The 283,472-nt window shown below is 56.0% G+C and overlaps 4 protein-coding genes and 1 long non-coding RNA gene across 6 annotated transcripts; 2 read left to right on the top strand and 3 right to left on the bottom strand.

Annotated features, from left to right (window-relative positions):
• The first annotated feature begins 22,909 nt into the window (after positions 1–22,909).
• On the top strand, positions 22,910–40,026 carry LOC118497738. Its single transcript, XR_004900273.1, has 3 exons — positions 22,910–22,921; positions 32,499–32,509; positions 39,939–40,026. It is a non-coding gene; the product is annotated as an uncharacterized LOC118497738 (long non-coding RNA).
• MEX3B (mex-3 RNA binding family member B) lies at positions 38,768–43,892 on the bottom strand. Its single transcript, XM_028502214.2, has 2 exons — positions 42,412–43,892; positions 38,768–41,606 (listed from the first exon to the last, which is right to left on the bottom strand). Exons 1-2 carry the CDS (start codon positions 42,683–42,685, stop codon positions 40,159–40,161), a joined length of 1,722 nt encoding a protein of 573 aa, XP_028358015.1. The 5' UTR covers positions 42,686–43,892; the 3' UTR covers positions 38,768–40,158.
• A 26,107-nt stretch (positions 43,893–69,999) lies between these two features.
• EFL1 (elongation factor like GTPase 1) lies at positions 70,000–123,158 on the bottom strand. The gene is made up of 20 exons (XM_036013177.1): positions 123,047–123,158; positions 122,286–122,396; positions 121,482–121,549; positions 120,210–120,294; positions 119,417–119,550; positions 117,989–118,126; positions 116,254–116,468; positions 114,515–114,638; positions 112,846–112,922; positions 112,048–112,184; positions 111,035–111,157; positions 109,228–109,327; positions 108,759–108,913; positions 108,334–108,503; positions 106,222–106,360; positions 83,526–83,657; positions 81,611–81,758; positions 77,241–78,214; positions 73,544–73,728; positions 70,000–70,262 (listed from the first exon to the last, which is right to left on the bottom strand). Exons 2-20 carry the CDS (start codon positions 122,374–122,376, stop codon positions 70,074–70,076), a joined length of 3,384 nt encoding a protein of 1,127 aa, XP_035869070.1. The 5' UTR covers positions 122,377–122,396; positions 123,047–123,158; the 3' UTR covers positions 70,000–70,073.
• Positions 123,159–123,203: 45 nt separating this feature from the next.
• On the top strand, positions 123,204–133,697 carry SAXO2 (stabilizer of axonemal microtubules 2). The gene is made up of 4 exons (XM_028502449.2): positions 123,204–123,367; positions 126,202–126,381; positions 130,033–130,235; positions 132,480–133,697. Exons 1-4 carry the CDS (start codon positions 123,330–123,332, stop codon positions 133,451–133,453), a joined length of 1,395 nt encoding a protein of 464 aa, XP_028358250.1. The 5' UTR covers positions 123,204–123,329; the 3' UTR covers positions 133,454–133,697.
• Positions 133,698–138,421: 4,724 nt separating this feature from the next.
• Positions 138,422–276,206, bottom strand: ADAMTSL3 (ADAMTS like 3). Of its 2 annotated transcripts, none has more exons than XM_036013173.1 (28): positions 276,076–276,206; positions 257,095–257,214; positions 230,726–230,853; positions 224,094–224,139; positions 219,592–219,828; positions 212,644–212,770; positions 205,333–205,407; positions 199,363–199,520; positions 197,063–197,174; positions 196,417–196,555; positions 195,024–195,074; positions 194,163–194,367; positions 190,049–190,196; positions 188,448–188,532; positions 182,541–182,830; positions 176,448–176,577; positions 171,054–171,246; positions 170,781–170,960; positions 167,569–167,722; positions 164,247–165,321; positions 159,770–159,897; positions 157,634–157,762; positions 149,849–150,031; positions 146,753–146,936; positions 143,755–143,950; positions 142,596–142,702; positions 139,797–140,011; positions 138,422–139,122 (listed from the first exon to the last, which is right to left on the bottom strand). In XM_036013173.1, the coding sequence occupies exons 1-28, from the start codon at positions 276,145–276,147 to the stop codon at positions 139,016–139,018; spliced, it is 4,974 nt and encodes a 1,657-aa protein (XP_035869066.1). In that variant the 5' UTR covers positions 276,148–276,206; the 3' UTR covers positions 138,422–139,015. The 2 variants fall into 2 exon arrangements, with proteins under 2 accessions (XP_035869066.1, XP_035869067.1); XM_036013174.1 differs by having other exon boundaries at positions 139,014–139,122; positions 139,780–140,011.
• Between the last annotated feature and the right edge of the window lie 7,266 nt (positions 276,207–283,472).

Here is a 283,472-nt window from a genome sequence, read left to right as displayed (position 1 = left end):
CCGGCCTCACAGGTGCACTGACAGTAGCAAATGTAACAAAACGTGTTGAACCCTTCCGAGCCTTAAATTCGTGTAATTTTGTAGCAACAGCGAGCTCTGTCCCTGCAAAGGCTCCCTGACTGCATCTCAGATAAAAATAAACAAAGCTGCTTTTAGAAGCTTTGTACACTTTTTCCCCTTCTGACAGCCTTCAAGCGGCAACATATGATTTGGTCCCTGAGACGTACAAAGTGTTTTAATTAAAGGTTGTCTAAAAATACAGAGCGTCTCCACAAGCACATCTGCCATTAACTCCTCTGACATTCCAGAGGCATGAGGGCCCAGAACAGTCTTCGCGACTTAAAAAGAGGCCACGCGTGCCCGTGCACTGGCGGCTGTTTGCGCTGACAAAACCGAGCGGTGTTTACAGTTGGTGACCACAATAATTACAGGCACGGGGGCCCCTGCAATTTGTCCTTACAACCTGAGGGACAGGCTTGGTGACTGTGGCATCTGGCAGAATGACTTTATTTAAACACTCCGCGAGGAGAAGCCACGGTGAGGTCTCCACTGGACCACCATTCCCGTGACCTTGAGCCAGTCCACGAGCCCCCACGGGCCTGTGTTTTGAATCTGTGACGACAGCCACTGTGTGACACGCAGAGAAGCACGCGAAGTGCTGTCCGTCGCCCAGAGCACAGGATCCTTCCTTCACCCCGAAGGGACAGGCCCTGGTGTCATGCCCACTTTGCAGGCCTCCTCCTCCGTGATGGCCAAGGGAGCTGCCCTCCGAGAGACCGTGGAAGGCAGGGGTGCACAGCACGCACTGGACAGACAGCTGAGTGACCTCGGGCTGAGCACTTGACCTCTCTGTGTCCCACTGTTTTCCCATCAATAAACTGCGGGTAATAATGCCTAGCTTATATCTTGTTGTAGCGTGTAAGCTAGTGCCTAGCTTATAATCTCGTTAGCATGAAGGAAATAAATTAATATTTGGAAAGCACTTATCTTGGGACAGTGCATGGCATGGAAGCCTGGTCAGAAAATAATCTGGTGTGACCTTGGACCAGAAGAGGCACACTGGGGAATGCGATCCCTGCAGAGTCAGCGGGAGGAGAAGGGCCGCTGTCCAGGTGTGTCCTCGGAGCCCCGCCACCAGAGGCAGAAAGGGGCAAAGGGCCTGGGGCTGGCCCACGGGCCGGGCCACCTACACTCAGAGACTCTGGCAAACACAGAGACAAGAGCCACGTGAACTGGAGCTCAGAAGTCACAGTGCTCCCTGCAGAATCCGAGCTGCTGGTACCAGTTAGGCCCAGTCACGAGACTCCTCCCCTCTCGCCCTGTAATCCCCACGGCAACCCTGTAAACAATCCATCAAGACTCAGGAGCCTCAAGCCACTTTTTTGCTCCGGCCCACTCTGGCCTGCAGCAGACACCAGCAGGACTCGAACAAAGCCTTTGTTCTTTCCCTCCTTCTCCGCCCTGGCCATCCTCCCCCACAAAGCAAAGGCCACCACACCTGGTCCCAAGGCTGCCGTGGGGGACGCAGGGGTTCTGGTGTTTGAAACACTGGTTTCCACACTCAGGAGCCCACTTCACACACCTCTGCAGCGATGACCACAGACAAATCTCCGTCCCCCACAACTGAGGGCGAGGCGCGCTGACTACCGGGAGGGAAGCGTTCGGAAGGAAGAGGAGACGGGGGCTCGTGGCAGCGGGCGGGTCACGGGCAGAAGCGTCTCTGCACCGAACCGGGCCCTTGCTGTGGGAAGACGAAGGAGGGGGCACGGAGAGAGCCAGGGCGCCCAGGAGGACTCGGGCTGAGCGCCGGCGCGTGGGAACAGCTGCGGCCCATGTGGGGGCCCTCGGAGAGGCAGCGCGGAAGGGGGCTTGAGGCAGCGCTGCTATGCGTTAAGAATGCTCTCCCCACCCCGCCTCCTGTCTTCCCCTTGGAGCCTTTTCAAGAAACTAAGCAAAAACTGGCAGTGTTTTCAATTCTGTGATCCGGAGGGCCTTTTCCTTCTGGACCGACAAGCACAAAGCAGGGCCGCGTGGGGCCCCGGTCGGAGTCAGGTTACGCACACAAAGCACACGGGCTTCCACGGAGCCTGGGCCCCGAGGCTCCCCCGCCAGTGGTCGGAGCACAGCGTCCGGAACACACCGAGGCAGAGGTGTTCGTGCTGCACCCCCACACGCAGCGCGAGCCTTCTCCTCTTTGGGGCCCCCACAACCAACGTTAGGGAGGGCCCGGAAGGTGGACTGTGCCAAGGAAAAACAGAAGACATGCACCAGTCTCCTAGGGCCCCCAGGCTGGGCTCGAAGGAGTGGGGCTCCAGCAAACCCCCGTGGGTCCAGAGCCAGTTGTCTCTTTCTGGTCACTATCGTTATAAATCTCCTGTACTCTTAGGCCAGCAAAGGATGGCTGCTCGTCCGAATTCTCCAGCTGTAAGACAGAGTCACTTACAAGACACACGGGCACACCACTTGTTTCAGAGTAACCGGGAGAAGCTGACCAGGGACCCTGCATGCCTCTGTCGCTCGGGGAGGGGGAAGGAGGCCTCTCTTCTTCACAGCATTCCACGCTCCCTTCGCTCTCAGCCCCCGAGGCTGCTCGTGAGTCCATCGCCCCGACACCGAGCCAACAGACCCCACGGACACGACTGAGCCCTCCTCCGACAAGGCAGCAGCCGGAGCGCTGGGGACACTCCCTGCCTGAGACAGTCAGCCTTCACCCTGACTTCCGTGGCATCCCACCCTTGTCCAGAGCCGCCCCAGTCCTCTGGCTGTGCCTTCCCTGCCTCTTTGCAGGCCTCCCGCTACATACTCGTGTTATTTTCCCCGAGGACTCGATTCCAGGCTCTGATTGTGTTCCCTGCATCCCTGCCCTGAGCAGTCTCCCCAACACACGAGACGTCGGCAGCGCCCCAGACGTCACCGCACTCCTCGGGCTCCGAAGAGCCCTAACCGCACACTCTAAGTGCCCCCTGCCCGCCCCACAGAAGATCCGCGCTCAGTGTGCCCCAAACGGAACACGCGATCGCCCTTCAGACCTGGCCGTCTTTCAGCACCCGCCCTCTCAGTTGACATCAGAAAACAACAAAAGAATGGGAGGACACATGCTCTCTCTACCTCACCACAGCGCCAGCACTGAGCTACACCTATTACAGGTGCCCTCCATGAACCTCTGCCTTTGCACAAGGAGCCTCAGACTGGTCATCTATCAGCTCTGTTCTACAAGCACAGAAACTAAGGATGGGGAGGTCCGATTACTCCTCTCTGTTAGTGAGGGGTGGGCCCACCGTGTGCACAGGTGTCAGCCACAGACTGGGGAGCATCGCCGACATCCCCGCCCAGACACCTCCTAGCAGCTCACCGAGTCTCGCCCCTTTCCCTTCCAACAGATGCTGACTCCCTCCACCTCCAGCACCACCTCCCCCTCCCCCCAGTTCCTCATCAGACGCCTGCAACGTCCCACCCGTCTTCCCACACCCCCTCCTGTTCAAGTCCAACCTGCCCCACGCTGCAGAACAAAGAGTAAGCGCCCAAAGCTGGCCTGCAGCACCGTGCAGGGTCCCCCCTGCCTCCCAAAGGAAGGGCGTGTCCCCTTCGTCACAGCCGGAGTCTCGCTTGGGCACGTCTGTCTGTTTCACTGCTCCACGTCCCTGTCCCCTGCCGGCTGGGGAGTTGCCTTCACAGACCAGCCACATCTGCTCTGTTCACCATTGCAGCCCCTTTAAGAAGCACAAAGCCTGTCAGATGGCTGGCACTCGCTGCTGTCTGTCAGACGGGTGTGTGGGTGGATTCCCGGCTGGGAGGATGGAAGGATGGAAGGATGGATGGATGAATGGACAGAACAATGGAATGGTGGGTAGGTGGACGGGTAAAGGATGGATGGTGGATAGATGGATGGTGGATAGATGGACGGTGAATGAGTGATGGATGGATGGTGGATAGATGATGGTTGAGTGATGGATGGTTGGATGGATAATGGATTCATGGATGGATAACGGATACATGGGAGAATGGATCGATGGATGGGGTGGATAGCTGGAAGGATGGATGAATGGATGGATGGCAGGATGGATGGAAGGATAGATGGAAGGATAGACGGAAGGATGTGGTGGACAGTTGAATGGATAGATGAATGGATGGTGGGTAGATGGATGAATGGATGGATGGAAGCATGGATGGATGGAAGGATAGATGGAAGGATGCGGTGGACAGTTGGATGGATGGATGAATGGATGGTGGGTGGACGGATGAATGGATGTATAGATGGATGATTATATGAAGAGTGACAATCAGAAGTCCTACCTACTGGCCCCTAGTTTTTTTCCTGCACATTTATTCAAAAGATTCTTTCTTTTTTGTGCACTCAGCCATGCCTGCAGTGTGTCGTGTGGGTGTCAGGCACCAGAAGTGCTACCTGTGCACCTACCGGAGGAAGCTGCCAGAGTCCCGAACCCAGTGAAGACGGCTGTGGCAGGAGAGAGTGCAGGGAGCGCACCTGAGGTCTGAAACGTGCTTCCAGGCACAGCAGTGTCATGTACTGGCCACGTGAGCCTGGAGATTCTCTCCGGTTTCTTACTTTCTCCAGATTCTGTTAAAGAAAAAAAAAAAGCTTAAGACAGGAGGCTGTTTCTACCTCTAAGAATCTTTTTGTGCTTATCAGTAAGTTTCACTCTATTTTGAGTATAGTATCTGGATTCTTCACACAGAGGATTTCACGTGGGACACAAAAGGGGGGCGGTTAAATTTAGAAAATTCGTATCAGAAATAAGTTTGCCATTTAGCTTTAATTCAGTGTTGTTTCTAGACCAGGTACTAGTGTGTTGCTGCATTTTAAAAACAGCAGTAAAACGTCCTGCTCCTTTTGTTCATACGGTCTCTAGACGTTAAAAGCGCAGAAAAGGAGCCAGGTGACCTCATTATTCGAGTTTCTAGCCTCTCTTTCTCGTAGAAGTGGCTCAGTGAAGTCATTCTGCACACTGCCCGTCACGGCCGCCGTGTATCGCCTACGTGTCCATGACCAAAACACACTTTCTTTTTTAACAAACGTTAACACACTGTAAGCACCACAAACTGAGCTTCACCCTCACTGTACAGTCAGTGAATTCTGTCTGCGCGCTCTCCAGAAGTCACCTCTGGAAGGGCAGACAAGCCAGCCGCAGATCTGTGCTGAGTTTCATTAAGATAAGCAGAGCGGGTGAGCCGAAGTGAGACTCTCACCACCAGGAAACTCGGGTTCATTTCCCGTCTCAGTGCAAACACACGCATCCACTTCGCTGTTAATAAAAGCAATGGCCGGGCAATAAAAAAGCTGGGCTGACACGAATAAAGAGGAAGTCATGAGCACCGAGTGACAGAACGCCCCAGGTGAGAGACACAGACCTGGGAGGAAAGCAGAGCATGGAAGCTGGGGAGGCAGGGCCAAGATGTTCTGGGTCCAGGGTGCACCCCAAGAAGACAAAAGGGGAGAGGCTCGAGGATGAGAGACCCCCCCCATACAGAACTTCCTCTCTGCCCGGTGCTGCTGCCAGTCACTCCCGCAACTTTCAGAAAACGGACAGCATGTAAAGACTGGACACCCCATGTGCATGCGTGATGTGGAGACTCTGGTGACAGCTCCTACTCTGCCAGTGAGCAGGCCCAGAAAGGGGTATGAGACTCTTCAAATGGACGTAAAACTTCTGCTGGAGAACCGGTTTGGCTCTGGGAACTGACCTTCATGGCCTAAACAGAAAACTATTCGGGAAGTAGGAAAGGACAGGTGCGGTCCCACCCTCATGCCTGTGATAGTTGGCCTCCGAGAAGGCAGGTGTATCAGTGAATAGCATCAGGCTCCGTCCTCCAGCAAGTATTCATTACGTAAGGGGATTACGTCTGCCCGGCGCCGTCTGGTCACTTCTGGTGACCCTTGCACTCCAGTCTGGAGCACGCCTGCTGAAGAGGTCCCCGTGGTCAGTGTTCATGTTTCGTGGAAACCAGCACCCAGCCACGGCGACAGTTAAGCACAGTACCATTAGTCTATATTTTTAATGAATGTACCGGTTAAGACTCAGACCTGGAACAGGTTAGTGTGAGCCCACGTGAGTGTCCCCCAGCGAGGGAAGGACCTGGACTGCTCCCCCCACTACTGAGCTTCCCACGTGTGAGCTGCATAAACTCAGCCTCAACCAGGACTGCTGGGTGTATTTCAGATTTTGTATTTTAAATGCAGAAGAGAAGACACGCACGGGGAATAGCGCATTCAGTGTTCTTTTGTCAGGGGGGCGGGCGACTGTGGCTGAAGGGAAGCCAAGCTATGGATTTAAAAAAAAAAAAATGCAACCCTGGAAGCAGCTACGACTTTGGGTGGTGGGCACGCAATGCAATAGACAGACGATGTACCACAGAACTGAAACCCAGATAATTTTACTAATCAGCGTCACCCCAATAGATTCAATGAAAAAACAAAACCAAACAAAACCCGCAATCCTCTTTTAAGTAAGTTAATTCCAAAAGTACACTCTTCAAAACTTATTTAAAAGCGCGTATATCCAAGCTGGGATGAGGAGATTTTATCCTGGGGGATGGGGGGCGGGAATGGGGGGAACAGACGCAGGTGGTAACCACAGCCAGCTCAGGGCCCCGGCGAGCGTGCAGACAGACGGTGGGGGGAGGGTTAACACGCCTCCGCCGGGCGATGGAGGTCAAGCGCGGTACCCACTCTGGACTGCCTGCCTCGTTCTAGACCTCAGGATGGCAGTCCTCCCAGTCCCCCCCGCCGGACTAGTCCACCGTGCTGTAACACTGTCTTCACAGTTTCACGGGAGCACGAGCTGAATTTGTTTTTTTACTTTTGGCCTCCATCCTCCTACATGACCACGGGCCTGCTGTGCGCATGAGCACGCGCACGGCGCCGCGGAGGCGGCCCGGCGCGGAACCCGGCCCTGACATGGGCGCGCCCGCCTTCCCGCTGGTCCCTGCGGCGGCCCCCCGGGCTCCGGAGACCCTCTCAGCGGTCTCCAGCTCACTGTCCCCTGACTGTCCTGTCCTCAGGACTCCCCTGTGTCGCTGCACGACCTTGTGCGTCCGCCTGTGCCTTCTTCCTGGCCGGACACACTCGCGGCACACGAGGGGCACGCGCGCCACGCAGCACGTCAGTCAGTGACGGGACCCACGCGGCACGGCGGTCCCCCGGGACTGCGACCCAGCTGCGGAAGCCCTGTCGCTTACGGGCGCGTGGCCGTCCGCTAAGGTCCCAGTGACACGTTCCGCCTCCGGGCCGCCCGGGCCTGTCCCAGAAGCCCCCGGGGCCGCCTGGGCTGGGGGCTGCCCCTCCCCCGCCCCCGCTGGCTCCGTGTCCCAAACCCACGTGATAACCGGGCCGCTGTGGTGCCGGCAAGGACTGCAAGGCGCCCTCCCGCTACAACCACTCAGAAACTCGGAAGTGAAAAGGGAGTTTTTGTGTTTTTTTACTTACAAGCCCCGGCGTGTACAGGGCACGTCTGGGGCAGACATTGAGGTCGCAGAGAGAGAGCCCGCGAGAACAAACGTGAGCACGCGCTGACGCAGGTGCCCGCGCATGCGCCCCACGCACGGCCACCTCCGCGCCCGGCCCCGGCACACACGCGGGCTGGGGCTGGGGGCTCTGCCTTCGTTGTCGCAGAGGTTGCAGCCTCGGTGTCCGTGGCTGGGTCTTCCGTAGTGAACTTAAAACCCAAGAGTGGGAATTTAAAGTAGGGAAGAGAAAAAGCGAACAGCCCCAGTGCTCGGTTAGCCCCTTAACCAAGATCTGAGACAAAGCAGGCAGCCTGGCTCTGCGGCGCCGGCAGTTGCTTATGGGAGAAAGAAATAGCTTTCGTCGAAGCAAGCAGAGATGCCTGTTAAAGCTTAAGTCAGGCACTTTCATTTCAAAAACAAAAGTCTGAGGGCTCAGAGGGCAAATATACAGGTATCTGTGGCTGTGACCCAAGAATTGTATTGGTCAGAAGTCAAGACTAGAGGAAACGTTCAGACACGGTTTAGATCTCAGGAATATACATGCCACCTTTGTTAGGGCAAAGGTCTTCAGGGTCTGGAAAGTTCCCGACGTTATTTCTTGCTCAATGTTAAAAAGTAGCACAGTATTTTGCAGACGGGATGTAAACAGGATGAGCTGACAAAAACTCAACCGGATGAAAGTAACCAACTGCAAAGGAGAAATCGATGTGTAACTGACCAAATGGTGTGTACAAGCCAATGGCCAAGCCTGCCTTTGGGAAAACAGAGCTTTGGATGTGGATCACCTGTTTCCTTCACTTGCTGGAAGTAAATAAAAGTACATTCTGGCAGCCATCTCTTCCTTTCTCTCTCTCTTCCTCTCTCTCTCCCCTGCCCTGCCCCAAACATCAATTTGTTGTTCCACTTACTTACACAGTTATTGGTTCATTTCTGTAGGTGCCCTGACCAGGGGTGGAAACCACAACCTTGGCTTATGGAGAGGATGCTTGGACCAACTGGTCTACTCAGCCAGAGCACATATCTTGTTTTTCAATAAAGCACCCCAAGAAGTGAACCCTGAGTTTGGGTAACACCTTGAATACAACTGCAAAGTTATTTTCCAAATGAGCAATGCAACATTCAAAGCCAAGAAATAGGAAAGCCATGTTATAAATGAAATGGCAGTGAACTTTAAACTATCTAAGCTGAGCCAAGAGTATTTGCCACACATTGGATCATAAAATCAAAGGCCAATAACAAAAATTACCCTTGCAGAGGAAATAGTATATAAAAAATGATCATTATCAATCAAGATCTGAAACTTCAGATAATAATTACAAAATGGGAAAAGGAGCTGTGGCTAGTGTAGCTACGTTGATTGAGTGCGTGCCTGCAAACTAGAGGGTCGCTGGTTCGATTCCAGTCTAGGGCACATGCTTAGGTTGCAGGCCAGGTCCCCATTGGTGGGGCATGTGAGAACCAACCACACATTGATGATTCTGTCCCTCTCTTTTTCCTTCCCTTCTCCTCTCTCTAAAAATAAATAAAATCTTTAAAAAAAAAGAAATGGGAAAAGGATGATGTAAAGTTTTTAAGTTTTTGTTTCTGAAATAAAATAGTATTCTTTCTTAAGTCTGATATCTTGAAAATACAGGTTAAAAGGTTTTTTTTAAAGCAATCGGGAATAAAATTACAGCTCCATAGATATATATACTTTTTCAAATGATAAAAACAATGAAGCTATTTAATAAGGAGAAAAAAGAAAAGCTTAAAAACAAAGAACATAAAAAGTAAGGCCAGATATTATCAGTTATCATGACCACTGAAATTAGGCCAAACTCATTTTTAAAATGGGAATGGCCCTCAAATGGGGATTTAAATGTCCTGTTTATGAAAAAGCATTCCTAAAGTACAGTGGGGAAGAGTAAAAGCCACAGAACAGGCAAAAGTATACCAAGCAAAAACGAATAAAGCCAAGATATCACTTCACACAAAGTAAAGTCCAAGAAAATAAAAAAGCATTACAGTGTAAAAAGACGGCTCTTTTGCTCTGATAGAGAACACACTTTGCAATGGCGAAGTAACCGTAATGGATCTTTCTGTGTCCAACACTTTCTTGCATCCACTTCCCTATGCAAATGTATAAAGTGAAAGAATACACAGCTACGAACAGCTACAAATGACGAAAAAGCAAGTCTCAGGTATGATCTGTCAGGAAGATGAAAATCTAATAAGGACACGGAAATATGAATAAAGAAGGTCCTCGAACAACGTCACCTCGTTTGACACCATTTCGTTGTAACGTCGATGAGGACAGCGCCGATTCCACCGAGGGCCGCTGGCTGTGTGGAGTGGGCACAGTCTCCCGTGTCTGGGTGGGTTTTCTCCAGGGATCCCGGGCTCCTCCCACACTCCAAAGGTGTGCGTATAAGTGAACAGTGTGTCTAAACCGTCCCCGCTGGATGGTGTGAGAGGCCCTGTGGTGGACGACAATCCTGTCCAGAGGGGGTCCCGCCTGTGGCCCTGAGCCTGAGGGAGGGGCTCCCACCACCCTGGACCCTGAGCTGCAATCAGCAAACTGGAAAATACATGTCTTCCTTTTCTTCATCTTCTCTACGTACATGTATGCACATCACACTTATTTCAATGTTTAATATTAGAAATGTCGTGGGCCTTTGTTTAGGAGTCTGGTGATGGTTTTGAAATACACTGTGGGAACTGAAGTCTTGTTCTATCAGCCTCCGGTACCATTGGTCTCGTTAAATATCATTTTGCTTAAAGTCACAATTTCCGAGCACCCACAGACAATGTTAAGTGAGGACTTACTGTATAACTTTTTAACTAAGGAATGTAAGAAAAAAATAATTTGATGTTTACACCATATCTTATCTAAAATTCACGAAACAAAATTGATCATAGAACTGCCCAGAAAAATAAGTTCAATGGATCTCAAACAGCAGAAGTTATATAGGCCAGATTTACATATACGGCTTCCTGGAAATTAAACATTAATTTTGAAAAAAGGAGAAAATTTGATTTAGTGCCATATTTTAAGAATGAATATAAGATAAAAATGGTTTCTCTATTAATCTAATGTAATTCATAATATTAATAGTTCCCTAACAGAAATTAATCTCTCACCTTTTAAATACTACATAGGGAAATGGCACTGGATAAAAATAAAAGTTACTCTGTGCCCTCGACGGGACGTGTGGCGTGGGCCCCGACTGCCTGGCCGAGTGCGGTGCTGGTCAGGTTTCCCACTGAGTCTCACTTTTCCCGTTTCCACTTTCTTCGTAAGGGAGTCACCCAACGCAGCCACACGCAAGGAGCGAGGGGTTAGCCGTGCGGCCGAGTTTCCACATAATTTACTTGGAATCCCTCTGCCCGGGGCACGGGCCTCTTCTCCTCCCTTTACGTATGTATCCAGTCATTAGATCGGTACAGACTCACAGGTATTTAATTTTATACGCTGGGTTATCATCTAAATGCTGCCTTATTTCGTTGCTCAGGTTGTTCCCGCTTTGGCCACTGGGTGCTCCGCAGCTGGTCCCTGCGGCCCTCGGACATGCCCTACCATCTCCTTCTCGGGATGCTTCCTTATCTGGGGCACGACGAGACGCCCCAGGCCCACCCTCTACCCCAGATGCACAGTCAGTCACTGTTCCAAGGCGCCCCGGTGCCTTTAGTTGGAGAACGGTATTAGAAGCCAAGGTCAAGGCACTAGGCGTGAAATCATTTCTTTAAAAATCTGGGTGGCCTCGGGAGAACAGAGTTATGTCATTTTTATCCTGTTTCTTCATAGTTTTGTTTTCCACATGTTCTTTAAACGTTGGGGTTTATGATCATAACACACAAAACAGTGGTTTGCCATTTTAAATGGCCATGTGAGGCGGACAGGTAATGGGCAGTGCTGGCTATTTGCGCTGCCTGAGGACCAGTGTCCCCGTCACCGAGCAACGCCACCTCCCGGAGGTGAGTTCCTGTGGGCGGCGGGGGGGCGGGGACTTGAGGAGGAGACGGTCCGCTCCCCCTCAATCACACAGCCAATGAGGGGCGATAACTCAGCCTGACGCGCCGTGCGAACCAGAAAGGGCACTGACTGGGCGGGAGGTTGGGTAGTCACACCCCTCCTGGTCTGCTGTGTCCCTGCCCTTCTCCAGGACCCGCTACCTCCTCGCTAGCTCCTCAGGAAAGAGGGGCGGCAGGGATGACGGGGGAGAGGAGGAGATGAATGCAGAGTATCGCAGGACGTGCGGTCTGCTGAAGCTACAGAGTTAAACACACTCCGCTTTCTGATGACAGCGAGGCGGGCAATTAATGCACACGGGACTGCCGAGTTCTGGGTTTGTTTTTCTCTTGTGCGAACCCGGGTTTGTTTTGGTGGAGAAGCAAGTAATAATTTTGGGTCGTCTTCCCCAGCGACAGAGCTAGCTCACGTGACCCAAACTTTTGCCAAAAGCAGCACTTTTATTCTGTAAAGTTGCCAAGGCAACACCAGCTGCTTATGACATCATGTGACTGAGGGGACACAGACCGATTTTAGCAGCCTAAAATTATCACTCAATCTGCTCGCCAAAATTCTGAAGCAGCCAAGACGGCCCCAAGCCCGAGGAAAAGCTTCCTGAGTACAGCGCTGTGAAGGCGGGGATGCTCGTGAATTCCGGATTGTTCTCCGGACTCCAGGGCTGCAGCCTCAGGGCACAGACTGGAGACCTACTTGGGGTCAGCACCCGGGGGGGTGGCACACGGGCCACACCCGCCGATCAGCTTCAGTTCAAGTTCTTCCAGGGCCATGAAGGGGGAAACGATGCTGAGTTTTTTGTTAGTGGACTTGAAAAAAAAAATCCAAATCCGTTCTTAAGTCAAACTGTATCACCAATTGTTCTAATTCAAGATGTAGTGAGGATGAAGAAAAGGCATGATACTTTCCTATTATAATATATGCTATATAGTCATCGGGGATACATAGTCATGCAATTGCTTCACTACCTATATAACGACAGCCCACGGGCTATAGGAAGACTCTGTGCTGTGGGGCTCCCAGAGAGGCTCATCACACTGACGTCACTCCAGACGGGTCCGTGCTTGGGCACGGAGAAGCAGCAAGTGTTCCCAGCCTCACGCCACCCCACCCTAGAGAACAAATACATCAGAATGAAAAGGAAAACGGGGTTAGCTGTAACGAGGCAAATACAGGGTCATACCTTGCTGCCCAGGCCTTACCCTTTCTGTTCCCGTAAAGCTCACTTTTAAATGAGGATCGCTGCGTGGAAACCATTGTGTTTCTTCTGACAACGCGAGGAAGGCCAGGGTTCAGGGGAACTCCGCCGAGCTCGCGTATTTCCGGTGCCCGGGAACTCTCCTCTGCACGTCTCGTTTCGCAGAGACGGACACTGGAACCCTCGCTCTGGGTGGGGTTGGTTCGATGGGGATCGAGATGAACCAGACGTCATGCTTTCCTCCACAGAGATGAGATAAAAGGCACAGATAATGAAACACAGGTAAAAATAACCAAAACGAAAAGCACAAGGGGCCTGGGAAGACAGGAGGGGGAGGCTAAGGTCCCCCTGGCTGGAGGGATGGGGCGGTGGGGGCTCCGTGGGAAAAGTGGCATTTCGAACAGAGCCACGGAGGCCCAGAACGGACCTGAACAAGCTGCGTGGACAGACAGTAAGAGCGGACCAAGGCGGAGACGCAACACGGGCCACGCCGGGGGGAGGGGCAGGGAGAGTCTGAGCAGAATATACTCAGGACATTGTCTGAGGGAGGACGAGGGTAACGGACTGGGGCCGGGTCCTAGAGGAAACCAGACTGACTTCTGAGCTGCTCGGACTCGGTTCTGAGTCAAAAGGTGGTGACTCACAACTTCGGGGAGAGACGCAAGATGCCCTCGGAGAAGACGATCCTGGGGGACAGCCACTGCCCGAGGGCTCAGAGGAGTGGGGGCCGCAGAGACCACCCAGGAGAGAGGCGGTGGAGCTGGCACCTGGACAAGCGGAAGAGCAAGCAGAGGGGCCTGAGGGGCACATGAGGGGGCACCAAGACGTGGTGGCCAGCGGCAGGAGCGTGGCTGGCAGGGAGTACTAAAGGGCACCACTGACGTGTATCACATGAAGGAAAACGGCGTCCTGCTCCCCGCACCAGCTCAAGGGTTCCGGCTTTGCCTGCTGACCTCCTGGCCCTTTCCCTCCTTCCATGACATATGGGGTTGCACATGCACCCATGTGTGTGAGGACGTGTGAGATTCACGTGTCTGTGTATGGCCGGAATTGGAAGGGAAGGAAAAGAAGAGGGGAAGTAAGACCGGATGGGGCTAGAGGAGCAGTTTTTTGGCAATCTAGATGAGGGAGCCCGGAGGAAGGCACCCGAGGGGACCGAGGGCCGAAAGTGAACACACCAGCGACGGCTGCAACCTCGAGCGCTGTGACGGTGACGGAGTGGAGGATCAGCTTCATTTTCATTTGTTTCTCTCCAGGGGACGTTTGGTCCCGGAGGCTACGCTCCAGAACGTAAACACACGGGTCACAGTTCCAAAAGGGAGCTGCATCTCCACATCCATTCTGGTGCCCGTATGTCACCACGGAGGACAACAAGGAAGCGGGGGAGGCCCTCGGGCCCCAAGGCGGGGCTGCCCATCTGGGCGGGAACCCCTGCGACACGGAGGTGTATCTGAGTTTACAGGAAAGCCCGTCCACTGACACGCCCTGTGGAGTCCTTGGGAGAAACAGGAAAACCCCAGGACGTGTGTGTGAGGCTCATCCCTGGTGCCGGCCAGGACCGTAACTCACGCATTTTTCACCTCTGCGGACCGAGGGTCCTCAGCCTTTAGCGTGCAGCCGGACTGTCCGAAGGGCCCGTTGAAGCCGCCCGGGGTCTCCCCTGCAGAGTTTCCGGCTCACGGGGTCTGAGTGGGGCCGGAGATTCTGCGTTCCCGACCAGGGCCCCGTCCCCGCTTTCAGAACCCCCCACTGCCACCGTTTCCGCTTTCTGCTGGGCCTGGGGGCCCGGGTTGGGGTTTCCATTTGGGGGCTATGACAGATAACCATTCCGTGCATCTCCGTGTGCGTGTCATTTGTTAACTATGTAACGCGGTGTGGTTGGGCCCCTAGGAATCACTGGGTTCACCCGTGGCAGACACTGCAAATGAGTTTTCCGGAGTAATTAGCCAGGGGGCTCTCCGAGGAAAGATACCTGAGAGTTCCCGTGACGCGCACCGCCATCGCCAGCACCACGGCTCCCAGAGCTGCCCCGCGTCCGCCGACCTGGGGTCTGCGTGCGTGGGTTCCACTGCGGTTTTAACTTTCATTCGCCTGATGACTAATGAGGTGGAGGCCTCTGAATATGTTTATTGGACATGAGGATTTCTTTTTACATGGAGTGCCTCCTCAAGTTTTCTTTGCCCAATTTTCTAATTGATCTGAATGAGTCCTTTATACGTTCCAGAGACTGGGCCTTTGTTGTGTGTGCTGCAAACATTCTCCCCCTTTGTGCAGCTCGCCTTTTCCTGTCTCTGGTGCCTTTTCTTCGTGAACGGCACTTCTTGATTTCTAACAGAGTCTGTTGCAGTGTTTCTCAAACTATCTGTGGCGAAGGAACCCCCCCGCCCCTTCCCCCATACCAACTGGGGACTAGCAACTTTTGAAACTACAATAAAAGAACCACCTATAAACACTGAAATTTGCAAAAAGGCACTCAATAAATGTTAAGCATTTTTTTTAATCAAGTAACTATATTCAAGAGACTGCCTCCCCCGTCCCTGAGCCACACCCGATTTTCTGAGGGTGTTGTGCCCAAGAGGGAGGTCATGCTCCAGAATCAGGGTGGGGTCTGACATTTAGACGTCTTGATTGACCCTTCAGCGAGAGCACTTTCAACCACCAGGGTTTTTACTGCGGAGGAAAGATTGCGGTGGACATCCTTACCTTGTGCCCTTGACTCCTGCATCTTCATCCGCCCCCACATCTTCATCCGCCCTGTCCTTCACCTTCGCTCTGTCTCGCTCCCCGCTCCTGCGCCTCCGATGTCCTTGAAGTGCACAGGGATGGGGTGAGTCATCTGCAAATATGACATGGAATAATAATAATAAAAAAGTTATGATTTTAAAGTCATGTCAAAATGTCCCTGGGATTTTTTTTTTTAAATGCCTGAGTCAAAATGTCACAGAGACTAGGCGAGCGGCATGCTCACAGCATGGCTGGGTTCTCGGCAAGGCATTTGAAAACTCTCCCGCAGGATACAATTACAGACAGAATGTGCAGTACGATCAGGGAGATTACACGGCTAGGTCAGAGGCCAGGGGATGTCTGAGCAGCTTTGTTACAGGGAAAAACTTCAACGTGATGGCACTGAAGTGATGAGACTCTTCTCTGGTAAGGGGACTCACAGGCGATTCTGCAGCTCACACCCCCACATGTCTCTGTGCCCCCCGCCCCCCCCCCCCCCCCCACTGCACCCTAACTGTGAACCCCGTCCGGGCAGGGACTGTGTGGGTTCTGGTAGAAAACCTTTACCAGGTGAGGCAAGTTCCCTTCTCTCGCTGCTTTGTTAAAAGCTCACCATGAATGGGTGTTTCACGTGCTTACCGGTTTTTCCTGCGTTGATTGACATGATCCAACGGTTTTCTGCTTTCATCAGCGAATGTAGCAGAAGCGCGAATAGATTTCCCAGTGTTAAACTCGTCTTGGATTCCTGGGAACCGACCCGATGGGTCGTGAGGGCTGGTCCCTTCCACGCGCTGCTGGACTCGGCTCGCTGATTCTGTGCTGGGTAGTGCACAGTGGCCTGTGGTCTTCCCTTTCTCTCCGTCTGGTTCTGGTGTCTATGTTACATACTTGCTTCATGAAATGAGTGGGAGAACATTCCTTCTTTTTTTTCCTATTTCATGGGATATCTGGTGTGTGAGAACCTGCCCATAAAGATTAGACTTAAGCTTTTCTTTTTAGGAGAGTGTTTAACTACGGACTCCTTTCCTTAATGGCTACAGGACAATTTATGTTTTTCCACTTTTCTTGAGTCAGTTTTGATAAGTTATAGTTTACTAGGAATTTGTTCCTTTTGCCAGAGTTTTTAAAAACGGAGCAAAAGTTATTCGTGGTGGTGATCTCATTCCATTTTGACCTCTGTGGTTATACTGCCTTTTTATTTCAAATGTTGCTTATCTCAGCTTGTTATATTGCCAAAGGTTTATCAATATTATTCTTTTCAAACAACAACTTTATTTTCTGCTGTGTCTCTTCATCTTCTAGTTAAATAATTTTTTTTACCTTTATTATTGGGGAGGAGTAATGTTTTTTTTCTAGTTTATTTAGAATTATTTAGGTGATACATTTCCGGTCTTCCTTCTGTTCTGGTATAAGTATTTAAGTAAGGCTTGAAATTTCCCTCTACGAAATTTAGCTGTAACCCAAGTTCCAGCATTTCCTTCTGTTACTGTTCAGCTTCAAATACGGAAGCTGAGCGAGTTTGACTGTGATGTCCTCGCTGACAGCTGAATCACTTAGAAGTGCTTTTAATTTCCATGTGGATGAATTTTTTTTAGTTCTCTTTTGACCCGGATTTTAGAACTTAATTCTTGTTACTGTCAGAAAAGGTAACCCCGTGGCACCTAAATACTCGCGCCGAAACCCAGGCCGCCTCACCTGTCTCTCCCACCAGCTGGTCAGTGGTCACGTGCTCCCGACTCTACCCCCCCGAGCTGCCTTCTCCTCCGCTGTCCATCCCAACCACCTGCCGCCGTCCTTGTTCTCATGCTCGAGGTCGTTGCTGTGACAATCTCCCTTCTGGCCTCCGCCTCGCCACGGGTCCTCCTGAAGTCCACCCTCCCCAGACTTGGGAGTCGTGGGTTTAAAATCTAAATCTGACGGACAGCACTTTCCCACTTAATACCATCCACAGCCCACGCTTCTCCCCACACCCTTCGTGCCTCCTGACCCAGCCTCCGGCTCTCGGCCCGGGACCATCCGTCCTTGCTGTTCAGGCTGAGCTCAGCCCATCCGCTACGGGACATGTTGGAGGAGTGACAGTGATCTTGCAAACAGGTCCTGGCCTCTCTCCCTTCTCTGCGACTGTCCCGCCCCCGGGGGTCAGCTCCTGTCTTTTCCCCAGGCGCCTGCGCCGGGGCCCCACCCTGCCGGTGCCATCTGTGTGCGGAAATGTCTTAAATGTCACTGAATGGAGACTGTTACCAGGGAGACCCCAGGCCACTCTTCGTGACTTGTAGGATCAAGTGAAAGCGCCCAGGTGTGGGCTCCCTCAGTGGGGGGAGAGGTGGCTGCCTCCGTGTGGCCCTGCCCAGCCCACTTCTTCCTTACACTCAATTCTGTGGGCACCTAGTTTCCCGGCTTGCCTCACATGCAATGCTTCCAGGTTCCCATTCATTCTCCTATTGGAGCTCTGTTCTGAGAGAGTCTGGACTCCAACTCCTCCTTGAAGAAGATTCAGTGGCTCACAGTGTCCCCCCCACACACCCCGAAGTGCTCCGGGGGGGGGGGGGGGCTCCTGGGCCCCGCAGTCTACGCCTGGGGCCTCTCCTCTCTTGCTTCCTGAGAGACGAGCTCGCAGATTCCAGCCACCACCTGCTCCTCGAAAGGCCTCACAAGCCTGACGAAGGACGACCACGAATAAACAAAAGCAAGCTTCAGAATATTAAGGATCTGATTGTCAACATTTGTTTTTCAATTTCCACAGCAGAGCGGGAAGATGAAAGTGAGGAACTCTCCTAGAAGTATCCATCAAATCTAGAATATCAAAGAATTAAAACATACATTCCAGGAATACATATATTAGAACAGGGAGCATCCTCCTCAAAAATGAAAGACCGTTTCCCCCGGCTGAAGAGAAACATTGCCCTTCAAGTGCACAGTCCCCACAAAGGGCTGGGGCGGGGCGACTGAGCCGTGACCCACACTCAGACGCATCAAGGTCACGGCGGAGTCTGAGAACGCCGGGAACACAGCAGACAGCCCTGAAATGCCCAGACGCTACAGGCAGAGCAGCAGGTCCCTTGAAAGGAAGTAAGAATTAAGCACAAGACTCTGATCAGGGACCCCGGGTGGGCGAGGACCACCGAGCGCCCTGTTCTTTGGACGCGGCGCTGACGTCACGAGCTCAGATCGGTGGCTGGTTGGCAGAAAGGAGATTCAGGAAACAGGAACTCCGACAGAGCAGAGCCAGCAGGGAGGCCCCAATATGACACTTCGGCAACGGGCCTAGAAAAAGCGTCGTGAGGATTGCAGCGGGCTGGCTGGGGAACATCCTCATCACACAGCAAACGGCCTCACACTCAGGACACAGGTATCTGCTGCATGCCATTGGGGCACGGCAGATATGGTGACGAGAGAGAGAGACTGTCCCCGCGTCCATGGGGCCTGTGGGCTAGCCCTGGCCGAGGGTCCCAGCGTCTGCCCCAGGGATACAGTCTGGCTGCTTTCTGGCTCCACCGCAGGGCTGCCTGGTAGAGCCATGTGCGAACCAGCTGCTGGCGATCCGGCGGGAACTGGGATTCCACGGGTAGCGTTCCCCCTTCGGTCCCATGGCTCATCCTCCCGCTTCCCAAACGGGACTGTGTTTCCTGACAATCTTCGCCACACCCCTGGCTTCTCTGGAGGGGAAGCTACAGGCAAGATCTGTGTCGTCGCTCAGCCCGGTCCACGCCATCTGGGGCTGGGCAGAAATCCCCCCCAAGGTCCCTGTGGCCTGTGGCTGGCCACTCTCCCCCATTCTGAGTCAAAATGAGATGGAGGTGGGGTAGCATGAAGAATGACTCCCTATATACACAACAGAGCTGCCATTTTACCCGGGATTAGAATGAGCTGAGATAAAAGAGAGAAGGAGAGAAAATTAGAAGTTATTTGCTACTTAATAACAGAATAAGGAGCCGAGAATGGCTTGCTTTACTTCTTTGCAGTCCTCCCTGAATTACAAAACACACAGGATGAAACTCAGTGTTTTTCTCTCTGCAGACAAACGTGTGACATTAAGAGGCTCTGGTAATTCAGCTTAATTGGGACCAGATTTCTCAAACAGACTGTGAGCCGTGGAGGACAAACACGGTCTCGCTCACCTCCCTCTTCAAGCCGATGCTCGCGAGTGCTGTCGATGCCGCTGCTGCTAATTATCCTGTGTAACAGGACTCAGAAATAACTGCCTCAGAGAATAATCAAAACGGGATTTCACTTTTATCGATCATCGTAAGACTTTTCTCTAAGCTACATGTAGCTCTTTGTAAGGGATTGCGTTACGTAGCAGGATTCACACTTAAACACTGGCAATAATATTTCTGTTAAGGATCTTTCCAGAATTAGCCGCACCCCCACCCCTCCCCCACCTAAAAAAAAGCTGTTTCTCCTCCTCCATCAATGGCACAGCCAGCCCTCTATAGATTATGAGAACTAAAGCGGCATTTCCTGAAACACCTTCGCCTTCCCCGATTTCAGGCCAGCCTCCTCTAGGAGGATGAGGGCTGCTGGGTGGGAAAAGCCAGAAGAGGGTCCACGAGTGAGAAACAGCAGGCTGGACGTGGAGAGGGGGACGGAGCAACAGCAGGGCGGCGCAGACCGGAAGGGGGCGAACCTGCAGGGACCTACGGGGTGGCAGGGACGATGAGCACAACATAACAAAAACAAGGTAGTTTGCGGCGAGGTGGCAGCTTGGAAAAGGGAAATAACAGTGAGGGGAGAAAAGCAGCGGAAAACTGAGTGTGTGAGGATCAGAGCTGGCGTGGGGGTGCGACGCAGGGGATTCCTCCCAGGCCTGGGTTAGGAAAGGACAAAGATGGAGGAGGTGAGAAGGGGAGGGAAACGCGGGCTCAGCTTCCTGGTTCCAGACTTCCCTTAGCTTGGGGACAGAGTCACGGCCGTGCTCATTCACGCGACAGGCACCGCGCGTGTCCAGCACAGGGCAGGAGAGAAAAAGACCGGTGACGCTGAAACGAGCCTTTGTTGCACAGCTACCGTGGGGCCATGACCTCCAGGAGGCCCACTGCACACATTATGTCATCGGGTCCTCGTGGCTACCCAGCAGCAGAGGCCATATTTATGCCCCTGTCCGGGACGGGAAAAATAAGTCTGAAGGAAATTAAATCCATTTCCTTCGCGGCTGCACACAGAGTGACATTTGTACGTGTCTATAAAGGTCCTTAATAACAAGACATAAAGAATTATACAGCCCAGTCTGGACTGGGTGGTTCCGTTGGTTGGACCATCGTCCTGTACACCAAAAGGTTGTGGGTTCGATCCCCTGTAGAGGCGCGTATGGGAGGTGGCTGATTGATATTTCTCTCTCCCTAAAATCAATGAACATCACCTTGGGTAAGGACTAAAAAAAAAAAAGAATTACACAGTCTGAAAGCAGCTTGACAAGTCTGATGTCACTTGTTCTAAACACTTACCTAATAACAGAGGCAGGCCGTTTATTAACGCCCTGATGGGACAAATGAATAGACTGGGGTGCAAATTAACTTAGCGTCACGCGGCCTGGAGAAAGTGCCAGAACTGCCGCGGCAGCCAAAGCTCTCCAGTCCCCGACCGATGATTTTCCAAACGCCGAGGACGCAGGAACGCGATGGGAACTACTCGTGACGCCAGTGCGAGCGCGGGTGCTTCTGCCAGCAGCACCGGGCCACCGTGCAGCGTCGGTGAATACGCACGTTCGCCACCCGACAGCCGAGAAGCATCCAGGAAGACGCACAGGCATCGTCCAATAGCCGTGAAGCATCCAGGAAGATGCACAAATATCGTCCAATAGCCGTGAAGCGTCGATGAAGACGCACGTTCGCCATCCAATAGCCGTGAAGCGTCGACGGAGACGCACACTCGTCGCCCAATGGCGTGTTGGCGGAGGTGACACGGGCTGCTGATGCAGACAGACCCTCAGCAGACACACCCACGGAGGGTTCTTCTCCCGCTAAGTTCCAAAAAGGAGCCTAGATCGTCACGTGACGCTCCTCTAACTGGTGACTCCGGGGCCCAGCTTCCTTCTAGCCCGTGGCTCAGCCGTCCCCCGACAGGTGGCTTCTGCGGCTGCCGTGGAAGGGGAAGAGCCTGAGCCGGGGGGCTGTCACTTTCCCCTCTGTCCTCCTGGCTTAAAATCCGGACACGCCTATGGCAGGACTGGACACGCCTATGGCAGGACGAGGTGGGACGTTAGAGCAACTGTGGTCCAGGAAAAGAGGGAACGCGCTCGCCGAACAGCCACAGTGTCGGCCGCAAGGCAGTCCGCCCGTCTGGGCGCCCCAAATCTGTTTGTCCTTTCTCAGTCCATACACAACACACGCAGGCTCGCAGGTCCCCCGTGGAGGCAAACCCAGGCCCACGGCCACCACATGCAGCCCACTGTCAAGGACGCCTGGGGGACGAGCAGGGGCAGATGCGGCTCTTCACGCAGCAGCAGCTGGCAAACTGCGAAGGACAGGTTATCTGCACGCCCCCCCGCCCCCCCTCACACACGCACTGGTGCGGCCGGGACAGAGGACCACAACAAGGTCTCCTTAAGACTCTGGAAGAATGGGAGACCCACAGCAGGGCCAGTCCAAAGCACAGGGGGCACTCCCTGGCCCCTTCCCCCTGCTCCTTGCTAGAATCAGATTCTGACCTCTGGGGAGGGCCCCAGGGCCCTGGCTCGGCCCTGGGTGGGGGTCCTGCTCACGCACCACCCTCCCTGGTCACAGCAGGAGTGAGCACCGGCACGCATGTCTCCTGGGGCCTGGACTGCATCAACAGACCCCCTCCCACTCGTGAAAGGTTTGCGGGGGCTGGGGCTGTTTTCAGGTTCTGTCAAAATCTTTTTCAGTATAAATTTCCTTGGCGAAATGCAATTTTCTCCAAAACTTAGCAGGTTTCGGATATATATATTTTTTTCTTCCCCAGGTAGTCCCATGCCCAGGAATCATACCCCAAATGCTTTCCTGGACATCGTTTCCAAGTCTGGTTTCTCTCTGTGTTTGCTCACCTCCATGCTGTCTCACCATCACCACCCCCTGGAAACCACCTGAGAAAGCAGGGACGGAGGCCGGTCAGTGCACCAATGCGTTTACTGGTCCATCTTATTCTTTGTGTAGAGCCCCACAGCGCCAGCTTCTCTGTGTATTTTCTTTCATCTCTGCTTGCAGATTGGCCAATTATTTCCTCTGTGAATCTGCATCTTCTAACACAAAAATAAAGTGAAAGCCAACACCTTTTCCCCAGAGCCAGTTTCATGAGGCAGATAGCCTGCTTTTGAAACGATCCAAGGCAATGGTTTCACCCCGAGTCTGGCCCCTGCCGGCGTGGGTCTGCCCGCCCGTTGCCTGACCGCAGGGTTGTGAGGGAGCCGGCAGCACCCCACTTCTGGACACCAGGTACCAACTTGAGCTGGCCGACACCGGCTGCCATGTGGCAGGAAAACCGTAGCACCTCCGTGACATGACAGAGGAGAAGCTCGTTTCAGACTCGGGGGAACCCAAAATGGGGGTTCCTGATCAGCACGCTGCTCTCTCTCAGTAACAATCCAGGAGCCCAGAATCCTCCCACCGTGTAGCTCGCCCTTCCCCAAAACTGGGGCAGAAGACCAAGAAGAATGTGTGGAAGAGCTGAATTTTGAGCAAATCCCTTCTGCTCTCATTCCATTGGCCAGATCCTAAACATCCATTGCAAAGGAGGCTGGGAAAAGTAATCCAGCTATAGTCCCAGAAAGAAGAGAACGTGTTTCTGCACATCAGCTAGCTGTGCCACATACCTCCAGCTCCCATATTGAATGTAGCATCTGTCCCGGTTTCTACGTATGCAAATGGCCAAAATAATTCTGGGCTGCATAGAGCAGCTGGGCCCCAAACATTTACTGAGCACATACTACATGTACCTGAGTGGGCTGGACAGGAGACGAACCCTGCTGGGAACAGTGGGTGTCAGTGGACGATCCTCTGTGAGGATTCGAGTTACTGTTGCGTGGCCTTCTTCCCGACAGGGGGAAGAGGCGCGCACCCCGTGCCATGGGCCTCATTTCAGGGGGAAAGATGGGAGCAAGTGTGGGTGCAGGCCAGCCTCCAGGGGGCTTTGGGCGGGTGGGAAGAGATTCTCTGGCGGGAAGCTCCAGCCCAGAAACGCCAGGCTCCCTGTCCTGGCAGGTATCAGGCCTCTCCTGCCAATCCTCAGGAATCCCAGGCATCTCCCGGTCTTTCCTCCTCCCCTCGGGCAGCCACCGCTGTCACGACAAGAAGGTCAGACTCGCAGCAGGCAGATAACTGCGCTGCCGTCTCCCTACACCCGCCCCGCCCTCATTACAAACCAGTGCCTTCCAAGAAGTCTTCCCTGAGCCACTGAACATTCGACCCCCACGCGACCTGGGTCCCTCCCTGACACGGAAAGCTCCGGAGCTCCCTGGCAACTGTAACCCGGGCATTCTTTGCCCGCCCCCTAGGCTGGAGCCAACTGAAGGACTGCATGTCCTGGTCCCTTCCTCTAAGTTCCAGACGGGTCCCCTTGCCCCAGGGCCCGGCCAACACCACATCTCAGACCTGACTGGTTCATCTCAAATGGAAAAGACCGCCTCAAACACGATCGGTTTCGTGTCCAAAGCCAGTCGAACCCACGACACGTTCTAAGCCATCCGTAGTCCTTCCCCTCCTGGGGGGGCGGGGGTCGGTGTTTTTTGGGTTTCCCTGTGAAGCAGTCCAGGGAAGACCATGTCAGAGCAGAGAGGGGGGCTAAGAATGCCCCACGAGGACATGCCTTTGCTGCTGCTCAGCATGCTGCACCTTAACTTTGCTGCTGACGGGCTCGGCCCCCCCGACCCCACCTGCCTCTGGGCCTGGTCTTCACCTCTAAGCTCCTCCCCGCTCTGGGGCCGCCTCTGCCCCAGTGAGAAGAGAATGATCAGAACTGGTACGGGAGCAAAGGACCATCACCGCCAGTACCCCCGCCCAGCCCCTCGTGTCCCGTGGGAGGAAGCTGCCGCCTCCGGAAACCTGCAGCGAGGCCACTGACGGGGCTCGGAGCAGGGCTCCCGTGGGCAAAGAGGCATCTACCTCTGAGTTAATTAACCAATGCGTCAGATCCCTCTACAAACACACGCGGATGCCTTCTCTCTGCCAGTCCCGGTGCTGGGCAGTGGGGACAGGGTGACTCACACCGTGTCTCCTCCGAGACCTCACCCAGGGGACTCTCCTCTGAGGAGTCTCTCGGTCCATCCCGCCTCACCCCTCTGCTGAGAACGCTGGGAGGGCCCCTCCCCGACGCACTGGGCGCCGGTCGGAGACCAGAATCTTCGTGGGCTTTTTTCCCTGGAGGTGTGGGTGAGGGACTGGGATGAAAACAATCCCCTCCGAGCCAAAGAGCCTCGGACTCGGAACTAAAGTTTCTTTGCGATTCACAAGCCTGCCTCGGCTTTTCGTGTGGGTGGACGGCAGGAGACCGACTCTGCTCCCCCCCAGGGGTTGCTGGGAAGAACGGGGCGTGCGGCGGCACTCTGGAGAAGGGGTGGAAGCCCACGTCTCCCTCGAGGTCAGGTTTCCACGCGGCCAGGCGGCGTTTCTGGGTTTCCACACCGCAGAAGGGCAGTCCCCTGCACACACATGCTTCTGCGGGTCCTGCCACCTCTCCCAGCCGCCCGCCACCCACAGAAATCTCCATCCCACTGAGCGGCAAGGCTCACATTGAGGTGGCAGCCTTTCCGGCTAATGCCCTGCCCGGTTCCGCCCTCTGCCCTTGTGGGGCGTGGGTGTCCCTGTACAGTTGGCTATTCTGAGCCTCCTCCCGGAGCACCTGCTTCTGGGCCAGTCCTGCTGGGGTCGGCCGTGGGGGACGGGTGGCAGAGGCGAGGGCCTCTGGGTGGGGGCGTGGAAGACTAGGACAGAGCACCCCGCGCCACTGACTTCTCTCCCCTGTCAGACGGCCTCACGCTCAGTCCCGTCTCAGGAGCGGGGGCTGCCTTTGCTCCCCTCCGAGCCTCCCGCTCTTTGCATCCATCCCGTCCAGCTGTTTCTCCCGCCGGGGCAGCTGCCGCCTCTGCTCGCCCAGCTGTTCCTGCAGGACTGGGCATGTTTCCCCCGCTGCCTTCTCTGCTGGCAGCAGGCCAGGCCACAGAAGCTCCCGGAGTGACCAGCTACTTCAGGGTCACCGCTCAGGGCCTCTCCTTCTGTCTCAGGGACACGCTGTGCTACTTCAGGTTCTGGCTCATCTGTGGCGCCGTCCACCGGGGCAGATCTGGGCTCTGGGGCCAGTCTTGCCCGTTGGCCCATAGTCGCTGCTCTCTCCTGAAAGCTCCAGGGCCTGGTACGGGGAGCAGGGGTCCTCACTGGTAAAAACAAGGTCTCTGCTTCCCACTCCACCACCTCCTCCCATTCGGGTTTCCACGGCATCTCTGAGCCCCCCCTCCCCCCGGCCCAGTGTGTTGGCCTTTTTGGGGAGACCCCTCCTCAGCTACCCCCTGGACTTCCCCAGCCGTGGTGGGACTGTCTGTTTGGAGAACCCAGCCAAGAACATCGTCCCTTTTCTATGAGTGGAGACCCCCTGAGGTCTCCGGAGGCCCTTCCTTGTTCACGACCTGACGCCCGCACGGAGGACGTCTGGCAAGTCTGCCAACCCGGCTGTCGCAAGAGCGGGGAGGAAGGCGACTGGCACCCGGTGGGTACAGGCCAGGGAGGCTGCTCGACGCCCCACGATGCACAGGACGGCCCCCTGCACAGAGATGACCCGTCCCCAGTGTCCACGGTGGTGAGGCTGACCGCGCTCACCCGAAGGACTTTGGTCGCAAGGGAGCCACGAGCTTCCCTGCTGCCGGGCCGGCTGTGAAGCCCCGTCCACCTGCCCTCCCTGGACTTGCAGTCTGGGTCCCAGTGCTGGGGGGTGGACGTCCAATCAGCGGGCAGTTCCATGTAAACCGACGACTCCCAACGACAAACCTGTACAGACCTTAAAGAACACACACCGTGTTCGTGCATCTAGTGGCACACGGTGTGTGTTCGGTGTTGGCGGAGCGTTTCCTCAGTTTGACGTTCTGTTCCAACACTCGCTCGCTGAGGTTGCAGGAAGCTGCTCGCCGGGACTCGGGAGAACGTGTCTTTACCGAACCGACACAGTGCAGTTTTATCTCAGCGGAACAGTGTGTGAGTTCCCCCCGTAACCCCATCTTCCAGTGGAGGAGACACCGGCCTCCCGGAAAGCAAGGCCCTTCGCGTCAGCCGACGCACACGCGGGGCGGGAAGGAGCCCTACCTCCCCGTGAAGGCCCTCGCGGTGTCTCCTGACACGGAGGCGTCCTCCGTCCCCCCGACGGCGGGACAGCGGGTTCTCCGCGGACTTCCAAGGGACGAAATTGCCTTTCTCTGAACGTCTGCCTCTCGAGTCACAGTTCTGGGATTCGGATTAACCCCTGGAGTGAAGGTCAAATAAGTGCCATCGGAAGTTGGGCCCAGGGCAGTGGAAGGGCAGGGAGGAGGAAGAAGAGCATGTGAGAAGGTGTGTGTGTGTGTGTGTGTGTGCGTGTGTGAGACTGTGGAGGTCTGAGGCAGGAGCCTGGTGTGTTGGGGGCCCGAGGCTGTGGCAGGAAGCGGAGGGGTCGCATCAGGAAGGAGAAAGGAAGAGGAAAGAGAGTGGCCACCAGAGAGAAAGGGGGGGAAGGACAACGGAGAGGAGCATTGGGATGAGGCCCGGGCAGTAAGGCGGCCGAGGGGGCAACAGAGAGAGGGAAGCAGGGAGCAGCGGGCAAAGGTGTATAAAGGCTGGAACGTGGCAGGGTGCCACGCGCCAGATAGTCCACATTCTTGAATTTCTCCCTTGAAACTTTCTTATTTTCCTCTTTTATTATGACTTGAATCCTCACCCAAGGATACGTTTTATTTTAGAGGTGAAGGTGGGGGGAAGACAGAGAAACATCAATGTGAGAGAGAAGCATGGATCAGTTGTCTCCCATACCTGCCCCGACCGGGGACCAAACCCACAACCTAAGCATGTGCCCTGACCGGGGATTGAACCCGAAATCTTCCGGTGTACAGTGTGATGCTCCGACCAACTGAGCCCCCGGGCCCGTGCACTGTGTGATGATGATCTTTGCCCACCGGAAAGCATCCACCACGGAGCAGACGATGGACACCAGCCAGACTAACGAACTCGGCCCATTGCCCTTAGCCAGCCTCTGTCCCCGGCCACCCCAGAACAGGCACTGCGGGCACAGGAATGGAGTGACAGAGGCTGCCACCTCTGTGTGTCCCACCTACACCAGCAAGGTCCACGCCGGGCCTGGGGAACGGCCCCTCCAGCCTCCTGAGGGACGCCGTCCGGCCCCTCTCCAGGCCCCAGGCCCCGGGCCCCATTCCTTGCCCCTGACTGGCCCTCGCCCGGCTCAGCACAGGTCCTCTTCGCTCCGGGCTGGCGACCGCAGCCTTGACCCTGACGTGGGCGAATTCCTAGCCCTTCCAGCCTTAACTCCTGAAGTTCTCGCGCTATTTGTCCCACAGTCACTCCCCCGGCCCTACTCTGTCACCCTGTCTCTACTGCCAGACCTCGGCGTGTGTGCATGACGACACCGAGCCCAGCTACAGATGCTGTATTTCCAAGCCGCAGGAATAATTCTGGACCATGAGAGGCGGCCCGTGAACGGAAACGCAAGAGCTCGCCAAGGAAGTGCCTCTTTACGATCCCTTCTGCCCTTTCCCTGGGCCTTTCGCCATGTCCTCCTTCACGAAGGGGCTGCAGGCAAGAAGTCTGGGGTGCCGCAGCCATTCTGTGACCATGAGACACCACGCTCATCATGGATGACAGAGCAGAAAGGTAGGAAGAGCTGTGGTCCCTGGTTGTGTTTGAGTCACTAGCCCAGCCCCCACCTGCCTACCCCGGGAATGCCTGTATGTATGTAAATCCGGTCAAACTCTGCTCAAACCACTGTAGGACATGTTACAGGTTGAATTGTGTTCCTAAAAAAAAAAAAAGTTGCATTCCTCACCCCTGGCATCTCAGAGCATATCCTCACTTGCAGGCAGGGTCTTTACAGAGGTCGTCAAATTAAAATGACACCATCAGGGTGGACCCTAATCCAATGTCACTGGGGTCCTCATAAAAAAAGAAAACTTGGACAGACAGGCAGACATGCATGGAGGAAAGACGGCTTCTCACCTCCAGCACTGAGGACCAGTAAATGCCTGCGGTGTGAGTAAATGCCCTGGCAGCCCCAGCCTGCGGACCCAGGAGGGCTTCTGGTGTTTGGAACGGGGCATGTTTGGTGTGAGAAGCCGGACGGGCAGTCTCCCGGCTCCACCGCCTCCCCCCACCCCCATGCGCCCCCTACACGCAACCTCCTCCAGCGTCTGATAAAATCCGACGTTCGGACAGATCTCGATGACTTCAGATGACAGCTGAGTGGGCGGCAGGGAGAGCCAGCAAACTGTTTGCACATAATGAGTCCTTCATGAATGACAAGGCATTCTCACACTTTGACTCCGAGTTTTCCGCAAAAGGTAGGAGGTTAGATCCTCCCTCTCCAGCCGGCCTGGCCCTTTCTCAACAGCAGCCACTTGCACACAGACCCCCAGGGCCACAGAGCCCTCTCAGGACTCGAGTCGGCAAGAGCACCACGCAATAACACACTTTCCGGTCCTCATTTTCCTGCTGTAAACCTTGCGCTCGCCTCTGTTTCCTGAAGCGTCTATGCTGGATCGGTGGATTCTGGAGATGGGTGTGGACGCGGGATTATTTCAATCTTCCAACCCCGAAGGCAGGACGAGTCGGGTTGCCCTGGAAGGAGGGCCTTCATCCTGGTTTCCCAACACCCTCGATGGCCTGGCTCCACCAAGACCCTGCAAGCCTGGGCCACTCGGCAGCCCCGGGCCTACCAGGCAGAGCGAGAGATACTCTGGGCAGTGAGTTGGGAAATCGCACCACTTCCACCAGCCCCAGACTTGTGACCAGTCGGTGAGGGAGCTTGGAGAGGGCTTTTCTCAGAAGTGGGAAATACAAATTGGACGTTTTCGCTCATTCTTGGCCTCTTCTTTGGGGCAGAATGGCTGGAATCGGACTGGCACTTACTGTAAATGTATATGAATGAATACTGAGCTACCAAAACTAAATTTTAATGACAAGAACACATTGATGGGCGTGCTCACCCAGAGAGGAGGTTTAAGTTGCTGCTGCTACTACTAATAAATACACCTTAAAAGCCTCCTGGCAACAACTGGGGGCCTTTGCTATTTCATTAACACGAGCTGCATCCAGCGTAAGACATGCAGTTCAGCCGATCTCAATAGTCACTAATAAAATAATAATGCCTTTTTTTTTTTACTCCTATGTGTCATTTAATACAGTTAGCATTTGTTTTTCTTTTATTGATCCTACTGAGAGGGGAAGGGAGAGAGAAAGAGAGGGAGAAGGAAATATCCATGCGAGAGAGAAACGTCCATCGCAGCCCCCGGCACGCACCCCTGGCGGGGGCGGGGCAGGAGGCGGGGCTTGGGGGCTGGACCCCCAGCCTTTTGGTTTGCAGGACCGTGCCCAACCGGCTGAGCCGCCGGGCCAGAGCAAGGGTGAGCATTCTTTTCCCTTCTCAGATACGACGTTCAGGGAACGTTAAGGGTCAAATGTGTGCGTCCGGACCCGCTCGCAAGTTGCCGTGTGAGTGGTTCTCGGAGCAGAGCAGGCGCCTCGGACAGAGGTCTGCGTGGGTGTCTCCACCCCCACGCGGCACACCCAGGGTCTTCTCCGTGAGCCTTCACCCTGTGCGCAGCGTCTCCCGTCTCGGGGCTCACGGCTGTCGGCGGCGTCCGGTTCTCTGCCCTTCCCCTTGGGCGCTGACCATTCGTGCCTCTTGCAGGCCCATTTGTCTCATCTTTCTGCCTGGTCCCAATGGCTCCTCCTCCTTCTCCTCCCGGCTCTCCGCCCCTCTGGCCGCTCCACGTGAGGTCCCTCCCGAGGCCTTGCTGTCGCCTCTCCTCCGGCTTCCGCGGCTCGGCTGCACTTCATGAAAACCTGAAGCGCGTTTTTAGAAGCGACACTTCTTCAGAATCCGTGACCTTTGTGTACACAAATGCTCAGAAATCTGAGATTTTTTTTTTAAAAGCACTTCACTGTGGAAAGGTCAGAGTAGGTGACAAAAGTTTAATCCTCTGTGTTGTAGAATTTCCACATTTAATCTTAACACAGGTTACGTAAACGAACCCTCAGAAATGTCCTCCTTCCTGTAAACAGAGATTACGTCTCTGTTAGTATCGATACGAGTATAAAGCAACCACAGAGGTTTTCAGATCATCTCTCTGATTGTCTGTTCGTCGGTTAGAATGGTCATGTTGGAAAGCACACTCTGGAGAAGGCTGGGAGATGCCGGTAAGCTGCATGCACACTCACACAGAGACCCCCTCACGCAGAGACCCCCTCACGCACGCCCCGCCCTGGAAGCAGCAAGCACACGGAGGACTCCTCGTGACGTCCACCCCTTCCTGTGCCTGTCTTGTCTTTGCTTCTAAATGCGTAGTTGGACTAAAGGTTAGAAGTGGACTTTTTTTTTGGAAGATTTTATTTATTTATTTATTTTTAGAGAGAGGGGAAGGGAGGGAGAAAGAGAGAGAGAAAAGCATCAATGTGTGGTGGCCTCTCACACACCCTCTAGTGGGGACCTGGTCCGTAACCCACGCATGTGCCCTGACTGGGAATTGAACCGGAGACCCTTTGGTTCGTAGGTTGGTGCTCAGTCCACGGAAGTGGACTTTTTATGTATGTATGTATGTATGTATTCATTTTTAAAGATTTTACTTTATTTCTATAGACGGGGGGAAGGAAGGAAAAAGAGAGGGAGAGAAACATCAGTGTGTGGTTACATCTTGCTCACCCCCTACTGGGGACCTGGCCCGAAACCCAGGCACATGCCCTGACTGGGAATTGAACCGGCGACCTTTTGGTTCATAGACCTGCACTCAGTCCACTAAGCTACACCAGCCAGGGCTAGAAGTGGGCTTTTTAATACACACCTGAAGGAGTAGTCCCCAGTCCTCCTACCGACGGGCAGCTCTTTTCTTCCTTGACTCATCCCAACTGACGGGGCCACCCCCGGGGTCTAACCTGGATGTCTCGGCACGGCCCGAAGATGACTAATCACCCAGGCCCAAGCTGCCATCCCCCGGACCGGACTTTTTCCTGGCCTCCTCTCCCGGGAGGGGAGGAAGTCCACAGTAAACAAGATATGGAGAAAGAGGGGGAGAGGAAATGGGGAGCCCCTCTCCACGGGGAGCGAGAGTCAGTGTGGGGAGACGGAAGAGTCTGGGGGGTGGAGAGTGGCGATGGTCACAGTGTGAATGGTCTTCACGCCACCGAACTGGACGGTCACAAATGGTCAGAGGGGTCGATTTTGTTATCTATTCCCAGTTGTTCCTTAAGCTCACCTTTTTTTTTCAAGGTGAACTTGAAAGGGGGGAGCGTGCCAGTAGGGTGCTGCTCTGTTCAAAGACCCGCTCCCAGCCCCCTCGAACGGAATGCTCCCCTCTGCCTTTCAGACCAGTCCGCGGTAACTCCCCCACCCGATGAGTTCAGACACCGGACTCCGGGAGACCTTTCCCCTCTTTATCAGCACCCGTCCCGGGCAGAGGGACCGGTCCGGGCAAAGGCGCAAGCATGCAAAACGCAAGAAGAATTCAGGAACCAGTATGCAAGGCACTTGCATTAAACATTCCACGACACGCCCCGCACTCCTGACCTCCAACATCCTCACTCCTCTATTTTTAACACTGGAGGCCGAGCCGCGGAGACCTGAAGCCCCCAAGCCCCACTGTCTGTCCTCACCCCCCAGGGACCCCCTCTGCTGCCTCGCGCTGGCAAGTCTGTTGGGTGGAACCACCTCAAACCATGAGAATCAGGGGTCAGAATGGCCCAAGGGGGGCACCTGCCTATGTTTCGGCTGACAGAGGTTTGTCGGGGCCCGCACCGCTCTCCTCTCAGCGCGCATGCGCGCCCCCAGCTCAGTCCCGGTCGGTGGGGGTCGTGGCCCCGCCCCCCCCCCAGCCTCCCTGCTCGGGTCCTGGCACTGTCCCGGCCCACGCGGCTCACGCCACCCGAAGCCCACACACAAACAGCGTCCCCAATGCCTGCGAGACACACCCCAGAGCTCTCCATCGAGTCCTCTCGGGTCTGCGCGACCGGCAACTGACCTGCTTTTGCAAACTTGCCTTCCACTCTTCTCTGGGAGGGGTCTTAGAGCTTGCCGGGTCCGGTGGGGGACAGGGCGGGGGATTCCCAAACCCAGCCTCGCCTCAGAGTCCCAGGAGCTTTCCTTCGTCAATCAACAGATCGATCGATCAATCTAGCAGTCATTCATATACATAAGCCACTGTGTGGAGCACTGAACATTTTTTTAATTAACAGACTTTCTTTTCCACAGCCGTGTGAGGGTGACACTGAGGCTGAGCAGAAACCACAGGGTCCCCGCGTCCCCGCCCTGCCCCCCGCCCCCACGGCAGTGCGGGACATCTGTGAGAACAAGCCAACCCCACATGCCATGGTCGACGGAAGAAACATGCTTCTGGGTGGGGGATACATAAGAGTATCTTAAAAGATCCAAACACGATCAAAGAGTAGACAGCAAAAAAGTCAGTCTCTCTGTAGCCCCTCCCTCTGACCCCCTCTCCCTCCCCAGAACTTGGGGGGGAGGGGTGCGGAGTGCACGGTTGTTCATATGCAAAACAGTGCAACCAATAATGCACGAATAAACTGTGTTTCGTGTGCTCGCCACTGTACACCCACAGTGTCGGCACAAATAATAAAATAATGAGCAGTCTCAGTTCTGTGTGCTCGCGACGGCAGGCCTGCCTTTGCCCGGCCCTGCACCATCAGCCTCGCGCACGCGTCTGCACGTACAGCTTTAATACAAGTGTGCGCCGCACACACGATAGTGCACCTTGGTTTTCTCCCTCTTAGTCACACACCCTGAACGTTGTTGAACACCCGCAGAAGCTACGCTGCTTTATTGCTTCACACGCCTCCTGCAGCGTTGCCTGAGGTTTGCCTTTGTATCTTCACCGAACCATCGCCTGTGGGTGGATGGAAGGATCTCTTTCTTTTAATTGCAAATTTCCAGGCCTCTCCCCAAAGGCGCTGGGTAAGGCAACCCTGCGGTGGCCCCAGGAAGTCCCCTTTATACCCCTCTTCCAGGTCACTCCCAGATATGCCTCTCAGGAGTCCATCCTTCTACTGTCCCAACTCGGAACACGGGGCATGAGACAGCGGGGGCGACCTTCCCGAAGCCCCAGGCAGAGACCCCCGAGGTGGACAGAACAGCAGCCCCCTGCGGTGGACGTGTGGGCGGAGTCACTGCCCAGGAGGGGCGCCAGGAAAGGGTGGCTGTGCTAAGCCGTCGCCCCCGCTTTCTCAGTGGTGCTGCGTATCAAGAGATTTGAAAACCCCAGATTTCTCGCCGGATCGTCCAAGGATGTGGAGCCGCCTGTCCAGCCATCGAAGGGACATTAAGGTGATGTCGTCGTCAACACAACCTCTAACGGGGGTGTCCGACCTGCGGCCTGCGGGTCCCCCGTGGCCCAGGGTGGCTGTGAACGTGGCCCAGCACGAACTCGTAAAGGTACTTAAAACATGATGAGATTTTGTGTGTGTGTGTGTGTGTGTGTGTGTGTGTGATTACACGTCACGATGTATTTATTGCGGGGCCCAGAGACGCCCCTGGCAAACCTTTCTAGGCAGGGAAACCTCTTCTCTTACAAAGAGCCTGTCTCGGGCATTTTGCCTTTTCGGACACCCAGGGGGTAGCGTTCACTAGGACGTCTGGAATCCCACCGTGTGGAAGTCACCTAACGTCATAAGCCAGTCCCCTACCGAGGGGCATGTGGGTGATTTCAAGTAAAACAGCCTTTGGTCACCGATTTTCCTGGGGGGGGATAGCACACCTCTGTGGGTTTTGGGTGGGGCGCCGGGGACACGGAGACAGAAGGAGGAGACCCTGGCCCTGGAGGCACGAGCGGCCTCACGGGGGAAGAGACAAGGAAACCATCTCGGAGCCGTGTGTGGTATCGCGCGAGCCCGAAAAAGAGGCTACGCGTGCCCGGTAATTCCAGAAGGGAGTGAAGCCTCTCCCCTTTCGCAGGTGAGCAAACCGAGGCCCAGCGCCGCCGTGGGGGTCCCCTGCCCCGTCTGTGGAGACGTCAGAGCTCAGGAGCTGGCCCTGAGGCTCCTGAGGGGGCCAGTGCCCGTGACCCCACTCTCAGGCCGCGCCCGGGGCTGCGGGGCCTCGCACCGGCCAGGGAACCAGAGCCACGGGGAGGGCTCAGGAAACAGACGGAGCGCCCGGCGTCCCGGAGACCAGACACCTGACGGCGTTTCACCCTTCCGGCAGGGTCTTGGCCTCTTTTAGTGGCTAAATTCGTGCATCTGACATTTTTACGGAGCTCTTTGTTCCCGGAGAGAATTCCGTACTCACTCTGTCCTCATCAAACGCGCCTTTCTCGGGTCCCTACCCGCAGAGGCCGTAGGGCGGAATTCGCTTATGGTACATTTTTGAAGTTGGTCGCCAAACAGCCGCGAGATAACGAGGCTTTGGAATCCGGCAGCGGAAGCGGCCCCGAGCCTCTGATGGCCAGGCGCGGCCTGGGCTCCTCTGCCCGGGGGGCACCCACCTCTGGGGCCCGGCGGCGTCGCCCAGCTCTGGGGCCCGCTCCGTTTCTGAAGTCGGTTCCCCTTATCACCGAGGACGGCACGGTGCGGCGCGGCGGACTGGGTTGTCACGGATGAGTGCTCACTTCTTCTGAAAATACCTCTCTAAACGCCACCTGTCTGAAGGAAGACAGCTAGGACCTCTGGATTTAGATGGACCCCAGGCAGAATCCGGGGCCCCATGCTTAAACGGACTGCGTGGGCTCCAGCCTGCCCCTGAACCTCTCTCCTCCTGTGTCCTTGTCTTTGAAACGGGTCTATGGTCCAGGGGTGTCCAACCCGCGGCCTGTGGCCAGCACACGGCCCAGGCTGGCTATGAATGGGGCCAAACAGGAAATCGTAAATTCACTGAAAACATGATAAGATTTTTTGTGTGTGATTACATGTCACAATGTATTTGATGGGAGGCCCAAGAGCACTCTTCTTCTTCCAGCGTGGCCCAGAGACGCCCGAAGGCTGGGCACGCCTGGTACTCAGCCCTGGCCGGGCTGGTGTAACGCAGAGTCTGTGGCGTGGTGCTGGGTTCAGCGCGAGGGGCTCCGTAAACCAGAGCGACCGTCACCGATGGTCACCGAGCCCGTGGTAGGAATGCCTAACGCCCCTGCTCTGCCGTTCCTGGACAACAGGCTGGCCCTGGTGGTGGGGTGAGCCTGTAGCATTTGAAGCATCACTGGTGGGGGAAGGAGGCAAGGTCGGGTTTAGACTGGGCCAGGGGAGGGGGGAAGGAGAAAGGTGAGCAGGATACAGCGCTTGCAGAGCCCCAGGTCCCCAGCCAGGGCGGGGGTGTCCTCATGAAGGCGAGGAAAAGCACACATCCCGTCTCTTCCCCGGTCACCTCGCCCCCATAAAGCCGTAAGGACAGTGCTCCAGGGTAACACTGGCCAGGGAGCTCAACACCCCCTTCGGAGGGGGCACATTTATTCCCATTTCCTGGACAGACGTGGCCGAAGAGAGAAAAGCTCCAGACCACGTGTGCCTGAAATTCACTGAAGACAGCAAAGCTTCTCCCAGGAGCCAATTTTGGAAGGACAAAGGGGACCTGGGAAACAGGGACAGGGGACGAGCTGCCGACCAGCGGAGACACACGTCCAGAATTTCTCCACCAACTGGTCTCGTGGCTACAGGCAGGCCGAGCCTGTGCTGGGGCCAGAGACCCCGAGTCTGAGTTTGGGGGTGACTGCATGGTGAGCCCTCAGATTTCACTATAAACGTGCACAGTCACACGGCAGTGGTGGTGGCCTTGGGGCTGTGGAGAGGACCGCAGGGGAGAACGGGAAGCCAGCTGGGTGCTCTGAACAGTCCAATACGCGTAACTACTGTTAACTGGGCGCAACCCACCATTCTTTGGCAAATGAAGAGAAGTTCCATAATTTCGACCTCCTGTGCTCAGACACGAGCCTCGGCCTCCCCCACCCCCGCCCACCCCAATATCCCTGAGGGTAGCAGAGCTCTCCTAGGTAGGGGGTAACTCCAGGTCACCGGGGAGGGCCCATCATTATGCATTTGAAGTGCCGGAACAATACCGCCCATCTCAAGGCAGTGAGTGCACAGCAGGGAAGGTGGGCCTGCTTTGTCTGCATCCGGGTCATTCCACCCTGGGCCTTGGAGGGTTTTCAGAAGCATCCCTGGCCACCACCGCTTAGACGCCAGGAGCGAGACCCCCAAGCTGCCACACCCAAAAGTGCCTCCAGAAATTGCTGCCTGGGGGGGAGGGGGGAGGATCAGCAAAAGCACCACCAGCCGAGAACCACTCGTGTCCATGAAGGAAAACAGGGGAGAGGAGCTGGGGAGGGTGGGGTCTATTTGCTGGTATTTTGTAGCTGCAGAAAGGTGGGGTTTTTTTTAAGATTTTCTTTATGTATTTTTAGAAGGGGAGGGAGGGAGGGAGAGAGATATCAGTGTGAGAGAGATTTCAGAGGGTTCACAGCAGAAAGGGGAGCTGCCAGCCATCACAGAGCATGAGCGTGGCTCCCCTCACCTCGCTGGCAGGAGGACTGTCACCTGCACAGCTGTCTTGGAGACGGGACAGAAGGCTTGCCCCCATCAACAGCTAACGCCCCCTAATATCCCAAGTGTGCGCCCGCATGCTCTGCCGGCGACCCGGGCCTGCCCAGCAGGGGAAACCAATGGTCTTCTCTCTCCCAAAGAAGGTGGTTTTATTAGCAACATATCCCCAGCCTGCATGTCAACCAGAGGCTGCCGTCTCGCAACAAAGCACACGGACAGGCCGTCTCGGCGTCTGTCCGCAGCCTCCAAAACCAGATCCTGCTTCATTTCCAGAAGCCCAGGTAGAAGCCCGAGAGGAACGCAACCCGTCAGGCCTGGGGATGTTTCCTTGCCTCGTCTGTCGCCATGACGCCGACGCGGGGAGGCGAAGCTACATCGCCGAGGAAATGTAAACGAGAACCTTGGTTCGGTCGTCGGCATTTCCGACCAGTGAAAATGCAAAGGCGGAGACCGACTGTAACATCACGGCGCGCCGGACCGCGGCTCAGCTCCGGTCCTTGAGGGAGAAGAACAAGGGGAAGCACGGTCTGGGAACTTTCCAGAGTTGAAGATGATGCCAGAAACTTCGAGGCCACGCCCTTCCCTCCTCCTGCCCCGCCTCCCCCACCCCGAGACCAGCCTTCACACAACACCACGGTCAACTACACCAACCACGGGCTGCCGTGTAGGCGGCGGCGACATCCCCAAATAAAAACACGAAAGGGGAAGCCAGAACACCGACGCGTACCACAGGCCCAGCTCTGGACTCCCCTGTGGTCACCCCCCAGCCCAGATTCCAGCAGACATCTGTCACCTTCTGGGCTGTCGCTGCTCTCCAAGGACAGCTCGGCCAGGAAGTGTGCTGGAAGTGGCGTGGCCTGGCCATTCCCGAGTCCTCTCCTCCGGGAGGCCAAGAGTTCAAACCCCGGGAAAGCAGGAGGCCCCACCGCTTGATAAGGCCCCGCAGCCAGCCGCAGCCGCAGCTGGGAGGGAGCAGGTGTAGCCTGCCAACAGCCAACAAAAGCGGCTCTCAAGCAGCAAACAGTTAACACCAGCAGCCTGTCAACACCAATTAGCAAGCCCTACCAGCAGAAGCCTATTAAGACAGTGCTCAAATCCAGCTCCCCGCTCCGCGCCAGCAGCAACTGTCATCCCTGAGCCCTTCCCCAAGGAGGTGACCCTTAATGGGAACTCACAGCAAACACAGCCCGTGGGCCCCTGTGCTGTCCACGGCCCGGGCTGGGCAGCATCGCGACTCTCCCCAGGCCTAGGCGCTTTTGCTGTCCTGGACTCCTTCCTCTAGAATAGTAATAATATTAACATTTACTTTTTTAAAATGTAACTTTAGATACTTTTACTTCCTGAATGTTTTAGGCAAATTTTAGTAGGTTTGTAGAGGCCTAGAAATGAAAACATTTCCTTCGGGATTTTTTTCTTTTAAGTTTTAAGGGAAATGCGACGTATCCCCAGGCCCCCAAGAGCCAGCACGGGCCCTCGGCGCGGTGCCGCTGTCTCGGGAAGCCAGCCGTGATTGGGTAGGAACTGGGAACTTGTAAAAACACCGTCCCCCAGGGCCCACGCGCCCAAACACAGCTCTGGCCTCTTTTTAACAAGTCCACTCTATTGATAACATTGCTGACATAATAGGCCTGGAACTGCTTGTCACATACGAGTTATTCCTTTTACAGGCACACCAAGAGGCTTAAAAAAAAAAAAAGTCACCACGCAATATAGATTTTCTTCAATATTTTATTTATATAGAAATACTTAAAAAATGAAGTAGCACCATTACTTAAGTTTTACCTTTATTATGTAGAACTTTAAATGTCAGAAAAATAAAACTCTTGATACAATTTCAAATCTTGTCTCAGCAAATATAATATTAGTATTTGACCATGAGGTTAAAGGCCCTTTATCATAAAATAAAATATACTTTGTTTTTTTTTTAAACTTTGCTCAGTAAAGTACATTTAAGCTCAAGTAACGCCACCTACATATACATAAACGAGTGGTAAACAAACGTATTAAAATAGAAATACTAAAACTAGAGTGGTGCAACAGAACTGCTGTAACTTGCACTGAATTCTATTTATACAAATGTTCGAAAGCATCGACAGTCCCTTTTGACGTGTGTATACATTTCTGGTTTTTCCTTTTTTCTTGTAATAATATAGAATAAAATATGCTTTATATCGCTGAATAGAAAATATGCTGGGTGAAGCAGATCTCGAAGATTTGTCTGAACCTATAAAATCTCCATCCCAACAGAATACTGTTTAAAACATTACACATTTTTATGGTTTGTAATTCTGCCACAATTGTGTGATTATTAAAATAATACAGTGTTCTTTGCCGTAAGGCCATACTAAAATAAAAAAGATTTAACCCAGCTACAAAAAAGTTCACTGAACTTAAATTAAAATACTTGTAAACATCTTTGCAATATGAAATATAATTTTTCAAGTCAAAAAAGAATAAAATACTTCAATCTGTATTAATGAAATTTCTCTTTAAAACTTTTAAACGTTTTTAATATATAAGAGATATGTTACAGTTCCTTTAACTTTAATAAAGCTGCAGTATCCGGGTTTCTCGGGAACTCCGGGCCCTCCCACGGACATTCAGAAAGGACCCACTGTGTTCCAGAAGCATCCTAGGAACCCAGCCACAGAGGGGAACAAACTCAACCAGCCCACACACCCCACCGCACTGTGTTATCTTCCTCATCATCACTGCTGTCCGTCTCTCTCCTACGTTCGGGAAATGGAAAACTTGCGGGGTTTTCTTCTTCTGGAAGCTTCCTATTAAGTACAGTGTAAAAACTATCGTCACTAGAAGGTCGCCGTTCCTATTATTTATAAAGCATGCATTTCGGGTGGTCCGGAGGTCTCCCAGGCTACAGTGCTCTTGACGCGGTTTTCCTGGCGAGTTCCTTTGTTTCAACATTGAATTTTAAAACTGAGCGGATACTACAGCTTCCCAAGCTCCTCTGGGGTCTCGAGAGTGCCAGCAGGGCGAGGGTAAGGTCGGGCACCAAGGAGGCCGGCCGGCCGGCGCCGGGGAGTGAGGGAGCGAGGAAGGGGCCCCCTTCCCGGCGCGGGGCGCGCACGGGCGCGCCGCCCTCAGGAAAAGATGCGGATGGCCTGCGTGACCGCGGTGTGGCAGACCGGGCACTCGGGCTCGCTCTTCTCGCAGATGCGGTTGGCGCACTCCATGCAGAACAGGTTGTGACCGCAGGGCACCAGTGCGGCGATCACCTCGCTCTCGAAGCACACGGAGCAGTCGCGGCTGCCCTTGCGCCGCAACCCAGAGGAGGAGGACGAGGAGCTGGAAGAAGAGCTGGACGATGACGAGGAGCCGGACGTGTCGGACGGCTGCAGGCCGGGCAGCGGCGCCCCTATTCCGTTGGCATAGGCGGCATAGGCCAGGCCCCCTCCGCCGGGGTCGCTGCGCACCCTGCGAGCCAGGTGGTGCTCGCCCGTGCCGGGGGCCATGTGCAAGGGTGGGGACAAGCGTGGGCAGCTGGTGCCCGGGTGCAGCCGGCGGTGCACCAACAGCCCCAGGTTGGCGTTGGAGGGCGCGCTGGCGCCGCCCCCGGGAAAGACCACGGAAGAGGAGGAAGCTGATGAAGACGCGGAGGAAGAGCAGGAAGAGGACACGGGCGCTGCGGGGCCGCCTCCCGGGGACCGCTCGAACTGGGCCCAGAGGAGGGGCGCCCCAGGCGGCGGGGCGGGAGCCGGGTCGAAGGTGGGCTGGAGCTCCGGACAGCCGTCGGGGGAAGGCACCGAAGCCTCCCCGGCGGCGTAGGCGTATCCATTGCCGTTGTTGTTGTTGCCGTTGTGGGCAAAGCTGAGCGCGGGGCTCGGGGGGCTGTAGTCGGCCAAGCGCGGGGTGGCTGCCGCGCTGCCGCCGGTCCCCCCGCCGAAGTAAGAGTCGGTGGAGGCGCTGCCGAGAGAGCTGGAGCTGTCGTTGCGGTAGCTGGAGAAGGGCTTGCGGCCTGGGGTGGGCGTGATGCTGGGGGTGGGCTTGCTCCACAGGCTGCCGGGGCCGGACCCGCCGGACCCATGCAGCAGGTCGAAGCCCACGTCCGTGCCGTTGGCGTGGAAGTCGTTCTCGTCGGTGAGCTCGATGATGCCGCCCGTGCGCAGGGCGATGTGCGCCTCGATCTCCTCCCGGGCGCGGTCCACGTTCTCGGGCATGCCGGTCACCTCGAACACCGGCTCCTTGTCGCGGCTGGGCGTGACGATGTACGTGTGCGTCTGCTGCTGGATGCGCTTGATCGTGGCGCCTTTGGGCCCCACCACGAGTCCCACCACGCGGTAGGGCACCCGTACCTGGATGGTGGTCTGCCCGGGCAGGTTGGGCGGGCCCGGCACCGCACCGTTGAGCGCCGTGTTCTTATTCCGCGAGGCGCGGATCATGGAGAAGTGCTCGGCGGCGGAGATAATCTCCCTCCGAGCCATGGCCACATCCTCCTTCCTGCCCGTCACAACAAAGACAGGCTCCTCCCCGCGAACCGGGGTCTTGATGTAAGTGTTGGTCTTCGCCCGCAGCGCTTTAATTTTACAACCTGGGAGCCAGGATACAGCGGAGGGAGTGGGAGAGAGAGAGACACACCCATTACCCCGGGAGAAGCGAGGAGACTCGGGACAGCCCGTGTCCAGGGCAGCTGAGCGGCAGGGCACTCGAGGGTCGGAAGGGGGGCGGCTCCCACCTTGACCCCGGCCCGGGAGGGAAGCGGGTTCCACCTGCAAAACGCTCGAGGAACAGCCTCCTCGCTGCCCAGCCCTTCCCCGGGGACTGCAGTCGTCCGGAACCAAACCCCAGAATCCCAGAAAAAGTCAGCCGGGGAGACGCCTCTAAAATCCTGCGGGACGCGCCGTCCGCCCTGAAGACGCGGCGAAGGGGTTCTGGGAAGGCAGTCGGAGCTGCAGTCCCCCAGCGCTGGGGGACCGCTGGGAAGGGGGGCAGTCCCGGGACCCATTGTTCCTCCTCTGGGCTCCATTATGCTTTGCAGAAATCCAGAATCCTCCTCCATCCGATGCTCACTCCTCCTCCTCCCCCCTCCCAACGGACCGATCAAAGGCCCCCTCCCCCAAGCATCTCCTGTTTAAACGATATTTCCCGGGGTAGGTCGGGTGGGGGGCGCCAGGGGAGAGGGCAGTGGTTTCTGCAGGAGAAGTGCATCCCGCCGTGGCTGCAGCGTGCGGCTGGGAAGCAGCCTGCCTGCACTTTCTTTGTCTGGGGCGCCAGCCCTTCGCGCGGCTCTTCCTCCCTCCCCGAAGCTCCCGGCTCCCGATCCCTTTCGCGCCCTCCCTGCGGGGCGGAGGCCGGAGCCCCGCTTCGCTCCAGCTCCCCATCCTTGCCGGACCCACCTTGCCGCCCCACGATCTCGGCAACATGCTCCGAACTGGGCACCGGCACGCACTCGGTCATGTTCACGCTCTTCTTGCGCGGTTCGCTGTCGTACAGAGAGGCGCCCTCATCACTGTCCAGCCCCAGGAGGGAGAGCTGGTCCAGAGCGAGCTGCAGGGCTCTTTGGTCGTCCAGGGTTTCTCCCCCGCCGCCGCCGCCTCCGACCCCGCTGCCGCCGCCGCCTCCCCCTCCGCTGCCGTTGCGCTCCAGGTCTGCAAACAGCGAGCTGGGCATCGTTCGGCCGTGCGCGCCGCGCCCCCGCCGGCCCTCGGTTCAGAAGCTTCGGCCACAAAGGCAGCCGGGAAGCGAGCGGTCAGGGGCGGGGAGGCCGGCCGGCTGCAGAGGGTTCCGTGGCTCCTTTCTTGGCACCGGAAGGAGTGGGTCGCTCCGTGCGGTCTGCGCCGGGCAGTGGCTGCGGGAGCCCCCGCCTGGGTCCCCACCCCAGGTCTGCTGGCGGGTGGGGCGGGGGCAGAACTCGAGTGGCAGCCGTGCGCGCCCCCCGAGTGCCCGGCTGGCTGGCCACAATGCCGAGAGAGAAGCGAGCAGGCGAGCGACAGCAGCGTTTCTTTAAGGAGCCCCTCCCCGGCTCCTCCACTCCCTCCCTCCCGCCCTCAATCAGCGCTTTTTCCTTCTCTGCTCCCCGCCTCTTGACTGAGCCTCTGCAGCCAGACGGCTCTGGAGGGGGACGAGGGAGGCGCAACGTCACCGGCGGGAGCTGACACTACAAAGCTACTGACACTATCGCTGGGGGAGGCGATTGGCGCGCGCAGGGCTGGGGGCGGGCGGAGGCCGCGGAGTGAGCGAGCGGAGCGCGAGCGCCCCCAACTCGCCGCAGCCCGCGCGTCCTCCTGCCGGCCGCGCCCCGCCCCCGCTGCCGCTAACGCCTCTCTTTGTTGTCTAATGCGGGACCTGCAGCCTTGGGACACTTGCATGTACCTATCAACCAGGGACAACCACTGTCCCCAGGTCTCCTCTTCCTCCTGACCGAGAAAAGAAAACGCGTGCAACTCAACTCTGATGCCCGGCTCTAAGATAGAGGTCCTTAGAAAGTCCCGTTAGCGTCGTCCAAATAAACCACCCCTAGACCAGAGGTGCAACTGCAAGAAAGGTCTGTTGTGTGCCCAAAAGGGTGGTTCCGAGCCCTCGAACACGGAAAGCACGACTCGAGGTGCCGATGCACACAGGCAAAGTATTTCCGAGTGCGGGCGGCCCACCTGCGCGAGAGCGCATAAGACACAAAGGCATCCACTCGGCCGCATCACCACTCGCGCGCACGCGCCCGCAATTCCGTATTCTTGGGCAGCACTTCCTCCAGCTGGCTCTGAAATTGCGGATCAGAAAGCCAGAATCCGGTTGCAGCTAGGGCTTGGCCGGCCCAGCCTTCAGCAACCTCTGGAAGGCACCATGCCTAGGTCCTGCACCAGCCCCGCGCCCGAACCCCGCGTGCCTAAGGCCAAGGGAACACCGGCCATAGCGCCGGCCGGAGACGCGGGGTGCGCGCTCCGTCTTCCGTCCCTCCCCGCCCTACGGTCGGGCGGGCAGGCATGCGCAATAGGCACAGGGAATGGCGGGGGGGGGGGGGGGGGTCCTTTAAGGCGGGGACGGCAGAGCGCACCACCCTTGCGGGCGGCCCCGCCCGGACAGGAGGAGTGAGCTCGCTGCGCACCGCTTTGTGCACTTCTCGAGTGGGGGCGGCGGCTGAGAGGGTGCGACGGGACAAGCGGACAGGGACAGCTAGCTGCGCCCCCTCCCGGATGTCCCAGGGGCCGCTCCTAGAGACAGTGAAAAGAATGGAGGCTTTGAGGGGCGGGCTGGGCCGGGACCAGCGTGCCGCTGGGTCCCCTCTCTGCTGGGTCCCCATCCGCACCGGCGTAAGCCCTCTCGAGCCCGCGCGGGATCCGCTCCTTTGTTCTGGCGCCACTGAGCTCGCTGCGCCCCCTGCGCCCGGTCTGGGGACGTTCCGCAGAGCGGCCGGGGCGCGGTTCACCGAGATGGCTAACATCCGAGCTGCCAGGCGCCTACCGAAGACAATGAAGCCATGTGGCCGCCACAGCGATGAGCTTACTCGGAAGACCGGTTGTGCCGCAGGGCAATCACAGGGCCCAGAGGCCCCAAGTGCGCCCTGCTGGACCACTGGAGGAGTGAGCAAGCGCCCCCAGGGGAAATCGTACCTCTCGACCGAGAACTACCAGCGACAGTAAAGGAGAGCGTGCGTTGTCATCGGTGGACAGTTACGCCGATGCCTTTACTTGGGGGAACACAAAGGTGGTCTCTTCCGCACTCGCTCACCTGGAGCTGTCTGGGGGGAGAGGTGCTGATTATTCCCTCAGGGAAATGCAGCTCGGGAGCCACTGTAAGTGGCTATTTCCTCAGGATGCTTATGACACCTTCCAGGAGCCTGGGGTGCTTTTTTCTTCAAAAGGAATGCTTGATGCGGGGGCGGGGGGATGGGGTGTGAAGTCCTCCCAGAGAGCCACCACCTAGATCTCCAGCAGAGAGCCTTTGTGTGTTTTGACCTGGTCTGTGGGCTCAAATCCAGCTAATCTGAGAGCGAGGGAGTGCCCTTGAGGACTCCTGCGGAGCAGGAGGGGCCCTGGCTGGGGAAGGCCCCAGGGGAGGCCCAGCTTTCAGCGCCTCTCGCCCTCCGCTCCGCTCCTGCGGGGCCTGCAAACACCAAGGTCGACAGGAAAAGCTCCCCAAAGGCCTCGGCATTTGCATCTTGCCAACCTAACCAGTCACTTCCTGGCCTCTGCTTCTAGGAATCTGATAGTCTCCCACTGAGCCAGCCGGCATTTCCCTTTCCATATAACACGATGCAGGTGGCCCCTTCCTTGGTAAGGAAGCCCCCCCCTCCGCCCCGCCCCATCCCACCCAGGGCTGCCTGTGCTGCCCGTCCTGCCTCCCTCCTCCCCGCAGTGGTGAGATTTCAGGGGGGCTAACGCAGAAACTCGGACCCCAGGAATTCCCGGAGAGCTGCCGGTCCCGAGGTGGCCGGGACACTCACCCGGCCCAGGTCAGCCTCCGCAGACCAGGATGCTTCAGGAAAAGCTATACAAAGGTCAGCAGGGCTTCCCGCGGACAGACGCCCACCAAGGGAAGGCCGGCCGGAGAGTGGGGAGGGGGAGGGCACTGTGGAGGGAGCCGCTGTGGCTCCGACAGACCTGGGTCCCACCCTCGGCCAGTGTCTCCTGTGTGTGTGCGTGAGTGCTTTGCCCCGAGTCACTTCTTGTCATCTGTGCTCAGGTGCAGTCCTGACCGATGCATGAACGCGATGATAAAACTAACAACCTGGACGTTTTAATCCTCGATTCACAGCTTTAACAAGACAAAAGGCACCATCGAACTTGCGAAGCCCAGTTCTGTGTTTAAACGGACAATACACCCAACCCCACAGTTTCTGGTTGGCCTTTCCCAGGCCCCTTGAAGACCCCAGAGCTTAACTGCTTTTCCCGGCCCAGGGCGTGCTCCCCAAGGACGTCCCCGGTATGGCCATGTATTTTTTTCTAATAGCCCGCGAGAGGAGCTTGCACAGTGCGGTCTGGTAATTGAGACCTTCAGTTGCCATAAAGTAAGGAAAGGTAAAAAAGTCACACACAAACAGCTAAGATTAATGAGACCACCTTGCACTAGTTTCCAGAGGCCTCGGGCTGTTTTGCACACATCGTGCTTACTTTTGCAAATTAAGGAGCTGGGAAAAGAAATTCTCCCAGTCAACCCCTTTAACATCACAGAGCACCTCCCACCGCGCCGCAAGCACAGAGGGAAGGGCTTGGCCCTGGCCCCGCCCACTTCCGTGCCAGGGGCGCCTGCCCAGACACTGGGGTCCCGGGAGGGTTTTCCCGGGAGGGTTTTCCCGAAGGGGACGTGCTGGCGGAAGGCACTCGACTCTAAGTTTCTAAGGGCACAGTGCAGTATTGTCACTCGCCTGTCACACAGCAGAGATCCGGAACGCGTTTGCTTCGTGTGACTGAAACTTGACGCTAACTGACCAACAAGTTCCCACTTTCCTCCCCGCCCCTGCGCGCTCCTGGTCCCCAGAACCGCCGTTCTGGCCTCTGCTGCCGCGAGCGGGCCTAGTTCGGATTCCTGACCCAAGGGGGGTGGTGCCGCGTTTGTTCTTCTGCGACTCCACGCGGCTCGGTGTCCTCTGGGCTCATCCGTGTCGTCAAAAGGGTCAGGGTGTCCCTTTTTAGGGCTGAGTAATATTCCACGTTGTCCATACACCACATCTCCTTTATCCATTCCCCCGTCTGCGGACGTCGGGGCTGTTTCCGGATCCTGGCGGCTGTGAGTGGTGCTGCAGGCGGCACGGGAGCGCAGAGCGCTCCTCGTGAACGTGACGGTACGTACAGTGGTTCCGCTTTCCTAGTCTTACTTTCTGAGGGAACCCCACAGTCGTTCTCCACAGCAGCAGCTGCGCCTTCCAGCACTTCCGCCAACAGGGTGCAGACGAGGGCCCCGGCCTCCCCACGCACTCGCCGACACTTCCGCCGAGCGTTCTTCTGCAGCACCCGCCCCCCAGGCGTGCAGTGACACTTCCCCGCGCTCTCGGCGTGCGTGTGCCCGGCGGTGAGCGACGCCGAGCATCTCGTGCCCACGCAGCCCTTGTCCGTCCGCGTGTCTTCTCTGGAGAAGGGTCTATTCCGTGCATTTGCCCACTTTAAAATTCTGGCCTTGGCCGTGACATCAGGGACGGGACCCCAGAAGCACTCTCAGCAAAACCGGACGCAAACCGGTGGGACGGCATGGAGCTGCAGGCGTCCGCCCGGCCAAGGGAGCCGTCAGGAGGATGGAAAAGGCAGCCCACGGGGTGGAAGGAGACACCCGAGAACCAGGTATCTGGTAAGAAATGAATATCCAGGACGTAGGGGGAGTCCTGCAGCTCAGCAGCAAAACCTCCAACACTGTCACCTGACTGGGGGACGGCCAGAGACCTCCATAAAACAAGTCTCCCTCGTAATCATCCTGCCAGGTGGATCTCAGAATTACACACGCACACACACAGTGTCCCTAACACGTGCTCATACACAGTGTCCCTAACATGTGTGCTCACATACCCCCCCAGTGTCCTTAACATGTGCTCACACATACCACACACACAGTCCCTAGCATGTGCTCACGTACCATACACTGTGTCCCTAACATGTGCTCACACACCATACCACACACACACACTGTGTCCCTAACATGTGCTCACATACCACAGTGTCCCTAACATGTGCTCACACACCACACCATGCATATTATATCCCTAACATGTGCTCACATGTCACACCACAGTGTCCCTAACATGTGCTCACACACCACACACACATCTAAATGACTCAGAGTCATGAGTCAAGGGACCGACAGCTGAGTAAACTGTATCCTAACCTCCTACCCAGACAAGTGGTCCTCCGTAACGACCCGGAAGGCCAAGGTTAGAATATGGAACTCTCAGCCTCCTTGGGGCTCTGCCTTGGACCCTGGTCATACAAGGAGAGGTGGCCTTGGCCACAACCCGTGACTCCCACCCTTGCTGCCCCCCCACCCCCCACCCCCAGGCTCCCATACCACAAGGGCGCCTTGAGCACGAGTTTGTAGACACCTGGCTCCATATGCCCCCTGCGCACAGTCACTGCATGGGCACGCCTGGCACCACGAGGCGCGCATGCTGTCGATGGGAGGCCTGGGGGGACTGTCCGGGGGCAGGCTCTGGCAGATGCTGAGGCACTGGGGCCTCCTGGGTAGGGCAGTCCGGCTGTGGCTTTGTCCCCTGGGGAGGCACGCAGCCAGGGGACAGCATGAGGGGGACCCTCAGAACCTTGGGGCCCAGGGCACGGCCTCTCTGGTCTGACACGCAGAACCACTCACAAGGTACAAAACGGCGATCTGAGCTACAGAATAGCAACCGTGGTAAGCACTGTTATCGGCTCCGCTTTATAAACGGGAAAAGACTGTACATAAACCAACGCACTGTCGGACGGGAGGGTCATAAAGCGTTCTCGTGACATTTCTCCCTGGCGACTTCCTCCCATTTCCTTCCTCCCGCTCCGTCCCGCTCCGTCCCCCTCCCCTGGCCCAGTCACACAAACACTGAGAGAGCACCCATGTGCCAGGCCTGGCCCAGGGGTCAAGGCGAGTGCTGCTGGGTGGGGAGTTCGCAAGGTGAGGAGAAGACCGGCGTCGACCACACACACCCCGGCAGCCTGTGATTGCAGACCGGGGCACGTGCGCCAGCTGGGGAGCACGTGTCCATCTGCTGGTTGCCTTGGACTCACGGTTTCCTGCTGAGCTGGGGGGGATGCAAACCCGTTTTCCCTTGAAGCCGGGGGCCTTCCATGGTTCCGCAGACCTCCGAAATGGACGCTGCACACCGCACAGCCAGGCAGAGCTGGGGACGCCCCCCGCAATGCCTCCAGCGCATCGCACCAGGTCAGCTCGGCGACGTGGGTGAAACCGAGTGTGTCAGAGGCACGAGTCCCCACACTGTCACAACAGAGCCACCCGTCCGAGCACGGAAGGCAGGGTTGTTTTTTTAACCAGAGTCCCTGGCACCAGATTCTCAGGGAGACGAGGAAGGCAGGTGGGAAGGGCCCTCCAAGCCCCTGTGAGAGACCCGCTTCCCCTCCAGATGCCCCTGCACCCCGGCCTCCAGGAGGCACAACAGCTTGGGTAACGGGGACCACCCCGCTCTAGGTGACCCCCGGAGGAGGAACGCTCCAGGCGTCGGGGGCGGGCGGCGGCTAGGGTGTCGGCCCCCCAGCTCTCAACCACCGCAGCCCGTGCGGTGCGAGGGGGCTTTCACGCAGTGGTTCACGCCCGCCACGGGGACTGGGGCAGAGAGGGCGTTGCACCGGGCGGGCGAACCCGAGAGCAGGAGGTCCTCCTGCACCACTCACGCTGGCGACCGGGGGTCCCGAACGCCTGCTGGTCTGACGTCTCTGCTCGAACAGTTTTCACGGGTTCCGTAAGGAGTGAATAAATCCCCAGCAGATTTGTTTACCTGGGGAAAGGGAAGATTCTCTCTCCACCATAGACTTACGGGTGGATCAGGCCAATGCTCCCTGGGAGACAGAAGCAACTCACCTGCCCTTCTCCTCCTCCCCCCTTGCCCTGGACTGAACGTTGCCGCTTTTTAACATTTTTATTTACTCCCCGCAGAGGAGAACCTTAGTTTGGAAACTGTGTTTTCGTGGGCGTGCACAGGTTTCCCGACACTTTCCCTCTTCAGGTCTGGAGGGTGCCCGTGGGGCGTGGGCCACCCTGGGGTGGGCAGCCAGCCTGTCCCCAGTGGCGGAGCCGCCCAGCCCCACTGCCGAGTCCCGCCTGCCGCCCCCTCTCCGCCCTGCCCCCCGGGGACACGGTTTCCTCTAAGTCGTCTACAAACTAACGCGGACGGCTGGTTTTTGTGGCCGTTTTGTTTTTGCAGGATTTGGGGACGCGTCCGGCAGAAGCAAAGGGTGGGACCACGGCCGAGGAAGGGGGACTCCCTTGTCTGCCGAGCATTTTGCACCCCATCAAGCCGCAACTCTTGCTACACCTCTGAAGGGCCCTCGAGCAGGGAGTGGGGCAGCCAGCGCGCTCAAGGCCAGGCCCGAGAAGAGCCAGCCTGCTCACAAAGCGCCTGGAGCTCCGGGCCTCCCTCACCCCCGGCACCAGCTCCGGCACCGGCACCGTTGCTGTCACGGCTGCTGCTACCCCTGGTTCTCCCCGTCCTCGTCCCACCGTCACCACGCACCTGTCGTCCTGAGGCACTTGGCGCGCTTGTGGGTTGGGCTGCTGCGCTGGGTGAGCCTGGCCTCCCACGGGGGAGTCTGTGGCGCCGTCTGTGACAGGAGACGGCACAGGGCTCCCCCACAGGGCGGCCGTCTTAACCGGCCCCGCCCTCCTGCTGGCTTAACACACCCAGGTGTGTCCTCACGAAAAACACTGTTGGGTGTTTTTTTTCTGATTGTAAAATGAATAATGCCCACTACAGATGATTTTGGGGGGGAAATTTTTTTTAAAATCTGTCTCCCCACTTTCAATTAGGACACTCTCACGCCGCAACAGCTCTGTTAGCTGGCATGTCAAGCGAATTAAACGGCTGGTTAGCAGAGCATCATGGCACTGCCACCCCGCAGCCTCCCCTCCCCCCACCGCCCGCAGCCTGGCACACTCCCCACCCCACCGTCTTCTTCTTCCCGGGGGCGGGGGGCGAGGGGGAGCAGCCCCACGGTGGGACATGATGGGCTGGTTCCCCCAAAAGACGGCCCTCTCCGCCGAATGTACAAACCCTAGCTTGGATGGGACTGGAGAGCACTACGCTACGTGAAATAAGCCAGGCGGTGAGAGACACACACCATATGATCTCACCTTCAGCAGGAACCTGATCAATCAAGGAATAAAGCAAGCAAAATAGAACCAGAGACACTGAAATTGAGAACAACCTGACAGTGAGCAGAGGGGGAGGGGGAGGGAATGATGGGGGAAGGGGTTTCAGGAACTACTCTAAAGGACACGTGGACAAAACCAAGGGGGGGGTAGAAGCAAGGGAGGGAGGTGGTGTGGCTGGGGTGGGGGGGTAAATGCAGAGAACTGTGATTGAACAACGATAATTTTAAAGACAACAACAAACGCTAGCTTTTCAGTAATACCCGTCCTTGGTGCTGCTCCACTGGAAGCGGCAGCAGAGCCCTGGGGGCTCTCCGCTCACTCAGCCGGCCCTCCCCTCTGGCCCCGGCTTCCCCGACGGGGGGCTGGGCTGGGCTGGGCTCTGTGCTGCAGCTCCCCAGGAGGTAATGGGTGGGCGGCCCGAGGGTGTTTGTGTATCCATTTCCCAGTCCCTGGAGAGGGACCCCGGAGGGAACTAGTTACTCCAAAGCTCGAGTCCCCTCATTAGAGCGCCACTCACCCGGTGTTGCTTTAAATAGCACAGTCCCCGGGGGCTGCTGAAACACAGTTCGGTTTCAGAAAGTGAGAGCCGGCGCTTCCTCTCCCACGTGCGCGCTGAGTGGCGTGAAACTCAGCTCCGTAGCCTGGCCTCGGCGCGGCTCTGACAGCCACCCGTGAAAACGTCGTCACAAAGCAGAAATATCACAGAGCAGAAATGTGATTCATCCACATGACTTGTCCTGTTAACTCTGTGGGTTTTTTTTAAGATTTTATTTATTTATTTTTAGAGAGGGAAGGGAGGGAGAGAAAGGGAGAGAGAGAAACATCAATGTGCGGTTGCTGGGGGTCGTGGCCTGCAACCCAGGCATGTGCCCTGGCTGGGAATCGAACCTGCGACACTTTGGTTTGCAGCCCACGCTCAATCCACTGAGCTACGCCAGCCAGGGCTAAACTCCGTCTTTTAAAAAAAATGTTTTTGCTGTTCTGATTTAACAATATTATTATATACAAATGCTAAAAAAGGGCTGTGTCCCACCTCGCATGGGGAGTTCAAGAGCACGTCAGAGGAGAGTGGAGGCACCCCCAAAGGTCCGGAACCCGGGGTCAGCCCACCACCATCGGTCTTCCGTAAGACTCCTGGGGAACGTGGCTGGACCTGCTGCACCGGAGAGCTGCAGCTGCCACAGACGCGGCCTGGGGGTCCCACCCTCTCCAGAGCCCACCTTTTGGCCAAAGCAGGTAACGAGCGACAGCCTCCCTCTCCTGAGAGCTCTGCCTGGCGTGTCCCCTCCCCCAGGCTGAGCTTCTCGTCCCTTCAGCCTGGGACACCGCCACGCCTCACTGTCGTCACACCCACACATCTCTGCGCCCCTTCTCCCGACGTTCGCGGGAAGTTCAAGATCGAAAGGTGCTTGAGAGACACCCGCGGAATTCTTAACAGGACTTAGAAGGGAAAACACCATTCTTTCTGTGCCTTCGTGGTTTCATGATGCCTGGCGTTATATCTGTGGTTTCCTCGTTGCAGTGTCTCCCAGGAAACTTCTGTGCGTATCTTCCGGCATCTCCTCAGGTATGATGTCACACCCTCTGAAAACGATGACATCACTGTCTCTCTTTCCGACGTCACGCTCCTCTCGTTTTTCACGCCCAACTACATCGTCTCGTCTTGGCACTGCCTGGAACCCTCCTGCAGCTCTACCCAGTTCGGAGGCCGAGCTTCTAAACGAACATCGGATCGGCAGTAACGAACGAGACACGACTGGAAAGGCCCTAGAAACAGAGCTAGCGAACAGGAAGCCAGTGCAGAAATCTGGGCCATCGGGTGGGGAGACAAACAGCGTCGCACCCCTCGAGTCTTGAGGGCTAGTGACCACGAGACCGCGCTGTGCGAATATCCGTCCAGGCTTTGAGCAAGCCTCTCCTCTGTGCCAGGCTCTTGCTGGTAGCACATGAGTTCGCTATTGCTTTTCATGGCTGGTTGCAGAGACCCAAAATAAGAGCGGTGTAAACAACTGTAAACAAGGTAGGGGCCTTTTCCTCTCACATGACAGGAAACCCAGAGGTAGGGAGCCCACGACTGCAGTGGTGAGTTCCTGGTTTCACGAGTAACCTTCCCCCTATCTTTCTGCTTCACCGTTCTTAGCATGCTCAAAATCCCTTCGTGGTCACAAGGTGGCTGCTGCAACTCCCGCCATCACATTTCGTTCCAGGTGGAAATGGCCAAAAAAGTCATGCTTTCCATCGGAATCAACCTCTGGCAAGCAGCTTTAATGGGAGCTTTACCCAATGTTGCTGATACCGCACCACCCGTCTCTACCGGTGAGAAAGATGGGAAAGGGGGGTGTTTCCTGCAGCTCCCCATGACGCGGAGGCTCGGTCAGCGAGGAAGAAAGGAAACGAGGTTTCGGGAAGGCAGCTGGGCTGCATGGCTGCGGCACGGATTACGACACAGCTCTGTATTCAAGGCGCTCCGGCTTCGTGGAGAGTAATTTCCTCCCAAACTGCTCAAAATAATAATTATGTCTTGAGACATAAACTCTCGTCTCAACGAAGAGACTCCGTAATTTAGGGCAGCGCTTTCCCAGAAGATTCTAGACTACAGAGCCTTCTGCTGAGTTTGGTTTAATTCCACGCGAATTACATTTCTGTCCATGACAGCGGCTTGGGCCCTGCTCCCAACCACCAGCGTTGAGATTCCTCATACCTCCACGGGAGGAAATGGCAGAATGTTTTGCTAATGGCGAATGTCCACAGAATGTTTATCAGCAGATTCCCCTGAAAGGCAACATGACAAGTAGCTGCTTCTGCTGCTGGTTTCTGCCCTGGGGAGAGGGCTGGGTTTCAAGGTTCCTTCTCTTTCCACCTTGGCCAGCGGTGGGGACTCCCCGTGCATGAGCCGGGAATGGAAGAAACCAGCTTAAGCTCCCCCCTGAGCCAGAGGCGGGCGGGCTGAGCACCCACTGCCGGCTCACTCCACCTCTGCCCTTCCCTTAGCCCACCTGCCCTCGGCCTGCTCGGGGGCAACCCGCAGGCTCCGGTGCAGGTGGGGGTGTTCTGAGGAGGGGGAGGGCACCCTGAGAGAGTGGAGCGCCACAGAGGGCCTTGGGGAGCACTCAGGGGAAGCGGGGCTGGGGGCACAGAGGGGCAGGAGCAAGGTCTGCTCAGACACTCAAACAACCTCGAGAGAGAGTCACGTGTCGGTGCAGGTGTGTCCAAGCTAGCTGCCACCCATTCGCCATTTACTAAGAGAATGCCCTCTGCTGGGTGTCATACCAGGGGGCTCTGGACTCTCCAGGTCCCTGCCCTGTGCATTGGGGAGGTGGAAGGTACAGGGGGGCACTGTGGGCGCTCAAGGAGTAGACCCCCAGGAGGGCCGGTGGGCACAGAAGGTCTCTTGCAAGAGGCTTGCCCAGGCTGAGCTCCCGAGGATGGCTCAGCAGGCAGAGACGGGGGTAAGGCCGCTGTGGGCTCCCTGGGCTCGGCCTACGCTGCCCGCCCACAGGGAGGGGCCAGGAAAGGGCACCGTGGGTACCAGAGACCCTGTGAGGAGGGAGACACTTCAACGGACTCCAATAAACTCTGAGCAAGGAAGGGCCAACGGTCTGGGTGACGGGGCGCAGGGAAGCCCTGGGGCAGGGCCAGCGGGCCGGCAGCTGTCACTGCCACCTGGGCAGGGAAGCAGGGCCTGGACTCAGCCTTCGGGGCCCAGAGACAGAGGGGCAGACACGCCGGCCACTGGAGAGCTGAACTTGAGAAGCACCGGTGAGTGGTGGGCGTTGGGGGAGGAGGGAATGATGGAGGAAGGCGGCCAGGTCTGGGGACTGGGTGAGGCTCTGTCCCGGCCCCACGTCCTGTTCGGGGGATGAGTCTCACGGAGCGGGGGTTTCGTGGGTCAGCGATGGAGCCCTCCCTCCGACCCGCTCCGTGTAGGTGGACCTGGGCGTCAAGAGAGACGGGGAGCCCCGGCTGGTGTGGCTCAGTGGATTGAGGGCTGGCTTAGGAACCAAAGGGTTGCTGGTTCGATTCCCAGCTGGGGCACATGCCTGAGTTGTGGGCCGGGACCCCAGTAGGGGGTGTATATGAAAGGCAACTGCACACTGATGTTTCTCTCCCTCTTTTTCTCCCTTAGCTTCCCCTCTCTCTAAAAATAAACAAATTAATAAAAAAGAGAGGTGGGGACATGCAGCAGACCCCACCTGTGTGGCTGTGTCCCGTGCCCAGTTCTGAAGGTGAGATGCGGTCGTCCCAAGGTGAACACTCTGGAGGTTCCCCTCGTGAGCACACAGTGCCCGAAGACTTAGAAAAGGGGGTGCATTATTATGGGGGTTTCTCATTACTTACACCAGGGGACCTTTGTATCAAAGGTAGCAAAATGTATCACCCAGGAAACCCTGACCGGTGAATACCAGAACCACCTCCACTTGACTTGTCGTCCATCAGAGGTGGACGGTGACTCACTCGGCTTGACCCAGCCGATCAGTGACCAACACGGAGCCGGGTCCAAGGCTCCCGATTCCCGGGTCAGGCCCGGAGAGGGGTTCAACCGGCGGTCAGTGGCTTTGCAAGTAGGCGGGGGGGGGGGTGGAAGGAGGGCCCAGTCCCAGCTGCACCACTTACTCACCTCTCCAGGTCTCCGCTCCGCCGCCCGTGAGCGGAGGGCGTGCCCACCTGGGCCCGGGGCCTCTGTGAGACGCGAGTGAGACGGCGCAAAGCTGCTGTGCCACACTACACCCTGTGCCCGACTCCTGGAGCCTCCGGCGACTGCTGCTCACAGTTCATCCGAGCGCCCGACAGGAAGCCCCGTCCGTGGGACTGGAAGGTGGATCACCGTGGGGCTGTTTTCCCTACCCCCGAGATCAAAGGGCCGAGTTCACCCTCCCTCCAGAACCCAATGCAAACCGGGGGCTGGCCCACGAGTGGGGTCTGGAGGAGACCCCACTGCCCGCCCCTGGCTGGCATAGCTCAGTGGATTGAGCACGGGCTGCGAACCAAAGCATCGCAGGTTCGATTCCCAGTCAGGGCACATGCCTGGGTTGCAGGCCATGGCCCCCAGCAACTGCACATCAATGCTTCTCTCTCTCTCTTTCCCCTTCCCTTCCCTCTCTAAAAATAAATTAAAAAAATCTTAAAAAAAAGAGAAAAGAAAAACCCAGCCCGCTGGGGTGCCTGCCTCATGCACGTGCAGTACCTGACACTCCTGGCAGACGCAAGCCGGGCTCCTCGTGGACCTGTGGGGCTCAGCACCGAGCCGCACTTCAAGCCCTGCCCTTCCTCCTCCCGCTCTGCCCCGGCCCTCCTCGCTTCGGAACACAGACTCCCCACAGCCCAGCCCAGGAGCGGAGCGGCCCTTGCATGGCGACACCCTGGCCTCGGGCAGAGGCACGGGCAGGGCAGGCGGCGAGGGGCGGGGGAGGCACAGCCGTGGGCTCCGCACTCCGCGGGGCTGGGGCCGGGAGAGCAGAAGACCTGACTCAGCCCGGCATCCTCGTCTGAGTCCTGGGTCACGTGTCTGCGGTCCGGACCATGGGCCCCAGCGACGGTGCCCCGTGAGCAACACAAGCAACAACCCCTCTGTGCCATCTCCCGTGGGGCCCCCGAGGGTGCCTTAAAACCTCGTGCATGTGGTTGCTATGGACCAGACATCTTGCAGTTCTAAAGTTCAAATGTAGCCTTTTCTTAAAAAAAAAAAAAAAAAAAAGGCAGCCACAATTCAAAGTAAACTGTTGCTATAAAAAGGAAAAAAAAATAGTACTTAAATAAAACCATAGCCCAAACCAGAACGTTGAAATATGACACCGTTACATAAATACGCATGCCCTGTCATAAAAATAGAGCGGTTTAGGTTTACGTATTTTTTCCCCTTTCCTTTGTTCAGTGTCGTTGAAATTCCACAAAAACAGTGCCGCGGTGGGCGAGCAGGGCTAACTCAGCGCGGTCACACCTCTCCCCGGGTTACGGCGCAGGACTGCTGGCCCGAAAGTGGACCTCGGAGCTGCCCCGAAAGTGGACCTCGGAGCTGCCCACGGGTGTGGCGAGCAGCTGCGGAAGGTACTCGGCGACCCGTCTCCACCGTCCGGTAGGAGGTGCCCGGTAGGAGGTGCAACTCCGAACCCTGTGCACGGCTGGAGGGTGGAGGGTCACCTGGGAGAGGGGGTGCCCGAGGGCCCACAGGGAGGGCTCCAGGTGGGACGGGGTGAGGGGAGGCCCCGGAGGACTGGGGCCCTCACAGAGGCGTGCCCTGCACCAGCCCCAGGGAGAGGCCCCGAGGGCGGGGGTGGGGCGGCCGCAGGGTGCAGTCCTGCTCCCTCTCCGCGCCCTCCGACCAGTGCCCGGACACCCGAGTCTCCGCAACAAGGAGGACGGCGCCACTCGAAGGCGCGCTGTGTGACTACAGGAGGACACGCTGGTACAGGTGACGAGAGACCCGGCAGTCACTGGGCCACCCAGGGAAGGGCTGGGCATGATCGGCCCTCGGCAGTGATTTGCTTTTCTCTGTGAAGACGAAAGCTGCGAACGGGGCTAAGAAGAGCCGAGAGCAGGAATGCACCGGAGACGGCGTCATGTGGCAAGAGGCACACACCTACGGGGCGGGCCCTGGGCCCTGGCCCCGGGGGGCTCTGCTAGGAGAATGCCATGCAGCGCTGTTCCCTCCGCCTGGGCGTCTGCTCCGCTGACAGTCCTCTCTCAGGGGTAACGAGGGCACGCCCCTCGCTCACCAGCACCCCTGGGAAACACCTGCTTTTCTTCTTCCTGGTTGGTATCTGGGAACAAATCCCCGAGTGGCTGATCTGCTGGTGTGAGCCGGTGGGGTGAGGGGTGGGAGAGCAGGGAAGCGGCCAAGAGCGACTCCGGGTAACGTCTCCCCACCGGCCGCGTCTCGGGGCCCGGGCTGGAACACGTGGTGTGGGTCAGGCTGCCAGGGAGCGGTGGTCGTCCCTGCTGTTAGGAGCCACGGGGAGGTCAGGGTCGGGGAGGGCGGGGGGGACGCTGATGCCGCACAGTGTGAAATGTCAGTGGTGGTGGTGGTGTGACGGGCGGCACGGGGGTCTAGGAAGGGAGGGGCCCTAGAGCGTCCAAGGTGGGTCCGGGGGCTGGTGGCAGGGCAGGAGGAAGCCGGGAGGACCCAGGGCCACTGCAGAGGGAGAGGAGCCCCCCCACTCCCTGGGGAGGGGAAGTGGGCGAGGACAGGGATGGGGGGGAAGTGTGTGGCACCGGAGCCGAGCAGAAACTCAGGTGTGGCCTTACCGGCCCCTCAAATAGCCCACGTCTGGGTCCCAGGTCTGGCTGTGGGAAGCCCTTTCTCCTCTCAGACAGAATCCCCTCCACCCCCGGGACCCCCTCTGCAGCTGCCTGGCCAGGGCCCCCGCTCTGGCAGGAATGCATGCTAGCAGCAGCAGGGCAGACCCACGAACGGCCGCAAACCCCCAGAGCAATCTGGAGAAAGACCGAAGCTGGAGGCATCGCGCTTCCTGCTTTCAGACTACACGACAAAGCTACCGTGATCTGAACAGCACGGCGCTGGCAGACAGACAGACACGTAGGTCAGTGGGACAGGATCAGGGGCCCGGAGAAAAACCCACGCACATACGGACGAGTAACGAGTAACGTTTGACAGGGAGCCAAGCGCACTCAACGGAGACAGGACAGTCTCGTCAACATGTGGTGCTGGGAAAACCGGACAGCCACATGCAAACACAGAAAGTGGACCCTGGGGAAACTGGACAGCCATACGCAAAACACGGAAAGTGGACCCTGGGGAAACTGGACAGCCATACGCAAAACACAGAAAGTGGACCCTAGGTCTGAGTGGGTTCCTAGTACCAGGAGCCCTGCAGCCCAGGACATCTCCTGGGAGGGAGAGGTGGCCCCCGCCTGCCCCCCACCCGTCACCCAGGCAGCAGCAGCAACATCCGCACAGTCGCCACAGGATTCTCTTGAGACAAGCAAAGAGATTTTCCGACCTGTGATTAAATGTTCTTTTCCCAAATGTGGAGGGGAAATTACATGAGGATTTATGAAGCAAATTAAGTTACTTTTTGTCTTTTTTTTAAACAATCCCTTCAAGCACGTGCTCTTGTCTCCACAGTTCCAGGACAAGGCTGCGGTCACCGGAGGTCAGCTCTGCTCTCTGGGAAGGGAAGACAGAGAACCTTTGAGGATAACCAGCCGGTTCGTAGCCCCGGTTTACTTTGGAAAGCTGACCCGGGGTTCAGAGAGTTGAAAGAAGGTTCCGTCGGCCACACAACTGGTAAGAGATGAAGACGGAACCGGATCCCAGGGGTGCCTGGCTGGAAGCCCGTGGTCCTGGAGGCCCTGGAGCCCGTGACGGTACCAGCAGCAACCCAACCGGAGGCCGAGGCCGTCCGCAGGCTCCGCCCAGCGAGGCGGGTGAAGTGCCCGAAGAAGGAGCTCCCGGGGGTGTCTGCTCAGCCTCTGGTTGTCCCACCCGCTCTCCAGGGGCCGCCCCTCCTGTCGAAGGGCCCCTGTGGAAGCCATTGTCTGTCTGCACCCCCGGACGCAGGCCAAGGGTCCCCTGCCACCAGGCTTCCTGCGCGCCCCTCCAGCTCGCGAGACCCCGGCCCTGCAGTGGTTGTGGGAAGGGCTGAGGTCTGCCCAGCCACACGGTGGGGATGTAAAGACAATGATGGGAGACCTTGGCAGGAAACTGCACATTCACCACCACACACGGTAGCGTCACAAAGACAAACACGCAGCGTTTCAGGACTGGGGAAGGCGGTGGCCCAGGCGTGACCCGCGCCGAGGGCAGGAGAGGGCTGGCTGACACACGGGCGCCCTGCGGCTCAGCGGAGGAGCAAACCCCGAGTTTCTAATTACCCGGCCACAAACCTGGGTTTTGATGTGAAAAAGAGGAAATAGCTGAACTCTCTTCTAGTCGCAGACAGACCGAGGAGCCCAGCGAAAGCCTTCTCCGCCCGGCCGCCCTGGCTGCAGCTCCTCGGAGGAACCTCCCGCAGCCCGCGGCGGCCCCACGCCACCCTCTGCCCGTCTTGCAGGGGCGTCGGCAGTAGTGTCCTCCGCAAAACTTCGCCACCCTCTCCGGGGCCTTCCTCACACAAACCCGCCAGGGCCGGAGGGGCTGTGGTCAGGGAGCTCAAGGGACAACCCACCTACTCGGGTCCCAACCAAGCCGCAGCTCACCCCCGCGGGGCCTTCCGACCCAGTCTCCCACGCCGCCTTCGAGTTGGGGCTTCCCAAGGCTCTGGGGCCGGCCAGGACCCCCTCCACCGCCGGGCTGCGAGGGCAGCAGAGTCGACCTGTAGCCCTACGGCATTTCCGCCTGGGAAACGCTTAGCGGTGCCTCGGGTCCCTCGGCCGTCCGTCCCTGCGGGTGCGAGGGGCGGAGAGGACGTCCCCCGTCCCCACCTGGAAGGGGCGGACTTTGCGGTACTGCCTGTCTCGCAGCACAGGGACAGCGACCGCAGCCCACGACACCCACGGAGACCACCCCGCTGTGAGACCGCCCCGCTGCTCCCGGCCTGAGGGTTTAACCAGTCCTTCACCTCGTCTCCAGGCTGTGCGGGGCCGGAGGAGGAGAGGGACGGGGCAGCAAGGAGCAGGGAGAGGAGCAGTAGTGTGGGGAGGGGACGAGGGATCCTCCCGTGATGGCGGAGGCTCGCCTCTCAACACCACTGACACCCAATGTGTTGTTACCTTGGCTTTTTTCTTGGCCCGATGACAAGGTATCGTTAAAGAAATCAGGGTTATCGGGAAATATTAACATACGGGGTTGGGATATTTCCTCCTGCCACAGCCAAGCAGAGGGAGTCCCATCTGCGGCCGCGCTTCCCCTCCCCTCCCGTGGGAGAGCCCAAGTCCCCGCTCCCAGGGTGCCGGGGCTCGTCGGACAGAGCAGGGTCACAGCATGAGGGGACCAAACACTTGCGGGAGGGCAGGCCGGCGGACTTGGCTCGTGCGGAGGAGGGAGGAAAACTGCTTCTAGGGGGAGAGAGAGAGTGGACGAGCAGTGGGGTGGGGGGAGAATGGGGGAGTCGGAGCCCAGGGAGATGGATCCGGAGCCAGCTCCTCCCGGGCACCGAGGCCAGGACACGCGGGGAAGCACCCGCTCGGGGCAGCCTCGGAGTGTGGGGACCGCGCCGAGCAGAGGTGACGGAAGGAGGGCTGTGACGCGAGGTCTTCCTCTGACACTCTTGTGAGGATGCCGAGGAACTCGGTCCCTGCCCCCCCCCACGGCGCTCATTTCTCCTCCAAGGCCCTCATCGAAAACTGCCTGCGGGTGTCCTCAAAGTGACTTCCTGGGTCCCTGAACTAGAAGTGACCACGCATTCAACAAACCCACACAGTTCTCCTCGTGAACATGTAGGAAAAGAGCTAGGGCTGGAGAGGTGAGGGGTCTCCCAGCCTGGCACTGCCGGCTGCCACTCCCGGAGTCTGGGAACGGCGCTCGGAGGGCGGGGCCAGCGAGGCTCCCGGTGGAAGAGGAAGCCAGAAGCAGCCCGGGCGGGGGATGACAGCAGCCACTCCTCACTGAATGTGCTGACGCGGCATCTGGGGGGGGGGGGGGGCTGCAGTCGGCATGCTTTTATCCGTGGCAGCGTGTGCTGCCAACCCCGGGAGGCCCAGGGCACACGGCCTCTTCTGGGGCGCAGCGAAGACGCCCTTGGCAGCCGTGGGCTGAGGACCCCGGGAGGGAGGAGGGTGGTGTGTCCAGGAGACCCTTCCAGACAGGAAGAGGAAATGGAGGTCCTGCTATTTCCTCCTGCCGGACCGTGGAAGGAAGGGATGCAGAGCAGGAGAAACAATGGGTCAGACACGTGTCACGGCTCCCCCTCCGGCCCGACCCCGGGGGCGGGGGTGGGGGTGGGGGTGAACAGGGGTGTGAGGGGGTACCCAAAGCGGTGGTGGGGTGCTTGTGCCCGGCCTCTGGGCCAGGGCTCCGAGAACAAACCTCCCTGCAGCGAGCCCCGCACCTTGACACGACCGCCACACAGCATGAATGTGCAAGGCGGGGTGGGGAGGGGCGGCCTGAGTGCAGTGCCCGGCCTTCCTCGGCCCGGAGGGGATCAGAGGGCCAGAGGATGGAAGCCAGGGGGTGAGCCCCAGGGGTCGGCCTCGCTAGGTGGTACGGTGACGCCACCCGGAAGGCCACAGGGATCAGGTGGAAAGTGTGTCTGACCCTCAGAAGGCACCACGAAGAGCTGTGGGAGGGCCAACTCCACAAGGGAGAACAGCAGCCCCAGCCAAACCAAGAAAACAAACGTCAGGTTCATCCCCGGGCCTGGGAGAGGTAGCCCACGGAGCAGGGTCCCTGCCTCTCTACCTCCCTCGCCCCGGCCGGCCTCTCCCCTGCCCCCTCCACAGCAGCCACGCCGGCGTCCTCGGGCTCTCGGCACGGCCACACTCCTTCCAGCCACAGGGCCTTTGCACGGCCCTGCTCTCCACCCCCAACCACAGCTTCCTGGCTCTATCACCCATTGCTCTTCTGTGGTTCCTCTGAAAACATCTGCCACTTGACCTGGTTGTCATTTTACACTTTAATGCCTGCGTCCCTGAAGAGACTGCAGCTCCACGGACGCAGGGGCCGTGTGCCCGCACCCAACAGACACGGGCAAATCACAGACCCCCCAGCGGCACCTGCTGGAGGACGGGGTCAGCCAACGGCTGAATGAATGGATGCACGCACACATGCAGACTCCCCGGCGGACCCCTGGACGTCCTCTGCACTCGTTTCCCGGGTCCAGGATCCACCCACGTCCGCACACAGGGCAGCGTGCCTGGGTTTCACCTCGAACGCGCCAATCCAGACCACGTGCTTACCCGCGTGGGACGCAGAGAAGCGGGCATCGCGGGAACCCCCGTCCTTGTTCAGAATGGTCCGGCACAGGATGGCATGCGCGCCCAGGAACGGGCGGCTGCGGCGCCCAGACCGACACCCCCAGGCTGGGGTGGCCACAGGAAGGGGCGAGGCTCGAGCCGCACCGCAGAGGAGGGAGGTGACCGGTAAGGAGTTTTCTTCCCCCAAACGCTGCCAAGCCCGCCTGGGAAATCTCACCGCTGCCCCTCGCGGCGCAGCCCCCGGGCGAGGCCAGGGAGGCAGTTCTGGGGGAGGTCAACCCTTGGAAAGTCATCTTCTCTGGCTCACAGCTCTGCTGCGGCCGGCCTGAGGCCAGCCAGAGAGGCCACGAACAGGCAGTGTCCCCGGAATGCTCGGGGGTGGGGGAGCTGGGGCTTCCACACGAGACCTGAACGTGCCAGCAGTATTGTGACACTTGGCAGGAAGTTGGTAGTTCCACGTTGTCCTGGGACAGGAGAGCCATGGTTCGGGCCCCCCCGGTGCCTGCCTACTGACCTGCCCTCCTGGTGACCCCTCGGGTTTCCTGAGGACCGCGGCCTTCCCTGCCTCGCCCCGGGCTCTCCTGCCTCCTCAGCAAGGGAAGGATGCTGGGAGTTCGCCCCAACATGGGGCTCCCCGACCCTCCCCTGCAGCCACGGGGTTGGACAGACCAGTGCACACAGGGCGCCTCCCAGAGCAGCCGGAGAACCGGGCACACACACGTCCTCGCTGGCTCGGAGCCCGCCTCACGGGCCACGCTCACGCCTCTGTCCTCCAGTGCGGCCGGGCCCTGGGGGCCGCCCGGCACGACCCCTGCACCCCCCGCACCCACCAGGCCAGGGTGCCCGTCCCCAACAGGGAGCAGGGGAACCTGAGCGGGTAGGAGAGCCCCCTGCGCCCCCTCTCCCTCCCGCCCCTCCCAGTCTGGAAAACCCCTGGCTGGGGGCCTCTCCTGTGAGCCACAGGACGCTCCGGCGGCACCGGCCACCACCCGCGAGACTCTGGCGGTGCTGCTGGCGTTGGAAGTGTCCTCTGGGGCCAAATCACGCCCCGATGAGAATTCTCGTTCTAGGTCTTAAATGAGGAATCTGTTTAAAGGGCCAGAAAGTTCTAGAACGGTGCCCACCAGCTGAGTGTGTCTCATGGTGTCGGGACGACCTCACGCCAGGCAGTGCCCCGAGCTGCTCCCGTCCTCACGTCCCCGCGTGCGCACCGAGGAAGCCGTGCGGAGCCCGGCTCGGGGTGGGGAGGGGACAGCACTGCCCCCGAGAGGGGACCGACGGGCACTCTCCCGCCTGGCAGCGCTGGCCCGTGAGTCGTTTCCAGTGACCCACACCGCACCCCCACGCCGTCCACTCTCCCTCCCTCTCACACCGCATCCCACAGCCCGGGCCCGGGCCCCTGGCCCCATCCGCCCGGGCCTGAACTCACGCCCGACAGCTTCTCTGGCCACCGCTCAAACGGCCGTGGGCTGTGAGGTCCGACCACACAGCTTCCTGCGCGGTGGAAGCGGCTGGCCCACTCCGGTGCCGGTGTCCGGGCACCGCCGTCTCGTGTCCCGCCCTCGGTTGGAACACGGGGGGAGCAGATCTCAATGGACACCCGTCAGGGGCGGCCACTGGGACACCCCCCGGGACCCTCCTTGATGGGAGGACGTAACCGGTGAGGCGCCCCAGGCCTCTCGATGAGTAATTTAGTTTACAGACGCCAGCGTCCGTCCGTGTGAGGCCGAGCAGATGCCCCAGCCACACCGGGCCCCGGCTTTCTCATGCACCGGGAGGGCAACCCGGGCCGATCCTTACGCAGTGCTCGGAAATGCAGTCTGGGGTGTGGCGGGAGCTCGAAACTGTTTGTACAGTTTTGGAGGTTGGCTTCTAAAAAAGACTCCAATACAGCTTGGATGTCTGTGTCATTAGGTAAAGATCTCACTCGACCGGGCTGGCGTAGCTCAGTGGCTTGAGCGTGGGCTGCAAACCAGTGTCGCAGGTTCGATTCCCAGTCAGGGCACATGCATGGGTTGCAGGCCACGGCCCCCAGCAAGTGCACATTGATGTTTCTCTCTCTCTTCTCTTTCTCCCTCCCTTCCCTCTCTAAAAAATAAATAAAATTAAAAAAAAAAAAAGACCTCACTTGAACCCTTTGATCGCTGTCAGATGCGCCACTGTTTGATCCGGTGACTCTTCACAGACGGCAGACACCGGAGTTCCCCGCGGGGACTGTCACTCATGGCCCGGTTCACGCTGTGTTCGTGCACACTTCCTGAGCGTCCCCGAGCCTGCGGCCGAGTCGCATTTAACGCACGGCCGAAGCGGGCGGGGCCCCTTCTCAGGGCTGCTCCTCCGTGTCTGTGCCACCGACAGGAGACGCCCAGTCCCCCGGCGCTCACTGACACCAGTCACCCAGCCACCCCTGCGGCCCACGCACGGACTGATGGGCATGTGGCCCCTGCTCCCAGCGTGGGGGGGCAGCGAGGGCCCCTCGGAAGGAGCCGTGGGTGTGGCGGGGAGAGACCGAGCTCTGCTCGGGGGTGGGGGACCCGGGAAACGCTGGGTGGGAGACACTGCGCTGCGGGAGGAGGGGGCGGCGGCACACGTGGTGGGCTGAGAGCGTGGCTGGAGTGGTCGTCCGAGAGGGACATCTGACCCCGTCCCAGGAGAGGCCCCGGGGACACTCGTCTGGTCTGTTCCCTGGGGCCCAGGGTGCCGAGGAGCCGGTTTGCTCCAAACCCCGTCGAGCCCCGGGAGCCAGGGGCCGCTGCTCTGAACCCAGGTGCAGGCCGCGGAGCAGTGACAACTGCTGGGGGGCGGGGGGGCCGTGGTGCCCGCAGACCAGGCCAGGAGGAGGTGGGCCCGACCCCCAGCCTTCCGCCGCGGTGTCTGGAAGAGCCGGTCCTGCATCGGCAGGGCCAGGCCCACAGCGTCAGTCCCTCCGGGCCGGGGGACTCCGGGGACGCCAGCGAGGCTCCCTGCGTGTCACTTAGGAAAGACCAACCTTCTCTGGGGAAGGGACTCGGGCCCCAGAAAGGGCGGGCCGGGGGGGGGGGGTCTTAGACGTGAGGGCGCTTCTGCTTCCCCAGAGACCCCTGACCGGCCAGCACGGCCGCCCCGGACCCAAGTCCACTCCCAGTGCCGAATCCGCTCACTGCGCACCATTGGGTGGCGGTGGTGGCAGGAACAGCGTGAAACACTTCCAAGCCTCTGGAGAAGCCGAGGGAGCTCCCCTCCACCTGACACCCCCCAGAGTGAAGCCGTTTTTGTACAAGAAGCGTCTCCAGAAAGGGTGGCCCAGGAAATGGAAAGCGCGTGTTTTCAGTGAGCTCGTGCGAGACGCCCAGCAGAATCTCCCAACCCGAATTTTCCCCAGGAATCTTAAAAAAGAGACAAAAGAAGAGCAAACATTTCTAACTAGACATCTCGTAAGGTCACTTCCTTTTCTTTTTCCAATCAGGCAACTAAGACACATCTGGATCTGACGTCCCAACGACTGACCCTCTGCAGTGTGACCCACCCCTCTCCCCGCACAAGGGTGCCGTCCCCAAGGGCCTTGGAGCTCCAGGATGGTTCCCCCTCTCCCGCTCCCCCCGGGGGCCGGGGGTCAAGGCGCTGGTTCCTCCCTCTGCCAGCTTTCTGACGAGGAGCACGGGCGCTGTGCACATGCTCCTTCCCAAATGAGCTTTCGGCTTCGTTCTTTTCTGACTTTTAGACCCCCATCTTACAATAACTGCACACACTGGAGAACACTTAAGGATCTCTTTATCCACTGTCCAAGGTGGAAGACAGTTAATTACACAAACGACGCATGATTTTACTTAAAATTACATCCAAGATGCACAGCGTGAATTTTCCCGTGTAAATCATGAACCAGTTAATAAAAATCGCTAGAAACGTAAAATGTAACTTTCAATAAATGCCACTGAAAATCTCTACAGTGGGGGTTCTCAAACCTGAGCGTGCACCAGCACCGCCCCCCCATCCCGGGGCGGCTGCAGGTGGGGCCTGGCCCGGAATTTGGTTCCGGTCTGAGGCGCGGCTGAGCACCTGCCCTCCCACCAGCTTCCAGGTGACTCTGCAGCCCTGGGTCCCGCCCTGGGAGGACCACCGCGCTACCTCGGGTCTACCCTCCCGGGACCACGCTCACCGGAGAGGCTGTCCGGCATCCCAGAAGCCCTGGAGTGAGAGCCGGCGGGGAGACCCGTCTTCTCTCCAGGCCGCTCCTACCGACGCCCGCGCACTCTCAGCTCAACCAACGCACTTCCACCAGGGCCTGCTGAGCACCCGCCGTGCGCGGGGCACGCATACACCGTTTCTGCCCTCACGCGGCTTTCCAAGTCAGAGGCGCCCGTGGACCTGTCCACAGACCGTAACCCCACTCCCCAGGACGCCCCGGGTGCCCCCAGACACACACACACCCACGGCCTCAGCAGCAGCAGCTCACTCTCAGGCGACCAGGGAGGGGACGTCCGAACAGCGACAGCCCTGGGCGCACACGGGCCGGGAGGCGGAGCCCGGGGAGACCGGGATGGCCGCGGCAGCCCCAGGTTCCCAGCCGACTGACCAGTGCACCGAAGCAAAGACGCTGCCTCTCCATCCAAGCCCAGCGGCCGACGGTCCCTGGCACCTCCTGGGTCGCACGTCCCTGCCAGCAAGCGAGGCGGGGTCCCTGAACACACTGCCGGTCCCAGCCCGGCGCATACCTGTTCACACCTGCCCACACCTGCTCACAGCGCACAGACTTGGAGATCAGGCGGGTTCCCAGAAGCAGAGCAGGTCGTCTCCAGAAGGCCTTCCCCGTGGAGACTGCGCACGACAGAACCCGGTGCTGTCGGGACGCGGAGCCCGGAGTCGGGCTCCGACAGGTAACCCCTGGAGCGGGAGCCAACCTGACAAGACATCCCGACCTACCTGCCGGGTCCTCTGCCGGCGGACCTGGGACAGGCTGGCTTCTGTCCACGGAGTCCGGTCCAGGGCGGAGCCCCGTCCCCGTCCCCTCTGCCTACAGCTCCTCTTCTTCACAGCAGCAGCAGCAGCAGCAGCAGCAGCCCTGCAAGGGGACCCGCTTGGCTCAGGGGACTCCTCCGGCCCAGGCCTTGAAGGCCGGTGGCTCTGTCGCCTCCAAGTGTGTGCGGAGGGTCAGCTCAGCCACTGTGCCGACGTCCCCCACAGCCTTGGACTCGGCCGTCACCTCCCTGGAAGGCATTCCCTTGTGGCTTATGCTGCATGCTCACCGGCCAGAAGCGGAGGAGCTGCTGCTCACCAAGTTCCTCCCGCTGAGCCTGGTTCTACGGCACCGGCTGGGGGCGCTGCCCATGGGGCAGCTCCCCTGGGAGGCCCGTTCCAAGGCTGCAGCCCCAGCGCTGGCTGCCCCTCCAGGAACGGCGGCGCTCCCCAGGGTGCCCCTGCTGAGCGGACAGGGGACGGACGGGTACAGCGCCCAAGGGGCCCGAGCAGCCGGAGGGCTGGCTGAGAGGAGGCCCGGACTCGGCCAGTGAGGGCGACAGGCCTGTGCAGAAAGGGCCCCAGCGGACTTCCCGGTCCCCAGTTCACGCCTGAGGGTCACGTGACACTCTCTACATGTGCACCTGCACTCCACCTCCCCGTCTGCCCACCTGCCCACCCGCACACACTGTGGTCTGAGTCGGGCCTCGACAGTGACAGGGGGCGGGCTTCTCCCCTCGGGGCTGTGGAAACTGGTCGAGGCCGCGGGCCCTCCCCAGCCCCCGCCCTGGTCCGCCGGTGCTCGGGGCTTGCGAGGAAGGAGCAGCACGCGGTGGGTGCTGCCCCCGGACGTCAGCGCCCACCACCCTGCAGGAGCAAGGGCTGTGGTCGGGTGGCCTCCGCAACCCAGCCTCGCCCGCGGCCCCCGAGGCCCCTGTGTCAGTGACCGCCTACGCTGCTGTGAGGACGGGGCCCACCCACCTGCGCTGGCAGGGGGAGCTTCCCGGCTCACTTCCCCTGGGTCCAGTGCACTAAGGTCGGGGTCAGGGCACGGAGGCACGGCATGAGGACAGTCTCAGTGACCGGGGGCCGTCACAGACGACACGACAGGGCAGACCACTCACATGGCGCACTCCCTACATCCCTGGGCCTGCCTCCTCGTGGTCCCCCGACTGCTCACTACCATCCCCCCAAACGTGGGGAAGGAGGAGAGGCAGTCTGTCACCCTATCCACACGTCGCCTCCCCGACACCAGTACGGGGGGCCCACCCGAGCCGCAGGGAGAGCGCCAGCACCCTCAGGCCCCGCCTCTGGTCCCCACCGAGCCCGGCCTTTGCCGACGAAGAGCAGAGTCTAAGGGCGCTCTCAGCAGCGTGCCTGGCTCCCCGAATGATGGTCCTCACAGATGCTGCGGACCGACGTGCCGGCTCTGTCCACGTGACCCAAGTGTTCGGACACACCGGCACGTGGCAGAACTTCCCTAAGCTAGCCCAGACGTCGGGACCCGTAAGCTCAGACAGACAGTGAGCCACCCCGCCACACTGTCCCCAAAGCCCAGGTCAGCACCTCACCAGTGACACCAGGCCTCCAAGGATTGAAGGGAAGGTGCCTACAGCCAGTATTAAGAATCACCTGGTTCACTGAGAAAACCCACTAAAAACACTCCAAAAACAAGGTCTATTCTGATAATTTCATGCGTTTTGAAAAAATCCTTTTTACGAGCGGCTATAAAATTTATTAGCGCAACACCAAAAATGACAAAATCTATTTCTGACCGAAGTGCATTTGTTCCTTACGTGGGGCTCTCCTGGAAGGGGCCACCGAGGTCTCGGGAAAAGACCGACAACAAAGGCAGCAGCCTGGTCACGTTAGCTGACGCCCCTTCACCGTGTCTGCGAGGGAGGGGCCCCGCCCCTTCAAAGGAGACGGTGCAGAGCCGTAACCACCGCTAACGCCGAGACACGAGTGGCGCAGCTTGCGAGGGAATGGGAACACAGAGGGCTGAGGGCTAGCCGCTGGCCTCCCACTGTTCTCCAGACACGGAAACCACGGGGTGGGCCGGCGACAGAGTGACCGGGTTGAACGGACTGGAGATCACCGGTCTCCGGGGCGTGTGGTCCCTCCGGACGACACCGAGTGCCGGGACGCGGCACCCTGTGTGCCCCACGTGCGGGGGAGGGGCCCGGACGACAGGCAGAGACGCGGCTGCTCGGTGCAGGGGACGCCGCCCGTCACACCCCCACGCGGACGGGCGGCCCGGCCCCGCACACGTCCCACTGTGGCGGCCCGCGCATGGGGGGGGACGTCAGTGTCCACAGTGACCACAGTGTCTCCCTGGTACCAGAGTCGACTGACACCCACTCAGGAACGTGTTCTCCGGCGTCCCCTCCCTCTCGAGAGCCTGCACGGTCGGTATCACCGACAGCGAGGGCACAGAGACGGTGCGGCAGACGCGAGTTTCCCGGGCCGAGCCCTGGGGCTCCTCCTTGGTTTATTAGAGGCCGAGGACCCACCGGGGCAGCTACTTATTTTTGCTGAGCGTTCTCTGCTTCTCCGCGTGCTCCACGATCTTCTCCTCCACGCAGAGGCCCTTGCGCTTGCGCACGGCGTTCATGTACTTCCGCGCCTGGTTCTCCGAGTCCGCCTTCTCGCCGAAGTGCAGGTACTCCTCCTCCGTGGTGGGCACCCAGAAGGGGTCGCTGGGGATGACCTTGCGGAAGAAGGCAACAGAGCGGGCTGGGTTAGGGGGACGCCCCCCCGCTCCCGGCGCCGGGTCTCACCGTGTGTGCTGACTGACGGGGAGGAGTGAGGCGTGGGTGGCCGGCCGCGCGTGGGGGATGACAGTGAACGCGAAGGGAGCGGGAGGAAGGGGCTGACGGAGGCAGACCCGCAGAACCCGCGACACGCGTGACTCCTTCCCTGCAGAGACGTCACATGCCTCCAAGGAAGAAAGGAACCTGTCAATTCTGAGCAACATAAAAGGCCCGCCCACCTTTCAGCCAAATAGGTCCCCCCTCCCCACCGGGCAGGCACGAAGCCCTCTCCTCCGAGAGGGGGAGGGAGAGGGGGAGGAAGGGGAGTGGGACAGTGGGACAGTGACCTGGGCAGCCGCCCACAAAGACGGCCCGTCCTCCAGGAGACCAGGGTTAGGCTGGTCACTGGCACCCCCCCCCCCCCCCCCCCGACCAGCTGGCCGACAGACTCAGCACAGAATACAAAGCAGCAGCTGCATTTTCTTAGTGTGTCTGAGTGGCAGCGGTGAGTAAATTTCTAGCCCTGTTAGAAAAGTGACAAGTTTTATAACGAGAAGTGAACGAGGTGCTGGCTGAGAGACGCCAGACGCAGGCTACCCAGTTTAAGACCAGAGTCCCTGCTTCAAAAATACAGGACCCCGGGGTTGCAGGCAGGATCCAGTGTGTCTGGGCCGCTGGCACATGCTGCTGGCGTCTGCTCAGTTTTCTGCCCCAGGGTTTCAGGAGAAATTCTGCATCAGCTCCAGCTGCCCGGGGGTGGGGGTGGGGGGTCTCTGAGTCTGGCCGGGGTCCACCTCTCCCATGGCGCTCTGCCGGCCCCCCACATGCTCTGTCCTCCCCTCCCCACTCCTGCATCTGTGTGGGCATCCCGAAGCCCCTGGCCTCGACGTGCCAAACACACGCCCGGGACAGGGAGACAAAGCAACCCCATCACGCTCAGTCGGAATTGCCTTAGCGATGTACCCACGAGGTGACCCCGAAGGTCACACAGAAAGGCCCTTGGAGCAGAGTCTGCTAACGGTCTGGAGGAAAAGGTGCTTCCTTCTTTAAACTGGCCCACCCAGAACTCACCCACCGACAGTGGGAACGCCTCTTCGGAACCCCACTGCCTGGCTCTGATGCCAGGTTCTGATCCACCCGAAAGAAGGCACCCAAGTGTTAGCTGCTGCCCGGGAAAAGGGAAGGGAAGAGGAAGGGAAGAGAAAAGAAGAGAAGAGTAAGAAAAGAAAAAGAGAAGAGAAGAGAAGAGAAAGAAAAGAGAGAAGAGAAGAGAAAAGAGAAGAGAGAAGAGAAGAGGAGAGGAGAGGAGAGAAGAGAGAAGAGAGGAGAGAAGAGGAGAGGAGAGGAGAGGAGAAGAGAGGGAAGAGAGAAGAGAGAAGAGAGAAGAGGAGAGGAGAGGAGAGAAGAGAGGAGAGAAGAGAAGAGAGAAGAGGAGAGAAGAGGAGAGGAGAGGAGAGGGGAGGAGAGAAGGCGCAGAGGCACTTTCACCCTGATTTCAGCCGCCAGCAGGCGGGAAACGCCAGGTCGAGCGTAAGCGCCTCAGGCACTGCCGTGACCGCGGCCCCACCCCAGGTGAAGCCCAGCCCCCTCCCGCGGTGCGCTCGCTGTCACAGAGACCTGCGAGTCGGACTGACACGCGTGTGGGGCAGCGCTGGGCGACGGTGTTTTCCTCTCTGTGCCTGTTATTAGCCCCCCCCCCCACGCCACCACCCTCTTCACAGAAGGGTGAAACACAGAAGGAGAAATTACGAGATTGCTGACTTCCGAGGCTTCCTCATGGAAAATGCCTGTAATTCTATTTCCTCTATTTTTCTGAGACAGTCGCTCTCAAAAGCACTTGATTGTAAATTACACGGTACGGGAGAGCACGAATGGAGAAGAGTGCCTTGGAGTGAGAAGCTAGATCTCGACGGCTGTGTCGTTTCTAAACCTAACTGTGTGTGTGGGGGGGGGCAAAACAGCCAAAAAACACCAGACCAGTGACATTTAACTATAATGTGGTTCTGCAGACTTCCAGAGACAGTGCTTCTGGGGACGGGGCCGTGACAGGGGCCAAGGGGACGACAGAGGGTGGCACGAACCGCAGCAGACTTTCCTCGACTACGCTCTTCTCCAGAGCTATTATTAAGAGACTGATTTTTAGTGAGAAGCCGAAACTGAGCCGGAAACGTCAAGAAAGTGACCGAGGTGGAAACAGCCCAGCCCCGAGCCTGCACCTCGAGCTTCGCTCACACGGAGTTTCAGGAAGAAACCCCGGGTCTCTCGTGGGAGGCCAAGCGCAAGGCCACAGTGCCGAGAGCAACTGAAACGCCGGGGTGCCGGCAAGGAGACCCCCGAGCGCTAGGGAGGGGTCCGGTTCCCCACCCACCGCGGAGCTCCGCCTCAGGGGCGGGACGCACTCGGGGAGGTCCCCCGGTTTGTCAGAGTAAGACAGCACCAGCACTGGAACCCAGAACTCTGGGACGCCAGCGCCGGTCCTCCTGGCGCCGACCGTGGGACACCCGGGGCCACGGGAGGAGCGTGACGTTACTGGGACGGCCCGGGAACAGCGTCACGGTGAATGCAGCTCCCCCGAACCTCCCAGGTCCATCCCCGCGGTTGAACGACTGGACTCCGGACCCCAGGCTGTGCCCGGCAACATCGCCGCTTCTGCGCGTGCCCGGCTGCGTCCCTCCAGCGGCCGCTCTCGAGCCTCCTCCTCCGCGGCGGCCAGCGGCCACCGCCCCTCCCGGCCCATGCGGGAAGGCTGGACGGACACCCCGTCCCTTGCTATGACTGCCCCCGGGGTTAAAAACGACGAGTTCGCCGCCCTCTCCCCTCTCCCCAGCACTGTGGACCTGGGAGGTTTCCCTTTTTGATTGTGTATAAGGTTCCCCTCCAACGGCTAGAAGTACCTTCCCTCGGAGAAAAAGTTCCTTACGTTTTTGCTTTCGGAAATGTCTGTGACTTTCTTTTCAAAATCTACACTGTACCTTTGGAGGAAAAAAAGGATGAAATACTGTGTCTTAGACTTTACACTAAACACGGACGACAGGGGCGTGTGTGTATCGTGAGCCACGTGTAACCCGAGGCGCCCTCGGTCTGGGCGGAAGAAGGCCATCTGCTGTCTCCCGTCCCTGGGCCGGGGCGGGGCCGTCGGGAGGCCCCTCGGCACAGGGGTCCCGTCTGCTGCTCCGGGGGCCGCAGCAGGAAGCACGCCCGCAGATGAGAAGGGAGGGACGGGGCCCCGGGGCCTTACCTCCCAGTGGCTGAACACCAGCTGCGGGCTGGCCAGGCCGCTCGTCCGCTTCCGGATCTCATCGGCGAAGCCGAAGCTCTCGGCCACGGGCAGCACGGCCTTGATGATGAACATGTCCGTGCCCTCCTTCATCTCCTCCTGCAGCACGCGGCCCTCGCGCTTCGACAGCACGGCGTACACCCGGCCTGCAACGCAGAGACCCCTGAGCCTGCTGAGCCCCACGCAGAGCCGCGCCTGCCCACGGTCCCCGCAACCATCCACGGGTGCGCAGAGACCCTGCTCCCGACGACCGTGGCTCCCGAGGGCACGGAAATACCCCGAGGGCACACCTAAAGCCTAAAGCACAACGACTGCGGGAAAACTAGAAACAAAAGACAACAGAGGGTGAAATCCTCCCTAAACGCATTATCCAAAGCCGATCCCCCAACACGGCATGAGAAACGGGACTCTCCAAGGACCTGTGACACTCCTTCCCCAGGGGCTGTCGCTGGGGACGAAACCCAACGAGGTCCACGTGACTGGGCTTTGTGAACAGTAAGACACGGTAACATCAGGAGACACTAGTAAAGCCGGCCGGCGCAGTGGCACTTTTACACTAAATATTAAAGCCACACGTATACAAGGCTTGATATTAAAAAAAAAGAAAAAGAACGAACAGTCTGACAATATCTAAGTGGCACAAGCGTCAGAGTTTCATCCCCTGAAAGCTGACGGTCTCTGGGATGGTCAGGAATCGCTGCCGGTGACAGCTCCAGCCGCCGCAGCACCAGACCCCGGGAGCTCTCCTGGCTGACACCGTGTTGTCTCTGAACACCAAGCGCCTCCCGCTCGGGAGGGGGCGTCTCCCCTCTGACCTCTGACCTCTGACCGGCTCTGTTGCCCTCACCTTCAAAAAAATCTATCTTATTTTTAATTTAGCTAATTTCAATTTCCCTGGAAAACCATTATTTATTCAATAAACTGAAGATCATTTTCCTTTCTGGTTGTTTTACATAATGAAACTCTGCCGCCTTCCCTCGTGTCTCGAAGCGGGAATCACACGTCACGCAGTGCGGCATGCACGGCTCAATGATGTTTTTGCTTCAGTGAACTGTGAAATGCCGGTAAAATGCAGAAAGAACCCCAACTGTAGAGCAAGAGTGGATTTTAGAAAGTGAACAGAGATACTTGTTGAGAATGGCTGTAATGCGTTAAGGCATACATACCTGGTCTAACAGTGTAAGGATTTATCCCCGTAAACAGGTGGAAAAACTACAATAATCATAACTGTTACTACAATTTCTAACACGGCCTAACAAAAATAGTTACTCTTTATGCTGTGAAGGTGTTGGCGAAGCCGACGGAAAGCAGGGATGAGAGAACGTACCAGGTTGGGAGGAATAAGGAGGGAGAGGACTCACTGCCAGTCACAGGACAAGGCGCAAACCAGGCTGGGGCGCACCCCAGCCCAGGGACGGCGGCCTTCCTGGGAGAAGATGGTGATGCGCCCAGCTCTTCAGGAAAGCGGATCTCACAGGAGAAGAAGGTCACTTTTTACACTTTCTTGGGATTACTTCCCCAAATAAAATTATTTTGAGATGATTATTTTTCTACAAAATCTCCCATTTTGACCATAAGCAATCCTATGCATTTATCGAAGGATTTCTTGTTTTGATGATCTGTGTAGAATATGCTAAGTTTTAAAGAGACCAAGGAAACTCATTTTGCTAGATAAAAAAAAAAAAAAGACCTAAACTTGTCTTTGTCTTGTGCCAACTGTTGGAGAATTAAAGCAACCGTCGGCGAAGTCCCGGGTCTTCTCGGAAGACCTCCGAAAACCCAGGCGGGAAGCAAGAGGCCTCGGACACACAGGGGCCCCACCCAGGGGCCCTCCCTCCTTTTCCAGCCGAAGGAGGGGATTTGGGAAGAAAAAGGGGGACACACGAAGAGAAGCCCTGACTACTCTGATAGCTCCTGGATCCCAGAGGTTGGGTATCACTACCAGAATTCCTCCAAAGCAATGAGGAAACGAGTGCAGGAGATTCTCCAGGTCAGCAAGAGAGCTTCAGACCGACTCCAAAAAAAAAAAAAGCCGATCCCATCCGAACACAGCTTCTCCAGAAGGGCAGTGAGGGTCGCAGTCAGCTGGTCCCGGAGAAGCGCAGTCAGGGGGCTGCCCAGAGACCGTGGCACAGAGGCTATTTACTGACCAGTCCACGCACACACACGGCCACTTCAAGGGGTCAAGGAGGCCTCACACAGTGGGTTTGTCCCGGGCAGGGCAGGGCGAAGATGTCGTTTGTCCCAGAGAGAGGAGGGCAGGTAGTCCTGAGGGTTAGGACAGGCACCTCCCCCTGGAAAGTGCCGGGACTGAGTGTGACGGCCGGGGGAAGGAGGCCAGGGTGGAGATGAAAGGACAGGGTGACCAGTGGTACCCCAGGGTCCCCATTGAGGGCCGCCTGGTCGCACACAGCGTCCCGGTGACGACTTCTCAATAGAAATGAGGAGACAGACACCGAGGGCTGACTCGGCAGCAGGAACTCAATGGTCTGCTGGCCACTCCCACCGGATGAGAGCGAGCAGCTGATCTCGGTTTCATGTGTCGACTCAAAAACTGTGTTTTCCCAAAGCAAATGGCATGTCCCTCTAAACCGGTAATACGGGAGAGACGGCAACGTGGAGCGGAAACACGAGCTCCGGTCACCCTGGGAGTTCAAGGGGGCGAGGGGCCGCTCGGGGGCGTGCGTGGGCCCCGACTTCGGGGAGCGTCATCTCAGACGCATGAAGAAAAACAGACAACACAGGACAGTTTCCAGGATAACAAACTCTGAAGGCGAGCCCACGCTTCTTTAAGAAAAAGGAATCTACCAGTTTAGATTTCTGCTTCTAAGAACAAACCCGCAAAGAAACCGCACTGGAGAGAACAGCTGCACACCGACCCGGAGGCCCCGGGCGCTGGAGGGCACTGCGAGTGGGCCGCTCTCCCGCCCGGCGCTCGCTCCCCCTGCCGGGTACCCCCTCACCACCAGGACAGCCCTGCGGGCCCCGGAGGGCAAGACAGCCGCCGCGGGTGCCGGGCTGCAGGCCCTGTACTTGTGCTCTCGCGCTTGCGGCCTCCCATGAACCACCCACCCTCCTCTGCACAGGTGAAGGCAGTCTCAGTAAAGCATTACCCTTCAGAAAGTCTAAACAGCGACTCGGCGCCAGGGCTCCATGTCTCCTGCGGTCCTACAGGGGCCTCCCCCACAGGGGAGAAACCAGGAGACTGACAGGGTGGTCAGCACTGAACAGAGCCCCACAGGCGTCCAGAAGCCCCTTTGTGCTGGGACGACGACGAGAACGCGCCTCCCTCTCTGATCGTTTCTAGAAGGACTCTGGTTACCCAGACGGACACGGTTATTTACCTGAGAAACAGAGGCTGCATGGGTTTAGATGGTAACCTACATGGGCGGCTTAAACCTCCTTCACCAGACCTTCCATTACAGGGAAGAGTCTACTTGTTGCAAAAGACCGTTAGTAATCAAGGCCCCCACCGCGTGAGAGTTCAACACTTAAGGCCCGTGGCTCTCACAGATCCCAGCGCCTTAGCAAACCAGAAGACAATGGAGCTTCCGTAACAAACAGTAACAGCACGCGAGACTGAGCTCTGATCCCGGAGCGCCCCTGCCGCTCAGGGCTGTCTCACTGTCTCCACCACCCCCCCCCGCCCCCACCTTACCCAGAACGTCACTGGTCGCCATGATGTCGCACGTGTACATGGCCGCCACCAGGCGCTGCGGCTTCACCTGCAGGGCATAGCGACAGGCCTCCTTCATGGTGGCAATCAGCTGCCCCGACAAGGGCCCGTAGCAGTCGGGCAGGGACGACTCTGCTTTCTGGGGCGTCCTCTTCTCCCCGGGCCCCGAGGGGCCGTCCCGCAGCGCCAGGCTCTCCTCTCCCCCGGAACGGGCCGCGCCTTCCTCCTGCCCCTCTTCCTCCAGACCCTGACCCTGTTTATCACTTGCTCCCTGTTCCTCCAATTTACTGAGGTCCCACTTTTCCAGAATGAAGCAGACGCCCATGAGCGGCTCCTCGCACATGGGGCCGGAGAGCGTGGCCAGCTGGAAGCCGCTCACGATGCTGTTGGCCACGTCGCGGTACCTGCTGGCTTCTCCGGCCGCTTTGCCGGCCGGGCCGGTCCACACAGAGCTCTGAAAATCTTCACTTCTATTTACCAGTATGTTGGGCCCACATTTTCTTGGGCCAAAGGACCAGATTTGGTCAACGGTGTTCCTCCATTTCCTCCCTGTCAGGTGTTGCTCTAGTTTCCCTTTGAACTCCCCGATCTTCTCTCGGGTCTTCTGGTGCATCACCTGAGCGCTCTCGCCCTCGTTCGAGGACGAGGCCAGCTGCTCCATGGAGCGAATCAAGTCGCTGTTCTCTTCCAGCACCCGGGTGACCTCCTCCGGGAGGGGCAGGGCCCGGACACTGAGGGTGGCTAACTTGTTAGGGGTAGTCATGGTGATAAGCCCGTCGGAGTCCACCTGGATCCCCTCGGGGATTTTGCTTTGATCCTCTTTCGTTTGGTGTATGACGGCCACTTTCTGCTGTCTGCCGATTTCTTCATTGACCATGTCCACTTTGGGGGGTTTGGTGATCGTTTCTCTGAACGGGATGATGGGTTCAGACACACTGATTTGAATCTTCGCAAACCTACAGACAAATCCAAGAGAAACGTAACAGAAGGTGACTACTAAAACAGCATAAAAACGCCCACACAGAAATACCACACAATGGAGATGATGCAAAAATCACAGAAACATGCAAATTGTTTTACAATGGAAGACACATCGCTCGCCTTTCAGACTGGAAAGACTAATGGGGACACACCTTCGGGGGGTCCCCCGCATGCAGCGGAACCTCGCTGCTTCGTTCCTTCTCAGACTAGGTAAGAATGTTCTGAATGGAAAATGAATGTTTTAAATAAGATTTGAGACATGAAGTCTTTAAAATGCTATTTACCACCCTAAAGGTCTGGAGAGAAAAGGCTCACTAATTCTCACACTGAACGGACAGTCACAGAAGCCCGGGACACCCTGTCACACCTGACCACACACAGCCAGCGAGCGGCTCTGACAGCGAGACTCACGGCAGGGCAGGCGCCACCGGGCATCCGTCTAGAGAAGCTTCTGCAGGCTCTGCGTCGGTGTGCGCACTGTGGTTGTGGAGCACTTGAAATGTGCTAGTGGTACAACCAGGGAAATGCATTTCTATTTTTATTTAATTCTAATTAAATTTAAACAGCCACACGGAGCTACGTAGCACCTGAAATGTGGCTAAGTGTGACCGAGGAACTGAATTTATTTTCTTAAACAGCCGCGTGTGCCTAGTGGCCACTGCCCTGAACAGCACGGGTGGGCGCCAGGCTCAGAGAGCCCCCTTCACACACTATGGACTCGAGCTTCAGGCTGGTGTTCCTGCACATGAGCCGCGAGCTCACGGAGGGCGGGTTCTCAGCACAGGCGTGGAGTGACGGCTGCGACGATGAAACCACTCGGCCTTTCCTCTGGCGTCCTGTCCGTGTGGGTCCCAGGACACGCCAGCGCTGCCGTCTGGCCTGTGTGTGCTCTCGGTAATGTGGGTAAACATATGTATAAATGGCCTGCACATGTATTTGTGTGTGCACACATATGTACTACGTGAAATTTTGGGATCTTGAAACAGTACTTTTCTGTGGGAAATACTATTCAGTAAAGGAAAAAATACTAAAACTTTCTGAAACGCTTTCACTTGACTCTAGATTTATTTCTGCTTTTTACATTTTTGGGGTGGAGGGCAGGTATATACTTTATCAGATTTCATGTTGAAAACTTAATAAATAATTTCCTAAAAATAATGCCATCAAAATTTATTTTAGAATATAGAACCTGAATAATATGTTAAAGAAAACAAAAATGTTGTGGGGAAAAAAATTTTCCAAGAAAGGTTTTGGTTTCTCTAGTGAGTCTGTTCACTTTCCGGGATGAGCTTATTTCACGTGCCATCCGTAGTGCATTGCACAATACGGAGTTTCATCTAATGGATTAATTTAAATTTACTTTGATGCTCAAACCTTTCTGAAAAAGACGGCATGCACAGACAAAACTTTACATTCAAACTTACCTAGGAATTCAGATATAAAATCCAGGGTGAAATAACAATGAAAAAAATGGATACACGTGTTTTACTTATTCATTTACCAACCACTCACTGTGTGTGAGACACTGTGCTAACTACATTATTTCCCCAGCTACTGCTCTGTCCTTGTTTTGTAAAGGAGAAACCCGGGTGTGAGCAAGGAACCCCTCCAAAGTCCAACACCTAGCGAGGAGAAAAGCCAGGGTTCAAATCCAGGTGTGGCCTCGGAACTCAGGTTCCTACCCGCTAAGCTAGACTGAAAAATGAAACTGAACAGCATATTAAAAAAAAATAAATCAAGGGTTATAAAACTGATTTGTTTTTATACGATCTGTGACAACGGCAGATCACATTAGAAATGTCAAATAACGTATATATAACCATGTTTAAAAACGCCAAATTGGCATTCGATAAAACTTGAATATCTATCTTGATTTAGAAAAGCACTTAGAAATCTTAGGAATAGGAAAATATTTTTAAACTCATCATGAAATCTTAGGAATAGGAAAGTAATTTTAAAATCATCATGACTGAGAAAACACGTGTCCGCGTGTGTGGGATGAGACAGCCGACTACGCAGCCGCTGAGGCTGGAAAAGTGCGCACGTGCGTGACGCCGCCCTCCTTTCCTCCTGTGGCAAGGTCTAGAAGGCTGAGTCGCCAGCCCTTCAAGGTCCTGAGGGTCCCGAGGAGGCTGCTGGAGTGACCACCAGCCGAGTGAACCAAAGCTACGCCTCGGAGGGGGCGGGGTGGCGCGTGCCTGGCAGTCCCGCCTGCGGTGCCCCGGCGCCACCGCACTCGTCACTGCCTCCAAAGACATGCAGTCGGCTCCGACTGCGCCAGCCACTTCCCGTGTCGTCCTGCACTGTCCTCTCCCACACCTGGTCCCACACTTGGCCCAGCTGACTCCCCTGATGACCGCCCGGGGGAGTGGACGAGGGAGACTCCTCCCTGCCTGGGCTCCAGGCCACTCTGTGAGCTCTGACGAGAACACTAACCTTGACCTTGAGCTTATTCCTCCTTCGGACCAGACCCGGTGCTAAGGAAGCTGCTTTTATAGGGGGGCGTGTCACCACTTCCAGATACTGGGATTTTTAGGAAATGCAGTTAAACACTCCAGAATTTGTAAAAGTGTCTTATTAAAGCAGTATATACCTTTTTGAAAAGTTGCTTTATCGTCACTCAATCTAAATTATTTTTTGGTGTTTAGAGATAGATAGTTCCTAAAAAAAAAGTTTACATGGAGTGGTTTCCATAATGAATCCCTTTGTAAAACATTATAATGCAATGTTAAGGGCATATTTCTAGAAACCTAACTTGTCTGACTATAAAGTGCAGTTTTTCTTCCCCGAGACTGAGGAGCACCCGTGATGAAAACCATGCGATAAAACAACAAGCCCAAACACAGACACAGAAGCACGAGGGCACGTCCAGCCTGCAGGACTCTCCCCGTGGGCCTGCCCTCGCGGCCCCTCCTCGCCCACACGGCCCGAACTGCCACAGTGCCTTGCGCCTTGGGAAATGCTACACAAAGGGACCCGGGACTCCTGTTTTACGGCGCTTACAAACTCTCACGACAGAGGAACACCCAGGGTTCCCGGGGGAAGGAAGTCGGCCCCTCTCACAGCCCCGTTCACAAGACAGGGTCTGTCTCGTCGTCCTGCTGTGCTGGGTGCAGGTACTTCAAGTGAAACACACACGCATAAAAACACTTTGACCCAAGCTAAAATGCAGGAGTACTCAAGTATAAAAGTGAATGTACTTGCCCGTTATTAAAAATTAAATCTATGATCTAATACCAGTAACAGTTCACGTTTCAGGGCATTTCATTTCCTCCCCCAAACAAAGCACGGTGTGGGTGCAACGGTTTGGGGGGCTCTAGGCGTCCACCCACTGGCTCCGGGGCCACCCCCCCCCCCCACCAAGAACGCACCTCTCCGTCAGGTCGTCCAGGCACCGCTGCAGGTGCACCTCCCCTGCCGTCACCAGCACGTGCTCGCCCGTCTCCTGGATCAGAACCTGCACACAGGGGTCCGCCTGGTTCAGCAGCTTCATCCCTCTGACGAGCTGAGGCATCTCACCTGCACCAACCAGGTGGAACACGGGTTAAATGCCACATGAGGATGAACGCGAGCTAAAGGCCATGTCCTCGCCACGGAAGGGGAAAGAACGAGAAAATAAACTCCTAAGATAACGGTGTGTTTTCCTTCTAGATGATGCCGAGCCGAGAAGAAAAGCACCTCCCGGCACTTGTATGTGCCCAGGGAGCTGACGCGAGACCCTCGCACGCTCCTCGCCGAGACTGCCGTGGCTCACCGCAGGCTGCCGCAGGCAGAAGCCCCCCACCGCCACTACGCCTGTGAATCCACCTAAAACTCCCTGCAACTGCCCATGCTGTGTGCCGGCCACTGTACAACAACTCTTCCCCAGCAGTACCTACAAAGCCAACAAATGAGCAAAACAAGCATATCACATGGTGATCCATTCAAGAAACGGCACCGGAGCCCCTGTTTGAAACGACTACTTGTGAAACCGCTGACAGAAGTGGGGGGGGGGACTCGTGGGCTGGTGGTGACACACTGCCCAGCGCCCCAGCGCAGTGAGCAGTGAGCGCCAGCGCCTGCTGCACCTGCTCCCCCTGCGCTCCTGCGGCACCGCCGCCTCTGCCCGCAGTCCCGGGAACGGGGGTGTGCAGGGGGCTCCGACCCGCTCTCTGGGTGCGGCTGCTTTGTCACCCCTTCGCACAGACACGGCCCTACTGCTCACTCAAGGCCGGCAGGACGCTGCCCCTGGTTACGGATTGTAGCGGAGGCCGGGGCTTTGGCGGCATCTCTACACAGCTTGTCTCCTGCCTGCACTTAAAGGGACGCAGCAACCTCCAGGTGCTGGTTTTCAGGGCGCTGGAGACCGCCCAGGGGCTCTCAGCAACCAGTGGTTCTGAATACTCGACACGAGGGTTGATCTTCCACACGTGTTCCACCGCTTATTTTTAGAATAAGGCTTTTCTAACGATAACTGACGCCTCACACTCGCTAACAGTGCGTCCTGCGTGAACTCGAACTACCAGGCAGAGGGGTCCCGCTGTCCTTTCCCAGACGAGGAGGCAGGCACAGGGGAGCGGGGGAACGTGCATCACGGCCACGGGCAGCTGGCTGGTGGCCATGCTCTGTGGGGTGTTGGGCGCCCTCCTGGCCCCTCTGCTGCAGACCGGACTTTTCCTCCGCCTCCCCGAGTAGATCTACGGATGCTACCTATCAGTGACTCAGCCTTCACGGAACGTGAAGTGAGGTCTAAAGGGTTCCTGCAAAAAGATCACTGATCACATGAAGAACGAGCACAAGGAAAAGATCAGTAAGGACAATGGCTGCCACCACTGCCAGACGATGACAGATTCTTAAAAGACCCCCCTGCCCAAAAAAAAGGTAAACACTTAAACCTCCCCTTCATGATAAGGGGGACAGTGTATCAACAGGCAAAGAAGAAACTTTTTCAGAAAAGACATGGAATGTGGAGACAAAGCTCACACCACACACAAACTGGGTTGTTAGAACAGGGCTCCAGTCCGGGGCTGGGGAGCTGGGACGGCCTGGCCCCTGCCCCTGGGCGGGGCACAGTCCCCTCAGCGAGCAGGGGCATCCGAAGAGGCCGGGCTCCCTACACAGAGGGGGGAAGCCCCCCACAGGGCCGGGGCCGCGGGGGCTCCCGGCTGGGCGGGCCACGCCCCCTGCCTGTCCGAAGGAGGACTCAAAGAGCACGGCCGAAGCCGACAATGAGGAAGCCGGGCTCGAATGCACACGTTTAGCAAGTGTCAGGGATACCAGGTGCTTTTAAAAACGAGGTCGTCTTACTTGGGTGTTTCGGCTCCACAGCAACCCTCACGATCGGGGTGGCCTCGAAGGTGAGCGGGACGAAGGGCGGGCAGGCGGGCGAGCTGCACAGGGTGGCGGACTTGAGCACGACGTCCTGGAGGCCCCCTATCCCTGCGGGGGGAAGGGGGAGGTCCACAGGTCAGTGAGAGACGGTAACTTCTAAACTTACCGCGGAAAAATGAGAGCGTCAACCCCGCACACACGTGACAGGAAAAACACTACGAAAACGTTGCAAGGAACGAGGCAGAGCTGAGTGGAGATTCGGGACCCCTGGATGCTACCTATCTGCTGCTAAACACACAGAAATTCTGCTGGTTTTTGTTTTTCCAACGTACAAATCTGGTTCCGACAAACTGGGCCAACACACACCAATTCAGACCACAGATATGATCCTGTCCAGATACATGCATCTGAAAACACTAATTATTTCTAACCCTAACTCCTAGTTTTTGAAACACATCAGGTCCTATGCAGCCATCAGCCAGGGCCCCGGAGTGGGGAGGGGCTGACTGATATTCTTCTAGTGGCGTAGGGTCACCTGCTCCACACCGACACCAAATTTTAAGCCTCTTAGTTGCCTTTAGCCCTATGCAAGTAGGTCTGCAAAAGACATTATTTCATTAGAAATTCATCTTCATCCAGTTAAAGGGTGCACCTGTCTTTGAGGAGCTGGGAGCAGAGAGAACGCCCCGGAAGACAGAGGAAGGGGCACCCTGAGCCTCACATCCAGGGTGAGAGCAGACACACTCCCGAGCAAACTAAGAAGCACAGGCAAAGGCCCTTCCTGCGCCCTGGGGTCAGGGGAAGCTGAGGGAGGCTCGAAGGGGAGGATGACTGCCTGCCTGCGTTAGGAACGGGGGACACAGGACAGAAGGACACGGACACTCAATCGGCATCTGCCTCTGCAGCTGGGCTCAGAAGCAACTCAGGACAGGCAGTGACTGCGCCACCTTCGGGTGACGAGTGGACGTGAAGGAAGGGGGGGGGGGATGCCCCCCAGCGGAACCTCCAGCTGGGAGGAGACGCAGGGCAGAGGCTGCCGACACGCGCGTCTGGGAGGCGCTGCAGACCAGGTCCCTCTCAGTCTGAGTGGGCGCACAGTGTGGCTGGCGCCCCTCTAAGGCCCCCCACCGCCTGCACCCAGAACTCACGGCCTCACCACCTGCAGGGCAGCTCCGACGGCAGGAAAACCCTCCGTCGCGCTGGAACCTGCTCCCCGCCCCCGACCTGTACCCACGCCCAGCTCAGCTCCCCGGAGCCCACAGGGAACACGCTGCTTGTGCCTCGACGAACCGCCTTCTGGACGCTGGAGGCCTCCATCAGGCCCCTCTAGCCTTTCTGTGCCTCGCACTCAGCCCCGTTAACCCCTCCACCTGTTCAGCTCACGACAGGGTTTCTAGACCTTTCGTGTGCGGGGAGCCTCTTCACACGGGAGTCTCACCTCTAGTCCCCCAGTTGACTGCCGTGCCCCCTGGGCCGGCACTCGGAGAGGCCTGTGCGCGGCCACGGACCGGGTCTGCCTGAGTTTCCACCCAGTTTATCCGATGTAGCGTCTCCCACGTATGAAGCCAGGGGTTAGGGAAACCCCGCCGTCAATACTCCCTCTCCGACCCCATCCGTCCTGCTTCTGACCCCTGGCGGGCGTGCACCCCCTTCCTGCACACGTGGCAGCTGTTTCAGTGAAAGACAGAGCTGGCCTCTCCTCCCTGTCACCAGGGGCGCGGGCTGCGGGGGGTCAGCATATGCCCAGCACCGTCTCCTTGAACCTGGATCACACTGCTGTTCAGATCACTGGATCTGTTCTTGCTATTTGCATAGATGCTTTGACCTGTGAACATGATTATAATCCCCTAAAAACGATCGAAGAAAAGAAGTCAATACCACAGCACTCCAAGTCAAGAGGAAGAAATTCAGGGGAAAAGTGATGCTCCAAAGACAGTAAAAAGCCACATGTCACCATTTTTACTTACCTTAAAAGACACTGTTCAAACCTAGGCAAGAGACCACTACAATTTTTTTTTTCTGGTGAATCACAAGATAATGATTTAAAATCACTTTGAGAATTTCTCTACAAACTATTAGATAATTACTAGGTGTGCAACCTGAAACTGATACAAAGCAGTTTAAACCAAGCCTTCTGTCTTCCAGACGCTGTGGTCGGGCGCGATTCTGAGGAAAGAGCAGTGTGCTCCGGGCCACTCCATCCCGACGCTGTGAGTGTTTTCACCCTGCTGTGTCTGCTGGCCCGCACGACCACACACTACAGGAGTGCCCATGCACTCGTCTGTTTACTTCCCCTGCAGCTGCTTTCGTAACAGTTATAACAATTAGGGGGGGATGCTTCCTTCCCACAAAACACATTTGCTGAAGCATCTCTCAGCCGGGAAGGGGCCGGAGGAGGAACACGTTCCCCCGGGGAACCGTGTCAGACCTTCTGGGAGAGCAGCGATTTGTGTCCGGCTGGAGATGCCCGACCCACGTCCTCTCTGGTCCCGGTTCCTCTCCCCACGAGCACAGCCAGACACGCGGGCGTGTGGGCCGCAGCTCACACAGCGGGGAACGCCCCCCTCCCGTGGGCACGCGCGGGCCCTGGCCAGGCTGCGTGTCACATACACCCCTCTGCTTCCTGACCCAAACCCGGCGTGTTGCTAACACGGTCAGGCCAGAACGTTCTCCGGGCTCTCTCTCTCTCGAATGTCTCCCTTCAAGGCGCATCTTTTACCACAGGAAACCAAAAATGTCGTGTGGGGCCCGAGAGACGGACGGGTGGCCTCCCGCTGACAACGTTTTTTATTCCCAACCCGGCCTGTATGCAGCACGGGCTGCATCGGCCCAGGACGGGGTCACGCTGGCAGGCAGAGACGGGGAAATCACGCCTGGAGTCTGACACGCTCCCCGGGAGGGCCTGCTCCCCGTCTGGACAGAACAGCACCGCTGCCTCGAGGAAAGTGTGGATCCGTAAAGCACACTTTCACTGCAGATATAAAACCATTATGGAGATTAAAAAAAAAAAAAAACCTTCCTGGGGAAAATGTGTGAATCCTCTAGCTAGAATATGGTCTTCTAACGACCCAAGTTTTATTCCAAGCCAACCTGAACATCACTGCACCCAGGAACCATCAGCCTGCTCACTGTGATACACACACACACACACACACACACACACACGTGTGTATTTCGGTACAGGCTTCCAGGGCGCTGGGGATCTAAAACCTGGGGTGCGGAAGCCCCCTTCTGCGCTGGGTCCGTCGGTCCTCACGTGCTGAGGAGGCCCATGTCCTCTGGCCCTTGTTTCACAACCTCCTTCTGCGTCCTCCACGGGAACACGGGTTCTGCCTGGGACTGCACTGAGAGGGCTCAGGGAACCCGTGCACCCGTGCACGCTGTGACTCCTGTCGCGGAGACAGGCAGGCAGGCGGGCACATGAACACGAAACAGGCCTCTTCCACGCCCGCTGGGCTAGCCACGTGACAGCACACAGGTAGGACAGGTGGCGCTCTCACAGGGTTCCTGTGGGCGGCCCGAGCGCCGGGTCCACAGTGAGCACTCACCAAAAGGAGGGGGCAGTGGCGGTGGCTGTCTGACTACTCCACCAACTTGGAGAAGTTTTTCGGTGCGTGGGCTGAGCCGCGCATTCGCTCTGTGTGCGCTGCTGACCAGGGAACCGTAGAGAAGGCCGCGGTAACTGCTCCGAGGCACGAGTTCGTACTTGCAATCAGATCCCACCACGAATGCCATATCCACTGACTTGAATTTACAGTTCTTACAGTAACGCGTTGTTTTACGTGATGCCCCTTCAAGATGTGCGTTCCAATCCAAGTGATGTAAATTAAGTGTGAAACATAAAGAGTCTAGTGCCTTAAGAAGGACAGAATGCCTCGTATAGTTTGAAGCAATGCTGAAAATTTAGGATTTTATAGAAGAAAAGAGATATGGCTTTACACAATGAGGAAATTATAACCGGATTTCTTCTACCTTTAAACTGGAACTATTTCCAGATAGAAACAGGGCGCAGGGTCGCCTCTGGATGTAACGACCCGGGGCCCCCAGGACACGGAGGGGCTGACGGGACGGCCGAGGAGGGAAGACCGAGGAACACCAGGCTGAGCGGCACCGGCGAGAGGACTCAGCGAGGGCCCATGAGGAGGCCCTTCTGGGAGAGCCACGCGACGCAGACAGCACACGCCCAGGCGGCGAGCTGGTGCGCGGGGGTCCGTGCGGTCGCAGAGCACTGGGAACGAGCGAGGGCCCGGAGACGTGCGGGCCGGACGACGGAAATCAGGAAGGGGCCCCGGTGGCAGAACGGAGGGGCTGTTCAGTACACGGCACTGAAACAATTAGCAAATAAAGTGGGAAAAAATGGTACAATTTCATCTGTACCATACGCCATCTAGAAAAATAAATCCCACGTGGATCAGAGACCTAAACTCGAAACACGGAACCTGGAGGCTCACGGCCTGAGATGACACCGTAAGACCGCAGATCAGCAAATCCGACCGCACCCTAATCACTAGGACAAAAGTGCCACAAACAAAGTCAGAAGTTACACAGTAGAAGATGCCTTCCATGTGTGCAGGACACAAAGACCTAAGCGTATAAGCACAATAACACATAAGAACTAGTAGAAATCAGTGAAAAAGGCAGGCAACCCAGGAGGAACTTAAGCAGAGGACAGAAGCAGTTTCAAGGAAAGACACGAAAAGGAAGCCCTACGCAATCAAAACAACAAAAAGGAATCCTAATGTAATTAAAGAGGAGGTCAACAGTGAGATGATGTTTTACACCAATGACACAGGCGGCAAGTCTGGAGAAACCACGGTACGTGCAGGTGTGCGCCAGGCGTGTGCAGGTGTGCGCCAGGCGTGTGCAGGTCCTGCGCGTGGAGAGGGGGATGGAAGCTGTCACGGCCACGTGCGCTCAGCCACGCGTGCCCAGACGGTGCAGCGCCCTGTGAAGAGCCCCAGCGGCGTGTCTCAGAACAGTACTGAGCCCAGGCACAGCGGTGGGCGGACGGTGGTCACCAAGGCGTGGCACAACTCTCGTGCCGTGGCCCCGGGCGACCTGGGGACTGGCAGGGCACTGCTGGCCGGGGCCCACTGCTGGCGTTCGGCAGGAAGGGCGGGGCCGGTGCCCTGCAGCGTGTGGACGCGGCCCACGCAAACACCTCCCCGAAGACGCTCGGCTCTGAAGCGTCCTTCGGCTGGACAGACTTGTGTACGATGATCTGACCCTACATCCACACCCATCCCAGTAACAAAGTATTCCTGCAGTTCAGTACACACCAAGCGTGCAGGGACGCTGTCCTGGAAATGAGCCGGGCACCGCCTCACCGCCAGCGCCACGCCCACATCTCGCCGCACGGGCAGCTGCCACGTCCACGGCGGCTGCAAGCGCCTGGCCTGAGCAGGCTGTCCAGTCCAGCTGAACTGAACACTCCCATACGGCAACGGACCTGGTTTCACTGCACACACCATGTCCCTTCTGTTCACCCTTTAACCCAGCTAAGGTGCTATACCGATGTTCTTGAAATCAGGTGGGCAGCTGGCTACCTTTCGGTTCCACTGCTAGGTGGATGCTTACTGTATTACACGCTATTCTTATGATTCTAAAACAACCCTTTGAAGCCAGAAGCCCAAAGACGCCTTTCTGCGACCTCTGTGCCTTGAATCCTGCACTGCTGGATTCCTCGACAATGACCCTGGGATCACGCTGCAGATGCACGGCATCTGCCCTCATCAGTTCAGGCCCTAAGAACTGAAACGGTGCTCTCACCTCCGACCCGCTGGCCCTGGACTCCCTGGGCCCAGGTCCGCACAGGGAGTCTCGGGTTCCCATCTGATAGGCGGCCGGAATGTCTCTGCAGGTTAACCAAGGTCCTGAGAGTGGGCAGTCTGACGGCCTCGGCTCCACGGAAAGACCCGGATCTCCAGATCCACCCGCAGGCCCGGCCCGGCCTGGCCAGCACGAGGCTGCCCTGCGTCGCCGACTCCACCCCGTCGTGTCCTTGCCATTCGGGAGGAACACTTCTCTGCTGGTTAACGTTTCCCTCCAAGTCACGTGGGGAGTTACGGAACCTGGGGGGAGCCACAGAACCCTGTGGTCCGAAGTGTCAGGACTCGAGAAGAACTCCTGGGCTTCCCAGGGCTACGTCAGCAGGTGCTCTGCTGACGAGGTGCGTTTACAGAGCTGTGCGGAGCACCGCAGGGGAGATGGGGAGGAAGGACCCCAAGACCCCACACCCCATTTTCCTGGCCTTTTGTCATACTGTGAGTGCTGCTGAAGCAGTTTACAAACCCAGTCACATTCCTGCTGCTAATATATTCCAACCCCTGAGCCCCGTAGCCTGAGATCCTAGAGACCCTGCCAATGCATCTGCATCCTGATGCGGCGGCTACCGGGGCCCGGAGACAGCTCACGTGCTGTCAGAGCCAACGGAAGCAATGTCACTCCTGAGGGGAAAAGGAACAGTATTAGAACGTTAACTAAATTCTAAGCAAACACAGGTCACTTTAATTCAAGCCAGTACTCCTCACAGGTGTGCAGCAGCTTTCCAGGCGGCTCTGTCCTCTCTCGGACCGGCCGTTCCACAGGCCTCGGAAGTGGGACTTGAACAGCCACCGGCTGAATTTCTTGTGTTGACATCATTTTAAGTATCAGTGGGGTTTGATGTTACAGATGTGATGGGTCTTTTTTTAAAAATTTATTTATTTTTAGAGAGGGGAAGGAGGGAGAAAGAGAGAGAGAGAGACATCAATGTGCGCTTGCTGGGGACTGTGGCCTGAAACCCAGGCATGTGCCCTGACTGGGAATCGAACCTGCAACACTTTGGTTCGCAGCCCGTACTCAATCCACTGAGCTACGCCAGCCAGGCAGAAGTGATGGATCTTAATTTTTAATATTATGAAAGCTCAGTTGGTCACTACTGGTGTTGTCAGGCGATCAAACTCTTCACCGAGGACAAAGGAGCTGGTGTTAGGCGGCTGTATTAACGGGGACACCACCTAAAGACGGGGCCCCGGAGTGACTCATCCATCCTCCCTCGCTATCCTCTTGTGAAACGACAGATGAATGAATTTCTACACTGTAGCGATTTCTATTAATAAGAACATCCTAAACGCCCAGTGATAGAAGACCGTGTAACTAACTAAATGAAATACCACACAGCCACAATAAATTACATTTTGAAGACTACTTCAGCACAGATGAAGCAGAATATAAAAGTCTCTGCAAGTGTGATTATGTATAAAAAATATAACTAAAAATTAAAACGGTAATAGTGTTAGCGTTGACCCTACGAATGATTATTTTAAAATAATCAGCAGGAAGGTTAACTCAGAGAGTAGGACAAACTGTAAAATATCAAACCAGGGACTTCTGTGAAGAACATACAGAAAGTGCCTACAAAACAATACAAAAGAGACAGAGAATATTTAAAAAGTGGGAAAAGACAGGGATTTCATAAATAAGTAAAAAAAAATAAACTATGGCGAACTAATAAATGAAAAGGCGCTGAACTTCACCAAGCATCAAGGAAACCAACACAAAACACTCCCCCACACACGTACACACACACACACACACACACACACACACCACTCCATCAAGTAAGAACAAAGGGTGCTGCAGCCAAGACGGAGACACAGAACCCTGAGAGGCTCCTGGAAGCACGAACTGTAACATTCACCAAGCCGGAGCGTGAACCTACTGGATGACACGGCCAGAAACGCGCACAAATACTCAGCAAGAGACGAGCGTGCTCAAAGCAACAACAGCTACAGCAGCCGAACACGGGACAGGATCTGACTGTTCGCCGAGAGGAGAGCGGACACGCGGCGGCGGCACACAACGCGGCACAGAGAGCGGACTCGTCACAGCCGTGTGCAGGGGCCCGGGAGCCCCACGGCCGGCCGGGACGCTGAGGGGCCGAGGGGGAGAGGCCCGACCTGCAGGGTCTGCTCTCCAGGGTCCAGCTCACACACAGCGCTTAGGAACAGGTAAAGTGACTCTACGAAGTGCGAGTCCGCCTGGCGGGGCGCAGGGGGCTGGCGGCACCGCCTCGACGCCTGCCTGGCTGGCTCCCGGCATGCCGGCATATTCCGCCGCTGCTCACAACACGGGAGCGTGTTCGGTTCACGAAACTCCTGTCAAGCTCTGGCGCGAGATTTGCATCCTTTTTTATGTGCCTATTATGCACCAATAAAGATGTGCTTAAAAATGTTATCGGACACAAATTACATGGCGATGTGAAGTGCTTCTGAGTCTTTCAGAGATGCCGTTTCCTGCAGCTAATAAAGATGAACCATTTCGGGGCCTTTAAAAATCGGGCAGCGGAAGGGCACGCGGCTTGTCTCCTTGTCCCTCCCCCTCCAGACCACCCAGTAGGTAACCGACGAAGGTGTCTTCCGTGGCAGCGCCCCCACACGGGCTCTTCTGAATGTGTCCGTCCTCGTCCTTGAGCAAACCACTTCCTCATTCAGACAGGCCCCGCCAGCCTCCTCCTGGCTGCCCGCCCCCGCCCACTCCCACTCCCCAGTGCGGGACCCCGCGGGGGTCTCTCAGTGGAGAGATGCTGCTGCTTCTGTGTGCCGCGCTGTCAGAGGGTCGTGGACACTGAGTGCGACCCAGTGCCTTTCGGAGGTCACAGGTCTTACTCCCCCCGAGGTCTGGGTCAGGCGGGCAACTGGGCCGGGCCGGAGGGCAAACCAGGGAATCCCACCATTCCTCCCTCTGGAAGCCAACGCTTAGAGACTGGCCTTCTCGGCCACGCCTGGTCGCCTGTTCCTCCAGGGCAGCTTCCTCGCAGGAGGCACCTCCATCACCTTCAAGGGCCCGTTCCGCCAACTGTCCGGCTCGGCACCGTGTCTGAGCCCCGAAGGGCGATCCAGTCCAGACTGACGCAGATCTCTTCTGCTGCGTGAGTCACTCCTCTGCACTGAGAGCCCAGCTCGTGGGGTTTGGCCCGGCAGAGGGGGGACACTTCCCCACACACTCAGGAAGTGGGGAAAGCCTTCGGGGGGACGGGGAGCAGGCATCCAGGTCCAACGGCACATCGGGCTGGTGATGCCTCGTCCGGACAGTCACCTCTGCAACAGTCTCCAGGCGGCAAGTCCCCAGAGCCCGTCCACTTCACAGACGGGGGATCTGAGGGGCGCAGCGGGGACGCCCGGTCCCAGGTCACGGCCCCAGCCATTTGGAGGAGGCCCGGTGTCCCTGACCCCCAGGTCTCGGCTTCTTCCCCTGCGCATGCTTCCCCGGCGTGTCCCCGGTGAGACGTACGTTTCCAAGGCAGATAAGTAATCGCGGTATTTATGTGCCCTTCCGGAACCGCTGCACTGTCCCTCACGAGCCTCTCCTCCGCTGCAGGAGGAGGGAAGACGCCACGACAGGGAGAGGGGCGCGGAGAGGAGGGAGGACGAGCTCCTGCAGAGCTGGTCAGACACAGCAGGGGGCACAGCCCGTGGGGAAGACTAACCCCTGCAGACCCCAGGGCCTGTGCCCAGGATGCCCCGCCGAGAGGGGCGGAGCGGCCAGTCACACGAGGAGACCGGGCGAGCGCTGGCCGTTTCAGCCCAGCCTCTGCCCCGTGCTGGCGACATTCAGAATCTCAGCTGCCAGCGATTTTTCTCTTTTTCTTAATTTTCTTTAGGTATTTATGAGCTGAATTTTTGTTGTTAATTTTGCTTTTATCCTCTTTTCATTTCAGAAGACAGGTATTGTGATGAATTAAGCGAGACAGTGGCATGGAGAGAAAAGTTCACCGCCCCCTTCTTGCTCCCGATAACACTCCTCTCGCTGTTTAGTGAGTACTGTTCTCACAAACAAAACGCATTCACGTCACTTCTCAACCCATCGGGGTTTTTCTCTTGGCCTCCTGTGCGAGGCAGAGATGTGGCTTTCACTTTTTTATTTTTGGGAACAGGCGACCTGAAGTCCTAGCTCTACAAACGGGGGGGGGGGGGGAGGCGCACACAGAAAAACGAGCGTGCACGAGTCCTGAGAACCGCGTGTCTTCGGCGGGGGCGCCACGTGTGGGAGGCCCTGCGCTCGAACCCGCACCAGCCTTGCCTCCGAGAGGCCAGCGCCGGGGGACTGACCTAAAGACGGGCCTCCCGTCCTGCACCGAAGCCCTTCCCCCGCGTCAGCGCAGCCTGGGGAGACGCAGGTCTCCTTCAGTGTGTTTAGCAGAACGCAGGAATGACGATGCACGCCACTCCTCGGGCTGATTTCGGCCCCGAGTCCTCAGACGAGAAACCCGACAACCCTCTGCTCCTACGACCGCGCGTTGTCTCGGCTGCGGACTGTTCCGCCGCTCCTGGTCCAACACCCCCTCTGTCAAACCGAGTGACTCGACCTTTTCATCTCCTTCCTTACAATCGATCCACCTGGCTTCCCTTCACTTCCAAATGTGCCAGGGCGCCCCCCAACGACACGGGGGACCTGGAAGGCCCCCAGCAGGTCTCCGAGCTGGGGACAGCTCGGGAGGCCCGAGAGCGCGCTGTAGGTCGTCTGTCTGCACGAACTGGGCAGCCTCCTGTCCATCCCACTTCAGGGTCTGGGCTTATTCTGTCCGTGCGGCCGGTCCCACTGGGAGTGTGTGTGACTGGGCCCTGACTCGGAGGCAAGTGTCACTGGCAGCAGCAGGGCAGCCCCTTCTCAGGGAGAAGACGCACCGAGGTCAGTAACCCCCTCTTCCATCGGGAAAGTGAGCTCGCTGCCTCCCAGGTCAACCTGATCGCAGGGTCTTGTCTTTTCCACGTTAGAGTAACTTTTTATTAAAATATTTTTTACAGACTTTATCTATTTTTAGAGAAGGGAAGGGAGGGAAAAAGAGAGACAGAAACATCACTGTGTGTTTGCCTCTCGTGTGCCCCCTACTGGGGAATCTGGCCGGCAGCCCAGGCATGTGCCTGACAGATGTGCCCTGACCAGGAATCGAACCTCCATCCTTTGGTTCACAGACTGGTGCTCAATCCACTGAGCCGCACCAGCCAGGGCTGGAATGACTTTTAAAAAGCTAACTTAAGCCCCTAAACCACTCCGAAGTTGCTGCAAATGTGTGTTAACAGCCCCGGTGTGCACTTTCCCAGTGCCTCTGCAGAGTCCTGTGCACACCGGGAGCATCGCCCACTGTTCAGAGTCCTGTGCGTCTCGGCTGCAGGTCTCTGCAGAGTGACGCAGCGGTCACACCTCCCCTGGTGCACGTGTGCAATGGCGACTTTCCTAACAACACCAGAGGCAGAATAACTGGATTCAGAGGAATCACTGACCACAGACTGTAAGCTTGAGCCCCTCCCCTCAGCCGGTGCTCCGGCCTGCTCCGCGTCCCTCCTCGCCCCTCCAAGGTCCTGGCGGGCTGCGGCTGCAGGGACAGGAAACCAGCACCACGGGGATAAGAGCGTGACCGGCTCGAGCCACCCTCGAAAGGCGAGCCCCTCATTAGTAACAGGCACCGCTCGGGCACTCTGCTCGCGGGCTCGGACGATAACCTGACATTGTTCTTCTGGGCAGACCTCCAGTTTCCAGGGGATCCTGCGCTTGGCTTTGTTTCCGTGCTGGCTGCAGTGCCTCCCTGAGAAATTCTACCAGCTGCCAACCGACCCTGTTCACAAACAGGGAACACTGGGCCTATTGTGAACCCGGTGACAATATTCGGACTGGCTGAAAACTCAGCACCTCAGAGCTGCAGAGTAAATGTTCCTGGACCATCCTGGAAACTTTCGTTATTACCACATTTCTTCCAGCTCCCTCCACGAGATTTAGGGAGGGTGGGTGCACTTATCACCACACCTGCTCTCCTTGGCCAGTGTCTGACAAGAGGTCTCCTCCAAGCAGTCCCATTACTTTTTGGTTATATGGGTGTTTTTCTTTGGAAATGATGTCTCTCTCCGTGCATCCACTGATTCTTCTGTGTTCACCCCAGAAGAGGGAAGTGGCCTCGTGTGCTCCATGAGGGATGCGGTGACGGGGAGCCACACCAGGGCGCACGCGGGCTTCTTTTCAGCGCTCTCTTCTTTTCAAGATGCAGAAGCTCGACCTCAGAGTCACGGGACGTTCCTGCGCCTCCGTGGCGGCTCCGTCACCCACACAGTGCGGGAAAGGACTGGCAGCAGGACGATGGGGGGACTTCACTTCTGTCTCCAGTAATGTCATTTCATGTCTTTTTTTTTTAAGATAGTATTGATTTATTTTTAGAGAGGGGGAAGGGAGAAAGAAAAGGAGAGAAACATCAACATGTGATTGCCTCTTGCACGCCCCCTACGGGGGACCTGACTTGGCCTGCAACCCAGGCACGTGCCCTGACTGGGAATCGAACCAGTGACCCTTTGGTTTGCAGGCTGGCACTCAGTCCACTGAGCCACGCCAGCCAGGGCTTCATGTCTTAAGTAATACAAGCATCGACACTGACTTACTAGTGGGGTATGTGTGTGTAAACGAGCTTTAATGTCTGTAGAACGTTTCTGAAAAGGTACATTATTAAGTCACAAGCAGAACTCTCAACACATTCTCCAAAACATACACTGCAGAACTATTAGTTCACTTTCTGATTCCCCTTAATCTTTTTCATCCTGATTTGCAGTCCTAATGTGACCAAAAAAAGGGCTTTTTCTGTGATGGAAATTACTTAAAATTCACTTCTATCAACTCAGGTATTTAAGAAAAACTGACGGTTTTCTTCACACTATCTTTTCTGCTTAGCTACATCTACACCTTTTGCTATACATTCATTAACCACACCTCAATAAATTATATATATTTATTATAAAAACAAGGAACAACAAAAACAGGTTGATTTCATTGGAGCTACTCATTTCCAAGAAGATTACTTAAAGCAGTAAAGTCTTCTTTTATAGAAAATAAAGTTTAAAGTTTCACTGTTCATCGAAAACACCTGGAAATGATTTGAGGGTTTTCAAAGTCACTATTCCAATAGGTATTACTTCCAACCTAACCATTACTGGCCTTTGAAATATAGAAGCTAAAAGCAAACTGGACAGATCAAATGCTACAGATAAAAGCATTTCGAAAAGCACACAGTGCTATAAAAACATAAGGCGGTGGCATTAGAAATGGACTTGGACAAGAAACCCCAAGCTCGTTCACTTCAGTGACGCCCTCGCATCTCGGGTGAGGGCAGAAACCAGGGCGACTCTAATCCAGACCCAGCTCCACCTCCAACCGGGGTCCTTTCAGGCCGGTCGACTCGCATCCAACTACCCTCCACCCCTAAGGGGTTAGAGAGGGACCGAGAGGCTCTGGTCAGCGCCACCGCTTTTCACTCGGGGCCATCGCACTCGCTTTCTTAAAGGACATTTGAAAACTGTGTAATCAAATCTGAAAGTGACTTTCCGGGCATCGCGTGTAGTCGCTCTGACAAAGACGGGTTTTGTGTTTGTGGCAAAGTTAAAATCTCTGGCTGTAGCTAAATAGCTGGTGATAAAACAGTCACAAGGACAAGGGAAAGTCCTCAGGAGGATTGATAAAGGGATTAACAACAGTAATACATTTCAAAAGACGTCAGCAGCGATAACTGCCCGCGGGCGGAGCCTGTGCACACCGGCCCTGTGCCTCCCCAGCGGCACGGGCTGAGCTCCAGGGCTGAGCTCCAGGCCCGGCTGCCGCAGGCACCGAACTCGTAACAAAACCAGCGCAAGGGAAGGCTGCTGTGTGCGCGTGTGTTCTACAGAGGACACCTACGGAAGGGCACGAGCTGATCTGGTTGCAAAGATGAGGCTTAAATTTCTGACACTTCTCTATTGTTCATATTTTTACTATAAGCATGTTTTACTTTTGAAATCCAACTGAGTAAAAATCAAAGCAAAAACCTACTGGCTAAATTTGCCAACAAAGAGTGGGTGTTATTTTTAAAGCATAAAACAATTCAAAATATATATACGTGTGTGTGTGTGTGTAATAACTACAATCTTCCAAAACTGGGTTTGGTCGGTGGTGCTGTCGGGGCGGCTGGACGCTCAGCCCGGCTCAGTCCCGGCTCCCCTGACCTATGGGACCTACCTTCTCAGACTAGACAGAAGTTTAACGTCACTCTGTGAAGCCAAACCGTGTCCTAGGACTGGTTCCGGAAACTTATCCACTACAGAAACAGTGTGACGGTTCCCGAAAAAAATAAACACACAAGGAAAACAGGACCCGGTGACTCCAGTTCTGCGTGCACAGCCAAACAAACAGACACAGGGTTTCAAAGGGTGTGTGCACCCCAGGTGCACTGCACCACTCTCACAGCCAGGACACGGACACTGAGTGTCCTGTCCACCAACAACTGAACGCACGATGAAGCTGTCACACACACTCGTGTGTAAGCGCACGCACACACGCACGCACACACACACAAACACACAACGGAGTACTACTATTCAGCCACGACACAGAGGGAAAGCCCGCCCGGTGCAATGGCACGGACAGACCTTGAGGGCATCACGCTCGGTGCAGGACGTCAGGCAAAGACAAATGCTGTCTGTCACCATTTACACGTGGGGTCAGAACAAGCCAAGCCCACAGAAACAGAGAGCAGAAGGGCGGTCACCGGGGGCTGGGGGTGGGACCCTGGGGACGCGCTGTGTCAGGGTGCCAGCGGGCACACTAGCAAGAAGCCCGGGGGCTGCACGCCCGGCACGGCGACTGTAAGCAGCGAGCACTGCGTCACGGACGTCCGGGTCGCTCGGTCTCATTGCTCTCGTCACGCGAAAGGACTGACAGTGACCGGGGGCGTGACGGGGTGCCAGCTACCACCCCAGTCCCATGACGCTCCAAACGCGAATGAATCAAAAATCATTGAGCCCTGCACCTTGAACTCACACAAGGTTCTATGCCAATTACATCTCAATAAAAACAACTTTTTAAAAGTCCCAACGTGTGCAAGAGCAGTGAGACACGAAGCAGCCAGGCCGTGGGGCCTGGGCTCCTCGGAAGTGACACCAGCGATGAGGAGGTGCGGGGGGCCCCGGGAGAAGTTTCTCCGTGGGGGCTGGGGGCAGGGGGCAGGGGCATCTCCCCGTCTCAGCTCTATACGGTGTCCCTTTCCATGCTGGGTGGAGCTGACGCTTCCTCACGGCTCAGCAGCTTCTCGCGTCTCCCTCCGGAGCGGAGCCAAGCCATCTCTGCCCCCGTCCTTCCCACCGGCTTCCCTCCGGAAGGAAGACAGCTCCAGTTCCAAACCCCACTGCCCGAGCTCAGGGAAAACCCGGCCTCTCTGAGACTCGGTTTCCCCTTTTCACAGGGGAAAGGGGCCGGACCGCACTACCTGCAAAACCCAGGGACTCGAGAAGCAGAAGGTAGAAAGGAGCATGTTTTCATTGTAACAGCCACAGAAAGGGCGGGGGGAGAATCCGTAACGGCGGTTTCTGAAATAACCTCCGCCACACAACTGTACAGAAAACACCATCTAGCTAACACGGACTGGCTGGGCTAGTAATTAGTTGTGTAAGTCAAAAACGTCTCGGTTTTCCCATCAGCCAAATTAGGGTCGCAAATTTCAACTCCAGCTGGTTGTGAGGCTTAAGTGAGAACACACACAGAAATGACTCCCCGCACACCTGGCACGCAGCACACCTATGTGAGTGCGGATTCAGTCGAGCTGAGGCGTCTCTCAAGTGAATCCGTAAGCGTGGCATCCTTGGGATCCGTTAACAAAAGATATGCAAATATGATGACAGTATGTAAACCGCTTGGAAAATGAAATTTCATAATTGTCATTTTGGAGAAAATTGAAGGCTTGTGGCTTGAAGAAAAACAACTGTTAGACAATAAATCTGCTGCTCCTGCAGAGGCCTGGAGGGAGCCGTTCCCCTCTCACCCCACTGCCACCCCCGGGGGCGGGGCGTTGCCTCCGATTCGCGAAGCCTGCCTGGTTTCCCCCGGCCACTCCAGAGTCAAAGAAGAAGGGGTTTACACAGTGGAGGAATAACAACCCCTCTTACTCCAGTTCTGCACTTAAACCAGCAGACCCAAGTCCTCTGAAACACGGTCGTCGGCGCGACTGCGCGTTGAGCGGCCGGGCATGAACAGGCGGTCATCTGGGAGACATAAAACAAACCCTGTGACGACGTGCTTCCAACCGCACGGGACAGCGGGACGTTGCTGGTACTTTATGTTCTGCTTCGCTGCCCACGGAGAAGCATACATCTCCATAATAAAGCTTCTTCCAAGCAGAAACCACCTAAGGAGTTACAACCCCTTTTCCAAGATGAAGAGGAAACCAAAGGGAAAAAATACACAACCGAAACAATGCCCCAGTATTCGGAGGAGAGCCGGGAGGGGCGGGAGAGAGAAAGAGCCAAGACAAACTGAAGTGACGGCTCTGAAGCCGCTCCTCAGGTCCGAGCAGCAAGCTACGCTCCATCTCAGCGTCCCCGTCTCCATGAATCAGACACCTCCAAACGCCCGGTAATGAGGGCCGCCTGCCTGCCGCGGGCAGGACTCCGGGCTGGGCACGGGGTCAGCCGGGTCTCCAGAGGAGTCCCGCCTGTGTCGACCAAGTTGCGCTCACGGCGCAAACAGCCCACTCAGCACCCACGTGCCCTTCAGCCCACAGCTCAGCATCTCAGCAAACGTGGAGGTGAGGGTTCGGGTACACACGTGGGCTCCCGCAGGCGCTCGCAGGGACGCCATCTCTGTTCTGTTCTCAGACGGGCCGGGACCTGCGGGGAAGGCCGCCCCCTTGTGGTCGTCGGGGTGCAGCCACGGTCCTGGCTCAGGCTGGCCGGCTTCAGAGGTCAGACTCAGCCGCTCAACCTCTGCCCAGAAACCAAGGCCGGTGTCCGTGAGGGTCACGGCTTGTGCTTCCAGAGAACGGGGCTCAAGGACGCGGCAGCTGTCTGGGCGTCCGGGGGCACGGCCACACAGCTGGTCCCTCAGCTTTCTCAGAGCTGCTGTCTGCAAGGGGAGCTGTCTGGAGGGGCGGAGTGGCATTCTTTCTGTCCGGTGGCTTTCTGAATGCCACTCCACAGACAGAGGGGCAGAGAGGACACTGAGGACAGCGGGCAATCACAGGCAGCAAGAAAAGCTCAGTCTCGGGCAGTGGGGAGGGTCCTGGAAAACCAGCCACGAGAGAAGGAGGGCCGCACAGACCGCCTGGCCCAACCTCATGCCTGACGGCACAGGCTCAGGTCTGGAGACCCCCGCGGAAGGGGCCCGCCCACCAGAGATCGCAGCGGGAACACCCGGCGAGGCTCCTCACACGAGAGGCAGCTGTACTCGCTGGTCTGGGACCAGAACCAGAAGGGCCCAGGAGAAGCCTGGACGGTTTACACGGAAGCAGCCAGCCCGGGAACCTAACCACGTCGGCAGGTAGCACAGAAGCACACACACACACCCCCAGTGTGCAGAGACGCGTGAGCGAACGACCAGGCTGTAAGAGCAGGCAAACCCGGGGCTGTCTTCTCAGAGCAGACACCACCTGACACCACGCGTGAAAACCAGCGCATTGCTGTGTTTCTTTCAGGAGACTTTGGATCCCGAGGGAGGCAGGCTCGTCAAAAACACCGATACCTACCCCGGCCTCTCCCCCATCCCTCCACCCCCAAATCCCAAGTGAAACGTCCAAAGAAAAAGGTACACACAGGGTAAGAGAAGGCCTTCTCCAAACGCCGAAAACTCTGGATGAACTTACGCCACTGAGAAAGCAGCTGGTCTCCCCAGAAGCCCGAAGAAGAGACCCCGGACCTCACAAACACCCCGGAGCAAGGGGTCAAGGGCACAAGGTTCTGCGACAGAAGCAGCCTTGGCCGCTGCGACGGCTCAGGCCCGCACGGCCAGCAGAGCACCTTCCGTGAGAGTGAGAACGCGTCTTCCTGCAAGAGACTGGTACTGGTCCGACTTTAATGATCTGGATGACCCGGCAATGACAAGGTTTACGGAACACAAAACGCTCGAAGAACAACACAAGAAAGAGCACCACTGCCAGAGCACGGGCCAGGGCACAGGAGAGGCCAAGACAGACGACCAGTGGGGCTCAGGCTCCCGGGCACCACGCCCTGGAGAACGCGGCCTCTGGAGCAGTGGGCACCTGAGCCCTGCCTCCCCTGGGAAGCTCTCCTCACTGGGAAGAGCACGAAGGGGCTCCCAGTGACTCCTGGGCACAACGCTGGCCGGAGGAGGCCCAGGGCAAAGCTCTCCCCTGGAGCAGACCAGAACTAGGAAGCAGCCACCGAGACTCAGAATGCCCCTGCCTCTCCAGCATCGCACGGCCTCGCCTTCTGCCGCCCCCGGCACCTGCGCGCCCGCTGAGCGCCCGGGGCACGCGGAGGGGAGGCGGCGGCGGTTAGTTCCAGGCGCAGTGTGAGCAACACACAGAACCGACCTCCAGCGGTGACGTCACCTTGGCTCTGGGGTCCTGGACAGTGTTACTGCACTAAAACGTCACTGTCCGGATGGCCTCTCGTGAGAAATGTGCAGACTGAAAGGATTCTGCTCTCACCGATGAAACTCCAGAATGTTTATAATGAAAACCAAATGTGTTCACTTCTTTTAAAGAAACGTTTCCCACACTTTCTAACATCCTTCAAAATGCCTGAGGGTGTCTTAAACTCTGCACAAACACACGAGGAACACTAGGTAGCTCTGGCTATCCGTATGTTCTGCCCGAGAGCCAGAAGCAACGAAATGCAAAGACTTAAAGGGTAAAATCTGTCTACCTTGCCCTAGCTGGTGTGGCTCAGTGGACTGAGTGCTGGCCTGAGAACCAAAGGGTGGGGGATTCGGTTCCCAGTCACAGCACATGCCTGGGCTGCGTGCCAGGTCCCCAGTAGGGGGCGTTCGAGAGGGAACCAATCAATGTTTCTTTAGCACATCGATGTTTCTCTGCCTTTCTCCCTCCCTTCCCCCCTCTAAAAAATAAATAAATGAAGTGTTTTTTAAAAATGTGTTTCTCATTTGCAAGAAGATGATCACTCTTGAATATGAAACTAGTAGGATCTGACACAAAATAAGCCCTAATATTTGTTAACTCTGATGTCATTATTATAATCAATATTAATACTAGCCTCCATGCAAATGAACTGGATGATTAATCTGAAATGTATGATCATCTGTGAGAACACAAAGTACCAAAATCAACATAAACAACAATAAAAAGAACCTCAGAGGGATAACAACTGATTATAACTTTATCAAATCACAACCCTGACAACCAACCAGGAAATGCTGGTTTCATGGCTGTTGACACCCCATTTCTTACGGACTAGAAAACTCCTGTGCCATTTAAACTGTCCCGCAGATTAAACAAAAGCAAAAACCACACCCTCACTTGTTGTTTCATGCAATTCAAGCAATACTGACCCCTGACCTCCACAAATATAAAATAAATAGATTTGAGAAAAACGACAAATCAGGCAAACTTACACTTTACGTAAAGAGTTCTCCGCAAACTGAGCTCGCTGCTCTGGCAACACACTGGCATACCCTCAGCACAGAGCGAGTCCCGGGAAGGACGACGCCGGTTTGCTGCCAGAAGAGGCACCAACACGATCCGCAGAGGAAGTGGGTCACAAGAAAGACACACGTGTCACCTGAAAGACGTGGAGGGGGGACCACATGATGGACCTCAACACCTACACGCAGGTTCACAGTCGATCCGGAAACCGGAAAGAGGGGGGCTCTCTGCTGTACCGCACACGCTGTCCAGACCGGGCCTCGGGGGGCACACGCTGGGGGACTTGGGGGCTCCCGCAGCGTGAGGGAGGGGACGCCGTCATCCCACCTCGGCTCCGCGCTGCCCTGGAGTGACAGCGACAGCACGTGCGCCTGGACGAAAGGTGCAGACACTGAGAAGAGATGACTATCTATCTCTAAGAGAAAAGTGTACTGGTGGCAACACAGGCAAAGTCTCCATTTTTGGTGTTATACGGGGCCAGGCAGAAGTAGTTTTATAGTTGTGAGTGTGAAAAACACAATTTATTCTTGTATTATCATTTATTACGTTGTTTTCCATATGAACAACCATAAACTTACTTTTGCCACACCCCGTATTTTTTTAAAACTTCATTTATCTTTAGAGAGAGGGGAAGGGAGGGAGAGAAACATTGATCAGTTGCCTCTTGTCTGCATCCTGACTGGTGGTGGAACCTGCAGCCCAGGCCTGTGCCCTGACTGGGGATCGAACCAGCGACCTTTGGGTTTGCGTAACAATGCCCAGCCCACTGAGCCACACTGGTGAGGGCCCACGTCCTGCATTTTTATCACCCTTTTAAACAAAGTATTACATACACACACGAATATAAAAGGACTGGTGCTGATCCCTACGGGAAGGGATGACTCTCATTTAGCGTCTGTACTTTCCAAGCGGACCCATGTCATCATCACCTCCACGGCACTGACCACCTGTGGCTAGTGGCTTCCAGTGGTCAGCGCAGCCTGAACGGATGGGAGGGGTGGGAGACGTGGGAACTTCCCGTTTTGGAATGACCATGACACCAGCAAAATGCGACCGACTTTACTCCCCGTCTGAGAAAAACCTGCCTCAGATCCCAGTAAACCAGATCCGGCACTGCAGGAAGTCATTACGCAATGCAACGATCAAGTGCCGTTTTCCTCCCCCCTCTGGGGGTAAAAGGGCATCTTAATAATCAGGAAATAACCAAACACAATTCGGGACACGACTTCTGGCAAGGAGCAGCTCTGTAACTGCCTTCAGACGCCGAGGACACGTCCGCACAGTTCGGTGTCTACCCCAGAACTAAGTAAGACTTTCTCTTGGCATGCTGAGAGGGCGCTGCGAACCAACAGGGGTCAGCACCCCGAAACTAAAACACTCAGGACAGCTCCACTGCGGTCGGGGCGCAGCCAGACAGAAGAGCAGCTGCAACTATTAGTGCTGACCCCCGTCTTACACACAAGAGAAAAGGGAAAAGAAATGAGACACACGACTATTACACGTCGGGAGAAAAAGTCATGATCACCTGGGTAAAGGAAAAATCATTACATTCAGTTGAAACTAAGTTAATGTTAAGAAGTGGCTAGGAAGGCTGCTAATTATTTACTGGTTGAAATAAACTTTTTCCAAGTGGCAAGGCTGGTAATAAGGTATATTGAAAAAAAAAAAAACTCACTAGTTAGTGAATTTAAAGTATCATAAAAGTACGACAGGGCTTAAGAGCCATAAACTGTTGAGATTTTCCTTTAAACACACTGAATCACCCCGCCGGTGAGACCCCGCTGGAGTAAGGAAACACACACACACTCACAGCACTCCGACCTCCGACCCGCCCAGCGACCGCCCCGGCGGGGGGAGACCAGCCCAGAAAAAGGCGAGGCGGTATTTATTACTCTCCTCACGCTGTAAAAAGAGAAGTATCCCGTTTCCTTTTAAAACACGCCCCCGAAGTTTTAAAGATCTAACCATATGGCAGAGACCCGAGAGCGTCCAGGGGAAGGCCGGGGATCTGGAATCCTGACTCCGTCTCCGCTCACTCTCGGGCGGGCAGGCGGCGTCTGCAGCAGGCCGGCCCTCGCTCTCGGAGACGCTCTCGGTGGGGGGCTGAACAGAGAGCTTTTGTGTTTAAACACGTGGGGTCTCTCCGGCCCCATGGACACCGACGTTTCAAACATCAGGTCAGAATTAAACGATTCTGAGCTTTACATTAACTATTTCCAGACACAAAATACATGCCCCACTTACGGGTCAGTATAAACCCCCACCCCGGTTACGGCTGAAACCCGCATTTTCAAGCGCCAATGAAAGGACTTCCCTGCAGGCCCTGACACCACCCTGACTTGCTCGAGAACGCCACACAACCTTTTCGCTTCCTCCCCCGACAAAGAGCCTCATCTGCGTCTGACAACTGACTCTGTCCTGTCCCATGGAAAGCACACGGGCATCAGTCATGTCACCCTGCCACTATCTTCCTATTACACGGGAACTACAACTTTTTCTGTAAGTGAACAGAAGTAAAAAAAAAAAAAAAGAAAGAAAGAAATTTACTGGCCCGCCCTGATCACTGTAAACATCACTAAGTTTTAATTTGTAACCTGCGTCTTATCACGGGCCTGTGGAAATACAAAGGAAAACAAGAGATTCTCCATGGTTAGCGGTGTGGCTGTCCTGAAGCGTCCACAAGCTCTCTGACTGTCCCCCGTCAGAAGGTGGGGTTCGTTCCCACCTGCTACATACACTCCAGTTTCTAGATCAGTGACCAAGTGAAATGTGCCTAAAAAGGTCATTCTGGCCGGAAGGCTGGTAACTAGTTCCAGATGTTTTGATGGAGGCATTCAAACAGGTCCCCAACCCAACCAAGTGACCAAATTAGAAATTCACCATTCCTTCTAACGAACACGAGGAAGGGAAATACCCTAGTTACTGAAATGAGGCTGTTCTCCAAGAAACGCAAGCCTGACTAGGTTCCAGGGGTCTGGAGCCAGGAGAGGCAGGCATCTGGGCCAACTCTGGCGTTAGCAGGAACTCTCCCCACCACCAAGCAGAAACACCACGGTCTAGGGCACAGGCAGACAACCCGCACGGCGCTCACTTTCTTCTAGAAGAGCCAGCATAGCTCACAGCAAGTTGCTGACCACGCAAACGCGCCGAGTGACAGCCTACGCACCCCAGAAAAGTAGAACCGAAGGAGAGGAGAGGCCCGCCCTCCCCTTCGCAGATGGCAGCAGGCCTGTGACATGCCCCCCCTCCCCCCCCAGCAGACCTGCATGACCCCCGGCACCGCCCTACCTAGCACGTTCCCTGGCGGCACCTCCTCCAGGTCCTGCAGCTCTCGCCCCATCAGCAGGTACAGGTGCTCCAGCGTGCAGCGCGCCATGTGCGGGACCGGCGGGAGGTCGTCCGGCGGGGCCGAGAAGCCTCGTGGCACCTGGGGACGGGAAAACAACTGCATTTAAATGAAAGAGTCAGTTAATGTCCACGGAGTGACGTTCCTTTGTAAGTCAGGGGGGTGCAGGCGCATTTCATCTAGATCCGAACCACGCAGATCCGAAACGGTGTTCCACGGAAATCAGTCTCACCTTGTGAATAAAATTTAAAATGGTGAAACCTCTCATTTATTTGAAAACAGTCAAGAATCCCACATAATCATAAACCTTATGGACCAGCTGTAACATAAACTCTGTTGTAGCCTCTGTTGGCAGCCCCACGGAAGCTGATGAACGAAAACCCCCACACACAACCCCTCGTTAGCGTTTGTGTGAACACCGGCACGGACCGTCCTGGTGACGACGGTGCTGCTACCGCAACAGCCACCGTCACTCTTACCCCTTAGAATTGCTCTAATTTTATGACGATGCCCCCCACGCACTCGGGTAGCCGCTGACGCCAGTGCTCAGAAACACAGGAAAAGGTGCTGCTTCTTAAGGTATAAATATGCTACACGGAAAATAGACTTAGGCGCGCCCTCTACGTCAGATTTATCCTGTGGAGATACCGTCTCGAATCACTCGAGTGTTGTCCAGGATTATTCAGTGTCTCGAACACTATTCATGACGCTGCCTCCAGTTATTCGGCGGTCCCCCACCCCACAGAGCTGCCAGCACTCAGGAGGCATTTCAATCACCAACGTCTCTGTGGCCCCCACAGGACCCAGGCTCCGTGCACGTGCTGTGATGGGGACACGAGCGTCACAGACGTACAAGCGAGTGACAAGCACAGCAGCACAGCACACAGACTCATTACAGCTCAGGGGGGTGGGGGGGGCGGACAGGGAGCTACTCTGGCAGGTGAAACTCGGGAATGTCATGAACACGACGGCTTCCCGGGCACATGCCACGTGTGAGTGCGTGTGCTCTGACCCGTGCTCTTCCCTGCAGGGGAGCCCTGAGGGCAGGCAGCCTGGAAGGAAGCAGTAGACGGAGGCGTCAAGCAGGAAACAGCAGAGTGATGTGCGGACGCTGTGGACAGTCACTTAAACCACAAATTAGTTAGTGAGACAGTTGAGCAAGGCTGCTGGACACAACGCCCACATACAAAAATTAACTGTGTGTCTACAAATCAGTGGAAAATAGGCATTTTTTAAAACGTTAACTCTGAGAAGAGCAACGAAACACCAGACAGTCAGGAGCGAGTCTAACAGGCAGGATCCAGGATCCTCACGGAGGAAACGATGAGACGCCAGTGGAAGCACTCACAAGGGCCTCCTCCGTGGACAGGCACGCCCCACACGTGCGAGCGAGGACTGCAGGCGCTGGTCGGGGCGGCTCCGACCCGAGTCCCCGCGGGGCTGCCCCGGGGCCGGACCGCAGGGGCTATCTCACTGCTGCCTGCGGGTGCTGACGGCGCCCTGGTGTGCCGCTGCCACGACACCGCCGTGCGCACGGCGTGTGTATGTCCGGGGATGTCCCGCCGCAGCCCCAGCCTGCGGCTGCCTTCCTGCCCTTGGGCTCTGGATCTATGCACGCCGTGTGCATATATCCTGGTCAGTCCCTGGGACCCGCCTGCCGGGCACCTGCTGCTTGTCGCCCGCTGGCTGCCCACGCCTTGGACCGGGGCCACCGAGACTCTGGATCTCCCTCCTTCCCGAAGATCTCCACTGTCCTGCCTCTAGCGTGACATCCGTTCTTCCTACTCTTTCTTCTTGGCCCGGAGAGAAAAGCCTTATAATTATCAAGGCCTGAAAACGTGGTTCACACACCAGTGTAGTTCCCTAAAGGCTACCGAGTGAGACAGGTTCGCCAAGTGTCACGGAGGCGACGCAAGAGGAGACACAGGAATGCATCCGGACGTGCCTTTCTTGAGACACACTAAACCCACCAATGAGGCAGCCACCCATCGCACTACCTGGAAAGACGTCGAAACCCTGAAACGACAGGATCACGGCGGACTTCCCACTCTTACCCGCTGCAGAAACTCGGCCGGACTGTACTTGGGCCCCAAGACGAAGATGCTCTGTCCTCTCCGCGCCACGCCACTGAACACCCGGGCGAACGCCACGAACGTCTCCTGGCCGCTCTCGTCCTGCGGCCCGGGGTCGGGGGTCACGCTCTCCGCCTGCTGCTGCTCCTCGCCTGCCGGGAGCGGAAGGGTGGTGAGGAGGCTCTCCCAGACGGGAGAGCGCGCCTCCCGTCTGGGGGCCGCCTGGACGCGGGAGGGACACGACTGCAACAACAACTCGCGTCTGGCCCAGTTCCGGGAAACAAGCACCGGGCACGAGGGAGCGCCCACGAAAGCCCCAGCCGCAGCGAGGAGCTCCGGAGCCGGGGGAGGGGCGCCCCAAGTGAAGCACCACAGACTCTGCGGGAGGCTGCGCGGCACCGCGGTACCTTTCGGCTCCTCTCCCTCCGGGCTCCCGTCCGGGGCGCTCCCGTCCGGGGGGGACCCCACGGGCGCCTGGCCCTGGGCCGCCGCCGCGAGCCTCTCCGCGTGCCTCTGCCTTGCGCGCTCTCGCCTCTCCGCGATCTCTTCGTGAGTCAGGGGCCTGCGGGACACCACAGGTATGTTAGTGCCCGGCGGCCTCTCCGCTGGCTTGGGCGGGGGGGAAACGGCCGGGACTGCTGTGGCTGGGTGAGACGGCCACGGGCCCCAGGCCCCCCCTCTCCGGCGGGTCCGCCCCCCAGTTCTCTCCCCCCGCTGGGCAACGGTGGGAAGGCCCACCAGGCGTCCCCAGCGATCCTGAGCCGATGGACTGGCAGGCCCCGGCCCCTGCGGGGCGCACACGGCAGCAGGGACCCCGCCAGACACCCGCCTCCCACCGACACGCGCCGCCCCCAAAGCCCGGCGCCCCGGCCTCACCGCGGCCTGTTCTGGGGCAGAGCCTTCGCGTCGACCGCAAACATCTTGGAAATGAAGACGATGACCGGGGCCGTGTCCTCACTCCCGCACCGCATGAACGCTGCACACACAGGGAGCAAAGGTGTCACTGTGTGAGCCCTCACTGAGACCTGAAGTGTCCTGGAGAACGACTCAGATGTTCTGACTGTGGCATCATCTGAACGACTCCACCCAGAAGCCCACGGAACCACTAGAAAAGCACAGCAACGACTCGACGGGCAGGAATGCGGACAGGGAAGCGAAGTTAAGAAGGTGGGAGGGGGGCCGAAACTCGGAAATTGGTAAGCTGCCCCGGCGAGCCCTCAGCCTCGCCTCCCCGCCTCCGGTGCGGAGGGAGGGCTCGGAGGGAGGGCTCGCCGTCACCAGGGGTCGGCAGCGAGCAAGGAAGCTCGTGGATGAAACACAGAAAAATAAAGGCTTTTCCAAGCCCCACGATAACAGGGTAGAAAATAGACAAAATACGTTATCGTGACAGTGATGAAAAAGCTTAGAAATAAATTAATACCCGTTATTATGAAGATATCAATTTTCCCTAAATCTATAAATCCCATACAACTCCTAGCAGGTACTGACACTTTCCTCAGCCTACAATGGAGGTAGAGAATTGGTTCCCAGTGTTTTCCACAAAACCGCCCCACACCCAAATGTTCCACACGTAAGCTGAAGAGCCCACCGGCAGAACTCCGACAAGGACAGAACAAGGACAGAACGCTGGAGGCCCGAGGCCCGAGCCCCTCGCGCGGCAGCCTCGCCTGGGGGAGCTGGGGGGGGTTCTGGGGAACATCGTCCGCCCGCCTGGCGTTTTCGCAGAGGCAGCGCCGCCGGCTGGCCGACGGAGCACTCGCTCTGGGGAAGCGAGCGCAGAGCTGGGACCCAGCAGCCAGGGGGCGCTCACGCTCGGCCCCCAGAGGCAGAGGGGACACGGGGGAAGCGGGTGGACGCCGGGTGTGTTCCGAGGGAAAGACAAACGGGACCTGCGGGGGGGCTGAGCGCAGGGCGAGGAACAAAGCGACCCGACGGGGCCCACGGGAGGGCGAGCAGGAGTGGGGACGAGACAGGAAGCCCCGGCCGGGATGTGTGAGCGTGCAACGCTTCTCCGCCCGGGGGCGAGCGGGGGTGCGCAGTGGACGCCGAGCGTGGAGTCGGGGGACAGACACACAGACGCGGGAACTCCTCCGGGTGTGCCGCCGCCACGTGGAGCCGGGGGAGTGGACGCAGGCGCAAAGCAGACGAGGTCCAGAGACTGCCCTTGCCTGGGGCACCCCACAGCTCCCAAGTCACGGAGGAGGAGGAGGAGGAGGACAGGAAACGGAGAAGAACAAGGAGCCAGGGAGACGGGGGAGAGCAGGAGCACACGGGAGCCCGGAAGTCAAGGGGGGACAGTGTCTGAAGGAGACGGGCGTGACCCGCTGTGCCGGGTGCCGGTGAGGCCCAGTCGGATGACTTCACAAGGCAGGGGTGGGGGGGGGCAGCTCCCCTCTGCTCTCCGGGACCAGCAGTGGGGGGTTCGGGGATGGAGGCTGCACACGCACAGACTGGGGGGGAGGAGTGGAGACGGTGCATGCAGGTGAAGTTCAGGGACCTCCCTGAGCCTGGAATGGGGGTGCCCCTCGCACGGGGAGCCCACCTTCGGGGCCACTGGGGAGAGCACAGCCCCTGGAAGCACTTTTCCACGTCCCCAGCGTGCTGCGGCTGCTCACTAGTCTCGGGCGGCCCCGACCCAGGACCGTCGAGACGAGGGCGCCTGTTGCGTCCACCTCGGCCTCACCTGCTTTCAGCGCCTGGGTCTCCGGGGGGAGGGACTCGAACGTCTGGGACCCCGCGCACATCAGCTTCTCCACCCGCTCGGGCGCCATGTCCAGGGGGCTGGGGAGCTTCCGGCACACCATGGCTGCAGTCGCGGTCAAGGGCTCAAACACGCTCCACCGGGGCACAGGCGCACGGTGCACACGTCTCCTGGGCCACGAGGCCACGTGACCGCCCACACCGTCTCTCAGGACACGGGGCCACTCCAGGGGCTCACGGACCCTCCAAGCCCACACAGGGTTCTCACCGTGACAGACATGCTCATGCATCTGTGACCCACGGAACCAGGGAGGACAACAGAGCTTGCTTGGTGGCTGAGCTGCCTGCGACCCTGACATTCTGGAGGTTTTCACACAGGGTCCCAGTCTACGCAGACTTTTATAAAGCCACCAGCGGCCACCAGCCGTGACACGAGCAAGTCTGCTGTCGGGGCCAGTGCCACTGGGGGGGAAGGGGTCCAGCGGAGCTCTGGGCCGAGAGACGCGCTGGTCCCCTCCCAGGACACCGCACCCCCGCCCGCCACACGGCTGTGCGTGGGACACGCAGATCCACGAGAAGAGGAGAGTGTAAGCTCCTCTAGAAATTACTTCAGCTGACATAGCTGTTTCCAAGTCAGTCTGCTGGAATCACTGACACGACGGGAAACAGCAACACATGAAAAGATACACGGCACTAAATAAAACAGCAGTCTAGTGCAAACACCCGACTGACCCACCTGTGTGTAAAACAAGGAGTGTGTGTGTTTACACATCACTAAAACACAAAAATACCTGTTTAGAAGTGCATTCGTTTAGACTGGCGTTGCCATAAACACTAATTCATACTGAGTATTATACTTTCAAAGAACAGTAACAAACCAGACACCTCACTGTGGACTGGAGAGCACTGTTTCCAGAGGATTTCCTGTCGCCAGTGACCTCTCCCCCTGCCCCCCCACCCCGTGACCTCTCGAACCGCCACCCGCACGAAGGATACCGAGGACGGCGCGGGAGACGGGCAGCCACTGGCTGCAGATGGCGCTGATCTGCACCTTGGGGTCTGCGTGCCGAGCTTCCCGGGCTCCAATCTTGAGTCCCAGGGAGGTCACTATTTTGTCGATCTTTTCTTTGTCCCTGCAGTGGCGCACAACACGGGGGGGGGGGGGGGGGGGATACAGAGGAGCAGTGAGGCAAGGAGCTCCACGTGGCTGGACACGTTCACCACTAACGCATCACCTTTGTTCGCGACGGAGGACGGGCAGGGAGGGGCTGCGGCCTCTGCTCCTGCCCTCTGGAGGGGCCCCGTCCCAGTCTCCCCGAGTGAGCCGGGTCACCCGGCGAGGAGGCCGTTCTCCCAGGACACGCCCAGCAAGGTGTCCCGCCCACTGTGGGACCCCTGAGACCTGAACCCACTGCAGCAAGCGTCCTGCTGCACGTGTGTCCAGCGAGCGCCTGCCCCGCTGCCCAGCCCTGCCCCAGACTGCTCGCCCGCTCCCGTCGCCACCTGACCCCACACTGGGCTGCTGGAAGCAGGGCCCCGTGTCTCTGTCCCTCCAACCGGCTCTGTCTGCAGCTCAGCACGCTGCAGAGCACCCCCCCCCCCCGTCGCCCCACCTGCCGTCCTGCCTGGGCGACACACGCTCCCTCCCGTCGTCCCCAGGCCCCGGGACCGGTGCGTCTGAACGGGCTCCCGCACCCTCCCCGTCTCCCTGGGCTGTCCCCGGTGGGGCCCCTCGCGCTGGCAACCGCGGCGGGTGACACTGCCCCAGACAGACAGACAGACAGACAGTCTCACCGCTTCAGCACGGCGTCGTACAGGCTCCATATGTTCTCCAGGATCAGCTGCACGAACAGCGGCTTCTTCCCTTTCGCCTGCGAAGAAGACCAGGCACCTCAGGTTTTCCCGTATTTAACGGGCACCTGAAACACCCACTACCGACACGTTTCATCGTCAGGGACTCCCGTTCCCCTGGAAGGTCCTTGTGCAGCAGGGAAGCAGCCGCAACAGCTCGTCGTCCCCGTCCCCTGGGACCGCGGCTCACACGCGACTCGACCCTGCAGGGACAGGCCGCTGCTGTCCTCAGACACCGGGCCCCAGCCGAGGGCGAGCCCCTGACCCTGCTGCACCCACAGGCCTTTCCTCGGACCTCGTGCGCGAGGGTGTGCTTGCACGTGAGAAGTTATCACCTCCAAGGGAGAGGGAACTAAAAACAAACCCCACCCACCACCGCTCTCGGAGGCGATGCAACGTGACAGCAAGAGCCCCTCGCCACGGACCGCCTCGCTCGCACGCCCGTCAGAGGGGCTGCGAACTGCGACCTCCCCCTGGAGGAGCTGGTGGCCCGGTGCTAGGACGCGAGGTGGCCACTTCCGAACGCCCGGTTTGCAGAAGACGTCACGAAGACGAACACGGATGGAGGATGCCCTCCGCAGCCTCACCCCCGACATCAGAGCGTCTGGACCTGGGGACGGAGACTACGTCCAGCCTCGGGGGCGAGCCCGTGAACGCGGGCGCACGCCCAGCACACGGCGACGCAGGGTGCCGTGCGCCCGGGGCAGCGCTGTGCTCAGGGCTTCCCCTGGGGGGCACCACACCGCCGTCACAGCCCCCCTTCCACAGACAGTAAACCAAGATGCAGGGGATGGAGCCGCCGGTGCGGGAGCCGAGCCCGGACACAACGCCGGGCTCTCAACCCTCGCACTGTCCCACTCGACAGCCCGCTCCTGTTTGCCTCCACTGTTTGCTAAAGCTCTCGACGGCCAGGGAAGACGCTCACAGTGGTTTCTCCCAGGCACGTCAAGCAGAAAAGCAGCCACGTTGTATATGAACAGCGCAATCTCAACGTGGAGACGGATCACTACCCAGAGAGAGGAAAGCACGCTAAAACCAGAGCACGGGCAGCGCTGGCTCCTGACTCTCCCTTCCCTGTGCTTTCAGGAGCACCGAGCGGAGAGAATCCACACGCTCCTCATGAGCATACATTTGTAAGACCCTGAATTTCACGTTCGGAAAAAGCTTCCAGAAAAGGATCCTCTGAGGCCACAGGCCCAGCAGCTGCCCGCACCACCTGTCTGGGAAGGCGGGGCCCCAGGGTGCACCCCTCTCCCGTCAGCACTCACGGGCGGGCCCGGGACCCCGGGGGCCTCGGCTGACTCGGGACTGCGGCCTGGCCCCGCAGAGGTGTGTGGAGGAGAGGTCTCCTCACACTGAAGGGGACACGCAACCACAGGATGCAACCGACGTGTCTTCAAGGGACCAGGGCCTGAGGTTCGCCCCCCACGTGTAAAGGACTCTACTTGAAGAACACTCGGATGTAAGGTTCGCGGACCTTAACCACATACAGACGGTGAGAAAATCCTTCACCGCCTGGCTCGCATAAACCACAGCCAAAGCACACCTTTACCAGAGGTGCCACCTAAGGCCGGACTGTCACCAACATGTCAAGGGACATACGTGACATTACCTGATCGCCCTTCATAATCTTCTTAGCCTTCATGTTTATGTAATAATCTCCCCACAGTGTTTTCAGAAGGACTTCCTTTTTTATGCCAATTTTTTGGCTGTAGATGTTGGCAAAGTGCTCGATTCTGGAAGAAAAGCAAGGGCCCACGTTACTAGTGACGACAGGCGTGAGTGCCGCCGCCCCTGGAGGGCTTCTGTGCTCGCCGCCCGCCACTCAAGGTGCCGCGGACGCGCGACCCAACGCACCCGCCCGTCTCCCACGAGGCGGGGACCAGGGAGTGCCCTCGCCCTCCGTGCAGAAAGCGCCCAGAGGCACAGAGACGTCACACGGGCTGCACATGAAGCCGGGACCCGAGCACAGCAGCCCGGCCCCAGAGCCCGTGCTCCCGCCCATGTCATGCAACGTCTCCCTTCCTTAACGCTGTGCACGGACACGGGCAGGACGGTGGCCAAGGAAACGCGGGCTCCAGCCGCGCACTGCGGTGGTGCCCAGAGAACTCCAGCCCTTCGCTGCCACGGGTGCCTCCTGCTCACGGAGAAAACCACCGCCACAGCCGGGGCCTCCACGGGCTTCTCGGCACGTGGGTCGAGGGGGAAGTGCACGCACCCCGACTCGGCCCTCCGCAGCCCCGGGAGACCAGGTCGCACCGGCTTGCCCCCGGCCGCGTGACGGCAGCCAGTGGCCCACGCAGGGGCCGTGTGCGGGGCCCGCGCGGTCTGGGTCAAGGGCCCAGAGAAACGTCTCTCTTCCGCAGGGAGCGGCGTTTGGCTCAGGTCTGCGCCCAACTCGGCAAGGACCGGCGTCGGAGAAGGCGCCCGCTGCCTCACCCACTGCGGAAGGGACCCGGAGCCGACACCCTCTGGCGCCGAGCACGCCCGTCAGCCGGGGGGCTGCCGGGACCCCGCGGTCGGCTGCGCCCGGCCCGACGGGCTGACGCTCCGACGACACCGGTCGGACCCAGGACCGTGAAGAGCGCCAGGCAGCAGCCCGGACGCACGGCTCCCACGACAGGGAGCAGCTGAAGGTCCACCTCCCTGTCTCGCTGAAGGCCGAGAGACAGAGACGCAGCCCATCGAGGACCCAAGTTCAAGTTCAGCAGTGACAGGCCAGCTAGCGTTTCTGGGGCCAGCTCCGGACCACACGTGCTGGAGTGTCCCCTCCTGTCCGCGCGATTCGCTCCGGCGAACTGCGGTTCCCACGCGACCAACAGCTATTTATTTAGCAGACTTCAATTTTCCCAAGTTTTACTTTTTATCATATTATTCCTGTTGTGTTTATTATACACGTAAGTGACAGTTGTTACTTGTATATGATAATTTACATGACTATCAGTTGCTACTTATTACCACTATGTTACTAATTTGCAATCTCTCCTGTCTCTCTGAAGGAGGGCCCCCCTCCCCACGACCTCTCACCTCGCCCACAGACCGGCGGCTCTCCCACAGAAAGGGGGGGCCGGAGGGAGCCGTCCTGGTCCCCCCGCTCCGACCACCCCTCCCTGGGGAGGACAGGAGGTCCGCGGGGGCCGCTCACCGGGCACAGCTGCTGTGCCGCGGGCAGAAGGCAGGCCCGTCCCGCTGCCCGCCTGCCCCAGGGGCCCGTGGAAGGACAGTGCGGACTCTCCCCGACAGCTGCGGCGGCGCGTGCACCGCTGTGCCTCACAGCACGGAGCTCGGCCTCACCGCCAGCCGGGCAGGGGGCGCCCCCCACCCCACGCCGAGGGATGCGGAGGGACCCACCCGAAGCCCCAGCCGTCGATGGCGCTGGCGAAGACCACGTTGCCCTGCTCGGGGGCGAAGTAGAGGTGCGAGTCGTCCGTGTGCTCCAGGCCCGCGCTCCAGTCGTACACCAGCTCGGCCGCGTCGGCCCGGGGGCTGCCCTGGCGCTCGCCGCCTCTCTCTGCTCTCTCCTCCAGGACTTTGGAGGTGAAGAGCGTCCCCGTGAGCGCGTTGACCTGGGGGAGAGGGGGAGACAGCAGGAGGTCACTTGGACGCTCGGTGCGCCCGCTGCAGGAGACCCTGTGAGAGCGCTCGCTGAGCCTGGACCCGCCCGTCGGTCGGCCTGGCCGCAGACTAGGGAGACTCCGACAACAGGAAACGCCCCGCAGGCCACCAGCCCGCTCTCTCTGAACCCAGCAGAACGGAAAGGTGAGGCTCTGAAAGGTCATTTTCGGGATCGCTGTTTTAATGCAAACACTAATGTGCGGTACTTTTAAATTGTGTTTCGGGACCGAGGCTGGGCATCACCGGAACCTGTGGTTTTCCACCCCCCATCCCGGTCTGCAGCTTGGTTGCCCCCCCCCCCCCCACCGCCTCTCACGCCAGCTCCCTGAACTCCCACCGCTCTCTCCCAGCCCCTTCCCAACTCCAGCTCCCAGCCCCTGCCCCTGGTTTTCCACCTCGGAGAGAAAACGGAGCCTGCTGCGCAGACACCCTGCCGGTCCCACGGGCCCTGCCCCACTGCAGCAGGCGGGAGGTGGGGGGGTCTCTCCTGTACCGTCCCAGTCCATCTGTCCATCCCCATGGGGCCCCAGGCCCGCCGACCCGCTCCTGGCCCCGCTGCCCCTCCCTTCAGCACAGTCTCACGTCAGCCTCAGCACTGGCGCTCCGTCGTCACGAAGGAGAAGGTCAGCCCCTCTGCACGGCGTGCGGGGGTCACACAGTCAAAGCCCGCCGTCCCCCCACTCCCACTGCCGTCACCGCACAGCACGGCCTCACTCCTCAGCGCGAGCACACAGCCCGCAGCCTCCAAACAGGACACGGCGCGATGCTCTCCCATGCCCGCGCGTCTCACCCCTTCGGTCTCAAGCGTCTCTGCCTCGCAGGCACTACCCTCCTTTAATCTCAAGGCTTCTGGTGTGAGACTTCTCCAAACCCCCCTTCCCTGCGGACGGGAGCTGGGTGGGGCGGCCCTGCCCTGTGCCTGCCCCTCACGCCAGGGCTCATCTCCTCTCCAGGTGTCTCCTGTCACCGAGTCTCCCCCTCCATGCCGTCACGGGGTCACCCTTCGGAAGCAGGGGCTCTGGCCTGTCCGCCACGACACGCACACTCTCCAGCCCCCAGTGGACACCCGAGAATTCCTGTATTCAACATGTAACTAAGTAAGCATCTGCTGCATAAACGAATGAACACTTAGGTCAAGTTTCACGTCAAGGTAGGCCATAAAAATCCAAAGAGCTTCCTAATGTCGCTTCCCTTTGGAACCAAACCACCCGCCTTTAAACAGGACGGGACCAAAACCCATCACCCAAGCTCTATGCTCAAGGAGGACACTTCCGAAGGAGGGGGCTCCCGAGAGGACGCGTGTCCGGTGGCCTCTGCTGTGGTGCAGCAATCCCAGCGTGCATGAGCCTTAAGGGGACAAGTTCTGGACAAGTGGGCTCCCGTCACGATGCCCCACACGCAGCCTAGCACCCTCCTTACAGCTCTTCTTAGAACCCTGGTTTCCGAAACGCTAAAGTAAAGAATGACATACCTGTTCCAAAATGTTCTTGAGGTGGGAGTAGGCCTCCTGCGGGGTGAACTTCAGCTCCGCGATCAGGCGGTCTATCTTGTTAATCACGAGCACCGGGCGGATGTTCTCGAGCCACGCCTGTCGCAGAACCGCCTGGGTCTGGTTACAGCAGGAAGGGAAGCGCAAAACTCACGACTGGAAGTAATCATGGCGCATTGAAACACCCTGACCCGTGACCACCCCCCCCCACCCCTTCGCCGCAACGCAGGCGGTGCCAGTCAGACAAAGGCACTACCCACCGACAAAGAGCTACAGGCTACCAGGTGTCCTTGCCTTCGTGGGACTCATTCATTTAAGAAGGGTAAATCAAACTGTGCAAAGACAGTGATGAGCTTGGTGGGACTTCACACACACACACACGCACACACACAGGGTTTGCTGAATGAATATAGAACAGACACTAACGCTGCTGACACACAGGTGCCAAGACAGAGCACTCCCCCAGAATCGCTCAGGACACCCTCACCGACCACCCCCCGCCTCCGCGCGCCGGTCGCCACTCTGCTGCCCCACGGCCAGGTGTGCGCACCTCGCTGACCGTGCCCGGACACCCGAGACCCCAGGTAGAGACTAAGGCTGCGCTTCTCAAGGCGAGGACCCCTGCCCTTGGGGGAGACCCGAGGGGAAGCTACAGCGTAATCACGGCACATCTCCTTAGAGTTATCACCTTTCCTCCATCTGAGTTATTTAAACCTTTTATTGTTTTTTCTATAAAATACTATAAATAAACTTTAAAAAACAAGGGTGTATTAAGAAACAGAATACAAGATGACAACGTTCTTAAGATAAAACATAAGGTTTGAAGAAAAAATCATCAAAAGAACTGAGCTGAGAGAGCCGCTCTGCACTCCACGCCCACGAGAGCCGAAGGTCCGCCCTGGCCTTAGGGGCCACCTCCCCCAGCCCTGATGGACAAGACGAGAGCCCTGGGTTAAGGCAACAGGGGGGGGGGGGGGGGGGGGGGGTGTGCGCAGGAGGGCGGAGGCCTGTGGCCTCAGCAGAGGGTCTCTCTCATCTGGGGAGAACGAGCTCAGGACTCGCTATCAGCACCCTCTCCCGTTCAGAAACCGTTCCCACGGGAGCACAACCACCCCGCCGTCCCAGAATTCAGCACTCCCACTTCTGCTGGGCCCCTCTACAGGAGGATTCCAAGACACCTCACGTTCCTCAAGTTGAAGCAAGCCTTCCTCTCTAAAATCCCTTCAGACCTCGGGTGACGTAACTCCACTGCAGACCGGCACGGCGTCCAGTGTGAAGCATGAAGCCAGCTTCCCGGTGGTCGGTGGAATGGCCAGGCGCACGGAGTCATCAGCGGTCAGCTCCCCCCCCCCCCCCCCGCCTCCCCGAACCAGCGAGGCAGCTTCACGGCGCGGCCCACAGACCCCCTACCTGTGGACAGACTCCCTCCACGGCGTCCACCACGATGATGCACCCGTCGCAAATGCGGACGGCCGTCGACACCTCGGAGGAGAAGTCCACGTGCCCCGGGGAGTCTATCAGGTTGATCAGGTACTCCTCGTTCCCTGCGTGGGGTGTGAGGGGCACCCGTCAGCTGCGCGGGCGTGCGGTAAACACCCCTCCTCAGGCGCCGAGGACTCGGAGCATTTCTGAGAAACGGCTGCAAGCCGGAGACGGCCGAGGCTCAATCGGCTGCTGCCATCCCGGCCTGGGACTCCCCTGACGGAACTGCTGACCCCAAACAGCACCTGCACAGCGTGTCCTAAGACTCGATTCTCTACCTGCCCCCACCTACGAAGAGCCTCCTGGGAGCCAGGCACCGCGCTGAGAAAGCCCTTTCTACGTGCCAATCACACCTCGCTGGATCCCCACAACACCCCTGCTGGAGAAACGTGTGTTCCTGTCTTCCTCCTCCCCCACACCAGGAGGGTGAGGCTGGAAGAAGCCAGTGCCCGGGGGGGCAGGCTGCTCCAACCGGCCGTAACAGGAGGGGCCTGGGTAGAAGGGGGTGGGGACCCAGAGGTCCCCCTAAAAGCCACCCAGAGGTCCCCAATTACGTCCAAGTCTGCACAGACTGACTCTCTCCGACAACAAACCACTTGGAGAGGCCAGAACGCAATTCTCGGAATATAAAGCAAAGACGCCGAGGCATGCAATTCACACAGCAAACGGAAGGAGGAGGAAGATCCACAACGATTTTTCTTTGAAAGACGGCTGGACCTACCTTCCGCATAATGCAGGGAGATGGCGCTGGATTTCATGGTGATGCCGCGGACCTGCTCATCCTCCCTGCTGTCCATGTACCGCAACTGCGGGGACGCAACACACGCCCCTTACTTCCCCGTGAGCGCAAGTGGGTTTCGGGGGGGAGGGGCTGGAGAATGCAGGTTGTCCGGGGAAGAGGGAGACAAACTCAAACACATCACCGACCGCCTTCCGAATGTGTTCAAACACCTCCCACCCTCCCCAAAAGTCGCTCCTTCAGATTCCAGCTGTGAAGGACGGGCACTCCGAGAACAACTCACAGGAGCAGTTTTGGGGGGATTTTCTTCCTTTCGTCAAGAGCACAGCCCTCTTTCCCTCCTCACGGGCCCTCTAACGAAGGCTGAACAGAGACTCAAACCGTTCTCTAGAGGCAAGGGAAGCCTTTGCTCCTTTCCCCAAATGAGATTTTAAACACATTTGTTTTTTTTAAAAGAACAATAGGGTAGGAGATATTTCTAACACTGCCCTTTAGCTTTCATAAAGCGTCAGAGCCCTCAGGTAAGGACTTCTTGGGGCATCAGGGCAGAGGGCGGCTACACCTGACCGGAGAACCCTCCTGCTGCAGCCCCTCGGCCCCAAGCACCGCACTGACCGCCCTCCGGCCTCTGCAGAGCGGGCGGCTCCCTGCCCCACCCCCCTTCTCTGTCGAACTTGTGCAGCTTCCTAACCTTTATATTTACTCACTTCTTCCACTCAAAACCGTGAGAGTAACTCACTGTCACGGGACTGCATGAAGGGGAGGCACGTCTCCAGTTCTGTGCTGCAAGTGAGTGATCCCGGGGCCGCTCAGAGCACAGCCGGAAACGAAGATGCCTTCGCCTTCACTCCCTGAAACTCGATTTTCATCGCGACACCCAAGAGCCTCCCTCCCTCCGGCACCTGGCTTCGCCGCCGAGGTCCCTGCTAACCTGGCCCGTCCTCTCCGCCCCTGCGCGTCCTCGCCCCGCAGGGCACACGCAAACCTTCCGCTCCAAGCCAGCACGGCTCCCAAGTCAGCCTTCTCCCAATCCATCCACCGTGTCTTCCCCGCCCGCTCCTCCAGCCACCCAACCCCCCCGCCTGTGCGGACTCTCCTTCTCCGTGAAAACTCCCCCGGGGGGGCCAGGACGGCCCCTGACTCGCTGCACGCAGAGGGGCCTCTAAGAACACGACGGGGGGCTGGCTCACCACGTGGCAGAGCGCCGACACTCCCTTACAAACAAACAAGCCTTCACCCCACGTCGAGACCTACCTTGCCCGCCAGGCGGCTGGAGATGATTCCGTTGCTGGATATGAGACAGTCCGCCAGGGTGGTTTTCCCTGTTAAAGTAACAGCATTAATGACACGTGTGCAGATACGACACCTGACCGTAAGCGCTGGTTCCCGTGCACGTGTGCTGAGCCCAGCGAGACACAGGGGCACCGGGAAGGGCGACTCCAGTGTGGGACTGCACACCAGCTGGAAGGACCCACGTCCCGCCACTGAGGACCCGTCTGCAGCCCCTGCAGATCGCATCCGTCCGCCCGGAAAGTGGCCGGGCAACCTGTTTCCCAGCACAGACCTGTGTGCACTGAGGCATAACTTACACGCAGTAAAACTCGCAGATCCTTAACTCTTTTTAAGCGACGAGACAAAGCACCACGCACACCAAGATGCCTCTGCCCAACAGCTTTTCCGCCGTCACTAAAACCTGTGCTCCTCGGCTTTAACCGAGTTTCTACCATCACTATTCTGTCCATCACCCAGGATCGTTAACGGCGACAATGGCTAGGGAGGTAAGCCCTCCACCGCTCAAAATGACAAAACGTGGCCCAGCAATTTTTTTTTTTTTGGTCCCCTCTGCACGGTGCTGTGGGTCCAGGCTGCAGACTCCCCACGCTACAAAGGCATCTCAAGCATCCTTCCCCCTTGAACACTGGGAGTCCTCCCAGCGCGTTCAGAGAGAGGAGTCAGACTCGCTTCCCAGCCCGGCGTCCCTCCCACTGACACACTCGGGAGACGCACGCCACCCCTTAATTTTACGGACAACAAGGCGTTTCAAAAGGGTTTCCTCACCGTGGTCAACGTGAGCCAAAACGCAGATGTTTCTGATGTTGGCCGTGTTCTTCTGGAGCTGAACCATCTTATCCAAGCTGTTGAGCACCATGGTCACTGATTCTCCCGAGGCTGGAAATTAAAAAGCGGTTGCACGCGGCACCTGGGCTGAAGGGCGGGGCATTCAAGTCATTTTTTTTTTTTTTTTTTTAAACGCCGGGAGCCGACTGGACTGCTCGGGAACGGACGGCCGATCCCGGAAGGGAGCCGCCCCCGGGGCCCACGCCCAAGCGGAGCAGAAACGCGGACACCGGATCGCGACGGCGCTCGGGGAGCCGGGTCCCCGCCCCGCAGGGGCGCGGCGACGAGGCACGCGGCTCCGGGAGCTGGGTGCGCCGAGGTGACCCCGGGGGCCGTGCTCCCGAGAGAGGGCTCGCCGACGTCCCTCCCGCCCGTCTCCCGCCCCCTCGCGCGCTTCCCGACGTGCAGTCCCCGGCTCAGCACCGCCCGCGGAGTCCGAGGAAAGTTTGGGGCCACGTGCTTGCGAGCCGCGCGCGGCGCTGAGGTCTTCCACTCCCCCCCGCGCTCCCCACGGCACACCTCAACGCCGCGCACCCCGCCCCTCAGCCCCTGGGTCCCGGGTCCCCCCGACAGCGGCTCGTCCCCGCCCCGCCCGCCCGCCCGTCCGCCGCCGCCGCCGCCGCCGCGGCTGCCCAGGTCCCCACCCCGCCGCGAGCTGGCCCGCCGCCAGGACGCCGAAGCCCCGCGCTGCCCGCACTCACGCGCCCGGCCGCCCGTCGCCCCTCTCAGACACCCGGCCCGGCGGCACGCGCGTGTCGCAGGTGTTCACAGCTCCGCGCTGGGAGTGGACGCCGGCGCGCGGGGAGGGGCGGGGCTGGGGACGCACGACCTCTGACCCGTGCGTGCCGACGCCGCCGGAAGCTGGCGCCGCGTCCGTCTCCCGGGAGGCCGCGTTGCCTTGACGACGGCGGACGCCTTCGGCACGAACTAGGGGAGCTGCTGAGGTCTGGAGAGCCGCAGAGAGGAGCCTGCAGGCGGGAGAGTATGAGGACCCGGTGCCTGTGTCAGATCTGCACTTGCGGGTGAGGCGCGGCCGCGGGGGGACTGGGGCCGGCGGCCGGAGCCTCGGGCGGTCCCCGGGAGGGCAGGGGGCGCGGGCCCAGCTCGCTCGGCACCGCCGACTGCTGTTATACGCGTTTCTGCAGCGTAGGCTCCCAGTCCAGGGTGCACACTGACCTGCCGTCCGGCGGGGCAGGTAGATGTGAAGGTGTGGTCGGATTTAAGGCCGGTAAAGTAGTGCGATCGGATCCGACTGGGAGACTGAATGCCCCACAGTTTTTTGTTTGTTTGTTTGTTTGTTTTTTAAGGAAGGAAAGGTCGAGAAAAAGGATACAACAGAATGTACAGTCCCTGAGTTTTAAACTCGTATTACGCTTCTTTCCATCTCCAGCTTTCCGTCCCAGTCTTACCCCATCCCGTTCCCACCCAGGCAGCGCTCCTTTGGGATCTGAGTGGCGGGAAAGGTAATAGTTGCCACCCTGACACCCAGGATTGGTCTGTGAGTCCTTAGCAACCTCCCAACCCTGTTGACAGTGTTCCTCTTCAGCTTCCTTGTTGACCCAGGGATTAGATCAATCTTGGTGAAATAAATACCATGAACGTGTCACTCCCTTCCTAATCCCCTCCAAAGGAGAGTCACTGTGTGTTGATGGAAAGCAGTCCTCCCTGTAGTTTTACAATGAACGTTGTTTATAATTAATAAGTAGATGCACATTACAAGATAACCTAACACTTGGGGCATGAATCCAAAAGATGTGATGTGCAAAAATTGCTCCCATGTTTTTCTTATCTTTATATCCACCCAACACCCTTTCCTGTGCAGCCGTCAGGACCTTCTGTTTGCAAGGCTGTGGAGGTTTGCCCTTCTTCCAGCAGGGCACGGAGCAGGGAGCTGAGTCACTGCCCGTGTCAGTGTCCCCTCCGGACTGTGAACACTGGCCAGGTTCCCAGTGATTCTTCCCATGCAGAAGATCCTTCCGCTCCTCCCATGATCCTTCAGGAGTGGTGCCACCCTCGCTTTCGGGTTTATGTTTGAGGCACAAGGATCTTTGGCAACGCTGGGAGCCATGACTGTAGGTCCCTTTAGCCAGCTCTTTGGGGATCTGGCTGTCTCCTGGGTCCCTGATACCCAGTCCTGTGAAGATGGCCCACTTTCCTACGAACCCCTCCCTCTCCTCCTTTCACCTTCCTCCTGTCGTTTGGGGGGAAGTCTCTTCCTCTTCCTTTTTTTTTTTTCAGTCCAAGACCATCTCTTTCCCCTTGGGAAACTAGGGAACACTATCTTTCAGCTCTAGAGAGACACCTGTTTTCATCTCTTCCATGGATCGTGTTTTTAAAAGACGGAAAAATGTGCTGAGTTCAGGCAGCTTCTATTCACGGCACCCTTCTGGAAGAATGCTTTCTTAAGGAATTTAAATTGAGTGTGTAGGGACAGTTAACACTCCAAACTGCGGACACCTACCATGAAAAAAGAGGACCCAGTAAAACAGATGGCACAATAGGCTGAAAATCGCGAGTGCGCGTGAAATGCAAAAGACATGAGAGGAATTAAAGGTCATAGAAACTTCGGGAAAATGAAAAGCTACATGGTTCAAACATGAAGTAAAGTTTAGACTGACTTTTAAGCATTAAAAATTGACAGCATGAAAGAAAAGAATTTAATCTCGAAGCTAGGAACCTTGGACTCTGAAGGCTCTCAGGGTGGTGATGTCAAACCCATGGAGCAGACAAGGCCCCGCCTGCACTCGCTGGGGGGCCTGCCTTCACACAGTGTATCCCAGGTGCCACAGTGTGACCACGGTGTACTAGGTTTACAACTTTCAAAAAAATGTTTTTGTCCTGATTATGAAATAAATACCATGAGGCATAGTATAAAAACCCGTGTAAAAAAATCTATAATATAGTGAAAATCCCTCCTAATCCTGTCCCCCGCAGATAACGAATATGCTTTAAGACTTGTTTCACATTCACACTTTAAAAAGAGAGCACGAGAGAGCATATTGTACGTACCAGTCTACTGCCTGCTTTTTCATTGTTTACCACCTCCCCACCTTCCAGCAGTTGGAAAGATCAGCCTCGTTCTCATTCACAGCTGCACACCGGTAGCACGTGTTGGTCAGGGTTCTCAGGGATGGACACTAGAATCTACTCTGGCTAGTCCAGGCAAAAAGGAATCTGTTAAGGAGTAGATGTAGCTCACAAAATTGTTGGGAGACCCAAAGAAACAGTTTCCAACCTAAGCTTGCAGGAAAAACTTCCCAAAAATTGCGCTGCAGACCTGGGCTGCAGAGGGAGCCCCTGGCTCTGCCCCAGCCAGGAAACTGCCTCAGAGCCACCCGCCAGTGCCACGGTCAGGGACCTGCCACGGCAGGGAGCCCCCCTGCACACCAGGATGCTGACTGCCCACTGCTGGCTGCACACTCTCTTTGCCTCGACCCCTTCACGCAGGCAGACGGATGTCCCCAGGGCGTTCTCTGCAAGTCAGAGCCCCACGGGAGCCCTCCGTCCTGCAGGGGAGACCTGCACTGTGGAGCCAGCCTGCAGGGGCCGGGGGAATTTGCGTGTTAGCTTTTCAGCGGCTGTAGCAGAAGACGCACCAAACTGCTATCAGAGGGAAGCCAGGGTTTCCGCCACGTGAGGACACACCGTAACTTAGTCACTGTGTTCGTGGACACCACTGCAGAGAAAATAGAGAATGGGAGGATGGGTTTTTTTGCTTTGTTTTGTTTTGTTTTGTAAAGCTGCTCTTAAACTTAGAGATGCTGAGTGTATTGAAGGTCTCTGATTGCAATGTAATTATCATGCACAATGTTTCCGAAAGTGAAAATAACCTTTCGGCTTATTTCTGTTTGCACAGGCGACATCATTGTCCACACGAGACCACAAGGATTTATGAAAAGTCTGGCGTGTACTGCCCAACCACTGAATATTCGGAGAAGTACCCTACCTATGGCAGTGTTCTTCCGGCTCAGAGTCTTAAACCCAAGCAAGGATTTCAAGCATACCGTGGTAAAATGGAAGGAATGACGACATTTAAGTAAATATTGAGAAACTACTTGCTTTACTTTTTCCCCAACTCTTCTGCTCTGAATAAAGTTCTTTAACGCTTTAAATTGAATTCTTTCATGGATTTAAGTTGAACTAACCTAAGAAGCAAGAAACCAGTTGAGTCACGACTTGAGAAAAACAGAATGATGAAAATTAAGTTTGGATAACAGTGACAAGGGAAATGAAACGTTCTATTGATATTGTTTTACCTGCTAAAATCTCTGTATTTACCTGTTTTCCCCTGTCAGCACGACCAGGGAAAGGCAGGAGATTCCTGTGTCTCCTCTGCTTTCTGGGTCCCTGAGCTGTTTCCACACTTTAGCCAAGATGAGCTTCTAACATGCAAATCGAATCCTTTCGCTTCGCTGCTTAAAATACTCTCTTATACTTTCCCATTGTATTTATTCCTTTATTATTATTATTTTTTAGAAAAATTAAATGCTTTTTTTTTTCAAGTTGCAACCTCTAGATCTCAATGCAGTTACCACTTGGGAAAGCCTGTGACACCCGCCCCGTTTTCAGCTGGTGAAAGTCCCGTGTCTGCTCCCAAAGCACATTCCTGTTACTCGCCATTGGATCAGCCTCCGAGCTCCCTGAAAGCAGGAGCTACGTCCACTCTCATGTCCGCATTCTGGGTCCGGACACCTAGTCCAGTGCCTGCCCGCACTGACTAGGCACTCCATTATTTATTCAGTGGGTGATAAAAAAAAAAATGACGACAAAACTCCTCCTAAGCCTAAACTTTTCATTTGGACCTAGCTTTTTTTTTATCTTTGTACATTTGCCAATGCTGTGGGTCCCTTCTTTCCTTCACCCCGTTACCGTGCACACACTAGATTCCAGGCCCCGTCTCCGGCATTAAGTAAAAGGCATCAGTAAGAGGTTCCTGCTTACCAGGAGCTCACACTGGAGCGTTCTCTAATTTAGGGTTGAGACACACGTTCTACAGCGACTTCCACTTGTACTGCTACCCACTTTCATGTCGCTTCCAGCAGAGCTCATTCTGGGCGTGCACAGCATGGGCCATGGCGGAGTGGGCGGGACGGCTGCCCCGCAGCGTGGCTCTGGACTCGGCACGTTTCGGGACGCGTCAGATGAACAACAGCACACTGACCCTTGGCTACTTCTCTCTAGAAAGCTGCTCTGGGTCTGGAGGTGCTCTGTCTAACAGTTACCTGGCTTCACTAGAGCAACTGGGACTTCTAAGCTTCCTCTGTCCTCTCCCTGTCCTCCCATTCCCCCTCTGTGTTTTCGCCTGTTGCCCCCTAGCTGGCCTTCGGGAAGAGCCAAGAACAACTCACAAGTCTGGAGAGGCAGAGGTATGTGACTCCTGCTACTATTCACCCGCCGAATAACGTTTCCGAAGCGCCAGGCGTGATGCTGGGCACCTGGGACACGGGAACGAATGAAAACAAAATGGTCGCAAGTGCCCCATGCTCACAGAGCCCGAGTCCGGTGAAGCTGGCCTTCAGAAGCATCCCTCAAAATAAATGCAAAAGGGCAACAATGGTAAAATCTATGGAGGGATAGCACGAGGTCACTTGAGAGCCAGAATAAAAGAGGGTTGACTTAATCAGGAAAATGCAAAGAATGAGCTAACGCATCAAGGACGTGAGACAATGAACTAGAGTAACTGCGTGAGGAAGTACGTCCAGGCAGAGCGCAGCAGGCATCAGGAGGAGCCTGGAAAGGAGGACAGGACGTGGGGTGCAGCAGCAGGAGCAGCCAGAACAAGGGGGGCCACGAGGGCCTTTCTTTCATGTGTGTGTTTGGGGGTTGAGGGGACATAAGGGGGTTAAGAAAAGAGACTGGGGAGATAAGAGCAAGGATGACCTGCCCGTGCTTACTTGGGAGAGGATGGGTGTGGGTGCAGGGTGAGAAAGGCCTGGGGAGAAGACCAGAGTGGGCGCAGGCGTGTGAGTGTGGGAAGCCACAGAACTGATCTGAACGAGCTGTGACGAGAGCTTGCAGTGGCATGGCTGTGGGGAGACGCTCGGGAGGCAGCACTAGACCGGAGCTGACGGTGACCTAGAGGCAGGAAGGAAGAGAGGGGTGCAGGGTGAGTCCGAGGTTTCTGGCCGTGCAGGTGAAGAAAGACAACGCAATCACTAGCCCAGGGAGCAGGCCAAAGGACCACGTTTGTCGGAGGAAAACAGTGAGTTTGACGAGGGGCCTATTAACTCTGGAGATGCCACTGACTAATCAGGAGGCCACTGGGAATGCCGGCATGGAGCTCAGAGACCAGGTCTGAGCTGAGGCAGAAATCTGAGTCATGTCCATACAGGTGATAAGGAGACTTGCCCTCAGGGGTGAACACTGGCGAGAAGAGGAAAGGAGATGAGGAGAGGACCTCCCGGGAACAGAGGGGGAGTGGGCAGCAAGGCCGGTCACTGCTCGAGAGGTCAGGGAAGGCGAGGACGGAACCTGCCTGAGGGAGGTGATCGCACAGAAGTCTGCGAACCCCCAGAGCTGCAGCGGGGGGGCTGGGGGGGGGGCCCGGTGCTCCGGTGCTGGGACCCAGGCTGCAGCGGGTCGCTGGGGGCAGGAAACAGGGGCAGCAAGTTACACCGTGGAGAGGAAGAAGTGTTCCGTGAGTCTGGTTTGGTTTTCCAGAGCTTATGGACGTATAGAGAAAATATTGATTCGTTCAGGATGGCGTGAACAGATCCTAAAGTGAGTGACGCAGTCAGTAGAGTCCAGAGGGGAAAAAACAACTCTGAAGACTCCTGGTAGTAAGAGTCGTGGCTCACACACTGCTCTGTGCACCAAGCTCTGCGTCCATGCATCTGTCCTTGAAACAGCCCCATGTGGTTATGATGTTACTGTCCTATTTTTTTTTATCTACGAGGAAGCTGGGGCCCAGGCAGGTTGACTTAAGATGTCCAAGGTCACGCACCTCGAGAATGACAGAGCCAGATTCGGGCCCCGGCAGTGTGATCGCTCAGACTGTGCCCCTCACACCCACCCACCCCCCACCCACCAGACGGCCTTGGCATCCGCAGGCCCAGCTCTGCCTCCTACACGCGGTCGCACGAGGCCTGGTGGAGCCGCGTCACCCTGCGGGTCCCTTCACGCCGGGGGCTTCGCAGGGGGTGGGGATCCAAGGAGGAGTCAGACTCATGTCCACACTAGGAATGTGATTTCCATCCAAAGGCCAGAGCTGATCATTTATAGAAAAGCAGGGAGACTGTGTGACTTCCATAAGAAGAAGGAGGCGTGCCTCCATAGTTAGCCAGAGTCTTTAAGGAGATGAGTAAGGGTTTGCACAAAGTGGACCCAGGGGACACATTTAAAATGTTTTCAAATTCATTATGTTTTTCACCTGAGATTTCCTTCCAAGATTTGGAAAAAAATTAATTACAGAACAATTTTATTTATGTAACATCTAGTTAACTAGGGATCCATTATAATAATGTCTTGAACACTAGGATTTTTTTGACCTATTTATTCCTTGAGGTATTTAGTCACTGGATAGGACATGAAAGAATTGAATTATTTCTTTCAAAGAGTTTGTCACCTGTCACCATTTTAATAGCTTCTTAAACCTTTCCCGTACAAACCTAGAAAACTCCAGTACTGCACTGAAATAATTACAGATACAAGAACCCGTGAGGCTATGTTTGAAATGTGTATGTTTCAGATCAGACTACCGTCCGTATGAAATAGCCCAACAGCCTCGCCACGCACCGGAAGAATACACACCCAGACAGGGGCAGATGGACCTGGACACCACCTACAAGCAGGATTTCAGTTCTCACAAGGTGCAGCCCGTGGCAATAGTCCGGCCTTTGGAGAGACCACAGGTTACGAAAGGGAAGTTGGACACTGTCCCAACCTATAAAGGTAACTTGCCATTTCAAAAAGGATGCTACCAAAGCCCTGGCTGGCATAGCTCAGTGGATTGAGCGTGGGCTGCGAACCAAAGTGTCGCAGGTTCGATTCCCAGTCAGGGCACATGCCTGGGTTGCAGGCCATGACCCTCAGCAACCAGACATTGATGTTTCTCTCTCTCTCTCTACCTCTCTCTACCTCTCTCTCTCTCCCCCTCCCCCCTTCCCTCTCTAAAAATAAATAAATAAAATATTTTTTTAAAAAAAGGATGCGAGCACACAGCTAGAACTCACTCCCAGCTGTGATGTCTGACACCGCATCATCATTTTGCCGCATTGTCAAACTTCGTCCTCGTAGCTCAGGAAAAAAAAAATGTTTCTCTTTGGTCAAAATAATGTTGTAGCGTGAACAGAAGACCATGTGCCCGACTGAGAGTTAAGGGGCCTGGCTTCCTGTCCAGAGCCCAGCCGCTTGCTCGGTTTTCTCCAGCTCCGAACATGTAGGAACCGAGGCTGCCGTCGGACAAGCACTGTGCCACACCTGTCCCCTCATTCCACCCGTCGTTGGTGCCGGTCCCTTCCTTCCGCCCCATGCACCAGGCAGACTAGCAACCATTTCAAAACTAACCGGAGGGCAGGTGTTAATTCAACCTTATCCATAATGACATTACAGGTCAGTGATCTAATCACGGTAATTAAAACACAGAGGTTGTCATGGTACAGGAAGGAAAAAAAAGAACCCACTGGGTGCTGTCTACATAAAACCCACGTTAACTACAAAGATACAGCTAGGTTAAAAGTTAGCATGGAAAAATGTATACCACGCACACTGTAGTTAAAGAAAGCTGTAGGATGGACTGTATTAGTATCAGAAAATGCAGGCTTCGGAACAAGTCACAAGACTGGGGATCAAGAGGGACATTAGCTAAGGACTCGGGGACCTGTTCTCTCTCTCACCACAGCTAGGTTCCCAGAAACAAGAATGCACTTGACCCACCTCACCTTTCCCCACCAGGCGGTCTCACAGCCCAGGGACTGCCGCCCTGGGTCCAGGGGCCCACTGTCACCCAGACCCCAGGAGCTGGAGGTGGGGGTGACCGTGTGGTCCCAAGCTTGGCCATCCTAGCAGAAATGTCTTCTGGGTGAGGAACTGTTCTCTCTAAATGAGGTGAAATAATAATAATAAACAGTTACATATTGGCCTTTCCCATGAACTTGCCAGTGGGCTTCAGACTCGAACACTCTATCTTGTGTACCTTCTTTATACATTAACTTCTGCCATTTAGAAATATATATGTTGGGGCGACATCAATTCAGTGTTATTTCTCAGCTTTCTCGTCTAGCAACAGAAAACCCAAGTAGCCCTCCCCTGAAGGGTGAGCCCTTGAGCTTTCCACCCAGGGTGCCGGGCAGCAGCCAGGCGTGGAATGAAGGCGCCTGACGCTACATCTCCCACTGAGCTCTTCCGTGGCACTTCCAGGTCACACGTACAATTTCTAACACCCCCAAAGGCACTCGGCTCAGGCCCCTGGCCCCCAGCCGGCCCTGCATCTTTTGGGAATGCCGCGAAGTCCCTTTCCTGAGGAGGGAAGTGGAAACCAGTGATCTTCTGGGGACGCCGCGAGGCAGCCTGCATCTCTGATCGGGGTTCCCGTTGCACCAGGGAGCCAGAATTCCCTCTCCCTCAAAGCTAGCAGCAACGCCCACCTCACCTTTCTTTGCTCACACAGCCGGGCCCTCACTCTTACGTTAACCCTAGATTTTATGGTTCACTCGAGCACTTTATGAGTTAGAGCAAAATTCCCAACCAGCTCCTGGGAGCACGACCAGATCTCCTGAACTGTCCCCACCCAACACACAACCGTTTCGGCTTCAAAAACTGTCAGCACTCAGACCCCGGCGTCCCTTTCCCTGGAGGTGTGATTGGACGACTCTAGAGGTGGGAAGTTACACCTGTTAAAGGTGGGGGGGGGGGGCAGCATAGGAAGAGCAGGTGGAAATGGGCCCCGAAGAGCAGAGCTGATGGGAATCAGAGGAACTCCGTGCTGGACTGGTGTTCACATTTCTAAAGGGAACGGGCGGGAGGGAGTTTGGCCATGAGAGAATCGGGTCATGATATTGACAAGATTGTGGTTTCGTTTGGTATTTAAAAATGTCCTCTCCCTCTCTCCCTCTCTCTCTCTCCCTCTCTCTCTCTCCCTCTCTCTCTCTCCCTCTCTCCCTCTCTCTCTCTCCCTCTCTCTCTCTCTTTTTCAAGATGATTACAGAGCTTGGGACATTCGGAGAAGTGAACTCAGCAAACCAGAACACACTTACTCTCCCCCTACTGTGAAATTTGGAAATTCCACTACGTTTCAGGACGCCTACGTGCCCCAGGAGATGCAGCCGAGGCAAACCTTCAAACCCATTGCTGCGGTCAAACCTCCCACAGCCCCCTTTCAGGGCGACACGAGCCACCGCCTGGATTACGTGCCTTACCAGCTCGAGTCCAAGGCTGCGCGGCCCAAAGCGGCCCACAGGCCCCCCGACCAGCCCTTCGAGGACCTCACCACGCACCGGTGTGCCTTCCAGGGTCTCCTTGGGGAGAGTGCAAAAACCTGCAGGCCCGCACACACCTGGGCGACCCCGAATGCTCCGTTTGAGGGAAGCACCGAGTCCCGGGACAGTTTTCAGCCCTGGGAGATCCCAGCCCCGGGAGTCAGGAAAGAGCCCGAGTACGCGCCCCCCGCGGGCGCCATGCAGCTGCACAGCACCAGCCAGCTGGACTTCGTGCCCCACCGGGCGGCCCGCGTCGCCCCCATCAGGCCCGCGTCCCACAGGAGAAATCAGAAGTGCCCTTTCCAAGGGAGAAGCACCACGCAGGAGGATTTCCCCGCGTGGGAAAGTTGTCGCCGGGGCCTCGTGAAGCAGCAGCAGCAGATTCGCCGCTCCTCCGGGAGGTTCGAGGGCGAGAGCACCTTCCGAGCTCACTACGTGCCGCACACGCTGGTCCCCACGGAGAGCTGTAAGCCCGTCCACGCCCCCTTGCGGAGTTCCCGCCCCTTCGATGACGTGACCGTGTACGCCACGGAGTACGCGCCCAAGGAACGGGAGGTGTGCCCCGCCAGCCGCGCGTCCCCGCCAGGCTACGCCTACGAACACACGGACGCCCGGGGCCACCGATTCTTCCGCAGGGTCGCGCCCCCTGGTGGAGGCCTCCCAGCCGGCAAGTCCTGCGGGCAGGGAGGCTAACGCGGGGGTCGTGGGCTTTCCAAGGGCAAAGGTCAATTGTTTAGAGTAGAAAGAAATTTCTGAGAGCGCAAAACCAAATTATCTTGCAACTTCTAATCGAGAAAATCAGAAATTGTCTCATAGGAAATCAGGACCTTAAAATCCGTTTTGTGCTAACACGGTCAGCAAGCCTGGGCTTTGAAACGCGCTTCTGAAAGCTGCACGGCGTGCGTCCCGGTCGGAATCGATCTCCAACGCACGCTTTAGCAGCTCGTCTCCAACGGACTGGCGTGTATACTTGTGTTTATAATCACGGCGACCGCACGTGGCCGGGAGGCCGGCTCTCACCCTCTACGCACGGGAGGGCTGTCTGTACAACCACGGAAAACGGTGCGTGGACGCCTCTCCCGGGACAACTTCCTTGAGACGTCAAGGCATCCGCACGGCATGGCGCACGGAGTCGCGTTCCAGCGGCCGCTGCTCACGGCGTTCAGGTTGGTCCGCGCCCCCGCAGTGTGACAAGGGGAGGCCCCGTCAGCAGAAACCAGAGGACCTCAGTTCAGGTTCTGACGACATTCGATTCTACTGGTGCCACCCCGGGCCAGCGACTCCTGTCCTTGAGCCCGCATGTCTGCCTTTGTGGAGGGAGCGGTGTCTGCCCTGCCCACCCCCCTCCCCCAGACTGCGCTGTGCGTCGGGTCTCGGGAGACGTCGTGATCCGAGAGGTCAGAGTGCAGAACCAAAGTCTGGGGCTGCCCGGGAGCCACGTCCTCTCTCCTCCTGCCTGCTTTCTCCTCTTCCAAATTCGGCAGCTCCTGGCTCGGTCATCCTCTCCCGTCCCCCAGAGGACTGGGGGACACGTGGATCTGCGTCAGGCCTGCAAGTGGTGTGACTTCTGAGACGCCGCCCCCCCCCCCCCCCCCCCCCGCAGCCTCATGGCCCCCTGAGAAGTCGTTAGGGAGAATGCAGAGCACGGAGGGGGGCGGGGGGTGCAGGGAGCTCTACAAAGTCGTGGAGACCGACAGTGTTTCCCGGCGGGAGACAGCACTCTCTGGACTCACTTCAGGAATGAATGATGGCAAACCTTCAGGGTCACCTCGGGGGGGTCCCATGCCTGATCGTCATGCCCAGAGTCGCCATTCGGAAGGATCAGGCTCAGCCCGAGGCCGGACCCATGTCCTCCTCCTCCTCCTCATGAAGTAGAAGGAACACACTGTGCCTGTCGGGGCGGAAAACCTCCTGCTGGATCAAACTCACTGCATGTTTTTTGGATAAATGATTGCATCGTGGGGAAAAAAGCATTTATCCTACAGTTTAGTCATTTGCAGCTTTAAACTTGTTTTAAATTATGTACTTAATTGAGAATAAGTGCACTTGGTTAAAATATTTCTGATTATTTCAAAGTAGTTTGTTTGAATTTACTTGTGTAGGTAGTAGTTAAAATCATGATATGTGAGATTTTATATTTCTCTGCAACATGAATAAAGAAAGCATCAATAAAGGAATAAATTTTCCTGAAGTCGTTTCTGTGACCAATCTTCCCTGGAAAATAGAGCTTTTAATGAAATCTTTTCTAGGTTAACCTGTCCCTAATTTGATATTCTTACCTTATTTAAAAAACATTACTGATTTACTTGAGAGAGAGATAGAGAGACATCAATTTGTTGTTCCACTCACTGATGCATTCATTGGTGGATTCTTGCATGTGCCCTGACCGGGAATTGAACCTGCAACCTTGGTTCTTCAACATGATGCTCTAACCACCTGAGCTACCCAGCCAAGGCAAGGCTTTACCTTTTTACCTCTGCCCTCAATGGTGTGTTACACAGAGGTGCCCAGTTTCACCCCACGCCACAGACTCAGGACTCTCCACCCTTCCCCTCTCTCCCCTCCCGACCTGCCCGTGACCACAGCAGCTGGAGAGGTGCTCCCGAGGGTGGCCGGGGCTGCTCCACCGTCGCCTCCGATATCCCCACCGAGAGCTCACTCATCTGCGGCCGCTGCAGGAGGCGACGAGGCTAGGTGGCCAGGAGAGGCTGACAGCCGGCACGCGTCACAGATGCGAGTCTGCACAGCGGGACCTGGGTCTTCCTCCCCAGACAGACTAGCACATGACCACATACAGACGACTTACCGTCCCTGAGGCCTGTGTCGTGACCTGCAAAACTCACTTCAAAGGATACATCCAGAATAGATCAAGAACTTTTAAAATGCAACAGCAGGGAGACATGGCTAAAAGATGTAAACAGATACCTCACCCAAGAGTACAGACAGGTAGTATCGCTAAGGCTGCTGTAACCAGACACCGCAAACCGGGCAGCTGCATAAAGCCAGGAGCGCCCCGTCTCGCAGTTCCGGAGGCGAGGAGTCCGAGACGCGGGCGGCGTCGGCGGCAGAGCCGAGAGAGAGGCAGGGTCTGCTCTGCCGCGCCCTCCCGGCTTCCGCCGCTTTGCCGCTGTCCTTGGCGCTCCGTGGCCCGCCGACCTCGGCCTTCACCTTCACGTGGTGTGCGCCCCGTCTGCACACGTGTGGGTCTGAACTCATGAAAATACCAGTCACACTGGTGTCCACGGGCATAGGACTTTCACGAACATCGCCCCTCCCCCCGACAGTCACATCTGAAATCACCCGCAAAGACCCTGTTTCCAAAGCTGGGCCGGGAGGGGCAGCTGTAACCTGTCCTCGTGTAACCTGTTACACGAGGCAACCTGTAACAGACGGCAAACCAGCACCTGGAAAGATACTCCACATCAGGGGAACGTCTCTGAATTGGCAACGAAGGAAATATTATCTCCCGATGATGCCCGCCGCTCTGTAGAACCTGTGTGGGCCTCTGTGGAAATTTAAAAAAAAAGGAGGAGGAGGAAGAGGAGGAGAGGGGGAGGGGAGGAAGAGCGGAGGAGGGGAGAAGAATGGTGATGAATGCCGACCAGAGAGACACCTGAGATGCAAAGCTGCGTACCTCCCGCGTGGCTCAGCCACACCAGGGTGACGTGGTCTCAGAGCTACTGTAAAGTGATTGATTTGTGTTTTCCACCAGTGACCTTGGCCACTCCAAGGCCGTGAGCGAAGGCAAATGAAGGGGGATCTCAAGTCCAAGACCAGGACTGTGGTCTGTTAGACTCGCTGCTAATCCCGAGAAACACGACACCCAGGACTTCGAGGCAGAGACGCGTCTCCAGGTGCAACCCTCTCGCCGCAGCCCCCGAACTCCTCACCGTGGACCAAACACGGGGGTGTCCGCTCCGCCGCCCGCCCTCGGGACCACCGCCTGCCTGGAGTCCCGAGTCAGGCTGTCTGCTTGGAACGTCCTCCCGCCCCTTCTCCCCTCGACTGGCTCTCCACTCTGATCCACAGAACGTACATGAGGGCGTCGAGGGACTTGGAGGAGCCTCCGTGGGGCCCACCCCGAACCTCGTTGTCACCCACACTGCCGAGGACGAAGCACCGACTGGGGCGTCAGACCCGTCGGGGGTGGTCCCAGCGTCACAAGGAGGCAGCCAAGGTGGCAAGACCCACAGCTGCCGCGGAAACACGTCACGAGAATAAGCCACCTGCGTTGATAAGGATGCCACGGAATAACCAGAGTACGTTTATTTCTGAATTACGTAAGGACCATGAGCGAGAGACGTTCCTCTTCCGCTGTGGAAACAGCAGTAAAATACAGCACACGGGAACGTCCTTTGCGTGAGAACGGCGACACAAGGACACTAGCAAATGAGAAACAGCGACTTTAAATACCAAGGCGAATCGGTTTAATAGGAAATTTTGTTAGTAAGAAAAATATATGTCCCACGTCTTTCTTACACACTGTACAAAATAAAATATTGCACCTTCAAGTCCTATGAAGTACGTACAAAGAGTATCTTACAGAACGATCTCTCCTGTTTAATTTAAAACCCTTCCACAGTTGCGTGCGGGTCAATGAGCAGAGACTTGCGGGCCGGTGTGTCCGACCCACGCCCCCGTCCCGTCCCGTCCCGGCCGCCAGCCCTCCACGTACAGTAGTGATCATCACAGTGTCAGCGAGGCTGAAGTGGGGGGAGGGGCCCGGCGCCCGAGGGACCCGGTGGAGAGACCCAGCGAGCGTGTCCACAGACACGCCACCAAAGGTGCCGCTGGCTCACGAGCGACCAGGGACGAGGCCCCGCGCTCCCTGCCTCACGTCCCTTCGCTGTTGTGGGTACCGGCGGCTGGGACAGTGAACTGAAGAAGCAGGGACATTTATTTAGGGCAGTGGGACAGCGAAAGCCATACCTGGTGGAATGAGCCCCATAACAAAACCAGCTTCGGAGCTGACAATGGACTGCTAGACCCAAAGTAATCGGCAGCGCTGCTGACTCCAAGGCCGGACCTCATCACCGACGCCTGTGCGGGCCCGTCTGGCCCAACCCACGTCTGAGCCCACCTGTCCCCGCCCCCAGGCCCTCAGCCAACCCTAGCCTTGGCCCTGACTTCACTTCCAGTCCCACCCAACCCAATCCTCCGGAAAGGAAAACGCACCCTAAACACAGTCACCAAACCTGGCCTCGAACCCTCGCCCTCACGGTGACTTCCAGCCTAACTCTAATCTCGCTTTGGATTTGCTGGAGGAAAAAAAAAAAAAAGACTTCCAATTACAAAACAGTTACGTACCATCAACGATTTTTTTCCAACTGCCACGTTTCATATTTAGATTACTTCCTTACAACTGTTCCAGAGTAAAAGTCCTTAGGAATACAAACTGTGCATAAATTAGGCGTGATAAGGCTTTGGTTTTCTGTGTGTGTGCAAGAAAGGAGCGCTCAGAAAGAGTTCCATTCACAGCTCTGACCGCGTCGCGTACACTTCACAATCAGTAGGAAACGCTAACCTTCCCTCTCCTTCGGTCCCCAGGGTGCCTCGCTGGCTCTCAGACAGGTTCGCGCAGTTGTGAACACGGCAGCCACACTCTCGATTTCGCCCGCAGGGTCTTTAAGAGCAAGATCAAGGTGGCCTCCCCAACCCCTGCCACCCCCACGATCCTGGGACCAGTCGGTATTCCAAGCCTGGCCACAGCGACCGTGTCTTTTCTCACAGACTCAACTTAAGGATCCACAGAAATCCCACGAACGCCAACACATGGGGAACCACCAGCCAGAGCTTCTCAAAACGTAAACGCCGTGTGAACATCCAGACACCGTAAGACTCGAGAGGAGAGGAAGCCGCCGCTGGCGGCATCTCCCAAGTCTCCGGTGCTCTGTGCTACTCTGGTCCGCACGCCCCGGGGAGCAGCAGGATGTGACCTCGCGCACGCATGTCCTCCGGTGACTGCCTGCTGCAAAGGAGCCGAGGCGGTCCCACACGCCACGGCATGCCTGCTGGCGTGTTCGGGCTGGTCCGGGAACACACCACGTGACACGTCATGCACCATGAAAAACCGCCGGTGGAAAACGACAAAAACTGTGATGGTACGGGGACTGGACCGGGGGCGGGACGGCGGGGTCTGGTGTGTTTGAAGGAGCACACGTGTGCGGACCGGCTGCGTGGCGGAGAACGCTCGGGCGTCTGTTTCTGTCGCATCTTCACACGGCAGGCGCCCCGGCCGGCCCCCCGCCCCGGGGTTCACCCGGCCCGGCAGGACCCGCAGCACCTCTGCCTGTACAGGGCCAGCGAGCACAGACGGAGGCGCCTCACAGATGGGCAGTAGTGAGTTGTGTCCGTGCAGCTTCCTGCGAACGAAAGACAGCGGGACAGAAACAGACCCGTGGGCGCTGAACCGGCCGCGGGTGAGAGTCTACCCAGCTACCCACCGGCGGCCTTTACGAAAAGCACACTCGGAGACCACGGAGCTCGGGGAGGAGCGTGGGCTCCCGCCAGGGCCGTCGCTCTGCGCTGGTCGGAAGCGCCCTGCACCCACTGCTCGGCGAGACCAGGGGGCTGAGCTGCCTGCTCCCCGGGGACCTCGCGGCCCTTCTGGCCCAGGCTGCCCTCTCGGTGCCCAGAGCAGCACCGCTTAGCTTCTGCAGGGTCCCAGGCCCTCCCCTGCTGTGACCCTCCCCCCAACAGAAGTTCGTGTATGATCGAACTTCAAGCATGATGTCAGGGCATCTGCTACCTGCTCAGTCCCACCTATGGGTCCCTGTCTAAGGGAGGAGACCACCAGGCGCCGGGCAGCGGTAGCCCGTGCTCGTTAGAAGGTAGTGAGCAGTGCCCCCACACCCTGCTGACTCAACTGCTGTGTCTCCGAAGAGCACAGTGCTGCACGCACAGCTCCTGCCCCCGTCCCACACGCCACGTGCACCCTGAGCGAGCCCTCAGACACGACACTGACGAGGCGCCCTCGTGAGGGTCTGGTTCGAGCAGGGTTGGGGGGGCAGTCGTGATACCTGGGAGGGGTACATACTGTCACAGGACGGCCCCCCGCAGTGCTGCCAGGACGCCGGCTTCTTCCCGGGCGGACAGTGCGTCTGGGCCACGGGCCTGCAGCTCCCGCTGTGCACGCAGTCCACTCTCCGGGACTGGAAGCCCCGGCCGCAGGCCGCCGTGCAGGGCCTCCACGGGCCGGCGTGCCAGCACGCGTCACAGGCCCCCGACGAGCAGTTCCTCCCGGACGTGGGGCTGACGGGGACAGAGCAAAAAAAAAAAAAAAAAGGAAAAAAGAAAATGGGAAAAGTGAGTGTCACTTCCTGCTGTGAATCAAGCCTTTCACCTGAACACATTTTCAACGGATCACGGGTTTGAGATGATGAGCGCCCAGTGTACCAGGAAGCGGGTTTGTGGCACTTGAGGCTGACTGTCCTGCAGAGCGGCGGGGCTGCCATGACCGTAACGGAGGCAGCAGATGGCGCATTGCCGCTAACTTCCAACCCCAAGTCACAGCACGCACCTCGAAAGGCGTCTTTAGGCAAGGAAGAGAAGCACGACCCACAAAACACCCCGAATCTGTCAGCGTGCTTCAAGTCTTGTGTTTATAAGCATCTGGGGTGCACATGTTTCTGTTCCAGCGTGGATACGAATTTGCACGTGCTCCGTGCTGTCTGCTGTGAGAAATGCTCTGTCGCGCACACTGGGGCCGCAGCACGCCCTGCACTCAGGTCTGACAGAGACCGCTGGGGAGGAGGAAGTGACCCCTGGTTCCTTCCCCTTCCCAAAGGAACAAGGAGCTGATGAACGCGCTCTGATTTTTTTTAGGAGGTATTTTTACCCTGGAGCCACCCCACCTTGGGGGGGTGCCCTTGTTCCGCAGGCCAGGGCTCCTGGACCGTACATTCGCACTACCCAAGGATGTCCCGCACCCAAAGCTGACTGTCAGAGCACGCTCACTTGAGCTGGTTCCGGAACTGCCTCTCTCCCGTGAATCAGGAAGATGCTGGAGTCTGGGGTGGTGGGGGCCGTATGCGGCCACAGGGGTCAGAGAGGTGGGGAACAGGAAGAGACAGTGTTCAGGAAGAACAGAGAATGCAGCAGAAACAGAGCTGCAAAAATGAGGGGCGAAAAGCCCCCCACGGCCTGCTCCTGCCTTGGTTACGATCTTTTCTGAGGTCTGACGGCATCCCCCCTTCGGATTCCACAAGGAGAGCAGAGACCACACTGGGAAGGTAGGAAGATAAAATCGTGATAACGTGAAATTCTCTAAGGGGTGCAATGCCCAGATCAGCCAGGAGGGGGAGACTCCATCTAAGCGTTTACACAATACTGTCACAGCCAACCACATCTCAAATAATCAGATGGCCATAGCAATGGAATGAGGTGACATTAAGTGCAATTAAAAAGAATAAACTGCCCCGGCTGGTGTGGTTCCGTGGATTTAACCCCAGCCTGCAAACCAAAGGGTCACCAGTTTGATTCCCAATCAGGGCACATGCCTGGGCTGCGGGCCAGGTCCCCAGCAGGGGGCACACCAGAGGCACCCACACACTGATGCTTCTCTCCCTCTCTTTCTCCCTCCCTTCCCCTCTGTCTAAAAATAAAAAATAAATAAGTAAATAAATAAACAGAATCTGATGTATTAAGATGGGGAAAATCATGTATTGATTTTTCATGTCTATCATGTATTGATCAGCAGGAAAATCAAGTTTCCGAAACACATGTCTGGTAGGTTAAAAAGCGAGCTCCACCCACGTAGGGCTTTGCGTCGCACACGCATCTTTGAGGAGGCAACAGAAAACATCTGGACGGCACACCGATCTGCGTGCCACCCCCATCCTCTCCGAGAGACAGGGAAGAAGCCCGTCTGCTGAGGGGGCGGGCAGCTGTTGCCGACATTTTCCATCTGAGGAGGACGGCTCTGGCTTGAACACACTGTGTCGTGGGGGACAGGACACTCGGCTGACATGACACTGCCAAGCCTGACTGAAGGCTCAAGATGGTAACGGAGCCAAGGGTCAAGGTCGCCTCATGTTCTCCAGCAAGACTTGTGATGTGAAGGGGGAGCAGCGAGCGATGGGCTGGGCGTCTTCTGTGACCCAGGCCGCTTACATGAACTGATCAGAACCTCCCAACCACACGTGCACACGACTCCTCACTTCACAGGCCAGGAGCAGAGTGCCGAAGGTCACCCGGTCAGAGAAAGGAGTCTAAATCGGCTCCTTAGGGTGCCCGTGAGGCTTTCTCCTCACAGTCTGCTGGCTGGGATGCATGCCGCCGGGACAATGGCGATGCCAGACAGAAGGAGCCTGGGTTTCCAAGTGAGCCCACGCAGCAGAGCACTTCACCCCGAATCACTGGCCAGCTCACACCACATACAGGAGAGAAGCAGACCCCTATCTCGTGTAAGCCCCGGAGCAAGGTAAGTTTATTTCATTCTCTGCTAAACCCCTGCACCCACATCCTAACCAAACAGAGGAATAAAGCAGCTCACTGACAACATTAGGAGGTCGAATCTGTAAACCTAAATGAGATATTACTAGGCTGGACCGACTTTGTGTATTGAGCAAGAAAATAAGAAAGTATCTGTCTATTCTCAAAGCCCCTCTTTTTTTCTCTCTCTTTTGCAAGTCTCTGGACATTCAACATCTGTATAACGTGTAACCATCAGTAGCACACATTAATCCCTTCCGGCGTAATGCACACCATTGAGGATGGCTGCGAGAAACCTCGATGTACTAGGGACAGACCATGAGGAGAGGTGGCCAACAGGCCGTCGCAGGCCCTGACCGAGGCGGCGGGAGGGATCACGAGGTGCCCTGGGGCGGGGCGCTACCTGCTTCTTCCCTCGTCGTCACAGCCGGAGGAGTCGGAGCTGCTGTTCGTACAGACCTCGGGATGCTGCTGTATCCTCACGGCGCGGCCCAGGCACCGTCCGGGACACTGGAAGGGAAGCACAGCGCAGGGACGCAACCCTGTGAGCTCACGCCTGCCACCTGCAGGCCAGAGCGAGGAAGACAGGCCGCACCACCCTGTGAGCTCACGCCTGCCACCTGCAGGCCAGAGCGAGGAAGACAGGCCGCACCACCCTGTGAGCTCACGCCTGCCACCTACAGGTCAGCGCAAGGGAGCCAGGCCGCACCCAAACTGCCCCAACAGCCCCGTGATCTTGGACTTGCAGCCTCCAGAACTTCAGGAAAATAAATTCCTGTTGTCGAAGGCGCCCAGTCTGTTGTCTGTTGCTGAGGCCATCCTAGAAGACTGATCTAGCTTCCTGCACAGTGCTTTAAAACTGCTTCCAAATACTTCTCTTGCAACGTTAAGGCGGCCTTTGGGACAGGGGTTCTGCACTTCGCTGCCCAAGTCGCTCGCGCTCTTTGCTCCTTTCTGAGAATCCTGCACCCCTCTGCCGCCCCACACCAGGCCACCTTGCAGCTCCTGTGGTCAGAGGTCCCAACCTCGGTGCACCTTCGTACGGAAAGCCAGAGAGACCCTGTGACTTCCAGATGTGGCCCCTGACATCAGACACACACATTCATTTTAGAGACGCATCAGATTTCCCCCCCAAAAATTAAAAAAAAATGTATTAGGTGATTTCACCTACATGCGGACTCTAACAAACAAAATAAACAGACACACAAAATAGACACGTACTCATCAATACAGAGAACAGACTGATGGTTGCTGGGGGCGGTTGGTAAAAAAAAAAAAAGAAAGTGAGGGATTAAGAAGTCCAATTGGTAGCTACAGAAGATGCAAATTTCAGCACAGGGAATAGAGCCGATAATATGTAATAACTGTGTGTGTGGGGGGGGGCGGGGGGTAGTGGAAATACAGGGGGATCAGTGTGTAAAGTGCAGGACAGTCTAACACCTGACACTAACACAGACGAACACGGACGGTCACGTGTCATTGAAAAATAAAAATGTGGAAGTCTGTTAGAGACAGGGAATGACAGCGGGCATGCTGTCCGACACGAGCCCCGTGCGCTGTACCTGGCCCCCCGGTTCGACGACGCACGGGCGGCCGGCGCACGGTCTTCTCGCCGGAGGCCTGCCTTTGGGGTCGCACGCCGCCGCGGGCAGCACCCACACGGAGCCGCTGGCCTTGGTGCGCTTACATGCCACGCGCCGCACGCGGAATCCTTCGCCGCAGGACACGGAGCACTCGGACCACGGGCTGGCGAACCACCTGGGGGCGAAAACCACAGGAGCTCAGTGAGGACTGGGGGGTGGGGTGGGCCAGGGCCTCATCTTGGGGAGCGCGTGCCTGGCCCCTGTGGGAGGGGCCTATGGCTCAGGGGACGCCAGCCTCACTCTCAGGCTTCCTCTCACTCAGGCTCTGGGAGGCACGGAGTCACCCGGGAGAGAGGGCCAGTGCGGGGCTGCTGGGGCAGAGCCGTCGGCAAGTACAGGGGCCCCGTGTGGCCCCGGAGGGTGGAGCAGGGGCAAAACCAGGTGGAAACGTCAGAAAGGTAGCTTCTGACGCATTGAAACCAAAGGGGAGAAAATACTATTTTTAAAGCCAGTATGTACTGTTTGCTCAGCGAGAGGTTCGCACATCATCTTACGCAATCGTCACGTTCTTCCCATCCTTATCAGGGGGACACCAGTGTCCATGGGGTTATTAAACAGCTTGGCCGTGGTCGTCTAAGTCACAAGGCGACAGAGCTGGGGTCTGTCTGACCCTCAGGCCACACCTGAGTGGTGGTAGGGGACTGAACTCGGAAGGGGACGGACACCCCGAGGCACCGGGCGCCCTGTCCAGGAAGGCGTCTGAGCTGCACTGGGATCTCAGGCAGGGGGGAGGGGGGGAACCCTAACCAGAGGCCTTGATCCTGAGCTCCTCCAAGGGGACCCCGGACGTGGATGGGGAGGAATGACACCTTTGTCACGCAGCGCTAATGGCAGTGGCGCCTTTCCCTCAATCACGACAATGACAGCCACAGAACACAGGAGTATCCGCAAAACCTGTGATTTCGTGGCCAACAGATATTTTCACGGGACGTCGGAATCGAGGCAGGCGCCTCTAAATACCCTTCATGTCCATCGCCACCACCACAGAAGTAACGTGCCCCTAAATCGTCACCTTCAGGGTGTTGCTGGAGAAGCGAATCCACGGCGACACCACACATTTCTTTAGTGGTTCAGAACGGGATTCAGTGTCACTGTCTTTGTTTGGGATGAAAAACATTGTCTTTTACAGGTTTAAAAACCCCGTGTTCTGAGAAGAGATCCCCAGGCTTGTGAAGACCCCTCCCCCTTCCCATGGAGAGGGGCCCAGGGGTCGACGACCTCTGTCACCTGTTCTGGGTATGACAGGGCAGGGGCCGCAGAGCATTAAACACACCTCCGTTTCCTCCTCCGTAAAACAGGGGCGACAGTACCTGCCTCGTGGGTTCGCGCTCAGTAAGTGCAACTATGATTGTTGTTATAATTAATATTTTGTAGATTTGGGTGCCAGATACTTGGTCAGTGATCTGCTAGGGACCAGGCTATGGAATCATTTACTCATTCCCTTCACACATATTTTTAGAGAGTGCAGACTGGGGCCAGCATCGTGCTGAGGGCCAGGGACAGCGCAGGGAGCCAAACAGCCAGAGACTTGCTGTCACAGAAATGACAGCCCAGTGGGAGGCCAAGACAGACCAATGGCGGTAAGAGCTTTGAAGAACAGTGAGGAAACATAAAAAAAAAAAAACATAGAGCACAGAGTCCTGGTTTAGGCTGGAGGGTGGAAGTCAGAGAAGGTTTCCCGGGAAAATAGATGCATAGAAATAACTATGGGAAAAGAGAGGGAACAGTGTTCTGGGTAGAGGGAACAGAATGTGCAAGGAAATAACCATGGGAAAAGAGAGGGAACAGTGTTCTGGGTAGAGGGAACAGAATGTGCAAAGGCTCTGAGTCAGGAGGGAGGATGGCACATCTAAGGGACAAAAACAAACAAACAACAAAACCAGTGCAGGTGGAGCTCTGATAACCAGGCTGGAGCAGAGAAGCGACAAGAAGCCTGAGGCCCCAGCACGGAGGGATCTTGAGTCTCTCACGCGTTTATTCCACCCGGCAGCAAGTACTCGCCGAGCACCTGTGGTATGCCAGGCAGTCCTCTTAGACACGAGGGGGTGAAGTCATGACAAAACTGTGCTTGAAAAGGCAATTCCGCTCACAGAGTGGGAAATGCCCTCCAGGGTGTGTGGGGCGGGGAGAGGAGAAGCAGGAGGCTCCCAGGACGAGGCTGGCTCAGACCCCAGGGTGACCATGGAAGTGGGTGAGAATGGATGGATGCAGGAGAACAAGGGGGCGTCTGGAAGGCACCAGGGACCGGTCAGGTGGCGAGGGGTTGGGCATGAGTTTGATTTCAGATGCTTTTAAAAATGTGGTTTGTGTCATCTGTTACATAGAAAGGAGGTTTATGGCTTTATCTCCAGGGTTGGGGTCCGGGGAACTGCAGAGCACACTAGGAAACCCCCAAGCTCAGCCTCATGACGATGATCGTAAGGACCAGATAGCACCCCCGGGCGGCAGGAAGCCAGTTCTGGGGAGGGGCTACAGGCAGAGGCTCCGAAACCAGACTGCGGGGCCTCGGGGAGTTTCCCGTCTGTCACACAGGGAGCCGGCTACATTGGCCTCCCAGGCACTTGTGCCGCGATCCACAGAAGTCTCCTAGCAGAGTGCCTGGCACAGAGTCCGAATTACAGTGCTTTTTAGAATAAGCAAGAACCCAGCCCTGGCTGGTGCGGCTCAGGGGATTGAGCACCAGCCTGCAAACCACAGGGTCGCCAGTTTGATTCCTAGTCAGGGCACAAGCCTGGGTTGCAGGCCAGGTCCCCAGTAGGGGGCGCACAAGAGGCAACCACACATTGATGTGTCTCTCCCTCTTTTTCTCCCTCCCTTCCTCTCTCTCTAAAAATAAATAAAATCTAAAAATATATATTTAAAAAAGAAACAAGCAAATGCCCAGTACCGGTGAGACGGAAAGAGGGGCTCCACGTACCTGGAGGGGCAGTCCCGGACGTGGCAGGGCTGGAACCCAGTGCGGGGCTGCGGGAGGTGGCCGCAGAGGTCCTCGCTCACTTCCTGCCCGCTGGCCATCACACACCGGGGACTCTGCACGCGGCCTCCCGCGCGGCCACAGGTGGCTGAGCACGGTGTCCAGTTCCCAAGCTTCCAGAAAGGCTCTGCGGGGCGGAAGTGCAATGTCACAACAGCCCCCACGAGAGACAGGACGTCGGGCTGGACGGGACGTGGCCACGGGCCACTGCAGGCTGTTCGCTGCCCGGCTGCCTGCCCGTGTCTTTGTGTAACACACAAGGAGCTGGCTGTCTCGGGAGGGCGAGGGGGTCCTTCAAACCTCATTTCCCCCCAACGAACTGAGTGGAATAACTGGTGTGAGTGGCGGCCGGGAGGGGACCCTCGGACCGCGGCCTGAGACAGGGCTCTCAGCCCGATCCACCAGAAACATCCCAGGGACCGGGAGGAGGTGCTCGGGACCCTCCTCAGCTCTCTCCAGCAGAGCTAGGAGGATGGGGGAGGTCGGCTTCTCCAGGGTGTTCCACGGGGTCCGGCTTCTCCAACGTGGGTCAGGTGGCCCGGCCGGGTGGCTCAGTTGGTTGGAGCATCATCCCCCACACACCAAAGGGTTGCAGGTTCGATCCCCGATCAGGGTACATACAGGAGGCAGCAAACCAATCAATGTTTCTCTCCTCCCCCCCACCCCCCACACTTCCTCTCTGTGTAAAATCAACAAACACAACCTCAGGTGAGGATTTAAAAAAGTGGGTCAGTGGAGACAAGGAAGATGCCTCAGCAAGGGCGAGGGCTTGAGTGGGAAGGTCAAAGGGGCACGGCCACCCCTTCTCCCTGTGCACTGACACGGACTCTGAACCTCAGGCCGATCCTGCTGCGGCAGGGACGGTCCTCCCTGAGGACATCCGGACAGGCAGACGCGGGAGTGGCCTTCCGGGGAGCGGGAGCCGGTCACCCGCCTCCACAGTTACCGCTCCCTCCGGCGCTCCCCGCCCACTGCCCACAGCCTCTCCCACCCCTTTGACCCCGGCAGGAAGATGAGCCGGGATGGACGAGGGCAGATCTGTGTGCGACCACGGAAGGCGGCACCAGATTCTCCTGCCGTCATCACCGCCACTGATGGCCATGAGCTGCGTCGCCGGCTCCCTCCTGCCTCCACCATGCGGTTCAGGGCGTTCTCCAGTGGTTCCTGCCGACGTTTGCGCTTCCGGCCTGAGCTGCACGTGGCAACACCGGCAAAGCAGGGCGCTACCTATTCCTTAGCGGGGCCTGGTGTTGCTGTTTATTTTAAACCATGTTTACAAAAATACCCAGGTTTATGGGAGCTGTCCTGGTGACAAGTACGGAATTAGGCACGGTCCCCTCCATATTTTTCATCTAATCCTTGTGCTCGTCTCGTGAATCAGACGGTTTTGACTCACACCCCGTGTGTCAGTCTCAGGAGGTGGGGCTGTTGGGGGGCACCCGGGCTCTGTCCGCAGCTGGAGCCCCGACGAGTGGGACCGGGTCCCTGGGCGCCCCCGCCCTCCTTCCGCCACCGGAGGACGCGGCCCAGAGAGGCGGCCTCTGACCCGGGAAGCCAGCTCCCACCGGCCACGGGTCTGCTGGCATCTCGATCTTGGACCTTCAGCCTCCAGAACCACGAGAAATAAATAAATGTCTGGTGTGTGCACAAGCCGCCTGGTGAACGGTCTTTTGTTACAGCAGTGGAACGGACTGAGACTCATGAGGGATGAACAGGTAATACAGCACCTGTACCAACGGCCGTATCATGTGAGAGAGAGGGAAGAAGAAACTCGGGCTCCTGCAGGAGTGGCACCCACCTGAGAGTGGCCGGTCGGGCCATCGCATGGGTGTCATGATATATAGTTTCCATTTGAACCTGTCGCCTAACTTGCCCTACGGTGTGCTTGAGTGTGACGCTGTTATGTCCCAGAATGACACGCTGATGATTTCGTAGTAAAAGATTTTGTGGTTACAAAGGAGCATTGTGTGTGTGTGTGTGTGTGTGTGTGTGTGTGTGCCGGCCCCTGTAGGTTTCATAAATCACAGCAGGGGGGTTGCTGACGGACAGCCGGGCACCGCTCTCCCTGCATCCCGGGAGCTGGAGGCCTGGGAACTCTGCTTCTCCATCCCAGTCCACGGAGTTATGGTCTGTGGGGTGTGTTCCGCAAAGGAGGGGTGCTCGCTCGAGAGTTCAAAGGTTGAGATGATGCAGCCTCTGTTGTTCCTGCATAGTCTGCACAACCTAGCACGGACTCCAGAAGCCTGTCTGTGTGTCCTGGGTTCACCTGCTTCTGAGCTACAAGGAGCCGACACCCTCAGCACTGACCACCGGTCATTGCAGAATTGCTGATCTACTTAACGCCGCCTCTCTCGCTTGGCCTCCCGGAGCGCTCTGCAAGCTCGGGGCACTTAGGTTAGGTTCTCCGTGCCAAGCACAGAGCTAGAACTCAGTTAGTGCGTACGGAGAATAAAGTTTGTGAGAAGAAGCAGAAAAAAATGGGAAAAGAATTGATTCCAGAACTCGTAGCCCATCTTCCCTCTCCCAACATTGGCGAGAACCTTGAAGCCGGAACCCTCACACCTGTGTGCGCACATGCCGCGATGCCCGCTTGGGGGATGTGAGCTCTGAGGGCTTCCCAAGGAGTGGGTTTTCTATGGAAAACACGTCCACGTGGAAGGAGCAAGTGGGATCACAGAAGACGGAGGGGCGAGGGGCGAGGGGCGAGGGGCTGATGAGGGCAGAGGGGAGAAGGAAGGAATGAGGCTGGGACCCCCCCAGTGAGCAGGGCGGGGAAGGGGGCGGAAGGCACATCCGGTTAGGCTGCAGGTGGGGTCTGGAGCGAGGCCGGTGTGCAGACGCAGGAGGTACAGGGGCCTGAACCTGGGCAGGGACGTGGGCCTCCCAGAGCGGGCGAAAGTTGCAGCTTTGTCGGAGAAGAGCCCTTAGTTAATAGTTAAAACCACTCCCGGTCCCTTGCGTTTCCCCAACCCCAGAGGCAGCTCCCCGGTCGGCCGGCCGGGAAGCACGTGGAGAACCGCCCGAACAGCGGACACTTACCCAGGAGGCTCAGGACCGAGGCTGCCGCCGCCTTCCCGAGCGCGTTGCTGGCCCTGCAGACATAGGTCCCTTGGCTTCGCGGGGACACGCTCTGCAGCCACAGGGACCCGTCGACGAGCACGGAGACGTTGTCGCCCAGAGGCCCCCCTCTCCTCGCCCACGTCACCGTGGGCCGCGGGACACCTTGGGGAGAAAGATGAGTGTGACAAAGGCAGAGTCCTTTCAGAGCGGACCGTGGGACCAAACCACCGAGCGAGCGGGCTGAGCACGGCCCAGCCACGGGGTTTCATCTCCCGTAACGAGAAAAACGGCTATTTCTGTTTCTGTAGCTTCGTTAGGACAGGCGGGGATCCCACTGCAGCAAAGGGCTCCGGTCCACTGAGCATCTGATTGGTTTACAGGTCAAGGAGGCGGAGCCAAAGCCGGTGGCACGGAAGGAAGAGGCATTTGACCTTGACATGGAGAGGGAGGTCGGGGAAAGAGGAGCTGGGGAAGCCAGGGTGACCCTGGAGACAGAAGTCCCCCCCAGGGCTGGGCTGTCGCAAAGACGTCTTTGGAACACAAAGTGTGTAAAGTGGGTCTTTACGCTGTTCCCTGTGCACATGCAGGGAAGTGCCCCTCCTTTGGGAGGGGTGTGAGCTGCTCAGGGACAGAGATTCTGTTCATTACCGCTGTTGTAGAACACGGTCCTTTCAGGGAACACGAAAAGCCGTGTGTCTGGGTTGTTGTTGTGAGGGGCGGAGACTGTGGGTCGCATCTCTGGAGACAGAAGGGAGCATGAGGAACTGAAAGAATGTCTTCCCCCAAAACGTGAGGAGAGGAAGGGGAGGAAGGTGGAGGGTAAGGAGAGCAGGGAGCAGGCGATGCAATAAAAGGAGATACGCTGGATGCCTTGATCCCTGACCCCTGAATCTTCGGTCTTGCTCTAAAAGTCTGCCCCGGGCCCCGGCCAGGTAGTTCAGCTGGTTAGAGCATCATCTCAATAGGTCAAGGTGGCGGGTTCAATCCCCGGTCAGGGCGCATACAAGAATCAACCAATGAGTGCATCAATAAGTGGAACAACAAATCGATGTTTCTCTCTTTCTCCTTTCCTCTCTGTAAAAACCAATCAATAAAAAAAAAATTTAATTCATAAAAAATTTGCCAAATGCTTGGTCATAATGGATGTCTTGCTATGAGTAGACACTAGTGCAGAACGTGAGTTTTGCCTCTTGCTTGATGGAGGGCAAAAGAGAGACAGAGCCAGAGGCGGAGGGCCTGGGTGGGGTCAGCCAGCCAGAACGGGCACCGGTGGGCACCCGCAGGCTTTGCAGGCTCCAAACTGGGGAATTGCAGGGGTCAGAGACAATCGCACTAGAACCTGACCCTGAGAATGGCCAGGCTGGGCCACTGGGCTCAGACAGACAGTCAGAGTCCTCCTGTACAAGGAACGGCAGTGCACAAAACAAAACCTGGAGACTTTTCAGACGCACACAGAGAGGCCAAGGTCTCCCAGGCCGTGGAAAGAAGCATCTAGAAGCACCGTGACCAGGTGACCATCCCCAAAGCATCGAAGGGCCCAGGGGAAATCCAGACGGGACCCTTCAGACCGCTGCTCTCCCCACTCTTCCCAAACTGCAAGTGTCTGCTCTGTGGAAACAGCTAGAAGACGTCAGAGAGCATTTCCCCGTATTTATCTAACCTCAGAGACAGGCTGTTTCCCCCAGGACACACGGCGCTGAAGTATCCAACACGCTGTCTTTCCACACTGCGGAGATTATTCTTGGAAGGCAACCGCAGTGGGAAAAACAAAGTTCGGATCTGGAGGGACGAGGAAGCAGGTATCGCAAAACGTCTGCCCCTCCGGGGTGTCTTTGAAACAGTCACTGTTGCCCTGGCTGGCGTGGCTCAGTGCATTGAGCGCGGGCTGCGAACCAAAGTGTCGCAGGTTCGATTCCCAGTCAGGGCACATGCCTGCATGACCCCCAGCAACCACACATTGATGTTTCTCTCTCTCTCTCTTTCTCCCTCCCTTCCCTCTCTAAAAATAAATAAATAAAATCTTAAACACACACACACACACACACACACACAAAACAGTCACTGTTTAGAAACAGATCTCCTTCACTTCCGAAATGCCTGTGAGCCGTTCCTCACTGTCAAACCCCTGGCCTGTTCGGACGGCTCTACGATGCTGGATTTCCATCGCCACGTGCCACGTGGACCCTCCCTGCGTGCTCTTCTCAGTTGGTCGGTTTGCTCCAGCCATGACCTGAGTCCTGGGACAGTCTGTATTTCTTCCCACCGTAGGACAACTCCCAGTGCCAGTCCCCACTAGTTCCCTGCGGGACCTGTGAGGGAGTGGTGCTGCCCACTGATAAAGTCAGAGGCGGACCACACGGTGTGGGCGAACCACGAGAAAGGGAGCCACTATCAGCAGACAAGACGAAGAAACCAGAGTGCGCAGTCTCAGGGTCTCGGAAAAGGTCTCCACTGCCCACCCAAAGAGCGCACCCCCCGCCCAGCCGGCTCCGCCTGCCCCACGCGGGACCTGGGGTGGGGGACTCTGCTCTTCTGAGAGAATCCCATACCCCCTTGTTCTCTCTGGGCATCGAGCACCATCCATCCAGGGGCGGCCGTGTCCAGAACTCCTCCCAAACGTAAGGCCGTGGCTCCTACCGTCCACAAAACCCTCTCGGAGAGCTGCTGGAGTTCCTTCCGATCTCCAGCAGACGGATGTCACCCGGCCGGCCTCAGCAGCCTGATCTGAGGACTTGGAAACAATCACAGCGTCTCTCCCCAACTCTGTAACTAAGCATCTTTCCTCCAAGGTTTTCAGAACAGGTTTCCTCTCGCTGACAAGTCCTCTCCCTGGGGTGGCCACCCCTGGCTTCTCGGGAGCCCGGGCTCCTGCTCTGCTCGGGACGGGGCAGCCCTCCGCAGCTCCGCCGGCCGGGCTTCGGGAGCCCTACCCGGCCCGCTGCTGGGCCGCCGCCCTCCGGGGGCCCCATCACAGGCCAGGAAGGGGCCATGATCACCAATGCACATTTTAGTTCCAAACCCCAACCCCCCAGTCTTCCCGGGAGAGCAAGACTCAAAGTCAAAGCCGGCGCAGGTCACGCAGAGAGACCGGCGTGGCATGAACGGCGGAGTCCAGTGCAGAGAATTCCTGGTCGGCGGCCCAAACAGGGACGACCCCCCGACCTTCCGGGGGCCCTTCAGCCACACAGCCATTCCAGGCCTCTATCTAAACACATCGGAGCCCTGGCGGGCGTAGCTCAGTGGATGGAGCTCAGGCTGAGAACCAAAGTGTCGCAGGTTCGATTCCCAGTCAGGGCACATGCCTGGGTTGCAGGCTACAGCCCCAGCAACCGCACATTGATGTTTATCTCTCTCTCTCTTTCTCCCTCCCTTCCCTCTCTAAAAATAAATAAATAAAATCTTTAAAAAACACACACACACATCAGGATGTGGACGGACAGACAGTTCTGCACACAAGAAAAACCAGCCTGGGCCCGGCGACGGCGAACCGAACGCACGGACGGAATCTGCAAGCACCTGTGACGGCCCCTCCGACGGAGCCAGGGCCAGGGCAGGCGGTCGCTGAGGAGGCTCCCGCACGGCACGCAGAAGCAGGAGAAAAGCAACCAGGGTGGCGGGGGCACGGGTAGTAGTAGCCTTTTGGAGTGGGGGAAGAGGTGTTCAATGTCCTTAAGACATAACTGTAGCTATTTCAAAAATGTTCTATGGCTTACGAAAGAGATCAACAGAGTAAAGGGGATAAATGTCAAAAACCACAGATCGAGAAAATAAGTGGGTTTTCCCTTAGAACACAGTGGATGCAGCAACACGTTCCGTTCATAAACCTGTGGTAAGAAGATCATTCTCACATTTTCTTTCCTTCTTTCCTTTTTTTTGGAAATCATTACCCAATGATTAGAGAGAGAGAGAAAGATCCTTGATGAGATAGAAACATCAATCAGTTGCTTCCCTTACACACCCTGACTGGGAATCGAACCTGCAACCTTTTGGTGTATGGGCCGACGCCCCACCAGCTGAGCCACCCGGCCAGGAGAGGTTTTCTTTTTAAGCATTCTGAAAACTGTATGTGAAATTTTGTGGATAAATGTGTTTTTCTGGAGACATAGGCCTTTTTTTTTTGGCGGGGCAGCCAAAGGGATTTGTGACAAGGATGTTAAATCACTAACCAGTAAATTCCACCCTATATAGCATAAACCGACGTTCACCGGACGGGGGAAAACAACTGCCAGAGAGATGAGGCTACGGTGAGGAATCCAACCCCGTTCCCCCGCTGCACCACAAGAATGTCCTCCAAATCCTCCCCCGCAAGGGAAGTTATTAAACGCAGTACAGGGAGGTAATAATTCAGCCTGACACGAGAAAAACACTTTAGAGCAAAAACAGAGATCAGCTGTACCTTCAGTGAGCTTAAGAACAAGAAACACAAGGAGTGCAGAACACGCAGAACGCACAGAACACACACACACACACACACACACACACACACGCTCTTCCTGGGCATCAGTGAACAAAATGTGTTGCTCTTTACTGGTCCTTTTCCTCAGATGGAACTTCCCTTTCTCACCAGAAGGTGGCAGAGAGGGTGCAGTTAAAACTTTTTTCCCCTGGCTGGCGTAGCTCAGTGGATTGAGCGCGGGCTGCGAACCAAAGTGTCGCAGGTTCGATTCCCAGCCAGGGCACATGCCTGGGTTGCAGGCCATGGCCCCCAGCAACCGCACATTGATGTTTCTCTCTCTCTCTCTCTTTCTCCCTCCCTTCCCTGTCTAAAAATAAATAAATAAAATCTTAAAAAAAACACACAAAAACCCCACTTTTTTCCCTCCCGTCTTTAGAAGAAACTGTTTTTTAAAAAGAGCAGAACAAATAACTCTTGCCACTTAGAACTGTTTACCTTTAGAAATATAGGTTTGTGGGTCTGACTATTGAACATAGTTATTGGAAATGCCATCGCCAAGCCCTGGCTTACTGTGGCTCCGTGGACTGAGTGCTGGCCTGCAAACCTAAAGGTCACCAGTTCAAACCCCAGTCAGGGCACATGCCTGGGTTGTGCGCCAGGTTCCCACTAGGGGGCGCGTGAGAGACAACCACCCGATGTTATCTCTTGCACATCGATGTTTCTCTCCCTCTCTTTCTCCCTCCCTTCTCCTCTCTCTAAACAGAAATAAAAATCTTTTAAAAAACAAAAAGAATACCATCTCCGAGTGGGTAGAGACCATCGCTCTGCGTGTCTGGGCCGCACAGGTGAAACCAAACACAGGTGACTGCAGCAGACACTATGACCCCGTGTGAAAGGCACGACCGGATGAACTCATCGTAAGTAGCAGTGAAAAATGTCTGAAGGGCGGCTGAAGAATTACAGCGACGTGTGTACGTACTACTGACTTCCTGACATCGCCTCCATGTGCAGCATGGAGCTGTGACTCCACACGGCAGCATTCGAGTCTGCGGATGGGACGGTGCCCTCATCTGTGGGATGAAAAGTCCTCTCCTCGAGGAACACAGCACACTTCCGACTTCGGGGGTGGGGGCGGGGGGCGTCCTAGGCAAGCTAGCGACGGACCTGTCTGGAAAACACACGTTTCCTGTCCCTTCATCGACGTCCTCGCCTGTCTTCAAGACGACGCCTCTCTGCAAACAGCTGACTTAGTTAGCTCCAGCTTCTGCCCCCCAGGAAAGACAGTGAGGTCACTGCGGGTTTACTGAAAACGGCACAGCACGCGAAACAAGGCAGGTTTATTTTTAAAAGGGAAGGACGCCCGATGTGTGTCTGAGGTCCGGTGTACAGGAGATGCTTGCCAGGTCGGTGCGGGGGGACGGAGCAGGGCGGGGAGGGGCGGGGGGAGGCCAAACAGGACCATTTCTAGTAAGAGCTGAGCAGGGAGGAGGGAGGGAGGTGGAGCTTCAGGGCGGAAGGCCGTGGGGCTTGGGGGGACAGGACAGAGACGGGCCACAGGCTGACGCCGGAAGCTTCGCTCCCAAAACCAACTTCCACTCAACCCACCCTGACGCACCACAGCAAACACTACACTGCCCGGCCCTCCCCGTGCGGGGCTCATCCCCCCTCGGAGAGCCCGATTTTCAACGGTCGTGAAAGTAAGACATTTAGAAATAACGCTGAGGTTTCTCTTCATAGAAGTCAGATCTGTTTTGCAGGGCCCTCTGCAGGTGGAGGGCCGAGGGAGCTCCAGGCGTGTGTGGCTTTGGCAGCGGAAAGTTCCGTTCTGCCCCCCTCCGCGCCGCGGCCAGAGAACGCTGGCCCCTTCGGCGGCGGTGGGTGGGGTGCGTCCTGCCAGAGAACTCGCATGCTTGTGGGTGGAGTCAGTTGGGAGGCGGCAGGGAATTTTTTTCCAGGCGTCCAAACACAGCAGGGACGTCCAAGGGGTGAAAAATAATACCTCGGGGGTTAGCAAATTTCCACTGTTTGTGGAGCCAAAGGAGCTGTTCTGGAAGCTGGGCCCGGAGCTGGCGCTGCAGGGCGGGGGCTGAGCCTGGAGCCTGGAGCCTGGATGGATGTGTCCTCGGAGCCTTTCCCCAGTGGGCCTTCACGGCCGGGCAACAGCAGCAGAGGCTCCCCCAGTTCGGGGCTCTCTGGGTCGCAGCCCCGGCAAGACTCACCCAAGCGGCTACCACTCCAGCTACCCCATTAACACACAGGCACCAAGGAAATAAGAATTGTGCAGAGAGTTAACTCAAGGACATATGCAAGGTCACCCTTAAAGAGTAGACCTCCTTCCTTGGCTTGCTGGTGTGGCTCAGTGGATTGAGCTCTGGCCTATGAACCGAAGGGCCGCTGGTTCAATTCCCAGTTGAGGCACATGCCTCGGTTGCAGGCCAGGTCCCCAGTAGGGGGCGCACAAGAGACAATGACACATTGATGTTTCTCCTTCTTTTTCTCTCTCCCTTCCCCTCTCTAAAAATAAAGAAACAAAATCTTAAAAAAAAAAAAAAGAGTGGATCCTCCCATCGTATGCTGCACATAGACCTCAGCCTGGGGTGGGCGTGGGTCCAGGTGAAGACTTGAGGATCTAGGGCCGAAAGGGCTGGAAAGGCCCGAGACGGAGGCAAGGCCCGACTGCAGGTGGTACTTCAATCAAGGACAGAGTGAGTCCGTCGGAGAGGAATTTTCCCTGCCATTGTGCACAGAGCAGAAAGGCGCACGGAGGTACAGACGGGTGAGGCTCCCAGGAGGACAGTCCAGGACACAGTGTCTGGCCCAGGGAGCCCTGACGCGGCCCACCACCCTGGTGCAGACTCCGTCCAGCTGGCAGACCCGAGAACCGCTGTCCAACAAGATGGGTGTACCGCTCGGGCCACGCCCTCACCCGCAGCCGCTGCCTGGAAGACGCACCGGAAGGCGCTGCAGCTGCAGCCTCCCCCCGCCCCCCGCCCCCGGCAGAAGTGTGAACACGACAGCGTGCGAGGCAGCCACAGTCCCCACCGGGGAGGAACAGAGCAGCGTTCTGTGGGCCCTGCCCAGGTGGCTCAGCAGGTCAGAGTGTCCCCCTGTTCTCACCAAAAGGTTGGGGTTTGATCCCCAGTCGGAGCACCTACGGGAGGCAACCCATTCATTTTTCTCCTTCTTTCCCCCATGCCCCTTCCTCCCTCTCTAAAATTAAAAATAAAAATTGTCTTACACACTGGTCTTGTGAGCTGGCGGGAGCTCACCCCTGAGAGACAGTCCCACTGTCATTGACCTCACGGGCAGAGCGGAGCGTTGAGACGGCCATGCCGGTCTCGGCGTCTCCCGGCAGCGACCCCACTCACCTCTCACGGGACAGTGGATGGTCACGTTTGCTCCCAGGGCCGCCCTCACGGTGCCCCCGACTGCGGCGGACAGAGGGCCGAGCTCCACGCTGGTGACGTTTCCTTCCCGGGACAAGATGGCGGGCGCCTCTTCATTGGAAGGGAAGAGAAAAACCAGGTCAGGGTCAAGGTCGGTGCTGGCCCCTAGGTGAACCGAGCTGCGCTTGGCAACCGGTGACGAGCTCTCTGAGAGCCGTGGACAGTCCTGGCTCTCTCTCTGCTCCTTGGTGGGAGGGACACGCACAGCCTGGGGGAGCTCAGGGGACAGACGGGCGGACGGATGGATGGACAGATGGATGGTTACGGTCAGAGAGACACCTATGAAGGTGCATTGACTGCAGCAACCATACAGGGGCTATGGGGGGGGGTCTGGTTTTAGGACCACATCCCTCTTCGGTACACGGGATACCCAGGAGGGTCTGGGAGTCAGGAAGGCCAAGGGCACAGGGGTGCAGGGCGGCCTCGGGGGAGCTCCAGGAGGACCTGGCCCGCCAGGACCTCTGACTCTCTCCCCAGAACAGCAAGCGGAGAAGGAGACCCTGCATCAAACTAGCGTGCCGAAAACGACACACACACCAGGCCTCAAAGAATCGGGGACTCAGTTCAAGGACTTGAATGCCCCCGGGGTTTTGAGAGCTATGTACTCTCCCCAGACTGACTCTTGAACTCACTCCGGAAAGACACGGGGTGCTGGAGCTGGCGGGGGGTGGGGGGGAGAATTGGAAAACACCCTCCAACCACTAAGCCCGCCGGGAGGCACTGTGGGTGTGGGCGGAGAAGGGTCTGGTTACCCAGGGCCCCTCAGCAGCCCAGCAGTTGCTAGAGCGCCCCTCCCCCATCCCGCCATCAGCACCAGGAAGGGCCACAAGTCCTGAACGTGTTTGCACACCCGCACACAGCGCGAGGGCGAGTAAGGACGGTTAGCTCCCTGGTAGGTTCCCGTGAATTCTGGGGAAGAGCATTCCAGAACAAGCACGGCTGGATGACCACCTGTTCCATTCTCCGCTGGGGGGCCAGGGGTGGTGGAAAGCTACCCTGAGATTTGAAAAGCTGGGAGCCGCTCTGGGGCCGGGAGAGGGCGGCAGGCAGCTCACAGCAGGTCCTCTGGCCCCCGTGGGACCCTGCACCGGCTCACCCAGGAATCTGGGTTGTTCTAGGGCTGACTTCAGGGGGGAATCTGTGAGTTGCAAGGGGGAACTTCTGTCCCTCACAGGGATTTTAGGGCCTTGGAATCGATGTTTGCTGGAGACGAGGGGGTGCTCAGAGGAGGGAGCCACCCAGCAGGACCTAGGCCTGAGGGCCCCACCTCCATCCAGAACGCAGGGGTGGGGGCTGAGAGTCAGGCCCCACAGATTCAACTGGCCCCGCCTCCTCCACCTGCAGACTACAGAGCCCAACACGGATGTGTCCAGGTGCGGGGTTCAAATCCCCGACCTCATCCCTCCACTCATCCCAGCCCCTCAGACAGGGCCACAGACACCAGAAACCACAGAGCAGGGAGTGGGCAGAGGTGCTCTTGCTTCATTTGCAACCCCAGAACACGAGCTGGCCACAAGGAGGCGCTGCCTGCAACCTTGCCACCTAAAAAAAAAGTTCCTTCCTACGGAAACCACACTGGACTATTCTAACGGCCTTGCTGGGAAGATACACACTGATGTACAGGTGCAACGCCCTGCACACGTGTGTGTGTGTAGGGGTTGGCGGCTGTGCCGCTGGGAGGCTTACAGCAATCTCAGAAGGAGAATTATTCTCTTTCCTTGACTGGTGGCTCCTTAAAAGGAAAAGCGCCACCCATGAAATGCTGCCTTGTTCTGGTTCATTCCCAACTCTTAGAGAGTTCTAGAAGAGCTGCTGTGTTCTCAGGGTGTCCGCCAGGCCAGCAGCACCGGCGCAACCTGGGACCACGTTAAAAATGGAAATTCTCAGACGCGCTCCCAAACCTCCCGGGCCAGAACCTCTGGGCGCCGGGGTCTAGACAGACACCTGTGCTTTAAACCACCGCCAACAGGGGGCGCTGCTGCTCACTGAACTTGGAGGACTTCTGCACAGCCCGGAACCCGGGCAGCCCAGGTTCCGACCGTGGGCGTAAGTAAGTACCTGCGAACAGCACCGGGGAACGCTCCGCGTCGGAACCCAGCCGATTGGCCACCGAGCACCCGTAGAGGCCTCCTTCCCTCTTCGTGGGGTTCCGTATCTGCAGTTTCCCGGGTTCGGACACGATTATTCTGCAGGGCAGTCAGAAAGAGGAGGCGGTCACGTGATGCGCTCCGTGGCGGAGGGAGCTGCCGGGCCCGGTATCCTCTCGCCGTGCACAGGAGAGGCGTGCACCGGGAGAGGCGTGCACCGGGAGAGGCGTGCACCAGGGGAGGCGTGCACCAGGTGAGGCTTTCCAGCTCGGACCCAACGCCCCGTCTACCCCTTTTGCTAAAAAGACGCGCCAGCCACCCGAGTCCTCCCTCAGTGGCGGCAGGCGTGAATTCTCCCGTTCGGATTTTCACGCTGGACGGGCAGTGGGTACCGTCTCCGTGTCCCGCGCAGGCAGCCATGCCGAGGCCGCGCTGGGCTGGGTGTCGCCTGCTCAGCACCAGGGCTGCCGCCGCCGTGTGGGAACGCCTCTAGGCTTCCCGGCTAGGGAGGGCCTAAACCTGGGGGTGCCACTCTGAGAATCAGAGCTGGTCGGAGCCTCCCATCGAGAGAGATGATTATTCAGGGACCCTGAAAGAGTGTGCGTTCTGCTTTAATTTTCTTTTATTTTTCTTTTCTCTTTTCTTTTCTTTTCCTTTCTTTCTCTCCTTTCTTCCTTTCCCTACCCTCCGTCCCTCCGTCCCTCCCTTCCTTTTCTTTCCTTCCTTCCTTCCTTCCCTTCTTTCTCTCCTTCCTCCTTTAATTTTCCTTCCCCCTCCCCTCCCCTCCCCTCCCCTTCCCTCTCTGAACAATTGGGAGTGGCGTCCAGGTCACCCGCCCAGACCCTCCTGTCTCCACTGGCCCATCCACCTGGCAGACCTGAGCAGACAGGGGGACTGCTCTGACCGCTAAAGACTGTACGTCGCTTCGTGACATGGGCCACCTTGTCATTTCCTGTCACTTCATGCTGCTTGCCCCGTGCTCCTGCCAGCACGAATGTCTAATGGTTTCCAGAACATTCCATAACCTTTCATCGCCCTGAGCTTTTGCATATGGTGTCGGCTGTGTTTGGAATGTCCTTCCTCCCTCCGGCAAACTCCGACCTCCTCGCTGTGCCCCGGATCAAATGCAATTTCCCCTAAAGCTTTTCCCCAATACTCCCCAAGTTATCTGCAGCTCCCTCGGGGCTCCTTCTGCTCCGGTTCATGTATTTATTTGATGAAAAATCAATTTCTTCCCACTAGATTGTGATCTTTTCCAGAGCAGGGACCCAAGTTTACTCACAGCTGTGCATTCTCACTGACTTTTATATAGCAAGTTGTCAAGAGCCTTGGATGAAAAAAAGCATGAATGATCAGAATAGATAAAAATAACGGCCTAGAGTCTGTGTAGCAGGAGGACTCAGCCCCCCCCCCCCCCCCCGGCCCTCCGGCAGCACACACGGAAAAAGACACAAAAGGAGGGAGAAATCAAAACAGCCGACTTTCCCAGGACGACGACAGGAGTGCGGCAGGCCCAGCTATGCCAGGGCCAGACCCCAGTTCACTGCCGAACCCCTGTGAGGGAGCAGGTGATTGAGCACAAACCTGTGGCCAGCCCGGGGCCACAGAAGGAGCCCGCGGAGTTCCTTAGGGACCTGACCTTGACCTCTGCCGTGTCCCTGCGCCGACTCCTAAGCTGAGAGCAGCAGCAGAGGCGGGTAAAGCCGCTGCATCTCGGCAGGAACCGAGGCAGCGGCACGGGCACAGCCCAGCAGTCCCTGTATTCTCGCCTTCCTCACCCTTGCAGGGGAAGAAGAAGAAAGAAAAAGAAAGAAGGAGAAAAGAAGGAGGAGGAGGAGGGAGAAGAAGAAGAAAGGAAGGAAGGAACGAAGGAAGGAAGAAAGAAGGAGGAGGAGAAGGAAGGAAGAAGAAGAAGAAGAAAAAAAAACCACAGCCCGCTTCCTGTAAGGATGTTCTTAATGAAGCAGTAAAACTCACTAATTTTACGACCCTGGACGACACATGGTTTTAATATTCCGTAGGTCCAAACGGAAAGGCTGCACGGTGTGCGGATGTCAGTGTGAGGGTTTGAGCTGCTCTCGCCCTGGAATGCCACCGTCCTTTCTTGAGAAAGATACACCGCGGTTACTTGGACCGGGGCGTCTGGCAAGCATTTCTGGAAACGAGCAGAAATGAGCCGGCCAACCCCGGGAACGCCACGGACAGGACTGGTGGCCAGGGACAGAATTGGAGCTTTTCAAGCGAGGATTAGAATTTCAGAACATTCCTATTCCCTCCTGTCAGCTCAGAGAGGTCCCCGAGGCTCACGGACTGTTCCGATGAGAGGGGTGGTGATGTCAGAGAAGATGCATGCTTTTAAAAGTTGTTTCTTAGGGCCTGTCAGTGTTTGGAAGGTCCAGTATTTTCCAAATGACCAACGTGTGTGGTTCTAAAATCTGTGTAGGCGAAAGAGCCATTCGGAGTGCGAGATACATGAATGGATCTCATTATACCAAAAATTACTGAAATTTCATTAATGTGACTTTAGACTCCACATTCCCACCAGCCTTGAAGGGTGAAACGCCACTTGCCTAGTTCCGTGCAGGATCACAGAAGGACATCCACAAGCATCTGAAAAGGCTATTAAATGATTCCTCCTTTTTGTCCAACTAACAACTCTGGATGAGGCCACATTTCCTCCAGAAGCTCCGGTTCAAAAAAAAAACATATCCCAGCAGATTTCGCGCACAAGCATGAGAATCCAGATGGATTGTATTAATCTGGACGTTAATTTGCAAAGATGGAAAACGGTGCCGTGGTTCCCCGTCCATTTTTTTGAGAACACTGCTTTTCAAAAATTATGTTATTTTCTATGAACGTGTCAGCAGCGGATTACGGTTGTTTCTAAGTGGATTAATAAACGGATGTTTTCAGCACTGCTTGGGTTTAATTTCTAATGCAATAAACAGCGATGGCTGTAACGTACACGCACAGCAGCTCACTGGGCTCCTCGATCGGTTAAAGGGGCCCTAAGACGGAACAGATTTGAGAACGGCCAAGGTTACGGATCGGGGAGGTTCTTCCCACTTCTGAAATGTCATTTTGCACCAGGGCAAACAATTTCAAAAATTAAGTCTGTTCTATCCTTTCATTCTAAGACATAGCCTATAGTAGGTTATTATAAAACACTGAATTACATCCAGCTTTCTCCTGGTGGACCCCACATTAGGCTGCATGCCCAAAAGTCATGATACAAAGTGAAAACTTGCATTTTTAATGTGCCTCGTGGTCCACAAAACAATTTAACATCTGGTATTTTGTTTGTATTTCTCAACAGCCTCCAGAAGCAGATAAGGTGCAGCCTGAACTCTTAAATGCGAATTTAAAACAAAATGTCTACAGCCTCATGTAGCAAGATTTAGAGACAGTAAAGAATGCAAAAGGAATTAATATTTCCGTTATTCCCTGTTACTTTATAGAAAATAGATGAATTGTGATATATTTGCACCGACAGGTCACACTAAAATAATGTAGGACTTTGTTATCTTGTGGTGAACCGCTCAAAAAACTTTGAACTGGGTTATCTTCTAGTTTTGGGTTTTATGACACTTGAAACTGCGTGGCACAGAAAACCACTTCAGATACCCAATCTTTCCACCAGGGCTTGTGTGTGTGTGTGTGTGTGTGTGTGTGTGTGTGTGATATCCAAACACTGCGGGTGGTGCTCAGAGATATGGTTCCTCCTTCTGATTGGCTGTGAGTTAGTCACGGGCTCCTGCTTCTCAGCGACATCACAGGAGACTGTGGGCCGGGCCCTGCCCACCTCTCGGGGCTGACGTCGGCTCGGATGAGCCCCCGTATGTCCCAAGATATGTCAGACCACTGGACAGTGACTTGCAATACAGGACGACTGCATGTGTGCCTACTTTTAAATCGGCCTTAGACTGCTTTTGTTTTTGATGGTAAGTGCTCTGCACAGAGAGAGGCTACCTACGTGCTCAAGCTCAGCCTCACGGACCCACTGTAGTGTCACGCCTACGTATGAGTGATGGGGAGTAACACCGTTGAATGTTACAAATTTGAAAGCATATGTGAAAAACACATCTTTACATTTTGGGGGGGATTCTTTCCTAAAGAATTCTGCTGGAAATACATTCTTTTTTTAAAGATTTTATTTATTTATCTGTTTTTAGAGAGAGGGGAAAGAGAGGGACAGAAACATCAATGTGTGGTTGCCTCTCACACGCCCCCTAGTGGGGACCTGGCCCTCAACCTAGGCATGTGCCCTGACTGGGAATCGAACTGGTGACCCTTTGGTTCACAGGCTGGGGCTCAATCCACTGAGCCACACCAGTGGATTGCTGGAAACACATTCTTAAGAGAAGGAATTGGAAAATATTTTCGAGAAAACTGGAATAGCCGTTCACAAGATCTTGCAAAAGGGAACACTGGACTCTCACCCTACTTACTTTTCTGAGGGCCGTAACAGTGCTCCATCTTTGGTCCACGTGTAGGTGACCTCACTGGGGGTGACGAGCTCGCACAGGATGTTGATGACCGCCGTCTTTTTCGTGATGTACACGGTATCCCCGATCCTCGAAGTTACCGTTTTATTAAAGGACACCAAGGTGGGCTGGCTTTGCCTGGCGAGAACTGGTCCCTTCGGCTTGAACGTCAGCTTGCCCGAGTTTTTCACACCCGAGCTTTGGGGTTCACGTCCTGTGTCCCCTCTGAGCTGAGCCTCGGGAGGCACCTCTTCCCGGGTGGCCCTCCAGGGCAGGTGCACCGGCGGCGGGGCCTTCGCCAGCTCGGCCACCAGCTGATATATCACCTGCGAGGCCACGTCGTCGCTGATCTCCCCCGTCTCCATGAGCTGACTCATGTTTCTTATCAGCTCGTCAAACTGGGCGGCGTCCATGCTGTAGGCCCCCTGTTTAACGGCCGCCTCGAACTGCTTCGTCTTCAACTCCCAGGAGCTGGCGCTTCCCGAAGAGCTGGGGCAGTGTCCCAGCAGGGCCCTGAGGAAGGGCTGGGGACCCAGCGGGCCCCCGTCCCGATGCAGCTCGTTTTTGTCGTTCCACATCTGCCTCATCTGATGCCACGTGACCCCCGACCCGTCGGCTTTGCCGTGGTCCATCCCCGGGAGTCCCCGGGCGCGGTCTCCGAGGGCCGGGGGCGCGATGAGCCGGTTGTCCGTTCCGATGAGCTTGAGGACGACGGTCTCCCGGGCGGAGCCCGCGATGCAGCGGTATAGGCCGATGTCGGGGGCCGCGAGGCTGTGGATCTTCAGGGAGCCCGACTTGGTGACGCCCAGGCGTTTGGAGTTCTGCAGACAGTGGCCGTCCTTCTCCCACTGGATCCGCGATTTCTGGAATCGCCGCACCGGGCACTTGATGATCACGGAGGTGTTGGGCAGCAGGTAGGCCCGGCTGCCGACCGTCAGGTTGATGCGCTTCTCTTCCCTCGTCTGGATGTAGACCTTCTGCACGCCCAGGATCTGAGGGCCCTGCTCGCCGGGTTTTGTCTTCACGTCTGCTTTCGTTTCTGCAGGGGCGGGTGGGGGAGGATGAAGGAAAAGAAGGAGACACCAACCAATATCTCAGTGCGAACAGTGATTCGATGGTAACCTCCCAAGGCCGATACAAGCCAAGGTGGGTCCGGCAGAAAGTGTCCCATGGGTCTGCGCACAAGGCGCCCGGGCGGTGTGACGAGGGCAGTGCCGGCGCCAAGTGTGGGAGCACGGTGGGAAGGTGGCGCAGACGCTGCTGGGGCCGCTGGGGTCGGGAGGATGGGAGGATGGGGGAATGGAAGCTCCTTGCTCGGCTGTACGATACGGTGGGGAGAGGAAGGGGATGGAGAAGCCACACCGCAGCCAGCAGGGGCCCCTGAGCCACGGCGGGGGCCTGAGGCCAGGCTGCAGCTGGAGGGGAGGCCCCGCTCAGGGCGCGCTGGCTGTGCTGGGAGCGTGCATTCCTGTCTCCTGTCTGCTTCCGTGACCTACGCGCTGGCAAGCTCGGGAGTGGGGTGGGGCAAAGAACAAATATTACTCTCTTTTTCTTGCTTTTTTTTTTTAAGACTTATCATTTTCCTCAGCTCTCTGCTGCATGCCAGAATAATTGACAATTTCATCTTGTACCACATTGCATGCCCTCGGAACCACAATGTGGTCCCACATGTTATTCTGTTATTTTAGAGGGAGCTGCCAGCATTACTTTAATTTCACTCTCCTCTCGGGCAGTTTATGGTCTAGCCACACTGCTATAAAATCATCCACAATTAATAAAAATTAGGTCGATACGCCGCTCGAAGCGTGACAGAGTGCCACGTGCCAGAGACAGGCCTGAACTCCGGGATCCTGTCGAACCTGGCTTCTCAAGGGCTTAGAAGCTCAAGATTTTAAACATTTGTTCTCAAAGACTTCCCAGGGGGAGGAGGGGGAGTTCATGTCGTCCACGAATCGGCGTGGAGAGGTAGCAGAGAGCGTGAGCTCAGGAATCAGACAGACTCGCGGTCAGCGGCTCGGGGGCCACTGGCAGCTGCGGGCCCTTGGCCGGGTCTCAGGCCTCCTCCGAATCTTGGGTTCCTTGTCCCCAAACAGGGATTCTACCTGTCTCGAAATGTCGTGGGGACTACATGAGTAGATGCACGAAAGGCACTCTCCATAGTAAGTGCTCATTACATGCTGTTGCTTTTTGAAACGTGATTGTGGTTCTTACTTTGCTTTGTGAGTTCCTCCAGGAATGTTGTTGGTAAACTCAGATCTCACATCTATATGTATTTTTTCCTAAGCAGCATTAAAATAATAGTTATTTTCTGATTTTTGTTTTTACTGTAAGCTCAGGAGGATACCTGGAGTAATTAATGTTACCTTACAGGCGACTAATCAGAGGGGGTGCAAAATAAAGCTACAAATACACCCAGAGGCTGTGCGAGTCCCGTGTGCCTGGTCCCCCGCTCCCGCTCCCCCTCCCATCACACTCTGCTGCCTCGTTTTCAGCTGCTGCAGGGACAGTGCACGACTCCTTTCTCATGGCCCCCTGCATAAAACATACATGTGCACACGTAAACGTATGTCCTCCCAAGTACACTGGAAATACAGACCAACGCTACATACATGTCAGCTTTGGGATATTTTTAAGCCCTACTGGGAACTCTCTAGGCCAAGCTGATATAAATCATAATTATAACTAATTATATAATTAATATATATGAATTATATATGTTATACATAATATATAATATATTATAATGTTAATTGTATTATATAATTAATTATATATTATTACCTTAGTAATTATAATTATAAAGAACTGAAGAGGTATCCAAATTGCCATTTTTGAAAACCATAGGTATTTCTGGTTTTAGATTAACCACAGGAAGAGATACTTGGAAAATGAAAAATGCTTCTCTCTCCCACTTTTATTGAATGAGTCTGAATCTATCGTTAGGGAAGAAGAAAAAGAAAAAAAAAGACCCAGAAAGTATGGTGGCTTCACTTCCACAAGGAACACTCGTGAATTCTAAGTGGAAGAAGCCACGGTCAAGTGCAGATGTAAGGAGGCAGCACTCCAGGGGAGGGAACCTAGAAGACACGATTGTTCTGGGGGCGGACAGTCCTCACAGCTGACTTTCGTTAGAGCTTGACCTTGGCCTTCGACATGACAGTGTCTGCGGCTTCAAACACCTCTGAGCTCTGGCTGGCTCGCGTGACCTACAGATCAGAACCGCTCCAGTGACAGTGGGAAAATGACGCCATTGGCAGAGAGACGCACGGGACGTTCGCACACTTACCGCTGCACGCGGGCATGTGGCACACTCTCACAAGGGGGGGCCCCGGGAGGTCGCGGCACGAGGACTCGCCGAGGGGGACGCGCCGGCCCTTGGCGGTCAGCCTCTGACACGCCCGCTCTCTGCGCTGGGTGCCCGCGCCGCAGCTGACGGAGCACTGCAACGAGAGTGGCGCGGCGGGATGAAGTGCAGTGTTTGCACGCGAACACGGCCGACGGCCAGAAGGAGCTTCGCGTGGGGGTGTGCCAGGACGCCAGCCACGGCCTGGGCTCCGTGGTCGTTGGAGACATGGAGAGCCCCCCCTCTCCTCTGCCCCCCTCCCTTGCTCCATGTCTTCCCTGCCCTCTACCTGAGACAGCAATTGACTCCCAGTAATCTACTGTCACCGCAGGTTTCTGACCTTATACCTGGGATCTAACTTATTTTTTAGCTATTTTTATATAGTAAGGTGACTTTGCTTTTTTTAAAAACAAAGATATGTACCCAAGACCAAGAATTCAAGAAACAGAAATGTGTAAAAGGGAAGGTTTTTTTTTTAAGATTTTATTTATTTATTTTTAGAGAGGGAAGGGAGGGAGAAAGAGAGAGAGAGAAACGTCAATGCTTGGTTGCTGGGGGCCGTGGCCTGCAACCCAGGCACGTGCCTTGACTGGGAATTGAACCTGCGATGCTTTGATTCTCGGCCTGTGCTCAATCCACTGAGCTATGCCAGACAGGGCTAAAAGGGAAGTTGTTTTTTAAAAAACGACCCAAAGTACTGTACACAGAGTAACATTACTATTTCATGCTCATTATGTGACATTGATATTTGATCATCATTGCATGGACATGCAATTTGAAATTTTCATTAGGTAATGAGACCTTTTATATTAGGTACATTGGCCATTTTATGAGGTATATTAGGAAAAAAGCTAATGTAAAATTAAAAGAGGGGTTGAATGTCTTATTTTTCCCCCCACCACAAGTGATTTGTTCTCAAAGAATCCTCTAAAATGAAGGAAGAAAATGAAAGAAACTAACAAGAGACTCGCTCGGGTCATTATTTTTAATGACACATTTTACCTTCCAAGAATATCTACTGACCCACCGCTGAGAAGGAAGAGGCAATAAGCGTGTTTCCATTCCCTCCCAGCTCTCCCCCCTCCCGCCTGCCCCGTTTTCATTACGCTGTTCAGACCGTGTGGAGATTTCCGGCATTTCGGGTCTGCTTGAAAGCGCAGTGGCTGGCTGGCTGCGGTGCGTCCTGCATCTGCCCGAATCACCCCTCTCCCACCCTTCCCTGCCAGTGGGTGCAGCCCCGGCCCTCCGGGCCCGTGGGGGTGCAGTCCAGAGCTAGACCTTTTTCAAGGCGGCCTCACAGAGCGACTTCCCCCTCTGCATTGGTTCCACCGGGAGAACCACCGAGACAGGAGGGGGCGGGCTTGAGGGTGCTCTCTCTCCCATTGAAGTGTCTGAGCCCTCGGTCCCCTGATACTGGATGCTGCGGGAACACGGGGCCAGAGAGGGAATGTTTGCTGCCTGGCTGCCTCTTCTGCTCAGAGGCCCGTGGGCTCTTTCTCCTACATTTTTTTTTTAATCCCTCACCCGAGGATATAGTTATTGGTTTTAGAGAGAAGAGAGGGGACGTGGGTGGGCAGTAAGAAGCAGGGAGGGGGAGAGAGACAGACAGACAGACAGACATATGGGTCAGTTGCCTCCCGTTTGTGCCCTGATGGGAATCGAACCCACAACAGCCATGTCAGTAGCACATATTTAAAAACACCAAGGAACACCATGAAGTCAGAACGATAAAGAGTCAGACGAAACGGTCACAAGCTGCCCCAGAGCCCGGGGCGGGGGGCGGGGGGGACAAACAGCCGGCGAGAGTTCTCGGACCACAGAAGGCCCCGGTCTGGGAGCAGTGCTCCCGCCTTAGAACTTGGGGAGCAGCGGAAGAAGGGGAAGCCCCTGTGTGCCTACAGGTTCGACCCAGGAAATCAGGGCAAAGGCCGGCAGCACTGGCGGAGCAAAGCCCGCATGTGCCGTGAGCAGAGCGAGTGCTGGGGAGAGGGGATGCCCGCAGCTGCCGGCCAGAGGCCCGGCCCCGTGGAAAACGGGAACTTTTGGTGTGGCTCTTCGGCCTGGCTGGGGCCAGGGCGAGTGGCCCATTTCAGTGTGAAATAGGGGACAGCCGCCCCCAAGTAGCCACCCTACGGCAGAGGGACTTGTCTGGCCGAAAGCTGCAGGGAGGGTGGCCAATTTGCTGTCCGAGTCTTTGCCAAAACAGAGCAACTCGGGCCCTGGCTGGCGTGGCTCAGTGGATTGAGTGCCGGCCTGTGAATCAAAGGGTCACCAGTTCGAATCCCAGTCAGGACCCATGCCTGGGTTATGGGACAGGTTTCCAGTAGGGGGTGCACAAGAGGCAACCACAGATTGATGTTTCTCTCCCTCTTTCTCCTTCCCTTCCCCTCTCTCTTAAATGACAGGAAATTTTAACTATACTGAACCCAGGGGGGACCCCAAACTGCTGGCACCCTGTGTGCCTGATGAATGTAAAGGTGGTTTTTGGTGTCCAAAACTGACGTGGGCTCAGCCCTCCCGCATGCGTGCACACCTGCTCCTCTCCGCAGGTGCAGGCTTCCCAGAGAGGGGGCCGGGCTGGGACGGGGAGGGCTCCCGACTGTGCCTGGCCGGCCCTCTTGGGGTGTGCCCAGCTTACTCTCGCCCCGAAGAACGGTTGTCTAGGGAACTGACGGGCCTCAGGTCCACCCGGCTCAGGTGGGTCACCTCCTTCATCTGTGCTTACTTCCTCCAGCAACACCTCACCCCCTGAAGGATTCTCCTGTCCTGGGTGAGCAGGCCTGTGCCTGTATAAGGACCACTACTGCGACACCATGTGTCACCGCCCCCACCCCCCCGGCTTTCCAAAGAGTCTGGGGAAGAAGAGCATGTATCTGCTCAGAGCTTGGAGGGACCCACCGGCAATCTCACGGCTTAAGGACACTGGGGGCCAGATGGGACCACCACGGGGATGCTCAGGAAGCGGCAATCACGCAATCACGCTGCGGGTCACCGGGAGTCAAAGCTGGGACATGCGACACCGCTTTAGGGAACGGAGACCACACCGCACACCGGTCTCAGCCCTCCTCCTGCGGAGGGAAGACTGGGCGGCCGGAACAACGGAGGGGCGAGGATGCAGGGAGCGCACGGCTGGGAAGGGAAGGAGCGGCCCTTACCTCGGACCAGTCTCCCACGGTCACGTGCGGCGGGCAGTCTGTCCTGGCGCAGGACTTGCGGGACGATGCCTTGGGCCCCTGGCACAACGCGTCTGGGAGGTTCAGAAAGCTGCCGTCCGTCAACAGCTGCCGGCAGGTGACCCTCCGGTTCTGGGTGCCCCCACCGCACGTCCGGGAGCACTGAGGACACGGGAGCAGGGGCGGGGTGGTCAAGGCCGGGCTCTGTCCCTGGTGGGGCGGGGGGGGGGGGGGGGGGGCCGCGGGCGGTCGTACCTGCTGCCACTCTTCGATGTGCCAGCCAGGCGGGCAGTCGAACTGGTTGCAGGCCTGCAAGGCGTGGGGCTTCTCGTCGCCGCAGCCCTCCGCAGGGGCGGGGGGCTCCCCGGGGTGCAGGCAGTGCACGTCCCGGGTCTGGATCCCAACACCGCAGGTGGCCGAGCAGGGTCCCCAAGCGCCCGTGTGCCACCTGCACGGAAGAACAAGGGGGGATGTGGGGCGGGCTGACGAGACCACGGTCAGCAGCCTACACACGGGCACCCCCAGGCTCTCCGGGGCCCCGGCTGCAGAACCCCCTGCTTGCAGAACCCGCAGCCTCGGCGTCTCCGGCGCCGTTTGCCGCTCAAACGCAGAGAGACCGTGCCCAGGGGCTGGAGACGTCAGGGGCGTGGTTCCAGACGCTGCCACCCACTGGGGGAGGTCCGGAGCGCAAGGAGGCCGGTTCCTCCGCCGGCTCACCTGCCACTGCACACACACACACACACACACACACACTCTCTCTCTCACACAGAATCACGCACACACACTCACACTCTCTCTCTCTCTCACACTCTCACACACACACACACAACTGATTCCCTTCCAGGAAGATCTTGGAAAAACCAGGTTTTTTCATGAAACATCTGTAAAAATGAAAAGCCAGGGCAGCTGCTTTTGGTCCGTATTTCCAAATTGCCTGCAAGGCAGAGAATCCCCGTTCACGCTGCCGCCAGCAGGGGGCGTGCCTGCCTCCGTCCACCCTCGCCCGCACCAGGTGAAACCACTGGAAAGACAGTCTCGGCCCGTCCGCTGGGTGAAAAGTTGTTCACTGTGGTTACTTTAATTTCTGGATGTTTCATTATTAGCGAACATGAATTTTTAACTCGTTCCTGGAGAGATACCACGAGGACACAATCATAAAATGCTTAAAATGTACCTTAACCTGGCTGGTGTGGCTCAGTGGATTGAGCATGGGCTAGGAACCAAATGGTCGCTGGTTCGATTCCCAGTCAGGGCACATGCCTGGGTGGGGGGCCAGGTCCCCAGTAGGGGGCGCATGAGAGGCAACCACACATTGACCTTTCTCTTTCTCTCTTTCTCCCTCCCTTCCCCTCTCTCTAAAAATAAATAAATAAAATCTTTTAAAAAATGTAGCTTAAAAAATATTTGTTCCAGCATCATTTGTATTAGCAGTAAATAAGTAAATAAATATTAAATTTTACAAAATGGGAGACAATCTTAATAAACATTGCCTATTGATACAGCACAATGCTAGCAGCCATTAAAATAATAAAATAGATGTATAGTTACTGACATGCAAGACATTCATAATATACTTTTATTAGGAAAAAGGCAGGCCGTATCATGTTAGGTACAATCCTACTCTTTTGTGCATTTATAAATGCACGTAGAAAAAAGTCTGGATAATTATACACCTAAACATTAACCGTGATGGTCTCTAATTTATAGGATTTTTATTTTCTCCATTCTTGCCTGTGATTTTTCATATAATAAGCACTCCTTGTCAGAAAAAAACAGCTTAGTTTTCTGTAAAAGACAATTGTATTAAAAGTGGTGTTGTTTTTCTCATTTCTAATTTCCTATGATAAATGTTTTATTGTTTAAACTGGAGGGAAAATTCCAGGCAGGTATGGTAGGACAGAAACTAAAGTTGTAACACACGAAGGCGGAAGCCCTCAGTGAAGACACAGTAATCACGCAAGCTCGGAGACAACAAGGAGCAAAAGTATCTACGAAGTGGGGGCTGAGGGCTATAAGAAAAATAGAAAGATGTAAAACAAACAAAAAATGTAAGCTGTACAATACTTCTGTAAGGCCCTGGAATACCGAGGATGCAAACTCTAATTAAAACACAGAGAATGTAATGATATGCTTGCAAACCTAGACAACATAGGTAAGTGTGTAGGAAACCAGGAAAAGCCCTTGTCAGGAAAGGGACTGGATGCCCGAGCTCCTGTGAATTTTCAAGGAGCAGGTGGACTCCCAGGCCATTTAAAAGGTTCCCAAGTCCCTTGGCAACACGGCATAGCGCTGGGCCCAGCAGTGAGCGGCACCAGGGGCTGGGAAGGAAACATTTTAACCAAGAACTGGGTCACGATGTCTTCCTGCTAACAATGAACTACCGAAGACAGAACTTTTTTTTTTTTTAATTCCAGAACTGGGTGGCGAATTGGTACGGAAAACACACCCAGCCCCCCTCTGGCTTCCCCACTTCCCTCCCTGGCGGCAAAAGCCCCCCCCCCCCTTAGACTAGTGGGCCCATTAAGTAAGCCCCCAGGTTTCTGCAGCTGTCGGCCCCCCCACTCTGGAGGAGGCCCACCCCACACATCACAGCAGACGCCCAGCAGTTCAGAGGGCAAACCTGGGGCGCGGCCCCCATGGAGCCAATGACCTCCTGACACCCCAGCTCGGAGAGGCTGGGCTCCCACATCAACCCGTCTGCCTCTGGGCAGACACAGATGCCCCGCCGAGTGTCCAACCCGGCCTCACAGTCAGTCTGCCCCTGGGGCAGTCTCTCACCGCTCTTGCCCTCGGAGCCCGTAAATATTTGCATGGAAAATATTGTGTAATCCCCAGTTCCTGTTACTCCTACGCTGCTGCTTTTTAGAGCCTGAACCATTTCTTGTCAACTTACCTTTATTTTGGCAGCAACCCTTTGTCTCGTCTGGGGATGGTGGTGTTTGGGCCCCCCCCCCACCAACATAACTCTCAAACCTTCAAAAACGTTTATTGAAGCTGTGACTTTGAAAAGAGGAACAGTATTTCCCTTCACAGAAAAACAGACTGGATTTTGCTAAGTGGCCAAGACTTACGGGGGGGCTGGGCTCCATTGTGTGGAGCCTGGGGGCTCTGTGGGCAAGACGCTGATGGGAAGGTGAGGAGTGAGAGTCGGCTCCTGCCCAGGCTGGGGCTGGGGACTGGGGGGCCAGGGGCAGGGCATCCCGCCCACGGCTGGCTCGCTGGCGCATGGGGGAACCAGCACACAGCCGGCGGAGGCAGCAGCCTGCTGCCACGGCTTCCAGACCTGGGAAGTCTCCCGATCTGCTGAGCAAAGGCAGGACGGCGTTGGTGCGGACCACACTCACCCCCCTGCCTTGACCCCCCCGAGCAGGCCGGGCCCAGGCTGCTGTCGGAAGAGGCCAGGCCAGCCCTGGGCACGCAGAGCTGCTCAGGAGGAGACACGAGAGGCTGAGAGCACGGAGACCGGGCGTGGTTCTGGAGACGCGAACGGAGGACGCCAGCGGGGAGCACTCTTTCACGAGGAAAGATGGGCGCCGAGGGGGCCTGGGGGACCCCGAAGTCTCCCATCTTCTGTCATGATTCAGACTAGGCCCAGAGAGAGCTGAGGGCGTGCCTGAAACTTCCGGACACAGGGGAACCTGGCCGGGGTCCCACCCCAGGTCCCCGGGGCACTTCCACGTCCCTTGGGACGATAGGGGTTCCCCTGCCTCGAGTGCCTCGGTGAAGACCCCATTTCCCATCCTGTTGGGCTTCTTTACGCGGCGAGAGGGAAGCCAGTGGTTACGTTTATGGGAGAGAATGAGCATATTCCACGGTCAGAGAAGGGCTCCCGGCTGCGGCTGCCCCACACCCGGGAGGCAGGACGGAGCGTGAGCACGGGGCACGGTGAAAATGACCGTGGCCACGGAGCACACTCCTTCCGCTGAGTGACCGTGTGGGTGGTAAGAGAGGCAGTGCCAGGAGGGGTGGTTCAAGAACCTAAAACCGGGGTCACAGACGACTTTCATGCTGTTCGGGGCTGAACGGCCCGCCCCCAAGGACGTTGAAGACCTAACCCCAGCACATGCAGACGAGACCGTCTTTGGAAAGAGGGTCTTTGCGGATGATCAAGCTAGGAGGAGTCAGCAGGGTGGGCTCTAAGCCAGCACGGGTGGCAACCTCAGGAGGTCAAAGGGGGAATTTGGGCGTGGAGACAGACAGAAGGAAGAAGGCAGGAAAACACCACCCCCAGGCAGAGGAATGCCAGAGGCTCGAAGAAGTGAGGTGCTGCCTCACAGCCCCCAGAAGGTGCCGACCCTGTGGACAGTGCCTTGGTTTCTGCCCCTCTAGTGTCCAGAACTCAGAGACAATCTGTTTCTGTTCAATCACAAGCCACTCAGCTTGTGATCCTTTGTTGCAGCAGCCCCAGGAAACCAGTGCTATGCCAAAGTCACAAATGGGGATTTGAATCCACGACGGAAGGGTTGCGTGTGGGAGGTTCACACGGTCACTCTGCACACGTGTCCACAGGTATCTGAGCGGCCCACAGTTCAGGCCACACGGGTGTGAATGAAGGCAGTGGCCGCTAAGAATGTGCAGGAGAGATTTATAAAATATTGGGCAGTGCCCTGGCTGGTGTGACTCAGTGGACTGAGCGCTGGCTTTTTGAACCAAACGTCGCAGGTTTGATTCCCAGTCAGGGCACATGCCTGGGTTGTGGGCCAGGCCCCCAGTAGGGGGCGTGCAAGAGGCAATCACACATTGACCTTTCTCTCCCTCTCTTTCTCCCTCCCTTCCCCTCTCTGTAAAAATAAATAGATAAAATCTTAAAAATACATATTGGGCCGTACACTGTCAAGAACATTGTGCCTGTGTTACCGGAGGAGAACTGAAACCAGAAAAAGCCTCTTCATGGGACGCCAGTCTGGTTGCAGAAGACTGACTGAGGCCATAAAGGCAAAGGGGACAAGGGCAGGGAAGCTTGGGGCTGGGTTCCGGGGGGTCTTGAGTGAGAAGCCTTGAGCTGCGGCCCCCATAGCCAGCAACACCCCGGGACAGAGAAACTGGGGGGAACTTTCTGATGAAACTCCCTCCTGACGAAATTCCCCAGGATCTTCGGACTCCAGCAGGGAAGCCGACGAACCTTTAAGTTCAACCTCTCCTACCAAGGAGACCCAAAGAAGCCCTCCGCACCTAGTCCTTGAGGTCTGCACCTCGCTGCACCCACCCCCTGACACCCAGCGCAGTAACCCACGGGGTCAGCTCTCTCGAACAGACGGGAGATCCCTCGGCCCCCGAACACACACGCCTAGGCCCCCTTGGGTGCTGGTGCTCACGCTGCTCAACCCCGAGCTCTGCCGTGTGGCCTTCGGCCGAGAAGCGCCCTCGACCAGACAGGTGGGGAAAGAGAACAAGCCCGTTGGCCTCTCGGTTTTACCAGCAGCAGGCCCTGCGTGTTCATGCGTGTTTAGTGTAGGTGGAAGCGAGGCCTCCTGCTAACAGCTGGGCAGCATCTGCGCGGCGGAGCAAGAACCTGGCTGCAGCCGAAGGGGAGCAGGGAGGGTGCAGCCCGGTGAGGCCGGGCTGAGCGGCCCCGTGAACCCAGTCCCCGAGCACAGGTGCGCTGCCTTTCGGACACGGCGTGCCCCGGGGGCACGAGACCGCACCTACCTGGGTGGGCAGGGCTCCGTGTTGCAAGCCTGGCTCATGGCCGGGGGCCGGTGGAGCGTGTCGCACAGGGTGTCATTGACCGTCTGCTGGGTCTGGATGTGCAAGCACACGGCGATGGCTTCCTGACGGCCTGGGGGTCGGAAGGAGGGAAAAATGAAAATGAGTTTGATGGGAAAGAAAGAGAGAGAGAGAGAGCGAGAAGGGGAGAGAGAGAGGGAGAGAGGCAGAGAGAAAGAAGAAAGAAAGAAAGAAAGAAAGAAGAAAGAAGAAAGAAAGAGAAGAAGAAGAAAGAAGAAAAGAAAGAAAGAAAGAAAGAAAGAAAGAAGAAAGAAAGAAAGAGAGAAAGAAAGAGAGAAAGAAAGAGAGGGAGAGAGGGAGAGAAAGAGAAAGAAAGAAAGAAGGAAAGAAAAGAAAGAAAGAAAACCGAGTGTCAGGATGTCTGGCTCTTCAGCCACAGCCCTTTGGACACTATCGCGTGGTTGAAGGCTGCATTTCAGGGGACACGTGGGAGCAAATCATGCATTTTCTGCAGTCCCCCATCTTCGACATTCTCTCGGTCACCTTCCTCTCCCCAAAGACAGTGCCCTTGAAACATTAAGGAGCATCCCCGACTCCCTATCCGACCTTCCAGCTTGTCTACATGCCACGTGGACTCAAAGCCAGCAGGTCCCTCAAAGGGGCTCCTTGAAAAAATACACGTGAGTTTCCCTAAGAGGACCTTTCAGGTCAGCTGCTAAATGGTGCCATTCTCTCTGCGTCGTTGCACAGGCGCTCAATTTGACCTATAACCTCTGTGAAAATTTCCACCGAGGTCTGAGCTCCAGGGCACTGTCATTCTCTGTAGGTCTGTGCTCGGCCTCCCAGTGGGGAAGTGCTCGGGAGTGTGCAAGGTGCTTTTAGGTGTATTGTTGGAACTTGCTGTAATCTCATGAGGCCAAAAGAACAGTGTCGGTGTCGCCATGTTGTTTATTCAATAGTAAGGAAACTGACGTTCAGAAAAGCAAACAAAAAGTGGTAGATTAGAAACTAAAACTTAGATCTCCTGCCTCCCCATCCAGCAGCCTTTCTTTCGGTCTCCAGGGACCGCAGAACACAGTGCCCCCAGCTGGCTCCCCAAAGCAGTGAGCTCCCCCTGTTCGCCTGTAAACTGTCACTGAGGTTCCCGTGTCCTGTGAGGCCACACCTGTCTGCCTGACCCCGAAGACCCCGTCTCCACCTCTGTTCTGGCGATATGAGCGATTCTTGGGGAATCAGAACTGAGCAAAACACAAATCTAACTACTGGTGAAGAAAATCAAGTAAAAATTGTAACAGCAGCAACTAACTACGCTAGTGGAAATATGCAAATGTATCCATTTGCACGTGAGAACTCGCGTTCCATTATGTTACAATGTTGTGGTCCTTTTTCCAAACGCCATGTTTCGATCCAACCATTTTACAGTATTTTATAGGATGCAGGATGGGCCAAAGTATATAGGAAATACATATTTGTGATGCTTCGTTCTTTTGACTAAATTTTCTCCTGCTTTCTTCATGTGTAATCTTAGGTTCCTGACCATGGCAGGACAGCATTTCATATCTCTAGGCATCTTTCATAAACCTGTTTTTTTTACCTGAGAATATATTTATTGATTTTAGAGAGAAAGGAAGGGAGAGAGACAGATAAATGCATCAGTGTGAGAGGGAAATATTGATCAGTTTTCTCCTGTATGCACTCCATCCAGGGGCTGAACCCACGGCACTTGGGTGTGCGGGCTGATGCTCTGACCAAGCTAGCTGGCCGGGGCAAGCTTCATTTATTTTTAATGTCAGAAAAAGAAAGCAATCGTGCACATCTATTTTATTTCATAACCAAAATTCTTTAGAAAACAGAGACTACTTTGGAGTGTTTTCTGGAGACCAAGCGGGTGGGCCTCAAAGCGCCACAGTGACCCCGTTTTAACCGTTTGGGGTGACGTGTTAGACCGCTCACAACAAACTTCTCCCTCTTAAAGGATGTCACTCCGAAGGGAGGACACGTTCAGCAGAGGGCCGAGAGGACTTGTTGATGCAAGTGGGTTCGCCAAGGACGGCCCCCAGAGCACCTCCCGCCCCAAACGCTGCACCTACACTGGGATTTTAGCACGTGGCACTTCAGGAGGTTCCACAAAAACCTTTGTCTTCAAACGTAGAAGCAAAAAGGATAACAATCAGTTTCCTTCATGTTGCACTTAACCAAAGGTGGGCAGTAAAACCAGGAAGCATCAGAAGACGTAACGTAAGTCGGGCGTGGGAATTTCAGCGACACCTTTTTCATGAGTCCCTTTTGGCAGAGGAGGCAGCGACGACGCTCCTCACACGTGGCCTCTGACTCCCACAGTGTCACAATCGGACATGATCATATTTTTGGCAAAAAAAATTTTCAGAGACTTCGTCAAGAAATTGATGATGACAGGGTGAAAACGCAGACACTAAGAGGGGTACACCGAGCCCACACGTGAGCGAACAGGCTCCCCCTTGTCGGTGGAAGGTGAGCGAGCGTGGAGAGCCGTGCAAACCCGTCCCGGCCGATCAGCACCCCGACAACAGAATGCACGCACAGCGGGAGGTGCCCAGAGCTCAGAGCAAAGCCCACTGCCGGGGGCTGTAAGATGCCACCTAATACCTCATGCATTGAGCGGTGACATAAACACGGAAAAGTCATTTGAAGAAAAGAGTTACGTTGATTTGATCGCCAACTCGCCTTGGGCCCTAGAAATAGATGTAACGCGCCCTCTTTCAGCACTTAATGGAACAATCGTAAAAATCAATCCTACACGAGTCTATAAAGAAACTGCAATCCCTTTCTGAAAGTCAGAAATTGCAACATTCTCAGACCATACCAGCGTGCAACTATAAATGAATAACAAACTATGAAACCCTCCAAATCCTGCCACGAGAATTTCTAGAAAGTCAGTCCCTGTAAAACTCTTAGGTCAAACAGAGTCAACAGAAGACACATTGGTTGTGGCAAGAAAAAAAAAAAAAGAGGGAAGCATAAGGCAACTTGAGACCGGATGGACAACTCTTGATAATAATCGCAATATCTTCGTGAAATGGATGACTCTTTTCTCAAGAAAGCCTAAGCTAGAGAATTTACTGAACAACTAAGAACTGGAATTGACTATAACAATAGTGGTGGGGGGGGGTGGATTTCAAAACGTCGGTCAGCAGGGGGCCGTGGTCCTTCCCCTCAGTGCTGCCCCCAGGAGGGGGAAAGAAGAACTGGACTTAGACAGGTGTAGCAGCCAGCTCTTGGCTCGCTTTTAAACAGGCACTTCCCATGATATACACGATTTAAGACAACTGAAAGGCATAGAGAAACTCCAACTTCATCTTACCCACTACTATAAACCTGCTAAAGAATACACCCACTTCACGTGGGGGTGCCTCATACGATGCTGTGTTAACATGTCGAGATGCAGTTTCAGAAACAGACAAGACACACACACACATGTAAGCATGTACAGATGGCACAGGCACGTGCCCAGGGCCACAGTGGACAGCAGAGCCAGCACGTAATCTTCTCTCTGCCGAGGGGCCAGCGTGCTAGGGTGCGAACTCCCGGATAATGAAAAAGAAGGAAGCCCAGCAGCTACGCTACGGACCCAGGGAAGCACTCGAGAACAGTGCCCGTCTTGACGTCTAAACGCACGCTTCAGAGCGCTCCGGATAGGTGAGTCCCTTTCGGAAACTGGTGGGGGAGACAGCTGGTAAAGATTAAAGATCGTTGAGAGCCGTCCGGCCCTGAGTGTGGCGCCATAAACATCCGTGGAGCCTGACAGGAAGGGACCGATTATGTCCAGAGTGGCTGGAAGGCACCACCGCTACAGGCCAGTCACGACGGGAAGGGATTCGAGGCGAAAAGAGCAGCCACTGCTAATGTACCGTGTCGGGAACACCCCCCCTCCCCCGCCCCAGGGAGCGGGCCACGAGGAGCCCAGAACGGGCCGATTCAGTTTCCCTCCTCCTTCCGTTCCCCAGTTGCAGGAAGGCTGGCTGGTGCTCCACCCCGCTGCTGGAGGACACCTGCGTTCATCCATGTCATTCGGGTACACACACACATACACACATAAAGACATACATGTGCAAACCCTGGAATTAGATACCAGTGCATTGTGGCCAGAAGGATAATACACACATCTGTCCATTCGCCCAGCAAACCATTCACACACAAACACTCACACACATGTAACTAGGAACAGCCGGACAGGAGCCCCTCCTCCCAAGCACATAGACCCACGGACCCTCAGTGCACCCCGGCCTTTCCCCTGCTTGAGGAGCTGCCTCTCCGACTCTCCAAGGTTATCTAAGCACAGCGGTGCTTTCCAGCTCATGCCCGCCCACCCCCTCAGGGTAATTTGTCGATTCCTTTGCCTTTCACTGCCTTTTTGTTTTTAATTGTTGTTTTTCAGTTATAGTTGGCACGAGGTATTGTTGTCTATTGGCGTCAGGCGTCCAGTGGAGTGGCTAGACCCTGTACAAAGTGACCCCCAGATATTCCCAGTGTCCCCACCCCCCGGCACCATACACAGCTGTTACAGCATGAGTGACTAGATTCCCCGAGCTGTACTTTATGTCCCCGAGATCACTCAACCCGCTCTCTCTAAGAGGTGACAAGTACATTGTTCATTTCTGTTTTAGACTGTGTGATGGTCCCTGAGCCTCAGCTTCCCCCCCACTGTAAAATTTGGGTGAATAGGTACCCAAAAGCTCATTTTTTAAAAAAGATTTTATCCATTTACTTTAGACAGAGGGGAGAAGGGAGGGAGAAAGGGAAGGAGAGAAACATCGACTGGTTGCCTCTCACACGCCCCTTACTGGGGACCTGGCCCGCAACCCAGGCATGTGCGCTGCCTGGGAATCGAACTGACGACCTTTCGGTTCGCAGGCAGGCACTCAGTCCACTGAGGAGCACCATCCAGGGCTCATTTTCAATGATACTAGCCTAGGACCAGACAAAGGTCATTCGACTACCCCTGGGGGTATACGCAAGAGAAACGAAAACACACACCCATACAAAAACGTGCACACGAGTGCTCTCGGCTGCATTACTCACACCCCCAAAGACATGGGAACAGCTCAAACTTCCGACGTCTGAGCGGTAAACAGATGCAGTCTCCCCGCACCAGGGAAGAGTATTCAGTCATCAGAACAAACGAAGGGCTGAGTCGCGCTGCATCACAGGCCCACCTTGAATTCACTGCAATCACAGGAAAGCAGCCAGAGCCGCCCAGAACCACGTGTGGTGATTCCGTTTACACAGAACGTCCAGGACAGACTGCGAGTGGGTTAGTGGTCGCCGGAGGCTGACGCGGGCCAGGAAAACCGGGAGTGACCACTTACGGGTACAGGGTTCTTTCGGGGCAAAGTGTCCTAAAATTGACTGTGATGGAGTGTGAAATATATATTCATAATTTTGTTTATGGGGGGGAGGAGTCATCCTAGAGGGGTGAGCCGTCCCGGGCGGGGCCAGCTCTGTGGGCACCAGAGCGCCATCCACCGTCATTGCGGCTGCATCGGGCTCCAGAGACCAGAGCTCGAGACCTGCCCCACGGAGTGGGAACTCGCCGGTCACTCTCCTCGGGCAGCCCCGAGGCCAGCGCTGAGGTCCCAGGACCCGGCGTGCCCACCAGGAGAACTGAAATCGGGAGGACAGTATATGCAACAGGGATTCCATCGACGGCAGCCTTTCCAAGCGGCCATGAACCTACATGCTTCCCGAGGCTGAGTTCCGACTGAGGGCAGCCTCTGGCACGAGACGGCCTCCGCCCATCAGCTCTGCACCCCTCCACTGTATCCCCAATACCAGTGACTCCATTCCCTGCCCCCGTTATGCAGCTGTTCAGGCCAAGGAATATACCTTTGTATGGGGTCAGGATACAGTCCCACTATCCTGTCTCTTTCTACAATAATCACAATAAAAAAATAAATAAACAGAAGGCACCGTGTCCCGTTATTCCAACGACTTAGCCTCCTGGACGCATCTGCTCATTAGCATATTCGCTTAACCCGCGCAGTCAGTTCTCAGACCACACACACCCCCGCCTGCCCCCTGGAGCAAAGGGCCCCGTACCTCCCAGACACGTGGCGGTGCAAGGCGTGAACCCCGCGTACTCCCAGTGGTACGTCGTCTCGCCGTCCGTCTCGGGGAGGGCGGCGTCCGGCGCGAGGGCGGCGGGGCCGTCCTCGCAGGCCTGGAGGAGGCACGGGCGCTGGGCGGGTGGCCGGGGGCCCTCGCACTCCTCCTCGGGCAGCTCGGTGTCCGCCTGCATGAAGGTGAGCAGCACGCGGCACTTGACCTCTCGGACCTGAACGCCCGGGCCGCAGGTGGCGCTGCAGGCTGACCAGGGCTCTGCGATGAACCTGCGGAGAACCGGGGAGGGAGGTGATTGTGACGTCCAGGCCACTGAAGGAAGCGCGAAAAGCATTTCCCCTTTGCTAACAGGCAGGGATTTTATTCAACTGTCTCAGATACACACTTAGAAACCACACTGTAGGCTGAGCGATGCTTTCTGCAGGGCAGATGAGGCTTTAGATTCTCTTTCATGTAGCATAGAAACATGCACTAAGCGTCTGTAGGAACAACAGCTTCGTCCAGATGCAGTCCGATCCACGCGGAATGTGATGCATTTGTGGACCCGCAACGGTGGACGTCAGAAATTTTCAAATCTTATTAGCAACACAGAGAATATCTCACCGCAGAGAAACGACAGTTTTGCATCCGTTCTATAATTCTAATCCGGTGCCCTGGTATTTGCCTAACACGGTTAAGATGTGGTAATAAAACCCTGGCTGGTGTGGCTCAGTGGATTGAGCCCTGGGCTTTGGCCCAAAGTGTCACCAGTTCGATTCCCAGTCAGGGCACAGGCCTGGGTTGTGGGCTAGGTCCCCAGTAGGGGGCGCAAGAAAGGCAACCACACATTGATGTTTCCTTCCCTCTCCTCCTTCCCTTCCCCTCCCTCTAAAAATAAATACATTAAAATCTTTAAAAGAAAAAAAAGTTATGAAATGCTTCACTTCTCAATGCAAACAATTTTAAACAATAAAAAATAAAATAAAGAGGTGGTAATAAATAAACAGTTCTGTAGCGATAACTTCTAATCTGATTTCTTTTATAACACGAGGATTTTCACCAATATTTAGTCCATAAATCTTTATCGAGTGTCCCCTTTGCTAACAGGCAGGGATTTATTCAACTGTCTCAGATACACACTTAGAAACCACACTGTAGGCTGAGCAATGCTTTCTGCAGGGCGGATGAGGCTTTAGATTCTCTTCCATGTAGCATAGAAACATACACTAAGCATCTGAAGCTCTTAGAAAGCACGAAAGGCACAATATAGTCCAGCTGGATGAAGCGGTCATGTATGTCTCATCCTGAATTATTATTACCCACTAACCCGAGGTCTCCAACCTACAGCCGAAAGCCCAAACCCAGCCCACCTGTATCTGCGCAGCCTGACAGCTAAGAAGACATTTTATGGTTTTAAACGGTTGGAGGACGAGAGGGTAATATTTTGTATCAGGTGAGGAGTGCTTAAAATTCCAATTTCAGTGTGCATGATCACCGATGTATTGGAACAGAGCCTTGGGTGCTCAGGGCCGATGAGTCTTTTCGGTGACTGGCCGGTGAAGCCCGGATACTCACCGTCTGGTCCTTTACAGAGGACGCTGACGGACTCCCGCCCTGAGCTTTAGGAGGAAACAGATTCAGCCCTGGCTGGCGTAGCTGAGTGGATTGAGCGCGGGCTGTGAACCAAAGTGTCGCAGGTTCGATTCCCAGTCAGGGCAGATGCCTGGGTTGCAGGCCATAACCTCCAGCAACTGCACATTGATGTTTCTCTCTCTCTCTTTCTCCCTCCCTTCCCTCTCTAAAAATAAATAAATAAAATCTTAAAAAAAAGAAGAAACAGATTCAGTCGGGATGCATACACATTACAGAAGCCACGCTTCCATTGTGGGGCATTAACAGGTGACAGGTGAAGGGGAGGTTCAGTGACAAGAGTCAGTTTGGGAAACCTTGGGCCCAATAATGTTCAAAAGGTTTACTCAGTACAAAACCTCCCCAAAGCGTATGCTATATGAAACCATACTATGAGTTCTCAGTGGGGAGCTACGGGGTACATCCTTGAAATATAGGTGAATGCAGCCCTCTATTCCAGGGGTGGTGTGGTATAAATGATTCCAGAAAATGCGGCTGGGATGTTGGCTTAGACGCAACAAGCCCTGACGTTTACAGTCGTCAGTGGGTGCGCCTTCCGTGGTGGCTCGGCTGGTTGGAGCATGGTCTCATCCACCGAAAGGTCGCAGGTTTGATCCCCGGTCCAGGCACACGTGGGAGGCAACTGATCGATGTTTCTCTCTCCCATTGATGTCCACCTCCCTCCCCCCAAATCGATAAACATCTTCAGGTGAGGATTTAAAAAAAATCTCACAAGATGGGGCTGTCAGGGTCTCCCGGAGGCGCCGGCCTCCCTGCCCCAGGCAAAGCTTCGCCACCGCCGTCTGTGGCGGCACGTCCACGGACAAACATGGAATGCCACCGCCACACGTGAGCCCCCCAAAGAAACGCCCGTTGTCCTGGCTCCCAACCCCAATGTTCAGTGACCGAAGGCAGGAGCCCTCAGGAAGCGCGTTGGGAATAAAGGAAGCTTTGGTCAATGCACTCGCTTCAAGAACAGAGACGTCCGTGGAAATGCATCGTGGATGATGTGCAGAATTAAAAAAAAAAACAAACATAAATCTGAGATGCATCATCAGAGGTTTGCCTCCAAGACCTGCTTACTGTCTGGCCACGGTCACCCCCCTCTCCTCCACACTCAGTGCCTTGGGGACCAGCCACCCTGCACGCAGCCCCCAGCCCCCAGCGCCCGGCACGCGGTGCTTCCGACCCCAGGTGCACCTCAGAACCGCAGGTCGAGGCCCCTCCCTCCCAGGAAGCCGTCCCTGCCCTGTGCACCTCACACCACCACCAGGCAGTCGCTGCCTCCTCTGTCTCCCCATCACACGAACCCCAGGGTGGGCGGGACCTGAGTGGGGTCACCTGACCTCCAAGTGGGGCTCTCCCTGGTGCCCCCGCCAGAGAGCAGCCGGCGGTCACTACTACGCAGCTCAGCGATGTGGGACCACGTCTTCACCTCTGTGAGACCCCCGGGTCTCCTCCTCCCTAGTGGGGGGATACTGACGACGCCCCCCGTGGGGTCCCTGTCAGAACGAGACCCCCACGGAACACCCAGCACGAGGCCTGGTGCCCACGAAGTCCCCCCTGTGTCCGTTCGTGGGACAGACTCCCGAGATGCAGCCTCAGTGGATGCCAGCGCGTGCGACTTCCACAAGTGGAGACGCGAACAGGGCAGCAAGGGAAGCATCCACCCTCCGTCTGCCCCGCGTCCTCGATGGTCCCGCGTGGGAGGCAGGAGAGGGCGCCTCCTCTCCTGAACCCCCCCCCCCACACACACACACAAAACGACGAAGACTCCAGGGAAGAACTCTGCAACCAAAGAGGGGCCGTACCAACTGTCAACACATTCCGCAGCTGGAAAGCTAAGAAGGTCCGAACTGCCGTTTCCTTGGCTCAGCTTTAGAAGCTATCATTTTTATTTTCCTAATTTAAAAAAGCAGGGGGGAGAGTGCCTTTTGAACACGCACTCCCTATGTAAGTTCAGAGCCCGGGCCACGGGAAACCACAGAAGCAGAAATATTTATCTTCCCCGGGCGGGCGGGTCTGGCAGGCTTTGCTCGGGGGGCGGGGGCGGGCTGGAACCACGGGTCTGTTCATCCTTCCCCGTGTTGTCAACAAGCAAGCATCCCAGACCGCAAAAGACAGTGCTAATAAAAGGATGCCCTGGGAGCTGAGCTGGGCTGCGGTTTTGCTCGGAAATCGAGGGAGTGAGCCGTCGGAAGGGGAGCGGGGGAGCTATAAACTTCACGCCAGGCAGCCAGGAACAGGAGCTGGAACGGCAAGCCGGGAGTCGGTGACACAGGGAAAGCGTGAAGGTGGGGGTGGGGGGCGGGGGGGGGGCCAGGTGCTGTGGGCTCCGCCCACCTGCCGGGGGGCGGGGGGAGGGAGCGGGGTCCTGTGGGAGCAGAGGACACACAGCTCCACCCAGGGAATGTGAGGACCCGCGGCAGCTACACGACATCCCCCTTTTCCAAGTCAACAAATCCCACCGTTTTTTAGACCCTGAAAGGGGCCCTATTGGATGCAGTGGTCCCCAAACTTGGATGCACCCCCACCCCAAAGCCTCCTGGATGCTTTGCTAAAAACGCTGGCGACACCTGTGTAGAGACCGAAGGTAGCTCGGAGACGCCCAGGGGCTGGGAGAAGGGGACGCAGCTTTGCTTGGGAACACGAGACCCTGGTGGGCCGCATCGCTCTAGACTGCGAACCCGAGGACCCCCCGTGGGAGACCCCTGCACACTCCCTCCCAGGCGCACCCCCTTCCCCCATGGGTTCCTTCTCCTGCAGAATCACAGGAGCTGGGGCTGGCCCAGAGTTCGCGGAGCGGTGGGCCTAACGCCCTCCTCGTACCACTGGGCGGTGTGGAGACGCTAACCGACTCATCCAAAATCCTTATTATCGTCTTTTTAATTTGTTTAGGACTGCCCAAGCAGGAGCCCCCTCCCTGAGAAGGACGGCCACCCCGCACCTGAGGTCCCTCTCCTCCACCCCCGGGAGCCGCCGTCTCGGGAACTGGCACGCAGACCTCACGTGTGTGACGTGGGGCCCGAGGTCCCACCGCACGAGTCCCTCGCCAGTGCCACCATTCCCCCAGACTCCCAGGGGTCTCGGGGCACCTCCGTTTTGTTGTTACTCATTTGTTACGGATTTTAGAGAGTGGGGGGAGAAAGACGAGGGAGAAAGACGTACACGTGTTGTTCCACTTTTTCTATACATTCACTGGTCGACCCCTGCATGTGTCCTGACCGGGGATGGAGCCCGCCGCCCTGGCGTTTGGCCACGACACTCTAGCCAGCCCAGTGCCCGGCCGGCCTCCCAGCGCCTCTGATGTCTCGCTCTCTTGGGGCCCCTCTGCCCCTGCCTCCAGGGGTGGTTCTTGGATCGACTCTTCATTCTCGATTCCACTTACAACATTTCAATCCACACGTCCCCAGTCCCATGTGGATGGAAGCCACTGGACTTCCGAGTGGGACGGGCCCTGGAGAGACTAAACCCCACCTGAAGGGTGAGACACACAGCTACTCAAGCAAGATTTGTCTAAGGTCCCGTCGTCGGAAGTAGGGGTTCTAGGCTGCGCACTCAGGAGCCCCCTCTCTCGCCGGTGCCCCCCAGCAGCGCAACTCAGGGTATCATCTGATAACGACTCGGGTCGCCCTGATGTATTCCAACGTAATTGTTTTTTTTTTAAGTATGTAACCTTTTTATTTTAAGATTTCATTTATTTATTTTTAGAGAGAGGGGAAGGGAGGGAGAAAGAGAGGGAGAGAAACATCAATGTGTGCTTGCCACTCACATGCGCCCCCTACTGGGGACCTAGCCTGCCACCCAGGCATGTGCCCTGACTGGGAATCGAACTGGTGACCCTTTGGTTCACAGCTCACACTCAATCCACTGAGCCGCACCACCCGGGGCCCAACATAACTGTTTCCACAGAGACCGACCACGACCTAACCACGTGTGTACCGCTGTGGCGGTGCTCGGTGAGACCCTGGTGCTCCTCTAGATCCAGGAATGATCCCCCGTCTCTCCGCCGCGGCAGACCCCTGGGTCTGCCCGGGGGTAAACAAGACGGTTCTTTCGTGCCGCACCTCACAGGCCCTGCCAGAGCAGGGCTGCCGAACGGTGACTCGGAGAAGACCACCTGCCGGCCCGCTCACCCGCCCGGGCTCTCCGGAGTCTGCACGGCCGGCTCACTTGGATTTGAAACGTTTCCCCGAACTGCAGGGGGGAGGGGAATCACACGGATCAGGCTCACGGGCCATGCCCGGGGACGCTCCCATAAAAGGCCCTGGGACTCACGTTGGTTCTTCTGTTGCTATTCTCGTCTCTTCCAGCTCACGCGCTTGTTTCAGCCAAGGCAGTTTAGCCTCCACGGGGCTCTTTTCTAAGGGAAAGGAAAAGAGCATAAACAACAAGCTTAGGGATCGTGAATCATCCAGGGAGCTGGACAGGTGACCGTGGCTTGCTGGAGACGCCGCCCATGCAGAGGTCGCACTTCCCCGAGGTGGACCGGCCGAGTCCTTTGCCTCAGGACACGACGGGGCTTCGGGGCGGAACCAAAAAGGGCCGTCGTAGATTTCTTCAATTAACACACAATCAACAGGGACCCGATGACCCCATGGCCCAGCTGCACGTACTCGCCAAGCGAAGACAAAAATGTGTCTTCCAAACGCACACCAGCGTGCTGTTGGCACATTACATAAGGTCTCACTTCAACCGCATCGGCCGGCTTTCTTCCGCCACAAATGATTTTTGCCCAATGAGTGAAGGATGGAACGGAGAAACACAAATAACGGGAAGGTTTGGGGGGCGGAGCATCTGTGCTAGGGTTTACTCGAACTTTCTTTCATGGCTGCTGCCGGCGCTGGGGAGGCCGTTCCCAGGGACAGCTCCCATGCAGGGCGAGCTGGGGCCGCTGCTGTCCTCTGAACCCCGCCCCCCACCCAGAGGCTAAGGAAGAAACAAACAGTCTGGCGATGAAGTGAGAAGGAAAGTAATCTGGGGCTGCTGCAGGGACACCACAGACGCCAGCCGAGGGGCCGTGGAAGCCACATCCCCCCCCCAGAGTGAAGGAGGAAGGAGAAGAGAGGTCAGAGGGCAAGGTACAAAGTCAGTCTCTGCCCGTTGCCTGGCAACCCGCGACTTTCCCGGGAGACAGGCGTCCTCCCGTGAATACTTGCTGACCCGCTCACTGTGAGGTGATGGGCACGGACCACGAACACAGGAATAACAAAGGAGGGTTGTACCCTCCTCTCCGAACGCACGAGGGAGGGGCCCTCGGCCCTAACAGGTGCCAATAATCCTTCTGCCACGCCCAGAAAGAAACCTCGCGTCCTCAGGGTTGGTGACACGTTGCTAGCATCTAGGGAAACCTGTGGTCCCGTGCAGAGAGGGACACGTAACCAAGAGACGATGCTCAGACATCCTGCCCCTGGGTGCTACCCGCTGCGGCCAATGCAGGTGGAGCCAACGGGGCTGGGAAAGAAATTCTGGATGCGTCTGCAGATCCAGACGGGGGATGGAAGGTCTTCACTCCCTCCGGGGCAGGCGGCAGGACCGGACGAGGACCATGGCGTCCCTCCCTCAGGAGGCAGGCATCGCAGGGAGAGGCAGGTATCGGACACCAGGGAACACAGAGCAGTAGGAACTTCCTGCCCTTCTTCCCCTTCCTCCTCCTCCCCACTTGTTCCTCAAGGCAGAGGCTGCATCCGATTACTGTACGTGCCCTGAGACTAGGGGCTGGACGGACAAGCGCTCCACACTCCCTCCCTCTGGACCCACCACACCCTGAGGTCCAGCTTCTGTGTGGAGGTGCAGGGCCATCTGTCAGGACAACAACTCTGTCAGAAAGCTAGGGAGCTGCAGAACGAGATCGGAGCGAGACGCCCCGCCCGCCTTACCTCGGGGTTTGTAGCAGGGGACGGGGATGACACACTCCTCCTTGATGTGCAGCTTCAGCTGCGGGTTGCAGCCGCCCACGTGCTGGCCGAGATGGTTGATGCACAGCACCACCCGGTAGCGCAGCCCCCGGCCGCAGGTCACCGTGCACTTGGGAGAGGAAAAGAGAAGCCGGTGACACCCTTGCTCACCAGGAGACCCACGAAGGCTTCTCGTCTCGTGCAAAGGAAGAGGAGGAGCCACTGCCTACGTCGGCGATTTTCAACCAGTGTGCCGCAAGAATTCTTAAAATGTGCCGTACCTGACTCATTCGGTCAGGGGCCCTGAGCTCTTCGCCCTCAGACTGTCGAAGAGAAAAATGACAACAGCCAACACAACGACAGGCATCGGCGTGAATGCCCCGTCTTGAACCATAAAGACGCAGGTCACATAACAGGCTTGCATGTGACTGGGCACGTCACATAACGAGGTTGCATCTGGTTGGTTCATTCTTGGTACCAAAAAGCCTTATAGCCCTGGCTGGTGTGGCTCAGTGGACTGAGCTCAGGCTGTGAACCAAAGGGTCGCTGGTTCGATTCCCAGTCAGGGCACATGCCTGGGTTGTGGGGCTGGGTCCCCAGAGTGGGGTGTGCGAGAGGCGACCACACATTGATGTTTCTTTCTCTCTCTCTCTTTCCTTTCCCCTCTCTCTAAAAATAAATAAATAAAAGCTTTTAAAAAGCCTTATAAACAAGTACAGGCACCTGACTTTTTAAAAAAGGCACTTTAGAGCAAAAAGGGTAGGTAATTACTATTATTTTTTTTGTAAATCAATTAGATCGGCAAAAAAATTTTTTTTGTCAGATTGGCAAAAAATGCGGTTTAGGTGTGCCACGGGATTTTAGGATTAGCTGACGTGCGCCACGAGGCAGAACAGGGTGGAAGTTGCCCGTCTGCGTGGACACGAGCCACAGAAGGTGGGGTCTCGGGGCAAGAAACGCTGGAATTCCCCGAAGTCTTCCCAATCCAACAGGAGGGAAACTTCAGTTTCGTCAAATCTCATTAAAAAGTTACATGACATTTTTCGAAACAGTTTGTGAGGATGAAAGAGCGTTTTCTAAACCATCGATTTAAATTGTGAGCGACCGTGCCCAGGGATCAGCTCTCTCTCCCAGCTGCAGACGCCGTTCTTTCAAAGCTGGTGTCAAAAGGTTTAGGGAAAAATACCGTGTGCCTATCAGGCAGCTAAAATTAATGAAAACATTGTGCTGTATTTTCTCAATACATGTGACCCTTGTGCTGCTGGGTTTTTTTCTTGAGGAATTTATTTTTCATTTGGAAGGGGCTCTTGGTTGTGAGTGGAATGTTTTCGTGTTGTGAAAATCTAACACGTCTTTTCAATTGATCTACATGTTAGTGAGCATATGTTCGTGTGGGTATGTGTTTTCTTAAATTAATAGACTTAGAGGCCCTGGCTGGCGTAGCTCAGTGGATTAAGTGCGGGCTGTGAACCAAAGTGTTGCAGGTTCAATTCCCAGTCAGGGTATGTGCCTGGGTTGCAGGACATGACCCCAGCAACAGAACATTGATGTTTCTCTCTCTCTCTTTCTCCCTCCCTTCCCTCTCTAAAAATAAATAAATAAAATCTTTAAAAATAAATTAATAGACTTAGTTTTTAAGACCATCTTAGGCTGACAGAAAAATGAATCACCAGTTCAAAGGTGCCCCAGGCCTCCTCAGTGAGCAGACCTCCCCCCATTACCAACACTGTGCATTAGGGGGTTTGGGGCATCATCACTGATGAACCAAAATTGTTGATACATTATTATGAACTCAAGTCTAGAGTGCACATTAGGGTTGTTGCCAGCTTTAAAATTTTTTTAAAATTTCTTTTCTTATTCTAAATAAACATTCAATTAGATACCCAATATTTCTGTTTTCTATCCTTTTTTTCTTAAGAAAGGCTTTTGTTTTTAAGATGTTATGTACTTATTTTTACAGAGCGGGGAAGGGAGGGAGAAAGAGAGGGAGAGAAACATCCATCAGTCACCTCTCGAGCGCCCCCTACTGGGGACCTGGACTGCAACCCAGGCATGTGCTGGGACGGGGAATTGAACCAGCGACCTTTCGGTTCCCAGACTGACACTCAATCCACTGAGCCACACCAGCCAGGGCTATTCTTTTTTCTTAACGCGTCACCTGCAAACAGCCCGAGCTCAGGACTCCCCAATTCTGGATCCAGCCCTGGGAGAGGCAGAGTCCTGCCCGTGGGGCCTCACTCCGCCTCCCCACACACCTCCCACTGAACGGACGGACACAGCCCACCACCCGAGGACCTTGCTCAAGGTCGCAGGGCTCCTGAGAGGCAGAATGGAACCCCACCCCAGAGACTCCTGTTGCCAAGACCATGACTTGGCCACAGCTTCCTGAAGCTCAGCGGTTCTTCCCACAGTCCCCCTGGGGGTCCATGCATGCCCGCAGGAGAGTTTCGGAGGCGACAAGAGGCCCACACGCGTCCCCATGGAGGGCAGGCCCCAGGGAACCCCCGTCATCTCCTCCGGCCACTCTTACAACCGCTCAGCCAATATTCCAAGAATCAGGGGAGAAGCAGAGCAGGCCCTGCCTCTGGGAAACTGACTCAACTACCCCACGTGGATCCATCTGGAATCCACGTGATCTGGAGAGGGGGTTTTACACAGGCCAAGAAAGAAAAAAAAAAGTCTGCCCGTGGGGGAAAAAACGCGGTTATGGGGTATAAGGCGACCACAGGCGGCCAATCGATCTGAAGGCCTGTGTCTCCTTCCGCAAGGCCCGGACGAGACTCCTCCCTGGAGCTGCACGTGTCCGCCGTGCCCACCACTTCTCGTCGCCGAGAATGCGTGGCAGTTTCGGTGACACAGGGAGGACCTCCGGGGGGGGCGGGGGGGGTGGGGCGCCGGCGTCAGGGCGCTGAAGCCCGCACGAAACATGCGGACACGGCTTCTGAGAGCCGAAAGCCAGCCCCGCAGCTTGCAGAAGCGACCTGGGTTTTCAGCGCTAGGCCGCGGCGGGACGCTCTGCACGGAGCTCAGGAGGTCAGAGCAGGGCCTTGCTCTGATCCAGTCCCCCCAGCTCGGCCTGGGTGTGTGCCGGAGCAAGTTATCTTCGCGTGTAAATTAGTGCAAAACTAAATGAAGGGAGAAATCAACAGCAAAACTGAGAGGGCAATTATCGGGATCCCAGGTCTCATGAGAGACTGTTTTTTGAGCCTCCCTCATCTTCTGCAAAGACTGATTTTGGGTGAAAATTTACTTTTTATGTGTAATCATGATTTACCAAAATTTAAAAATATACTCATGTCTCTTGATTACGTATTAAAATTAAATACTATAATAATAACTTAACCCAAGGGCACATTTTGTAGTACTTGGAGCATGTCAGCCACAGGACATTAAAATGAATTAATTTTCATTGCTATAGATTTTCTTGGGGAACAATCAATAACAGGCTTTAAAGCATAAAAGGACATTAATTGGGATTAACTCCCGTGAAAAGAGTGGGTCAAAAGTGTGAGTTGAGGAGGGAAAAATGCAAAACCTACAAATTCTTCAAGAACGTGCTCGCATGCTTTTTCAGTGACAGACGGCAAGACTGGGCATCACTGACATTCTCGTAGGCACACTTCTAAAAAATGCTCTAAGCCCTGGCTGGCATAGCTCAGTGGATTGAGCGCGGGCTGCGAATCAAAGCATCGCAGGTTCGATTCCCAGTCAGGGTACATGCCTGGGTTGCAGGCCATGGCCCCCAGCAACCACACATTGATGTTTCTCTCTCTCTCTCTCTCTTTCTCCCTCCCTTCCCTCTCTAAAAATAAATAAATAAAATATTTTTAAAAATAAATAAAAATAAAAAATGCTCTACCATGTGATTTGGACATGCTAGCATGTACCACATTGTTAGCAACAACCTCTTTTGATGTTTTTTCATTTAAACTTGTGACAACATTAATTTTAGGTCTCAAGCTAAACATATGTGAAAGGGCATGAAATGTCCCAAACTTTTTTTTTTTAGGGGAAATGTGAGCCAGCAGGAACCAGCGGCCCACAGCCAACACTCGCGACCAGCCGGAGGCCAGGGCCGCGCGCAGGGCCGGCTCACCTGCGACCAGTCCATGGCGACCCACTTGGGGCAGTCGAAGAGGTTGCAGGTCTGCATGACCTTGGGCTTGGGCGCGTACATGCACTTCCACTCCTCCACCTGCAGCACCTCGCCGTGCAGGGACTCCTCCACGCACACGAAGCTGCGCCGCTGCGTGCCCCCGCCGCAGGACACCGAGCACGCCGTCCAGGGGTTGTGCTCCCAGCTCCGGAGCGGACAGGCCAGAGAGAGAGCGCATCACTTGGGGTCGGGGGCGAGGGGGAGGGGGTCGGCACGCCCGCTGCCCGGTCCGCGCAGAGGGAGCGGCGCTCGGGGTTCGGTGCAGAGAGCCCGGGGGCCCGGAGGGGGACGACCTGAGTCTTCACGGCCCCACAGGGTCCACGGCCACAGCCGCCTCACTGCCCTCCGACCCCGAGGCTGCTGTCCAGTGGGAACAACCCACCTGCCCTTGTTCCCCTTCCTGGGACCTCGGCGAGGGTCGGGTTAGGTAAACACGGAGTGTGCAAGCACCCGCCAGCGGCCCCCCAGCTACGGAACACCACAGGGCGCTATCCCTGGGGTCCCAGAAAGTCCAGGTCAGAAAGGACCGTGCTACCCGTCCAGGGGAGACAGGGGTGCAAACTCTGACCTCCGGCAATGCGGGAGCTCCCTACGACGCCCCAGGCGGGCAGGACACGCCCCACCCCTGCAGGGACCGCAAACACCCATCGCCGGAGGCGGCCCGATGCTGCGCTCCCTCCCGGCACTGGGTCTGCCGTCCGTCCCCCCCCCCCCCGGCATCCAGACTCTCGCTGCAGACACAGCCATTCCCTGCAAATGAACGACTTGGAGCCAAACACAGAGAGCAGGGACGTCACTCACCGAGGGAGAGGCTGGAAGTGGTCGTAGGGCATGATCTCCTTAAACCCGTCGCTGCGAACGAGACCGTCGTGACACCGTCATTTCTACGTCCACGCCCACGCCGGCTACACGCACTCACCCCCGCTCCACAGCCCACGGGACGAGGCTCTTTCCCACTGAACACTGAGCGTGCACAGTGCCGGGCACCGTTTCTCCAAACTCAGCCACCATCTCCTTCGTTTCCAGAAGCATCCCCGACCCACACCACCCCCGGGTGCACATGAAAATACAGGAGAGGGGCCTAGCGACGTGTGTTCATCAAAGAGGAAAGTTTCTCCTTATTTGGCTGCATCCATCTATCTAGTCCTGGTTGACCATTTAACAAGGTTACGCTGATAAAATTTGCTGATGGTATGACCACACCGTCCTACAGGCGGGTCTTCAGAAAACCGTCCCCGTTCACAGAGTGCGCCCCTGGTGTTAAAGGTCTCTGTGGACAGTGGGGAGGCTACAGGTAACGGGCAGGTGAGTGACAGGAAACGAAACCCTCTGAGCATGTGTCCTGTCCCACACACACACACCCCTGCCTCGGCCAGCTGGCACAGACCGGGGGGATTCTGGGCCTGGATACCGGGCTGTTGTTTTAAGATGCTGCAGGTCAGCCAGGGAACTTCCCCAGGCCATCCGAGTCGGCAGGTACTAGGTTATGCAAGAGGAGAGCTCACACGCACAGCTTTCCTGCTTCAGCGTGAACACACGTGACTCCCTCGCACACAGCACCGTTCACCCTGAGTTTAGGGTGAACATGTCTGAAGTCCACACGTGGGTGTGGGTGACACCGGGTGAAAGCGCACAGGGCAGGACGCAGACCCCGGTGACCGGCAGACGGACCAGACACGGCACGTGGGTGAAGGGGCCTTACATAGTGCAGACGGAGCTGATGCTCAGAGCGAGGTCTGTTATACAGGGTTAATATCACAGCCCAGGGACGCCGCCCACAGAGGGGGGGGAGAGAGGGAGAGAGAGAGGGAGAGAGAGAGAGGGAGGGAGAGAGAGGGAGAGAGAGAGAGAGGAAGAGAGAGAGGGAGAGAAAGGGAGAGAGAGAGAGGAGAGAGAGAGGGGGAGAGAGAGAAAGAGAGGAAGAGAGAGGGAGAGAGAGAGAAGAAGAGAGAGAGAGAGAGGGGAGGGAGAGAGAGAGAGAGAGAGCACGCACTCAGGCTGAGGGAGCCGGCGAGCCCAGCCCCCGGGGACCATGGCGGCAGCGGCGGCGGCCGGTGCGCACGCAGGCCCCTGCCCCGGCGTGTGCTCACAGCTGGACACCGCCAAGGGCTCGCCCTGCAGGCCGGAGGGGAGCAGCCCGGGCCGCAGCAGCTGCGTGGTTTTCGAAAGTGGAAGAGGGGGCCCCGGCGCAAACCTGGAGGGACAGGGGTCCATGCCGCACTCCTTCAGCTTGGGCTTGGGCTTCACGTTCTCGGGGTAGTAGTGGCAGTAGTGGTCAGGGACCACCCTCTTCAGGCGCGTGTCCACACACTCGGCCGAATTCAGCTGATACCCTGCGGCGGGAGAAAGGGACGGTCTGAGGGCCGCGTCAGCGCTGTTTACTCTCGCTCCCCGCACCTGGTTCTCCCTCTTCAAGGAACTTGGCTCCCTGATACTGAGCCCCGGCTGGGTCCCTGACCCCTGTGGGGGTTGCCGCCCAGCCAGGGCGGCCCTCAAACATGTAAGGCGGAGGGAGGAAGGGAGCAAACAGAACAAGATTGGAAACATGGTCGGGAAAACGCAACATGAAGCGAGCGAAGTAGCAAACAGAACAAGATTGAGAGACACAGCAGCAGAAATGTAACCGAATGCACACAGACACCCGGGTCCCTCCAGGGTCCCATTCACTCAGAAACACCGGGGCTGGGTTCAGGAATCAATTTTGCTTTTGTTTTTTTTATAAAGATGCTCAGGTTCTTCTAAGACGACTCGAAGATTGAGAAGGACCTGTTCTCACAGTCTGAGCTATTGCCACTGTAACTCGGGGCTCTGGCTCTCCGTGGGCAAAGCCGGGGCCTCACCTCCTCCGCAGGTCACGGTGCAGGGGAAGAAGTCCGTCTGTCTCCACTGGTGACTGATGGGCTGGTAGAAGAAGAACTGGACCACGCTGTCCTTGGCCACCGTGTACCTGGTCTGGACAGAGAGAGCCGTGATAACACCTCTGCTGCGTGCAACCAGCTCGTGCCTTGCACGCACGCCTGTCCCTGGGACCTGTCACCCAGGGGGCTCAGAGCATCTTCCGTCTCCTCGGAGACTTTTCTCCAGATAAAATCCTTCAGAGCACAACTGCAGCCCCTCCAATGCATGCACACACACACACACACACACACACGGTTGGTGCTGCACGTGGGCGTTCCAGGACGTACGTGGAAGGAACGCGAGTGAGCCAGAAATGACAGCCGAGGGCAGGTGTGCTGCCGGGCGACCGCCCCGAGCAGAAGGTCTCCCCCTGGGAGCCCACTCGCGGGACGCCCCAGAATGCCACACACAGAGAGAAGGAGCTGGAAGACAGAAGTCGAGCCCCTGGAGGCAAGACCCGGAAATGTCAGTCAGCGTTACGTGGAGATCACGGTGGTCTCTCCAAAGAGAGAGAGTCAATCACGAGAGGCGAGGTTTGCTGAGCAAATTCTCCTCCACCTTAAAAACACGGGCGTCTTCAGCATGAAAACCCCCACCAGGTTCTGAGCAGGCCTTTAAAAAAATGACAACAACCGGGACAAAGGAGAACCCTAAAAGTTAGGAGAAAGAGACAAAACAATGACCTAAAAATCAAACGGCATCAGATTTCTCACAGGCGGCTTTGGTTGCAAAGAAATAAAATCATTATCTTCAGTAATTTTATTTGCAGAATTCTGTACCCAAGTTGTTAGCCACTAATCAATGATCAATTCATAAGTCTATAACCAATCTAGGATAAACACACACACACATTTATGTGTGTGCATTTGTGCACACGTGTGAACCCACACACGTGTAGAAATACAAGTATGTAGTAGCTCATGGGTAGGTGTGTTTATATGCACCATATCCATATATGTGTGTGTGTGTGTGTGTATAGTGCAAACAAACAGTTATCCAGAAATGTTCACTTCCGGCGATTTCTCCCACTTTATCATGGTACTAATGTCCCCTACTCAGTGCAGGAAAACATAAGACAGTTTTTTACAAAAGCAGTTGTGTGTGTGTGTGTGTGTGTGTGTGTGTGTGTGTTTACTACTCGGGAATGAAAGGAAAACTCCCGTGGTGAGCTGAGCAGGCAGAGGGTTCATGCCTGACGACCCACCAGAGAGAACAGACAGAAAGACAGACGCAGCCGCCGCTGCCCCGGCCCCGTGCACGTTGCTGCTGGGGAAGGACGTGGCGCCAAAGGTTCAACGCTCTGCCAGACGCCGCTTCCATGCCCATGAGCGGCCCGTGACGTCTGTGAATGTCGGCCCGAGTGTCTCCTTCAAGGCAGCCGGGGCTTAAGGCCTCCGGGGCCAGGGACGCGGGAGAGAGGGGCACCGGGCACACGGGGAGCCTGCCCTTCCCTGGGGTGGCCACCGCCCTCCCACTCAGGGCCGTTCTCTTCCCCCGGTTTCTGCTGTGGAACGGGTTTCTGGAAAGGGATGGGGCGAGACCCCTCCCCGAAACGCCTTCGTCTTCCGAACTCACAGGCCTTCGCAAGTGTGTCAGCAGAACCCCGCGCTGGGTTGTCTGGGAACCCAGCGGCCGCGACAGGGGACACCCTGTGAGGGAGGGTGCGGGACGACCCAGGCTCGCCCAGAGCGGAGACTCTCTGGGCTGGTGGGTGGTCTCGGGGAGGAGAAGCCCCTCTCGGGGTGTGCAGACACGTGCGCCCCTGAGGGGACGGGACCTGGGCCAAGGGAAAAGGCGGGTGAGGAAGGAGCCCCTGTCCCCTCGGCGCTCCATCGTAAGAAAACGCGCCACGGCACCGAGCGGGCTCAGGACGTGGGGCAGGCAGCCGCCGGCCGTGTTGCCCCACCCCAGCCGGAGCTCTGACGCTGAAGCCGTGGGCATTTATTGCCTCCGCTTCCGAGCACCGAGACTAGAGGACACAAATACCCAAACAATCTCTCCCCCGCGAAAGGGACGTCTGTTCCTCAACGAGGGAGGGAGGTTGTAGGAGGCAGAACCTGAAAGCCAGGCACGATTCTCTGGCCTGGGGGCCCAGAGGGAGGTACTAAGGACACGCTCCGAGGAAACGCAGCCCTCGGGGACTGCCCGCCGCACGCACACAGCCGTTTTTCAAAAAACCGGAGAGGTGCGGAGCCGCGGGCGCCTGAGGTCTGGGAGGAGGAGGAGGGCGGGGGCCGCCTACCTTGAAGATGAAGTCGGCCGTGAGAGGCCCGGGGATCTTGAAGGTCTGCCTCTCGGGGCTCCTCTGGAACTCCACGGTGGTGTTCTCCACGACAAAGGTGCCGGGGCCGCTAAAGCTGTGCTCCCCTTTGTGGCCCTGCAGCGTTTTGGACTCGATGACTGTGGTTGGGAAACAACGTTTGAACGAGAGGTGTCATCGGCGCATCGCGTCACGTTAGCCTCCGGCGGGCAACATTGTGGTTCAACATTTGCGTCTGCGGCCCAGTGATCGCCGCGGAAAGCCCAGCTGACACCTCCCTCGCCTGGCACCTCCATCGTCTGTTTCTCGTGCTGAGAATTTTTTTAAAGTAAATTTGGCATTTCTTTTTCTTTTTTTTTTCATATTTTTTTCTTTTCTTTTTAGAGAGGGAAGGGAGGGAGAAAGAGAGAAACATCAATGTGCGGTTGTTGGGGGCCATGGCCTGCAACCCAGGCATGTGCCCTGACTGGGAATCGAACCTGCAATGCTTTGGTTCACAGCCTGCGCTCCATCCACTGAGCCACGCCAGCCAGGACATTGTGCTGAGGGTTTTTAAGAGTCTCCCTCTGAGCTACTTCCAGACAGGCGATCCAGTGTCGCTACCTGGTCACCACGCCGCACATGACACCCCCAGAGCTGACGTGCGTTATCGCCGGAAGTTCCTACGTCTTGGCCACTTTCGCCCATTTCTCCCACCCCCGCCCCCACCCCCGCGTCTAGCAGCCGGAGACCTGCTCTAAGTGAGAGAACCACCTTAAACGCGCTGTTGTTTCGGAAAGGTGTTTCATTGCACAGGATCGCATGTGGTGTCGACACAGGACCAGGACACCCATGCAGTCTGCAAACACGGACCCTTCCAGTTGCCCTCACGGAGGTGCGGACAAGGCCCTGTGGGATCTGTTTAACTCCTCGGCGCCTTCTCTGCCACCAGGGGAAGAAGAATATGTAGCCATTTCTCTGCTCATCGTATCCCCTCTTCAGACACTTTACATCTGCTCTTTTAGACAAAACCACCACGGATCTTAAATTCGCTAAAAAAAAACAACTTTACGTTGAAATCAGGAGAGTCGCAGGAAGTGGCCACAACTGTAGCGAGGTCCTGTGTGTCTTGCGTCCATCACTGAATGGGACACGGCTGTCCCCGCCCAGGCACCAACCAGGGACTGAACCCACAGCCTCCCGGTGCACAGGGCAAGGCTCCAGCCACCTGAGCCCCCCGGCCGGGGCCAGGAGTGCCTCCTAGATGTCCTGCAGAGAAGGGACCGTTGACAGTCTCGCCACAACAGCATTTCCGCTCCATTTCAGTGGTGGCTGTCCTCCCCCTTCTCGGTCTCACTCGTGGTGTCTGTGTCACCGTGCTCAGGGGCTTGGTATGCGGCCGAGAGATGCAGTATGGAAGGACACAGCGGGGCAGCGGGGCTCCTGGTCCCAGCGCTCTCCCAGCGAAGCCACTGCCCGGGGTTTTGTTGCTGGAAACAGGGAGGAGCCAGTCCTGGCTGGGTGGCTCGGTTGGTCAGGGTGTCGTCTCATACACCCAAATAAAGGTTGCAGGTTCGATCCCCAGTTGAGGCACGTATGGGAGGCAAACGGCCGATCCATGTTTCTCTCTCATACCTCGATGTTTCTCCCCCTCCTTCTCTCTCTCTCTCCTCCTTTCCCCCGAAATCACTGAAAATGTATGCTCAGGTGAGGACAAAAACCAAAAAACAAAAAAAAAGAGGAGTCAGATCAGACAACATCCAGGCCCTCTTCTGCTCTGAAATCTCCACTTCATTCCTGGTGTTCAAGGGTTCTTTAGCCACTTCAAACAAAGGACACAACAGCTCTGGCTGGCATGGCTCAGTGGACTGAGTGCTGGCCTGGGAACCAAAGGGTCGCCGGTTCGATTCCCAGTCAGGGCACATGCCTGGGTTGCAGGCCAGGTCCCCACTAGGGGGCGTGCAAGAGGCAACCACACATGGATGTTTCTCTCCCTCTCTTTCTCCCTCCTTTCCTCTCTCTCTAAAAGTAAAGAAATGAAACCCTAAAAAAGGACACGGGAAGCGGATCAAACCCAGGCAAACGGCCCGGCAGGAGGGGCTGCAGTCCACATGCTTCGGTGGTTTGCCTCGCAGGAGCTCTCTCTGCCACGGGAGCGGCTGCAGGAACGTGAGCCCCGGCCCGACCGCGTGATGGGCACCCGGAGACAGTGCTGGTCACCCCCGACAGGAAGGCTGGGAGCTGCGTGGGGACGAGCCAGAGGCTGGACACGAGCTCCTCCTCGATCTGCCGGAGCCGGGAGCGGTCGGTCAGGGAACAATGCTGCTACTCACTCTCAGGCTCACGGAGCCCCAGCCATGCTGGCCCCGGACTCCGCCGCCACTGCAGCGGATGTTTGGAAAGGGGGGGATGACACTCACTTCCTGCTTCCAGTGGAGACCTAATGCCCAGCGTTACAGGGTGAGTTGTCGGTAAAAACGAAGACGGGAGACGGGAGAGAGTCCGAGGCCCCGGATGGACGGGAGGCGCGAGCCCTCTGACGAGGAGGAGGAGGAGCAGCAGTGGGCCTTGGGGCAACAGCAAGACACAGACCGAGGTGGGGGCACACCCACCCGCCCAGGAGACAGGCAGAACACCGAGTCTCAGGACTGGGGTCAGCCCGGAACAGCCCGACCGAATTCCAAGGGCCTCCGATGGGCTCCACCACTGGGTGAGGGCTCTCCCACGGCGCTGACCCTCGGGGTCACCACAGCCTTCCAGGTTTCCTCGGATGCGGGGTTCAGGCCGGCAGGGCTGGGGAGGTATCAGAGTCCAGGAAGGTGACCTGGGAGGGAGGGACGACTGACCGATCCATCGTGCGACATCCCTCCCCTCCAGCCGAGGATGGCTCTGCTGGCAGTTGCGTCCAGCGTCCTGCTTTTTAACGTGGAGTCTGTCCCTCCACTTCTCCAGGGTGTCCCAGATCTCTGGGGACACGAACGTGAGACCGCAGGCGCGTACCCAGGAGGTGGACGCAGGCAGGGGCTCTCGCGCCAACCGTGGAAAGGGGTCGGGAGTGGGAGGGCACGGGCAAGTGACGTGCTCAGAGGCAGGTGTACGGATGCAAGAGGTTCTAAGGAGGTGGACTGATGAAGCCACTAGCTTTTCCAAAGGTGTCCCTTTCATTGGTGTCAGACTGGGTCCCCCCTAGTGCCTCTTCTGTGACAGAAAAGAAGTTTGCGGACATCAATAATGGTTCCTTTTGTTGCATTCCTGTTTTCCACGGCCCCGTGCCGTGAGAGCTGCCCGCACAAGCCCTCCGGCTCTCTGGGCTTCCCCGCTCAGCACCTGTGGTTTGCTGGGGGGGGGGGGGGCAGGGGTGGGAAACCTGCACACACCCTCCCTTCATGAGGGGCAGAGGGTGTGAGCCTCCCTCCCACTGTCCTCCCCCAACTCCTTCTCCTCCTGATGCTCAGTGTGGCGGGGGCGGCCACACAGGGGAGAGTCGGGCAAGATCCGGCATACAGCCTGCAACAGCTGAAAACAGGATCAGAAACCAAGACGCTCTTCAATCCCCCAGCCTCCCCAACTCAAGTCCGTACAGACGCCTTCAAAGGCCGGAATCCCTGCTAGTGAGTCTGGAAAGAAACGATGGCCAGGAAGAGGATGAGGTCTTTTATCTTCTTCTCGCTGAGGCGCTTGCTCGGAGAAGTACCTGCCCGGGCTTCTTTCGAGATGCGGGGTCTGGCCATCCATCCCCCAGGGGGTCTCCTTACATTCTGAGAGGGCCACGGAAGTATCGCTAGGGAAACGTGGAATGGGCGTGCGGCACGGCTGAGTTACACGTACACCCAAGTCCTGCCTTCAGTGGGGCTGTGTGCGGTGGGAGACTCACGCTTATTCAGCATCCGTTTCCGCAGGTCGAAAAGCGCTGTCCACGTGTATGTTTCTACTCGTGTGGTCATCAGACAAGACGCAGATGACCAAAAAAAAAAAAAAAATTCTTCCCGTTGACAACGGAAGTTCTCAGTTTTCTGGCATCTCGGCTTCCCAAGCACCCTGCTAGTCGAACCCATTCACGGCTGGAGTTTTGCGACAATGACGCCCCTTTGGCAGGGACCTGTCATCCCTTCCGTTTCGGAGGGGCGCACCGCCGGGAAAGTGGGAGCTGTGCGTTTGCTCCAAAGCTGGGGCCACACTCGGGACAGGACCGAGTGTTCAGGATCCGGACGCCTGCGGGCAGGACCAAGACGAGCCTTCTGGGATCCCATTCCATTCCACAGCGGAGAGACGCTCTTAATGCCGCCTTTCGGAGGGCCGTAGTCAATGCGGGTCTTTAAAAGCGTGACTTCTTACGGCCAAATGAGATGAAGGTCAGGGCTCAGCACTCTATCGTTGTTAACAATGAGCACCAAGAAAACAGCGGTATAAGCCAAGAAAGTAAAGAGGCGTCTATATTTAGAAGTCCAGAAATGCCAGCTAAACCCTTTATGAACGAAGCCAACGCCACAGCAGCCGAGGGTAACTTCCAGGCACACTTCTCGTGCCCAGTGTGGGGCTGCGCTCAGGAGCAGAGGGGGTCCAAGCCGCAGACCCATCCCCTTGGCAGAAATGGGAGCTTTTCCCAGCCCTGTTCTCGCCAATTCTGAGTGTCAACGTACGCGGAATGTGCCAGAAAATACAGGCACGTGAATGAGCGTTTGCCCTCAAGGCTGTCACTGTTCCTTAGTTTGTTTCACTTTTGTACTTACTCCGCTCGCTGTCTACTTGCTCTGTTTCCAGGACTTTTAAACTATTTCTGGAGCTGAGTGTGTGGGAACCGCCTTCCAGCGATCAGGCCCCGTCACCGCCTATTTTTTTGTTTGTTTGTGCCATAGAATTCACAGGCCATAACATCCGCCCCACCCATCTTACATGTGGTTTAATGGTCCTGGTATGTTCGCAGGGCTGTGAAACCATCAGCACCATCCACATTTAGAAGGTTTTTATCATCCCCCCCCAAAGACATCCGTACCCACGAGCCGCCTCTTCCCTCATTCCCCCTCCCTCCAACACCACCCCACCCTGGCCCCGGCAGCCCCATTCATGTCCTGTCCCCACAGTGAGCCAACTCCAGACCCGTTCCGTCAACGGCATCCCATAGCCCTCCCACCTGGCTTCCCTCATGCCGTACAATGTTCTCCAAAACACCCTGTGTCGTGGCATGGGTCACACTTCATGCTTTGTTACAGCCCAGCACCACTCCACACCTGCCCCGCTGTGCTCCCCCACCCACCCGGTGGCGGGCTGCAGGCTGCTCTCCGTAACAGCAGCGAGGCACGACGGTAAATGCTGCCGGGAGCAGCGTTCAGCCCTGCGTAACTGTCCAGCCCAGCGTGGGTGTTTTACAACGCGATCACGCAAGTGCTGCACGGCACTGGGGTCCGCATGATTCTGGCCTGTTCTCAAAAACTCAAATTGGTTTTTATACGGGTGAGGATTTGCTATCAGCCCAGAGCTGTGTGGGCTTTCGGCCATTGAAAAACAAAAAAAAGGTTAAAAAAATGTGTGGTGATTGCCCTGGCTGGTGTGGCTCAGTGGATTGAGTGATGGACTGTGGATCAAAGGGTCACCAGTTCGATTCCCAGTCAGGGCACGTGCCTGGGTTGCAGGCCAGGTCCCCAGTAGGGGGCGCATGAGAGGCAACCACACACTGACGTTTCTCTCCCTCCCCTTCTCCTTCCCTTCCCCTCTCTAAAAATAAATAAATAAAATCTTTTAAAAAAAAGTTTATTTCACACATAACAATTTCCTATCCCCTGAGGGATTAAGCCCAAACTGGAATATTTCCCACTGGGGGTGTGAGAAGAAAAAAGTTCCCTACTGATCTAGACCATTCCAGAGTCCAGACCCTTGAGCTGTTGGTCCCCACCCCCACGCACACAACGACTGTATTGGTTTGGCTAAACAGACTTTCAGGGAACAAGAACGACGCGAGGATGAGAGGCTACTTACAGAGGTGGGCGGGCCCCTTCACTGTGATCCTCACACTGCGACTCCCCAACGGAACGGCGATCACGTTGTCTTCCCCTAGGAGAGGACGCAGGACAGGTGGTGGTCAAGCCCATGCACTGAAGGCCCACAAGACACGCATGCCTGTCAAAACCCACAAGACACGCACAAAGGGTTCTTCCCCTGGTGCAAAGACTCGTTTCCCTCCTACGGTCCAAACGTCTGCGGGAAGCATCTGCTGTGTTTAAGGCCTATCGCTACTGCTCACACCATTTCATTTGGATACACTGTTTGGTGACGTGAAAGAGGAGGTTGAACATGTTTTGCCGGGAGGAGGCCGCTGCAGCCTCAGCTGCTCGGGCCACCCCCTTTGGAGACAAACACACGCTGGGGCACTGCTGGGGGAGCCCGGGGGCAGCGGACTCCTCTGAGGGACCCTCGTCCTCAGACTGAGGGACAAGCGGTGTGCACCGCCCAGTTCTCAGAGTCTCCCCCCCTGCCCGGCCCTTCCCCCCCCGTCTCCGTCACCCTCCAGAACAGGTGGAACACCCGGGGGAGAAGTCTCTCTGACACCTTGATGGGCCAGCCCCTCCCAGAGTGACCCGAAGAAACGGTTAGAACACAGGTTCTCCCTCCCCTGACCGCCCCGAAATCCTGACCCAGAGGTTTAGGGCGGAGCCCAGGGAGTTGTCCATCTCCTGCGTCACGGGTGGTCCTGGCTCCACGTGTGTGTCTGTGACCATGTTCTTTTTATATTTTTAAGATTTTATTTATTATTTTTAGAGAGAAGGGAAGGGAGGGAGAGAGAGAGGGAGAGAAACATCCATGTGTGCTTGCTTCTCGAGCGCCCCCTACGGGAGGCCTTGCCCGCAACCCAGGCATGTGACCTGACTGGGAATCGAACCTGCGACACTTTGGTTCGCAGCCCGCACTCAATCCACTGAGCCACACCAGCCAGGGCCGTGACGGCATTCTGAGCAGCCCTGACACAGGGCGTGCTGAGGGCACACCGCAGGTGACAAGGACGGTGGGAGGACGGTGCCATCGTCACACCTGTCAGCATCTCTTCACCAACTCTGCAGGGAACAGCACGGCTCTGGCTCGATGGGAAAGGGAGGGAGAGCCCTGGTGAGGAAGAGGGGGATTCTGTGGACGGAGGGGCCGTGGCACCAAACGCGGCACTGACACAGGGCTGTGTCTTTGGTAGGGCAATAGAAAGGTCGCTGATTGGCTTCGGAAAGGCAGCGTCAGTTGTGCGTGTGGGGGTGGGGAGCTGTGGCTTAAGGAGTAAATGACGATGACACAGTCGAGACGTGAAGTGCCCGTGGTGTTCCTTACTTGTCCGCCAGGGAGGGTGAGAGGTTAGCGTGGTAGCCGGAGGTGCGCAGGGTTAAAAGGAGACACCGCACACACACACACACCTGGACACTCACATGTATGCACATCCAGACACTTTAAACTTGTACCCTTATGTAATGTAGACCTCATGCAGTCTAATAAAAACCCATCTCTACCCTTAAGAAAACATAAGTTTTGCGAGTTTAAGTGACGTGCTGAGAATCAGAGAGTTCCTAATCCATAGAGCTGGGGTCAAAACCAAAAACGACACTCTTAACCCCGGAGCCAGACCAGACCGAGTTTGAATTGTATTAACTCACACTCGAGCATTCGTTACAGTTCGTTACACACGTTTACCGCCTGGGTTTCCCACTCACCCCCTCCCACACAGAGACTCTCTGGCCCAGCTGGTCCGTCATTACTGCTTTTCTGTGTCTCATTTCCTGCCGCACATCGCAGCTCTGCTAAGTGGCAAGAGGCACAGGAAACAAATTGTCCACACAGTAGTAACTCGTCAGTAAACATTCGTTCCTGCCCGGAAGGGCTGGAGTTTGTATCGGGTCATTGTTTTCCCTATAAAGTCCAACGAGAACTCCACGGATCTAAACAGATACACACGCTGGCACACACCGTACAAAAAAAAAAAAAGATGTTTTAGTTACACCTTGACAACCTCATTCCCACTCTTTTTTAAAGTAAATTTATTGGGGTAACATCAGTTTTATATCAAACCTCTCGTTTTTCCCACGACCGCACACCTGGAGGGCTGCCTTCTGCAAATCGAGGGCGGAGACGGGGAATATCCCAACGAGCAAAGACGGGGAAGGCAACCGCCACAAACTGACCGGTTCTTTAGGGGCAGCAAAGGGACGAGGCGGCAGGATCAGAACCAGCGGCCAGGGGACGCCCCCGCGCCCAGCCCCGAGCTGCAGTGGGAGGACATCCACCCCCGCAGAACCTGCATTTGTGCCTCCTCCGCCTCAGCCCTCGAGTCTGAGCAGAAACACCCCCGCCCTCTCTGGGGGGGCCCCCAGCCTGGGGGCCTGCTCATTCACAGCCTGGACGCGCCTCCAGCTCCCGGGAGCCGGGCGCCCAGTCACACGCGAGCGTCTGTGCCCACTTGCAGGAGCAGCCTCTGCCCAGCACGCAGGGAGGGGCTGTCACACGCAGCCTCATCTTGTCCGCCCCTCATGCCTCATCCAGGCGATGGAGAGCCTGGCTCGGGTTAAAGGATCGTTTGCCCTCGGGGTCTGCAGTGGGATGGGCGGGTTCGGGATACGTCGCCCCAAAAGATGCCACTTTGGCACAGCGATTATTGTGAATTTTGGGAACCTGAGAAGCAGCCCGTGAAAGGAGGGCCCTCCCGCCCTCCCTCGTCCCTCTGAGGGGAGGGGCGTCTCCGTGGGGAGGGGACCCTTCTTGCCCCAGGAAGGCAGGAGGCGCCCTGTCGTAGGACACGGAGCCGGCAGCCCAGAAGGCTGTACGAACCAACTGAGTTCCTTCTTCACCGTGGGACGACCACCCCCAGCCCTGGCCCTTGTCGATTCGTCACTGATGCTATCGGCTTTTTATCTAAAAGCTTCCTCAATCGGCCACTTCCTCGAATCGCGTATCTTGGTGGGGCTCTGGTGCATTACACACCTACAGGATTAAATTCACTTTTCCCCTGTTAATCTGTCTTTATATTCTGGGAAGGGGGCGGGCAGTCTCAGCCGAGAACCTAGAAGGGCAGGAGGAAATCGCTTTTTCTGCCCCTGCAGGGACATCGGAGGCCGAAGAACAGAGAGGTGAACCAGAGAGACGCCCCTGTCAGAGACGTCTGAGCAACCTGGCAACATGGGATCGCCAAACAGACACAGTCCCTCCTTTTGCAGGGCCTGACCAGCAGGAGCGACCAATCAGGCTAATAAATAAATGAAACAGTTACTTCTTGCAAAAAAAAAAGGGGGCGTGGAGGGGGTCAGCAGGAGATAAACAGAAAAGAGAAGGCGGACTTCAGGTGGAGTGGTCTAAGGCAGCCTCGCCGAGGAGGGTCTGACGCTGGAGGTCAGGGGTGAGGACGGGCAGCTGCCTGAAGCTCTGGGAGAAGCAGCTCCAGGGGCAAGGGCTGGTCACGGCCGGCCGAGGCCCACAGAGTGGGAGGGGAAAGGCTCCTGGCTTCCTAGAATCTTCCAGAGGGTAATCTGCTTGAAGCCTAGCTCCCGAGGGGCAGGACAGCAGCTCGGGAGGTAACACCCGGGGCCAAACGGTGCGAGACTCTGAAGGTCACGGACAGGGGTGCGGGTTTCGTCCTCAGTGCCGGGCGGCTCCTGGGGAGGCTGTGAGCGGGGACTGCGCCATCAGTCTGGCCGCTCTGTGACAAGCGGGACCCCTGACGTCCCCTCTCGGCAGGGTCTGCGTGTCACTCTCATCTCACTCCTCTTCGAGCACGGGGCACAGCAGATGCACACGCCCGTGAGAAGTGTTAGGCTACAGGCGAGAGCTCCGGGCTCTCGACCTGCAGTCCGGGGTCATCGTCTTCCGTGCCGTGGTCTCTCTCGTTGAGTTAAACGGGGAGGGGATGTCCCTTTAAGGGTCTTTGGTTTAAATATCCCTTTACTACTCAGGATCTATTTTTTTTTAATTGATTTGGGGAAGAGACAGAGATGTCAATTTGTTGTTCCTCTTCCTGATGCCTTCATTCGCTGATTCTTGTACGTGCCCTGACTGGGGATCGAACCTGCGACCTTGGCGTACAGGGACGATGCCCTAATCCACTGAGCTACCGGCCCAGGACCGTCACTTGGGGTCTCGCTCCAGAAAAAGGACGGTGAAGCAGCAAGGGACGTCCTGAGAAGACAGTAGGGTCTCGCTGATCCAGTCCTCCTTGCCGGGGAATAAGTCACATTTATTTTGGGGGACGGGGAATGACAAAAAGACATCCTTCCAGCCCGAGAGGCAGGCCCACGTTCATCTCACCTGGGACTCCACCTTCGTCGGGAGGACCCGGGGATGCTCTGTAAGAAGGGGTAGCTCCTTTGCAGTGTCCATGGCCGAGCGACATGCCGGCCTGTGGCACCCCTGCATCCACTGACACCACGGGCACCTGGTTGCCTCTGGGTGAAAAGTACAAGATCCCAGAGCCGGCAAACGGAGCGAACTCACTTGTTTGCCTCGTGCGTGCGTGTGCCCATGTGTGGACAAGACACACACACGAGGGACAAGCCTGGAAATACAGCCGAGTCCCTACGTGCGGAGACAGGACTCCCCAAACCAACGTGCTCCCTTCCCTGTGGCCGTGTCTCCGCGTTTCCTCTCTCCAGACACGGAGGGGCCTCCCGTCCCCTCTGCTCCGGCATCCAGAGCTGTCTGTGCCAGTGGTTAGCTCAGTCTCTCTCCTCCTCCTCCTGCGCAGGAAATGTGTGTGTTGTATCTGGATGGGCTTCTGATTTGTCTCCTAGCAAAGGCTTTGGCTCTGGCCTCCTGCACCCTGGGGCTCCTCACTGCGCGGCAGGGGGAGGGGGACGGCCTGGGAGTGAGCATGCGCGCCGTCCCCGGAGCAGAGCGGCGCCGAGAGCGTTCCCAAGAGCGCCCCCCTGCGCGTCCTCACTCAGCGCACGGCCCCCTGGAGGTTGCTTAGGTAGGAGGGCCCGGCACGGTGTGTACGCCACTGGCCCGGGGATGCGCCCTCAGGGAGAGGCATGGATTCCCTCCCCACATTTCTCTCGCACACGGCGTGATTCTAGGAAACTGCTTCCATACGGCCCGCGGAGAAGCCGAGCCAAAACCGGCCTCGCAGGCCAGCTCGAGAGCAGCAACAGCCGCGAAGGGGCTGCTGGGAAAAGCGAGGGCGCGCGGCTCCGGGGTTCCACGCGGGCGGGAACCTCCGCCGACCTTGGCTTTCCCCCCAGGGACACGCATGCGCCGGAGCAGATGACCCGCTCGCTCACAGCGCCCCCTGCTGGGACTGGGTCACTTCACCTGCTCGCTGCATTCAAGGACCGGTCTGTACAGTCCAGTCGCACTTTCTCTGCAGACATTAACCAAAGATCTTGGGCGCTGAGGGCCTCTTAAGCTGCAATGTTCTGAACTGGCGGCAGGGGTCTGAGATTCCCTCCAAAAAACTCAGCATGGCAAATCTGGAGCTCACGGGAACACGCGCATTTTCACGGAGAGAAAGATGCCTAACTTCCCATCGATTTTTGGCAGGATCTATCACTTAAAAACTGACAATCAGTGAGAGAGGGAGAGAGAGGACCACCTTTCCGAGAGGCACAGGCAGACAGAGACCCCTCCCTGCCCACACCCCCCTCCGCCCCGTCCTCTCCCCGTTCCGGGGCCTGTGCGCACGTGTCCAACAACACGCCTTTCTCCACCCGATTTCACTCGGCCCCTACCCGGGTTCCGTTAGCGTTATCTCCGTTTCTGATCTCTTTCGGACCCTGGCCAGACGGCGTCTTGCCGAATAAGCTTCCCACACGTGTTACTGCCCACGCTTAACCAGCTCTTCGCCTGCTGCGGGTGTGCAGCCCGGGGGAGTCCTCCCCTCTCCATTCCCACCTCGTCGGCTCTGCGGCCCAAAGCCCTCAGGCTCCCGTGTGGGCCTGAAGTTCACGGAACCCCGCCTCGCGCGCCCACGTCAGAAACGCTCTTCCAGCTGCCGAAGGGAATGCGGGCGCCCTCGTCTCGCCAGACGTCCCAAGTGGGTTTGACACGGCCGCCCACCCCGCGGCCTCCTTTTTGGAACCACTGTATTTTTCTGTGCATCAGGCACCCATTTTCACCCAAATTCTTGTGGGGAAAAATAAGGATGCTCAGTTTACGTGGGTCACACTGATTCCATAGCGACATAAATGATTTTAATTCTTTTATTTATGTGTACGGGTTAGAAGCATAACTGAAGAAAGCAATGACGGTATCCGTATGCAAAATAACGCCCTGGAATAGGGTCGTCGGTTTTGTTTCTAAATATAAATAAATTAAAAAATCGAATTAAGAAATTAAAACAAAGGTGTTTGCTTTTTTTTTCCCCCTGAAAGTTTGGGCCACAAATGGGGCTGTGCCTCATACACAGCAAAATACGGTGCTTCCTCCTCTGGCTACGGTGACGATGCTCTTCAATCTGTTGCCCGTTCTAAGGCAGAGGTCACCAAACCACCCCCTGAGGGTCAGACTCAGCCTGCAGCCCATTTTGTAAATAAAGTTTTATTGGAACATGGTGGTGCCCGATTGTTCACAGATTGCCTATGGGAGCTTGTGTGTTGGTGCTCAGTTTGTGAGAGAGACCACATGCCCCGAAAATCCCTCCCACATTTACCATCTGGTCCTTCGCGGAAAGGTGTACAGACCCCCAAATGAAAGGGTTAACAGAGGCAGAGATCACGGAAATGAAAAGGTGGAATTTTCTGGATATACAGAATTTTGAAACTGTGGATTCTAAAAACACAGACAATATTTAAAGTCACAGGACAAACTGACAGCACGATCTGGAATGGGTGCAACAGGTAGAAGAAGGGTGGCATCCAGGAGACACTGCCAGTTACATGAGAGTGAGGGAACCCTCCTAACGGGAACGTGGGTCCGCACCTTCAGGAGCTAACGGAAAAACTAAAAAGTGGGAATGAACAACAGTGGCCAGATTTTCCACCTTGAGAGCCGTGAAAGGAAGGCAAATAAAAGAAATGATTGCTTCATGGTTTACCAAAAAAATAAATCAGCAAACATTTAAAAGTAGTCACACTCTGTGTCGGCAAAGGTTCAGAGAACAGGTACTGTCCGAAGAGGCCCTGGGAACACAAGTGCGATACTCCGTTTTCAGAAGACACTTGACTTTCAGGAAACTGGTCACGAGTGTTCTCCAACCAAAAGGGCTTAGCGTTAGGACGATGTTATTGTAGCAACAGACAGGCTAAAGCGCATTTCGTCTTACAGTAACATTGTATGGCGTGTCAAGCGCATTTTGTTTCACGGACACACGGAATGGGAGGGGACACCTACTTTTTTCAGGAGACACGTGCACCTTGGACTGTCCCCGCACCAGCCTGCAGGTGGAGCCGTCGCCAGCGCAGACGCCGCAGTTGTCTTCCTTGGCCTGGCTCCCCAGGTGCCGGTCGCAGCCCACCGCCTGGGACAGAGCAGGGGTCAGGACCCGGTGAGAACACGGCAGGCGGAAAGCGATTGCTCTCACACTCACAGGGTTACCCTTAAACGGACAAGTCAGCTCTCGTTTACAAGAGCACAGCTTATAAAAATATACGCATCATGGGAAGCTAGTTAGGGCATCACTCGATTCTGTGCCGGGCCCAGGTAACTAACGGCAAGGACTGACACCGGCCCCTCACACCCCACTCTTACTGCCCTAGTTACAGCTCTATTCAGGTAGTGCTGCGTGCACACAATGAGTGGAACTTGGCAGATATCGAACGTTTCCCCTCTCTCCCTCCCTCTCATCTGGTTCTGTGCTCTCACACCCTCCCAAAGGAGCACTATCCCGAACTCAACGAATACGCCTTCGGTCCACAGTTTTCAGTGCTTGTTTGTTTGTGCCTCAGCCTCCACACACCTGCCTCTCACCATCCACATCCATGTCTCCCTCTGTTCTAGATGTATGCCTTATTACCTCCTCCTCTCTATTGTTACGGATACCTGTACCTACGGATTTCCACCTCTGTGTTATTACGTCTGTATATATTTGTCCCTATAGACAACATTGTTAATCCTCAACCAAGGATATGTTTTTTATTGATTTGAGAGAGAGAGAGAGAGAGAAGGAGAGATGGATATGAAAATAATCAGCTATCGGTTGCCTCCCATATGCACCCTGACCGGGGATCGAACCCACAACCTTTTGGTGTATAGGACAATGTTCCAACAAACTGAGCAACCTGACCAGGGCTGTATAAACAATTTTTAAAATATAATAAAGGAGTGAATAAGAGAAATGGCGGATACAGAATATGCTCATACTGCCATCTTTCACGGTCCTGAGAATTATGTTTTTTGTGGGTTATTTGTGTCCGTGCATTATGTATTTGTTGACCGTGCCCTTCCTTAAATGAGGAAAGGGGCTGTGTCCTATGTTTCTCCTCATTTCACAAAGGTGACATTTCTGTGACATTGACTAATATGATCGTGCACCGCCCTGCACTCACGAGTCTTCACTTGCATGCATTTATCGGGTGCTGAAAGGCATGCAAGGGGCTTCGGAGGCAGACGGCTCCATGGACAAAACCTGACCCCTCCTGCCGCCCCTTCCCGGCTGCGGCGTGTGGGACAGTCCAAACCTTCAGACACATTTTCCTCAGGAGGAAAATAGGGGTCACAACACGTATTTCACGTGAGGTCTGGAGAGGCCTCCGTGAGGAAGTGCATGGGGAACTCTCGGGACAGCGACTGGGGCATCAGGAAGGGCTGGCACCGTACTGCAGGCTGCAGAGCCCTGCGCGGGTGCTCCGGCCCGGGGAGGTGCAGAGTCGGACACTCCACCCCAGGTGCTGACGAGGGTGTACAACCGGAGGACGTCGAGACCACCTGCCTATAAGCTACTCCCCCTGCCCCCCTCCCCACAGTCCTGGTGCTGGAGGGAAGGAGAGACAGCAAACACAAGCTGCAGAGAGGGCTGAGGAAAAGCTCCAAGGACGTGTAAGCAAGAGCCTATGATGACAGGCACTTTCCAGCCCGCACAGCGCTGTCAGGGGGAAAGAGTGTACGTCTGCGCTGGGTGCCTGCACGTGGCGAAAGCTACAGACGGAAGCCTCGCGGAGCTCACCGCGGAAGAGCTTGAGAAGTCAGAGGCGTCTGAAAATAAGTGCCCCACCCTGGGCCAGGAGAAAAAAAACTGGAGAAGAGACCATATTACTCGATGAGCAGTTGAATCCAGCGACTTTTAAGATACTTTCATCCTGATGACATGGTTTTATAAAGAGTAATAAACTATTAAGAGCAGTAGCCGATTTTTATTGAACGCTTGCCACGAGGCTGGCCTTGTGCCAGGCTCGTCATGGACAGTATTTCACGGAATCCTCCCAGCCACCTTGTAGTGGGCGTGATGCCTTTGATCTGTTTTACAAACAAGGCTTCTGAGTGGGGCTGAGGCTGAGTGACTTTTTGACATCACACAGCCAATATATCATGTCAGCGGTGGTTTTTATTTTTTATTTATTGATGAGAGAGAGAGAGAGGGAGAGACACCTGTTGTTCCCCTTATCTCCACATTCATCAGTTGATTCTCATATGTGCCTTGACTGGGGATCAAACCTGCGACCTTGGCGTGCTGGGATGACACTCTAACCAACTGAACTACCTGGCCAGGACCACTAATGGTTTTAAAACCCAAATCTTAGCCCTGGCTGGCATAGCTCAGTGGATGAAGCTCGGGCTGCAAACCAAAGCATCGCAGGTTCGATTCCCAGTCAGGGCACATGCCTGGGTTGCAGGCCACGGCCCCCAGCAATCGCATATTGATGTTTCTCTCTCTCTCTCTTTCTATTTTTCTCCCTCCCTTCCCTCTCTAAAAATAAATAAATAAAATCTTTAAAAAACCCCACCAAATCTTAACACTGTGTCACCCCTCCCCCACCCTTTCAATCAGCCCATGGACCTCAGGGAAGCCAGTGACAGGGGCCATGACATTAACATCTACAAGTACATGTGGAACAACTTAGGAGTGATTGGTTTTGGAAACACGCTTGGAAGGCTGGGATTCAATAACTGAGTAACTCGTGTCCATGCACTCTCTCCAGCGGGAGTAACAATCCCCGATTCAATGACAGACACACGGCTCCCCAGGCCAAGCTCTGTCCTCACACACCGGGGACCCCGAGGGCTTCGCATTTCACCAGAGCGAGCGAGCGCGGCCCTCTCTCCCGCCGCCACCCAGGAAGGGTGCGGGCCCCGGGGGTTAGGAAGGGCTTGTTCTGAAGAGTGTTTTAGGGCCTTGCGAGATCTTGGGCAATCGAACACCTCCCTGAGCTCGTGTGTTTGTTTCGTACTTTTTTTTGAAGTTACAGTTCATCCAACTCTCACAGCCAAAAAAAGCATGTGGAAACATCACAGAAAAACAAGGGCTGAAAAGGAGGTCTGGCTGCCCTCCCATTCAGAGCGTAGAAGCCAGGACGGCCTTGAACCTGAGAAACTACTGGATTCTGGCTCTGGGGTCCCCTCCTTGTCAACAACGAGCAACTTAACTGCCCAAAGTAAAAAAAAAAAAAAAGTAAAAAAAAAAAACTGCCTGAAGTGTTTTCAACTCCTGTGGCACCTCCCCGAGTCAAGATCTCTAATTATAATGATTTAAAAACCACGAGTGAACAACTTTATCAGTGAAATGTATTCGCATCCATTAAACAAGAATTTCCATACGGCCAGGCACGGCAGAGTGTAAACTAATAAGACAAGATTTGTATCCTACAGTGCAGTTAATGAGACAGGCTCCACAAGACTGGAGACAGCCTCTGCAAATCTTCAAAACATATGAGCCGCGCCTGCAGAATCCACGCTCATATATAAATCATCACTTCGGCTGAGGGTCGCTTCACAGTTCCTGCCGACGATGTCCTAATCAGCTAAAAATAGTGTTTAAAGAGGAGACATTCCTCCAAATTCAGCAATATATGAAATTCCTAAATAAGTCCACTTTAATCCTCCAGGAAGCAGTTTTTGTTTTTTTTTTTTTGAGTCAAGGCCTGCTTGAGATCTCTGAAAACGGGCTTCTACGTTAGAAAAAAAATGCTATCACGAACAGGGATATATGGAGTTGTGGTTTCCAGCCCCTGGCAGGAAAGCCCCGCCCCCTCAGGCGGTGGGCGTGGTCAACGGCTATCACTGGCCAATGAGATACGAGTCTGCACATCTGCACCTCCGTAAGAATGGGGGTGCTTGTATGAGACACATGACCCCACTCTCAGGGCCCGTAGTTATTCCGTAAAACACGTGGGTCTCAGACGTTCGAAGGGCAGCGGCCCCTGCTGACCTACGCTGGAGGAGCAGCATTAGCCGGAATTAATCATTCACCGGTTCAAAACCACTGAGTTTTCGGGGCTGCCGGTCACTGCAGGAAAACCCAGCCTGCATTAAAGGGGAGCATGATTTAATCTGTCACAGATAAAGCAGGGTCGTTAACAGCTGGGTGTTGCTTTAACTTGGATGTTTCACATCCAGACACGGATTGCTGCCTCTGGGGACACATAGAGACCCTGACGTGTTTATGAGTAGTTTGGGTGATAATGGGAGGTGGACTGCGGTTCACCGGCTGCACATGCGGCCCCTGCCACGTGGGAGCTGACAGTGGGGGCGGCTGTGCCTGTGTGGGGGGCGGGGACGGGGTATGGGGACTCCCTGTCAAAGCTTCCAGTCAATTTGACTGTGAATTCAAAAAATCAACTCTATTTTAAGGAAAGGCAAGGAAGGGGAGTGGAGAGTTCCGGAACAACCTGGAAAGACAGCCAGGGTCCTGGTTTTGCCATCAGGGCACTGATGGGAGCCCTCGAAGGGTTCCAGGGGGAGGAAGGACGAACTGATGTGAGTTTCAAGACAGTCGTGACGGAGCTGCAGAGATGACAGGGTCAGCACTGTCCCCGTAACTGTGCGTGGTGACAGGTGGTCACTAGATTTACTGCGGTGATGGCTTTGTGAGTCATATAGATGTCGAATCGCTATGTGGTACAGCTGAAACTAACACGATATTGTATGGCAACAAAGGTCACAATAAACGAATAAAAATAAGGAGCATATTTCTCAGCCAAAATCAGCAGTCACTTTGGCTGTGGTGCGAGAGTGGATCTCGGAGGGATGGAGCGGAAGCTGAGGCATCGGGACAGGAGGGTGCTGACGGAGTTTAGGCCAGGACGGCTGGTGAAGGCTCGGACTAGGATGTCTGTGGTGGGTTCAAACTAGACTTTGAAACTAGACTTGATGGGACTTGGCAGGGGATTAGACGTGTCCATCGAAAGAGGAGAATCCAGAATTGAAACAGTGCAGCCAAGAGGGGGGCCCCAAACAGGGACTCAGAATAGGGTCCAGAACTCAGGGTGTCTAGGAAATGTTATAAAGACATACAAGATGCCCTCACCCCTTCCCCCTACAGGTGTGAGTTGGGGGAAGGGACACATGGAGCAGGAACAAGCAGGCCTTTTTGCATAGCAACAGCTTTGCAGCTAACCTCTGGCATGGTTATTTAGCATATCTGTAGCCTTTAACTGTTTGCATAGATAATGTTAAATAGCTGTGGCCATGCTTTGAGCCAGGGAAAAGGGAGTGACTTCCACCCAAGATGTAACTGAGGGGGGGCAGCTCCCCCTGGTTACAGTGCCTGTGTGAGAGCTTGGAGGTGATTGACTCCACGCCATGGGGCCACACCTGCCCAGACTCACTATGGCAGCCCAGTAAAGCTGGAAGGATATGGGAGTGCTGGCAGGTGTAGCCCGATTGTGGGAGGAGTTGGAAATGGGGCTGCAGAGGAAGATTGGCACAGGGATTTAAACCCAGATGTGGCAGCCATTAAGGAGAGAACCATTCAGCTTTGGCCAGAGTGGGGACTCCCCTTCCCCACGACTTTGCCAGGGAGAACCACGTAGCTTTGGCAGAGTGGCAACCCCCAACCTGCAGCTTTGCCGGGGAGAACTACACGGCTTGATCCTGGCCAACAACACAGCTGATGGTGTCGGGAGCCTGAATCTACTTTTCCTGAGATACGGTACCCACATTAGGGCCAGGGGGAGAAGGAAGGACTGTGTGCGTCTGTGGGTGTCCTAAAGGACTTTGATACTTTAATGAAGACATTAGGTCAGTACTTTTAGTCTGTATAACTTTAAATAAACATTTCCTTTCCTTTTCACAAATCTCTGGCATTGAGAGAGATGTCTTTCCTCTGGCGGCGGACAAGCAAACCTAGTGGGGGGTCCTTTTGGTAATAGTATTGTCAGGATGGGCAGGGTAGGACAAGTGGATCGTCCTCTCCCCCCACCCTGGTCCCTGTTCTGTGACAGACTGACTCTAGAACTCTGCGATGAGCGACTGGAGTTCACTTTCTGGATGAAGGAAGGAGAAGCTAGTCTGAGGGGCAAGATTATGGTTCACCTCTGAGCCTGACATTTTAGTGGGCGGTGAGGTCGCTCGCTTGTTGTGGTTGCTTCCGTTTCTGATATGAGCGTAACAGGGCAGGTGGGATCCTAGCCACTCATTATTTTAAATTCTCCCCTCCCCCCACCCCGAAATTAAAACAATGGAGGTGAAATCCTCTCCTCTCCTGGCCATTCCCGTTCTATCTGAATACCCCGTATCCTCACACCGCGAGGTGACCGCGGTGTGGGGTTCTGCTTCGTCCACACTCATCGCCACTCTGCAGAGCCCTCTCCGAAAATCTCCTAAGAACACATCCATGCGCCTTGTCCGGCAAAGAAGTCACTGCTCCTCAAGACCCGAGCCGATGAATTCATTTCAGTGAAACCACAAGTCACCGGGCCCAGAGAACCAGGTAATATAATGTTCTCCTTCCAAAGCACTGGGTCTCCGAGGGGGGTCCCGGGGCTCAGCATCTCCAAGGCACTTGTTACTAAAAATGCGAGTGCTCAGGCCCCACCCCACGCCCACTGGACCAGAGACTCTGGCGCTGGGTGAGGAGGGCCCAGCTCACTGTATGTTAACAAGTCCTTCCCGTGATGCTCCTGAGCTTGCAAGCTGGAGAACCACCGGCCTGGACGAATCCCAAGAGGCCTCATATTGCCATCTTTTCAATCCTACAGTGGACAACAACTAAACTGTTTTAAACAAGCAACCCAACTTGGACAGTGAGGGCCACTCTCCACGAGGTTTTTGACATTACAACGCTGAAAAACAGTAGGACAGGCACACAGACCAAAGAAAAGGAGGAAAAGAATGTCTTTATCGAGTGGGCGTGGCGCCTCGGGGAAAGGGGGCGGGGCGGAGGGGCGGGGAGCAGGCGTGGCTCACCTGGCAAATGCCGCTGATGCACATGTCCAGCGAGTCCGTGTGGCAGCGTGTTCCGTCCAGCACCTTGGGAGCCAGCTCCACCACCACGTTCTGCCCCCGCGCGTGGCACTTGAGCGCGCAGGGGGCGGCGGGGTCGTTGTACCGCGGGAGCCACTCGTAGTAATGCCCCTGGTACTGGACGTCGTTGTAGGCAGAGCACTGCTGTGCGCGGAAGTCCTCGGCATCGGGGGGACAGTCCTACAGACGGAGACAGAGGCCACGAGCCTGTCACGTGGGCAGATGGGCCAGCGGCGGGGCGGAGCTTATCCACTGGGGTTCCGTAAGTAAGACCAGACCCCGGCCCCTCCCCCGCCCCTCTCCTGGGAGTCACCTCATCCCGTCTACAAGTTCAAAACTGCAGCCTGGAACCTGCACAGTCACCTCTGCAGGGGACCCCCTCGTGCCGGCCCAGCACTCGCCAGCCCAGGTGGGTTTCCCCAACTACCGCATTCTGCCGTGTATAATGCACACTTTTTTTTTTTTTTGCCCAAATTTTTGAGGGAAGAGTAAGGATGCGCATTTTACAGGAGTAGGACTAATTCCGGAGCTATGTAAATGTTTTTAGTTCTTTTATGTTTGCTCCTGCTTACTGCGTAGGCTCTAGCAAGCAATAATGATATCTGTATGCAAAATAGTGCCCTAGAATAGGATAAACAGTTTGGTTTCTAAATATAAATAAATAGAACATTGAATTAAATAATTAAAATGAAAGGGTTTTTTTTTCCCCTGCAACTTTGGGCCAAAAACGTGGGAATGCCATGTACACGGCAAAATACGGTAACGAAAGCATTCCCTGTGTAGATGTTCAGGTCTATTTTATAGGTTTTGCATCTGCATGTTCACACGCCTGGTGCAAGCGCTTTCTTTCTGAAACAAGGGGAACGGAATGCTTTTCACTTTTCCGGGTGACTCAGGGTCTCCGGAGGGAATGCGAGACCTTTGGGACCCATTTCCATGTGACGCATGATTGGCTCTACTTTGACCCGAACCTGGTGGGCTTTCCGAGACCTTGTGTTCCGTTGTTGTTTAATTCATCTTTCCTCCCTGGTTCCCCTGGGGCCCCCATCTCTCTCTCGCTGGGAACCAAGTGCTGCCTCCTACTGGTGGGAGGGTGGAAAGACACCGTGTCGCGTTTTCTCTCTGTCTACACTAGTAGTAAAAAATGTTTGTGCAAGTCTCCATGACGCAAGGAGATTTTAACTTAACTAATGACCCCACCCACCCAATTTTTCCAAAGCAAGAGGCTGATGGCAAAAATGTTACGTTCCTCTTCAACGCTGCGTGCAAACTTCCCAGTTCATGGGAACTAATTCATTGTAGAGAAATTTCCCAATTGAAGACAACAGATACAGAATGGCAATGTTATTTTATATTTTTTTCTTATTACAAAAGTCATAAATGTTCACTGTACAAATGTTGACAAGTGGTATCTAGTCAGAAAAAGAATAAATAGCAAAGACTCTTGTACCTAAATCTTTACAAAAATCTTTGGTTATTTTCCAAGGACAAATCTCTGCCAACAAAATTTCTAAGAAAAAGGGTGTGTTTATAGGTTTTAAAAAATATTGTGAAATAGCCCTCCAGGAAGGCATTATTAATTGCCAGGCTACATAAGTTCCCCTTTTCAATATCTTTTCTTAGTTTGGATATCATAATTTTATAAATTTTTTTCCAATCATTAAGTATTAAATAGAATTGTATTATTTTAATTTGTATTTTCTTTTAATTATTTAGGTTCAATATGTTTTCATGTATGTTTGCTTATTGTATTAATTCTTCAAAAATGTCTTCTTTTCTGTCTTTAATTTATCTATTGGAATGTTTGTTGTCTTATTATTTTTAACAGATAAAACTATTAAACTTCCCAGTGAAGCGATCAGCTCTCTGTCACTTGTATTGGAAATATTTTCCCCACTTAATTTTACTTGTGGTGCTTTGTGAAGTCAAGAGGTTTTAAATTTTTACGTCATCAGCTCTATTAATATTTCCTCTTAAGATTTCTTTTCTGATTAATGAGCTCAGAAATGCTTTCCCATCACCCTAAGAATACATATATACCTAAATGTATTTTTCTTGTTCCTTCATAGGTTAACAAGGATATATATTTTTAATTTTTTAAGATTTTATTTATTTATTTTTAGAGAGGGAAAGGAGGGACAAAGAGAGAGAGAGAGAAACATCAATGTGTGGTTGCTGGGGTTATGGCCTGCAACCCAGGCATGTACCCTGACTGGGAATCGAACCTACGACACTTTGGTTTGCAGCCCGCGCTCAATCCACTGAGCTACGCCAGCCAGGGCTTAACAAGGATATATTTAATTTATTTTTTGATTACACGTGACATACAATATTCTGTGGGTTTCGGTTGTGTGCAGCATCGTGACCAGACATCTGTATTCCTTATGGAGTGCTCACCCGAAGTCTCGTGCCTATCAGACACTGCACAGTTATTACAGTATCGTTCACTGTATTCCCTAACGGCAATTATATGTAATTCTTTGTTACACCTGAAATTTATTTTGATATATAATGTAAGGCAAAAATTTAATTTCATTTTTCCCCACAAATAACTATTAATACATTCTCAGCCAGAATTTTACATTTTAATTTCTACTAGTTCTCCCTTTTTCACTACTGGGCTTTTATATTTTATTGTGTTGATGCCTTTCGAAAGTGGTTCAAATCCTTTGTAGCTGTCCGGTAGGGACTAAATAACACATAATAAATAAACTTTCTTCCGAGACTAATTATATGAGTCTGCTGTGAATCATCCCGAAACCTTCTGTTGCTCTTATTTCCGCGAGGCCACACCCTCACCTCGGTGCCACGGGGGCCCGAGACTTCAGGTGGTGAGCACGCTGTAACGTGCACAGACACCAAATTGTAACGCCGTAAACCCGAGACTTGTCTAATGTTACCAACTGATGTCGCCTCAATGAAACAATAAAGAGTAAAGTCTAGCCCTGGCCGGGAAGCTCAGCGGGTTAGAGCATCGTCCTGATTCGCCCAGGCTGCAGGTGCGATCTCCAGTCAGGGCACATAGAAGAGTCAACCGGTGAATTCATCAATAGGTAGAACAACAAATCAATGTTTCTCTCTCTCTCTCTGTCTCTGTCTCTCTCTCGTCTTTCTGTCTAAAATCAACAAATAGAAAATTTAAAGATAAAAAAAGAGTAGAGCTTATAAACCCTTCGCAAAGCTCTCATTTAGAATGGAAGGGCAGATAAAGTGCTTCTCAGATAAGGTCAAGTTAAAGGAGTTCATCATCACCAAGCCCTTATTTTATGAAATGCTAAAGGGACTTATCTAAGAAAACAAGATAAAGAAAAGACATGTATAGTAAAAGGACAGCAAACTCACAAATATTAACAACCACACCTAAAGCAAAACCAAAATAAACTAAGTAAACAACTAGAACAGGAACAGACCCACAGAAATGGAGGGCACATGGAGGGCTAGCAGCAGGGGGGTGGGAGGAGGAGAGGGGGGAAAAGGTACAGAGAATAAGTAGCATAGAATGTAGGTTGAAAATAGACAGGGGGAGGGCAAGAATAGTACGGGAAATGTAGAAGCTAAAGAACTCATAAGTATGACACATGGACATGAACTAAAGGGGGGGAACGTGGGTGGGAGAGGGTATACAGGGTGGAGGGGAGAGAAGGGGGGAAATGGGACAACTGTAATAGCATAATCAATAAAATATATTCTTAAAAAAACCCTTCCTCAGGCGTGATTTTCTTCGGTCACCTAGCATCTTTCTGCTGGACACATTCCGTGGAGGGCAGGGCAGGTGTGTGGGAGCAGGAGAGGCCGGTTCAAGTCTGTGCTCTTCCTCTGTGGCCTTTGGAAATTAATCTCACCTCCGTCAGCCCCAGTCCCCTCATTTACAAGAGAGAAATAGCCGCACCTCGTACGCCTGCCAGGGTCAGGTGAGATGCTGCACATAAAACACTCTGAACTCCGGAGGCATTTAGAGGCCCTACATATCATTTCTATGAAATCAGAAATTATTTTTTTAACTAAAACATTTTTTTAAAATATTTTATTTATTTAATTTTAGAGCGAGGGGAAGTGAGGAAGAGAGAGGGAGAGAAAAATCAACGTGTGGTTGCCTCTCATGCGCCCCCTACTGGGGAGCTGGCCTGCAACCCAGGCATGTGCCCTGACTGGGAATTGAACCGGCAACCCTTTGGTTTGCAGTCCGGTGCTCAGTCCACCGAGCTACACCAGCCAGGGCTGGAAATTATTAAATACTTAACAAATTAGATCATGAATATGAAACGGCCTGAAAAGGTAGTATGAAATGGAAGGGAGGAAACATACCAAACCTGCTGTGGATTAAGCAAATATTCAGAATTTCCACAAAGGGAACCAAGAGACCATTAGCTTTACAGCACACATCACAATATTGTAACTTCACAATATGAATACATTAGCTTACATATTTTCATTGCAGAACTTACGTGATTGCTGCATGTCCTGTATCGGATATTCTGCCCTTCACAATTCCTACAGGAAAAAATAAAGGAAAAAAAGGAAAACAATGATTTCATTAAAGTGGCAAGCAGAAGGAATAAAAAAGGCACTGGTAAAACTTTTATGGGTGCACGTTACCTCTCAGAAATTCAAAGCTTAAATTCTAGGAAATCCCTTTCATGCGTCAGGAGGCTACAAAGCTTCAAAGTAGAGCAACTTGAAATAGAGAGTGGATTCTTTTATTTTTTAATTATATTTTACTGTTTACACTATTACAGTTGACCCAATGTCCCCCGCCCGCAGCTCGGCCCCCCTCCACCCAGCACCCCTCTTCCCTCGGCAACCCCCCTTACACCGCTCTCTGTGTCCCTGGGTCCTGCACCTGTGCTCCCCGGCTGCTCTGCCCTCCTTCTCTCTGTCCCCCATTGGTGTCCTGCTGTTATTCACACGCTGTCCTCACCTTGGGGTCCACCCACCCACCGGCATGCATGGGTAGTGTGTGTGTGTGTGTGTGTGTGTGTGTGTGTACTTTTTTTTTCTATGAAAAAGAAGGGGAAAGCCACCCGCAGAGGACAATTTCTCTTCCACCCTCACTGCAGGCACTAACCCATGGTGGCTGGGGACTCCCGGGGACTTCCCGTATCAGTATGGCCACCTGTCATTTTGTAATAGGACCTTCCCACATGCCAACCTCCAACTCCTAGTTGGCCTCGTACTTTTCAGTGGTTGCTCTAAGCAGGGCACGTGGCGGGCATGTCACTGAACCTCCGGGTTCTTCCAGACCTGTAGCCAGGCTTCGCCGGCCTTTGCCATGAAGACCAGAGAGGGGTCCTGGTTTCATGATTCTGTGCCTGTGTTTCCTTCTGATGCCTGAACACTGTTGTCGTTGTGCGTGTGTTTTAGCATTTGAAGTGAAAAGTGCAGTGTATCTACCCACTGGTGTTTCTTTCCATCGGCGTTGACCGAAAGCAGCGAGCCCTCTTGACGGGGATGCTCAAGGTTTTCATCCGTGGGCCCACGAGTGACTCTCAAGGGGATGATTTTGAGGACAGCTCTCGCTCCAAAAACAAGAAGCCCGTGGTTTTTGAGGTAGGGTTCTCTCCCACGGCCCAGGGTCTCCAGTCTTCCCTTAGACACGTCTCATGGTCCTGACCTTCTCTCGTGCTCCCGGGAAACCTCCTGCTGACGGAGCCCTCGCCGTGACCCAGTTTCCTCTCCCACAATGGTCGTTTTGTGTTTTACTGTCTGGGGCCCTTTTTGCCTCCCGCAGCCTCACCCTTCTCCCTTCACCTCTCACACCGTCCCCGGCTTCCTTTCCGTCCCTGCCGCAACACGTCTGTCCCTAGCCTCCTCCCGTCTGCTGTTTGGGAGACATGCGGGAGACAGAAGGTTCAGAGCAGGGAGAACAGCACGACAGCTCCCTCTGAACGCGTGACCCCAACAACAGGGCCAGTTCCGAACTGGGGCACAGACAAGGTGTCCAACCGTGTGCTCCCTCTCAGCGCATTCTCCTCACTCACGGTTCAAACATCTCCCTAGCCCCGGCTGGTGGGGCTCAGGGGGTTGAGCGCCAGCCTGTGAACCAAAGGGTCGCCGGTTCGATTCCCAGTCAGGGCACATCCCCAGGTTGTGGGCCAGGTCCTCAGTAGGGGGCGCATGAGAGGCAACCACACCTTGATGTGTCTCTCCCTCTCTTTCTCCCTCCGTTCCCCGCTCTCTAAAAATGAATAAATTAAATCTTAAAAAAAAAAAGAGTAGTTTCCTAGGTGATCTCAATCAGTTGGCCCGGTCTTAGCCTTCTCCAACGGTGTGCATTCCGTCTCTGTGACTTGTCATAGGTATACTGTTTAAAAACCTCTTCAACCTTCCATGAAGCTACACCCAGTTTTGAACACCACACTAGCACTGCACTGGGAGCCCGGCCGGACCACTGTGTGAGGGCAGAGAAGCCCTTCTCTTGGTCAAAGGCACGTGGCCGCCCTGCCCTGGGCAACAGCCCGAGGCCCGTGGCTCACTTTCACTGTGCTCTCTCCGTGTGCATGAAAGGAGAAAATAAACTACAGAACCAGTGAAAGGGCGGTTTTCAGCGCTCTGCTTACTTTGGACGAGCCCCAGCCGAGGAAAGCAGCTAATAGATTCGGGAAGTGATAGCCAAAAGCTTTTTGTATCACGATGACTTATAACCCTAAAAAGCTTTTGATTCTCGTTTCAAGGGGGGCCGGCCCATTACAGAGGCACCAGGCGAGGGGCCGCTCGAATCGCCCTAAACACGGGAACGCAAACAGTGTGGGGACTTCCAAGAGTGGCCTTTCCTTGAAAAGCGTCTGAGAACTTCAGAAGTGATTTTTCAGAGGCACATTCAGCGACTGCTTCCTCCTAGCTATTTACGTGGAAAAACAAAACTGCTTTTGTAAAAAGAAAGTTAACACTCAAAGAAAAGAGCCCTGGCTGGCGTAGCTCAGTGGATTGAGCGCTAGTTGCACACCAAAGTGTCGCAGGTTCGATCCCCAGTCAGGGTACAGGCCTGGGTTGCAGGCCATGACCCCCAGCAACTGCACATGGATGTCTCTCTCTCTCTCTCTCTCTCTCTCTCTCTTTATCTCCCTCCTTTCCCTCTCTAAAAAATAAATAAATAAAATCTAAAAAAAAACTCAAAGAAAAGGACATATCTGCCAAAGCCGGCTTATGGCTGCCTTTCCGCCCTGCCGTGTGGACCTCGGGGTGGTGGGCTACACCCACCACCGTCCCCCGTGTCCCAGTCGTGTGGCAGTACCTTGCATCTTGAGGGGGGAGCCTGCAAATCTAACCCTAGCGTGTACGTGTATCTCCAGTATAAACGCCACGGCAGCTGTGGCAGAGTGATATTGAAAGAGGCCCTTTTATTTCGTGAATCCTCCAAATATAAAGTACCAGTCTGGACTCACTCCTTCTAGAACTACCTCTCACGGTGAAGCTACTATAGACCAGGGGATATGAAGATTCACGGAGCCCTGGCCAGGTGGCTCGGGTGCTTGGGGCATCGTCCCATTCACCGAAACGTTGTGAATTTGATTCCCAGTCAGCGCTCTGCAGGTTCGATCCCTAGTCCGGGTATGTATGGGGAGCAACCAGTCAATGTTTCTCTCTCTCTCTCAAATCAGTGAACATCCTCAGATAAGGATTTTTTTTTTTTTTAAAAAGATGCATTCTCTCAAGTCCCTTAACAACTCAGTAATAAGATTTTTTAACCCAGCCACCTGGCTGACGCTTCAAACACTCCACTCCGCCTTGTCCACGCCGGCACTCACAGAGCCCACGGATGGGTTCCACGCCCGGGTCACGGCTTAGTGTGAACGCACGTGGCCACTTTCCAAAACCGGCATAAAAGGAAACGCAGGCTATCTGAAAGGGAAGGACACTGGAGTCCTAACTCCCGGAGCAGGAGCCTGCCAGCTTACTCTGGAAAAAAATTCCTTTGGCTCCAAGCAACGGAGCTGCAGAAATATCATTTCCAAATTTTTAATTTCACTCTGATTATGACCCGCAAGAGCTAATGGTCATCGAGAGGATATGAAAACGCGAGAACATCACGTCACAATTATGTATTCTCTGTGCCGTACAACATTCATCACACCCTGAAACTGAAGGTTTTTGAAGCTGTACGTTTAGGAATATATAAAAAACACATGTTGATTCCACATGAGGGTACATTAAAAACACGAATAAAATTCCGCTGGAGTTTACAGCACTATAATTTATTACATGCGCCCGATGATAGATCGACTCAAAAACTAGCGTCTTAAAAACGGAGAAGCATGTCTTTTAAAGAATAAAAAAAATGTATTAATTTTGTAAAAATAGTAGTTCACTTAAACCCGTGTTCCCCGTGGTTGGCGCCTGGCCAGGCTGTCTCAACTTACAAAGTCCTGCAGGAGAAAGAGCCGGGTTGGCAGGTGGACAGGGTGCCGTGCAAGAGAGCTGACTGCATTCAGGCATGATCAGATTCTGAAATAGCTCTGTCCATGGAGAACTAAGTGAGCAAAATAGCTGCATTCACCCGCCTTCCCGAACCGCAGAGGTAAAGGAGCACACTGATAAAAAGAGAAAGCCCCGAAAGGCACCAGAGTGCTTCCGAAAGCTCTGGGACAGCTTTCTGTTTGGCTTTACGTGGAAGCACCTCCGTGTTCCTCTGCCAAGAAAAATCAACCACGAGAACTCAATGTTTATGAAGACTTAATAAGTCTCCAGGCTGCCGGAGGATGAAAGACCCGATAAGCTTTCTAAGGAAAAGTAGGCTTCTTTCTCAGTTACCTCGAAGGACGTCCTAAATCACGCTGCAAGTTCTTCGCAGGAGACTGGGTGCCCGAGGCCAGGGGTCGCCGCGAAGGTGGGAAGCAGGAAAGAGGGAGTTATGAACACACCTGCTGCCCTTACTTTGAAATCATCCACTTTAACGGTTAATGCAGAAAAAATGATGGGACCGCCCCCGTTCCTTCCCGGAGACAGAGAAGGAGGGAGTGTCCACAGGTCTGCGATCATCCCGCACTTCCCGCACGGTGCATACCGCCACAGGACATACTATTTATCGTCTCACTATTTAAAAAAAAAAATGGTTTAGGAAGTTTTCTAGTCTCAGACATTGTCCAAGTGGAATGGCAAGGGGGAAGGGGCAGACTGGGGGGCTCGAAGACCTCAGCGCCAGCTTCACAACGCAGGCTACGGTCATGCGTGAGCACACTCCGAACACAACCCAAGCCCTGGGAAACGTGGGAACGGTCAGGGAGAGCTGCTTCAGGGGCGCCGACTCGGAACACCATTGGGTCTTCTTTGTGCTCTTCTTCTGGTCCTTTCTCAACCGGATGAAAACCGGACGACGCTTTGTCATTCCCAAATACGCTTTCTGGGCCCGTCTTCACCTGTCTCCGAAACACGCAAGTCTGAGGATCAGACTCGGGGGCCCTGCCTTCTCCCCCGGCCCGGCCCGCTCCGCTTTCTTTCTCCCTCGTCTCTCCTGCTCCGGCGCCTGGCCGTGCACGCCCCTGCCCCACCGCCGTCTCCTTCACAACCGACCGGCTTCAATCCCTCGGCCCAGAAGACTTCTGCATCGGGGCTGCCCAGTCCTGGATGCCATTTTTAATTACTTGTCACTTCGTCACACCCTTCTCTGTTGTGCGCCCCTGGGCTGGACCCATCAGTGGGGCCGGCTCTGTGTGAGTCGAATTCAGGGCTGTCCAACTCCTCACCCACATCCGGGTACCAAGAGGGTCTGGAGTTGGGGTCTCAGGCAGCGGAAGGACTTCGGAAGACTTCTCTGCAACAGCGATGCTGGGATCCCACCGCTGGGGGCACCCCACCGAGAACGGGGAGGGAGGGGGCCTCCAGCGGCTAGCCCCCAACCGAGAGGAAGATGAGGGCGTGTGTCCTGCAGAGGCTGCGGTCTCGCCCGCCCCCGAGGAAGGGGAGGGCTGACCCGTAAGCCGCAGGGGCCATGGACATGGAGGTGCTGTGGGCCCCGGGACTCAGAGATTGTTTCACGATGCAGGAGAACGAGATGAATGTGGGCCCCATGCAGGACAGCCCACAGGGGCTTGCCTGGGGAACAAGTTAGCCTCGAGGGGTAAGCAGACGCAAGCGGGGAGAAGCTGGGAGTCTGCCCAGCTGTCCGAGAGCTGAGCAAAGGGCCGCACACCCCAGGGAGGGGCTGCGAAGGGCGCATCTCAGGGGCGTGCAGGCAGCAGACTGGGCAGGATTGGGGGGGAGGGGGGGGTGTCTCGGGAAAGTTTCTCAGAGTGGTCGCACTGGAAGGAGCCGACGTTAACACCCTGAGCGCCTCGGATCCTGCACACCGCAGCCTGCTCAGGCAGAACCAACTCGCCTCCTGCTTCTCCTCGCCTGTTGCCCGGCTGTCCGGTGCGGACAGGTGCAGAGGAGGCGGGACTAGCCGAGGGGCCGGTCCCCGTCAGGAAGAGCAGGCGTCAAGTTCACACCCACACGGAGACCCGCCGCTCAGCAGAAGGACAGCAGCTTCCCTGGGGTGAGAAAGATCCCCCGGGGAAAGCTCACCTGACTGTAAAAGTCAGTGAGAGACCTGACGGACATGTAGCATGTCGGTTGCAAGACCATAGGATACGTGTAATCGTTCCCATAGTCCTGAATACAGTCCTCTAACTCCTTCACACAGAAGCGAGGGCACACTATTTTTTACACAACCAACGAATGAATGACACACCTTCCCCACCCGAGTCTCACCATTAAGGGCAAATTATTCAGGAAACCCCCCCATTCGGAGGCCACGGAGATGCTCAAGTGGGGCCTCCCCAGGTCCACTCTCCTAGCAGGAAACCTCTCCTTCAAGGGACCCAAGTCGGGGTGACTTCGGACCACTGGCCGGGCCGAAGGTCATGCTGGGCCGACCCTCCCTCCAGGCCTCTGGCTCCCACGGGCGGGGAGCCCGTGGCGATGAGTGTGGCCACACCCGTGCAAAGGAACACTCAGGCAGCAGACCGCACACCCATCATGGGTCCTCGCCAGGCGGCTGTCTGCCCTCGCCCCGCCCACCCCCCGCGCCCCGCCCCCCCCCCCCCCCCCCCCCCCCCCCCCCCCCCCCCGGAGCAGCGGGGACCACAGCCCCCTCGCTTACCGCCCGGTCAGGCACCGCCGCAGCGAGTAGGACGCGCCCCCGCCGCACGTCCGCGAGCAGTCGCTCCAGTCGCCCCAGGCGTCCCAGTTGCCGTCTTTGTCTTCATCCGCCCGGGTGTTCCTCGAGGTCTAGGACACAGAAAACCCACATACAATGCACAGTACAGACTCGGGTGCAGACACGCCCCCGACCTCCCCCGGCTTTCCCAGGGTCTCACTCCGAGCGGCTCCCCGAGACCGCAGTCGCCTACGAAACGCTTTGCTTTTTTGGAACGGCTGCATTCACAAGGGCGGTGCACCGGGTGGGTTTACAGGGAAAATCGGGGCGTGTGAGGCCTTCCCACCTGACAAAGGTTTTGTCCAGACGGCTTCTAAGCTCAATTTTAAGTGAAATTCTAGCATCCCAAAACTTAAATAAACTGCCTACATAGCAGTAATGTCCATTATTATTATTTTATCTATTTATTTATTTTTTTATAACTTACACAGCGAGGTCCCAGCTTGTACCTAACGAGTTCTCAGCCCTGAAATTCTGTGGTGCCGGCCGCCAGCCTGGGGTCACCTCCAAGCAAACCCTTTCGCAGAAGGGTCTGTGGCACCTCCTGAGGGCCTCCATGCCAGGGCTACAAGGTCAATAACACGCCAGGGGTCCAGGAAAATAGGGAAGGGTGCTTTGTGAGCGGGGTCTGGTTTAATATGTTTCCTGGACACGCCACCCCTGACGCCCACCAGCATTCCCCAGGGAAAAAGACGAAAGGGAAGTTCCGAGGTCAACACGTGTGTAGGTACACGCAGGTACAGGTGAAGATGCATCGCAAGGGATGTTTACTATTCAAAGTCACAAAGCTTTACGAAGGGACCTAAGGCATCAATAATCCGGGGATGGGGAGACGGGGGTGGAAGGGGCCTTCATCCTAAGTGGGTAGACCAACCCCCGTAAAATGTTAATTCTCTCCAAATTCATCTATAGATTTACAGCAGCTCCAACCAAAACCCCAAGGGGAGTTTTTCTGGAACCAACAGCGTGATTGTAAAGTTCATCTGGTGGAGTGAATGCCTCCCAGAGCCAAGAAGAAAAACTGCAGGAGAACGGAAATGAGGGAAATTGCCTCAATTAGACGAGTGTGGGGTTGGCCCGGTGACAGTGGCCCGCGGAGCTGGATTTAAAAGCGCAGACCCCAGTGTCAGGATGCAGTGTGGGGCCGCACGCGGGGCGAGGGATGATTTTTTTTTAAAAAGTAATAGATAACGTCTTCACAAAATGCATTACAATGAATTCCAGATCTATTGGATACTTGATATGAAAAATGCCCAAACCATACAACACTAGAAGAATGACAGGGTAGATACAGGACGGGCAGAAACCACGAAGGAAGAGATCAGGGCAATGAGCCACGGTCACGTAAAAACACACTGACTGTCTTCTGTCCCTTCGCCTGCAGAGAGAGGTGCCGGCGGGTGACCACACACGCAGGAACCCGGCGCAAACACGCAAGCCCACCGGCTGGAGGGCGTCACACTGAACTGTCCCTACCCCTGAGGAGGGAGGACGCGGGACCAGGAGCGGAAGGTGTTAGGGAAAGACACCCAGGCACGCCAACGGAATGTCTTCCTCCCTCCAGCCCCTCAAAGTACCTGAAACAATTAGGACAGAATCGTTACATCGATGAAGGCACGTGATACTATCATGGATGTTTGTTGAATCTGAACTTTGATGGTTTTTGAAATTTCTTTAATTTTTTTTGGTGGGGGGAGTGGGTAAAAGGCAGTCATTAAAGCACCACAGATGCCTACCTTGTTGTTTAATTATTTTTTCATTTATTGATTTGAGAGAGAGAAACATCGATTTGTTGTTCCACTTACTGATGCCTTCATTGGTTGCTTCTCATCGGTGCCCTGACCGGGGATTGAACCTGCAACCTTGACGCATCGAGAGGACGCTCTCACCCACCGGGCCACCCAGCCAGGACCTGTGTTTCCAATGCATGTTCACAGGTACGTGCACAGAGAAGGAAGCGAGTGGCCAATGGTTAATTAAAATGTCAGCGGGGTGCGGCCTCTACGGGGAAGGACTCCGGGCGATTTTAACGTCTTCTGTGTCTGTGGCTATTTCTCGGCATCATGGAAACATTTCCGTTAAAGCAAAGGCTTTACTCCTGCACGTGCAAACGGGCAAGCAAACAAACAGGAACCTCCTTCTCCTGGCCCGCAGCAGAGCCCAGGTCAGGCTGGAGTGAGCAGGTACGTTGCACGCAGGGGAACGGGAGCTTTTTAAGAAGGCAATGCCGGCACACAGCCGGCGACTGAACTCAATACTGCACGGGCTTGCTTAGGCCCACTTACCTCATCCAGACCAAAAAAATAAATAAATAAATGAAGAGGCGGATCTGTACAAAGGACCTTCAAACGTGAAATGGAATAATGACCACAGGCAAGGAGGGGCCTTTCCAATAATTTTCACCCCGGTCTCGGCAGACAGTGGGTTCTGTGGACTCTTGCCAAGCTCCCTATTTATAGCTCCACGAGCAGCCCCGGGGAGAGGCAATATTTCGGGAACAGTCGAGCAAAAGACGAGGATAAGGAGCTGGCAACTTATCAAATCTGTCATTGGGAATAAGGGCTAATTAAACCCAGACTATTTGCTCTTGCAATTAGACCGCCGTTCGCTTCGGTTCTCTGCAGCCAGCGTCGCCAGGTACACGCCCGCGTCCTGCCCGTAACACGGCATAAAGTTTGGATTCACAAAGAGTCCAGCGGGCAGTTTAATACATTCGTCGGGACTCTTTAGGCGGGTAAGTCCACACCGCGGAGGTACACCTTTAAGACACACACAGCTGCAACGGATTTTTCACGCTGTCACTCGATACGCCGATAGGTGGGATGTGAAAAGTTGAAAACCATCGTCGTATATGTTTTACAGCGAAAGTGGAGAGTCCTCTGCAATGTCGTTTTAATTTATTTTTACCCTCCCATCTGTTCGGTCTACAGTGCGAGTCAGGTTTCTTTCTATAACTTCTCCACCTTTACTTACCCCGCCTCCAAAAAATACATATCTATCTTTATTCTAAGTAACTAAAATGGGCATGCTATAAATGCAGACACTTGGTATTTCTGGCTGGATCAGTGAGGAAGTGGCACCTCAGAGGAGCCCTCCCGTTTCCCTCCTGTCCTTGGCCTTGAGGACGGTGCAGCTTGCTTTGGAGCCTCCTCCACCGCTCTCACACCTCCTTCTTTCTCCGACGACTAGCAAAGAACATGCTGGACTCCTACCCGGTTCTTCTCCCTTCCCTCTGATGCAACAGCTTCATAGTAACACAAACGATAAGAAAAAGAAAGAAAAACCCTCCCTGGGAGCAGGATAACGAGTCTCCGAGTCAATTCTGAACATCACGCTCGTGGGTTCTGCCCTGCAGCACACACAGCCTGCTCCCCGAGTCCCGCCTTCTAGAGCGGGGGGCGGCGAGTCCGAGCTCTCCACCAGGAGAGCCCTCTCCAGCCTCCTCGGACTGCCCCCTGCCTTCGCCTGCCCAGCAATCCCATGAATATTCTCTCTCTCTCTGCACGCATGTGAGCTTGCATTTTTCATCTTAAAATGTAGCGGCAAGAATACAGTTCTGTGTCTGACAATAGGAGACCACACATCCCCTAGGATCCAGGTTCCTTTTCATGAAATCTAAGTGTCCTTCCTTCCTTCCTTCCTTCCTTCTTTCCTTCCCTCCCTCCTCCCTCCCACCTGCAGTCACCATGTACCACATCTCACTATGGAAGCCACATCACATAGTACTGTGTGCCTCCAGGCACGTTTTTTCAATGGTCTGACACTCCACGATAAAACGAAGGTGGTAGCCTTTACCCCAAAGTAAAACCACATGTAAACCTCGATCGACTCACACAGCATCTCCATCGATGGAATGAGGGGAGGTTTCGGTGAGTAGACGCTATTATTATTGCTCTTCACAATAAATGCCTTTTTCCAAAACGACAGTCGAGTCAGCTCCCTCCTGCTTTCACTTCTGCGAGATTAACATGCATCACCACTGCATTTCCTCTTGTTGGTTTTGGCCCGGCCCCACGGCCTGCTGGGAGCTGTCTGAACCCGGATCCCGCCGCCCCATCTGGGAGCTGCTCTGCTGAGCTCTGCGGCTTCGGTGCTCCACCCAGACCCCTGATACACAGAGGCTGGACGGAGCTCCCTAAGCTGACAGAATCCCACGGATGCATGTTTCTGCCTTTTCAAATGAGGAAGCAGCCAACTGATCAGACTTGGAATCGGGGGACACGGTTTAAGGTTACAATAAAATAATTATTGTAATTTCATACAACCCGTGTCCTCCAATGTCAGGAGGGAGTAAGGGCTGTGGGGAGGGGGCGGGGCCTATACTCTCCAGTGGTGAGGGTCCCATGGGAAGCCCCTCCCACTTTAGCCAGCTCCAGGTCTGAAGTCTAGTGACAGTATAATAGGATGACAGGTATCAGTCAATTCACTGTCCCCAACTGTCCCCTGCCAAACATCTCCATGAGCTGTCTTAAGTCATTATTTAAATTCCAGGTTATCACAACCGGATGAGGTTAGATGTTTTTGGAAACCTCTGTATACCCATTCCCCCCAGCCTGAGTCAAGCAAAATGCTGCCCCAGGTGTGGGGGAGAGGGGCCGGGCAGAACCCCTTTCTGCCGGATCCCAGACAAAGCCCGAGTTTCCTCCCGATGGGCCTCAGGGACGAGGGCCCCAGCCACACGCCGCACCTGGCAAGGGAGCCCGGTCGGTTCCCCAGGGGCGTCCGGCCCTGGCTGGAACAGCCCCGCTGCTGGGACAGAGGACCACAGCACTCCTTCGGTGTGCCAACGAAGCCTCTCACTTCCCATGTTCTGACCATTGGCACGCAGAGCTACACGCCTGTTTTTCAAAAGGATTTGATTTTATCAATTATTTCATGAGGAATTGGCGTTCTTGACCGACAGTCCCAGCCCTGAGCACATCTGTTGGTTTTCCCACCCAAAATTATACCTCGGGCTGGGACGGTCAAGGCTGGGTGCCCCAGGAGGTGGACACGGGCCCCCTGAGGTGACGAGCAGCAGGCGGCTGAGGCTGCGAGGGCCGGTGAGGCTGCGTCAGCCCTCAGTGAGCCGGAGCAGCAGACGCCAGGGGCCCGAGGGAGGGAGGCACCTCGCTTGGGAGACCAGGGCTGTCCAGGAAACACAGCAACTCTGCCCGGAGCTCGGACAGCACCCTCCCCCCACCCAGCCCTGCCAGTGTCCTGTGTCACAGCCCGTGAGGGGTCCCCACGCAGGCTCCTCGCCGCTGTCCAGCTGCGACAGAACTGCAGTGTGGTTCCACCACCTTGGTTTGCTCATGTACGTTTCCCAACTTCATACAACAAACACGCTCACTTCACACAATGAAACACCCCCCTAAAGTTCTGGTGTTTTAGTGTGTTTTTTAAAGCAGACAAAAACACCAACGGGAAACCTATGAGCACACCTCCGGAGAAGCAGCACGCTTCCCGAGTGCTTGGTTGAAACTGTCAGGATTAACAGTCTCTTAGGAAACCTCGTTTTCCTGCGTGAAGTTCTAGCGACAGAACGTTCTGGATGAGAGAGCCGCAGAGAAGACATCGCTTACTCACTGTGCCACAGGGCTGGTGAGCGCCACGGCTGTTGCACGAAGACGTGTGGTCACAAGCCCACAAACACTCGGGGACATCTTGCCGTTCTTCGACCCCCGTGCACAAATCAAATCACGAAATGTGTCCCCGACAAGTCCCTAAATCCGTGACTCATAATGAGCCGTGCGGTCCTGCCAGCCTTGCAGAAACGTCAGTAATTAAACACAGATTTCACGCAGAAGGTCACTTATTGGAAACGCCACATTAGCTGCTCGATATTAAAAACCACCCAAAAGAAAATACCGTCTTCTGGGATCTTACTTCCCAAACGTCAAATAAACGTCCACAGAGGCGACCGAAGGAGGGCACAGCGTCCCAGGTTTCGTTAACAGTAAATACTTTCTTTCGGGTTCATACTGCCTTTAACAACCACACACAAAACATGTTTAGTGACCTGGGGAGATGATGTAACAGTGTCGCTCAGGCTGTCGCACGGGTTCAAGAACTCAGCTCAACCAGGACACATCGAACTCCAACATTTCTGAAGCTGTGGGCCAGACACTTTGACAAATGTGTCCTATCCCCACCCCCCTTCTTCAGCCCCTTCCCCCCTCTCCTGGAAAAGTGCATCTGTCCCAGCCATTATTACCCTGAGGATCAGAGAACTCTCGGGGTCCGCCCACCCTTCCCTGGCCCACAGGGTCTTGGTGACATGCCACCATCTTAAAGCCCTTCGCCAGTCCCCAGGGACACCTCCAGGCTAGCCCGGGACCTGGTCTGCCTCAGCCTCCGGCCCCGTTTTCCGAGGGCTCACACCACACCCCATCCATCTCGTCCAGTCTCACCTTCTTTCTCACTATTTCTTGACACAAACACGTGTGCCAAGTCCTGCTCCCCACGGCAACCGCCAGAGCAGCCCTGAGAACCCTCACGGTCTGACAGCTCCTCCGGGAGGGGAGTAGAGAGTGCAGACCAGGAGGAGCCGGCCCGGCTGCCCCGAGCCTGAGGGCAGGAGGGTGCAGGGGGTCTTCCGAGAAAGCACCTTGCCCCTGGGGGTGGTCCTGCCCATCCCCGTCCCCGTACCTGGGAGCTGAGCCCAGGTGTGAGTGGCCCCTCATTCACACCCGCCCCTCACCCACACTCACAAACTCCCAGATCGGAATTTGGTTAGACCTCTTGTTCTTTTTTTTTTTTTTTATCTCCCACAAATGCTATGAAGAGTTTTCAAATGATGACAGCCAAGGCTTCTCCAAGTCAAGAGGAATGAACACCACATAAATGACGACAATTATGAAACAGGAAACAAACACAGGAGAAAGGGAATCAGCAAATCTAAAACTGAGTCTGTTATACAGAATAACGACGTTGATAAATCCTTTGGCAAGGGCACTGGAAAAAGCAGGGAGACAAATCACCATAAATCAATCCCGAGAGTGAAATGTGGGACATGGCTTTTGCATTCTGCAGACACTGAGGAAAGAGGACGGGAGACACCTTTATGCTAATAGATTTCAAAGCGGAGGCAGGACAAACAGCAGAGTGACGGACCCTCCGGAGCTTCTGAGGGGTGGGGCCGGGGCTGGGACTCCCCTGAGATCCCAGCCGAGCTGTGCGCCTCCCACGCCCCAATTGGGTTCCCCTAAAACCACGTCCTGAGTAAATCACCCGACCACGAGTCCTCACCTCAGCTCTGCCTGGCAGACCCCAACCCAAGAAACACCTTAAACCACAGACGTGAAAAATAGTGATGAATATGGTGACCCAAACACGACCATGTGAGGCTGTCGGAACAGCCTCCACTTATTTCTTTTTCTTTCGATGTCTCGAATTAAAGCAAAAAAAAAAAAAAAAAGAAGGAGGCACGTCTTGGCGGAGGTGCCCAGGGAGAGTTCCTGGGGGTAGGCAGTTGCCCGAAAGGGGGGGAGTCCGCCTTCCCCAGAGCCACACTCAACGGCATCACGACGAGGCGACTCCTACAGAACCCACCTCCTGTCCCCTCTGACCCAACATCAGGAACCACAAAACAGCCTTGAGAAGCATTCACCATCCACGCACCTCGGACCCTATTCAGAGCATCCGTAGCTGACAACCCACAGTGGGCCCTCCAAGAAAATGAGAAGCACGGACTTTCAAGTCAAACCCTATCAAGTTTTTTTTTTTAAAAATCCTTCTTTGACTATTCTTAGTGATTTACTTCCATCCACGGTTAGCCATTTCACGTAGAAAAACACGGGTGTTGTGCCAACAACACGTCAAGAATATTACGACCCAGACCACATTTCAGGGGCAGAACCTTGAAACGAACTCCCACGAGAAACAGCACCTGACAGCTGGGAGCGTGGGGGACGGGAGAAGCCAGCGCGCCGTTTCCCCCTCGCGCCCGTGCGTCTGGGACCGGCCGGCCGCCGCAGGCTCCCGGTGCCGGGCGCGTGTCACCCCAGGTGAAGAGAGAACACGGGGGGGCGTTCTGTCCACCTGAGCCTGGGGGCACTAAGTCTGCAAGGGCTCACGACACACTCTGCACGTCTGGACGGAAACATGGCAGGACAGTCTCCAGGGGAGGTGGCGATGCCCTTGCATGGGTCCGTTCAGTTTCCCTGAGTTTGTCAGGGGTTAGCAAGGTTACAACTCACCTCCTCTTTCAGCGACGTTCACGGATCCCAACTTACTCAGCCCTCCCAAAGATGAATCTATCTGGAAGCTAAAGGGAACCTCGGGCTCACTCGCAAGCAGCCCCGAAGTGCTCAGAGAGCAAGGAAGAACAAGCTCCCGCAGCCTCAGAGGTCACCGTGTTGGCCGGGGACCCGTCACCAGAGCTGAGTCTGGATGCGTGAGCACGGGAGCAAGAAGTCTCTATAATTTACGGGGACGGAGGCGGAATATTCGTAGGAACTCAAGCGGGCTGTATGTCGAGCAACCGGAGGAATGGGGCACCTTCCACAGAGTGTGTTGTCCGAGTCAGATTTTTATCTGCCCCCATAAATGCATCTTAAGTGCACACCAACAACGTTAAAGTGCTTGCTACACACACGGGTGGCCAGCGGCCACGGTATTAGGGCAAATGCAGAAAACGTCCACAGTACCACGGGAGTTCTGTTACAGAGCCACGGCGGAAGTAACTGCGGGAAATGGGGTCACGAAGGTGACAGCCAAGCCAAAAGTTTTCTTGGAAAAATAAGTGGGGAAAAAAAAAAAAACAACATACATATGGATGTAGAATATAACCATGTTAACCAATACTGCATTTAACTTAATCGTGCACTTAATGAGCTTTTCAAGCCCCCTTTCCATCTCATTTTGTTGTTCACACGTTCAACGTCGTCTTTAATTTCATCAAGAGCCAAAACGAAAGTTGTTTAATACATATGTGTTTCCTGCAATAAATTACCTCCTAAATAGTCCTCCTTGACCCCTTTAGGATAAACGGTGGTGTCACGACGTGGAATCTTCTCACAGGTCTCGTGAGACCGTTATTGTGAGATACTATTGTGGATCCGTACTCCTTATACAAGGAGCGATCTATTCGAGGCCGGTACTTGACCCAGATGTTGTGGGTGGAAGTGGGTCGACTTTGCCTCCTCCACCGGACACCGCGGGGGAATGCCTCACCCCCGGGAACTGGGCGAGGGCGGAGGAGGAGGTCGGGAGGCCAGACAGAAAACAGTCCCAGCGAGAGCCGGGCGCCTCTGCTGTCTTGCCTCTGTGCGAGTGTTCAAGATGCCGCCCCACAGCCCGAGGCCCCCATATGTGCTTTCCCGCCGCTCACAGCCCCCACACCATGCCCAGTGAGTCTCCTGGGACAGCTGCTCCCCTCCTTGGAAGGGACCCAAACAGGTTGGAAAACAGTCGCCGTCCAAGAACACCATCACGAACACCTCCGGGTTTATGCTCGGTGGGGCCCCTCCCGTGTTTGATCCACCTGGACCGGGAGCCCCGGAGACCGCTGCCCCGCGGCAGGCGGCCAGCCAGGCTCCCAGCCCAGCCCTGCCCCTCGGCCTGTCATCCGAGACCGAGCTTCAAGGCCAGCACAAAGCTGGCTCTGCGTCTAACCCACTGGATGACCTCCCACGCTTGGTTGAGGCCTTGTGTATTAGCTTTTGTCTTTTGCCCATAAGAATGTAAGATGCCAAAATCGTAATGACCTTGAAGCTGCATTCGTCAGTGAGACTCAAGGCTACCCGCCAACCTCCCTAGCTCCCTCGGTCCACTGAGTTCTCTTTCACCTTCCGGTCGTCACTTCCTCAGAGGGACCTGGCCGGACTCGGTCACGGAAGAGCGGACCATGTGATCGTTAGACTAACGCCCATCTTGTCGCCTGGACTGTGAGCTCGGCAAACTCCGGGACCTGCCGTGGGTCCACCTGCTCAGGCCCCTCCAGCACATAGCGTGGCGTCCGACCGACAGGGGTGCTTCGAGAAAACAGTCACGACCTGAGTGCGTGACTGGATAATTGTTAATAAGCACGGCATAGAGGTCAGGCTTTCTGTTTTTAAAGATTTTATTTATTTATTTTTAGAGCGTGAACGGAGGGAGAAAGAGAGAGAGAGAGAGAGAGAGAGACATCGATGTGTGGTTGCTGGGGGTCATGACCTGCAACCCAGGCATGTACCCTGGCTGGAAATCGAACCTGCGACACTTTGGTTCACAGCTCGAGCTCAATCCACTGAGCTACGCCAGCCAGGGCTCGAGGTCAGACTTTCAACAACAAGTGGGTCTGGAGAAGAAGCCGCACCCGCAGCCCACGGATCGAGGAGTCAGAATTTCTCCGGTGCGGGAACAGTTCTTTTCGAGGGTGTTTGAGGGAGAAGGGGTCGGAGCCCTGAGGGGTGCACTTTCCTCCTCCGCTCACTGCCTCATTTCCACATGTGGGCTGTTGCATTCGAGCCGTGACACCAAGCCCTCGATGCGTCAGGGCGCGCACTGGCCGCCTTCTTCCCGGCCGGCGCCAACCCTGTCCTCACCGGTATCGCGGCAGAAGCTTAGGGAGAGGCGCGCCCTCCATCCGTGCCGTAAGGAAAGCTAGTTCCCTCCAGAGCGGGGCTGGGTCGAGTTACCGGATATGTTGTCATTGACTCAAAAACAAAACCCTCCAGCTTGTGATAGCTGCTGCATGATTCGGGTGCAGCCTGAATCCATAATCCATTGGCCTCGAACTCTGTGTGGAAATAGGGGGGTCGGGGAAGCCTCGAGAGGGGAGGAGCCAATCGTCAGACAAACACTGGAAGCCAAGCGTCCACAGTCTGGTTCTGCACTAAACTGGCCTTCACCACTGTTCCCAGGGACACACTCAAGGAACCCGAATAAAGAAAGAACTTTAACATAGACACCCTCGCTGTTAGAGATGGGAAGGGACGTCCAGGCTTACCATTTTTGCAGATGGTAAAAAAAGAAAAAAAAGAAAAAAAAAAAGCACCAGGAGGAAAAGCTACACAGTCCACCTGGAGACAGAGGGCTTGGAGGCGAGCTCGTTCTGGCCACTGCCCACAGTCCTCACCCTCACGAGTGACTGTCCACAGCCGCCTGCCTACCTTCCCTTCGGCCGCAGCGCGCCCTGAGTGTCTAAGTCAGACACGTCACCGTGAAACATCATTTCCCGTCGGTCACACCTGCTCCCTGCCCGAACGAGTCTGTGGGTTCCTAACACCCACGAAGTCCCACGTCTTTCCTTTGGCAGGCACCACCTCCACCTTCTGCCTCTTGCCAAGGCCTCCGACGTGTCCCTGTGGGTCCCATGCTGGCTGTGCACACACGCTGGCTTACGCCTGCCTCCCTGTGGTGGCAGAGGGCTGCCCGGGGTCCCCATCCATGAAGCGAGGAGGCCCCCACCAAGGGAGTGTTCTCACCCAGGGCAGCCCCCGTCCCGGGCCGGGACAGGCTCAGTCCCACCCGGGCCACCCGCTCCCCAGCTCCCAGTGCGGTGGGTGCGGGCTGTGTTCAGGTCTGCGTTCACAGCTCACACTCGCCCTCCATCCACCCTGCACCCACCCCTCCCTCCCGAGGATGCCGTCCCAAAGGAGCTCCCAAATAAACGTGCTAAATGCTCACCTCCCCTCAGACTCTGCCCCCCGGAAAACCCAACACGCGGCACTCCCCACCCCGAGGTCCGTCCCCAGGGCCCCTCCTTTCCGGAAGTTCCGCGGGACACACAGATCATTTCTCTCCTTTTGCTTCCTGCCAACCACCCCAGCCCGTCCGTCCTTCCCCAGCCGCCCAGAGTCAGGCCCTGCCTGTTGGGATTCACACCTTTTCGTGCCCCCAACAAGGAGCCCAGCGGGTGACCAAGGGAAGGGCGACAATGTTGATAATGAGCCAACAAGCCGTTTCTGCCCACTGAGACCGCAGCTCCCGGAGAGCAGAGCGCAGCTGTCCCCACGTCCCCATGCCAGGCAGTGAGGGAAGGGCCAGCCCCCCCCACCCGCCCCCCCCGGGCACTGCCTGCTTCAGATGAAGGCAAGGAAGGGGGCTCTTGCAGTCCCCCGGGCGGTGAGTCGGGGAAGGGAAGCAGAAGACACACTTTGCTTCAGGGGAACGACAGACGGGAATACCGCATAGGGCCTGTCCCCCACGCCTGAGGACCCCCGAAGACACGGGGCGGACACTTGTGGAGACCCGGGGGGTCTGGGTCTGCCGGATGGGGTGCTGCCCCCCAAGGCCGGCCCGGGAGGGGGACCCGCTCCTCTGCCCTTACACGGCCGGCCCAGCAGAACTATCCTTTCGGTCTCCTCCTCCCCGAGAACAGCGGACGTGTGGGAGACGAGGGTTTGCCTTCACTAAAACGAACTGGATCAGAAGAGAAGACAAAAAAAACCCACAAACAGAAATCCACTAGGATAAGTTCCAGCCAAGGCCTGGATGTTGTGACACGAGACCGTGCTCTGAGAAGCCACGAGGAGTCTCCTCACACCCCGCCCCCTGCACCCACCCTGGGGAAATGTGTAAACGCTGACCTTGGGTGGCGTCCTCCAGCGGGGGTCCCGACCCTGCTCCGAGTGGTGACAGGTGCCCCGTGGCCCTTCCCTGACTCGTGTGGACAGGCCCGGCCACGGATGGGGCAGGACGTCCAGGGATCGGGAAGCAGACCCCTCCGGCCAGGGCAGAGGGCCCACCGCACCGCCACTGCCTCGCAGGGGCCAGACACGGAGCCGCGCTGCAGCCCCCGTCGTGCCAAGGGAGGAGCGAGCGAGGGAGAGACGGACAGGGGAGAAACGCAAAGCAGGGACCCGGCGGAAGGGGAGGACGGGGAGGCAGGGAGCCCCAGGAATGTGTGCGACCCCCGGCTGTCCGTGGCCGGGCTCTCCGGGGCCCTGCGGCAGGAGGGCGGCCCCACACTTCCTCCGGTAACTCAGTTTCCCAGGGACAGACGCCTCGGCCACGATCTGGGCAGCGTCCTCGGACACCCAGTCCAGGCTGTCCCTTCCGATCGCTGTGGGCTCGGTGTGCAGACAGAGGTAAATTATGAGAAAGCTCCAGTGTTTCTCTTTTCCCCCAAACACCTAGGGCAAAGCTTCGCCTTCCAGGAACGGAGACGATTTCTTCCATCAGGTGTGGTAAGTGAGGAAAGTTCCTCTTTTACTTCAGGTCGTGGGACACGAGGAAGTGCCTGAGGGGTCCTGTCTGCCCCAAGGCTCACAGCTTCATCACGGAATTGCCGCCGTACATGGCTTTCAGCGACCACAGTGTCCCTCGTAAAGTGCCCCGCATAACAGCCAGGAGCACGGGCTTACACTTGAAGTAGACGCCACCGATTCGTGTCGCCCAAGAGCCGGTGATCTGGGCCCGCCTGCTTGGCCTACCTCAACTTGGGCCCTTCCACGGGTGTCAAACACAAAGGATTTGGGGCTGATATCCACGCCCTGTCTCCTTTGCTCACAGGGTGACAGGCAGTGACTCGTAATTCAACACAGCAACCTTGCGGCCACTTTCCCAGCCTCCCTCGCATTCTCAGGGGGCCAGGGGACCCCGTTCTGGCCAACGATGCAGGAGAAGACGGGAATGGGAATAAACAAAACCCGGAAACCGGAAGTACGTGAGCAGGAGCACAGAGCATGTCCCGGGCAGGGGCGGCCTCCTCTCTCTCTCCCTCCCTCTCTGCAGGAGTGCTCTGCTTTCCCCGATGGACAGAAGGAGCTGTGCTGTGCACATGCACTGAACGCATGAAGAAAGGGGGCCCCTTTACGTGTTATTATTTTATTTTACTACTATTATTATAACTTATTATTATATGTAATAAAAGTAAAATAATAGTATATAATAATTATTATATGTAATTATTATATGCAATAATGTTACATATAACAATAATATATAAAAAACATAACCATTATTACATACTATTCTAATTTCATTGTTTTTCATTATTTTATTATTCCATATAACATTATAGCATATTGGAAAGATTAAAATGTATAATTATTACATATTATTTTCACTTTTTGAAATTTTTAGATTCATCAGAGTTTCTTCAAATAATTATAGTTTTCTCTCTTCCTTTGTATCACTTATTGCTTTATCTTATCTTATTGCATTGGCTAGGTATTCCGGTTTAAAACTTAAATTCTCTTCCTCATTTCAATAGGATATTTTAACAAGAAGTATGATGCTGGTTGATAATATTCATTAAGAGGTTTTTTTTTCTTTATAGTCCTGGTATGGTAAAAAAAACATTATTTACTAGTATTTTCTGTTAAATTTTACCACATGCCTTCCTGACAACTATTGAGACAATTTTACAAACTGTTAAAGATTGGATTTTAACCTAATCATGACTAAAGTTTAAACTGTTTCTTCCTCCCTAGGAAAAGCCACCCTTGGTCACCTACAAAGAAAAAAATCTGCTAAGTTCCATTTATGAATATTTTATTTAGAATTTCACCATTTGGTTCATGCTGTTACAGTCTTCCTTTACTCTGTTATCTTTGATGTTTTGGTATCCATATTCTACTAGTCCTTTAGAAGCCTATCTGTCTCCTTCTACACTGAAAATTTATATTACTAAATTTTTTTTGAAAACTGCAATATATATGCCAAGGACTTTTTCACCTTTAACAAACCACAAAAATGCATCATAAATTGTTGCCATAAAAATTACTCTCTGGGCCCTGGCTGGCGTAGCTCAGTGGATTGAGCGAGGGCTGCGAACCAAAGCATCGCAGGTTCAATTCCCAGTCAGGGTACATGCCTGGGTTGTGGGCCAGGTCCCCAGCAACCGCACATTGATATCGCACTCTCTCTCTCTCTCTCTCTCTCTCTCTCTCTTTCTCCCTCCCTTCCCTCTCTAAAAATAAATAAAATATTTTTAAAAATAAAATAAAATAAAATAAAATATTGAGCAAAGTGACTGAATATCAAAACACTTTAAAATAAACTTAAAAAAATTACTACCTGGACTTAATGTCATTATGCATTCACAGCCTGTATTTTATACACTGTTTCACGCTGTAAAAAAAAAAGCATCACTATAAAAAAAAAAACAACTTCTGTTTCAGGGAGTATTTCCTTTATACGGAGAGGCTCCCCACACGTCCCTCCAGCCTAAAGACCGGCCTTCAAGTAAAAATAAGTGTCTGCTCGCAAGGCCCGCTCTTCGTGCCCCGTCCCAGTCTCTCCCCAGCACAAAGGGGTCCCTGGGCCCCACTGTGGTTGTTCGAGTCACGTTCCTGCTTTTCCTGGGCACTCAGCCAAACAAATTATCAAAAGCTTTCAAAGAAGACGTCAAAATACGCTTTCGCTCTTGTGAAAACGAGGACCGTGCCCTCTGCTTTGTGAAGGAGGAGGGCCGTCGGCAGGGGAGGGGGTACTTTAAAATGAAGCCACCCCCACACACACCCCGTAAATGTAAGGAACACCCCTCTGTCCGCACAGTGAGCGCGCTCTGTCCATCAGACAGAGCTGAGCGAGCAGCAGACCGCCGGGCACGAACTACAATGGAGCACAGGGTCGAGGGAGTCGCTTTCCAAATCTCTAGACTCTCCAGCTGTCTCCGGGGGGACAAGACCCTGTTCCGCTCCACCCACATCATGTGCAGCGCCCCCCAAAGGTCAGAGGGCTGAACTGCACCCCTAGAAGCGGTGACTCGGTCTCTCCTACGTTACAGACGCCACGCCGGCCTCCCCCATCCCACGGAGAACGCCGTCCTCTCTATCCACACCTCTGCCCCAGCGACACCTGGGGTGACTTTGGTCCCTTTGTCTCCCCGGCTGGGCCACAAGCTCGCTGGAGACAAAGGCTGTCGTGTGACGCACTGTGTCTCTGAGAGTCACTCGACGGAAGGGAAGATCGGATTCATTGATGTTCGGGAGAGGATAACGAGGCATCCGACATCGCACTCCTCACTTCACGCCTGCGAGTCCATCCCGACGGCACGTTTAATGAAACGCAGAAAGCGGCAAGGACGTGGCGGGCTGGAATGAACGCCGGCCACTCGGCAATCCCTTCAGACAGGGCTTCCCCGATTCCATGCTGCCTTGTGCTCTTCCCGAGGGCCCCCGTCACCCGGCCCGTGTGACAGCTTCTCCTGAACCAAATGTCACTTACCACCATGTCCATGACCTGTGCCCCCGGCGGTCTGACCGGACTCATAATCACAGAGAGACCGTATCCTCAGCTGGCGGCTTCTAAAGAAACAAACCCCTTCAACACAAACAAAGACACACAGGCCTGTGTGACATGCTGTTGAAAATCCAACCCCACCTAAGGAGCAGAAAAATAATCCAGCACAAACAAGGAAAATCCAGTCAACGCCGTGCACTGTCGGTGGGATAAAAATAATGGTTCTGTGGAATACAGTCACCTGGTTAAAACAGAGCTGAATGTTGCTTTTACAGATTCTAGTACGGTTCTAATCCAAACTCGTTAGTAAATGTAATAGCAATGGCCCTCGCAGACATTATTGCCCACGACTCAAACAGAATTTTCTAGGAAAATCCGTGTTTAAGAAATAGCACTGGTCCCAAGCTGTTCCATGAAATCTCACGTATGTTTTGATCTGACCAAGGAAGCATCCAGTAGGTGGATAAAATACACAGCGATGGCCCACTTACCCCACGCCAGCAGGAAAGGGAGTCATTTTCCAGGACACGAAGGGGGTGCCCCTACAGAATATCATTTTTTGTTTCCTTCTTTCTAAATGGAAAGACTCCGTGACAGCCTTTAAGAGAAGGGGCCTAGAAGACAACTTCACACCTTCTTCACGCTCAGCTCTGTTTCTGGAAACTCCCATCTCTATAAAAGCCACGAGTCAAGTCGCCAAAATCCCACATGCTGCCACCACCGAGCTTTGGGGTGCATCGGGCCGCTTTCTGCCCTGCTGTGCAGCTGGGCCACGGTTCCTCTTACCCCCCGGGTCCCCAACCAGCTCCCGCCCCCTTTACTCCCTTCCTCCCCCAGCCCAGGTGTTGGAGGGCAGGTCAGCTTCAACCCCGCTGGCTCTATTCCTGGAGTTCTGCCCGTAAAATCCACCGGCCGGATGCATCCTAGGTGACCAGCGCTCTTTTTTCTCTTTTTAAAGATTTTATTTATTTATTTTTAGAGAGGGAAGGGAAGGAGAAAGAGAGAGAGAGAGAGAGAGAGAGGGAGGAACATCAGTGTGTGATTGCTGGGGGTCATGGCCTACAACCCAGGCATGTGCCCTGACTGGGAATCGAACCTGCGACACTTTGGTTTGCAGCCCGCGCTCAATCCACTGAGCTATGCGCCAGCCAGGGCTGTGACCAGCACTCTTGGTCTTAGCCACTGGCATCTTCTCTAGGCAGCCAATCCTCATCAGTGACTCGGCACCTTCCACCACGATCCACGCCTTTTTAAACACAACACGTTTAAGTCGGGTTTCAGACGTTATCCGTCTCTTAGAGAAAAGCAAAAATGGACCCTCCCCTCAGAAACCACTCTGCCTGGGTACCCGCTCTCTGGCAGTTCCGTCCCTGAGAAGTTTTAAAGCAAAAACGATGGTCCCAGGTCATCTTCGATCCAACTGGGATCCACAGAGGTACCGTACTTACTCCCAGAGAAATAGTTAACGGGGACTTTCTATCTCAGGAATAACTGGAGAAACTCATCTAAGCCTATGGCGGCATATCTGAGAGTGGGGCACCTCATACCCAAGTGAAGTTCCTGCCCCCTTCTGTATTTGTGCTGACGATTGCTTTCGAGTTGACTGACCACCCGAAGTGACTGGGTCTTACGCTCAAGGCCATCTTTCCCAAACAAGGGAACAAGCTCTCAGGTTGGAGAGTTATGGCCAGGGACATTTCTAGAGGGTTCTCTGCCCAAATCAAACCTCCATTTTTGGCCCCTTTTTAATCACAAAAATATTCTATTCAATGATTTAGCATGAGGCATTTTAATGAGTTAAACCAATCGAGGCTTCAAGTCAAGTCTTTATGGCTTAGTGTTTGCCTCGACAGACAGATCTTCATCCACAGCCACCTCCTGGCACCATCTCGCCCGGGCGTAGCAGCGGGGGGTAGGCATGTGCGTGGGTGTGGGAGGGGGGACTCATCACCCGAACATGTGCCTCTCCCCAGGCAGGACCCTGCAGACTTACTGGGTCTGAAAAATGAAAGAAGGAAAAGGTCTCGCCGAGAAAACAAAATTTCTCTCTAGGAGACAAACAGAAAGGTAATGTCTTCCACCTCCTAGTGAAGTTCTTGAAAAAAACAAACAAAAAACAAGAGTGGAGATCCCAACCAGACAAAGAAAAAAGTCGGCGCTGTTACATAAGTGCGGAGTCTTAGATATCCGTTCCCCAATTCTTTCTTTTATTAAAATTAACCCCAAACTGTCAAGGTATCCCAATATTATTAGTCACTCTCCCTGGGTACTCTTTCATCATTATTTAGAAAGAATATGTATCATGTTTTAATGATCCAAGTATCAGAGATGGCAGGGAATGGGCTGAGGGGAAAGGAAGCAAAGGAGAACATTCTAGAAGCAGCCTTGTGGACGGACACATGAAAAGTCTGGTCATCAAACCAGGCCTGGAAGTTCACTGGATGGCAACGCTGACACAGAGTCCAAGCGGGTCACCCATGACAGCCACACATGCGTCCCCAACTTGACCTTGGGACATCCCGTCCAGCACAGCAGCCACAGCACCCCAACCACAGGGCTCCCGATCTCATGTGGTAACCGCAGCCCACGAGTGCACTGTCGGGTCCAGGCTGGAAGGCTGGGTGCCCAAGCGTCCCAGTGTGCCTGGGCTGTCTCAGTCCCACGGAAACCTGGCCACCTTACAAACATTTACGTAAGACTCGTCTTAAGAGCATTATAAAAGGGCAGTGGCCGGGTGGCCCGGTTGGTTGGAGCATCATCCCACACAGCGAAAGGTTGCAGGTTCAACCCCTGGTCAGAGTGTGTATGGGAGGCAACCAATTGATGTTTCTTCCTCTCTCTCTAAAATCAATGAAACATAACCTCAACCTCGGGTGAGGATTTTTTAAAAAGAGCATCATAAACAGTAACTAAATATGGAGAGTAACACAACAACAGGCATTTGCGATGTCCTTCTCCACCGGGCCCCATGCATGCCTCCCAGGGGTAGAGCCGTGGGCCCCCGTCTGGAGGAACCTTTGAGAACGCCTCAGCTCCCAGAGTCCAGACCCAAGAAAACGTGGCCCGGAGTGACTAAGCCCGGAGCACGAGCAGACAAATGTGTCCACAGAACCACCAGGGCCTCATGGAGACTTGGCCCGTCAGGGACCGCTGTGCAAACCAGGCCCGCCCTTCTGCGATGCAGCCCAGAACAGGCCCCCCGGGAGAAAACACTTCCCCATGCCCAGCCAGCCAATCAGAACGGGAAGCTTGAAACCCCCCCCCCCCCGGGGGAGAGAACGAATTCCACCCCGGCCTCTGCCCCAGTCCTTCCCACTTCGGCTGGGAGAGAACCAGCCAGGCATTCTCCCGCCTGGTCCTGCTCTTTCTCGCAGGCCTGAGCAGCAAGCCAGCTCACCTTGTTTTTTGTCGCTCTCTTGATCTCTGTGTTTTGCCCCCTTGGCAGAGGGAAATAAGATGCTCCCACCAAGGGCTCACCTGACATGACCCCCCATCCTCCTAGCGAGCCCACCAGACACGTCTGTACCGAGCGCCGAGCCCGGAGGGGACAGACCAGATCGGAACTGGAGCCCAACGTTCACTGAAGAGAAACGCACACCCAGGGGCGTGGAAGACAGGAGAGCCCATGTGCTTCTTCCTTCCAGGGAGGGAGGATGGCGGCCCTGCTGCTCACAAGACCTGGAGTCTCCAAGTCTTCAAGCAGGAGCTGGCCGAGGTCAGGGAGAGGAGAGGTCTGGGCACAGGCAGCAAAGGGCCCGTCCCTCCACATCCCTGACCTCACTGAGGGACCTCCTTGAACTTTCCCACTGTGCAGCCACCTTTCAACCTGTCTGGTGAAAGGTGGATTTAAAATATATATATATGTATCACACGGCACCCCACCGATGAGTCTGGGAAGACAGCCTCGGAGGAAGACGAGGCCACACAGTCCAGAAGCCGGGTCCTGCCTCTCCCCGCAGACACGGGACTCGTCCACACTCTGGAAGTCACTGACTTGGCGCACAGCTCACTGACCACAGTTTGCTGACCGAGTTCAGCGTCCACATGTGCCAAAGTCGATTGGGACCCACCGTGCACCTAGATGAAGACCAGGCAACCAGGTGTTCCAGGGAATGTGGTCTCGTCTCGTAGCTGACCGTGAGCCCGCTTGCTCCTTCGACCATGAGCTCTCTGGAGTATTTAAGGAACATAACTCCATCCGCCCGAGATGAGTCACTCACAAAGGAATGAACGCTCCCGACCCCAGTGGCTGCTGCTGGAAAACACCCTCCACGCGGCCGGAAGCAGCAGGAAGGTCTCCCGGGCGGGGGCCCCAGGAGCGGCTCGCTGGGCTCCACGAGGAAGACTACAGCAGATCCAAGATCCGTGTCCGTGTCCATCTTTCTCCTCTAGAAGGTTCCCAAGTTGTCCATACTTCCCCAGTTCAAAACTATTACATAAATAACTTGGAAACGTGGAGGGATATTTCCGAGGCCCGCCAAGAGCTTAACCACAAGGAAACTCCCAGCCAAGACATGCATAAAAAAGTGCGGAAGAAGTTACTTTGAGAAAGACCTCCTCACGGCAAGCGGATTTCTCCTCCTGAGAAAGAATGTATAAATCAACAGCGGAAGGAGGGACGGGGACAAGGAGGTCTGTCAGGGCAGCCTCAGGAAAAAGAGGCGTTTAGAAGAAGCTGAGAAAGGAGACGACACAAAAGCTTCCTTCTTGTCTTCTCGTTACTGCCAGTGTTAAAACACTCATGCAAACATTTCCCTTGTCCCTCTGCTCCCCGCAGATCCTGTGTGGAAATGTCCTGACCCAGCTGATAGGCAGAGCTCGGGCCATGGGCCCGGCCGCAGCCTGGCTGTGTGGCCTCGGGTGCGAAACTCCTCCTTTCTCCTGAAAACTCGGAATGCCCGTGCTGCCTTCTAACTCTGCCCACTGCAGGGCCACGGGCCTGTCACGGCCACACACCCCGCCCTTCGCTTCCTGGCCGTGGAAATAGGAGCGAAAATGTACACAGGAGGCAGGAATTCTGAACGGAGCATTCACACATTTAGTCCGCCCACGATCCTCCCAGGAGGAGAGGCGTCCACTGTGATGCGGCTGCTGCTGCTGTCACAACGCCTTAGGATTTTCGCAGACGTGGGGTGATCCAGCCAGGTTCTGGATTTGGGGAAGTGCCCGAAACCCTTAACAAGGGCACCCGCTGAAGGTGAAGGGGAGGCGGTGGGAGGGGGAGATACTGGGAGTCAGACTCTAAGAGCTCAAATGAGTAGGAGAAAGTACAAACGCCATGGTGGACCAGAGCGCAGGTCAGAGCACGTCGGGCTTGGCAAACAGCCCTGAATGCTCCTACGAGACACAAAGCAAGCACCGTACGGTCCAGGGGCTCCCCTGCGGGAGCCGACAGCGGGCAGGGGATGACGGGCATGACCAGGTGTAGAAGGGACTGCGGCAACCTGAAATCAAGGTGGTCTCATCTACGGGGCTCCGAGCCGACATGAGAACCGACCCCAGGTTAATTTTAGGGACGTCGGAGTCCACCACTCCAGGTGAACACCCAGTCTTGCCCTTCAAGTGTGGAATCCATGCTATTCATGCTTTTTCTGCCTTCTGGTGCCCCGTACCCTACAGGCGGCAACGTAAGCACCACACCAATGGCCCGCACAGACAGACAGCCCACAGGTCATTAAGAAAGTGTGCGCAGTCCTGGGTTTTGGGGCTCCCACCGCACCTGCCCAGGGTGGAGGTGGGGAGAAGCCTGCCCCGGCCAGCCCACGCAGTCTGGGAGGTCACCACGCACCTTCCACGTTTCTCTGCGCCTCACAAATGCTAAAAGCTAAAACACGAAAATAAAAAAGAGTGTTTGTGCAAAACAAAGAGCTTATCTGCTTTTCCGGTGACTTCCAATTGTGAAACATGAAGCCCAGAACAGAACTTTTGAATCAGACCCCACGAGCACTGACCATGCCCCTCATTGAAAGCTGCAGGGGTGGACAGCGAGCAGGCAGAGAATTGCCCCTCTTTTGCCCAGAAAGGCAGTGGCTGGGCAGCTCTCCAGAGGGACGTGGTCGGCGATGGGGGGAGAGAAGACACTGGGGGATTCCAGGTTCTGCTGCGGGGACCCCTCCGACACCCAGCTGTCCGCCTGCGAACACGCCCTCCGTGGGGCAGATCCCCGAACCCACCGGGAGGAGGCACGGAAGAGTGTGCCCCAGCGCCTGGCTGGCTGACCAGTCTGCGACCACACGCGCCTTGTGCAGCTGCTGCAAAGTAACGCACCTGAACTGTCCCGGACTCCTGAGGCACCCGCCTGCCGCTTTCATTTCAGCTACTATGGTCTGCCCAGAGGCCCCAGACGTTGGAAAAAACATCACTTAGATTGCGATAATAATGATGCTTATAAACGCTACCAGCACAGCTAATTCCAAATTCCGGGAGGAGTTAAGGGTGTGCAGATAAAATGGCTCATTAATGTTAACCACTCCACCTTGCGTTGACTAAGTTCCCCTAAGTTCTATAGACCAGAACAGCGGAATCTGAATCTTTAGGAAACAAGGTCATTTTCTAGATGATTCTTCAGAGTCAGGTGGCAGGACGGGCGGCAGAGTGGGGAGCCTGAGGTGTGGAGGGCAACGGTCTTGGTTTGTTTTCGCACATAACCACCCGGGGATCCCTGAGCAAGTCACCTGCACACTCAGAGCCTCCGCTTTCTCGGTGTGTGAAAGGAGGCATCCGAGCCCCAGCCCCCCCACAGCCATAAACCTCCACGATTCCCTCAGGAACAGCTCACTGGGCGGCTGACGAGCCCACCCCGGAGAACCATGATGACCCAGTTAATGCTGCGTAACGTCAGCTATTCCATCGGCGGTCTCGAGAAAGAGGCTTTTGCAGAGCACAGAGAGTTCGGAGCATGAAATCCGGCCACTCTGTGTTTTTCAGAAAGATGGAGAACCTGAGGTCAGAGATGCTGGATACGCTGTTTAAAACCAACAAGCTGGCCCTGGCTGGCGTAGCTCAGTGGATTGAGCACGGGCTGCGAACCGGGCATTGCCGGTTCGATTCCCAGCCAGGGCACATGCCTGGGTTGCAGGCCACGGCCCCCAGCAACTGCACATTGATGTTTTTCTCTCTCTCTCTTTCTTCTTCCCTTCCCTCTCTAAAAATAAATAAATAAAAATCTTAAAAAAAAAAAGACTTCGTATACAAAAAAACAAGCGTGCTGTGTGCGCCGACCCACCTGCTCCCCCACCTCCTCCCTAGAAGCGGCTCCGGCCCCCATGGGCCTGTTCCACAGCTCATCACACACAGCCCGCCTCACAGCTGGGCTTCGCGGGCCTCTGGGCTCCTGGTTTTCCAGACACCTAGTCCGGGAGACATGTGAAGAGTGACCCAGAGGTCTTCGTGAAAGCTGGCCAGGACAAAATCCTCAAAGGAGTCCACCGAGGCTCGTCAAAGCATCAAGCAAATATCTCCACTGCAGCCCTGGCTTCCCAAGTGATCGGGTGAGTCCTCCGCAGCCAGGACCCTCCCGGGGCCGTCCCGTCCCCAGCCAGCAGCTTCTGGGACCAGAGGGCAGCCTCCAGAGCAGCCGAAGACGCGTTCTGTCGTTCTGACAGCACAGGTGCGCCCCTGGGTAGGCACCCACAGGCACCCGCACCTATTTCCGGCCACGGCACGGCAGCGGCCGGGGGCGAAGGAAGGCAGCTCGGGCAGAGAGCCCCGCACACACCTCTCCCTGAGTGGGGTCTTCAAGGGGACCGTCCTGTGAACCTTGCAGGGAGCAGCCGGGACGTCCCGGGCAGGGGCGAGGCCGAGTGCCGCCTACTGTGTGGCAGTGTGTCCCCACAGGAGACCATCTGTTCCGAAGAATACAGCGGGCAGACACTAAACCCTGAAGGATGCCCCGGCTGGCGCGGCTCAGTGGGTTGAGCGCAGGCCTGGGAACCAGAGGGTCACCAGTTTGATTCCCAGTCAGGGCACATGCCTGGGTTGTGGGCCAGGTCCCCAGCAGGGGGAGAGGGAGAGGCAACCACACACGGATGTTTGTCTCCCTCTCTCTCTCCTTCCCTTCCCCTCTAAAAATAAGTAAATAAAATCATGAAAAAAAATAAATAAACCCTGAAGGATGCTGAGTCTAACCACGCGGCTGAGTCGCAGGCGTGCTGACGTGCGAGAGAAGCCAGGCACCAACGACGAGTGTGTGCTGCACGGTTCCACGTGTACAGAACGGAAAATAAACGTAGAATACGGACCTGAGTCGGTGAGAGACATCGGAATGGTGGCCACATTGTAAGGACGGGGTGAGGCCCACAGGGGTGCAAGGAGCTTCCCCGGGGGGCCAGACCCGTTCCGTTTCTTGATCCGGGTGGTGCTGATGCAGGTAAAAAACACTTTAAAACTCAGCAAGTTCTACCCTTCAGACACGTGTGTCCCTGGCTGTATGCGTGGGACACCTGAGTAAAAAATTCATTGAAAGCCTTGTGTGAGGTCCGTGAGATCCGTGAAGTCTACAGAGAATGCAATTCTTGATTAACTTTAGCAGAAGCACATCTGATCCTCTGAATTGAGTCTTTGCCAGGATATTATCAGAAGTAGCAGTAGTGCCCTGGCTGGCGTAGCTCAGTGGATGGAGCGCGGGCTGCGAACCAAAGTGTCGCAGGTTCGATTCCCAGTCAGGGCACATGCCTGGGTTGCAGGCTACAGCCCCCAGCAACCGCACATTAATGTTTCTCTCTCTCTCTTTCTCCCTCCCTTCCCTCTCTAAAATAAATAAATAAATAAATAAAATCTTTTTAAAAAAGAAGTAACAGCAGCTAGATTGTCTATATGCACCAGGCCCCCCAGCGGGGAGGCGTGAACTATGTGAATCATCTCCCTTCATCCCCAAAACATCCCCATGGGACAGGTAACCATCCACATCCCCATTTCACAGACGAGGCGACCGAGGCACAGGGGCATGAGGTAACTCATCCAAACTCACACAGCAAGTAAATTGTCAGGATCGGGATTCAACCCAACGCGGCGACTCCAGAGCCCGTGTTCCTAATCAGTCTGAACAGTTTATCGTGCGCCGTGGCAGGACGGGGAGATTTTTGTCTTTCCCCCGGTGCCCGAGACGCTCCTGACTGCACAGTGCGGTCTGCACGCTCAGAACTGAGAGGAAAGAGCGTCAAGGCCGGGGGAGACAGGCCAACCGTCGGGCTGAGTATTCTGAGGTTTGTCCCGGGGAGGCCCCCACTTTGGGGACGCGAGCCCATTCCCATCCGCTGCAGCAGCGCAGACTGGGGGCCTCTTCGCATTTGACCTTGGTCCTCTCCCTTGGGAGAAGCACCGTCTCACACACTACTCACCTGGCCTCCCGGAGCACCGGGCCCTGGGGCACAATGTCCAAGACCCCCCCGCCCCCACCACACATTTTTCAGATCCGCACGGGCTTCTCTTCCCCCAGCTCTTTTCCCAGCTTTTGTATCGTTATTACATGAAACACAGCGCATCTGCAGGACCTGGAGAAGGCATTAACCAACCGCTCTTTAGTCAAAAAAGATGCGGCCTGTGGGGTCCCAGACACCCTCTTTTCTCGGTTCGTTCCCCTGAGGTTCGCAAAGGAACACCCATCGGACTGTGGGTTTCTCGATGCAGAGGGGCCGCAAGCTGAGGTCATCTCAGCATCTCTCCTGGGGACAGGAAGCAGGCGACCTCCTGGCAGCTGGGCCCCACTGGCCGCCGGCCTGGTGCCTGTCGGGGACGCCACGGTGAACTCTTCATGAGCCCACCTTCAGGAAGCGTGTACACACACACCCATGTGTGCACACCCAGCGTGGCCACGCTCATGTGTGTGCACACCCAGGCGTGCCTGCTTTGCTCCTTCTTGGAACACAGACCCGGCCAGAAAACCAGCTTGAGTGCTGGTCGCAGCCGAGAGGGCAAAGCAAGCAGGACCCGGGTGGAAAGCAGGACACCTGGGTGGTTTCAGCGTTGGGTGATTGGCAGGGTGAGCGCTGAAACGAACGGACCCGTCACATATTTCCGGCAAAAACAAGACACGGTGACTCCCAAGTCAACGCCCTTGGGTGCAAACCTGCACACAAGCCTCTTGGGATCCGGCCTGGGCGTCGAGGGTCTGAGGTACCGGTTGTGCCGAGGGGGAAATAGAACCCTTTAGAAGGTACCGTTTCCTACCCATTGGCAAGAGGCAAAGACAATGGGAGGCTCTTTTCGGGGGTCCTTACCTGGTCGTCGTAGCGATAGGTGAGAAACCGCTCCCCCGTGGTGTCTTCCAGGAAGCTTCCCTGCGGGGAGAGTGCGAACTCGGGCAGGAAGTAGGCTCCCGGGGACGTCTCTGCCTCGGCCTGAAACGCAAGGTCGCTGGGTTACAGGCAAGGTCCCAGGGTGCAGCCCCGACCGACCGGCCACCTCGGGTGAGGCTGCCTCCAGGAGAACCAGCCCACAGAGGGCCGTCCCAGAAGGGAAGGCCCAGCTGAGACGCACCAGGTGTCCGGGTTGAGGCTCACACAGAGGAGGAGGGTGCCACCCTGGTCCCCCTCCAAGCGGTGCGCACGGTATTTATCCACTGACACCTGCCTGGCCCCCAACACCTGACAGTGACTCGGCCACCGTGTAGTCAGTGTGCTTGGGTTCTGTGCAGGTTTCCTCGGTGATGCCACCTTCCTGTGAAGTGGGAGATGGGTGTCTGTCTACCGCAGCAATCCTGCCACGATGGCCTGCAGCCCCCCACTTGAATGTCTCTGGTGACGGGGAGCTCCCTCCCTCCCAAGGCAACAGACGTCTGTTCAGAATCTAGCACGTTCACAGGGACCAACCACGCTAGTCTGAAGCGGCACATTGCTCCGCACACGAGGGTGAGGTGCCCTGGTCCACGGCACCTCTCCCGCCATCCTCCCCCTCCCCCTCTCCTCCCCCTCCCCCTGTAAACACACACGGAGTCTGCGCCGAATTCAGGGGCCCGAACGGCGTGAACACCTGAGCCCCAGCATCAGAGAATGGGGGGCGTCGGAGAGCCAGCCTGACCCCCGCCCTCCCCTGCGGCCTCTCCAGCAGCCGCACGCCACAGGTCCGGTGGCGGCCCTCAGCACAGACAGCCGGGAGCGAAGGAGACCCCAGCCCCCACGAGCCAGGAACTGGGAGAACCGCCTCCTGTGTCCTCACGCGCCCCTGCCTGCCCGTGAGGCCAGTGCCACTTCCCACGGGAGACCCCTGGACACAGGCGGGCAGGTGTTTTCCTGGGGACAGGCAGACACCCCCCGCTGAGGACAAGGGCAGCCCTCTCTGTGGAAGAGAGTTCCAGAAAACCAGGCCCCCCGGGAGGCACCCCGGCTGAGCTCGCTCCCACCCTCCAAACCCACGCGTCACACTCTGGTGACCGGCCGCTGAGAACACGCGCTGACACTGTCCCCCAGACGGGAGGTGACTTCTTAAACGGCGGGAAGCTGGGTGGCACGGGACCCCTCCCGGGACGGGGTGACCGGAGAGGTCAGGGCCGGTAAGAGGCAGGAGCTGAAGGGAAGGGACAGGGTAGGGAGGCCAGCCCGGGGAGTGCCCTGCCCAGGGCACTGCCCAGGCCCCGGGGAGAAGTGGCCAGCACACATCCTGCTGCCGGCCGGCGTCCCGGCTGCCGCGGCTCTGGGGACGGACCAGGCAGAAACCCAACGGCCCCTCTGGGGACCGAGGATCCGGGTGTGGGAGGCGGCCATCTCCCCGCCGCCCCCTCCGGTGGAAGGAAGGCTGGGACTTGGGCAGGAGGAAGCGAATCTGAGAGGGCGAGTCGAGGACACATGGATCAGAGGAGGGTTTGTCCCTGGGTTCGAGCTCCCCCCCAGGAAGGGCTGAGCCCCCCTGTGACCGAGGCTGGCATCCCGGGGACAGGCACCTGCAGGAGGGAACGGGGCCCCCTGGGCCTCCAAAGGGACGTGTTGCCCATTTAAAAATATATATATAAGCCCTGGCTGGCGTAGCTCAGTGGATGGAGCGCGGGCTGGGAACCAAAGTGTCACAGGTTCAATTCCCAGTCAGGGCACATGCCTGGGTTGCAGGCCACGGCCCCCAGCAACCGCACATTGATGTTTCTCTCTCTCTCTCTTTCTCCCTCCCTTCCCTCTCTGAAAATAAATAAAATCTTTTAAAATTTTTCAAAAAAATAAAAATAAATAATAAATATATATATATAATGCGATTCTCCCTGAGATTCAGTACGCCAGTTTAGACGCTGGTCCCAGCGTAGTCTGAGCCCTACCCCTGAGACACTCATCTCTCTCCGTGGCGAGAACGGAGCCACACACCACGCCACAGACGCTCGGGCAGCAGTGGCCACCCCGTCCTTCCCCACGGGCCCCCGCCAGGCCGTGCCTCCGCAGCCCACGGCGGGAGCCGACCTCGCCGCCCCTCCCTCCTCCTCCTCCCCTCCTCCTACACACACTCACACGTCTGTCGTCAGCGCCGGCAGGCAGCGTCGGGAGCCATGGGGGACGAGGTCTCTCTGGAACAGATACTTCTCCCTTCCACTCCCAGAAAGGAGAACCCCTACAAAGTGAGTCCTCACACTTCTCTCCGGTGCGGGGGGGAGCCCAGAGTCTGCACTTTGACCCTGACATGAAAGATGCCCCCTCCCACAGCCCCGTCCGGGCTAACACTCACGGGCATCTTTCTGGCAGAGAAAAGGCACATTTGCCTTTCACACAAAGGACCAGTGAGTGTGTTGATTGACTGAAGTGGCACAGGGGGAGTATCCAGAGTCCTTCTTGGGGTTCATAGAGTCTATTATTCGGTCACTCAGTCGGCATCTGTTAGTCAAGCACCTACTATGCACCGAGGCCGGTTTCCACATGGAGAATTCAGCAGTCGGGAACCATTTTCCCCATAGAATCTACAGTCTGACTAGGGAGGCAGAAAACAAACGTAACACACGAGTAAATGATTGTGTCACGAGTAAATGATTGCGTCATACAGGAGATACAGGAGGAGGAGCTGGGAAGTGTTGGGGAGGGGGCACAAATTGCAGTTTTTTTAAAAAAAGATTTTACTTGTTTGTTTTTAGACAGAGGGAGAGGGTGGGAGAAAGAGAAGGAGAGAAACATCCATCGGTTGCCCCTCCTATGTGCCCTCTCCAGGGACCGAACCCGCAACTCAGTCCTGTGCCCTGACCAGGAATCGAACCGGCGACCTTTCGCTTTGCGGGACGCTGCCGGACCCACTGAGCCACAGCAGTCAGGGTCCAATTGCAGTTTTACATAAGAGTGATCAGGGCAGGGCAGGGTTCCTTCGGGAATCGCTATGTTTTTATTTTCCCATTTTCCAAACGGACGAGCTGGGAGCCTGCCGTGTTCCCCTCAGCAGCTGCCAAGTGTCTACACTCTCCAGGCACCTGGCTGGGGTCGGCCTGCACCTACAGCAGCGCTGTGACCCTTTGCCCCTTGGCCCCGAGTCCCTCCCTGCCTCCGCGGCCCTCCTCCAGCAGCCAGACCACACCCTGGCCGTTCCAGTGCCTCCCGAGAGGCGCAGCCCAGCCCACCCAGGCCCTGCGAACGCCAGCACGGAGGCGAATTAGGGGGGCAGGGAGGCGGCCTTTGTTGCCGACCTTAGAGACCAGAGCTGAGTTCCTGGCAAATCTGTGTATATCCCTCATGCCTGAATGTGTATCAACTCAGTAGCAAAAAAAAAAAAAAGAAAGAAAGAAAGAAAAGAGAAAAAAAAAAAAAAAGAAGGAGGAGGAGGAAAGAAAAGAAAAGAAGAGAGAGAGAGAGAGAGAAGCATTCGCAGCTCTTCCCAATTTGGCCATAAGACGCCACCCCACCTGACAAAGTCCAGAAACTCGTCAGGAACGTGTTCGTGTTTATGCAAGGTCTTCCTCCCCCTCCAGCTTTCTCGCGGGAAACAGCTCGTCTGTGTGCTTGAGATCCTGCAGGCTGCCCCAGCGCAGCCTTCCAAAGAGGAGAGAAAGACGGAGAAATGTGCTGTTTTGCACGGACTCCCAAACACGCTTGCATCCGTCATGCTGGTTTATTTTTCTAAGCCGAGGATGGGAAGTCTTCAGCGTGAATGCGGCGGCCTCGCTGCCAAGTTCACTGGATGCTCGCGCCTTTTGGAATTCGTCAGCAAAGCAAGACGTCGGGAAGGTCGTGATTTAGAGTCAGGGCGTCTTTGCTCCGTGGGCACAACACGGCATCACGCGGAGTCCCACGCAGGACAAAAAACTGGGGGTTTGGGCTAAAATGCTAAGGACTTCTTGAAAACAAGAGGGAGTAGATTCGTACATCGAAGACGCTAGCATCGATCCCTGCGACGCAATGGTGACGAGCTCACACTGGAACCATCAATCAGCAGAAGAAACCACTGCAAACACACAGTTTTTGTTTCAAAGGAAAAAGAGGGAGGCAAACGGTAGTGTTGGTCCAAGCAGGGTGTTGGGCGTGGCACAGGTTTACAGATTAAAGTTGATTATCCTTTGAAGGTCCAATTTTAGTTCCTTAATGCTATACCGAATGATAACTAATCTTCTGAGCGCCTAATTTCATCTCACTGCCCAGCCCTTGCCGGGTGGCTCCGTTGGTTGGAGTGTTGTCCCGGGCACCAAAAGGTTGCAGGTTCAATCCCCAGTCATGGCACATACCTACCTACACTGTGGGTTCGATCCCTGACTGAGGCACATACAGGAGGCAACTGATGGATGTTTCTCTCTCACATGGATGTTTCTTTCTCACTCTCTCTTTCCCTTCCTCCTTCTCTAAAATCAATAAACATGTCCTCAGATGAGGATTTTTAAAAAATTCATCACATCATTCCATATTTGTTTGACACTTGGATTATTTTCACCAGCAGTACTGGATATGCGGAAGCTGTAGTCATAAACTAGACAAAGTCGGAGACACTGCACACCTGTTCTAACTGGTGATGGACACTCAAGGTTAGACAGGGGTCAAATTCAAGGGCCCCGGTTTGCCGTTGAGGCCCTGGAGGCCCAGCCCACCTGCATGGTGGCCCTCAGCATGTCCCTTCACGTCCCCTATCCTGCTCCCCACATGGTTAAATGGAGGGGACCAGGCTAGGCAAGCTCCAAAATTCCTCCTAACAGGGACAATCAGGCATGAGGATAAAGGGTCAGTGGTCTTCTTTCTTTACTGTTTTTTTTTAGATTTTATATATTTATTTTGAGAGAGGGAATGGAGGGAGAAAGAGAGAGACATCAATGTGCGGTTGCTGGGGGCCGTGGCCTGCAACCCAGGCATGTGCCCTGACTGGGAATCGAACCTGCGATGCTTTGGTTCTCAGCCCGCGCTCAATCCACTGAGCTACACCAGCCAGGGCTCTTTACTGTTTTTTTTTTTTTAATTATCCAAGTAATAGCATTGGTGCAAATGTAGGAGGCACAGCCAGAGGACAGCTGGGGTACAGCCTGGGGAGAAGTGCAGGGAAGTTGGAGGGGCCAGACCCTGAGGGGGTCTGGGAGGCAGATGCGAAGTCAGCGTTTATCCCTCCTAGTACATGGAGAAGTGAACCTGCTGTTAGGGAGAAGAGGGGAGAGAGGGGGCGAGGCAGAAGGCAGGGGGCTAGTTCGGCAGCTCTGACATTCCCGGAGAGAAGCGACCACAATGGCCACGGGAAAGAAGAGGGACCATAACAGAGCAACACATGTGAGAACTCAAGTTGAGGGAAAAATGATGCCAGTATAGTTGAAATACTGGGAGAAACAAAAAAGTTTTAGAGGAAACCTGAAATCATCAAAACCTGCTTTAAGAAAAAAGAAAGATACCTCCCTGGCTGGCGTAGCTCAGTGGATTGAGCGCGGGCTGGGAACCAAAGTGTCCCAGGTTCGATTCCCAGCCAGGATACATTCCTGGGTTGCAGGCCAGAACCCCCAGCAACCGCACATTGATGTTTCTCTCTCTCTCTCTCTCTCTCTCTCTCTCTCTCTCTCTCTCTCTCTCTCTCTCTCCCTTCCCTCTCTAAAAATAAATGAATAAAATCTTTAAAAAAAAGAAAGAAAGAAAAGTCTCGGTGGTTCTTAAAAAAAAACAAAGAAAACAGATTCAGTATTTAACGGCCTTCCCGTGAAGACAAGAGATCCAGAAGATTTTAGAGGTGCGCGAGACAAAACATCCAAAGTGTAAAATAGTTCCAATCTTTAAAAAGCTCTTTCAACACACAGAGAAAAAAAAGGGAACACCCAATAGTTCATCCTCTGAGATCATAACCTTGGTAACAAAGCCCGACAAGACGACAAGCAAGAGATCACATGTCCATCTCACCCTTGAAATGAATGCAAAATCCCCACGTGAAACATCGCCACCATCCACTCAACGCTGCGTGGACACGAGCCATCCACAGGAGAGCGGATCGGCGAACCTTGGTCTATTCTGGCCCTGGAGCACAGCAGGGCAGTGAGACTGAGTGACCTCAGCCTTGCGCACCGGCAGACCAGGATTCGGAGCAGGAGAGACACACAGTGATGTCACTCAGATAAAACACAGCAAAGGCTGACACCACGTGATCTGTTGTTCTGGGTCGCGTACTCGAGTGGTTAAAGAAAGGACTGGCACACAAATTGCCTTCTGCTGGGGCGACTTCTGAGCAGAGAGGAAGACACCCTAAGAGAGGGTCACCCGAGAGGCGTCAGGGGTGTTGATTAGGCTCCGTGTCGTACGCTCCAAGGTGGGTACACCGGTGTTCCTCGTATCACGACTCTTGGGCCGCCTCCTGTCCTTTACATGCTATGTAAATGGCTTTGTGTACATTTGTATATGCAGTATAAATACATGTGTACATGTATACATATTTTATGTATATATTTGTAATATTTCTATACATATTTTTATGTGTGTGTATATATTCAAAATAATAAAATATATAGGCCCTGGCTGGGTAGCTCAGTGGATTAGAGCATCATCCTGATACACCAAGAAGCAATCAATGAATACATAAGTGGAACAAAAAATTGATATTTCTCTCTCTCTCTTCGTCTCTCTCTCTAAGTCTGGAAACTTAGAAGGAAAAAGGACAAACTCAGAATTCTCCATCAACATATGCAAATCAATTCCATGTGGATAAAAAAGTAAATGTTAAAATATAAAGCATATGCATGTATGTATATATATGTGTGTGTGTGTATACATACATAAATAAATACATAGCAAACTCCACCATTTTCTAGGCTCGAGAATTGTGAAAGAAAAGTCTGACACGAATCTGGGTGTTTTCCCATCGTGAACTGCCGCTTCCCTCAACCGGAAGTCTGGAACGCATGTGCACGATCGCCAGCTCAAATCGTCTGTTTAAGAAGTCTACCATCTGGCTTCTGAGGAGTGTCTACTGACTGCTTTCTTTCCACGCGCAGGGGCCATGCTCTCCTGCTTCTTGGTGCCTCGGACTTTTGTGGAAAACAGGACGTTTTCAACAATATAGTGTGGCAACTCTGGAGACCCTTTAACCTCCACCCGTAGAAGTCGGACATCACACTGCAGGACGTGCGGGTCCCCGTCTGCGTCTTCTCCGTCTGTCCTGGTTCGAACCCCGCGAGAGCCCTTTCAGACCCAAGCGCCCAAGCGTCTCCGCACTCAGGAAAACACGGCGGCGAGTGAGCGTGTGAAATGGGACCAGTCTGAGCAGACGCAGGCTGTAGGAATAAAACAAACACTCGATTTCACAGACTTCGCACGAAAGAAAGCAAAGTATTTCGTGAAGAATTTGTATATTGATTGGATGTTGAAAGTGGTAGTACTTGGATAGTTGGAGTAATATGAAATAGAGTACTACAGTTAATTCCCACCTGTGTGCTTTAACTAGCTTTCACGTGGCCGCTAGAAAACGTAAAGTCACAGATGTGGCTCGAGTCCCGCGTCTGTTGAGCAGTGACGCCCTGCAGGACTGCAGAGTGGTCCGCGCTTCCCTGGACTCTCCGACGAGGAAGAGCCGGGTGTTTCCCTCACGCCACACTGCCCAGGATGCGGTCTTGGATTCGAGACCAGGCTGACGGTACCCAAGGGGCTTCAGGAAGCAATAATCAAGACCCTGTGGCATTGCAGGCTCCGTGCCTAAGACGGGGTCCGCCCCCGCCGCAGTTACTGGCTCCGGGAGGCCGGCACCCGCGTCAAACCAGTGTGGAAGGCGTACATGCAGTGAACGCCACGGGGAGGCTGAGCGACCACACTCAACTTGACTGCTGCCGCGAGAAACCATGGAGCAGCTCCAATGCTCTCACCGCGCTGTGTGCCACCGAAGACCCGACACGTCTTCCACGCCAGCCACTGCCACATCCGCAGTGCAGACCACACCCAAACGCGGACCACAGCTGCTGCTCACACCTGGCTGAGGCGGGGCTGCTCCGGCGAACCTCTGCGTCTCCTCTCCTCCAGGTCCGCGCCAGCAGGAAAGAACTGTCCAGTGGTGTCGGCTGCGCGCAGGAGTGACCGAAACGTGAGGGAATCACAAACCTTCCTTGTGAGGAGCGCCGTCCGCGTCCTTGATTAAAAACAAGTTCTGTTCCGGCCCTGGCTGGCGTAGCTCAGTGGATTGAGCACGGGCTGCGAACCAAAGCATCGCAGGTTCGATTCCCAGTCAGGGTACATGCCTGGGTTACAGGCCATGACCCCCAGCAACCACACATTGATGTTTCTCTCTCTCTCTCTATCTCCCTCCCTTCCCTCTCTAAAAATAAATAAATAAAATCTTAAAAAAACACACAAGTTCTGTTCCGATGAAACGCATCTTTAAGTCCTCAGGAGGAAACACGCTGCAGAGGTGGTGGCCCCCGGCTTGTCCACATCCCCCTCAGGGGTTTGTGACGAGTTGTGAAAAGAGAGGCAAGCTGCCTGGCTTGGGGCAGGAACCCAGGCTGTGGTGATGAGGCCAGAGCAGGAGAAAGGAGGAGGCAGGACGACGAGCCAGGGCCAGGGACAGGCTGGGAGGAGCCAGCATGGGGTTCCCACGTGCCCACGGGGAAGCCATGGGGAGAACCAGCCCCCTGTTGCCAGGGCCCTGCTCTCACTCCGCTGCCCTCAGTCGGTGAGGATGCAGCAGCAGGAAGCAGGAGCCACATCACCTGGCACCCGTGAGGCGCCAGGCACGTGCCGGATGCTCGGCGTAGCTCATCTCCGTCCGCCTCACCTCAACCCTGCAGGGCAGTCAACGTCAGCCTCCTTTCTCAAGTACGGGGGAGCGGAAGTTCTGCAGGGACAGAGAGCTGCCTGCTGCTGCTGTGGGTAGTAGGAGGCAGAGTCTGCTGGGAAACGCCGTCATGTCCTCGTCACAGAGCCTTACAGGGTGCAACATGATTTTCTTGGGGAAAACATGTGTGTATGCATGTGTGTGTGCGTGTGTGTGTGTGTATGGCCAAACAATTAGAAGAAAATGTAACAGGACGACTGTGCAGCATCCAAGGGACACACGAAATGGCAAACTGAATGACAAGGTGAATGCACACACAGCCAGCCGTCCACTCGGTCGGTAAATGTTTCTGAGCACCTGCCACGGGCCGTCCCCTGCTCCAGGGACGCGGGACACGCTGTCCGACAAAGGAGACCCAAACCCCTGCTCTCCGGGAGTGTCCCTGCCAGGGAGACACGACCTGAACATTCAAATAGACATCTTCGCTCACCGTTCAAGGTAACAGTACAGAAGAAAGAGAGAGAACCGATGGAGGGTTCGTACCCGGCCCATCTAGATGGTGTCTGCAAAGAAACGAGAGGACGAGGAGAGCAAACACTCAGGGCAGAGGGTGAGAAAGCGGGCAGTTCTTGGCAGTGGGCACCCCAGTGCCACTCTGGACGATGCGCCACGCCACGTGGAGGGACCAGTCGGCCGCGGACAAGGGCAGAGTGAGGCCAGCGGTGTCCACCTTGCTGACCACAAAGAGAGGGTCTCACCAAGTCTCTGCTCTCCCCCACACCCCCCACTCACCCAGCTTCGTCTTGGCTCAACGGGATGACCGGGACGCACTGAGCCAATCAGCGCCTTCAGCGGAAACCGTGGCCCCAGCCCGAACGTCTCCAAGTGCGCCTCCTCCTTCCACTCCACACCCCCGACCCGCTCGGGCTGACGCTGCGGCCCTGCCCGCGGCACCTTCCTCGACCACGGCAGGGCGAACGCTGACCGGTCCACCCGACCACCACCTGGGGAGCAGCCCAAGGAGAAGGGCACCGGGAAGCAAATGGGAATAGGTTCACGTTTCTTCACGAGTCATAAACAACACGTTTTTGTAACTGCAGAAATAAACACGGCTCACTTCTCAGAGAGCAGACTCCTCTAGGAGAGCCGTGAGACCACTGACACCCGCTCTCCGGGGGAACGCGGAGGGGAGACGGCAGGGTTCGGGCCGGCCGCGGGAAAGGCCGGTTAGAGAGTATTGAGACTACGGCGGTCCTGCGCTTCCCCGGACGATAAACAGACACTGACTCCCTCCCCCCTTGACCCCCGTTCTCCCTCCACACACCGGATGCTTCCTTCTTCTGACACCCCGCTCAGCCCCCTCCCCGCACCGGGCTCCAGCTGCACCGGCGGACACTATCGGGGGCTCTCGCGGCAGACCTAACACATTCGGGAAGACAGGTAAAAAGCGGTGGGATGAGAAGAGGGAGAAAAGAAAGAAACAAAGTCAAAATAAGATGTGTCTAAGGTCGTGACAGGGAGGGTGACTCAGCCACTAGCCACTGGCACTGAGGCCACTAGTTGTCCACAGCAGGACACCTAACGGGCAAGAGGAGTGTTGCTAGGCTTCGCTCTGACCCCTGAGTGTCCTGAGCCCACAGGTAGGTGTGTTGTGTGCTCCGTGATCTTCGAGATTCTCTTTACCCCAAGTTTTTCCACACCACTGGTCTACCGCCCCCCATGAGCCCGCCCCCAGAGTCGCAGGTCAAAGGAGGAACATTCCACCCAGAATCACGGGGATCCCAAAGGTGCGTGCAGCCAACCACAGAGCGTCAGACCACCTGGCGCAAACACGGAGCAAACTGGAAGGGGAAAGAGCCACGTGCACAGTTTGGGTTGGGGACTTCAGCATCCCTCTCTCAGCTACCGACTCAAGAACGAGGTAGAGAAACCACCAGGGACAGAGAAGAACTGAACACCGTCAACCGACAACACGCAGTCGGCACTGCAAGACCCGACAACAGCAGCCGGGCGTCAGTGGGCAGAAGCTAGTCCTGACCTCACACCTTAAAAATACAAATCATTTCTCAGTGGATCGTGAATTTAAACACACGCATGTAAAGCTATAAAATGCTCAGAAGAAAACAGAGGAAGAAAATGATGAGAAACGCTTCCACTGTGTGAAGAGAACCACAGCCTTGGTGTGAGAACCTGAGTCGCGCTGACCAGTATCACTCACGAACGCAGGTGTCTGCTCTTCGACGAAGTGTCTGCAAACCACATCCAGCGGAGCGCTCGTAAGACAAGAGGTCACGGCCAAGCACAGGGACAGATGCCAAAGGACAAGGATGATTCCATCCTGGAGAGCCTATGAATGGGGTTCGTCACGTCAGGGAGTCGGAGGGGAGCAAGGAGATGCCCAACCACGCAGGCAGCTCTGAAGAGCCCCGCCGGCCAGCACGCTGGGAATTCCGGCTTCTCTCGGACACAACCTCAGGGCCAGGGAGGGACCCCCACCCCACTCCACCCCACCCCGTACGACACCAGAGCTACACCAGGCGGCAGTGGCCAACCCCAACCTGTGCCAGGGGACTCACATATCAACCCCCGCCTCCAAGCCCAATGTCGGAGACGGAGAATCAGCAATCCGCCCAGCGGACGGGGGGCAGGGTCTACTCACCAGGACGGTGCTTTTCCCAAACGGTACATACAGCCCCCTAACGTGGCATGAAATCAACTTATCAGACCTTAGCCAGACGTGCTCCTCGTGGAGCCACTCGGAGTGAAACGGGTAACAGAGCCAGCGCGACAGTGAGTCACACGTAGGAAGAAGGGTGCGTGTGGTTTCTCGGAACTTCGGTTCCAGGAACAAGAATGCACAGACACGCACATGCTTGAGGGATGACGTTAACTTGTTCACTGCTGCCTGCGGGTCACCACTGAGGGGTTGCGGCCACCTGAGCTGGGGGCTGAGAGGGGTCCCTTTCTGGGCATCTGCTGGCTGCAGACTCAGGATGAGGGCCGACACTGAGGGTCAGATGGTGCACGGCCTCCCTGCCCTACACGCGCACCCATCTCACGGAGGGAGGCTCACGTTCCACAGTGAATGGACGCTTGGCTCCCATTCCCCATCCACGTTCGACTCATCCCAACGCTGCGACCCTAGCTCACGGCGATGGTGCGAGTGCGGTGATTCAAGCATGCTTCCCAGAGTCACGCAGCCTCGGCGCAAAGCCTGGTTTGGCCAGATTTAGATTAGATTATTACTCAAAAACATCCCCACCCACCCTGACCGGTGTGGCTCAGTTGGTTGCACTGAACATCGAAAGGCCGCCAGTTCCATTCCCAGTCAGGGCACATGCCTGGGTTGTGGGTTCAGTCCCCAGCTGGAGAGCACATGAGAAAACGAGAGGCAATTGATCAATGTTTCTCTCCTTCTCTCTCTCTCTCTCTCCCTCCCTTCCCCTCTCTCTAAAAAATAAATAAAATCTTTTAAAACAATATTCCCACCCCTCCCCCTGCACTCTTTCTCACACACACACACACACACACACACACACACACCCTCTATGAGAGGAGCACACTGGCCCACCCCAGTGGTTCAGGGCTTGGCCACATAACCTGCTCTAGCCTCACAGTAGGTGACGGCGTTTCTCTCCCCGTGACTACGGCTTCCGCTCTGTGAGTGGCTCTGGCCAATGGGATCTTAGCAGAAACGACAGAGAATGCGCAAGACCGTGTGTTTGTAGCAGCATTATTTGCCAGGGCAAATCACTGATCGGCCTACGTGTTCAGCAGCAAAGAATTCATTCATAAAATATTACCTAACAGCACAACACTATGAAAATGTTAAATATTAGTACAGAAGAAGATTTAATGGCACGTAGAAACGTTCCTCGTGTTGCTAATTAAAAAGGTATAAACAAAATATATGGTGTAATCGCTTTTTATAAGATACACATATACATATATTTCCCTTCTAAAAAGAATATTAAAAGTAAACACCACAAACTCCTAACAACTGGGAGAATTCAATGTGATTTTTCCCCCTTTTTGTCCTTTCCTGCGTTTTCTGCATTTTTAGAACAAGAACATTTTATGTTTTTAAATAAGGGGGAAAAACACAATGGAAATTTCAAAAGAGAGAGCAAAGACAATTTAGGAGTCCTTTCACCTTATAATACGTTTTTTTTTTTCTTAATAAAAAGAGCTCTTCCTGGTGCGTAAATCATTCTCAGAATGAAACGCTAACTCACTTCTAACTGGAGGCGCAGGGGGCGGCCCCCGACCCCACAGAGCACACCCCGGCCGGAGCTACCTGGTGCCGGCGGGTCCCAGAAAGTAACGGCACAAAATACCTGGAGAGGAAGCCGCTCCGTGCTGCCCTGCTATTTATGGAAATCAGCGTCTCTGTAAAAGTAAACTGAGAGCAGGGACCACCGTGAGCCTGGAAATGTGGTTTCCACACACTGTGAGCTCCGGTGCCACGGAGGGACCGCGGGGCCTCCTGCCTTTCTGCTACGAAACAATTACCTGTAATTGGTTTTTTCCTCTTCTGTCTTTCATCCCTCCCTTTCTCCTTGGCTGCCTCCCCTTGGAGAACATATATGCTAAAATGTTCACTTCGCTAAAAAAAAAAAAAGATCCTTTCCATGATCCTGCCCCTCCCTCAGACAGGGTGGCCCATTTCCTGCCTCCAGGGCCGCGCCGTCCACGGTCCACACCTTCCCCGGATTCGGCTCCTTCCGACGTACCGACCAACTCACGAGACCAGGGTGCATCTTCACCCTCATGGGCCTTACTCTAAGCCTTGCTCAAAACCTCAAGGAATTTTCAATTTCTCACTCTCTCTCGATCTGCCAATCCCGTGTAACCACTTGTCTCCTGTTCCATCGTTTCGGGCTCTGGAACGGTTTCCATGTTCACATCCTCTTGTCCGTGACTCAGTCCTGACCCGTTGGCTCCGGTGAATGGAGCGGACGGTCTCATCGTGACTGACCAGGCCTGGCGCCAACGGACTCCGGAGGGTCCTTTGCTCAAGTGTGCCCCCGGTGGTCCAGTGGGGTCTTGGTGGTACCTCCTGTGGTGTCCTGGTCTGTGCCCCCAGGGCTGCACGCTGCCCACTGTGTGAAGTCCTCTTTATTGCGTGGGGATTACGTGCAGCTCAGGGCCCTCCCCAGTGCGGCCACAAACCGTCTGACCTTCCTCATCTCACACCCCTTGCTGCCATGAGCCCTCCTCTTCACACATACGGTCTCAATGGAAACAGAGAAGAAAAGGCAGATGTAAGAGACATTTCTGAGACGGAATAAATGGGTACGGTCGGGGAGACAGACAAGAACGCCTCTGGAGTGAGCCCAGCATCCTGGCTCCAGTGTCTGGTGACAGAGGAGCCAGACCCTGAGTCAGAGCAGGGGGGCGGGGGGGGGGCAGGGCTAGAGGCCCCGGGGACTTCCAGGCGGAGGTGGCCAGGCCCTCGTGGATGCACTGACTCAACCTCATTCATGAAGGGGGCAGACAGATGCATCTTATTTTGGAAGAGTCCCGAGAGAGAGAGAGAGAGAGAGATGAGAGAGAAAGGAAAGAAGAAAGAAAGAAGAAAGAAAGAAGAAAGAAAGAAAGAAAGAAAGAAAGAAAGAAGAAAGAAAGGAAGGAAGGAAGGAAGGAAGAAAGAAAGAAAGAAAGAAAGAAAGAAAGAAAGAAAGAAAGAAAGAAAGAAAGATTGATAGAGAGAGGGAGAGAGAGAGAAAGAGAGGAAGGGAGGGAGAGAGGGAGGGAGGAAACAAAAACCAGAACAGGATTATCAAAATTATGTTTCGTGTTCAGTGCTCTCATTAACAGATCATGTAAAATAATGGCCAACTGGTCACCTTCCAACACATTGACAATCCTAATTGAAGAGAACGTCAAAAGCCCAAACTGGAGAGTCTGAATCATTCTGAGACCTGGGTCCCCCCATTGCCAGAGACACCCCAGGCCGGTACCTCTGAGAAAGTGACTCAGATGTGCGAGGGCAACTCGGGGAGGGAGGAAGAAGAGGGCAAAGGGTGAAAAAGATCCAGAGACAGGCGAAAGAAGGAGGCAGAGGTGGAAGTCAGAGAGGCGGCCACAGAACAAGGAGCATGGGACACACGAGGGACGCACCCCTTCATTCTGATGAGGGCAGAGCCGACACCAAGACGAGAACTGGTGATGCCGCCCCAGTGACAAACGCACAGACAAAAATGCCAATGGGACCAGAACCACCAGCACATCCGGGACCTCTGAGGCCAGTGCCACTGCCCAGAGCAGAGCCCACGGAACCAGAATGTGGCATTAAGACAAAAAATGACACTATGGCCCGAAAACCACCAGAGGGGACCCCTAAGACCAGAACCACTGAGACCCACCTGAAACAGAGCTTCACACACGAGACCAGAGCAGCCGGCCCTGGCCCTGAGCCTGGGGCCGACATGTCTAATTTTAGTCTCCAGACATTCAGGGAGATCTTTCCCAATGCCAACGACGTGGGGTTTTAGGGCCCAAAGCTGATGACAATGAGCAGCCCACGTTCTTACGAGGGGTGCCAACGTAAAACAGACATCTCCCTCCCTCAGAGCTCGCTAAGAGGAGGCAGAGAAGATCCATTGTCACCAGCTTCCACCTCCCTCCCTCCATAGTCTGTAAGAAGGGCCGAGACGCATTGGAGGGAAAGGGAATCACTTGTAGAAATTGAGGGGTGCCTGCCAGGAGAGACTTGCATCTACCCCCCGAGACGAACGTCTGCTCAGACTGGATCCGGTCTGTCCCCAGACCTACCAGAGCAAGAAATGGGGAACAGAGGGGGGGCTGGCAGGACGGAAACAGGAGGCAGAGTCCTGTACCCACAGACTGCACACCAGGGATGCACTCGTTTCCTGGGGACCGGTGGACAATGCCAATGGGCACTGCGTTCACACCAGCACCCCACCCAGCAGGGCTAGAGCACCCCAGCAGCCTGAGCTGCCCCTCCTGCCTCGGGAAAGGGAGGGCCTGCCGAATTCCGCAGAACTCACACATGTGACCCAGAGGGCAGAGGGCCCATGAGAGCCACGGAGGTGGTGGCGACGAGCAGAAAGAGGCATCCCGTCAAGGAAAGAGCTGTTTGCCTTTCTCTCTGACTCCTCTCCGTGTTTCTAACCCCCAAAACACTGGACCCAGAAGAATGAAGAGCAAGGCGTGCCCTGACTGGGTGGCTCCATTGGTTGGAATGCTGTCCTGTGCATCAAACATTTACAGGTTCGATCCCCAGTCAGGGCGCGTGAGGGAAGCCACTGATCAATGTTTCTCCCTTACATCGATGTTTCTCTCTATCTCTCTCCCTCCCTCAAATCAACAAACAGGTCCTCAGGGGAGGGAGGGAGGGAGGGAGGGAGGGACCCAGAGCTTGCTCTCACCCCTCCCTCCATGGTGATGAGGACATTGACCACGGCATGGACCCATGTTGGGGACTCAGAGCCATGCGCCACCCCTCGACTAGACAGAAGGGAGATGAGGCTTAAATCAAGTATGGGATCAAAATTTTAAACTGGCCCTGACTGGCGTAGCTCCATGGATTGAGCGCGGGCTGCGAACCAAAGTGTCGCAGGTTCGATTCCCAGTCAGGGTACATGCCTGGGTTGCAGGCCACAGCCCCCAGCAACTGCACATTGTTTCTTTCTCTTTCTCTCTCTCCCCCTCCCCCCTTCCCTCTCTAAAAATAAAAAAATAAAATCTTTAAAAAAAAATTTAAACTGGACTGGACTTTCAATAAGTGGAATCCCAAGATTTCACAGGACTGGATCTGACCAAGCATGCCTGCGGCTGGTGGCTGGCTCCATACTCAGGGCCCCGTGAGTCGGGACTTCTCGAGGAGGAAGGCTGGAAGGGAGAGCTGGAACAGCAGCAGCCGTCTGCTCAGGGAAGACCAGGGTCCCTGCAGGGAGGACCCAGAGCCACCGGAAGCGCCCGGAGTCCCTGAGACGGGAAGGGGAGGGCCTCCCGGCCGTCTGGGAGAAGGAACCAGCAGGCGCCTCCAGCAGGAGCCAGGGAGGAGCGAGAGAAAACGAGACTGCTGACCTCATAGCTGGCTCTGCCATCGATCATGATTACTTGGGCTCCATGAGCGCAAGCGTTTACATTTGAGCTGATTTAATAAAGAAAATCCAGTTTCTACTCAATTAGTTGGCACATCCCACACTCCTTGACATTCAGCCTCACACGCCGCCAGCCACCTGGTGGCAGCGTCAACAAGGCAAGGGGACAGACATGCTAAAGAACACCTTGAAAGACCCCCAAACACCCAGATCCCCAAATCCCCAGGAACCTCAGAGGGCCAGCTGTGACTCATACCCAGGCTGTCCCTGGGGAAATAACCAAGTGCCCAACCCCAGGCCTGACCTACCTACCCTTCACCAGGAATCTCCCAGGACCCAAGATAGGACCTTCCTGGCCAACCCCGCCCACACCTGCAGGCCCCGCCCCCTTCCGGCCTCCGCGGCATCTTCTCTGCTCAGTTTATGCCTCGCGAGGGCCCCCTACAGCTGCGCAGCGAAATGACAGGCCCCGAGCTTGTTTCTAAATAACTGTTCAGAGCGCTGGCATGGACTGTTCGCTCAGCGTGTGCCAGACACTGTTTCTGTTGGGCTTTGCTCGTAATTTTCTTCCACTTCATCAATGATTTAACTGCTCTCAAGGAGGTAGATCCCGCCTGCCCCCACCGTCCCCACCCTGGCACAGACATGGAAACTGAGATGTAGAGATGTTTGAGTGACAGGTCTCAAAGTGGTGGGGCTGGGATTCGAACTGTGGACGCTGCGGGTGATGAAGACTGCTGACCCAGGATCTCTTTTTATATGACCTTCTGTGCACACTGCCCTTGGCCCGAGGTCAACACACAGTCTCAAAGCACGTTCAGATTTTAATTTTACAGGGTGAAAGAAGACAGCATGAAACTCTGCACCTTGGAAGCTCAGCCCCAGGCGACCAAGCACAAGTCTCCGAAGCTCTCCCAGCCAGTTTCAGACCAGCAGACGGGTCGGAAAAGCCAGTGTCCACTTGTCAACCACATATCGCACCTTGCTGACCAGAAACCCACAAAATCACCTCGAATACTTTTGTTCTAACAGTCAAGACACCCTATTAACAAATGATTATGGCGCTGGCTGGTGCGGCTCCGTAGATTGAGCACTGGCCTGTGAACCAAAGTGTCGCCGGTTCAATTCCCAGTCAGGGCACATGCCTGGGTTGCAGGCCAGGTCCCCAGTAGGGGGCGCACAGAGTACCAAATCTCACTCACACAGGGGAAAACAGGAGCACGCAGCAGCCCTCAGGACACAGCACTAAGGTGTGTCCTACACCCCTGCATCTGGGGCCTCGAACTGCCGGACCATATCCAGGCTACGAACACAGTCGTCTGACCTTCGATGCCTTAAAAACCAGCAGGTTTCACAGGAACTCCGGACGGTGCAGCTCTCTTGAAAAACTGGGAGACCTGGCACGTGTGGGCTTGTGACTCCCCTCGGCGGGGACCAGCTGGCGCTGGGTGGAAGTGGCTCTGAATAAAGGGAGCGTGTGCCATCCACTTTGCTACTGTCTCCACCCCTCCCTGCTGCCTGTCAGCAAGGCTAGCGTCACGCCTGGGAGGACACAGCAGGTGAGCTGGGCCCTCCCAGGCTAGTGGGAAAGACAGGCATCAAAAGAAAATAAAAAAAGCCTGCAAGGCCGTGTGGTGTGTGTGTCCACAGAGGTAAACTGAGAATTGCTTACTTAGCAGCTGAGCGAAAGCCAGACGCTGAACTCAGCCCATGCCTTGCAGGCCTGCCTGCTAGCAGCCCAGCCCCTACTGGGCACGTGGAGGCGGCCACTATCGACTGTCCCAAGTCCCCTCTGGTGTCGCCACAGCGGCATTAAGGCCCTTGCTCAGGTCTCAGACAGGACCCAAGGGGTTGAGCTTATTCTTGTAGGTAAGTCAACCTCTGCAAACACGTCGCAGGTAAGAGAGACCATGACACGCTCTCTGGGACAGTGGAAACACGAGTCCCAGCAGGGCTCAGGGGACCTAGAATACGGGTCCTAAGGAAACAGAGCACGCGGTCCCCGCCCCTCCCCCTCCCTGTTACCTGCCGGAGAGCAGTGCGCGCGAGGACCGCGCAGATCAGCAGCCACCAGGGGCTCCTGCAGGAGGAAGCCATGGTGCTCTCGGTGTCCGGGATGGGTCTCACCTTAAGCCTGTGAGAGAGAAAAGCGTTGGTTTCCTACCAGCTCCGACGCTAGCTAGGCGCAGCTCCCAAATCAGAGGGAGACTGGGAAGGTTTCTGTCCGTTCAGCATGGGGCTGCCTGCGGTTCTCCAGCGGGACGAGTCCACGTGAGGGTCAGGAGGGCAGCTGGCCCGGCCTCGAGCGTGCGGCCCCCGCCCCGCCAGGCCTCCAGAGGCCGAGGCATCTCCGCACCAGCCACTTTCCAGCTCATTTGTCAGCCTCAGGGCGTGGCGACTGGCACACACAACTCAGGAAACCGACCCCGAGCCAAGGGTTAGGGCACCTGCCAGCGTCTGCTACTTGGGGCATAAATGAGTCTGGGGCCCGCACAACCGTCCCACAGAGGGGGCGGGACCTGCCGAAGGTCACACGCCAAGTCGGTGACCACCCCCGGGCGGCAGCGCACGTCCTCTGGAAGGTCAGGGCTTTCCCCGCCGCTGACACGGTGCGCCCTCAGAGCCCCGGGCTGCAGCCAGCGAGGCCTGCGAGGCAGCCAACAGCCTCCCGGAGCAGGGAGGGGGCGCCGGCAGCGACCCTGTGACAGCGCGGGGGCGGGGGCGGGGAGCGTGGGGGGTTGTCCGGAGCCCTCCTGCGAGTCCCCGGCGAAAGCAGTAGGAGCCGAGACTGGAAAAGCCGAAGTCACCCTCGCCTCGCGCTTCGCCTCGCGGGCGCCTTGGCGGAGCCGGTGTCCGGGGGCGGGTCGGTGGCTCCTCTCCATCTGGAGAAAGCATTAAGGGCCCGGCCTAATGCGATCCGCAAATGTGCTGCTGCTTCCGACCCGGGGCGGCACCTCCTGGCTGCAGGGCGGCGGCGGGGCCGGGGACCCCGCGCGCCCCTCACTCGCTCTCGGGCGCGGCCGTGCCGGCGGCTCCCCGCGGCCACGCTGTCGCTCCGCCGGCGCCCGCCGCGTCCTGTCGCCCCGCGCCCGCGTTCCGCGCCAGGCGCGTCCCTCCGCCCTCGGCCCTCCAGGAGCTGGAGACCCGCGCGCGCGGCCAACCTGGGGGACCTTCCGACGCCTGAGGCTTCTGGCTGCCGTCCACCCCTTTCTGCCTAGGCGCCCCCAAACCTGAAGGACTCGCGCCCCTCCGCCCGCGCGGAGCCCGCACGTCCCTCTCTGAGGCGCCCAGACCCCGCGGAGGGATTCGGGACCTTTCCCTGTTTGTGTTAGTTTGGCCAAGTCACTGACACCTTCGTTCTGAAGTTAGAATTGTCCAATCTGTCCACGGCGTCCCCCGCCCGGGTCTCCCCGGCTGGGAGAGCCGCCCTCGCCCTCGCTCCCGCGCCGAGCACCCACCTGGCACCGCGGATGCGTCTGGAACCGGCAGCCCCGGGCGGCGCGGGCCGGGCGCGCGCTGAGGGGAGACGGCGCGGCGGCCCCGTCGGTCCCTGGTGCGGACTCCGCGCCCGGACCTTCCCCGACGCCGGCCTCCGGCCCGCCGCGCCGCCGCCGCCGCCGCGAAGTTAAATGGGGCCGGGCCGGGCCGCCCCGCCTCCCCCGCCCCTCCGAGCGCGCGGCGCGGCGCTGGCCGCGGCCCAGAGAGCGGGGCGCGCGCCGCCACCTGCACCGCCCGGCAAGTGCACCGCGCGCCCGGCGCCCTCCGCCCGCGCGGGGTCGTCGGCGCGCGGGGAGTGTGGGGGGCCCGGCCGGGCGCTCGGAGCGCGCGGGGCCGCGGCGACAGCGAGACGCGGCTGGAACGCTCCTGCGCCCGCTTCCTGGAAGCCACTCCTCGCCCGGGCCGGCCGCCAGGCGCGGTGCCAGAGCCGGGGTTGCCGACGCCGCCGCCGACGCCGGCGGCCGCGCCGAGGAAAGGCGGCCGCGCGCGAGCCAGCCGGGGCGCCCCGCCCCCGCCGGAGCCGGAGTGGGGATGCCGCCCCCGCCCGGCTCGGGCCCGGGCGCCGGCCCTGCTCAGTCGGCCCGGCGGCCACACGGACGTTTGCCCGGAACCGCTGGCTCGTGCCTGCGCTCTGGCGCTCCGGGCCAGGCCTGACTGCAGTCGGAGGCCAGGGCCCCTCCCGGCGCCCGGCGCAGGGGCCCCGCCACGCCACACCTGGCTGCCAGGGACCGGGAGCCACCCCCCAGGAGCCGAGCTTGGCTGGCCCAGGAGTGGGGCGCCCAGGCCTGTGGTTGGGGTGGGAATGGTGGCGTCAGGGACCAGGGTGAAGTTCCCGTGGACGTGTAGAGGTGAAGGGAACCGCGGCAAAATGTGTGTCGCCGGCCTTGGCCCCGTCTCAGCGGTATAAAGGCAAGGGACAGGGGGTCGTTCTGAAGGTCCGCTGTAGGCCCCCAGCCAAGGACCACCGCCAGCATTTCCTTGGGTGCGGAGCGTGCGCCGGCCACTGCGCCGACGCCCTGGGGCCGCTCAGCTCCCGTGTGGCGTCGGGTAGGGGTTCTATTCCCATCTGGCCCACGAGGACGCAGGCTCAGGGGGGCAGTAACCAGCACGTCACGGTTTGCAAAGCCGGGACTGGCGCCTGAAACTCTTCCGTGGTTGGCACTGCTCCAGGTGACGACAGATTTACCCAGGGGAGCTGGCCCTGCCCGCCTGGTCCTTATGGTCCTTTCCTCGCTCTGGCGACTTCCTGGGGCCAAGAGGAGGATCTCGAGACCGCCTCCTCACTCGGAGCAAAACGGCTGGCGTCTGGTGGAAAGTGAGCAGAGGGCCCTCCATGGGAAGGGCCACAGCCACACCAGGTGGAGAGACCCATCCCTGAGGGGCAGGGCGGGTTGGGCAGAACCTGGGCACGGTGGAGGCTCCTCCGTCACCGTGGCAATGCTCCATGAAGTCACTGAGTTTGCGAGCACAGAAACACGGCTCCTTGGGGGATCACAGGGTCAGGCTCCTGCCGGCCGGTGGCCACACAGTTCTGCTGAGTGATCCACACACAATCCTACTGGATGTGTTTCTGTTTCGAAACTGGGTACTTAACCTCCACCGTCGGTTCACTCACACGGAACTCACAGGGACCAGCACCACGCCTCATGCGTGAAGGAAGCTTGTCTGACACGGGCCTCTCACCTCACACGAGATTTTCTCTGGAGGGCACGTGCCAGCCACCTCTGCTCAGGACCAGGCAGCCTCGCGGTGCCGCTCGTGGGGTCATTTTAAGCAGCGACGTCACCAATGGAAGACAAAAATGTGAAAAGTGCCATGACATAGGCCATATAAGGACACCAGTGGAGGCCCTGGCCAGGGAGCTCAGTGGGTTAGAGGGTCGTAAAGATACACTGAGGTAGTGGGTTCGATCCCCAGTCGGGGCACACACAAGAATCCACCGGTAAATGTGTCAATATGTGGGGTGACAAATCAGTGTTTCTCTCTCTCTCTCAAATCAATAAATAATTTTTTTAATGTTAAGTCAGAGTAAGCCTGCTGACCAGAAGCCCAAGTGTGGCCTCATTCTGTCTCCGCTGGGAACAGGCCTCTCGGGCAGCTCCAAGCTCTCACCCCTCCGGAAATGCTGAGAGAGGGCTGCACGGGTTGACCGATCTGGGGGTTGCACATCAAATGGACCCAGTGGGTGAAGTCCCAAACACGGAAGCTGCCAACGCTGAGGACTGACTGGACGCGATTCTCGTGTCAGGGAGTCGGGAGGGGAATGGCGAGAAACCTTCAGAACGCGATGCCCCGGGCACCTGACTGTCTGAACTCAGTCGTCACACGGGCCCACGGTTTTCGCTCCGTTCTGCAAACTCGGAGGCTGCTGTGGACGGACAGGCCTTCACGCCACACGTTCTCGGAAAGTGGGCGCGAGCACGGCTCACAGCATTCACATTCTAAAACCAGCCCTGGCGTATGTATCTCGGGGTCTGGAGCAAAACCCACATGAATATTCAAGGTGAAATGGAGAATTCAAAGACATGTTATGCTTTGCAGCGGCAGCTGTGTAGCGTGGAGGTCCCGGTGCCTGAAATTCAGGAAGACACACCGAGAAGGCCTTTGGCCTCAGGGGAGCTGGTTGGGAACATTACAGCCGCCGCTGGGCTCTAAGGCACGAACGGCTCTGCAGGACTTCCTGTCCCCCCCACCCCCCACCCCCGGCAGCTTCGATTCCCCAGCCAGCCCCTGGGGGCGTCCCACATTAAGTTCGGAGGCCAGGACTGAGCCTCTCTCGGTGGAACATCAAGCAAACCCAGCCAAGAGAGAGTTGGTCAGGAAGAAAGCAGGAGACATCACCGATACCCGATGGAAGTTCTGCCTTCCTGTTCACCCGACAGGTCCAGCAGTAGGTCCAGCAGGTCCTCCTCATGTGGGTCAGGGAGCGCTGTGGGTTAGGACAGTGGGGAGCCACGGAGAGTTGAGGGCACCCGGGGACAGCTGGCAGGCCCTCACAGGTCCCGTCCCACCTCCACCACCCAACTACCCCCTCAGAGCACTCCAGGCTCTGGTCGGGCACCGTGGGCGATGCTGGGGGGAGAGGGAGGAATCTGGGACACTCACGTAGGCCAGCGGCAGATCTTACGCAGAAAACAGGCTCAGCTAGTGGTGACCGTGGTCTGCCTGTCCAGAGCGAGGTCCTTCCTTGGGATAGAAACTTTCTGTGTTATGAAATGTACGTGCGTCTTCATCTGGCTGCTCGTCTGCCTCTTGGGAGGAGGTGTGACAGGAGGAGAGACTCTGTGGGCTTGTCCATTGTACCACCTGTCCGTTACCGACTGACCACAGAGGTGTGGAAGCACACGCTACCTTTTAGTAGGATATCCCCTCACAAAAGGGTTAAATTTAAGAAAAAGAAAACACCACCCAAGCAACACACTCTTCACACTTGGCTTTCTGCAAAATTCACATCGAGCGCGTCACCTCTGACCTCTCGAGGAGACCAAGGTTGAGCTGCAGAACCGATGACTTTGAGCAAGAAGAGCAGAGTGCAAAGGACGGCGTACTCTTCACGGTTTGAAAGCGGGACACCCGTTTTCTCTCGAGTCGTCAAGAAGGGCTGCGCCCAGAAAGAAGCGTTTCCTCCGGAGCCGCCTGCGGGTCACACCCCCCGCCCCCCACCGCCCCCCAGGAACGGGACCCGCCTGTTTAGTCTGCTTCCCCGCGCATTCCCGACTCTCTCCGCTCGGCAATATTTGGGTTGGACACGCCACAAAGGAATACTTGAGAAGCCTTTTCCCAACTATAAGTTCCATAAAAACATTTCTACGTATTAAGGTTTGCACAACGCACTGAACGTGGGGAGGGTTTCGACAGCCGATGAAGCAATTTTTATTCCTGTCTGTCCAAGACCCCAGTAAGAAAGGTCCTATGTTGGTGAGCGTGAAGAACTCGTGTCCCCGGGCCCTGCCATCCATGTGGGGTCAGCTCTAGGCCTGATCCACAACTGGGCCGTGTGCAGTGCCATGTGGTATGTGTTCACTGACAGCCTGCCCTGCGCCCGGCGTGTGCTAAGTCTTGGGAGCACAAGGGTGTAAGGAGTGGATGAGATGCAATGTGGTGGATGACAGCCGGGTCCCGCATCCGTGGCAGTGGGGGTAAGAGGAGACGGCGGGTTTGAGAATGTCAGAGAGGTGGAATTGGTCCGACTTTGGGAGTGATGAAAAGGAGGGAGAGAGACGAGTGAAACCTGGTGCCCGGACTTCTGACCCGGGCCAGGCGTGGTGGCCATCAGGGTCATTCACTCCTGGGGGAAACACGAGAGGAGGAGGAGCCTGGTGGATGGGAGGGGGCAGGGCCGAGACAAGGGCTTCACCCGGGACATTTGGAGTTGGAAACGCCTGAGGGTCTCAGATCAGGAAGACGGCCTGGGCTGGAGATGCAGCTCTGGGACTTGTCAGCAGGAAGGGACACACCGGAAGCCACAGGAATGGGGAACGTGGGTGAAAACCGGCCCCCCGTACACCCACCCTCCACCCGTACTTGCATTGACCAGGAGAGGAATTTCTCAATGTTCTGTAAGGCACATACACGACGTTAGAATTCCCCCTAAATGGTGAAAACATCAACGGTCTTTTTCCTAAAAAAGCCAAACCAAGAAGCCATGATGATTGGGAGCCACGTTTGACATTTACCTGTCTACACCCTTTGCTCCTACGCCTGCGTGGCTCCGGCCACACGATGCTTCCAGGATGCGTCCTCGGCTGAGGTCCTCGCTCTGCCAGCAGGAACGGCAGCCGGGAAGGCACAGCCAGAATGCCCTTGAACCCTCCGAGGTCAGCCTGACACAACCCCAGCCGGGGCCTCTGGTTTACCATCAAAGCCAGAGTGGGCCTCACTCTGCCTTTCCCATGAAATTGCTAAATGCTGCTTCCTGAAACATGGGCCAGACCAGTGTATCTTTATTGTTGTTTTCAAAAACAAAGCAAGAAACCAAAAGACGTCATGAAACAAATGTCCCCAGATTCCCTCAGGGGCTCAGGCAGACTGAGAACAAACTGTCCCGAGGTCGGCCACTCAAAAACGGGGCAAACGGAGAAGGAATGTTTAAAAACTGTTCTTGACGTGAATTTTCAGGTCAGGTAAGACTTCCGATCCAAGAAGGCGGTTCGAGCTCAAATGGTTTCCTCAAGCCAGCCAGTCCCCCACTCAAATCACTCAAGGGAGATGAAAGAAATTTCTAGATTAACGCTGGAGACGTGTGTGGGGGGGGGAGGGCGTTGCCCCACATCTGAGACTCAGAGGGTCCAGATGCAGCTGTAACCATGGCAACAATGCCCCCCTCCCCCCCCATGCGGGAAGAGAGCTGTGCCCTGGGAATGACCTCCTTTGACCCTGTCAGGAAGACGACCAATCTGGAAATAAATCAGGTGACAGAGTAACAAATGCAGGTTCGCAATATTGCTGCCCCCCTCTCTGCCCACAGAGGCGGAGCAGGAAATGCATGTTCTTGACTCTGCCAGCAGCCACTCGGCAAACCCAGTGTGCAGGGCGCTGTGGCCCTCTGATGGCCATGGGCCCCATGTTTGCAGACCCCTGGGCTCCCACCCGAGGCTACACATTGAGGTCACCAGGGGCCTGTTCGTGACCCCTCTGGGCCCACCTGCCTCGGACCAGCGTGGAAAAGCAATGTGCAGCAGCACGGTGCGGGGAAGGGGCTCCAGGCTGACAATCCCCCCAGACAGAACACAGCGGGGGGAGTAAAAACCGTTCAGCGTGAGCCCTGGCTGGCGCAGCTCAGTGGACTGAGCTCCGGCTGGGAACCAAAGTGTCGCAGGTTCGATTCCCAGTCAGGGTACATTCCTGGGTTGCAGGCCATAACCCCCAGCAACCGCACATTGATGTTTCTCCCTCTCACTCTCCTTCCCTTCCCTCTCTAAAAA

The sequence above is a fragment of the Phyllostomus discolor genome, chromosome 12 (assembly GCF_004126475.2).
Source record: "Phyllostomus discolor isolate MPI-MPIP mPhyDis1 chromosome 12, mPhyDis1.pri.v3, whole genome shotgun sequence".
In the NCBI taxonomy this organism is placed as follows: Eukaryota; Metazoa; Chordata; class Mammalia; order Chiroptera; family Phyllostomidae; genus Phyllostomus; species Phyllostomus discolor.
The sequence above is the reverse complement of the archived record's forward strand: the minus strand, read 5'-3'. Positions and strand labels throughout refer to the sequence as shown.

Bases quoted from the DNA above. Each gene is read 5' to 3' on its own strand.
- MEX3B (XM_028502214.2), bottom strand. From the start codon at position 42,685: ATGCCCAGCTCGCTGTTTGCAGACCTGGAGCGCAACGGCAGCGGAGGG. The intron at 41,607-42,411 runs GTGGGTCCGGCA...CCTGGCTCCCAG, and splicing joins CGAGATCGTGGGGCGGCAAG to GTTGTAAAATTAAAGCGCTG.
- EFL1 (XM_036013177.1), bottom strand. From the start codon at position 122,376: ATGGTGCTCAACAGCTTGGATAAGATGGTTCAGCTCCAGAAGAACACG. The intron at 78,215-81,610 runs GTGCGTTCTTGG...ATTTGTCTGTAG, and splicing joins CTGGACGACCTGACGGAGAG to GTTTGCGAAGATTCAAATCA. The intron at 70,263-73,543 runs GTAAGGCCCCGG...TTCTTCCGCAAG, and splicing joins TGGTGTTCAGCCACTGGGAG to GTCATCCCCAGCGACCCCTT.
- SAXO2 (XM_028502449.2), top strand. From the start codon at position 123,330: ATGAGGACCCGGTGCCTGTGTCAGATCTGCACTTGCGG. The intron at 126,382-130,032 runs GTAAATATTGAG...TGTATGTTTCAG, and splicing joins GAAGGAATGACGACATTTAA to ATCAGACTACCGTCCGTATG. The intron at 130,236-132,479 runs GTAACTTGCCAT...CTCTTTTTCAAG, and splicing joins CACTGTCCCAACCTATAAAG to ATGATTACAGAGCTTGGGAC.
- ADAMTSL3 (XM_036013173.1), bottom strand. From the start codon at position 276,147: ATGGCTTCCTCCTGCAGGAGCCCCTGGTGGCTGCTGATCTGCGCGGTC. The intron at 171,247-176,447 runs GTAGGTGCGGTC...TCTTCCGTGCAG, and splicing joins ACGGAGCCCTGCCCACCCAG to GTGGCACACGGGCGCTTGGG. The intron at 150,032-157,633 runs GTGAGTGGGGTC...TTTCTCCCCAAG, and splicing joins CATCCACTGTCCCGTGAGAG to GTGTCCCGCGGCCCACGGTG.